This window comes from Lepus europaeus, chromosome 10, assembly GCF_033115175.1.
Source record: "Lepus europaeus isolate LE1 chromosome 10, mLepTim1.pri, whole genome shotgun sequence".
NCBI lineage: Eukaryota > Metazoa > Chordata > Mammalia > Lagomorpha > Leporidae > Lepus > Lepus europaeus.
The window spans coordinates 45,508,302-45,785,495 of NC_084836.1; the positions used below are offsets into that span (position 1 = coordinate 45,508,302).

General features: G+C 38.9%; 6 protein-coding genes and 4 pseudogenes across 6 annotated transcripts; 3 read left to right on the forward strand and 7 right to left on the reverse strand.

Annotated features, from left to right (window-relative positions):
• The first annotated feature begins 22,159 nt into the window (after positions 1–22,159).
• KRR1 (KRR1 small subunit processome component homolog) lies at positions 22,160–41,511 on the forward strand. The gene is made up of 10 exons (XM_062203203.1): positions 22,160–22,327; positions 26,287–26,459; positions 30,867–31,001; positions 31,171–31,296; positions 31,387–31,470; positions 33,832–33,888; positions 35,241–35,411; positions 38,666–38,743; positions 38,845–38,938; positions 40,503–41,511. The coding sequence occupies exons 1-10, from the start codon at positions 22,243–22,245 to the stop codon at positions 40,640–40,642; spliced, it is 1,143 nt and encodes a 380-aa protein (XP_062059187.1). The 5' UTR covers positions 22,160–22,242; the 3' UTR covers positions 40,643–41,511.
• Positions 41,512–41,591: 80 nt separating this feature from the next.
• GLIPR1 (GLI pathogenesis related 1) lies at positions 41,592–57,971 on the reverse strand. Its single transcript, XM_062203204.1, has 6 exons — positions 57,648–57,971; positions 56,646–56,891; positions 49,520–49,632; positions 44,819–44,904; positions 41,914–41,940; positions 41,592–41,815 (listed from the first exon to the last, which is right to left on the reverse strand). The coding sequence occupies exons 1-6, from the start codon at positions 57,819–57,821 to the stop codon at positions 41,661–41,663; spliced, it is 801 nt and encodes a 266-aa protein (XP_062059188.1). The 5' UTR covers positions 57,822–57,971; the 3' UTR covers positions 41,592–41,660.
• A 4,988-nt stretch (positions 57,972–62,959) lies between these two features.
• On the forward strand, positions 62,960–64,252 carry LOC133767623 (small ribosomal subunit protein eS7-like; annotated as a pseudogene).
• Positions 64,253–67,922: 3,670 nt separating this feature from the next.
• LOC133768020 (dynein regulatory complex subunit 2-like) lies at positions 67,923–68,771 on the forward strand (annotated as a pseudogene).
• Positions 68,772–74,510: 5,739 nt separating this feature from the next.
• GLIPR1L2 (GLIPR1 like 2) lies at positions 74,511–117,988 on the reverse strand. Its single transcript, XM_062202452.1, has 8 exons — positions 117,755–117,988; positions 111,113–111,358; positions 107,231–107,334; positions 105,357–105,442; positions 92,953–92,979; positions 92,656–92,870; positions 83,797–83,907; positions 74,511–74,702 (listed from the first exon to the last, which is right to left on the reverse strand). The coding sequence occupies exons 1-8, from the start codon at positions 117,986–117,988 to the stop codon at positions 74,511–74,513; spliced, it is 1,215 nt and encodes a 404-aa protein (XP_062058436.1).
• Positions 95,425–96,394, reverse strand: LOC133767624 (small ribosomal subunit protein uS2-like; annotated as a pseudogene).
• Positions 117,989–118,228: 240 nt separating the features above from the next.
• On the reverse strand, positions 118,229–162,507 carry LOC133768023 (GLIPR1-like protein 1). Its single transcript, XM_062202453.1, has 5 exons — positions 162,334–162,507; positions 154,709–154,954; positions 147,353–147,453; positions 136,905–136,993; positions 118,229–118,317 (listed from the first exon to the last, which is right to left on the reverse strand). The coding sequence occupies exons 1-5, from the start codon at positions 162,505–162,507 to the stop codon at positions 118,229–118,231; spliced, it is 699 nt and encodes a 232-aa protein (XP_062058437.1).
• LOC133767435 (NADH-ubiquinone oxidoreductase 75 kDa subunit, mitochondrial-like) lies at positions 142,769–145,260 on the reverse strand (annotated as a pseudogene).
• A 37-nt stretch (positions 162,508–162,544) lies between the features above and the next one.
• LOC133768024 (GLIPR1-like protein 1) lies at positions 162,545–217,419 on the reverse strand. The gene is made up of 6 exons (XM_062202454.1): positions 217,246–217,419; positions 200,314–200,559; positions 189,850–189,950; positions 187,394–187,482; positions 178,872–178,916; positions 162,545–162,972 (listed from the first exon to the last, which is right to left on the reverse strand). Exons 1-6 carry the CDS (start codon positions 217,417–217,419, stop codon positions 162,545–162,547), a joined length of 1,083 nt encoding a protein of 360 aa, XP_062058438.1.
• A 28,907-nt stretch (positions 217,420–246,326) lies between these two features.
• On the reverse strand, positions 246,327–272,081 carry LOC133767625 (GLIPR1-like protein 1). Its single transcript, XM_062202062.1, has 6 exons — positions 271,908–272,081; positions 269,073–269,318; positions 255,411–255,511; positions 251,974–252,062; positions 246,518–246,550; positions 246,327–246,418 (listed from the first exon to the last, which is right to left on the reverse strand). Exons 1-6 carry the CDS (start codon positions 272,079–272,081, stop codon positions 246,327–246,329), a joined length of 735 nt encoding a protein of 244 aa, XP_062058046.1.
• Positions 272,082–277,194: the final 5,113 nt, after the last annotated feature.

A 277,194-nucleotide genomic window follows, 5' to 3' on the forward strand; every position in this document is an offset into this window, starting at 1 on the left:
TTCAGTTTATTTCATAGCACTCACTCAGTTGTTTATTTAACAAATGGTAGGTATTAAGTACCAACTACCTGCAAAACCCTGCACTTGACACTAGGCAAAAAAAATTCCTTGCCTATGAGGAACTCCAAGGAATTCAAGAATTCCAGTGGACTTCCATTAAAAATATTACTGATCATCCCTTTCCATAAAGATTGTTTTAAGTGAAACACAGGGAAAGACATTTTAAACAAATTAAAAATAAAATATATACAAACCTTCATGGCATAGCTCCTACTGTAGGGATAGGGGAATATAGGCAGGGATAGGCATGATCTAGGAAGGCATGATCTCCTTTCTTCTCCCACATTTCTTATGCTCACTGAGACCTGACCAATCATGCCTTCTTCCATGTTTGGGGAATGTCCATGAACAGCTAGACCCCTCCAACCCCAACTCCTTCTGGGCTTGTGGACGGGCCCTAGCCTCATCAGCACTGGTGTCCTGGCTGCCACAGCAGGTGATATAGATAAAAGGCAAGTCAGATTACCTTTAGAGATCGAAGGTCCCACTTCCCTAATGGACATCCAGCTCTGGAGTCCCTTCTCCATGTCTATGACTGGGGAGCTCTGCTATTATGTTCTCCAGCTTTGCTCTGTTCTCTTGCTTCCTAGTAAAATACTCTCTCCCTTTGCAATTCGGACTGTTTCCTTATTTCTATATTGAAAGAAGTCAAGGGCCCGGTGCTCTGGCACAGTGGGTTAAAGTCCTGGTTTAAAGTGCTGGCATCCCATATGGGCACTGGTTCGAGACCCCATTGCTCCACTTCTGATCCAGCTCCCTGCTGTGGCCTGGAAAAGCAGTGGAAGATGGCCCAGGTCCTTGGGCCCCTGCATCCTCATGGGAGACCTGAAGAAGCTCCTGGCTCCTGGCTTTGAATCAGCACAGCTCAGGCCATTGTGGCCAATTGGGGAATGAACCATTGGATGGAAGACCTCTCTCTCTCTCCCTCTCTCTGCCTCTCCTTCTCTCTCTGTGTAACTCTAACTTTCAAATAAATAAATAAATCTTTAAAAAAAAAAGGAAAGAAAGAAGTCAAGGATCAGATAATACTCTCCTGCTGTTACATTTCTGGTGCCAAAACCCCAGAGATGTTCTCCTCTTGTCTTAGACTCTGGTTCATGGTCAGTATGGGTCTGCCACTAACAACTCCAGGGGTAGAAAGAAAGGATCGCCCAGCCTTCTCTCCATCTTCCAGGACCGGGAGCCCTCCCACCAGTCAGACTGCTGTGAAATTCCTACTGGTGAGGAGGGGATGCTTGGATCAGGTTGATGAGGCCCCTGTAAGTTCCCTGTAGAAAGGAGTCATGGCTCTAGGAGCTGTACGTGGGTAAGGTGTGATTAACTCCTGATTGGGAGCTGGGGGTGGGGCAGTAGAATTACACTGTCTTCCTGTTTTCAGGCAGGGGCTGGGGATGCCCTGCCACAGCACATGACCCAAGTAGGGGCAGGGAGCTAACCCACCTCACTCACATCCATCCTTTCTCCATATGTGGGAACCGTTCAGTCCAAGATCTCCGCTCATTCCCTGCCAGAATGTTTCCTCAAGCATTGAAAGGAGCTAGACCCACAATACCTTATAAAGGGGGGTCTCATTTTCTTTGCACCCTAGCATGGCCTAGATATCCCCTCAGAGATCAGGAGCAAGGGACTCTCGGTTATAACACCATCCTCCAGCTAAATCTCCTCTTTCCAAGAAAAGGCTAGTAGACAGAAGTCCCGTATGTGCAGGCTTTTTTCACTTTGAATGCCACCTGACTGAGTGACGACCTGAGCGCTAGATGGGTCATTCTTGGCGGCCCTGAGAATGCTCCCCTCCCATAGTGCACTGGAAGAAAATCTTAAGAGGCCACCCAGACTGTTGCTGGAGTCTGATAATCCACCCTCCCTCTAACTAATTATGAATGGAGGCCCTGGGAGTTTGCCTCCTTCTCCTCCCTACCCAGGGCCTGCCGCTAGTGTTCCACCAGAAACATCTCAGATGATGCCTCTCTGGCTGGCTCCAACAGGGGGAGTGGTTATGGTTCCCTTTAATCTGTCTGAATTTAGGGAAATAAAACAAGATCTGGGTGGTTACATGGACAACTTAGATAAGTACCTTAGTAGTTTTGGGAGGCCTTGTGCCCTTTGTGTTCTAACCTGGAGAGATGTCCAACTCATTCTCGATGAGACCCTACATTCCATAGAGAGAAAAAAGATTTTAGATCAGGGTGGGCAGGCAAGTGGGCAATGCCTATTATCTTGTACATTCCAAGAGACACCCACACATGCCAACTGGACGTGATGCTATACCTGAGGAGAAACCATATTGGGACCCTAAGAACCCCTATGAGGACTGGTACCATAAGTACTTCCTCTATTGTATCTCACAGGTCCTCAAGGCTGCCCAAACCAAACATGTTAACTATGTGCAACTTACCCTTCCCTATCAGGAGGAAAAAGAACTCCCGGCAGAGATTCTGGGAGACTATGTCCAAACACACTCTCATAGATCCAGAGCCGCTGCAGGGAGAGATTCTCCTCCAGGATAATTCCTATATAAGTCAGCCCCAGACATCTGCCTTAAGCTTCAAAAGCTGGTGGCTAAGACCTTTAGAACCCTGGATGATCTGGATTTGGAGGCCACTAAAGTATATTATAACTGAGACCAGGAAAAGGATAGCAAGAAAACAGGAGACTTCACAAGATGATGTTGGCCCTGTGTGGCACCTCTATAGAAACCCTAAAAGTGGAAGATAAGGGGCCAGTCTGCTTTCTGTGTCACCAGCCTGACCACTTTCTATGTGAATGCCCTAAAAAGCAGTAGACACACCAGGACTATGCTCAAACTGTGGAGGGAATTATTGAGAAAAAAATATTGCCCCAGTCTCCCAGGGCAGTGGGAGCAGCAAATGGCCAGTGACGGTTCCCCAGGCAGCAATGTCCCCTCCCCTTGCTCTAATCCAATTAGAGGAGCTCCAGAACTCATGGTGCGTGGGCAGTTGGTCAACTTCCTGGGTGATACAGGCAGTTGCATGCTTCTTGCTGCTCTCCTCTTACCCTGGTTAGGTCTCTTATAAAAGTAATGATCCAGGGGCTTACAGGAAAGCTTGAGAGAGAGAGAGAGAGACAGAGAAAGGTCTTCCTTTGCCGATGGTTCACCCTCCAATGGCCGCCGCGGCCAGTGCACTGTGCTGATCCGAAGCCAGGAGCCAGGTGCTTTCCCCTGGTCTCCCATGCGGGTGCAGGGCCCAAGCACTTGGGCCATCCTCCACTGCCTTCCCGGGCCACAGCAGAGAGCTGGACTGGAAGAGGAGCAACCGGGACAGAACCAGAGTCCCAACTGGGACTAGAACCCGGAGTGCCATCGCCACATATGGAGGATTAGCCTAGTGAGCCATGGCGGCGGCCAGAAGGGGTCTCTTATCCTTAACTTAAGCAAAGCTCTTAGTGCCCCCAGGAATTACAAACTGCCTCTCACTCTTAGAACTCCAGGTAGACTCACAGGTTTGGAATGATGGGACAGTTGGAACTCCCTCCTATTATGGGAGTTCAAGAAGGTCCCAATAAATGGAGGCTAATGTAAAAATCTTCAGCTCATTAATGAGGCAGTGGTCCTACTGTAGCCTGTTGTGCACAACCTCTATAGCCTCTTGGCTCAGGTACCTCCTTCTGCTAGTATCTTTCACATGCTGGACCTCAAAGATGCCTTCATTGGTATACTGTTAGATCCTGAGAGCCCATCCCTCTTTGCTTTTGAGAACTCCTTAACTGGGGTGGAACAGCTTACGGGTACCATGCTCCCCAAGAGCTCTGTGATAGGCCCCATTTGTTGGGACTGGCCTTGTCTAAGGATTCACTACACTGGAACGATGCAGGTATTACTATACTACATATGTGGATGATTTATTGATTTGTGGGTCAGCCCAAGATAGCTCTTAAAAGGACTAAGTCCTTGTTGACCTTCCTTGGACATGGAGGTTACAAAGTATGCCGGAACACTCCTCCATGCCACTCTGGCTGAAGGTCTTTGACTCTAATAAATCTTGCTTTTTAAATCTAAACACACACACACACACACATCCACAGAGACACACACACACAAAGTATCCTGGGAAAAGGCCCAAATTTGACATTCCCAAGTCATTGACCTCAGCATACTGATTTCTCAAAACCAAAGGGTCCTATAGCAAGGCCAGTACAAACCATTTTGAAATTTCCTTAGCCCACCAATCTTGAACAATTAAGGGCCTTTTGAGGAGTGACAGGATTATGAAAAAGCTCAACCCCTATGCCACCTTCTAAAACAGACCCAACAATACAGGACCCATCTCTTACAGTGGGAACAAGAGGTAGAAACAGCATTTGAGGGACTAGGAGGGCTCTCCTAGAAGCTCTGGCCTTAGGACTTCCCAACCAGGACTGTTATATTCTACATGTCACTGAATGGTGTGGCACTAACCTGGTGTTCTCACTCAATCTCTGGGACCTTCACCCCAAGCAGTCACCTTTTTAAGTAGGAAACTAGATCCCTTGGAGCTGGCGCTGTGGTACAGCGGGTTAATGCCCTGACCTGAAGCGTCGGCATCCCATATGGGCGCCGATTCTTGTCCCGGCTGCTCCATCCAGAAAAACTCACTGCTGCCACTGCCCTTAGGCATGCAGCCCATCTTGTAGAAATGGATCTAGTTTCTTTTTTTTTAAAGATTTATTTATTTATTTGAAATTCAGAGTTACACAGAGAGAGGAGAGGCAGAGAGAGAGAGGTTTTCCATCCAATGGTTCACTCCCCAGATGGCCACAATGGCCGGATCTGCGCCGATCTGAAGCCGGGAACCAGGAGCTTCTTCCAGGTTTCCCACACGGGTGCAGGGGCCCAAGGACTTGGGCCATCTTCCTCTGCTTTCCCAGGCCATAGCAGAGAGCTGAATCGGAAGAGGAGCAATGGGGTCTCGAACCAGTGCCCATATGGGATGCCAGCGCCTCAGAAGACTTTTTCTGGCCCATTGGAATCCAAACCACACAAACCTCTACTTGTAACCCCTCCCTGCCTATACAACAGTCGTAGGAGGCCGCCATCAGACAAGGCGATTGAAGCACAAGGCAGCCTTCATTCACCAGCCAACAGGTCTTTCAAAACCAAGGAGCCTTAGACATTAGTGGCAGAGGCCAGTGGTGCTTGTGCTTTACTAAATGAAACCTGCTGGATCAACAACTCATAAAAGGTAGAGACCAGCCTAACAAAACTGAAGGGGTCATTTAGAGTATATCGCAATCTTAATCAAAATCTCAACCGGGAATCCTAATTAGGCTCATTAATAGGGATTCTCAAAGGTTAGGTTTGGGGTCTCTGGAACCCCTTTATTCCAGGTATCACCTTTATGAGTCTTCTGTGTATCCCACTTCCCATGATGGATTGTTCTCTCCCTTTTTGGTTCTATCATTTAGTATTAGCAGACACTAGTCTTGTTTGTGTGATCCCTTTGACTCTTAGAACTATCAGTGTGATCAACTGTGAACAGAAATTGATCACTTGGACTAGTGAGATGGCATTGGTACATGCCACCTTGATGGGATTGTATTGGAATCCCCTGGCACGTTTCTAACTCCGCCATTTGGGGCAAGTCCGATTGAGCATGTCCCAAATTGTACATCTCCTCCCTCTCTTATTCCTACTCTTATATTTAACAGGGATCACTTTTCAGTTAAAATTTAAATACCTAAGAATAATTGTGTGTTAATTACAGAGTTCAACCAATAGTACTAGAACAAAACAAAACAAAAATACTAATGGATAAAGTTTTACATTGTACATCAACAGTCAGGACAAGAGCTGATCAAGTCACTGTTTCTCATAGTGTCCATTTCACTTCAACAGGTTTCCCCTTTGGTGCTCAGTTAGTTGTTGCCGATCAGGGAGAACATATTATTTGTCCCTTTGGGACTGGCTTAATTCACTCAGCATAATGTTTTCCAGATTCCTCCATCTTGTTGCAAATGACCGGATTTCATTGTTTTTGACTGCTGTATAGTATTCTATAGAGTACATGTCCCATAATTTCTTTATCCAGTCTACTGTTGATGGGCATTTGGGTTGGTTCCAGGTCTTAGCTATTGTGAATTGAGCTGCAATAAACTTTAACATGCAGACAGCTTTTTTGTTTGCCAGTTTAATTTCCTTTGGGTAAATTCCAAGGAGTGGTATGGCTGGGTTGCATGGTAGGGTTATATTCAGGTTTCTGAGGAATCTCCAGACTGACTTCTACAGTGACTCAACCTTACTGATAACTTTTATCTACTTGTTCCTTGATGGTTGCTGTATCTCTACCACCACAGGCATGTCCAAGCAAGAAGAAAGCAAAAAGTAAAGTAGCAACAACCTCTCTTAGTTCCTAGGGACTTCCAACTGCATGTCATAGGACAGAACTGAGTGCTCTAGTTGCCCTGATCTGAAAGAGAGACTGGAAGTGAAGTATTTTCATTTTCTGTCTTCATTAATAGGGGAAAGCAAGAGAGGGGCTGGAAAAGGTATTGAAAGAGCCACAGTATATCATTTACTATGGAAATCATTTGCACATTACCTTGGAAAACATAGGGCTGTTCCTACTATTCCTTGTGTATGTGATTCATCTTCTTATTTTAGTAATGAAATGTCTAAGAAGAATAATTTTGGTCCTTGCAAATCCTCTTACTTTAGGGAGAAAATGAGAGGATGAACCTCTGAGGCAGCACCTTCAGGGCCTGTGACAGCCCACCCTGAATTATGGTTGGCACACATGAAAAAGGATGCCTTTGGGAAAAAGCAGGTAGAACCCTATGGAGAACCACAAGGTCTTCTTTTCCAGAGCACTTCCTATGGAGGTGAAAGAGCATCTTTGGATTCTGAAATTGAGCTTCCCAGCTGGCACTCTAGAAAAGATCAAAGACATAGCTATTGTCTGCATGTGGCCTCCAAGAAGTCCTCAAACTATTCATAGAGAAAGATCATGAATGCACCATTAAAACTGAGGAGGTTTGAATGGGATTTTTGCACCTTATCACTGGGAAGAAACTTAGAATTAATTTATTCTGGGGCCAGCGCTGTGGCATAGTGGGTGGAGCCGCCGCCTGCGGTACCTGCAACCCATGTGGGTGCTGGTTCAGGTCCTGGATGCTCCACTTCCGATCTAGCTCTCTGCTATGGACTAGGAAAGAAGTGGAGAATGGCCCAGGTTCTTGGGTCCCTGCATCCGTGTGGGACACCCGGAGGAGGCTCCTGGCCTCTGGGTTTGGATCGGCGCAGCTCCAGTGGTTGTAGTCACCTGGGGAGTGAACCAGCAGATGGAAAACCTCTCTCTCTCTCTCTCTCTCTCTCTCTCTCTGTGCATTTGTGTGTGTGTGATTGACTTTCAAATAAATAAGTAAATCTTTTTTAAAAAAGAATTAATTTATTCCAAGATCTCTCACTTTCATCTGAGGACATCAAAGCCCAGGAAACGAAGTCATATGTACTGGGATCCCAAATGAGGATATTTTTTTTGATATCTTTTCCTTTGCAATCAGTTGGAACTGATAGGAACACTCCTCTAGCGTATCCCCATAGCACAACGTACTTCCCATATGTAACACTTGGAGGCAAATATTTGATTATTAGCTGCCTTCACCTCTCTTTCAAGGAAGGGAGGCAGAAAGGCGAGGCTTCTTAAAGGCTTGGATGGAAAATAGCAGTCAGATCTGCAGTATTCTACTGGGCAAATAAGCCACAGGGCAAGGTCTGATTCAAGGGGAGGAAACGTAGACTCAGCTACGGGAAGTGTGAGAAGTGACATGCATAAATGACAAGGGAGGGTATCAATGCCAAACAACTGTCCATATGTCCTAAAATATGATTAATTATCACTATAATGATTTTCAGCTTTATTAAACACCTGCCTTCTGCAAAAAAATTAAATGAGATCCACGAAGAGTTAATTAATGCTCACAGTGTCTCTATGAAGACCTCAAAAGAGGTAGATAATTTCTCATTTTAGACATGAAGTTACAACAATATAACTTCTAGGAAGTTTAACATCACATAGTTGGTTGACTGGAATGAAGGAAGGAGGCAATATGTGTATGTATTATAGTGTGTGGGGTGAATGCATGGAGTGAGTGAGAGAGATCTAGAGAGAAGGAGAGAGAGAGAGAAAGAAAGAGGGAGAGAAAAGTTTTTTGGAGAAAAGAAACAAGGAGCACCATTAAAATTATTATTTTCTCTTCTAATGCTACACAGCAACATTTAAATGGCTACAGAAACTAAAAGCTTTCCAGAAGCACTATGACTTGTATCCTAAAAAAAAAAAATTTAAAAATTGCAGGAGATTTAACTTTCATCAGACTCAAGTCTGCTTTGCTTCTTTCTAGCTATGCATCTCTGGGCAAGACAGTGACCCTCATGCATAGATGGGCATAGGTTTCACAGAATAAATGAAAAGGCATATAGCACACAATGTGTGATAAATGGCTCATAATGGGAACCCAATAAATGATTATCACAGTAAGTTTTGGGCTCTTAGGAATGTAAATATATTAATTGAAGTGAGATAAGAAAAAGAACCTTGTCCCTACATGCTATACCTGGTGATTTTCAAAAACAATAGACTCACATAATAGTTAACTGGTTTTTATGTTAGTCAACACAGCTGAGTATGCACTTTTATATCTAACCTGTGTGACCTTGAACGAATCAGTGATGGTCTTTGGGCATTTCTAGCCCCATCCATAATTTAACAGAGCTGGATCAGAGAATTCCTAAGATTTTTCTGAATCTGACATCTGTGGCTCCCTGAAAATAGAAAAAGCCTTTCAATTCTTTACTCAAGCCATTTTCTGTGACCATTTGCCCTCTAGTGGCAAATCAGGAAAAAAATCCTACTGAGAAAGTTTTGTGTCTACATCCCATCAAAATTTGATCAATGTTTGATGAGTGCTTACACTTGCTTCAATCCTGTGTTAGCTATGAGTATATAAAAATCACTCTAGAATTCATAGCTTAAAACAACAAAGTTTTATGCCACTTCTGAATGGTCAGGAATTCATGAGCAGTTTGGGAGATTCAGAATCTCTCAGGAGAGCAGACACCTGATAGCTCAGCTAGACTAGGGGATCTGTTTCCCAGTTCTCCCTCGTGGCTTTTGGCAGGAGGGCTCTGGTTCTTCACCAAGGGGATCTCAATATAAGGCAGCTCACAACATGACAGCTAGCTTCCTGAATATGAGTGATCCCAAAGAGATAAAGAGACCAGTAGGAGGGAGAGTCAGAGGAGGGAGGTGATGGGGCAGGTGAGTTTGCTGTCAAAGATGTCTTGATAAGTATGACTTTATCAAAGGGTCTAAATCATAGCAAAACGTTAATAATAGAAGGCATGTGGCCGGCGCCGCGGCTCAATAGGCTAATCCTCCGCCTTGCGGTGCTGGCACACCGGGTTCTAGTCCCGGTCGGGGCACCGGATTCTGTCCCAGTTGCCCCCTTCAGGCCAGCTCTCTGCTATGGCCTGGGAGTGCAGTGGAGGATGGCTCAAGTGCGTGGGCCCCGCACCCACATGGGAGACCAGGAGGAGCATCTGGCTCCTGGCTTCGGATCAGCGTGATGCGCTGGTTGCAGCGCACCAGCCGCGGCGGCCATTGGAGGGTGAACCAACGGCAAAAGGAAGACCTTTCTCTCTGTCTCTCTCTCTCTCTCACTCTCCACTCTGCCTGTCAAAAAAAAATTAAAAAAATTAAAAAAAATAATAGAAGGCATGTGCCAATTTATTAAAGTTAAGAAGTCCCTCCAGCTGTTTTGCCTCTCCTGGGGAGCTCTGAGAGCAGGAGACATAGGTGCTAATAAGATCAGATCCAGGTTGCTTTAAGGCAAGTGTGCTTAAATGGATGGCCTGCTCCACTAGGGCTTCTATGTTATATGTCACCATACATGTGCTTTTCTGGGAAAAGGGTCTATAGATTTCACCTAATTAGTAAAAGGACTGATAATACAAAAAGAAACCAAAATTAAGACTGGATGATAAAGTGTAATCTTAATGTCTGAATTTTTATATCTCCTAGTTAATCCAGGAAGGTAGGATTTTTAATTAGAGAACTTGAACAATATAGAAGAAATGCCACCATGTTACTAACATTGCAAAGTGAATGTTTCAATATAAATCCATTAAATGTTGAAAACACTTCATCTAAAAACTTTATTTCATTGCTGGCCATCTGCTGTTACTGCTATCTGAAGGATAGGAGAGGCGTATAGGTTCAACAAATGACTAAAGATCTGCTTTCCAAAACAGTTCAAATATTCCTCTAGTGTCATGTATATAAATAAAAGACTGTAGTTTGCTTTTTCCACATGCATAAAATAATAACTCTGAGCAATTTCATATGCCATTGATTAAATCTTGAATATTCATGCATGCATTTAAAAGCCTTCTGTTGCTATGGTGGAAACTAATATCATGAAATATGTTCCAGCTTTCCTTGTGGGGGAAGAATATTATAACTGAAAATTAAATCAAAGCTGTTGCTTATCAATGCAAACAACACAAAGATAGGGAAGATTGCCCTGTAAATAGAGAGGCTAGATTAGATTCTAATGAAATGCGAATGCTTATTCGCCTGGGGTCTAGAAAGACTGATATTCAAGCAGAAATGAGTGTTGTTAGACAACAGAATCCACCACATGCATGAACCCACTGTTTGTTTGGGTGATGAGACAACAGAATTCCAGAATGATAGAGGCACAATTGAGATCAAAGGAGCAGGACTGTCCATCAAGGAGCTCAGCATAATAATAAACACCCAACTGGAAACTTTGGCTTTTGGTATCAGGCAACTTCTTTCCCAGGAAGCTAAAAAGAGTGGAAATAACTTTGCTTTCAAAGTATCCTTGGTTAGGCGAAAGGCACTTACTGGCTCTTTGAAATAGATCCCTAGACATTCAGAAGACTTGTAAACCAGGGTTTGTCAAACTTGGGGCTATTGACATTTTGGGTTAGATAATTCTTTGGGAGGATGTAAATTCTCAAGTCCTACCCTAGACCTACTGAACTGTAAACTGGGAGTGGGGTCATGCCTGCATGTGATTTGGAGGCTGGCTAACACTGGCTAAGTATCTACCTATGATCTAGCTACTGGTTAGCAATCAAAACAGAATACCATAATTCATTATCCAGAGAGATGGCTAGGTGTGTGATTGAAGGAAGATATTTCACATAGGCAGCAATTACGGTAATGACACAGGAAACACCTGCTGTACAGCAGAAGATACTCCAAGAATTGCTGCAGTTTCTCAACTGTGCTACCTCCCCTACATTCCCGGGTCTTCTAGGTTTTTGTGCAGATAGTCCACTTTATTGACATATTCTGTTTCTAAAGATAGGTTAATAATACAATTGGCTTACAACTAGGCTACTATATCATTTTTTTTCTCTTCTTGGCTGTTATCACTTAGCACTTATTTTTTAGTGCAACCACATGGAGTAAAAAGACATTGTTTTCATAGCCACAAGTATTATAACTGTTGTGGTGTTGACAGCTTTATGTTAAATTTAGGATTTGAAACATTTCTGTGATGCTGACTAGAATAGAAAGCAAGTTATGTATGTCAGAAAATAAAAAACATGTCAACTCTGTATTTGAGAAGCCCAATCTAGAATTTTTTTTAAGTAATCGATAAAAAGTTACTGCAAAAATCATTTTTAAATCATTGATCAAAGAATACAGAAGTACCAAATGGAAAATAAACCATAGTTATTTGCCCAGTTTTTCTTCTGTTTTTAAATAAGAGATAATGTATCCCCAGAAATATTGTTAAACCACATTCCAACCCTGCCTTTGTGCCCAGTCCATTCTGCTTACTATGGGAACTGAGGTCTCTAATCCCAAAGAACGGTTGTACTTTTTGTAGGAAAATGAATAAGCAAGATCAGAGCTGGAGGGGACACACTGCCCACAGGAGGAAGATGGCTGCATGTGGGTCTAGATTGATTGAGAGGCCAAGGAAGACAGAAGTCACAATCAAAATGGGCCTGCCTGCTGTGTGAATGACAGGACTCTCCAAATTCTAATTTGTGCCAAAAAGCCTGTTTGTGATATGATATCAGTTTTCTTTTCCTGTTAGTGTTATCTGCGCAACTCCTGGAAATAATTTCATAGTTTGATAACTTATTTATGTTCATATTTAAGGATATTAAAATTCTGTAAATTGTGACTTTAAATTCTATTGTTATTTAATTGATATCCTTTAATATGTCTCCATACTGAAGTCAACATAATCAATATAAATACATAGTCAATACACTGATGAACATCTTTTTATAGACTTCCCCATGCATGTGTACACAAGCACACAGACTTTTTTATTTTTTAAAAGGTTTATTTATTTATTTGAAGGGCAGAGTTACAGAAAGCAAGAAAGAGAGAAAGGCAAACAGAGAGCAATATCTTCCATCCACTGGTTCACGCCCCAAAAGGCACAATGGCCGGAGCTGGGAGGATCTGAAGCCAGGAGCCAGGAACTTCTTTCAGGTTTCCCACATGGGTGAAGGGGCCCAAGCACTTGAGTCATCTGCCACTGTTTCCCAGGCCATAAGCAGGGAGCTGGATCAGAAACGCTCCCTGAATCAGAAGAGCCCCACTTCTGATCTAGCTCTCTGCTGTGGCCTGGGAAAGCAGTAGAAGATGGTCCAAGTCCTTGGACCCTGCATCCGTGTGGGAGACTTGGAGGAAACTCCTCGTTCCTGGTTTCGGATCTGCACAGCTCTGGCTGTTGCAGCCATCTGTGGAGTGAACCAGTGGATGCAAGACCTCTCTCTCTGCCTCTGCCTCTATAACTCTGCCTTTCAAATAAATAAATAAATCTTAAAAAAAAAAAAAAACAACTATGGAAAGAGCCAAAAGCAATGATCTTGATGAGATCCTGGATCAAAAACAAAACAAAAGGACATAAAAGAAAAAAAAAAGTGGAGCAGCCAGAACTCAAACCGGCACCCATATGGGACACTGACACTGCAGGTGGCGGCTTTATCTGCTATTCTACAGCACTGGCCCCACAGACAGTTTTACATAAATAGTATCAAGTCATACATATTGTATTCTAGACATCTCTTTCTTTTTTGTGTTTTTGCTTACTTTCACCTTCTTTTCTAATTGTTTAGTTTCAGCCTGAAAGTTTAACGTCTATCTTCCAAGATTTCTTTTCACTATAAACCGGCTACAAACACATAATTCATATATTGTTATCATTGTTATTATGTTCAGCACATACAATAGAACCAAGTAGTTAGGATAGTATCTAAAATATTATAGGGCTTAAAAAGTGTTGAATCAATGGTTTGCTTTACAAAACAAAGGATTATATGAAATAAAAATGGCCAATAGACCCCTGAAAGGATGCTTAGGACCACTAGTCATCAAGGAGATGCAAATAAAAACCACAATGCAGTTTCACCTCACCCAGGTTAGAATGGCTATCATCCAAAAATCAAAAAATAACAAATGCTGGTGAGGGTATGGAGAAAAAGATACCTAATACATTGCTGGTGGGGATGTGAATTAGTACAATCATTATGGAAGACAGTATGGAGATTCCTCAGAAATCTAAAAATAGATGTACTGTAGGACCCACTCATCCCACTCCCAGGAATAGCCAATGGATATGAATCAGCATATGAAAAAGTTCTATGCACCCCCATGCTTATAGCAGCTCAATTCACAGCAGCTAAGTTCTGAAATTAACCCAGATGTCCATCAACTGAAGACTGGATAAAGAAAATTGATACACACACACACACATACAATGGAATACTACTCAGCCATAAAAATATTCTGTCTTTTGCAAACAACATGAATGCAATTGGGGACTACTATGCTTAGTGAAATACGCCAATCCCTAAAAGATAAATATTGTATGTTTTCTCTGACATGTGGTAGCTACTATAAATACAAAAAATGTAATGTGTATGAGTGAAACTGACATCTGCAGATTTGATTATTGTGTATAGCTCTGTCTATACACCTGAGGAACAGTGGTCTTTCTACTTTCCACTCGTTGTATTATTTATATATTAGAGGATTAAGCCTGTGATTATAAGATAAATTGAAAGCATGTTATCACAAAAATTAAAAAGAAAAATGAGAAAGGAGGGAGAGTTGAAAGTGGGAGGTATTAAGTTCGTAAAGCTGCGAATATAAAGCTGCATATATAAAATACATGGGGGCCAGCACTGTGGCTCAGTGGACTAAGCCTCCACCTGGTGCACCAGCATCCTATATGGGCGCTGGTTCAAGACCCAGCTGCTCCTCTTCCTATCCAGTCTCTGCTATGGCCTGCAAAAACAGTAGAAGATGGTCCAAGTCCTTGGGCCCCTGCACCCCTGTGAGAGACCAGGAAGAGGCTCCTGATTCTTGGCTTCAGATCGGCTCAGCTCCGGCCGTTGCAGCCATTTGGGGAGTGAACCAGTGGATGGAAGACTTCTCTCTCTCTCTCTCTGCCTCTGCCTCTATGTATCTTTGCCTTTCAAATAAATAAATGAATCTTTAAAAATAAAATTTTTAAAAAATGTAATGTTTTCTTTATATAAATAAATATTTAAAAAGTAAAAATGATATAATTCTATGTGTGTGTGTGTGTGTGTGTGTTCTGTATCTGCCTTTTACCACCCAGTGTCTCTGTGGTTTAATCTATGGATGGTTAAGTAAAATTAATTATATCACAAATTCCTAGTCAAGAAGCTTTTACAATTTTGTCACTAAAAATAATAGCTAACACCTACTGATGTTTGTCTCATAGCAAGTTTTTTTTAGTGCTTTATTTAACAAATTATTAACCGAGATAAGATTATCGTCATTTTAGGGAACTTAGGAGAAGCAGGTAAGAAACTTACCCAGACTACCTGCAGGCAGTAAACTAGTCAGTATGGCTCCAAAGAACATTTCACTGAACTATTTGTACAGAAGCTAGTAATTAGCACAACTGTACCAACATCCTAATAGAACGGATGTTTATTTCTATTTGATAGTTTCCCTGAGGTGGAATTGCTGCAGAAAAATGTGTACATTTTATATTGCTAGATTGCTTTGCATAAAAGTGTTACCATTTACATTTCCACCAGTTTCTTTTCTCTTGCAGCATTATAATTATAAAAATGTATTTCTTCCTTTTTTGCCAATCTGGTAGATGTGTGATGTTTTCTTGTCAAGTATGTATGCTTTTCCAACAGTAGTGATAGTGGCCATCATGTTATGTATATATATATATATATATGTATGTATGCATGTATATATATATACACACACACATATATGCTTATTATGTATCATATATAATAATATATCATATTCTATGCATATGTGTATATATGTATATACACACACATATATATGCTTATTATGTATCATATATAATAATATATCATATTTAATCATTATATAGATAATTTACTAATTTTTTAAAGGAATTGGTTCACATGTTTATAGAAGCTGGCAAGTCCTAAATCTGTAGGGCGGGATGGCAGCCTGGAGGCCAGGAGAAGAGCTACTGCTGCAGTTTAATGCATTTGCTGCAGAATTTCTGATGGTAGAGTATAGTGATCAGATTTTGCTGTGTTGTCTTCAACTGAATGGATAAGTACTGGAGGCAATCTCCTTTTCTCAAAGCTCATTGAGTTACAGATTATTCTCATCCAAAAATCCCCTCAGAGAAATATACAGAATAATGTTTGAACAAATATCTAGCCTACCAAGTCCCAGTCAAGTTGACACATATAATTAACCATCATGTTCTCTTTTCCCTATTTATCTATTGAAGAATTTACATCTTTTTCTTATCACCTCCAACACTGCTGCTCCCTAAATGTGTTGCAAATATTTTCCCAGCTTCTCGTATCTTTTTTTTTTTTTTTGACAGGCAGAGTGGACAGTGAGAGAGAGACAGAGAGAAAGGTCTTCCTTTTGCCGTTGGTTCACCCTCCAATGGCCGCTGCGGTGGGTGCACTGCAGCCGGCGCACCGTGCTGATCTGATGGCAGGAGCCAGGTGCACTCCCTGGCCACAGCAGAGAGCTGGCCTGGAAGAGGGGCAACCGGGACAGGATCCGTATCTTTTAATTTCATTATACTATTTCTTATAATATAAATGGTTTGAATTTTAAATTATTATTTTGAACATTTTATGACCAATGATTCACAGAGTCACTGAAATTTATTTTATATTTTAAAATCTATTTGTTGGGGCCAGCGCCGCAGCTCACTAGGCTAATCCACTGGCTGCAGCACTGGTACTCTGGGTTCTAGTCCCAGTTGGGACTCCGGTTCTGTCCCGGTTGCTCCTCTTCCAGTCCAGCTCTCTGCTGTGGCCCAAGAAGGCAGTGGAGAATGGCCCAAGTGCTTGGGCCCTGCACCTGTATGGGAGACCAGGAAGAAGCACTTGGCTCCTGGTGCAGTGTGCCCACCATAGCGGCCATTTTGGGGGGATGAACCAACAGAAGGAAGACTTTTCTCTCTGTCTTTCTCTCTCTCACTGTCTAACTCTGCCTGTCAAAAAAAAAATCTATTTGTTGGGGCTGGCACAGTGGGTTAGCCACTGCCTACTTTGCCAGTAACCCATATGGGTGCCAATTTGGGTCCTCCTGGATGCTCCACTTCCAATCTAGCTCCCTGCTAATGTGCCTGGGAAAGCAGCAGAACATGGCCCAAATACTTGGGCCCCTGCACCCACATAGGAGACCTGGTGAAGTTTTTGGTTTCTAGCTTCAGCCTGTCCCAGCCCTGACCATTACAGCCATTTGGGGAGTGAACCAGAAGATGAAAGATTTCTCTCTCTGCCTCTGCCTCTCTCTCTCTGTTACTCTGCTTTTCAAATAAATAAATAAATCTTAAAAAATTATTTATTTATTTGAAAGATGGAGTGATAGGGAGAAACACACACACACACACACACACAGAAGAGAAAGTAAGAGAGAGATTGATTTTCCATCTAATGGTTTCTTCTCAAATGGCCATAATAGCCAAGGCTGGGCCATGTGAAAGCCAGGGACCAAAAACTCTATTAAGGTCTCCCACTTGGATAGCAAGAACCCAGGGACTTTGGCCATCATGGACTACCTCTCAGGTGTATTAGAAGGAAGTTCTATCTGAAGCAGGGAGTAGCCAACATTTGAAATGGCACTCTTACAGGGGATGCAGGCCTTCTAAGCAACAACTTAACCCGTAGCACTACAACACTCATCCTGTCATTGAAATTTAGGTGAATTCCATACAGTGTATGTAGACACTATCATTATCATAGTCATTTTTTAGTTTCTAGTCCTCAAACATGATTTCAGACTTTTCAATATTTATTTAAAGTCAATCTTTCAATTCTAAATTTTTTGGAAGAAGTTGAAATTAGATTGTCTGCCTTTTTTCAAAGGAAGAAGCCTAGGCAAATAGTCCCCAAATATAGAAAGTCTTGGCCAGAGGATATAAAAGATCATAATGACTCAAATGTAAATTTGGTTACAATTGTTTAATTCTTAGAAGAACCAGTTGAATGAATTTCAGAATTTATCCATAACATTACAAAGAATCAATGCCTGTCTTTGTTTCCTTCAAAATTGCTTAAAACGTAATCTAAGCAAATGATTGAAATGTTATTGATATTCAACTTGATTGCCAATTTTAATTTTTAGTAAATACTTAAAAATATTATTCTGTCTTTTACAGCCATAATATGAAAATTCTGTAAATAACAGTCTTTAAGCATTAGAGCTATTTTAAACCTAAAACACTCGATATATGTATTGAGGAAAAGCTTCACACTCTAAAACTTATGTAGCTTTATCAATTTATTAAATTTTATATCATGCTACTTATTATAATAACTATTAGCATCACACATGCTATATTTTTTGCCTTGCTATATTTTATTGCATATTTTTCTATATTTTACTGCATATTTTCATCAATGAAAAGCACCATGTGCCATACAATTTTATAAACCATTCAGTATATATTAATTCACTAACTAGAATTAATTTTTAAATATTTAATCAGTTTTATTGAGATATTTATATTTTTATTATTTACTTTTTATTTATTTGAAAGGCAGAGCAACAGAGCGACAGACAGATCTTCCATTTACTGTTTCACTCTCTAAATGCTAAAATGCTCTGATGGATCTGAGCTAGGCAGAGCTAGGAGTCAGGAACTCCATCCAGGTATTGCAGAAACCCAAGCACTTCAGCCTTCATCTGCTGTCTACCAGCATGCATTAGTAGGGAGCTGGAGCAGAAGCAGAAGAGCTGGGGCCTGAACACAAGGCCACTATGGAATGCAAGTGTCCCACGCAGTGGCTTAACCCACTGTGCCACAATACCTGCCCCTAGATTTATTTTTTAATAAGGCTTTGTTTTTGATTACTGCCTACTCTTGCAATACCATCTATGGTAGACTGTAGGCTCCTGGAAGTAAAGGAACAGTCCTTTTTTAATTTCACTTAACTTCCAGTCATATGGATCCAGTTTTTACACTGTGTATTTAGTTGCAGGTTGGTTGACTATGTGAGGGTTTTTTTAGTTAGGCAAGAGAAAGAACCTTTTAACACAGGAATAATTTGTTGTAGCATGATAAAAATCTTTTCCTTTGGAAATCTGACAAGATCATTTTGGTGTAGTCACCTGCAATAGAGGGTGTAGAGAGAGCCTTAAGAACATTAGCACTTTTATTAATTACCCATGTTTTTACATCATTTTTAGTGATGATTTGAAAGATACATTAAAAAAGAAAAAAGGCAAATGAACCCTTGGCCTACTACAGTGTAGTGTTTAAAAGGATGGGTTTTACAGACCCAATAGTGGCAACAATGGACAGCTACCTCTCTGTCCCATCTCCATTGAACTCCCAAGTCTCCTCAAATAAGAACAGCAATACTAAATTGAAATGAATAAAACTAAAAATGTATTTATGAGAATAAATGTCTGTAGAAAACTTTATTATAGAGCAAAGTGTACTATTTATGCAGATCCTGCTTCTTCCTCTCTCTTCCCAGCTCCTCTTCCCCAGTCTTCCTTCCAACACATTTGTAGCTCCTAATAGCTTTTCTGAACTGTTAATGGTCACATTGCCCTGATTTAAAGTCTGACCTTCCTCTTAATAGAGACTAGTTACTTTAAATAAAGATAAAAACCCATGCTTTATGGGATATCTGTGACATTAAAGGTATTACTCCTGGGGTCCAGCGCTGTGGGGCAGCTCGTTAAATTCTCTGCCTGCAGCATCAGCATCCCATATGGCCACTCCACTCCCTGCTAATGTGCCTGGGAAAGCAGCAGCATATGGCCCAAGTCCTTGGCCCCCTGTATCCACGTGGGAGACCCAGAGGAAGCTCCTGGATCCTGGCTTCAGATCAGCTCAGCTTCACCAGCTGCAGCCATTTTTAGAGAGAACCAGTGGATGGAAGATCTCTCTCTCTCTCTCTCTCTCTCTCTCTCTCTCTTTCTCACTCCCTTTACCTCTCTCCGTAATGCTATCTTTCAAATAAATAAAATAAATAAATCTTTAAAAAAAAGAAAAAAGTAATCCTTTGCAGCTCTCCATTTCAGAGGAAACCAGCCTGCTAAGAAACATCTAGACTCCCACCTGCTCCCACAAAATGCATAAATGCCAAGCAGGCCACCCCCATCTCCCACCCCAGGCCCGGACATGGCCTCGTACAGATTCTAACTGCTGTTGGCAGTGGTGGGGCTGAGGGATGTTAGGGGCCAAACAACTTACTCACCACAGGGTGGTGCTGGGTTCAGAACTCACAGGAAAGTGGATGTTCAGACTGAAAGGATCAGAAAAGCAGGATGATCCCACACGTAGGAAGAGGGAGGAGACTGTGCCCTGGAAGCTGGTGTCACCAGCATATCCATCATAACATGACAAAGCCTTCAACAGCAGCAACAACAAACACCCGCAACAAAGATGCTACTGCAGGGTTCCCACATCCGTGTAAACAGAATGAGATTCTTGGTTAACATCTGTTCAGTAAAAAAGACAAAAATTAACAGGATAGGAAATTTAAAAAAAAAATTTAAAAAGGTATTACTCCTCATTTTATAATTTTCACTTGCTATTTATCCTATTATAGAGCATTATCATCCCTTTTGAGCAAATTGCAAGAATAGAGATAAATCCCTGTTATTATAAGACACACAGGGTAACAAAAATCTTAATAGGACCATGTGTCTTGGGAATCTCCTCTCCATAAGTAACAATCTGTTTCATGGGCCAAATATATGAAGATCTAATTCTTTATAGAAGATATACAAGGATGGATTTCATACAAACACTCCCCTTTCATTAATGCATAGAATTAATCCTAGTAAAGATTTCTCCTGTTTATGCTACAGAAAATTTAGAAATGACATACAATAAGATCATCATTCAAACTCTTGCTTTTAGCATCCTAAGACCTTTTAGATTTTTAGAAGTATAGTTCTTTATGGCAATGATAAACCTCTCCACGCAGCTTTACATCAGTGGTACACAGCAGTGGGGTAGAAGAGAGTCATTTTAGGCTATTTGAACTACAGTAGCTCTCCTTCTGCTGGATTTTGTTTTTCGCAGACTCAGTCACCATAATTTCTCCTTCTTATGTACCCTGTGTGGGAAGGTTTGGGAAGGTATGTAGCCTAAGCACACCACAGTGCCTTGTGTCATTCACCTCACTGCATCTCATCACTTAGGCATTGCATTACCATTACAGTATCAGAAGAAGGGTGAGTCAAGTACAATAAAATATTTTGAGAGATATCTCATTCACATAATTTTTATTTTAGCATATTGTTATAATTCTTCAATTTTATTAGTAAACTTACAAATTAAACTTAATTATAGGTATGTATGTGAGGAAAAGCATTGTATAGATAGGATTTGGTGCTACCTGTTATTTTCAGGTATTCACTAGGGATCTTGCAATGTATCCTCCAAGGATAAGGAAGGAATACTCTACTGTCCCTTAAATACTCTTCCTCAGACTTAGAAAGGGAAATACTAACACCCTAGAAAGTTATCCATCAGAAAAAAAGGATTTTTGAGGGTCCAGTGCTGTGGCATAGCGGGTAAAGCCACTGCCTGCAGTGTCAGCATCCTATCTGGGCGCTGGCTCCAGTTCCAGCTGCTCCACTTCCCACCCAGCTCTCTGCTGTGGCCTGGGAAAGCAGTAGAAGATGACCCAAGTCCTTGGGTCCCTGCATCCTCATGGGAGACTTGGAAGAAGCTCCTGGCTCCAGGCTTCGGATCAGCCCAGCTCTGGCCGTTGAGGCCATCTTGGGGAGTGAACCAGCAGATGGAAGACCTCTCTCTCTCTCTGCCTCTGCTTCTCTGTAGCTCTGCCTTTCAAATAAATAAATAAATAAATCTGAAAAAAGAAAAAAGGATTTTGAAACCTGTCTTTCACAAAATTATGTGGGTTAACGCCCTGGCCTGAGGCGCTGGCATCCCATACGGGCGCCAGCCGGGCGCCAGTCGGAGTCCTGGCTGCTCCACATCCAATCCAGCTCTCTGCTATGGCCTGGGAAAGCAGTGGAAGATGGCCCAAATCCTTGGGCCCCTACACCTGCGTGGGAGACCTGGAAGAAGCTCCTGGCTCCTGGCTTCAGATCAGCGCAGCTCCGGCTGTTGCGGCCAATTGGGGAGTGAACCAGCAGATGGAAGACCTCTCTCTCTCTCTGCCTCTCCTCTCTCTAATTCTGAATTTCAATTAAATAAATAAATCTTTTTTAAAAAGTACCTATTACAAAGTCTCACAATAAACAGCCCCTTTTACAGTCACTTCTTGCCTTTGAGAACAGTATATCCACCTAGCGCATATTTAATTATCATACAATGAATGAGTGAAGTTAATGACAACCTGATTGCGCTCAGGAGCCAAACTCTGAAGGCTGGTGTTGTGGGTCCGCCTCTGAGACCACGTGACACTGACGTTAAGGCCTGCAGCAGCTTGTTCCCAATGGGAAACTACAATTCCCAGAATGCAGTCAAATTCCGTGGTCGTAATTCATCCGGGGAACGTCGTCTGCGTCTCCCTATTGGCTACGTAGAAGAAGCGCAGCATTGGTTGGGTAGGTGGGTTTTAGCGTAAGCACGCATGGAGACTGCGCAAATCTCCTCGTCTGAGTGCCGCGGAACTCATCTTGAGTGTAGGGCTGGCCGCCGACGGGATTTAAGGACGGCTTCGGTTCCGGCGTCACCGGAAGTAATTAGAAGATGGCGTCTTCTTCGCTGAGCGGGTCGGCTGCTGCCGGTGGGAAAAGTGAATTTCGTAACCAGAAGCGGAAGCCGGAGAACCCAGGCGAGTGTGTGTGAGAAGCGAAGCCTGGGGCTTCTGGAGGTTGATGTGCGATTTTTTTTTTCTTGGTTGTGGACATAGTAAGGCCGCCTGCCCCCTTTCCTGCGTAGCTGAGTATCTGTGATTGCTGCTGATTTGGAATGTTGGCTGGGTCTGCAGGGGTGTTCGGCCACGTGTTCCCAACTCGTTGCTTTTGCTGAAGGCCCTCAGAGCGAAGTTGTTGCGGAGGCCCTTTTGTGAAAGTTTGAGAGGCCGCTCCAGGTGGCGGCTCGTTTACAGAACGGGGACTAGGATGAGGTGGGAATAGGTAGTGTGTAATATAGGAGTGAGCGCTGGTGATGAAGGGGCGAGACAGACGTAGTGACGGGGGAAGGTGCTACCTGGCGCGTCAGACAGTAAAGGCATTTTGGAACCTGTAGCATTATTACTGTCGGATCGCTAGAATATTAGGTGATGCAGCTCCTGGTCTTCAAACTGCCTTCTTTTTTAATTGCTCTCTTGCGTTGTAGTCCGGTTCTACCCGTTTTCTCCTGTGTGAATGACAGGAAAAGAGGCTAGAGAAAGATCCCAGGAGTTGCTCAACCAAACCTCAAAGAAAATGTTAAAAATCGTCAATTCCCAGTCTGGATGTATTGGGAAGGTACTAAAAAAATTGGTGTATAACATCCATTGCAGAAAGTATACAATATAGTGTGGTTATGGTCCATCCAGCACTCAAGAAACTTGCAGTGAGACCGTTAAGTACGGCGGTTGTGCCATCATGCGCCTAAAGGCCAGTGTGTACTCCTTAGACCGTATTCTCCCTGCTGGTGCCTGAAGTAGCCATTCTAATCCCGTTGAATATTATGTTCCCTTTCTTCACACACTTTACCAACTGTCTGAGAAAGTCGTTTCTCAGGAATCTTTTATGAATGGAAGTGGGCTGTGTGCGTCTTTGCGTGTCTTACTTCTGAGGTTTGGGTTTGTTGTTTTTCAGTCAGAGTGACACTTGTCACTGCAGTTTTATTTTTTTCTCCACTATATGAATATATCTTGTGTTTTTTTTTTTTTTTTAATTCTGCCATTGGTGGGCATTGGCATTGTGCCCATTACTTGTTATTATAAACACTGCTGCTGTAAACATCTTTGTACATGTCATCTGGTTAACACACTCAAAAATTTCCCTAGATTATAAACATAAGATTTGCATCCTTGAAGTATAGGGCCTGTGTAGCCTTAACTCATTACTAAAGAGATTGTGTCTGTTTTGATTTGCACCAGCAGTAGATGATAGTTCTCATTCTTCTAAATCCAATTTAGTCTTTGGTATTAGATATGTACGTTTTGAATTTTAGTCACTTTGGTAGGTATGAAATGGTATCTGGTTGTGATTTTAATTTGAGCATTTCTGGGGCTGGTGTTGTGGTACAACAGGTTAAGCTGCTGTCTGCGACTGTGGCATTCAGTATTGGAGCAGAGGTTCCAATCTGTCTGTTCCACTTCCAGTCCAGCTCCCTGTTAATACTCCTGAGAAAGCAGCAGAAGATGGCCCAAGTACTTGGATCCTGGCCACCCATGCGGGAGACTTGGATGAAGTTCCACGCTGCTGACTTTGGCCTGGCCCAGGCTTGGCCATTGCGGTCATTTGGGGAGTGAACCAGCAGATTAAGATTGATCTCCCTCTGTGTCACTCTGCCTTTCAAATAAGTAAATTTTTAGACAATTTTTTGACTCTTCTTGATTACCAATGAGGTTGCACATATTTTTACATATTTGGGGGCTTTTATATTTTTTTCTATTGTGAAACTCCTATTTGTTTATTGAATAAGATTAAGAGTCACCCACTCCAATCCCTCCAACACCCTCCCCTCCAAGGCAGAAAAAGTAAATGGCTTTCAAAGCCAATCAGAAGTTTATTCAGATGTTTAAATTGGATGGGGACTTGGCCTGATATGCATTTTAAGTAATCACTGTTGTTGAATTTGAAAATTTTTTTACAAATGATATTGGGAAGTGAATGGTATATAAAGACTAATTAATATGCTGTGATTTGAACCAGAAATAGCAAAGTGGATGTAAGCATAAGAAAGAGAAAGCAAGTTTGGGGCTGGTGCTGTGGCATAGTAGGCCAAGCCTCCACCTCTGCACCGACATCTGTATAAGCACCGATTTGTGTCCTGGCTGCTCTTCTGATCCAGCTCTCTGTTTAAGGCCTGGGAAAGCCAGTAGAAGATGGCCCAACTTGGCCTACTGTGCCTGTGTGGGAAGACCGGAGGAGGCTCTTGGCTCCTGGCTCCTGGCTTTGGAGCTGCCCCACTCCGGCCTTTGTGGCCATGTGGGAAGTGAACAAGCCAAAGGAAGACCTTCCTCTCTCTCTCCCTCTGTCTGTTAACTCTCTGCCTCTCAATTTAAAAAATAAAATCTTAAAAAAGAAAGAAAGCAAGTTTGCCCAACTTAGGTAGGTAACATGGTCTAAAAAGACCTGGGGCTTTGTTAAAACAGGTTTCTGGCTGTCATCCAAAGATTTTTTTTTTTTTTAAGATTTATTTGTTTATTTAAAAAGCAGAATTACAGACAGAGAGGGAGAGACAGAGATTGATGTTTATCCATTGATGACTCCTCAAATGGTCTCAATGGCCAGGGCTGGGCTAGGCCAAAGCCAGGTGTTTCATACAAGTCTTTTATGTGGATGGCAGGGGCTCAAGCACTTGGCCCAGAGTACCTGGGACACAAACTAGCACCCATATGGGATGTTGGGGTTGCAGGTAGCTTTACTTGCTATGCCACAATGGCAGCCTCATCCCAGAGATTCTTGATTCAGTAGATTTAAGGTGAGGCCCAAGAATTGCATTTCTAACAAACTTCCAATTTATCATGATACTGCAGGTCTATATCATACCTTTGGGTAGAATTAAATCAGAGTATAGTTGTTGGATATGCTGAGTTCTTAAAGTCTGGGACCAGGAATTTTAATAAATAATGCAGGAGATAGTTTGTAGCCAATAATGAAGCATTTTCTTTTAGTGAAAAGAATGCTAGGCTGTGAGCTTTTTGTTACCTTAGGGGAATCAGTTAACCTTTTTGGATTGAATGTCTTTTCCTGAAAATGAGAATAATAATACTGGCTCTTTCTTTCATATATGAAAATTAAAGGCAGACAGATGTAGGCTCAGAAAGCTCTTTGGAAAATCTAAAATCCTATACCAGTGATTTTTAACTTCAAAGTATCAGCGTACACCAAAATTGGCATTAGAAAAAAAATTCTTTAAAGTTATTTATTTGAAAGGCAGAGTGACAAAGACAGAGAAACACAGAGAGAGAGAGATTCCATCTGTTGCTTCTCTCCCCATATCGTCACATTGGCCAGGATTGGGCCAGGTTGAAGCCAGGAGCTTCATTTGGGGCTTCCAAGTAGGTGGCAGGCCCACTTCTGCTGTCTTCCCAAGCACATTAGCAGGGAGCTGAATTGGAAATGGAGCATCCAGGAATTGAACTGGTGCTTATTGGGATGTGATGTTGCAGGCAGTAGCTTAACCCACTGTACCATAATGCCAGCCCCTAGAAATTTTTTATATAAACACACGTATGTCACACACAAACAAATATGTATAGATATATGCGCAGATTTTACTACAGGAAAGTCAGAAGGTTGTGTTTTTTAAGATAGCAATGTAAACACAATGATATCAGCTCTGATAGTTTAGTGCCTTAAAAGCTTGTTGAGTACCTACTATTTGCCAGGCATAATACCTACAAGTGTATTCTTCCCTTAAAGAACTTTGTCTTTTGTGGCAACTGAAATGTGTACAAATAATTTCAGTACATTGTGTGTTGATAATAACAGAGGCATGCTCTTTGACTTTTCAGTGGTGTGAAAAATGGAGGAAGAAGTGGAAATAAAGTATGCAGAATTTTGTGAATGTGTGCATATAGTGTCCAGAACGTAGTTAAAGTGTGATGTGTAAATTCTTTGCCCTCTGTAGATGAATCAGAGCTCCTCACTGTTCCTGATGGTTGGAAGGAACCAGCTTTCTCCAAAGAGGACAACCCTAGAGGACTCCTGGAAGAGAGCAGTTTTGCAACTTTGTTCCCCAAATACAGAGAAGCTTACTTGAAAGAATGTTGGCCTTTGGTGCAGAAAGCCTTGAATGAACATGTATGCCTCTTTTATACATTTTTTTGAGAATTTTCTTTTATTATCTTTGCTTTTAAGTAAACATTGATGAGTTTGCTTTTAAAGGTGCTAGTGTAGTACCTGTTTAGCTTGGTTCCTTTGTTATTTAATTTTTTTGAGAGAGAGAGATAGAGACAGAAAGAGTTCCATCCACTAGTCACTCCCTAAGTGTCTGCAACTGTTGGCCCAGCCAGGTAGAAATCAGAACGTAATCCAGATCTGCATCTACTGCCTCCCAGGGTGTGCATTAGCAGGAAGCTGGGATCTGTAGTGAAGCTCAGTTCAAACCCAGGCACTGATATGGAAGGCTGGCATCTTAACAGGCAGCTTAACAACTAGTCCAGATACCCACCCCTCCTCTGGTATTTTAAGTAGTTTCAGTAAGCTTTTTTTTTTTTTTTTTTTTTTTTTTTTTTGACTGGCAGAGTGGATAGTGAGAGAGAGACAGAGAGAAAGGTCTTCCTTTTTGCCGTTGGTTCACCCTCCAATGGCCGCTGCGGCCGGCACATCTCGCTGATCTGAAGCCAGGAGCCAGGTGCTTTTCCTGGTCTCCCATGCGGATGCAGGGCCCAAGCACTTGGGCCATCCTCCACTGCCTTCCCGGGCCATAGCAGAGAGCTGGCCTGGAAGAGGGGCAACCGGGATAGAGTCCGGCGCCCCAACCGGGACTAGAACCCGGTGTGCCGGCGCCGCAAGGCGGAGGATTAGCCTGTTAAGCCACGGCGCTGGCCATAAGCTTTATTCTTATAGTTAATAAAACTAAATTTCCTTGAAAAATGTATATATCTTTAAATATTTTTAAAAAGTTATTTATTTTAAAGTCAGAGTTATACAGAGAGAAGGAGAGGCAGAGTGAAAGAGAGAGAGAGGTCTTCCATCCGCTGGTTCACACCCCAGCTAGCCGCAATGGCCGGAGCTGCGCCGATCTGAAGCCAGGAGCTTCTTCCAGGTCTCCCACACGGATGCAGGGGCCCACATTGGGCCACCTTCCACTGCTTTCCCAGACCATAGCAGAGAGCTGGATCAGAAGTGGAGCAGCCGGGACTGGAACTGGCGCCCATATGGGCTAGCACTGCAGGCAGCCACTTTACCTGCTACGCTACAGCACCAACCCATAAATTTTTTTTTTTTTAAGAAGTGGAAAGTATATGTACCTTGAATACTTCAGGGATATTGTGGAGTATCAGAAACTTACCTGTGAAGTCCAAATTTCTGAATGCCTGTTCTACGCTATAATGGTTGCCATGTTGTCTGTCTAGTTTGAGCTGAGTCATGCTTTTAATTATTTAAATTTCATTTTTTAAAAAAAAAACTTATCTGGGATTAGCACTGTGACATAGTAGGTTAAGCCTCTACCTGCAATGGTGGCATCCTATATGGATGCCAGTTTGAGCCCTGGTTGTTCCATTTCCAATCCAGATCCCTGCTGATGTGCCTGGGAAGGCAGCAGCAGGTGGCCCAAGTGCTTGGACCCCTGCACCCATGTGGGAGACCTAGAGGAAACTCTCGACTCCTGGCTTTGGTCTTGCCCAGCCCCAGCTAGTGCAGCCATTTGGGGAGTGAACCAGCAGGTGGAAAATCTCTCTCTCACTCCGTCTCTCTTCTCTGTTCTCTGTAACTCTGCCTTTCAAATAAATAAAAAATAAATCTTAAAAAAATAAAAGACTTATTTAATTATTTGAAAGGCAGAGTGTCAGAGAGAGAGAGAGAGATCTTCCATCTGCTGGTTGATTCCTGAAATGCCTACAATAGACAAGGCTGGGCCAGGCCAGAGCCAGGAGATAGCAATTCCATCTGAGTCTCCATGTGGATGACAGGGACCCAAGTACTTGGGCCATCATCTGCTATTTACCAGGTACATTAGCAGGAAACTGGATCAGAAGCAGAAAAGCTGAAACTAAGTACCAGCACTCTGTATTCCAAGCAGCTGCTTGACCTGCTGTGTAGCAACACCCTCCCTGCTTAACTTTCTTTTTTAAAAATAATTAATTAATTAATTGATTAATTTGAAAGGCAGAGCCACAGAGAGGCAGACGGGGGGTGGGGGGGAGTCTTCCATCCCGTGGTTCACTTCCCAAATGGTTGCAACAGCCAAAGCTCGGCTGATCTGAAGCCAGGAGCCAGGAGCTTCTTCCAGGTGCAGGAGCCCAAGGTCTTGGACCCTCTACTGCTTTCCCAGACCATAGCAGAGAGCTGGATCAGAAGAGGAGCAGCCAGGATTTGAACTGGCGCCCGTATGGGATGCTGGCACTGCAGGCTGCAGCTTTACCCACTATGCCACAGTGCCTGCCCCTTAACTTTCATTTTAAATGAAATATGGGTATAACCAACACTTACTTTTAGCTGCTTCCATGCCCCTATAGCAGTAGATTTATTTTTGTTTTTCAAATTAGTGATTGAAATCCACTAGTGGATTAAGAAGTAAATTCAGTGGCTGTAACAAGCCTTTGAAATGAGATTATTTGATGTGTGATAAGGGCCTGATAGTTTTGTGAAGCTTTTGGCTTGGCTACATTTGTGTTTGTGTATATACATGTGTACTAGGTTGTGTTATAACATATTTCTCACAGGTAGGACTGTTCTGGAGTTGGTATGCCTTTTGGTTCAGTAAGGTTGTGTTTTAACAGCTGTCTACATCTAGTGTTTTAACAGCTGTCTACATCTAGAATTAAACTTTTTTTCTATGCAAACGCATGGTGATCTAACCTCATATTGAATTGTTCTTCATTCACTGTTAAAATGCATGGAGATGATACTCATAAGTAAGAAACTAGTATTTTTATTTGCATTCTTGAAAACTGTTTCTTCCTATTGTGAGTTAATTGATTTTCTGAATTATTGCTTCTTTCTAAACAGGGCAGAGCTTGTTTTTGCTTTGTATGTAGCCCTCTAAACAGCTAGAAAAAAGTTTGAAAGGGAAAGTCAATTCTCATTCTAAGCAGCAGAGTAGATTGGGGCCGAGTCTAGGATAGGACTATACAGCTTTGCATTTTTACTTTAGGTCTTTAAGTATGGCCTCAGTAGGATTAAGGTATATTTTTTAAACTTAGAGATAATCTTTATTCTAGTAAGTACAAGGTATTATAATGCCAAGTATGTGAAAGATCTTCAAAAAGTTCATGGGAGGTGTGTATTGTAAAAAAGCTTTACATGGCTGGCGCCGTGGCTCACTTGGCTAATCCTCCGCCTGCGGCACCGGCACCCCAGATTCTAGTCCCAGTTGGGGTGCTAGGTACTAGTTCCGGTTGCTCCTCTTCCAGTCCAGCTCTCTGCTGTGGCCCTGCAGTGCAGTGGAGGATGGCCCAAGTGCTTGGGTCTCTGCACCCGCATGGGAGACCGGGAGGAAGCACCTGGCTCCTGGCTTCGGATCAGCGCAGCGCCGGCCGTAGCGGCCATTAGGGGAGTGAACCAATGGAATGAAGACCTTTCTCTCTCTCTCTCACTGTCTATAACTCTACCTGTCAATTTTGGGGGGGAAAAAAAAAACTTTACATGGATTTAGAAATTTTTTTGCATTAAAATAAACATTTTAATTCCACTTCCCCAAAAAATTTTTAATAGATGTATTCATGTATTTGAAAGGCAAAGTGACAGAGAAAGAGATCTTCCATTTGCCATAACAGCTGTTTCTGGCCAGGCTGAAGCCAGGAGCCAGAAATTTCATCCTACTCTCCCACATGGTTGGCGAGTACTTGGGTCATCTACTGTCTTTCCAGGATCATTAGCAGGAAGCTGAATTGGAAGTGGAGCCTGGACTTGAACCAACATTCTGATATTGGGCTTAACCCACTGTGCCACAATGCCAGCCTCTCCCACAAACTTTTGGAGTACCCCTGTAAATGGTTTCAAATTGCTCTAGTTTCCTTTTTTTATTTTTTTTATTTTTGACAGAGTGGATAGTGAGACAGAGAGAAAGGTCTTCCTTTTGCCATTGGTTCACCCTCCAATGGCTGCCGTGGCCAGCACACCGCACTGATCCAAAGGCAGGAGCCAGGTGCTTCTCCTGGTCTCCCATGGAGGTGCAGAGCCCAAGTACTTGGGCCATCCTCCACTGCACTCCCTGGCCATAGCAGAGAGCTGGCCTGGAAGAGGGGCAACCAGGATAGAATCTGGCGCCCCGACCGGGACTAGAACCCGGTGTGCCGGCGCCACTAGGCAGAGGATTAGCCTGTTGAGCCACGGCGCCGCTTTCTAGTTTCCTTTGTATTCTGTGAGGTATGAAAGTCATCAAATGTCTGTCATTTACATTTATTCAGCTTCTTCAGGGAGTTGATATAATTTGAAAGTTGACTTAATGGCACAGAAATAGTTTTGATAGGAGAGACTATAATTTTCTGAAACTGAATTTTTTTAAGACAAGTGTGTATTTGCTTTTTCTTTCTTTTATAGCATGTTAAGGCAACCCTGGACCTGATTGAAGGTAGCATGACTGTCTGCACTACAAAGAAGACTTTTGATCCATATATCATCATTAGGGCCAGAGATCTAATAAAACTGTTAGCAAGGAGTGTTTCGTTTGAACAGGTAAGTCTAGAGCTATGGAGATGTTGCTTGTTTACATCAACATTGGACAGCCTATAACACTGCATGATCCCTCCATCATCAAGCTTTCATGTTTGTGATTAGCTGTCATTAGCCTAGACTTGTAAAATAAATGTAATTTTAAAGAATATTCTTTTTATTTTTCCGAAAGGCTGTACGAATTCTTCAGGATGATGTGGCTTGTGACATCATTAAAATAGGTTCTTTAGTAAGAAATAAAGAAAGATTTGTAAAAAGAAGACAGCGGCTTATTGGTCCCAAAGGATCTACATTGAAGGTACTTTCTATGAGTGGAAAACTTCAGTTTCTGGCTCTGTCATTAATTTTTCAGTGTTTTAAATTTCAGTTTGCTGTTGTTTTCATACAGGCATTGGAACTCTTAACAAACTGTTACATTATGGTTCAGGGAAATACAGTTTCAGCTATTGGACCTTTTAGTGGTTTAAAAGAGGTAAGAACTATTATCTTCAATTAACTTGCAGCAAAGAACATATTAAATAATTTGATTATAATTCATTGTGTAGTATATTGTTTTGTGAATTTATTTTTTAAACATTTTACTTACTTATTTGAAAGTAAAGAGTTAGAGAGGGAGAGACAGATCTTCCATCCACTGGTGTACTCCACAAATGGCCAGGGCTGGGCAAACTGGAGCCAGGAGTTTCATCCAGATCTCTCATGTGGGTAGCAGGAGCCCAGGCACTTGGGCCATCTTATGCTGCTATTCCAGGCCATTAGCAGGGAGTTGGAGCTGCTGCACAAACCAGCACCCATATGGGATGTCCGTTTTGCAGGTTGTGGCTTTACCTGCTATACCACAGTGCTAGCACCCTTTGTTTCTTAGAATATACTTTGATTTCCTGTTAGTAGATACCTTATACATAGTATATATATTTTGAGATAATCATCACTCCTGTACCCTCATATGTTATGATCAACCTTGTCAACAGAGATGTCTTTTTGTTTGTTTTTAAAAATTTATTTATTTGAAAGTCAAACTTACAGAGAGAAGGAGAGAGACAAAGAGAAGGAACTTCTATGATTCACTCCCTCGATGGCCACAACAACCAGAGCTGTACCAGGTTGAAGCCAGGAGGTTCCAAGTCTACCATGTGGGTAGCAGGGGCCCAAGCACCTGCTTTTCTCAGGCCATCAGCAGGGAGCTGGATTGGAACTGGAGTAGCTGGGATGCAAACTGGTGCCCATATGGGTTGCTGGCATTGCAGGAGGTGGCTTGTCCTGGTACGCCACAACACCAACCCCTAGAGATATCTATTTCTGATTTAGATCTATGCATCATCACTCTTCCCACTACAAAATTTAAGTGTGCATTTAAGATCTTAGTCTGTAGCACATATGAGAAACATGGTGTTGTTGGGTACGCTCAAATAATTGGAAAACTGAGCAGAGATCTCATTACTTGGAATAATCTGTACAGCTAGTAAAGATCAGACTTTGAAAACCTTTCCCTTCAAAATCTATTTTCTTTTGTTTCAGTTTGAGTATAATATCTAATGTTTTCATGAATGTTTTCTTTATTTTGTCAACTCAGAGTTGTGAGAATATGTGTGGAGCAAATACTGTTTCTGTTAACTTTTTTTTGTTGTTTCTATTCTCTGGGTTTGGTTGTGTGATTTTACTGACTTTCTAGGGCCCCTCCCCTTTTTAAAAGATTTATTTATTTGTTTGAAAGGCAGAATGACAGAGAGGCAGAGGCATAGAGAGGTAGATCTTCCATCTGCTGGCTTACTCCCCAAATGGCTGCAAGGGCTGGAGCTGTGCTGATCGGGAGCCAGGAGCTTGTTCTGGGCCTCTCACACAGGTGCAGGAGTCCGAAGACTTGGGGCCATCTTGTACTGCTTTCCCAGGCCATAGCAGAGAGCTGGATCAGAAGTGGAACTGCCAGGACTCAAACCAGCGCCCATATGGGATACCGGCCCTGCAGGCAACAACTTTACCTGCTGTGCCACAGCGCCGACCCCGAGCCTTTAATAGTATTTCTGTTGGCCCTTTTTCTCATAAATTGCCCATTTTTCATGGGGTAGTAATAAATATTGAATATGGTTTTGTAAAGTGTTTAAGATATATTATTTAATTCTTACAACAGATTATTGAGGTATATAGTTTTATCTCTGTATTATAAGAGAAAACTGGGGCTGGCACCACAGCTCAATAGGCTAATCCTCCACCTGCGGCGCCAGCACACTGGGTTCTAGTCCCAGTCGGGGTGCTGGATTCTGTCCCGGTTGCTCCTCTTCCAGTCCAGCTCTCTGCTGTGGCCTGGGAGTGCAGTGGAGGATGGCCCAAGTGCTTGGGCCCTGCACCCACATGGGAGACCAGGAGACCTGGCTACTGGCTTCCGATCAGCGCGGTGTACCGGCTGCAGTGGCCATTGAGGGGTGGACCAACGGTAAAAGAAGACCTTTCTTTCTCTCTCTGTCTCACTGTCCACTCTGCCTCTCAAAAAAAAAAAAAAAAAGAAAAGAAAAGAAAACTGGAAAGAAAAATCAAGTGCTTTTCCTGTATGTGTTTGAATTCGTAGTCCCAGTATTTGGGCTGTCATTTTTTGACTCTAAATTCAGCAGTCTTTCCCCCTAAATCACATAGCTCCAGAGTGTTGCTGTTATTAGTTCTCTATATCACATTTTAGCAGCCATTGGGAAACTTTATTGTATTTTAGGGAGTTTGACTACTCAGGAAAGATTTAGAAGCCAGTCCCTGATTCATAGGATATTTTGTAGTATAGTAGTCATCTATCCAGTTCATTAAGATGCTTATAAGTAACTAATTCACTTTTCTTTGCAAATTTCAGGTACGGAAAGTAGTCCTAGATACTATGAAGAACATTCATCCAATTTATAACATTAAAGTGAGTTTTGATTACATATGACCATGCCAGTGATTGTTATGTAGAAACCTAGGGTAGGAGTCAGCTCATTCAACTTAACCAAGTCTTGTAGTTGCTTCTTTGGAAGCCTGGGTTTCCTTGGCGTACAGTGTGAGGACTATTGAAAGGAATGCTGTCATGTGTTATATGGTTCTAACACAATGATTGGCTCCAGAGAATTTGTTGTAGATGATAGCAATCAGTATTCTTAGATTATGAGCCCCCATGTGATGTTTAAAGATTCAGTCTTTCAAGACTGATTTTCTACTAAAATATGGAACATCTCAGATAATTTTAAAACCTTTTTTTGGAACTTAACACTCAAATTGGATCTGTTTTATTCTTGTATACAAAGTTTGTGATTATACCTAGAGAGGTAAACATGGTATAATGAGCCATTTTATGATGATTGTTGAACATTCTATTTAAAGATGAGAAAATTAAATTAAGAAGTTACTGTTAGATTGAAAGTGATTTTGAGTTACAATGGGATGTTACAGATAAAAGGACAGTCAGTTGTGTGTCTGATACCTGCTTTGCATCCTTTTATGTTCCAGTGTCTGTAAATGTGAAATGGATCAGGAGAAATTTGAGAGTATTGGATTTTGTCTAATCACAAGAGTAATTGTTTTTCTCAGTTGCTATTGAAAGCTTGCTGCTTATAGGGATAAGCTAATTTAGAACCCTCCCTGCTGTTAATAAGTTTTAAAAGTTTTAATGAAATAATGGTTGAAAAGCTGAGTTAGTATCATTTTTATCTCCTTTTATATTTTAGGAGATCTACTTTTTAAAAAAAAAAAAAAAAGATTATTTATTTGAAGGGCAGAGTTACAGAGAGAGATCTTCCATCAGCTGGTTCACTCCCCAAATGGCCACAGTGGCCAGGGCTGGGCCAGACTGAAGCCAGGAGCCAGAAGATGCATCTGGGCCTCCCACATGGGTTTAGTGGCCCAAGGACTTGGGCTATCTCCCACTGCTTTCCCAGGCACGTTAGCAGAGAGCTGGAACAGAAGTGGAGCAGCTGTGCTTCAAACTGGTACCCATATGGAATGCTGGCATTGAGGGCAGTGGCTTATCCCATTTCACCATAATGCCATTCCCATACATTTCTTAATCTAAAATGTTAATGGTTTTCTGATGCTTGGATAAATTACACATTTATAATTATAATTGAAATGTTATATATTTTGTTTTTAGAACTGATTTAATTCCACTGAAGAGACTAGGAGCTATTCCTTACTACTTTTGTTATTTATAGAAGCAATATTTATAATGCCTTACTTTGTCATATGTACGTGTTAAAATTTTTTACTTTGTTTGGTACATGACTAAAGACCTTAATGATTAAACGAGAGCTGGCAAAAGATTCTGAATTACGAACACAAAGTTGGGAAAGATTTTTGCCACAGTTTAAACACAAAAATGTGAATAAACGCAAGGAACCAAAGAAGAAAACTGTTAAGAAAGAGTATACACCGTTCCCACCTCCACAGCCAGAAAGTCAGGTTAGTATTACATTGTTGAACCTTACATGAGGGGAAACTGCTTCAACCTATTTTGTCACAAACTTTATTGAGCATATTTTAGGTGGAGTATGTTTGTATATGTAGGTAGACAGAAGAGATAAAAGTAAATACTTATAGGCAAATGTGAAGCTAAGTAAATCTTGAGTTAGGGCATATTTTGAGCCAAGTACATTATGAGTGTAAACTTATTAAGGTGACTGATGGTCAGTTGTGTCCCTGTAGCCTCTGTAAATGATAAATTCAGTGATTTAGCCCACAGTATTCTCTACTTAGCAACATTCTCATGACTGTGTCCTATATGCCTGTTCCTGTTAAGAAATATTTTAAAGATTTATTTATTTATTTGAAAGGCAGAGTTAGATCTTTCATCCACGGATTCACTTCCCAAATGGCTGCAACAGCCAGTGCTGGGCCAGGGTGAAGCCAGGTGCCAGGAGCTTCTGGGTCTCCCACATGAATGCAGAGGCCCAAGCACTTGGGCCATCTTCTGCTGCCTTCCCAGGCCAATTAGCCGGGGCTGGATTGGAAGTAGAGCAGCCAGGTCTTGAACCAGTGCCCATATGGGATGCTGGCATCACAGGTGGCAGCTTAACCCGCTGTACCACTATGCCAGCCCCCAGTTATGAATTCTTAAATTCTGTATCTAAGTCGTAAGTATCTTCCTTTATGTCAACTGTCTCCTTCATTTCATTTCCCATCGTGACCAATATTTCCTTTTATTTCTTGCTCCATCACTGATTTCTTCCATGCTGCCTTTTCTTCCTGCCTTCCCAGAAAAAGTTTTTAAAACTAGAATCAGTTTCAAAATGTGACTTCTTTCCCAGAATGTGGATACCAAACTAAGCTAGAGAAAAATCTTACCTTTGGATTAAATTCACTAACAATTTATGTTTCCAGCTTGAGATGAGTGAGTCCTTGGAGTCATGTCTTGGTTCTGTGTGTCCTCTGTTTCTCTCAGTGCTTGCCTTTTCCACAGATGGCAATGTATTTTACACCAGTGAAGTAATTGAGGCAGGCGGACAAGAACCCTTTTAGTTCTTCTTTCCCTGTAATTTTTCTCCCATCTGTTTTGACCTTTTCTGCTTGTTCTTTGATCTTCACCTATCTCCAAAGGGATCTTGCTTCATTCTTCTTTCCATTGGCTCTATCTTCCCTCTTTACTAATTTTTCTACTCAGTGTATTAACTCATTTCTTTCTGAATATCATTTTTATTGCTTCTCTACAGCTCTGTGTTTGGAGTTTTTTGGGGAAAGTTTGATGAAAGGTCAAGGGAAAAGGGAATGATGGTCATGGTGAAAAAACAATGGAAGTGTTGGATCATGGAGTCTGTTTGGGAAAGAGAAAAAAAATGAGACAGAAGGAAACTGATAGAGGAAAATGGATTGAATCAGTTACTAAGTTGTGCCTTCATAGCATCTGTCATTCTTAGAGCCCTCTCTTGTGTAATTGGCTTATCTTTCTTCCCCTGAAAGCTTCTCAGAACAGCAGTGTCTCATTTGACTTGCTCTGACACTGTTATGTAACTCATCTGTGCCTCAATTTTCCCATGCTCAAAATGGGGTTAATGGTAATACCTATCTCAAAAAATTGTTAATGAGAGTTAAATGAGTTGGTAGAGAGCTTAGAACAATACCTTAGATATAACAATGCTTTCTAAGTGTGAGATGGATCGGATATATACACTGACTGTATATTGAATGGACACACTGATTTCTCTAATTATTCATTAAATCCTGACAATGGTTGCTGTTCATTCTGCATGCCATTCACTACTGTATTCTAAGCTATTATTTTTCTCCATTCTTCTGTACCTTATTAAAAGAGTGGTTTGATGTTTATTCACTCATCCCAGAGGCTTTCAGTCATTTGTAGTCAGGTCTTACCTCCTCTGCGTGGCATTCAGGCTTTTTTTTTTTTTCCAGGCAGAGTTAGACAGGGAGAGAGAGCAACAGAGAGAGAGTTATAGACAGTGAGAGAGAGACAGACAGGTCTTCCTTCCGTTGGTTCACTCCCCTAATGGCTGCTACAGCCGGCACTGCGCTGATCCGAAGCCAGGAGTCGGGTACTTCCTCCCTGTCTCCCATGTGGGTGTAGGGCCCAAGCACTTGGGCCATCCTCCACTGCACTCCCGGGCCACTGCAGAGAGCTGGCCTGGAAGAGGAGCAACAGGGACAGAATCCGGCGCCCCAACCAGTACTAGAACCCGGGGTGTTGGCGCTGCAGGCAGAGGATTAGCCAAATTAGCCATGGCGCCGGCCAGTATTCAGGCTTCTTCCAGCTTCCCTAAAACTCATCCTTCCAGTTTCCTCTCGGTCTTTTCTGAAACACTTTTCATCTTACCCACGCTTGGCTGTTTTGTATTCCAAAAACACATTGCCTACATCCCTACTTCCAAGGTTTTGTGTACCTCTCAGCTTGGAGCACAGTTCCTTAGTTTAATGTAGCTAATTTTATGAATTAATTATGGAGTTTTGATTTTGATGTTTTTACCGTAGGGACTTTAAGATTTTTGTAAAATGTGATCTCTTGTCTACATTATTTCTTTTTGTTCTTTTTTTTTTAAGATTTATTTATTTTACTTGACCGTCACAATTACAGAGAGAAAGAGAGAGGTCTTTTACCCACTGGTTTACTCCCCAGATGGCCGCAGCGGCCGGAGCTGCACTGATCCAGCGCCAGGAGTCAGGAGCTTCCTCCGGGTCTCCCACAAGGGTGCAGGGGCCCAAGGACTTGGGCCATCTTCCTCTGCTTTCCCAGGCCACAGCAGAGAGCTGGATCAGAAGTGGTGCAGCTGGGTCTTGAACCGGCACCCATATGGTACTCCAGCACTGCAGGTGGCGGCTTTACGTCACAGTGCCAGCACCTCTTTTTTTTTTTTTTTTTTTTTTTTTTCTTTTTAAGATTTATGTATTTATTTGACAGAGTTACAGAGAGGCAGAGTCAGAGAGAGAGGTCTTCCATCTGCTGGTTCTCTCTCCCCAAAAGGCTGCAACAGCTGGAGGTAGGCCAATCTGAAGCCAAGGAGCCAGGAGCTTCTTTTGGATCTCTCACGTGGAGATCTTGCCCTTTCCTAGACCATAGTGGAGAGCTGGATCAGAAGTGGAGTAGCCGGGACTCGAATGGGTACCCATTTAGGATGCTGGTACTGCAGGCGGTGGCTTTACCCACTACAGCACAGTGCTGGCCCCTGCCTACATTATTTCTGATGTGATATTAATACTGTCCTCAACAGATTGATAAGGAATTGGCCAGTGGTGAGTACTTTTTGAAGGCAAGTCAGAAGAAGCGACAGAAAATGGAAGCAATAAAGGTAAGACCGTCTTATTTCACAACATACAAAACAAAATTAATAGGTACTTCAGTTATTTAACTAAAAATTGTATTTTAATAATGTGCTTTGTCTTAATGTAGGCTAAACAAGCAGAAGCTCTCAGTAAGAGACAAGAAGAAAGAAATAAAGCTTTTATTCCACCAAAAGAAAAACCAGTTGTGAAGCCTAAGGAAGGTAATGTTTTTCAGCTGTTGATAGGATATGAGTCTTATTAAAAGTAAAGTCATAGTGAATGTGTCTGTGTGTCTGAGTGTTAAGTAAAGAAATAACCGTATTTTCCATTAGTTTTCTTAGCATTTCATTCATTACTAATCCTGTGACTAGAAATGACTGAGGTAATATAACATGTAATAGCAGCTGATGACTTAAAGAGTGCCCCAAAATTACAGTCCTCCCAGACCTGTGAACTGTGCTTGGGAAATACTTAGTTGTATAGACATAAATCTGGAGCAGTCAGTGTAGCCTCTGTAAAAATAAAAGTAACTGAAGCAGTACGGTCCCTGAGCTCTGTTTCATGCCTCTCAAAGAAGGTTTATCAGAAAGTGTGCATGTCTTCTCTTTCTTTATGTGAGCTGGGCATGCACTTTGTTCCTGTATTGTCAACATGAATATCTTGTCACCTGGGACTAACGGGTGCCAACAAAGTAATGACAGAAAGGTCTTATTCAGGGACTGTTAAAAAGACGTGAAGAGAAGACACTGTCATGCCTTTTCTTCTACATTTCTAGCCTCATTCTCATTCCTCCTCTCCCCTTTTTACATTTTCTTTCCCTCTGGTAACACCTGTACTGCTCCTAAAGTAATCCTCCAGAATGACTGGTACACAGGATTCAAGGATCACCAGCAAGTTTATACATAAATTATCAGCCATAACTTAACATATATAACCCATTACAATTCTAGTGTCTCATATTGCTTTAGTGTTAATAGCTTTAAAAGTACTGTATTTTATATAGCTCAGAGGTGATGTAGAAGTTACTAAGTATCTGCATTTTAATTTCCAGTCAGTACATTCTGTTAGTAAATTGCTTTGCAGGTGCTCAGTAGCTGGTTAGCCCTGGTCTGTAGTGATTAATAAGAGTAGCAGCTCTCATAGTGGAAACTTTACCTGTCTGTGCTCCTCAAGTTGTTGGGTGGTTTGTATGATGAGGTTTTATCTTGTGAGTTTTAATATTCTAAAGACTAAACTTGGCTTTATATATATATATATATATATATATATTTTTTTTTTTTTTTCTTTTTGACAGGCAGAGTTAGACAGTGAGAGAGAGAGACAGAGAGAGAAAGGTCTTCCTTCCATTGGTTCACCCAAATGGCTGTAATGGCTCGCGCGCTGTGCCGATCCAAAGCCAGGAGCCAGGTGCTTCCTCCTGGTCTCCCATGCAGGTGCAGGGCCCAAGCACTTGGGCCATCCTCCACTGCACTCCCAGGCCACATAGAGAGCTAGACTGGAAGAGGAGCAACCGGGACTAGAACCTGGGGTGCTGGCGCTGCAGGCGGAGGATTAGCCTAGTGAGCCGCGGCGCCGGCCTCGTGTCTACTTTTCACTAGTACATGTTTAAAGTACTTATGATTTGTTTTCTCTCAGTTTGAAGAAATTTCTAACTTTTCTTTAGAAAGATATTTTATAACATTGCCTTCCAATTCTCTAAAATTATTTTAAGCATGTGCCCTTTATTTTTGACTTGGTAAAATCTATACAATTACATTACATATGTTTTATTTTTAATTTTTCTAGCTTCTACTGAAACTAAAATTGATGTGGCTGCTATCAAGGAAAAAGTAAAGAAAGCCAAGAACAAGAAATTGGGAGCACTTACAGCTGAAGAAGTTAAGCTTAAAATGGAAGCAGATGAAAAGAAAAAGAAAAAAAAGTAATATGTAAAAAAAAAAACTGAACTAAAACTTATGTCATTATCTCCTTTTGTAAAGGATTTTGAGAATCTAAGGTATTAATTGCCTTATCTGTGAGAAAAACTGCTCCGATCACTTCTGAGTTTCTTTTATTCATAGAACAGTGTTCTTTATAAATTATTGTATTCTCCACATGTGTTTTGAAAACTTTGTACTAAAAAGTAGTGTATGTCTTCTTGTACATTGTACCTAATCAGATCCAGGGAGGTTTTGTCCAAGTATGATTTTAGTAATTTTTAAGGTTTTTTTATATAGAGAGATTTTTGGAATATGATTATAATTGTCCATTAAAGCCAATGTCTGATGCCATTGGTTTTTAAAATATAATAAATGTCTCAGCATTTCGTTTTGAAAAGACTAAATGAAGTTTTTTCAGTGTTTGCTTTTTCTTTCTCCCTCCTTAATCACAAAGTAAATATTTAGGTTTATACCTTTTTATGGATTCATTTTATATTTCATTCCAGGATTAAACAGCTCATAAGCAGAAAATCAAGGCATCTGAAGTCAAATCTCATACTCTTCTACTCTTGAGTCTGGGAAAGTGGTAACCAGAAAGACTTCAAATTGTAAGAGAGCAGGGAAATCTAGAATCGTGTTAAATCAGCAAATGAGAACTGTTTCTAATGTTTTTAACTAATGAGGGCTTCTGGAGTATTACTTACAATCACCTAATCCAGCTTACTGATCTTACACATTGGAAGCTGAAACCTGGGCTCGGGTACTCACTGAACGCCCAACTTTGACAACCGCTGTACATTGTTTATCTGTATAAAAATGGAAAGTAAAGATGAGTTTGTCTGATAGAGTTAGGAAGTTAAACAGTTTTCCTTTTTGAGTTTGGACTTCTACAGCGGCTTTCATTTTTTCCCCCTGAAATGTTTTAAAATGGAAATCAGAGATAGTTTAAAAAAAAAGCCATATATAAATGAGTGGGTTTTGTGGTTTTTTTTTTAATTTTTATTTGTTTGTTTCCTGCATTGTATTAATCCAAGAGAACTAAATTGGGGTATTTGTGCTTTACCCAGATGGTGATTACAACAGACAGTATGAGAAGTACTGAATTAACAATGAGAAAGAGAGATGTATATCTGTTACGTGAAGTTATGGGCCAGTCTGGATATACAACTGAGTAGTAACCTGTGAACCAAACATAGAACATCCTTTCAGACACTTTTCTCATAATACAATGACATCATTTACATAGCTCTTAAACAGTAAAAGGTTTATATACATACGTTTGACATTGTCTCTCTGTGTGTTAACTGTAAAGTCAGGGAAAAGAAAGAAAAAACATTAAAAGATTAGGTACAGGTGAAGCTTTTGTTTTAAAAAGCTGTCTTTAATTATAACCATTAACCTTGATTTTATTGATGTGATTTTCAAAAGTTATTCAAGAAAAAAATGTTATTCAAGATATTTTATGTTATTCAAGATATTTTATGTTAAACATAAAATATGTTTATATTTTTAAGTCAAGTTTTTGTACCTTATGTAATAACTTACTATATAAGGAAAACTATGTTAATACTGTAAATAGAAAATCATATGCTATAAGTAGCAGAGAATAAATACAATTAAACATTTAAGTTAAAATTAAAACTTTAACATTTAAAAAATAAAAATTAATGAGTACTGGAAATAATGTGAACAATGTACTAAAATATTTTTCTGAAGATAAGTTCCTGAGAAAAGTGATACTAGGGCTGGTGCTGTGGTGTAGCAGGTAAAACCGTTGCCTGCTGTGCCAGCATCCCACAAGTGCGCCTGTTTGAGTCCTGGCTGCTCCACTTTTGATCCAGCTCCCTGCTGTGGCCTGGGAAAGCAGTAGAAAATGGCCCAAATGCTTGGGCCCATGCACCCGCCTGGCCTGGAAAAAACTGGTTGTGGCCATCTCGGGAGTGAACCAGCAGATGGAAGATATCTTTCTTTCTCCCTCTGCCTCTCTGTAACTCAACCTTTCAAATAAATAAATAAATACATCTTTTTTTTTTAAACTGATACTGCTTATGATGTAAGTAAATGGTAAAGAGACAGTGTCATCTCTTTCATCCAGTCCAGTATGTCTAAATCAATAGAGCATTTGGCTATCGTCATGATTACTTTTCTCATGTTCCTTATCTTTATTCAAAATTTGACAGAGCACAGTAAATAAATTCCCCAACTGCCTTTTAGCCTTCTTGAGGCTCTCTTCTTTTTCTTTTTTTTTTCTTTTGACAGGAGTTAGTGAGAGCCAGAGAGAAAGGTCTTCCTCCCATTGGTTCACCCCCTAAATGGCCAGGAGCCAGGTGCTTCCTCCTGGTCTCCCATGCGGGTGCAGGGCCCAAGCACTTGGGCCATCCTCCACTGCCTTCCCGGGCCACAGCAGAGAGCTGGACTGGAAGAGGAGCAACTGGGACAGAACCCGGAGTGCCGGCGCTGCAGGTGGAGGATTAGCCTAGTGAGCCACGGCGCCGGCTGATGCTCTCTTCTATGAGTCAAAGTCTTTTTCCACACCAGTTCTACAACAGTTGCTTTTGGATACCTGTGGTACAAGCCTATAAGGAGCTGGCCCTCTGGGCACTGGGAGCCTCCCAGATCATTCCTGTGACTGGGCTTTGCTGGTGGCAAATTGCTATGGAGCTGCTGCCCTAACTTCTTGCAATTCTACTCATGAAATCAAGGTATAATATTCTAGTTTTTTTTCTTATGTATGTGTTTATAATTGAACATGTAACATTTTAGAAACATACACTAACTAAAATTATCTCATACCACTTGTATGCCCAGCATATTTTGGAAAATCTGGATTTGGCCTCCATACATATTGAACTACAAACCAGAACAACATGAAGGAATTTTTTTCTCTAGTTCTTGCCATAATTTGTCAGTGAAGGAATATGTTAAAAGCTTTTATATTCTAAACTTTACCCTCATCAGACTCCATGATAAAAGGTGGGATGGTCTTTTTTTTAATGGCAAGTCTAGTCATATATGCAGTGTTAGTGCAAAATAGAAGCTTCCAAACAAACCTACGTTTTTATGAAAATAGAACTACATAAACCCAGCATTGGAAACAGGACATGGGTAACAGGATCAACTAAGAATGCTGAGAAGTCATTTAAAGTAGAATATGCACTTTGCATCTTTAAAAAATTCTATGCCTATTACCATGTTTTTTCCCTTCATCTTACTGGAGATTCTCATTATGGGATTGTTAGTAATCTAAAGTTTTATCCCACAAAGACGTAAGTCATCTTAAACCTAATTTCCAAAGGTCAAAAGCTAAAATACCTTCAATGTGTTCGTATTGTAATAGTGGCAGTTTAATTAGATTGTTAAAGGGAAAGAATGAGTTTGCATTGAATTGTTTCACCAAATTTGTGGAAGAGGTACTGCTGTGCATATTTTACCATTGAGGAAATAGGTCCTGAAATGCCCGGGTCACAGTGGTCTAACTGGAAATGGGCATATTGGTTCTAAAACTATAGTATTTTAGCCCCTATGTTACATTACTTTACTTGGAAGGAAAAAAAAAATAGGTAATATATATTCTTTGTAATATCGTAGAAACACAAAAGGAAGAATTCAGTTAGCATTGATGCCCTATGAAGGGGTAGTTGTGTGGCTGTATATTACTATGTATTAAGAGGATTAGTATGAGTTGAAAAAAAAATGGTGGGCCTTGGAGAAAATTGACTCAGGGAGGCAATCTAAATACTATTGTACCTGGAGTAAAGATAAAAATTCATTGTTTACTAATGGAAAGAAGGCAGTTTAATAGGATTTTTTAATTTTAGGCATAGAAGGGACCTTAGAAAATACATAAGCAGTGGAACTTTTGTTTTTTTCAGAATTCACGCAGCAAAACTTGATCCACTCCATCTTCCCTTCTTAAACTCCTCATCCCAGCCCTTCTGCTCTCCGTTCAGTTATTGATGTGGATACAAAAGTTCTACAGAACTTGTACTTGGAAGACTAAACAAATATATATCTTAAATGTATTCTTTCCTAGAACGGTAAGCCATTGGTTTGATTGCTCCTTATGGACAGTTTCTTTGGAATAGCTAATAGGATAGAACAATGAGTTACATTCTTAATCCTGTAGAAAGTTAGAACAGTTTGTTAACATTGTTTTGTTGGTAAATTGTCCCTTTTACTCACCACAAAGATTGTCCAAACACTTGTCATTTTGGGGGCAGGCACTGCAAGTGGCTCCTTTCTTATATGGCCAAGTTGGGTAATTTCCACTATAAAGTAAAAATGTCTCATTAGTGAAGGATTTTTTGTTTGCTTGCTTTTGTTTTTGTTTTTCCAACTTGCAAATTACTATGATTCCTTGACCAGATCCAGAATTGTCAGGTGGAAGTCCAAAGGCTGAGAGGATTAGTAAGGAGTGAAGAGGAAAGTAGAAACAGAGGCTAGAAATTAATATTTGTGGAGGTCACTTTATATACTTATGTCTGAGAACCTGTGTCTTAATGTCCATCATCTTATTTAATTATAACTCTAGGAGGAAGTTGTTTTTGTTTCTGTTTTACAGATAGGAAAACTAAATTTTTTCTAACTCCAAGGCAATCCTCCTTCTTACTCTTTGGCCTAAATAATGTGTATATTCCGGCCGGCGCCGTGGCTCAATAGGCTAATCCTCCACCTGCGGCGCTGGCGCACTGGGTTCTAGTCCCGGTCAGGGCGCCTGTTCTATCCCGGTTGCCCCTCTTCCTGTCCAGCTCTCTGCTGTGGCCCGGGAGTGCAGTGGAGGATGGCCCAAGTGCTTGGGCCCTGCACCCGCATGGGAGACCAGGAGAAGCACCTGGTCTTTGGATCAGCGTGGTGTGCCGGCCGCAGCACGCCAGCCACATTGGCCATTCGGGGGTTGGGGGGTGAACCAATGGTAAAGGAAGACCTTTCTCCCTGTCTCTCTCTCACTGTCCATTCTGCCTGTCAAAATAATAATAATAATAATAATAATGTGCATATTCCAGAAGCCTGTCTATCTTATTCCAGCTCTCATGACCCATTTTTACTCTCAGTTGACCAACCCTAAATAAATTATATTGAATAGGAGCCTAACAAAATGTTGTGATATAAAAATACAAGTTTCTTTAGTTATTTCAAAGTGATGAACATGAACTATATGTTTAAAGAATCTGCAGGAACTGTGAATAAAGGTACATTTGGCCATAATCTACAAAATTCTGCCAGGTCTGTGGTGTGTGCTGCCTCTCCCCCTCCTTTGCCCCTAAATTTCATCTCATTCAGTGGGCCAAGCATTCTGGTGTTCTGTGTGCTCTTCAGACCAGACTACTGTTCCCCGGATTGTCAGATCTCATTTCGGATTCCTTCTAATTCTTAAGCTTAACTGTATGTCAGAGCTTAACCATTTCACAGAAGGCTGTTTTCCTCGTCATTTCAGCTTAAATAGGGGATTTGCCTCATGATAATTGCAAGTACACTAGCATTTAAGTTTCCTACATTGTCCCTACCAAGATGCAGGTATTTTATTTGTATTTTTACTGTGTCTGCCTCAAAAAACAACTCATACGGGCAGAGACTGTGGCTTATTCTCCTTTGAAGCTCAGTAAACAAATGTTTGTTGAATAAATGAATGCATGAGGGCATTTAAAAAAAATTTGTGGAAAATGGAATTGAAAGATAAGTTAATCTTTCTGCCCCAAATTTTGAAATCTATGCCTTTGAGGGGTACTTCAAAAAGTTCATGAAAAATGCATATTAGGGAAAAAATGCATGCATTGCAAAACATTTTATGCCAAAATAGACATATTTTAATTCCATTTTTTTTCACAACATTTAAAAGTATCCTCACGTAGATTTACTCAATGTTATAACTTTGGCTCTAAGCTTTACAACTTAATATTGTTTCTAACTCTGAAGGCAAGTAAACTGATTCTAAACCAGGAGCATTCACATCTGGATTTCATTATTTTAACAAGTATAAAAATGTTTTTTCAGTCACCATTGCCAGAAGTTCACATATATTCAGTGTCTTGTTTTTGAAGATTTATTTATTTAAAAGGCAGAGTTAACAGGTAGAGAGGGTGGGAGGGAGAGAGAGAGAAAATCTTCCATCTGCTGGTCACTTCCCCAGATGGCCACAACAGTCAGTGTTGGGCCAGACTGAAACTAGGAGCCCAGACTCAGTCTTCCCTGTCGATGGCAGGGGCCCAAGCACTTGGGCCATCTGCTGCTGCTTTTCCAGGCCATAGCAGGGAGTTGGATTGGAATGGAATGCTGGTGTCACAGAGGATAGCTTAACCCACTGAACCACAACGCCGCTCCGACTCTGTTTGTACATAGCTTTCTTGTGTAATTTTCATAACTACCCAAAGCAGTAGGTGCTGTTATTAACCTGATCTTTTAGAGATGAAACTGAGATTCAGATAGTTAACTAACTTGTCCAAGGTCACAGAGTAAATTAACTAACCATTAAAAAATAAGTAAACTAACATTGCTGATTGAATTACGGCTTTGGCCAGTTTCTAAGGCCATTCACAGCTTTTTCTGTGATGCACAATCTCCACAAACTTTGTGAAGACTGCTGTGATTTCTTATTTTTTGTACCAAAAATAAGCTTATCTTTCCCCCTTTTTATATGATTAAGAAACAGACACAGAGCTCCTATCTACTGGTTTACTCCCCAAATGGTCACAATAATCACACCAAATATGGATGGCTTGAGCCTAACCCCTTGAGCCATCACAGCTGCCATAGGGGGTTATATTAGCAGGAAGCTGGACTCAGGAGCCAACTCCTGAGTCAGATATTCCATAATAGGAAAGAGGATTTCTAACCAGTGTCTTAACTACTAGGCCAAGTACCCACCCCAAACTTACCTTTTAATTTCATGTTCCATGAATTTTTGAAGTACTCTTATGTAAATCACTAAGAAAACACTTTAATAGAAAAATGGACAGACCACATGATTCAAGAAGAATATAAATGGATGAAGAAATTTATAACCAGTAATGATCAAAGAGATGCAAATAAGTAAAATACAATTTCTATCAAATTAGAAAATATTTAAAAATTATAATACTGGGGCCGGTGCTGTGGGGTAGCAGATTAAGCCACTGTCTACAGTGCCTGCATTCCATATGGACAACTGGTTTGAGTCCTGGTGGCTCTACTTATGATCCAGCTCCCTGCTAATGCGCCTGGAAAAGCAGCGGAAAATGGCCTAAGTCTGCACCCATCTGTGAGATCCAGAAGAGGCTTCTGCCTTCTGGCTTTGGACCAGCCCAGCCCTGACCATTGCAGCCATTTGGGAAGTGAACCAGTGGATGGAAGATATTCTCTCTCTCTCTATCTCGGTCTCTCCCTCTCTGCAGTTCTGACTTTCAAATAAGTAAATAAATAAATCTTATAAAAACTATAATACCAATACTGCAAAAGAAGTAGAAACAGATATAAAATGGTGATTATATAGTGGAGGAGGTGACAGTTGGGGGGTAATTTGGCAATTGGTGTTAAAATAAAAACCATAAAACTCTAAAAAATGCTCACACTTTTTACCTGGTAGTATTACTTTGAAGAATTTTAGGGAAGTAAAAGACTGAAGCTTTATAAAGTTTCTCATCATGTATTAAAGAAAATATAGGGCACAATCTAAATTCTTCAAGGGGATGAACTGCTGTGTTACCATCAACAGCACAGTCCCTGGAGGCAGACAAATCAATGTCCAGCTGTGACATTCACCAGCTGCAGGACCAGAGCTGCCCTGTCCATGCCTCAGTATTCTCATCAGTAGATTCAGATTAAGATTAAGTAAATTAATATATGAGAAATACTTAGTGCCTAGCACACTCAAGAATTATATAAACATTAAGATTGTTTTTTATAATTATGGAAATCATGTTTAAAATTTTAAGGAGGTAAGACATGTTCATGGAAATGGTATAATTTTAAGTAAAAAGTAGAAAACATTTCCTGTGTGAAAATTTTCTAAATATGGTTTATGATTCACAAACACACATATGCAAGTTTAAAGGAAGTGGAGTGTCAGTTCTTTCTAAAGGGGGAAAATTGTTTTCATTTTTAAAGCAGAACTGTAAAAAGCATATGAGGGGGGCCAATGTGTGGCACAGTGGGTTAAGCTGCTGCCTGCAATGCCAGCATCCCACATGGAAGTGCCAGTTTGAGTCCTGGCTTCCCTTTCAGTATAACTCCCTGCTAATGTACTTGGGAAAACAGTAGATGGCCCAGGTACTTGGACTCCTGCCACCCACATGGGAGACCCAGATGAAGCTTCTGGCTCCTGGTTTCAGCTTGGTTTCAGCCTTTCCCAGGTTATTGCAGCCAGTTGAGGAGTGAGCCAATGGATGGAAGATTGTGTGTGTGTGTGTGTGTGTACGCGCCTCTGTAAGTCTGCCTTTCAATATTTAATTGAAATTTTTAATAAAAAGAGTAGATAACTCATAAATTGAGGAATTTGTATTTCTGTTTGTTTTGAAAATTGTGTTACAATTGCCAAATTTTTTCATAAACCCATAAATATGATGTAACATCAGTTCTCCCATTTTGTGGTATTGTGAGCATATCTAATTATTTTATGTCTCTGACAAACATTTTGGTATTGCTATTTTTAAGAATATGTGGGTATGTGTATTTATGTAGTGCTTTTAAAGTGTGCATGTGGGTGTGTAGCCACCCTACCTACAAGCACACCCAAAAAGATGTACTGAATGTTAATGGGGTAGATCACCCAGCAGACAAGTTAAGGGTTATATCCATTTTCTTCTTTACACTTGATCATCTATACTTCTTATAATGAAGAGGAATACTTTTAAGATAGAACTGGGTTTTGTTTGAGTGTTTTCAGAGTGTTTCAGGGATTCAGGCACTTACGGTGGTCCATAGTTGCATATAAAATGTGCTACGTTGGAAAAACTGGGTATGCCAGAAACTTGACTGCAAAACTGCACTGCACAGCCGACTTTGTAACTATCAGCCCAAACAACCTGAAAGGAAACAAGGATTTTTGGTAGAGAGAAACATTACAATGAGTATTTGGGTGTGATCATAAACGTGGTGAGGTGTGCTCACTGTCCTTACTTAGCGTACTTACTCCCAGGAACGTTGTGGGTGTTCAGAATACAGCTGTAATTACTATTTGTGTGTGAGTGCATGGATGTGTGTGTGTGTACAATTCTCATAAACATATGAGCAGTAATTAAGATGATTTTTGGCAGTTATTACAATGAAGAAATAAAATTCCACAGAGTACTGATGGGGAGGAGAGGAGTGTTAACTTGAGTTAACTTGAGTGTTCAGACTTAACTTGTGTGTTCAGAAAAGATATCTCTGAAGAGAAGGTGCTTAGATCGAGACTTGAACGATGAGCAGCCCACAGGGTGAACATTTAGGAGACCTGAATGATGGAGGAGGATGCTTCCATGCCCAAGGAGCAGTATGGACAAAGGCTCTGGGAAGGTTAGAATGGCAGCAGGAAGGCAAGTGAACTGGGATCTAGTCAGCAAGGGAGAGTCACAAAAGAGAAGCTCAGAGGCAAAATGACAGAGAGAAGAGAGGAGAGATTGATTTTCCATCACTGGTTCATTTTCCAAATGGCTTCAACAGCTTGGTCTGGGCGAGGCCAAAGTTAGGAGCCAGGAACTCCATCCTGGTCTCTCACATGGGTGCCCAAGTACTTGAGGCATCTCATTCTGCCTTCCTGGGCGCATTAGCAAGGAACTGGATCGGAAGCAGAGTAGCCAGGACCTGCACTGGCACTCTGATATGGGATGCTGGCGTCCCAAGCAATGGCTCAGCCCTCTGTGCCACAATACTGACCCCTGGATCTTGGCAGTTCTTGTATGTGGGTCAGTGACGTGCTTCCTCATGTCTCAGAAAGACCCCCCTGGTCGTTATGAAGTAAATGAACCAGAAACAGCAAGGGAAGAAAGGTAGTGTTGGAGGCTGTTTCGGCGGCACAGGCATGAGAAGATGGTGCCTCACACTCAGGTGATGACAATGGGTCTCCTGAGAACTGATCAGGTTCAGGCCTCAACTTGGAGGTAAAGCTGAAAGGATTCATTCTTGTTTTGGGTATGGGGCAAAAGGGAAAATGCAAATAAAGTCCTGGTTTGGAATTTTGGCAATCTTAACCGAGATGGAGAAAAGTACGGAAGAAGTGGGAAAGGCGGGGGCATGGGCGAGGGGTTCTGCTCAGAACACGTCGGTTTCCGGATGCCTGTCAGACAACCCGAAGAAGAGCGATGCCACTGCTAGACTCGGCCGTCTGCAGCTCGGAGGACAGGCTCAGGCCGGGGACACAGATCAGGAAGTCACGGGGGCGGATGAGATCACGCAGGCTGAGACAAAATAGGTAACAGGGTAAATGAGAGCGTGGGATAAAGAAAAACAAACAGCCCACAGGCACACAGAAAAGGGGTGGTCAGTGACACAGCAGGAAGACGAAGGGCAGAGCCAGCTTTGTTGGCAGCCCGGCTGGTGCCTAATACGGTGGTCATGGCCCACAGTTGCTCCACCTTCGTTTAAATCATTGCTGTCGCAGGTTTCACAACTTCCCTGGTACTTCTCCCCTTGCCTTTTGAACAGCAGTTTCCACATCTTTGTTTTGCACTGAGCACCACAAATGATATAGCTCGTCTTGACCACGAGAGTTTGGTATCGTGGAAGACTAAAGAAGCAAGTATTTTAAAGAGCTAGCAGAAGACAAACCTAAAGTTAAGTGCACTCCTCCTTACAGTGATATCAAAACACATTTTACATCCATTTTTACTCATTTTTGGAGTAATTGAGTAATAAAAACTGTGCTAAATAGAGGAGACACAAAGGTGAGTGAGCTGGAGGCAGCGAATGCCTTCATGAAATGTAAAGAGAAGCAGGTGTGAAGCCGTGCGTTACCCAACAGTTTGACTTTAGGGAGGTGGAAGGTAGAGCATGGGACCCTTCTCTGGAAAAAAGTGTTGAGCTGGAGCTGGAAGGAGCAGGCTTTGGGAAGAGATGACCCCAGAGAGTTAAGCCACTGCTTGGAGCACCTGCATGCCCTACTGTATTTCCTGGCACAGAGTCCCACCTTTGCTTCTGATCCAGCGTTCTGCTACTGCTCACCCTGGGGTGCAGCAGGTGCTGGCTCAGGTGGTTGAGTTCCTGTCACCTGTGTGGGAGAATGGGGTGAACTTCCTGGCACCTGACTTCAGCCTGGCCCAGCCCTGGCTATTGCAGGCTTTTGAGGGGAGTGAACCGAGGGATGGAAGATTCATTCATTCTTTCCCTGCCTTCCCCCCCACCCCCCGTCCATCTCTATCTCCCTCTCCCTCTCCCTCTCCTACTCCCTTTCCCCCACCCCATTGTTCTTCCTTGGAAATAAATAAATAAATACACTTTTAAAACTGGAGATATTCTCCAAGGAAGGGTTCTCTGTGCATTTCACAACCAGAAATACCCTGAAGTTAACTGCAGGATGCACAAGGAATGGAGCAGTGTAAGCCAGTGTCTCCCCGAGACAGCCTAGGTGGATGGGACCTGTTAGCCCTCAGGCTTGATCCTGTGCTTACACTTTTACTTTTCAATCATTTCTGTCTTATTTTTAAAATCTCTTTAATTTTTATTCACTGCATCTCAAGTAGTTTTTAAATGGGGGTGGGGTGCTTTGTTTAAGATGCTAGTTTCTGGGCCAGTCTTCAAGCTACTACATGACACCGCAATTGTCCTTGATTCTGTCTTTTAACAAGTAGCAGAAGTGAGTTTCCTGCATACTAACGAGGTCCAATATTCTCTGTTCCTGGTCCCATCACCTTAGCTCGCTGTACATTGTTGTCCTTTGGTCTTTCAGTGCTTTCTTCCGTGGTATTATTGTACCCTAAGTGTTCTTATCTTTAGGTCCCTGTGCCTTCAATGCTTCTCTTCCCCAAATTGTGCAAATGTTAGTTTTCATTCATTTTGTGTTCTAGTTGATCTCTTTTGAAAAGTCCAATGTATTAGAGTAATCAACAAGTAGTAAAATTCATTCTTTTCTGTTTGTTAAAGTTTATGTATTTGAAAGGCAGAGTGACAGACAAAGACAAAGAGCGCTCTTCCATCAGCCAGTTCACTCTCCAGATGGCTGCAACGGCTGGGGCTGGGCCAAGCCAAAGCCAGGAGCCAGGCCTTCCTGCTTTTCTATATAGGTGACAGAGGCTCAAAGAGTTGGCCATCTTCTTCTGCTTCCCCAAGTACATTAGCGGGGAGCTGGGTTGGCAGTGGAGCTACCAGGGCTCTAACTGGCACTCTGATATGGGATGCCAGCACTGCAGGCAGCCCCTTACCTCACTGCACCCTAATGCCATCCCCCTAAGTATACACTTCTACAAATTTTGCTGAAAGCCTACAATTGTGCAGCCCTTACCATAGTCACCCTGCAAAGATCCCCTGTGTCTGCTTGTGATCAGCCTTCACCCCGACCCCCACCCCCAGCCCAGTAATTATTATTATTATTTTTTGGGGGGGCGTCAAACCAAGTTTAATAAATAAAACAGCAATGGGGAGTCAAGGCAGTTTTCACTTCACAGTGTGGTCCTTGGTGGGGAGGTGCCCGACCCCACTCCTGGGGACACTGGGGGATCTGCCCCAGACCCCACTCCTGGGGACACTGGAGTAACCCAGTAATTATTAATCTGCTTTCTGTCCATGTGGTTTTGCCATTTCTAGAATATTACATAAAGGAAATACGTTTAAAGGTAGTTTTTTAGACCTAATTTCTTTCACATGGAGTAAGCATTTGCAACCCGTGCATGCCCTTGCGTTCATTAGTGGTCACTCCTTTGCATCACTGAGTAATATTGATTGTGTGGATGTACCACAGTTTATTTATCTACTCATGTTGGTCTCTTTTGAAAGGCTCCATGGGTATGCAGGTTCTGGATTAAAATTGTGAGCTCTGGGGCTGCAAAGCCTGAGTTCATATCCCAGATCTGATACTTAGTATGTGATGCTGGCTTTAACTTCTTCACCTGTTAAATGAAGATTATAACAGCACCAGCTGCACCAGGCTTATTTTGAACTTCTGGATGAGCTGGTAAAAAACTGCTTAGAACACATCTGTAACACAGCTAGCACTCAGCAAATGTTTGCATTTTATTCCTTTATTGCTAATTTTATTCTCTTTTTGATGTTAATGAAAATTCTTTATTTTCAATCAGGCAGGTATCTGTTGTATGTTTTCTTTCTGTTTATTTGGTAGATAAAAGCCATAATTACAACAAGAGAGTAAGAACTACTTATTTCTGAGACCCTAGTGTCAGGTGTGATGTTAAGCACTTTACATGTGCTGTCATTCCTAATCCTCATAACAGCTGAGTCCATAGGTGTTATTGCCTTTATTTTTACAGATGAAAAATTGAAACTCTATTCTGGCCGGCCATGAAGTGCTGTGAGGAAAGTCTGGGCCCTAAGCAAGATGCTTTCAGAGTGTCTTCCCCTTTACTGAGTCAGGAATCTGACCACATGGTAAGAGATAGGAAACCTGAAATTGTGAAACATGTCCTAGCTCTATTGGTTTTCTGAGAATATAACAATAAAAATCTTAAGCAAGGGATGTGGTAGATACGAACAAACATAAGATCAGTAGTGCCATCTTGTGGTAATTCCTGGTACTATCAAACCCAAATAATCTAATAGTCCTAACTATTGCCAAACTTCACAAAGCTGAACTAGCAGCAGCAAAATATCCATTTATTTAACCTTCCATATTACTAACCCAAAGTTCTTAAATGTAGTCTATCTCCAGTTCAAATAAATCTGAAATGTTGAATTAACATGTCAAGAAATACTTTTATGAGGACATAATAGATACTGAACCTATTGTCTTTCTTCTGGTAAGTTAGCCAGTAAGCTTATTTTATTTATTTGAAGGGCATAGTGACAGAGAAGACAGACATCTCCCACCTGCTGGTTTACTCCCTATATGATCGCAGCAGCCAGGGCTGGGCCAAGCCAAAGCTAGGAGCTCATTCCTACTCTTTCACAGAGTTGGCAGGAACCCTGCTACTTGAGCCATCACCTGCTGTCTCTCAGGGTTTGCATGATCAAGAATATGTAAATGGAGCACAGCCAGGATGCAGGCATCCCAAATGGTGCCTTAATCATTGGCGCCAAATGCCTGCCCCCGAATCAGTTGCCTTTATTCCATGCAACCATCATCATTTGGCCAAATCTTCAACTAGCTTGATTTCAAAAAAAGATTATGATAAGTTAGGGGTTATAATACCCATTTGAGATAATTTCTGAGCATGGATTTAAAATGGCAACTGAGAAATCTTGAACTCTCTAGCAAGATTTCTTTTAAGGATGAAAACAATGAGTCTTTGAGCTATCAGATCCTTCTTCCAATATGACTGCAAAAAATAAGCATGAACAAGGGATCCAAAGTCTGGAAAATAGAAGCTGAGACAATAGCTTATGTGCTGACAGTTTACTGAGGTCAACTCTCAGAGAAACGGGAGTGAGGAGAAATAGTTAAGCCAGGGAAAGTGGAGTGCAGCTGGGAAGGGAGGCTGACCCTTCAGAGCTGGCCTTCCTTTGGGAAAGGCATGTGTGTCGGCGGATGCATGATAGTGTTGGGCTAGTGCAATTCAGACACTGATGCAGTGCCACATAGACAAAAGGACAGAGCAAGTCTGGCCAAAGCAGACAGAGGTGCAAAATTTCACTCAGCAGGAGTTACATGAGCTGGATGAGGTTTGTCAAGTGAACAGAAAAGGCAAGAGAATCCCAGGTAAAATTAACAAGTGTAGAAGGTATACAAAGTGTATGAAAAATCCTGGTACTTCAGATTAATGGACAAAAGCTCAGTGTGCAAATAGAGATCAGAGGACTGCTCTATTGAGAACAGACCCCTAAACCATACTTGCATATACAAGTGACGACACTCAAGAGATTCAAAAAAGAGGAAGTAACTTAAATTTATGTCATATGGGCCTGAGATTTCAGAGATGAACCTCCTGAAATTAATTGAATGGGGGCTGGCACTGTGACATAGCAGGTAAAGTGCCACCTGCAGTGCTGGCATCCCATATGGGCACCTGTTTGAGTTCTGGCTGCTCCATTTATAGTCCAACTCTCTGCTATGGCCTGAGAGAGCAGTAGAAGATGGTCCATGTCTGTGGGCCCCTGCACCCACATGGGATACCTGGAGGAAGCTCCTGGCTCCTGGCTTCGGATCAGCCCAGCTCCAGCCATTGTGGCCATTTGGGGAGTGAACCAGCGGATGGAAGGTATCTCTCTCTCTCTCTGCCTCTGCCTCTCTGTAACTCTGCCTTTCAAATAAATAAATATTTAAGAAAAAGCAATTAATTGAACGTGTTTGTAAAATTTCTCCTTATATATATAAAAAAGGAAAGGTAATATATTGGATGTGATAAGACTGAAAAATCTAGCCTACCAATAGCAAAGCCTAAGCTGAGTGATCCTACTGTTTTTTTCTCTTTGAGAGACCACTACCTTCTACCCCCTACTCCAGAAGAGGGACCCTCATCTTGGGGACTATGTCCAGGGATTTCCCCTGGACTTGGGAGGGTGCAGTATCTGCAGCTTCATTTTAGTGTTTGTAGTGTTTAGCGCTCTATATTGAGGACCATGTTCAATTCTTACAACAAACCAGCACAAGCAGGCTCAGAGAGTTAAGAATTGTTTCCCCCAGTGCCATTCAGCTAGTAAAAGGCAGAGTGAGACCCAGACACCAGATGTGTTCTAAGGCTTAAAATAACCCCAAGTGTGTAAATTATCTAACAAAGAACTAATATTTAGTTCTGTATAGATTGGTGGCTCTCACATAATACTTGCAAATTGCCTCAAATCCTATCTCTTCTTTTCTTGGAATCTGCTCTATTCATTATTATTTTTAAAGCAAGAAAGTAACCCCTTACTCCCTCAAATTTATAGCTTACTTTATATTTTCTGAACCATAGATTCTAGTTTTCTCCTCACCACTGCAAGGACACTTTCAAGCAAATATTGTGTAGATGCTTACCTGAGTGTAATGGCCGCAGAGTTTTGTGCACTTCCGAGTGCTGAAGTCATAGTATTGGACTTCATCATACCAGTTTGTGACAGCTGAAGACACAGAGAAGAGGGAAAGAGAGCCGGTCCATATATTTTCTCCCAGGGAAGTGAAGTTTGGGTGCAGCTTATAGGGTGGCTTCAGCTGAAAGTTGTGTTCAAACTGACAATTTTTTGCCCATGCTTTTGCAATTTTGGCAAGTGCTGGGTCCCAAGTCTGCAAAAATGATGATTGAACAATACAGGGGTCAAGAATGATATTTCTTACTCAACCATGTAACTGAGATGAATAGGTAGGAATTTGAATGGGAAATGACGTACGATGATAATACTAGAGAAGTTTTGTGAAATACAGAATCTTAGTGAAGAAGATAGACTGATATTTTACTCAAAGGTCCAGTAAGTACAAAGTACTGAACACTGTTTATTGGCCACAATAATCCATGTTTTCAGTGCTTGGAAAGGCTAAAAACCAGATCAAAGCTCAATATCTGGGATTCAGATCCAGACTCTACTCAACATCTCATCTTTCCCCAGATGCCATGCTGCCTTCCTCAGAAATTCAATACTCTGCTGGGGGAAAAAAAAAGAAAGAAAGAAAGAAAGAAAGAAAGGAAAAAAAAGAAAAGAAGAAGGAGGGAGGGGAGAAATGAGGAAGAGATGAGTCAGAGATTAAAAACAAAAAAACAAAAAAGTTAACCAGGAAGAAAATGTCCAAAAGGAGAAGTGATATCTACCCAAATACCAATCTACCCAAACGGAAGTGCCCAAAAAGAGAAGTAAAATATGTTTGGAGACTTTGTAACAAAAGCTAAAAGGCAAACTGAGTGTGTTCTGATCACAGATAGTGAATTTGCAGCACACATAAATCATAGTGAAAAAAGCATTCCGGGTCAGCAAGGCGTTACCCCCAAAGTCCGTACACATTAGTTATTTTTGGCTGGCACTCCACAAATACTGCTATTTTTCTTACCATGTAAAGCATGTCACTGGCTGTTGGATTCACCTCTGAGCGGAGCTTGTTATGAATGTGAACGCAGTCTCTGATGAACTCTTCATTTCCTATGTCTGGCAGAGTGTTTGCTGTATACGAGTAACTGGAGACGAAAGAAACCATGCACGCCGTGATGGTAAGCCTGACTCCCATGCTCAGTCTGTCTGGCAGAGAGCTCTGGGAGGCTGGAATCCAGAGTCGCTGCCACTTCTGAGCCTGGGCTTATCTCCCTGGGAGTTCACAGCTTTGCAAAGCATAGCCAACTCAGCTTTGAGAGAAGGGTAAGCACTTCTTGAGTTCATCTGAAGTTTTAAGAAACCAGTTTCTCCATATATGGCTTGCAGCTCCTTTTGCTCTCTTAACCCTGTCGTTTCAGTGGTTCTCAGTGACACAGCTCCTATGACAACAGAGATTTTTATGGGGCTGTGTCAGACTTTCTGTCTTCTGACTTGGGGGATATTTCCAAAGGAAATGCTCAAGTCTCCAGAAATAACAGCCTCCAATATTTTTATGAAGGTTGTGGTGATTCTCTTATTCAAATATCTTGTAAGATGCTTTTTTAAACCTTTTTAAAAGAAACATATCAGCACACTGGTTGAAATGTAGTAGCCTTCCTTTAACTGGTAGGGCAAAGTGGGCGTGGTATGGGGAAGGGGGTTGTATGAGCTCCAAGACCCCCTATAGATGCCTGAAACTACAGCTAATACTGCACTCTATTGGGTAGAATGTTTTTACTTTCACCTACCTATCTATGATAAGGTTTAATTTATAAATTAGATACAGTAAGGGAAGACAACATTAACTAATAATAAAATTGAACAATCTTAATAATAATCTGTAATAAAATTGACCCCCATTATTACTCTTGCACTTTTGGGTCATTTTAAAATAAAATAAGAGTTACGTGAACACAAGCACTGTGGCACCAACACAGTTGAGAACGTAGTCTGATAACTGAGACTGTTACTAGGTGACTAATGGGTGAGTATTATACACACCACGGAGTGGCCAGGCAAAGGGATGACTCATATCCGGGATGGTGCAGTGCTGGAAGGTGTGAGATTTCATCATGCTACTTTGAACAGCATGTAATTTAAAAACCTAAAGTGAATGCATTTTTAAGGGGAAACTACTGTATTTGGTTAACTTAACTTGACCTAGAATATATTCACAATGTTGTGTGTGTGTGTGTGTAAAACAGAAGTAAGACCAGCATTGCTAATGTGCCTGGGAAAGCAGCTAAAGATTGCCTAAGTACTTGGGCCCCTGACACCTATGTGGGAGACCTGGATGGAGTTCCATGCTCCTGGTTTCATCCTGGCCTAGGCTTGAGACCAGCAAATGAAAGATCAATTTCTCTCCTCTGTAACTCTGCCTTTCAAATAAATAAGTCTCAAAAAAAAAAAAAATTAAACAGGGAAAGAAGTGGAAAAGAAGAGGGTAGGGTGTGTGTGGGAATAATAGAAAGGGCAGCACTGGTCTCAAATTTAAAATTCAGCTTGCATTTTGATACTAACTAGCTGTAATACCTTGGACAAGTTACCGATCTCTGTAAGCCTCAGCTGCAGGCTGAATGAGGATAATGGAACCTTTTCCACTTCCTTAATTTTCCATGTTTGGGAGAATCACATGAGCTAGCTAATTTACATTAAAGTCCTGCTCCATGTATTCAGCTTAGTGATAGGGAAATGAAAGCAGTCACTGCCCTCAAAGAGTTCTCAGGGATAAGGACTTGAGACGGTGGTGACAAGGTTGGCCACAGGAGCTGGCACTGTGGCGTAGCGCGTAAAGTCCCTGCCTGAAGTGCCAGCATCCTAAATGAGCGCTGGTGTGAGTGCCGCCTGCCCCACTTATGATCCAGTTCCCTGCTTATGTGCTTGGGAAAGCAGTGTAAGATAGCCAAAGTGCTTGGGCCCCTGTACCCTTGTGGGAGACCTGGAAGAAGCTCCTAACTCCTAGCTTCAGATTGGCCTTGGCCCAACTCTAGCAGTTGCATCCATCTGGAGAGTGAACCAGTGGATAAAAGACATTTCTCTCCTCCTCTCTCTGCAACTCTTTCAAATAAATATGTAAATCTTAAAAAAAAAAAGGAGGTGGGGAGGATGGCTACAATAGGGGTGCTTAAACATGGGTTGAAGAATGAAGAGGGAGATGTGGACTCACAGAAGTTTAACTCATTCTGGAAAAGGCACAGATGGCCTCCTACACACAGCAGGGGAGGTCCCAATTGATGTTAGTATCAGATGGGTATTGGTCAAGTGAAAGAGGGTTGGAAAGATGAAAGGAATTGAGTGACTAGGAATTACATATCTGGTTGTGAAGTTACAAACATGGTGTCAAGGCAAGGATAGAGAAAGAAACTGCATATTATTGCCCTCTATAGAGGTGTTCTTCAAATACTGATTCTGAAAGGAAACACAATACAGGTCTCGTGGAGTTCAGAATGCAAGTGCTGCTCTCTGGCCAGTTAGTTAGAGAGACAAGATTCTGATCAGGGAGAGATTCTGGATTCTGACATTGATTTGGATGGGAAGACATGGGAGGATTTTAGCTGTGAGTGGGCAGTGATTGGCTTTAGAAAATAGCTTTAATTTAGAAAATCAATATGGAAAATGAAATGGGGGTGGAGGAGCCATTTCTAATGGATACTTATAAAAAGTAAAGAAACATTATAGAATCTTAAGGTGGAATTATTGTTGCCTGCCACTTCCCCCCAGATAACTTTATAAAATACTCATATCTAATTTCAAATTTTGTTCAGCCTGACTAACTTCTACTATCATTCCTTTCAATTGTGTTGACCTAAGATAAACATTTCCTGTGTAAGGCTCAGGGGCCAGTTTTTGATCAATTTTGTGATGATCAACAGTTTGATCTGGCAACCAGGTCCAGGGCTTGCTTCCCTCCGTCTTTGTGAGCGACACTGAGTTTTGAACATGCGAATGAGAAACATAAGACCTCATAAACACACAAATCTAGTAGTGACATTATGTAGTTGCTTGTGCAATTCCCCATGCACACATACACAACTCCTGCAAGTGACTAAAACTATCTTGCTATTGAAATGAATCCGGGGCTGCGCTGTGGCATAGCAGGCAAAGCTGCTGCCTGCAGGGCCTGCATCCCTTATGGGCACCGGTTCTAGTCCCAGCTGCTCCACTTCTGATCCAGCTCTCTGCTATGGCCTGGAAAAGGAGTGCACAGGAGTGGGAGACCCGGAAGAAGCTCCTGGCTTCAGATCGGCCCAGCTCTTGCCTTTGTAGCCATTTGGGGATTGAACCAGCGAATGGAAGATCTCTCGCTTTCTCTGCCTCTGCTTCTCTATAACTCTGCCTTTCAAATAAATAAATAAATCTTTAAAAAGAAAGGAAGGAAGGAAAGAAGGAAGGAATCCATCAGTTTTCCCTCTACTTCTTTGAAACCAATCACAAAGTGGAAAGGCTCATAGAGACTGTTTGTATGGAAGTATGCAGAGCAGTTATCTAGTCAGAGCCCAGCTCCCAAACTTCTTGTCACACTACATTTCTCCAACAAAAGCTCACAAAAGTGGTTTTCCACAAAACAAAAGGTAATTTACCTGAAGCAAGTATAAGCCACCACTTCTTAGAAAGCCTACAATGTTAGTAGGAGTTTTATCACTTTTTGCCCAGGGTCTTCACCATGTCTGCTTGACAAGTGTGCATGTGTGTTAAGAAATTTATTTTTAGTGTGAATTTCTGAATTTTAACATTTTAGGTGATGTCTTCACCTTCTTTATTTATTCTTTTCTGTATTGTTTCATTTTGCTTTTTAAATAGTAAGCATATAATCAGGACAATCATTTGTAATAAAAAAATAATAAACCAAAACTGTTTTCATTTTGGAGAGCCATGGATCTTTAAAATCATACACAAATTAGCACATGTCCACAACCTGATAAACTCAGGCAGAGATAAAAGATCTGAGAGATATTGGTAATTCCAGTGTGAATTTTAGTTCTTGTCAGTGGGATAGGTCTCCCTACTTCAGTGTGTTTTCTAAATTACCTTACAAAAAGCTACAGTTGGTATAGCAATAATCATATCTACTCATTATATGGAAAAATCTCACCCTAATTATACTGTGTTGGACACAACCATGGAGATACATGATGAGCTTTTTCAGATTTCTGGGAGAGAAATGGCATGGAATGCATATAATTTCACACTCTCTGCTAGATTCTGTAAACATTTAGGCTCCATAAGACTCTGCTATTCTACTGGGACTGGGTTAGGATTAAAAGTGAAGGATCCAGAAAAGGAGAGGTACTACAACACTTACCAACAAAAGCATCACTGTCATATTTTCAGTGTTATGATATTTTAATTTAATGTAAACTGATTTTATGTAGGAGTTAACTCTAATCCACATCCTAGTGTTGTGGGTAAAGAAAGACAACTTCTTTTCCATGTGGACAAGGCAGTGAGCAAAGCAAGATTTAAGTCAAAAACCTTGTGCCCCAGCAGCCAGGAGGGGGCCTCCAAGAGAGGCAGACCTGAGAAACAGTGTTAGTGGAGTCATTTAAGCACAATTTTGTGGGAGAAAACAGAACAGCAGCTAATAGTCAATCATAGGTTGGGAGAAACACATCAAAAGGCTGGAATTGTAATCTTGTCTAGCTGACTATTGATATAACAAAAAAAATCATTAGAAGGGTGGCAAAGGTAACTCCTTTCTATTCGTATGATAAGCTAAAAACTCAGAAGGGTGCTATTCTCATGATAAAACTGGAAATTCAGAATGGGATTGGCACTTTTATCTTGCTTCTGGGGAGAAGCATGCATATTGAACCCTCTTAAGGAGACTGCCCCTTTCCTCATTCTTTCTGGACCACCTGTTAGTCCATCTAACTCTTTATACTAGCTATGGTTAGTTAGCGCTGAGGTGTACTCTAATCAGGAATCTACATTTCAAAGGTTAATATGGTTATGGATTTTTGACCTGAAGGGTTTGTTAATTAGAACAGGGCATGTTACAGAATAATTTTCATAGGCAAAATGATTAATATTTAAGATGGATGGCTTATAGGAAGAGCGGTCATAGCCACCTGCCATTCCTTGAATGTGCTGTGAAGCAGCAGCCAAGGCACATCTCTATACTGCCAGCACAGTGTGCAAGAGAATTTCCTCACACAGGAGGCTTCTGTCCCTTGCCTTCACTCCAAGGATGGCTGCTCCTAACTTTAAAATGTCTGCTGAGCAAGGCGCTTTTAGTAAGTGCTAATGAGCGAGATCTGGGCCTCTTCTTCAGCTGCTGCTCAACCAGGGGAAGCCATGCTCATCTCGAGTGCCAAGATCGTCAAGCCCAATGGCAAGAAGCCGGATGAGTTCAAGTCAGGGATCTCCCAGGTACTCCTGGAGTTGGAGATGAACTCAGACCTCAAGACTCAACTAAGGGAGCTGAACATCACAGCTTGTAAGGCCACCACAAAACACACCAAACACTGGAGTTGGAGGAAAGTTTATTGTTGGGTGGAGGAAGCCCAACAGGCCAAGGGGAGAGGATGAGAGGGTAAGAGAGAGGAGGAGAGCATAAGAGAGAGAGATCAAGAGAGACACGTGTTCAGGAGCAGGCCCTGTTAAACCTTTGTGGGGGTGGGGGGGTAGGCAGGGAAGTAGGAGCAGCAAATCCCATTAGGGTGGGGGTGGAGCTGACACCTGTGGTTGGGCCATGTGGCCATCTGGCTTCCAGCAATGGCGGTGGGAACTTGAGCCTAGGATGGTGTCCAAGGTGTAGATTGCGCCACAGATTGGACTACACCATTTTATTAACACAGCTGCCAAGGAAATCGAAGTTGGTGGTGGCCAGAAAGCTATCATAATCTTTGTTCCTGTTCCTCAACTAAAATGCTTCCAGAAAATTCAAGTCCTGCTAGTTCGTGAGCTGGAGAAAAAGTTTAGTGGGAAGCATGAAGTCTTAATTGCTCAGAGAATTCTGCCTAAGCCAACTTGAAAAAGCCAAATGAAAAATAAGAAGCGCCCTAGGAACCGCACTCTGATAGCCGTGCACAATGCGATCCTTGAGGACTTAGTCTTTCCAAGTGAAACCATGGGCAAGAGAAGCTGTGTGAAACTGGATGGCAGCCGGCTCATGAAAGTCCATCTGGACTAAAGCACAGCAGGATAACGTGGAGCATAAGGTGGACACTTTCTCTGGTGTCTATAAGAAGCTCTCAGGTGGGGCCGGCTCTGTGGCACAGCAGGTTAACGCCCTGGCCTGAAGCACCGGCATCCCATATGGGCGCTGGTTCAAGGACCAGCTGCTCCACTCCCCATCCAGCTCTTTGCTATGGCCTGGGAGAGCAGTAGAAGATGGCCCAAGTCCTTGAGCCTCTGCACCCATGTGGGAGACCCGGGGAAGAAGCTCCTGGCTTCGGATTGGCATAGCTCCAGCCGTTGTGGCCAATTGGGGAGTGAAACATAGGATGGAAGATCTCTCTCTATCTGCCTCTCCTCTCTCTGTATAAATCTGACTTTCAAATAAATAAATAAATCTTTAAAAAAATTTAAAAAAAGAAGCTCACAGGCAAGGATGTTAATTTTGAGTTCCCAGAGTTCCAGTTGTAAACAAAAATGATTAAATAAAGGATGGTCCACAGGTTAAAAAAAAAAAAAAGTGCTAATGAATGTTAAGACACTTATTAGAATTTACCTAAGACTTGTTTCCACAGTAAATACCATATGGTATTATGATGAGTTAGATGGGCTAATAGGTAGTTAGCTCAGGTCCCTGTTGGAATAAGAAAAGGGGAGGACTTTTAAGAGAGTACAAAATGCATGCTTCTCCCCAAAAGTTGCTGTTAGCAAGAAAAAAGTGCCAATCCTACCCTTCTGAGTTCCTAGTTTTATCATGAAAATAGAAAGAAATTACCTATCCTACATTTTTTGTTTTTTTAATCATAAGCAGGCTAGACAGGATTATAATTCTGGCCTTCTGATGGATTTTGTTCCTGCCATTTGATTGATTGTTACCTGAATTGGGCTTAAGACTCCACTTCCACCAGTTTCTCTGGTCTTTCCCTGTTGTTCCTCTCCTGGCTGTTGCAGCAGGAGGTTTCTGACAGTAGTGAGGAGTCAGACAGGTTAGTAGGCAGTCAGGTTGGTCATAGTGGAAATTGAGGGTGCAGAATGCTTGCTTTCCCCAAAAGTTACATTTAGAAAGGTTAAAAGCGCATGGGCCATTGCTGTGGTATATGGGGTAAAGCCGTCACCTGCAGTGCTGGCATCCCGTAGGGGCACTGGTTTGAGTCCTGGGTGCTCCACTTCCGATCCAGCTCTCTACTATGGCCTGGGAAAGCAGTGGAAACCCATGTGGGAGAACTGGAAGAAGCTCCTGGCTCCTGGCTTTAGATCAGCATAGTGCCTGCCTGACCACTCCTTGGGAGCTTCATATATATATGAGCTAGAGAGAGAGAGAGATCTATCCACTGGTTCATTTCCCAAATGGTCTCAATGGCTGGGGCTGGGCCAGGCCAAAACCAGGAGCCAGGAGCCAGGAGCTTCTTCTGGGTTTCCCATGTGGGTGCATGGGCCCAAGCACTTGGGCCATCTGCTGCTGCTTTCCCAGGCACATTAGCAGGGAGCTGGATTAGAAGTGGAGTAGCCAGGACTAGAACTAGTACCCATATGGGATGCTGGTGCTGCAGGCAGTGGCTTAACCAGCTGTGCCACAGTGCCGGCCCCGGGGAAGTGGTTTTAAAAGGCAGATTCCTAACTCAGTCTACCCCAGACATTAGGAGAAAGCTCCAGAGACTTGGAATGGGACCTGAGAGCAACTGGACAACCTCTTAAAGGTGGCCACCATGGTCCTTTATAACTCATCAGGAGGGGACCCAACAGTGAAGCAAAAGGATAAGAGGAGGAGTGCACTCCTGGTGATGTCGCAGCTCCAGAGAGACCCCAGGGACTGCCCAAGTGCCTTTACTGCAAAGACAGTGGACATGCCAAGAACCAAGGATTGTTGAAAAGTACCCCCAGGGCTGTGTCCTGTATGCAGAGGAGATCATCGGAGATTTGACTGCCCCTGAAGGCCAAGAACTCCCAGGGTCAGGCATTTCCAATAGATCTCCTGCATGAGACTGAAGGGGCCTGCAGCTCTCCTAAAGGCTCTGGTGACGCATCAGATCAGCCCCTAGAAGTCCCAGGTTATTCTCATGTGGAAGAAAAGCCTATCAAATTCCTTCTGGAGACAGGGGAGCAACTTTCTCTGTCCTTAGCTCTAGCTTTGGCCCTGCCCCCTCTCTGCTCATACAGTGACTGCAATAGGGATCTCAGGAGCCCCCAGGTGAGATGTTTCAACCAGCATTGAGCTGTGCTTGCAGTGATCTGAGTTTTAATCACTGCTTTTTGATCATACCAGAGGCCGGCACCTTTACTAGGTAGAGATCTCCTGGCCCAGGTGAAGGCCACAGTTCTTATAGGACTAGAAGACACTGTATGCCTCCCTCTGAGAGAGATAGATATTAATCCTGAAGTTTGAAGTGTCCAGGCAAAAACAGGTTTGGCTATAACTGCTCAACCTGTCCAGGTTCATCTTAAAAACCCATCTTCCTTTCCTCATCAGAGCCAATATCCATTAAAGTCTGAGACTTGGAAAAGACTAAGGGTCATAGTAGAAAATCTCAAATTGCAGGGACTTTTAAAGTCACGCAACAGTCCCTGCAATACTCTATTTTTAGGAGTTCAAAAACCAATGGAGAATGGAGACAAGTACAGGATTTCTGCCTCATTAATGGGACAGTGTTACCCATACATACTGTGTTTCTAATCCCTATACCTTGCTATCTTGCTGCTACTCTGTCTCAACATTTAAATTCTGTCTTGAGTGAAGACAAAACCTCTCTGTCAGCCAAAGTATCTTGGCCACATTCATGCTAGAGGAGTATCTTAAAAGAAGCCAAGGGGCCAGTGCTGTGCCATAGCGGGTAAAACCACCGCCTTTACTGCCAGCATCCCATATGAGCACCGGTTAGAGACCCAGCTGCTCCACTTCTGATCCAGCTCTCTGCTATGGCCTGGGAAAGTAGAAGTGGGAAGTAGAAGCAGAAGTAGAAGTAGGCCCAAGTCCTTGGGCCTCTGCACCCATGTGGGAGACGCAGAAGAAGCTCCTGGCTCCTGGCTTCAGGTTGGTGCAGCTCTGGCCATTGTTGCCAATTGGGGAGTGAACCAGTGGATGGAAGATTCTCTCTCTCTCTCTCTCTCGCTCTCGCTCTTGCTCTCGCTCTCTGCCTCTGCTTCTCTGTAACTCTGCCTTTCAAATAATAATAATAATAATAATATATATATATTTTTTAAAAGGAAGCCTAGGCCAGCTTCTCCTCTCCACTCTATCTAGTCCTTCCTGATTTTGTTGTGTTTAATTTACCCAGGGACTGTTCACTATTCCTTCTCTTTTGTCTCAATCATCAGGAAGTGTGTGTGTGTGTGTGTGTGTGTTTTTTAGGAGGAGGAGACTGCATGTTAGGCAGCCAAGGCCCAGCACCTGGTCTTGGTTGGCCCTTCCTACTAAAGGATGCCTCACTTTCCCTACCTCCTTAGTTACCATTTTGAAAAGACACTAGCAAGAACATAATAGGGTTCATTTTAAACTATCCACCCTGCTTTTTTTTTAGCTACCAACTGGACCCTCTTGAGGGGCATGTTGCCATGTTTTCCAATCTCTCTTTTAAGTTTTTTCCTAGACTGACAAGGGTGGGCCCTTGGCTGCTCCAACTCAAAGTTCACATTTTCTTGCTTGCTAAGTTATAAAAAAGTTTCTCTTCCCACCTAGGTTTCCTCAGCACATAATCATTGTCTGCAAAGTGTTTAGTGGGAGATTATTGCTAATTTTGTGAAATAAAGAGTCTAGTCCTCTCCTTTTAATGAACTTAACTCTCACTGGCATCTGTGGTATCATTGGGAGCTTGGGTACACATGGAAACGAGAGCCTGGTGCATGAATTTTAATGTTTTTCTAGTTGGAGATTTGAGTGAATGTGTGGTGAATGTACAAACCTAGTTTACTTGGGAGTCTCATGTAAATTACAGGAAAACAAAGTAAATGAAATTTAAACAGAAAATAAATTTGATCACACACACACATACACATATATGCACAAAGGAGTAGCCATGTTGTCTTCTGCCCAGCTGAAGGCACTTCCATGAGACCTCTTTCTTGGAGCATTTTCCTTCTCCCCCACCTCTAATGGAGGGTGAGGCAGGCTGAAGCTTCATGCCTGGGTCCAGTCCCCCATCCAACCATGCCTAAAAGAGGGGAAAAGGCCAAGATACCTTTGTCCAAAGAGGAGCAGCTGCTTCCGTTTCAGCAGAAGTTGCTGGTAGAGGAAGAGGTAGCCAAGAAGAAAGGGAGGCTCCTCAGCCAGTTCTTGAAGGACAAGCTGGCCAAGGAGGAAAAAACAGTGCTCAAACCTTAATAAGATGAACATGCAGTGGAGAGCTGTTCTTTGGAAAGTCAAGACCAGAGAGCTTCACAGGGACACAGAAATTCTTAGCCAAACATTTGAATGAATGGTAGCAAGTTTTTAGCTAAGAACCTGGGAAATAGCCCAGGAGAATTCAGTCAAGCTCGCCCTGGAAAGTAATGCCACCCTCAAAGCCCTGAGAAAGATCATGGATAAGGGTGAAAAGATCGCTTAAACTTGCTGAAATATGTAGGAAATTTGAAACAGAAGAAGAAAAAGCGCTACCTTTTTATACATCAGTACTGACTCCTGTGGAATAGGAGGAAGTTGAGGAGCAGAACCAAGAAGAGCTAACTGAGGAGCTGTGGAGGTGAAGGCAGACTACTTAGAGGTGGAGAATTTCTGGAAAAGGTACAGCAAAGTAAAACTGGAGAAACTGAGCCTCCAACACAGGTGAGCCTGGCTATTAGAAATCAATGGGAAGCTGTGGGAGATGCTCAAGCAGTACTGGATGGCACCTCAGTGAGTGATGAAGTGCTGAGCCAGCTCAACCCACTCTTCACTGTCAATCATCAAGGCAACTTACCCCAGCCCTTGACCACATCTGTACCCCAGCCCCATGACAGAGAACCTCCAACCACTTACAACATCTTTGAAGCAGTCCATGTGCTATCCCGTGCCCTGTGATCCAAGGAGAAAATCTCTTCCCAACCCCTGGAGTTTTGTGTGTGTGCATGCATGTGTGAGTCCTTTCAGGGATTTGAGGGCTTTGCTATTACAATGATTGAGTAGTTCTGGAATTCTGGCTTTGGCCTGTCTCAGCTCCAAGCTGTTGTGGGCATTATGGGAGTGAACCAGCAAATGGAAGGTTTTTCCCCTCTCCGCATTGTAACTCTGTCTTTCAGATGAGTAAATAAATAAATCTTAAAACAGGGAGATTAGTTACAGGGATGGCAGAAGAATGGTGATGATGTGAAAGCAGTGCTCTCAGGAGGAATCACCTCCATGATTATGCCCAGGGCATAATGGGTGATTATGCATGAGTAGTCTTGCTCAGGGAAGGATCCTGAGGACTACTGGGCCTGTGACTAACTAGATTATCTGTTCAAGCAGATAAAATCATGCTTGCTTGTGAATTCCAGGTACGGCCAGAGCAAGCCAGCTGAAGCTGCCAAGTCATCTGGCCTTCCTGGGCTGGCGATATGGAGGTTTGCATTGTTTGTAACAGAGTGTAAAAGGAAATGGATAGCTAAGGGCATGGTCAGCATGGGCTCCAAGCTGAGTTGGCTTCATGCTGATTAAAGAAAAAACTCTGGAGTCTCTCAGCATGGTACTTTGCCTCTCTTAGACCCCAGACAATCAACATATGGCAGCAGCTTAGTTTTACAGAACATCATGCTGTCCCCTCCTCTTGATGAGGTCAAACCATCAGGCAAGTGTCCCAGGGATTTTCTCTGCCATCCGGATGCCCATTCTCAGACTTCAGCACCTGACTCAACAGCCAGCCTCCTTAAGAACCCCATGCCACCCTCGCTAGCCAGGACAGTAGTTCTTGAGATTGACCATCTGCTATTGTCCTCATCTGTCGACAGATTCAACTTAACTTTACCCTCAAAAAAAAAAAATATTCTTCTGTTCGCCAATCATCAATATATGCCTTGTTAAACTAGGCCTCTCCAATTGAATGCCACTGCCCTAATATGTATAAAGGTCTGTGAAACCCTGTTATACTTGCTAAGATATTATGAACTGTTGAGTCATTGTAATCATAAGTAGTTTAAATCTTTTGCTATCCACAATGTGGTTTTCAAAATATTTATTTATGTCTTAACAAAACATTGTTGCTACTATGCTTAAATGCCTTATCTTCTAGATTAAACATTTCCCTGAGACTCCTAGGGTTTGCAACACTTTGGTAAAAAATAATTGTGAAAAAAATCATTTACCTACATACTATCTGCATTCAAAAACTGCTTTAGCATTTTCAAAATTCAAAAACTGCTCTAAAGTAGCTATTGATTAAAATTATGTATATTCTTTAAGAAAGATGTTTTTTCTTAATTTAGTGGTGTTGAGGATTGTTTAGGATGTGAATTAAAGGAACCAGTAGGTAGGAAAGAAAATTATGGAGAAAGGTATAAGCATGAGAATGTATTTTTTTATTTTTTTAATTTTTATTTTTTTTTGACAGGCAGAGTGGACAGTGAGAGAGAGAGACAGAGAGGAAGGTCTTCCTTTACCGTTGGTTCACCCTCCAATGGCCATTGTGGCCGGTGCAACACGCTGATCCAAAGGCAGAAGCCAGGTGCTTCTCCTGGTTTCCCATGGGGTGCAGGGCCCAAGCACTTGGGCCATCCTCCACTGCACTCCCTGGCCACAGCAGAGAGCTGGACTGGAAGAGGGGCAACCGGGACAGAATCCGGTGCCCCGACTGGGACTAGAACCCGGTGTGCCAGTGCCACAAGGCGGAGGATTAGCCTAGTGAGCTGTGGCGCTGGCCGAGAATGTATTTTTACATATGGAAAGAGAAGAGAAATTTTGTATAGAAAGATTTTTTTTTTGATAGATAGAGGAACTGAATGCATAAACATGTTGTGGAATGTTTGCAGAAGTTGAAGGCTGGTGAGATTAGTTTGGATGAAATTAGAAGGAAGTTATCTTAAAAGTTAGCCCTTCTAAAAGCAGGATTACTTGATTTTCTATCTCTTTGTAACATGATATATTCAACTCTTCTGAGTGATGGGCTCCTGATGATATCACATGCTAATTCTTTTCCATCAAGTTTCTTCTGTGTTTTGTAACTGACCTAGATAATAAAGTTTTATGTATCTCAGGGAAGTTTCATGTGTTTTCTGTTGCCTTTATTGAGTTTCATTGCTTTAAAAATTTGAATCTTACAGGAGTTAGCTTTATCTGATTTGAATCTTGCAGGAGTTAACTAGATCTGGTCCACAGGGTTGGTTGAAATGCTCAGGTTTAACTTACTTTGATCAAACGGTTTAAACCTCTGACAATTATTTTACGTCTAAAGCTCTAAAACTGAGTCTTGCGCCTTGAGATTTCCAGCTGGATCTCTGGAACTCTGAAAAGATGAGCTCTTGATTGAGAGAGGTAATTGCCCTAGGCTTTGTGTTATCCAGGACCAAACAATTAGAAGCCATCAATCTTAAGGCCTTATTCCAGACACACCTGAGGAAATCTGTATCCTACTAGAGACCATTGGGTCAACCCTCAGAAGAATGCCCTGCTGCTGTCCCTTAATGATACACCCTTTCAGCATGAAGCAGCCCCATATCCTACCAGCAGTTAGGGTCCATTCTTCTGGGGGTTGGGTGAATTTGATGAATTAGATGTGCTAACAGGTAGTTAGGTCAGGTCCCTGTTGGAATGATAAAAGGGGAAGTCTGAAATTCATGGCTCTTCCCAGAAGCTTCCTTTAGCAAGATAAAAGTGCCAGTCTCAATAGGCTAATCCTCCGCCTAGCGGCACCGGCACACCGGGTTCTAGTCCCGGTCGGGGCACCGATCCTGTCCCGGTTGCCCCTCTTCCAGGCCAGCTCTCTGCTGTGGCCCGGGAGTGCAGTGGAGGATGGCCCAAGTGCTTGGACCCTGCACCCCATGGGAGACCAGGATAAGCACCTGGCTCCTGCCATCGGATCGGCGCGGTGCGCCGGCCGCATCGCGCCAACCGCGGCGGCCATTGGAGGGTGAACCAACGGCAAAAAGGAAGACCTTTCTCTCTGTCTCTCTCTCTCACTGTCCACTCTGCCTGTCAAAAATAAAAATAAAAAAAATAAAAATAAAAAAGTGCCAGTCTCAAACTTATGAGTTTCTAGTTTTATCAAGAGAATAGAAAGAAGTTACATATCCCAACCATCTGGTGGCTTTTTGTTTATATTGAGCAGGCTAGATAGATTACAGTTCCGGCCGGCGCCATGGCTCAACAGGCTAATCCTCTGCCTTGCGGTGCCGGCACACCGGGTTCTAGTCCCGGTCAGGGCACCGGATTCTATCCCAGTTGCCCCTCTTCCAGTCCAGCTCTCTGCTATGGCCCAGGAAGGCAGTGGAGGATGGCCCAAGTGCTTGGGCCCTGCATCCGCATGGGAGACCAGGAGAAGCACCTGGCTCCAGGCTTCAGATCAGCGCGATGCACTGGCCACAGCAGCCATTGGAGGGTGAACCAATGGCAAAAAGGAAGACCTTTCTGTCTCTCTCTCTCACTATCCACTCTGCCTGTCAAAAAAAAAAAAAAAAAAGATTACAGTTCCAGCTTTCTGATGGGTTTCATCCCTACCCTTTGATTAATTGTTCCCCAAATTAGGCTTAAAAGACTCCACTTCCACCAATTTCTTCCCTTAAAGTCCCCCTCCTGGCTGCAGCAGCAGGAGATTTCTGACTTAAATAAATTTCACTTTGCTCACTGCATTGTCCAAATGGAAATTCTTCTTCTTCGTGAGATTCATGTAACAGTGTTAAGGTTGTAGGAAGGAAAAATAGCCTTTGGTTAATTTAGCTCCCAGTATATGAAGCTACTTATGTTTATCAAAATAAGTTGGAATTTGAGGCCTTGTTAGCTTAGTTTGGTTGATAGTCATGAAGACAAGCATCAAGTTAGGATTTTACATATTCATGATCTCACTGTGCTCCTACAGTAACTTTGTGATACACACACACACACACACAAAAAATATACATACATATATATATAAATATATATGAGCCTGTACCTAAAGGCACATATAGACACATGTGTAATAAATAATATAATATAAATATTATTGTTCCCATTTACACCTTGGAGATCTTATCTCCTGTATTTCAGTTTCATAATTCTCAAAACAGCACCAACTGCTAGGTCTTCAGTTGTGACTGTTGCTTTTGTACCTTTTGACTGCAGTGTCATTTTTCTCACTTCTTTTTTTTCTTTTTTTTGACAGGCAGAGTTAGACAGTGAGAGAGAGAGAGACAGAAAGGTCTTCCTTCCATTGGTTCACCCTCCAAATGGCACGCTGCGCCAATCTGAAGCCAGGAGCCAGCCACTTCCTCCTGGTCTCCCATGCGGGTGCAGGGGCCCAAGCACTTGGGCCATCCTCCACTGCACTCCCGGGCCACAGCAGAGAGCTGGACTGGAAGAGGAGCAACTGGGATAGAATCTGGCGCCCCAACAGGGACTAGAACTAGTGAGCCATGGCGCCGGCCTCTCACTTCTTTTTTCTGTGATGCTCTTATTCATTCTTCAAGGGGCCAACTCACATGTTACCTTATGTATGTTGTATTTTCTGACTCTCTTAAGTGCCTCCATTCTTCTTTGTTATTTTGCTTTCATGCATATTTTCCTTTTCACTAAACTCTGAGACAGAAGCAGTCTCTTTGTATTATGATATTACCTCTCTGCTATGTTAGTCAGTTTAGGCCACTCTAACCAAAGAACATAGAATGAATGGTTCTCATAGTGGAGGCCAGGAAGTCTCTCAAACCATCTGACTGACATCTGGAGACACATTCAGTCCATACCACTAACTCAAAATCTTCACCTCAAATCACATCAAATAAATAGTAGACTGTGTTCTTGGTGCAGTTGCTAGATGTTATCAGGCCCTAAACTTCCACAGTCTCCTAGTCTTGATCCTTTAGCTTAAAATTTCTTGGGCCTGCTTTTAGGATTCAAACCAACCTCTCACTAAAAAATAACTCACTCAGTTGAAGGAGTGGGGTAGCCAATCCCACCAAATCAAAACATTCATGAGGCCATTTCTCTGCTTTATAGATAACATCCTGATGTTACATCTTGTCTTGAGGATTTTTCCAGGAACCTGGGACCCCAGTATCTGCATGTAGCCACCAGCCTTTCTAGAGACCACTTTGCCGTTATCAAAATTCCCAGACTATGGTATCAATGACCAATCAAAGGAGGGCCATAAGCACTGCAGACTAACCATGAATCTGCACATGAGTTGAACATGCTCCTCTCAAGCCCAACTTAGGTCTATAAAATCTCTGATCTTTGACCCATGGAGAAGTCTAAGAATCAAGCAATAGCTGCCCAGCTCCTTGCTCTGCACATTACAAATAAATACCTGCTTTATCTTTAGGAATACCTGTGTCATTTTGGAGGTGTCATGTTGCTTTATTCCTTCGTGCTTCCTATGTCCCTACAGTGATGTCTTCACATCTGGTGTAACAGACCCTTCCTCTTTGTGCAAGAGGTTTTATTTTAAAAGTTTATGATTTAGATTCAACGCAGGATATCACTTGGCTTGTTTCTTTGGCATTGGTTCTAGGTGAGCCCAGAAGTGTCATCTCTGAGTGATGTACTTTAATAAATATCAGCTGTGTTTATAAGTGACACAGTGATCTAGCCTGCAGCAGTTCACATGGGTAGAAGTGTGACTTTGAGGTGAATGTGGGCTTCTTAGCGTGTGTATCTTCAGTGTCCTGAGAGTTGGGTGTCAGTTACAATAGGAAGTGTGATAGCTAGGGCCTCTTTCTTCACACTGAGGGACTCAAAAGGGGCTGTTCCCTTATCCTGTTGGCAAGGCTGAGTGATGCTGGGGCTTGTGGCAACAATATCTGTGGCGTTAGGACTGTGGGATGTGGATGGGACCTTCCCCAGGTCCTTCTGAGAGAGCGTGACTTGTGCTAAGGCTTGTAACACTAAAAGCCCTAGTGTAGGACTAAAGGATATGAACTGAACCCTGCTCCAGTCCTACTGGCTGACTACAAAGGGTTCAGGAGATCTTGCTCTGGCAGTTATGGGTCCAGAGAAGTGTAATGCAAACAGATTTTTCCCTGGATCCTACTGGGTAGATTGCAGTGGGTTTGAAGAAATTGGTACTGATTGCTAGTCCTGGTGTTGCAGGCTATGGGGGCAGGGCTCAGTACCAAGATCTGCCATGGTGGGAGCCAGGTGTTTGGGATGGTGGTAGCCACATTCCTGAAGCTGGCTGATGCAGAAGAGCATCACAAGTAAGTACCAGTCACTCCAAAGATTGCAATACCAACATTAACAGTCCTGGATCTGCAAGGCACAGATGGAACTGCCCCCAGTTCTCATGTAGCATGCAAGGGTGATGCTGGGCTTTGTGCCTGGGTCTCCCAGAACTGTGAGCTAGGAGGTGCAGAGAGAACTTCCTTAGGTTGGGTCTAGATTTTTTTTGTGGGCTGCTGCTGTTATTAGCCCCAAGAAGCTGAGAGGCAACTTCCTGGATCACACAGAGTGAGTGAACTTATGCCCAGAACTTCCAGCTGCAGGATGCAGAGGGTCTGTTCACTCTGAGAGTCTGCCCTGGTTCTGGTTCTGTTCATTTCTGGTAGCAATGTGGTTGCTTTCTGCCTGGTGAGTCAGAACAGTGACCAGTCAGGACTCTGCCACACCCAGCTGAGTCTGATGCTTGGGGAGGGTGAGGGAAGGGAGAGGAGGGAGGCAGAGTGGCTTCCTTTTTTGCAGCCTCGTAGCCACTCTATATTTGTACTTATATTTATCAAAAGGAAATATATTTAAATAGTTTGCCCCACATATACCTTGAATTTCTAGTTCCCAATTAAAGTATATTTGCTTTAATCCTTTTCTGGTATCAATTATCCTAAGATAATTAAAAAATCATTATAGATTCAGACAGAATAAATATATTTCATAAGTAAATAAGCATATAGAAACTAATAAGATGAATTAACACTTGTTTTTTGGAGTGTTTACTGGATATTGAATGGTGCTACTAGGTTTAGTCATTCATGAGTTAAACTTATTAGATATCTAAATCTATTGGGCGTATAAGTACTTATATCACAAGTATGGATACAAGATATAAATGGTCAAAGAGAAAATGTAGTTGATGTAGTCCAATAGCATTGAATTAATGTTACACATTTGCTACACATTTTTATGTAAGTTAATTTCTCACTTCTGAAAAGGAAATCATTTCAAACTTGCTCAACCCAGAGGAAATGGTGGTTTCTGTTGTAATTTTGATGATGCACTTTGAACATTTCAATTCTCATTTTTCCCTCTGCTTTATTTTTTCAGTTTCTTTGCTAAAGTGCATTTTAAAAGATATCCTATTGTCTGTGGCTCCAAGGACAACAGTTTTTACTAAAGAACTTATAGAATTGCTTGATTTCTTAAATTATGCAATGTGTTTATTGAATTAAAATTAAAAAACAAAAAATTATGTAGATTTTAAAGATTTATTCACTTTTTTGAAAGGCAGAGTTACAGAGAGGCAGAGGCAGGGAGAGAGAGAGGTCTTCCATCTGCTGGTTTACCCCTCAAATGTCCGCAACGGCCAGAACTGAGCCATTCCAAAGCCAGGATCTGGGAGCTTCCTCATGGTCTCCCACATGAGTGTAAGGGCCCAAGGACTCGGGCCATTTTCTGCTGCTTTCCCAGGCCATAGCAGAGAGCTGGATTGGAAGTGGAGCAGCCAGATCCTGAACTGGCACTGAGATGCTGGCACTGCAGGCGGCAGTTTTACCCACTATGCCACAGCAGTGGCCACAACAAAAATATTTTTAAAAACTCATTCATTACCCTTGCTATAAGTAAAATATAGTTCTTTGTCTTAGACCCAGAAACTGTCTATCTTCTTTCAGTATCCTTGGATTTGTAGCTAACTTGCTAACTTGTAAGTAAGGTAAAATCTTAGATCTTTTAGTTTTTCATATGAAGCTATTTAGGTTTTTTCTTTCTTTTCTTTTTTTTTTTTTTTTTTTTTGGACAGGCAGAGTTAGACAGTGAAAGAGAGAGAGACAGAGAGAAAGGTCTTCCTTTTTCTGTTGGTTCACCCCCCAATGGCCGCTGCGGCCAGCGTGCTGTGCCAATCCGAAGCCAGGAGCCAGGTGCTTCCTCCTGGTCTCCCATGCGGGTGCAGGGCCCAAGGACCTGAGCCATCCTCCACTGCCCTCCCGGGCCACAGCAGAGAGCTGGACTGAAAGAGGAGCCACTAGGACAGAACCGGCAACAGGGACTAGAACCCCAACAGGGACTAGAACCCGGTGTGCCGGCACCACAGGCAGAGGAATAGCCTAGTGAGCCGTGGCACTGGCCAAGTTTTTTATTTAGTCTTATGTTGATTTTAGAAGTGGATTCATTCAAGAATTTGTCTATTTCATCTAAATTGTTGAATCTATTGACAAAATGTTATTTATTATACTTATTATTCTTTAATTTATCTAGGATACCTACTAGTGTATCTTGTTTTACTCTTGATATTGGTCATTTTAATTTTTCTCTTTATTCTTGATCATTCTTGCTATGGGGTTACCATTCTCATTAACATCATGTAGGTAGGCTCAGCCAGGATTCCTTGGGGCTGCTGGTTACAAATAAACTTACAGCAAAATCAGTGCTAGAAAAGCTGAACCAGGGAGAGGGAAGGAATTGAGAAACAGCCAGAGAGATCAAAAGCCAAGCAGAAAATTTACCAGTGAGTATTGTTCTGTGGTCCTTTGAGATCTGAAATTAAGGTCAGCAAAGACAAAGCCAAACAAAATGACACATGTTAACAAATGACAACAAACACAATCAATCACACATGTTACCAACAGCCCTTTGGTGAGCAGAGTACCTGCCACTGGTGAGACTACAACTTACAACTCTACCAACAAATGTGGAGATACAGAGGTCACACCTGAACTTGAAACAAGAATAAGAAAAATAGAAATAAAATCTGTAACTATTTATTATTTTAAAAGGATTTTATCTGCTTCTGTGGTGGTCCTAAGATATGCCACATTCAATCACTGATAAACATGGTTGACTTTCATGAACTCTTAAGTAGTTAAGCCCAAAGAAGCAGTCTTGAAAGCAAGAAAGACAAGTAGTCATGAAGCACAGGTGGTTTCATTTTGAGTTTCACTGTCTTGAGGTTGTTTCCAAGACAAAGAAGTTATATTAATTCACAACAACTTCTTCACAGTGACCTAACCACAACAGGGTGTAACTGCTAAAATAGTAAGCCCAGAGGAGGACTGGTGTGTGTGTGTGTGTGTGTGTGTTTGGCCAGGACTGGTGCAGCAACGTAATATCCTTGATATTTCAAGCTGTTTCTTTATTCCTGATTCATCATCTCTGGCCTTTCCAATTATGCTTTTAATCTCATGGTAACAAGACGTAGGTTACACAATTTTACTTCCATGTTCCAAGCACAAAGGAGAAATACAGTGGTGGTACCAATATCAGGGTGTGGATACAATGAAGGTAGCTAATTTCTGCTTTGTGTTGGAAGCACAAAACTAACAGTTACTTCAGGGGAAGTTATTCAGAGAGCTATCAGCATCCTTAGCCAAAGCATCACTATGGATTGAGTTGTTTCTCTCCAAACTGTATGCTCTCCAAACTAAGTCCTAACTCCTTGTACCATAGAATGTATTTGGAAATAAGTTCCTCACGGGTGTGATCAGCTTAGAATGAGGTGATTAGGTCACTTGAGCTAGCCTGTCCCACCTGAGGACAGGTGGGGGAGACTGAGAAGCACTTGTGTAGTTGTCAGTCCAGAGACATAGGCTCACTGAAAGAGACTCAATCTCAGGACTGTAGAATACTTCCTCTTCCTTGACACTTCAACACCAGATAACTAAAGGTTCAGAGCATCTCCTTTTACCTGGAATATCATGTCTGGCTATCAAGAAAAAAATGAAGGCATAGTACCAGTAAAAAAAAACAACAACACAATTTAAAGAGATAGAGCAAGCATCAGAACTAGGCATGGCACAGATGTAGGAATTATTATCTTAGAAATGTTAAACAATGATTGATATGCTAAAATATCTAATGTGTAAAGTACACAACATGCAAGACAAATGAGCAATGTGATGAGAAAGATGGAAATCCTAAGAGCCAAAAAGAAATACTAGAGTTAAAACTGTAACAGAAGTGAAGGATAGAGGCCAGCGCTGTGGCACAGTGGGTTAATGTCCTGGCCTGCTGTGCCAGTATCCCACATAGGCGCTAGTTCAAGTGCTGGCTGCTCCACTTCCAATCTAGCTCTCTCCTATGGCCTGTTAAAGCAGTAGAAGATGGCCTAAGTGCTTTGGCCCCTGCACCCACATGGGAGACCCAGAAGAAGCTCCTGGCTCCTGGCTTTGTATCAGCTCAGCTCTGGCCATTGTGGTCATTTGGAGAGTGAACCAGCAGATGGAAAACCTCTCTCTCTCTGGCTCTACCTCTCTATGTAACTCTTTCAAATAAATAAAATAAATCATTAAAAAATAAAGAAGTGAAGGATACCTTTGATGGGTTCATTATTATTCATGTCCAGTGACTGAGGAAATAATCAATGACCCTAAGATGTATTAGCAGAAATCTCCAAAATTCAAAAGCAAAGAGAAAAATATTTTTAAAAGAGAACAAAATATACAAGGACTGTGGGACATCCACAAAAGGTATAAATATATGTAGAAGGAATGCCAAAGGAGAAAGAATAGGATAAAGAAACAGAAGGAAGTTTGAAGCAAAAATTATTGAGAATTTCCCCAAATTGATGCAAGACACCAAATATGGATTAAGAGAGCATAAAGTAGGATAAAAAGAAAACTAAATGTACACAAAAAATTACTGAAATTAATCAGTTAGGAAACACCTGACTTGTAGAGGAGCAAAAATAAGAATTGTATCTGACTCCACCTCAGAAAACATGCTAGCAGTGAGAGAAGTTGACTGAAATATTTAAACCGTTGGGAATAATAAATATATGATATTAATAATAAATAATAAAATGACAATCTAGAATTCTATATCCTGTAAAATTATCCTCCAAAAGTGAAGAATATATAAACACTTTCTCAATAAAAATTGAGGATTTTGGTGGCCAGAATTAGCTTGCAAGGAATGTTAAAAAAGTTCTTCAGAGAGAAGGAAAACAATATAGGTCAGAAACCCAGATTAACACAAAGAAACAAAGAGCATCAAATAAAGGATAGGGAAAGGCAAAATAAAAACTTACATTTATTATTTTTAATTGGTCTAACAGATAAGGGGTTGATGAAAACAACAATAGCAACAATATATTGATTATTTTGTTTATGTGTATGTCTTATGTACATGTACATTATATATCTATTTACCCTTAAGGAAAATAATAGTACAAGGGATAAGACACAGGTGTTAGGATTATTTTGTTATTGTAAGGTACTCTCACTACTCGTCAAGCAGGTAGTGTTATTTGAAAGTGGTCTTGGATTAGCTGCAAGCATGTATTGCAAACTCTATGGCAACCAGTAAATGAAGAAAAAGTAATTCTAAGGAGAGAAAATAGAATCATATAAAATGCTCAAAATTATAAAAGGCAGGTAGAAAGTGGAAGACAAAAATAGGAAAAAAGACTAAGGGCAACAAATATGATATAGTAACAATATTAAATATTAATCCAACTGTATCAATAATCTCTTTCAATGGCCGTGTTATAAATTGACCAATTAAAAGAAAAATGTTGGCCGGTGCTGTGGCTCAACAGGCTAATCCTCTGCCTAGCGGCGCCGGCACACCGGGTTCTAGTCCCGGTTGGGGCGCCGGATACTGTCCCGGTTGCCCCTCTTCCAGGCCAGCTCTCTGTTGTGGCCCAGGAGTGCAGTGGAGGATGGCCCAAGTGCTTGAGCCCTGCACCCCATGGGAGACCAGGAGAAGCACCTGGCTCCTGGCTTCAGATCAGTGCGGTGCGCCGGCCACAGTGTGCCGGCTGCGGCGGCCATTGGAGGGTGAACCAACGGCAAAGGAAGACCTTTCTCTCTGTCTCTCTCTCTCACTATCCACTCTGCCTGTAAAAAAGAAAAAAAAAAAAGAAAAATGTTAAAGTGAATTAAAAAAATAAACCAACTAGTCTACAAGAGGTCCACTTCAAATATAAAAATAAGCAAGTTGAAAATAAATGGATGAATAAGGTTTCACCTCACCCCAGTTAGAATGGCTCACATACAGAAATCAACTAACAACAGATGCTGGCAAGGATGTGGGGAAAAAGGGACACTAACCCACTGTTGGTGGGAATGCAAACTGGTATAGCCACTATGGAAAACAGTTTAGAGATTCCTCAAAAACCTGAATATAGCCCTACCACATAACCCAGCCATCCCACTCCTTGGAATTTACCCAAAGGAAATTAAATTGGAAAATAAAAGAGCTGTCTGCACCTCAATGTTTATTACAGCTCAATTCACAATAGCTAAGACCTGGAATCAACCTAAATGCCCATCAACAGAAGACTGAATAGAGAAATTATGGGATATGTACTCTATAAAATACTATACAGCAGTAAAAAAATGAAATCCGGTCATTTGCAACAAAATAGAGGAATCTGGAAAACATCATGCTGAGTGAAATAAGCCAGTCCCAATGGGACAAACATCATATGTTCTCCCTGATCCGTGACAACTAACTGAGCACCTAAAAGGAAACCTGTAGAAATGAAACAGACACTATGAGAAACAATGACTCAATCAGCCCTTGTCCTGACTGTCAAGGAACAACTTACTATTTTATTCCTTTTAGTATTTTTTTTGTCCAATTAATATCATTAGTTGAACTCTTTAATTAACATATGATTATTCTTAGGTATTTAAATTGAACTGAAAAGTGATCCCTGTTAAATATAAGAGTGGGAATAAGAGAGGGAGATGTACAGTTTGGCACATGCTCACTCGGACTTACCCCTAAAGGTAGAGCTAGAAACATGCCAGGGGATTCCAAATCAATCCCATCATGGTGGCATGTGCCAATGCCATCTTACTAGTCAAAGTGATCAGATTCAGTTCATAATTGATCATAATGATAAGATTAAGTGTCAAAGCGATCACATAAACAAGACTAGTGTCTGCTAATACTAACTGATAGAATCAAAAAGGGAGAGAACGATCCAACATGGGAAGCGGGATACACAGCAGACTCATAGAATAGCAGATGTCCTAAATAGCACTCTGGCCTCAGAATCAGCCCTTAAGGCATTCGGATATGGCTAAAAAGCCCATGAGAGTACTTCAGGCATGGAAAGCCAAGACACTGTGGCAAAAAAACAAAAACAAAAACAAAACCTAAATGAAAGATCTCTGTGAGATTCCAGTGGAAAGAATGGGCCATTAAAAAAGAGGGTACCTTTCTCTGAAGGGAGGAGAGAACTTCCACTTTGATTAGGGCCTTGTCTAAATAAGGTCAGAGTTTGTGAACTCAGGAGGCTTCCGTAGCCTTGGCAGCTCATCACAAGACCCTTGGGTGATTACTGACCTCATAAATAAGAGTGTCAATTGTTAAATCAACAACAGGAGTCACCGTGCACTTACTCCCCATGTAGGATCTCTGTTCTTAATGTGTTGTACTATGTGAATTAACGGTAAAACTAGTACTCAAACAGTACTTTATATTTTGTGTATCTCTGTGGGTGCAAAGTTGAAATCTTTACTTAGTATATACTAAGTTGATCTTCTGTATATAAAGATAATTGAAGGCTGGTGCCGCGGCTCACTTGGCTAATCCTCCGCCTGCGGCATGGCACCAGGGTTCTAGTTCCAGTTGGGGTGCTGGATTCTGTCCCAGTTGCTCCTCTTCCAGTCCAGCTCTCTGCTGTGGCGCAGGAAGGCAGTGGAGGATGGCCCAAGTGCTTGGGCCCTGCACCCGCATGGGAGACCAGGAGGAAGCGCCTGGCTCCTGGCTTCAGATTGGCGCAGTGCACCAGTCGTTGCAGCCATTTGGGGGGTGAACCAATGGAAGGAAGACCTTTCTCTCTCTGTCTCTCTCTCTCTCACTGTCTAACTCTGCCTGTAAAAAAAATAAATAAAGATAATTGAAAATGAATCTTGATGAAGAATGGGATGGGAGAGGGAGTGGGAGATGGGAGATGGGATGGTTGCGGGTGGGAGGGAGGTTATGGGGGGAAAAGCTGCTATAATCCAAAAGTTGTACTTTCAAAATTTATATTTATTAAATAAAAGTTTTTTTTTTAAAGAAAATAAGTGGATGGGGGTTGGCACTGTGGTTAGTAGGCTCAACCTCCACCTGCAGTGCCAGTATCCCATATAGGCGCTGGTTTGTGTCCCGATGTTCCTCTTCCAGTCCAGCTCTCTGCTTGTGGTCTGAGAAAGCAGTGGAAGATGGCTCAAATGCTAGGGCCCCTGCACACATGTGGGAGACTCAGAAGAGGCTCCTGGCTCCTGGCTTTGTATCAGCTCAGCTCTGGCCATTGCAGCCATTTGGGGAGTAAACCAGTGATGGAAGACCTTTCTCTCTGTCTTTATCAGTAGCTCTACTTCCCAAACAAATAAATAAATGAAATAAATGGATGGTGATATACTATGTCAACATTCTTAAAAGAGTAGCTATACATATTAATTTCCAACTGTAAAGCAGTTAGAAACTTATCAAGGAGAAGGGAGGGCATTACTTAATGATAAAGTGATCAGTTTCCCCCACAGATGTAATAGTCCTTAAAGTATATCAATATATCAACAGAGCATCAAACTATGTGAGGCAAAAATTGATAGAAGTGAAAGGACAAATAGTTGAATCCATTATTATAGATGAATACTCTAATATCCATTTACCAGTAATGGATAGATCCAGTAGGCAGAAAAATCAATAAGGGCATAGGTGAACTCAATAATACCATTAACTAACTGAATATAAGGGATATATATATATATAGACTGCTTCACCCAACAACAGAAGAATATTTCTTCTTCTTCTTCTTCTTCTTCTTCTTCTTCTTCTTCTTCTTCTTCTTCTTCTCCTTCTCCTTCTCCTTCTCCTTCTCCTTCTCCTTCTCCTTCTCCTTCTCCTTCTCCTTCTCCTTCTCCTTCTCCTTCTCCTTCTCCTTCTCCTTCTCCTTCTCCTTCTCCTTCTTCTTCTTCTTCTTCTTCTTCTTCTTCGACAGGCAGAGTGGACAGTGAGAGAGAGAGACAGAGAGAAAGGTCTTCCTTTACCGTTTTTTCACCCTCCAATGGCCACTGTGGCAGGCGTGCTGCGGCCAGCGCACCACGCTGATTCGAAGCCAGGAGCCAGGTGCTTCTCCTAGTCTCCCGTGCGGGTGCAGGGCCCAAGCACTTGGATCATCCTCCACTGCCTTCCCGGGCCACAGCAGAGAGCTGGACTGGAAGAGGAGCAACCGGGACAGAATCTGGCACCCCGACTGGGACTAGAACCTGGTGTGCCGGCGCCACAGGTGGAGAATTAGCCTAGTGAGCCACGGCACTGGCCTACATATTCTTCTTAAGCTGTAACAGAATATTATTATTTTGGGGGGCATAAAATGCATCTTTAAAAATTTAAAAGAATGGAACTCAAATGATATTTGCTCTGAGATCACAATGGAATTAAACTAGAAATCAAAAGCAGATAGCCAGAAAATCCCCAAATACATGGTTAAGAGATACTTCTGTAAATAAGACGTGGATCACAGAAGAAAAAATCTCAAGACAAATTCAAAAATCTTTTGAAGAAAATTGGAAACATGGCTTTTTAAATTTGTAGAATGCAATAAAAGTAATATTCAGAAGGAAATTTATAGCATTGAAAACATATTAGCAAGGATAAAATTAAACAATCTAGGCTTTCACATTAGGAAACTAGAAAAAGAAGAGCAATCTAAATATAAAGTAAGGGAAGTAAAGAAATAATACAAATCTAAGCAGATATCAATGCAACTGAAAACAGGAAAGCAATAGAGAAAAATCAATGAAATGAAAAACTAGCCTTTTTTGTAAAGGTTAATAAAATCAGTAAGTTTCTAGCCAACCTAATTAATGTAAAAATAGAAAGTATACAAATTACAACTGTTAGAAATTAAAGAAGTGGCTATTTCTACAGATCCAAGGATAATAAAGGGTTAATCAGGGAATACTATAAACATCTCTATGACCACAAGTTTGATAACTAAAATGAAGAGAACCAGTTCCTTGAAAGATATAAATGGCCACAACTCACATAAGAGAAAAAGGTAGTATTAATAGGTCTGTATATTTTAAATAAATTGAACCAATAAATAATTCCAAAACAGAGATCCTCAGGCCCAGATGGATTCATGGGTAAATTCTACAAAATATTTAAGGAAGAAATTATGCCAGCTCTTTGTAATTTCTTTTAGAAGATAGAATCAAAGGGAATAATAACTGATTTCATTCTATTAGGCTAGCATTATCCAAATATCTTAAACAGACAGATATTTCAAGAAGAGAAAATATAGATAAGCATGTCTCATGAACAGAGAGATGCCAAAATGTTTCAACATAGTAGCAAACTGAATCCAACAATGTATAAAAAGAATTATATGCCATTACTAAGTCAGATTTATCCCAAATGGGAGAGGTGGGTTCAGCATTTGAAGATCCGTTAATTTGATCCATCACATAAGGTTTAAGAATAAAAATCAGGGCTGGCACTGTAGCGTAGTAGACTAAGCCTCTGCCCCTGGCGCCAGCATCCCATTTGGACAGCAGTTTGAGTCCTGCTGCTTCCAATCCAGCTCTGCTGATGGCCTGGGAAAACAGTGGAAGATGACCCAAGTGCTTGGGCTCCTGCACACATGTGGGAGACCTGGAAGAAGCTCCTGGCTCCTGGCTTCATATTCCCCCAGCTCTGGCCATTTTGGCCATTTAGGGAGTGAACCAGCAGCTGGAAGGCATCTCTCTCTATGTCTCTGCCACTCAAATAAATAAATAAATCTTTTAAAAAATAATAAAGATCACATGATTATATCAATACAAGCAGAAAAATCATTCAACAAAATCTAACTCCCATTCATAAAAAAATTTCTTGAGAAAGAAAATTCTCAGGGTTAAAAGGGAACTTTCTCAACCTGATACATAATATCTACAAAAAGCCTATTGTTAATTTATATTAAAAATGAGAAATTCAGGGGCCAATGCTGTGGCATAGTGAGTAAAATCACTGCCTGCAGTACTGGCATACTATATGGGTGCCAGTTCAAGTCCCAGCTGTTTCTCTTCCAGTCCAGCTCTCTGCAATGGCCTTGGGAAGCAGTAGAAGATGGCCCAAGTCCTTGGGGCCCTGTACCTGCATGGGAGACCTGAAAGAAGTTCCTGGCTCCTGGCTTTGGATCAGCCCAGCTCTGGCCGTTGCGGCCATTTGGAGAGTAAACCAGTGGATGGAGGACTCTTTCTCTCTCTCTCTCTCTCTCTCTCTCTCTCTCTCTCTCTGCCTCTCTGTAGCTTTGCCTTTCAAATAAACAAATAAATATTTAAAAAGATGAGAAATTCAAAGTTTCCATTAAGATCAGGAGTAAAGAAAGTATGTTCTCTGTCATCACTGCTCAATATCATAGTGGAAATCCCAGATTATGCAGTAAGACAAGAAAAGGAAGTGAACATATGCTGACAGGAAAGGAGAAAATAAAATTGTCTTGGAGATGCCAAGATCATTTGCTTAGATAATACAACATATTAGCTAAAAACTCTAGGAACTACTAAGTGTTTGTATGGTTTTTGTACAATTTAAGGTTATATGGTTCTTAGAGAAATGTCCACTGCTTTATTGTATACCAGCAATGAACAAGTGGAATGTGAAATTCAAAACATAGCAACCTCCAAGAAATACTTAGATATAAATCTAACAAAATATATACAAGAGCTATATGATGAAAACTATAAAATTTTGATGGAATATCTTAAAGAACAAAGCAAATTATATGTTTCTGGGTAAGAAATCTTAATATTTTTAAGATGTCATCTTTTAAAATATGATTTTTAAAACTTCAATGCAATATCAATCAAAATCCAAGCAAGTTATTTTGAGCTATTGCCAAATTTATTTTAAAGCTTACATGGAGAAGCCAAAAACCAGAAGAGATAATATGAGATTAAAGAAGAACTAACTTGGGGAATTAACACTATGTAACTTTAAGGCTTACTGTAAAGCCATAGTAATCAAGTGTTATTGGAAAAAAAAGATCAATAGATCAATTAATCTATCAATTTCTGAAAAGAAAACATAAAAATTGTCAATAGATGCACAAAAAATGCTCAGCACCTCTAATTATCAGAGAAATGCAAATTAAAACCAAAATGAGATATCACTAAATCCCAACTGGAATGGCTGTCATGAAAAAGACAAAAACCACAAAAGCTTATGAGTATACAGAGAAAGGGAAATTCTTATATATTGTTGGTGAGAATGTAAATTAATACAGGCATTATAGAAAATAGTATGAAGATTCCTCATAAAACTGAAACTAGAACTATTGTATGATCCAGCAATCCCATTAGTAGGTGTGTACCCAAAGGAAAAGAATCAGGACATTGAAGAATTAACCTGCATTACCCTGTTTATGGCAGCACTACTCACAATACCCAGAATATAGAATCAACCTAAATGTTTACCAGTGGAAAAATGGATAAAGAAAATGTGGTATATTCACAATGGAATATTATTCAGCCATAAAAGCATGAAACCCTGCCATGGGTGACAACCTGGATAGACCTGGAAGATATTATGTAAAGTGAAATAAATTGGGCACAGAATGACAAACACTACATGATCTCATTCATATGTGAATCTAATAAGTTGATTTCACAGAAGTTGAGAGTAGAACAGTAGTTATCAGAGAATGGGGAGAGTAGGGAGAGAGAGGTTCGTGAGCCATTGGTTAGTGGTTACAATTTTTCAGTTACATAGAAAAAATAAATTCTATGGCTCAGAAGAATGCATACAATTAACAACAATGTATTATAACAATGTATCTCAAAACAACAGAGAGGACTTTGAATGTACTTACCATAAGGAAATGATTAAAGTTCTAACTTGATATGCATGCTAGTTACTCTGAGTTGGCCAATATCCAATGTAAATATGAATCAAGACATTACATTATGCATTAATAAGTCATAAAACTCTGTAAATATTATGTCAATAAAAAGGTAAAACAAATTAATACATTTTCAGACTAGAAGCAATAGTATGCAAAGATATATCCCCAGTAAGAAGACTACATGGGATCAGGACCCAAGAGTTGGAAGCAGAATTGGTTAACTTACCATCATCACCATCGACCCATCAAGAGCCTTTGTGCTCTGCAGGATTTTGTGTTCTCATTCCCACCAAACTTATATATTAATGCCAGGAGACATCTGTTTAAATGATAAGTTACAGGTAGACAATTGTTTTTCTTCATTGGCTAGTACCTGTGGGACAGACAAGTCATTAATGCTGCACTGTCCCAACTTGTACAGTACAGAAAATTGGTAATTATGACTTCCTCTATTGACAAGGTCTAACAAATCTGCTTTATAAGGAGAACATCATTAGTGCTCCTTATATTTTCAATATTTTACAGATTTTAATACTGCCTGTGATCTAATGTTCCCCAGTCTGGTGGTTAATGGGCGTGTGGTTTTGATACTTCCCATTTTCAGGACAGACATATTAAATTCTTCCTTGTAATTGAAATAAGATACTATTTAATGCCCTCCGCTCCACCCCACACTGTGACTGCAGACCAACATGGTTGCCCAGAAACAATTTGAATGTTACTGAAGATGTTCATGGTTGTGCTAAATGATGGCAGATTATATTCCCTCTACATTTACCAAACCTTGTTTAGCAATTTCCTCGCTAATTACTTTATGATATTCCCTGTGAACATTCTACACATATTTACTGCTCTTCTAAAGCCATCCTTTGTGTATTATCTATATCATATAGCATGGGGGCTCATTACCATTGGAACTAGAGTAAACACCTTTATCTAGTTTCAAGGAATAACATACTGGAAACTTGACCATTTAAATGGAGGACTCAAGACAATATTGGATCACCAACGTTATGTCATTATTTATGAATGAATAAATATTGGGGGATGTATTTTATTGGCCAAGTGTACTAACTCTTTCACACTTTCTCAAGCCCTTAGACAAATGTAGGGCAAGCAGAAAACGAATATGGTATCACAGTATCATTTCTGTCCCCTTTATTATCTCAGAGTTTCCCTTACAAATATTTATCCATATTGGATGTGGAATCTTCGTCATTTCCATTGGATGCTACTTGGTACTGATATATTAACAACATAAATAGACTGAGGCATAAATACTTGAAAATATCAAACAGTTTTTACTTGTGTAAAGGACACAAAAGAATGTCAGGATATATGGCAAAGAGAATAGCAACAGTATCCTGGACAAACAAGATACAAACATCCTAGTACCAAACCTCACCAGCAGATTTATAGATGCTTAGTGCAAATGAAAGAAAGACTAGAAATATTATGTGTCTTTCCTCCATGTCAAGTCATATGCTGGAACATTCCTGAACATAATCTAATATAAAAACTTGCTAGAGGTTACTTCTTCAGGGCCAGGAGCATTAAGTCTCAGAGTTTTACAACACAGAACATAATATACAGTAAGCTAAGGCATAAACTAGATGCTCATCCACCACTCCAAACTATCTTGACCAGAATACTTTGCCCAAAGTTCATACTAAAACCCAGTGCCATGAAACAGAATAAGGGTAATTTCCCAGACTTCTTTGGGATTCATGCTAATAATTCTTTAGGTTAGATGGAGGAGTCAACCTGTAACTTGTGTAATAAAAAAAATACGGTTCTAAGTACAGAGTGTATGTGGAAGAGCTCAAGATGATTGGAGAATAGACTATGAGAAGACATACTATACCTTTAATGACACAGTGATATTCATAAATGGGAATTTTAGTGCCATTATTTTTTATGCTATTTTAAAATAATGAAAAATCTATATTTTAAAAAAGTCTTGTTACTTCAATCAGTCACAGAAATCCAACTCAAAACAATACAAAGGAAAAGGAAAACTTACTGAATGGCTAATAGCCCATATTCTAGGAAAAAACATTTATGTGAAAAAGTAGGGATATTACTAGGCATCAGGAACAAGAGCCTTTTACTGATTCTGAAATTCATATTTCAGTCCTTTTTCCCCCATCCAGAATACTAAATAACCTCAGAGGTTTACATCTTAAAACTTTAGCCACCAAGGAAGGCTTGCCTTGAACGTGTCTATTTCTGAAGCAGAGACTATAGCTGAGATCAGCTGTGGTGAGTGGACCATCCCAGAACTAAGAAAGACAAAATCACCATAACAAAATGACTGCCCCAGTGGTAATCACCTGAATAGCAAAATGGGTGGGGCAAGGAGAATGAGAGGGAACAGGAGAACAATTTTCAGAAAAATGGTAGTTTAAGGAAATATAACACAATATCCAAGCATCCATAATTTGTATATTTCCAAGGTGGAAATAAGCCTAGAGAATTTTTCAACTTCAGCACTACTGACATATTGGATTGGAAAATTCTCTGGTGTGGGGGGCTGTCTAATGCATTTAGCAGCACTCCTGGCCGCTCCCCACTAGATATTAGCAGCACCTCCCTGGTTATGACAATCACAAATGTTTACAGGAATTGCCTAGTGTTCTGGGAGGAGTTGCCCCAGTTAGGAACTGTTGACTGCAACTTCAAGTTAGTCATATGTGGGAACTAAACATGTTATCACAAGGAATTTTTACTTGTAAATGCATCAGAATGTTCAGAAGTTAATTTGCTTTCAGTCCTAGGTTGAATTATTTCACAAATCCCAGGTCAAACTTCTCTTCCATTTAAAAATGGAAGCAATAACAGCTCCACAAGGCGGTTTTGAGTATTTAGTAATTATATAAATTATATGAAAGCACTTTTGAGAATTGGAATATAAATGTACAGTAACAACAATAAATAAAATCACTGTAGAAAACCAGTCCTTTTCTCTAAGACTTTTTCTCAGGAGACTGGGTGTGAAACAGGTGAATGCATGGAAACAAAACATTTACTATCTAAAAAGCAGAATTTTTTGGAAAAAAAAAACAAAGCAAATGAAACATACACAACACCAAAAAGAACAAAACAAAGCTCCCCCTCCCCCTGAAAACTCTATAACCCAAGGTTTTAAAAATCCATAGTTCAGGGCTTTTTGTTTTTGGAAACTCTCACCTTTTTCCATTTTGGAATAGACTTTCGGGGCTGATGCTGTGGCGTAGGTCAAGCTGCCCTCTGCAGTGCCAGTATGCCTTATGGGCACCGGTTAGAGTCCTGGCTGCTCCACTTCTTATCCAGCTTCCTGCTAATGTACATTGGAAAGCAGCAGAGAATGACTCAAGTCCTTGAGCTCCTGCACCCATGTGGGAGAACCAGATGAAGCTCCTGGCTCCTGGATTTGGCCTGGCCCAGCCCTGGCCATTGTGGCCATTTGGAGAAATCTCTCTTCTTTCTCTTTTTTCCCTTTCTCGCTGTCTCTCCCTCTCTTGCTGTAACTCTGGCTTTCAAATAAAAAAAATTAAATTTCCAATATAATATTGTCACAACTAAGGAACTAACAGATTTTATACCACTTGATTTTTTTTTTTTTACTATGCTAGATTTTTATTCACTACAATTATTTGTATTATCAGTGGAAACATGATTTTTTTCTCACATATTGAATAACTACAAGTATGGGAGTTAAAAAATATGTATTCTAGGGTCCAGTGTTGTGGCATAGCAGGTATAGCCTCTATATGCCATGTCAACATCTCATATCTGAACTCAGGTTCAAGTCTTGGCTGTCTCACTTCTGATCAGCTCCCTGCTAATGCACCTGGGAAAGCAAAGGAAGATGGTCCAAGTGCTTTGTTCTCTGCCACCCATGTGGGAAACCCAGATGGAAATGCCAGGATCCTGACTTCAACTTGGCCCAGTCCTGGCCATTATGGTCATTTGTTGGGTGAACCAGTGGGTGAAGGATTTCTCTCTAATTCTTGCAAATAAATAAAATCAAGCTTATAAAAGTATTCTATATTATCATATAAATTTGAAAGAAGCTGGATTTCTCAGTCAAAACTAATTAATTATGGGCATTTATTATTGCTTGGTGACAACAAATTACAGCAAGTCCTTAATGAAATATTGTATATGAAATAGAAATAATATATTTATCAGCTAACAGGATGTACAGATATCCTTTAAATTATTCCAAAAACAAATGCCACAAAGACAAGTAAGCATATTTGATACCTTGATATCGCATGAAAAATATCATCACCACCCCCAGCAATAATAACTATGATAGTAATAATTAAAACCAAAACCCTGACGTTTATTTAATGGTGGTTGTGAACTTGGAGTAGTCCTAAGTACCTTACATAAAAAATCTACTTAGTACTTGAGAAAGTCATTAACTCACTTAGAAGCATATAAAGCACAGAGATGGAAACATTTAGAAAATGGAAATTCCCTCCTTAATCAGGATCCCATAACGAAATCCTAAGATTAATTAGGTCAAATCTTATTCAGTGTTTCTATTATAACATCTTTATTCTTAGTGTCTGACTTTGCCTTAATATTTTCTATACAATATATATATATATATATATTTTGTTCTTCAAATTTAAATTTGTTGAATAAGTATGGAGAAGAGGGGAATAATAATATTACAATAGTGGTTTGCATACATTCTTTCTTGTTAAAGCTCAGTTTTTTTTTTTAAATTTTGGCTTTTTTTGGTGTGATATTTTTGGCTTATGTTGGTGGCACCTATTCCTCCCCCTCTTCTTCCTCTTCCTCTTCTTCTTCTTCTTCCTCTTCCCTCTCCATTTCCACTTTGTCTTTGTTCTCTTCTTCCTCTGTTTCAGATTGGTCAGGGGTAGCGCTCATCTGCTTTTCCAATAAAATATTTGGAAAATAAGGCTGTACTATCCAAACAATTATAACACATAGCAGAAAACATAGTATTCTCAGTAACAAAATAAATATGCACAGTGGATCGCATACAATTGGCCGGGGTACTTCCCACTTTGGATACCAAAATTGGTAATCTGTAAATAGAAAAGTAATTAAAAACTGTATTGCACATAAAGTAGTGAAATTGTTAAATAAAAAAAGGACATCAATACATACATATAGCTTGGTCACGATCTGCATTACCTAGGAAAAAAAGAAAGTCTATAAAGAATTTCACAAAATTTTGTCTTTCTTTGTAAGCTAAAATATTTTTTCCAATAACAGTATCACCTTTCTCATGCATTATACTATCATTTTTGATTTTCCTTTCCACCAAGTAACCAATTATACAGTGCAATATAATGTGTTTTAGTAAATGTAAGCCTGGTCTGCTAGGAGGATGCAAATAGAGGAACCAGATGTGAGTTCTAGTACTAATTCAGTCTCTAAATCATTGTGTCACTTTATATAAGTCACTTCATTTCTGTCCTCTAAATATTGTTCCAACTCCAACACTCTAGGATTCTACAATATCTCTTATTTTCATCTGTTTTTTCTGTCCCAAATGATACCAAATTAAGTTTCAGAATCAACTCAATTGCCCATTAAATTCTTGCTTCAAGAAACTTTCAATTACTTTCCATTTCCTATGTGGAAAAGTTAAATCTACAGCTTAGCAATTGTTGTTTTTAGCAATCTCACCCAATGAAATAATAATACTTCTCAGGCAATAAATTCCCTCTCTTCTTTTAGTTTTTTAAAGATTTATTTTATTTTATTTGAAAGAGTTACAGAGAGAGAGAGAGAGGTCTTCTATTCACTGGTTCATTCCCCAAAAGGCCACAACGGCTAGCTCTGGGTGAATCTGAAGCCAGGAGCTTCTTTTGGGTCTCCCACATGGGTGCAGGGGTCCAAGCACTTGTGCCATCTTCTACTGCTTTTCTAGGCTATAGAAGAGAGCTGGATGGGACGTGGAGCAGCCAGGACTCGAACCAGCACCCATATGGGATACCAACACTGCAGGCCGGGGCTTTAACCCACTGTGCCACAGTACCAGCCCCAAAATTCCCTCTCTTCTGCTCACCTGGGCAGACAGTGTCAGATAACCATTCCTGAATTCTACCAGGAAGAAGAGTAGCAGGATAAATGAGCATGCACACATGGACAGCCCAATGGAAACCTGGGGGCTTTGTCTTACAATGATAATATATTTAGAAAGAAATTTTTTTGTTCTTTCTGTAATTTAATTTTTAATTTTTTAATTTGTATGTATCTCATAAATGCAACATTATGAATATAGTAATTCTTCCCACCATCCTCGCCCTCCCACCTATTCTTGCTCTCCCACCCATTCTCGCCCTCCTTCCTGCTCCCTCTCCTGTTTTATCTGAGAAAGAAAAAGAAGAAGGAAAGAAAAAGAAAAAAGAGTGAATGGAGTTTAAAAAAAAAAAAAAACAACTAAGAGAACTCTTCCTGAGCAGCCTATACAGGGGCTGTTCTATGTTACTGCTTCTTTTTAATTAATTAATTAATTAATTTTTTATTTGACAGGAAGAGTTATAGACAGAGAGAGAGAGACAGAGAGAAAGGCCTTCCTTCCGTTGATTCACTCCCCTAATGGCCGCTACGGTCGGCACTGTACTGATCGGAAGCCAGGAGCCGGGTGCTTCCTCCCGGTCTCCCATGTGGGTGCAGGGACCCAAGCACTTGAGCCATCCTCCACTGCCCTCCTAGGCCACAGCAGAGAGCTGGACTGGAAGAGGAGCAACTGGGACTAGTACCTAGCACCCCAACTGGGACTAGAACCCAGGGTGCTGGTGCCTCAGGTGGAGGATTAGCCAAGTGAGCCAAGGCGCTGGCCCCTATGTTACTGCTTCTTGAATGTGATTTTGCTTTTTTTTCCCCCTTTTCTCCTTTCTCTTCCTTCCTCCTCCTTCTTTCCTTTTAGAAACTTAATTGTCTTTAAAGAAGAACCCAAGGATGATGTATCTTTTGAGAGTGCTTATAAATAACTATAACTTAAGAGACATAATAATATTCTCCATTAAATACACTAAAAGGAAGTGATTCTTGAGAACAAGTTTTACTATTAAGTTTCATGATACAACTCTTTGAGAACAGAGGTCCTGCATGGGAAGTTAATGCACAATTGACTCTTGTTTACCAAATATCACTCCTATGTATGACATCAGTGATCACACAAGGCTCTTAACATGATCTGCCTTGGCAATGGAAGCATTTTGGATCTCCTAGCTCAGTAACTCCATTAGCAAAGTGGAAGTTCTCTCCTCCCCTCAGGGAAAAGTACATCCTTCTTTGGTGGCCCTCTTTCCACTGGGGCCTTACCCACCGGGATCCTTTATGTAGGACATTTTTTTCTTCCCGAGTGTCTAGACTTTCTGTGCCTGAAATGCTCCCCCTGGGCTTTCCAGCCAGACCAGAGTGCCTTAATGGCTGATTCTGAGGTCAGAGTGCTATTTAAAGCGACTCATTCTATGAGTCTGCTGCATGGACTGCTTCTCATGTTAGAGCCTTCATTTATTTTTAATTCTATTATTGTTTCCATACACTTAGTCCTATTTATATGATCACTTTATTTATTTATTTATTTATTTAGTCTATAGAAACTGATGTTTATTTTCTGTCAACCTCATTTCCATGACAAGCAGCTTAAGAGCACTCAGTGCTTGTTCCCACCCACTCGGTAGCCTGAGCAGTGGGCGCCGCAGCCCAGTCTTCAGTGGCGGGCTGAGCACTCCAGTCCTCAGTGGGGAACAGCTGAATAGGCACAGAGGGCACCTGCATGCCTTCAGACCAGTCAGCAACCTCAGGCTGGGTAGCAGTGAACTCGGGCGCTGGGGCCGTCCATTCACCCTGAAACTCCTCCGTGGTCACAGCTTTTTCAGCGGAGGCCTGCTCTTCTTTTTCAATCTCTTCAGGATCTCTGTAGAAGTAGAGATCAGGCATGACCTCCCAGGGGTGTTCACGGTAGATGGTACCACGCATGTGCAGAACCTCCCGGGCCAGCATCCACCACATCAGACCCACTGAGTGGGCTCCCTTGTTGTTGCACGGGATGGCAATGTCCACATAGCGCAGAGGAGAGTCTGTGTTACACAGAGCAGTGGTAGGCAGGTTCACGTAAGAGGCCTCCGTGAGAGGCTGGTGGTCAGCCTGAGGATCAGTAACCACCAGAAGCCGTGGTTCCCAGAAAGCTGCCTGGATCTGGTTAGCGAAGGTTCCAGGCTTGAAGCGGCCAGCAATAGGAGTAGACCAGTGGCAGCAGCAAACTTCAGCACAGCTCTCTGGCCAGTGTTCCTGGAGGACATCACACTGACATCAGCAGGGTTTTCAATGGCCACAATAGCACAAGCCGCCAACAGAAGCTTCTCCCAGGTCCTCTTCAGATTGATGCTGTAGATGCCATCACTTTTCCTTTTGTAGATGTACTGTTCCATCTGGAAGTCAAGGTTGGTGCCACCTAGGTGGGTTCCTGCTGCAAGGAACTTGAGGACGTCCTCCTCCTTCATTTGCAGGACATCAAGGGCTCTGGACATTGTGACAGCTTCCCCTTAAGTTACGCTGGGAACCAAGAACAACGCCGTATGGAGCCCTCGCCAGGTAGCGCGGAAAGTATATGATCACTTTATTAATTGATCCTAGCTATATGGTCACTTTACCACTTAATCCAACCCATTTGGTCATTATAACACTTAAGCTGCTATTTTTATCAGCCAACTTAAGGTATTTTGGGGTCCTATGGCAAGTTGTTTAGCGTTACCCTTAGAAGTGAGTCCATAGGAAAGTGTATGTAGGACTATACTGATTTGCAGTTATGAACTCCATACATTTCAAAACTACAGCTTTAGGATCTTGGTAATTCTTTTAGATGGAAATTTAAAACTCACTATTAATACACCTTGGAGACGAATAAAACCTCTGTTGGACCTTTTTTTTTTTTTTTTTTTTTTTGGACAGGCAGAGTTAGACAGAGAGAGAGAGACAGAGAAAAAGGTCTTCCTTTTCCGTTAGTTCACCCCCCAATGGCTGCTGCAGCTGGCGCACTGCGCCAATCCGAAGCCAGGAGCCACGTGCTTCCTCCTGGTCTCCCATGCGGGTGCAGGGTCCAAGCACTTGGGCCATCCTCGACAGCACTCCCAGGCCACAGCAGAGAGCTGGACTGGAAGAGGAGCAACCGGGACAGAATCCAGTGCCCCAACCAGGACTAGAACCCAGGTGCTGGCGCTGCAGGCGGAGGATTAGCCTAGTGAGCCGTGGCGCTGGCCTCTGTTGCACCTTTGAAACTGTTTTAGTCTTTTGTGCTTGGTATTACTTAATGTTTTATACAAACATTTCTATATTACAGCTTCTTTTAAAAAACTCTCCCGTGATCTGTATTTTCTCTTTATTCTGTGTCTGAGTTTCTATTGACCTTTTCATATGAACAATGATGTAAAAGTACATTTATTCTTTGCATCTTCCTTCTTCACTTCTAATCATTAATTTTTACTGATTACATTCTTTCTTGACTTTTGCATTTCGTTAAATATTTAAGTATATTGAAATCTACTTTTATCTTTCTTGGTTAATCTTAACTTTTTTGGTAAAGATGTATTTGAAAGAATTGCAGAGAGAGGGAAAAAGAGAAAGAGAGAGATTATCTATCTATCTATCTATCTATCTATCTATCTATCTATCTTCCATCCTGTGATTCACTCCTCAAATGGCCACAATGGCCAGAGCTGGGCCAAGCCAAAGCCAGGAGCCTGAAGCTCCATCTGGGCCTCTGATATGGGTGTAGAGGCCCAACTGAGCCATATTCCACTGCTAATCCAGGCACATTAGCAAAGAGTTGGATTGGAAGTGGAGCACCTGAGATTCAAACCAGTGCCATATGCCAACATCACTTGCTGAGCCACTATAATTAGTCCAATTTATCTGCTTTTTTTTTTAAAAAAAGATTTATTTATTTATTTGAAAGTCAGAGTTACACACAGAGAGAAGAAGAGGCAGAGAGAGAGAGAGAGGTCTTCCATCCGCTGGTTCACTCCCCAATTGGCTGCTATGGCAGGAGCTGTGCTGATCCAAAACCAGGAGCCAGGAGCTTCTCCCAGGTCTCCCATGTGGGTGCAGGGGCCCAAGGACTTGGGCCATTTTCTACTGCTTTCCCAGGCCATAGCAGAGAGCTGGATTGGAAGAGGAGAATCTGGGTCTCGAAACAGCGACCATATGTGATGCTGGTGCTTCAGGCCAGAGCTTTAACCCACTGCGCCACAGCTCCAGCCCCTCAATTCATCTTTTTTTTTTTTTTAAGATTTATTTTATTTATTTGAAAGACGAGTTACAGAGAGAGGTAGAGACAGAGAGAGAGGTCTTCCATCTGCTGGTTCATTCCCCAGATGACTGCAATGGCCAGAGCTGCGCCGATCCGAAGCCAGGAGCCAGGAGCTTCTTCCAGGTCTCCCATGCGGGTGCAGGGGCCCAAGGACTTGGGCCATCTTCTACTGCTATCCCAGGCCATAGCAGAGAACTGGATCGGAAGAGGAGCATCCAGAATTAGAACCAGCACCCATATGGGATGCCGGCACTTCAGGCCAGAGCATTAACCCACTGCACCACAGCACCTGCCCCTCAATTTATCTGCTTTTAAAAGTAACTTTGATCCTTGGCTATACACAGTGAAAACTTAAACCTATTTTTCTACTTCTCGTTTTTCCTCACAAGTTTTTTAATTAAATAAATCAATTTAATGAAAAGAACGGCTGAATGAGCATTTCTTCTTTGTATGTTTTATTTTTTAAATTTTATTTAAGTTATATAAGTTTCATGTATTTTATATATACAGATTTAGGAGCATAGTGATACTTCCCACACTTACCCTCTCTCTCACTTACACTCCAACCCTTCTTCCTCTTCCCTCTCCCACTCCAACTCTTTTTACAAAGATCCACTTTCAGTTTACTTAATGATTGTAAAGTTAACCCTACACTAAGTAAAAGAGCTCAACAAATAGTATGAAGGAAAAAACACTGTTTCTCAACAGAAGACAACGGCTGTCAATAAATCATCAATCTCAAAATGTCCATTTCATTCTAGTGCATTGCATTTTAGGTATCCTCTCAAATTTTATCAACTCTATTATTTATATATTTTCCAAAATCTGCTTATTTATATTTTTGTTTTGTTACAATAATCCTCACATTTATTTTAGTCCTAGTCTGTCAATTAATGTTCAATGCTTATGGTTATTCCTTTCATTGCATTTTTCCCATTTATCTTATCATTGTGAAACTCTAGTAGTTTATTGAAGAAGTGCTCAAGAGAATTATATAACATATGTTACTGAGTGCTCCCATAACATTTGTCTATTTGCTTAGACTTGAATAACACGCTTGACTGTATATAAATTCTTGTACTTCTTGTTTCAAGGCATCATTCCACTGTCTCTTAGCACTGATTGTTATGGCAGAGAATGTGAAGGCTAGATTAAAAATTTCCCCTCTATGTGGGATTGTTTTTCTTTTAAATTTTATTTAAGATATACAAATTTCATGTTTTTCTTATATACAGATTCAGGAACATAGTCATACTTCCCACCTACCCTCCCTCTCACATACACTCCCACCCCTCCTCCTCCTCTCTTTCCTATTTCCATTCTTAATTTTTACAAAGATCTATTTTAGGTTAACTTTATACTGATAAGATTGTTAATCATAAAAATTGCATTACTGCCACATCACAGAAAGCTGATTCTGAAATGAGGGCTGACACTCACTACAGTTCTGTGAGTTCACATCTCTGCATAGCTTTAGTTTAGAAGCTGCCAATGATTGTCAAGTGAAATTTGGAAGTTACAAGAGGAGCAGAGACCATAATTCTCCAGAGATGGTTGTAAACAAGAAAGCAACTTGGATAAAGATGAGATCCACAGTGAGCTCCTTGCTAAAAGGGAGAACTATATGCTTTTCTGCCACATCTCAGCCCTTGGGTAGCAACTTCCCTGACCTTTGCTACCCAAGTATTTATAGCTTTAATGTAAAATTGTATTTCCTATGTTGAAGAACTTCTTTCCAGAACAGAGTAGTGGTTTTCCTACCCTACTAATCAAATCAGGCTATTAAACTCTGTAATAAATGAATTTTTTTCTACATGCTTAAAGGATTCTTCTACCCTTTCCCCCAGCCACCAGAGTTGCTAGGTTATGTTGATTATGTTGACTACTTTGTGTCACTTTTTCCTGGTACAGAGTGTGCACATTCAAGTATTTTTATTTCTAAAAGATGTGTTTTATCACTTATTTTCACCATTCAGCAGTGTTCTTTTAGAAAGGATCTAAGCAAAGGCTTTGAAAACTGAATTTTGGCAACACAGTCCACAGAAGACAAGCTGGAAATTCTGGTCTGAACGTAACCCAGTCAAGTACCTTCTAAAACTAGAATACCAACATTTTCCATGGAATTTAAATGTTTCACAATGAAATATTACAAATTCTAGCATATAATTCAACCAAAACAATCTCAACTCAAATGAGAAAAGACAAGTAATAACTACCAAAGGCAAGATAAAACATCCAGGAATTATTAGATAAATACCTTGAAATGAAAGTTAACAGAAAAAAACCAAGAAATAGAAGATAGATTTCAAAGCAAGTTATCAGGAGGAAAAATGAAAATTACCTATGAAAAAAATGGCCAATTCATCAAGAGATAATTTTAATTGCATTGCACTTGACAGAATTTTGACATACATGAAGGAGAACTGACAGAACTGGGAGGAGAAATACAGAAATCCATATAGTTATAGTTGTGTGTGTATAGTTATAAAATGTGTATAGTTATAGTTAGATACTTAATGTCTCTAATAATAATGATAAAAACTGAATCTATCATCTATTTTCTGTAGCAACCTCTCTTCACATAACTCATACCTCAATGAATTATATCATTAGTCACCAAAACCCCAAATCTGGTATTTATTTTACACTCTAGTTTTTGCCATCACCAAATCAGATTAGTATTCATGATGTGCTAATTTTGCTTCATAAATAGTAATCAGAATACTCTCATCATCTCTATTTCTCTTTTTTGAAAATATTTATTTATTTAAAAGGCAGAGTTACAGAGGGGCAGAGGCAGAGAGAGAGAGAGGTCTTCTAGCCTCTGGATCACTCCCCAAATGGCTGCAATGGCCAGAGCAGGACTGATCCGAAGCCAGGAGCTTGGAGCTTCCTTTGGGTCTTCATGTGGGTTCAGGGGCCCAAGCACTTGGGCCATCTTCCACTGATTTCCCAGGCACAGTAGCAGGGAGTTGGATCAGAAGTAGAGCAGCCAGGAATTGAACCAGTGCCCACATGAGATGCCAACACTACAGGCAGTGGTTTCACCCGCTATGCCACAGTGCTGGCCCCTCTATTTCTCTTAAAGTACTCTAAAATGAACCTCTTTTTCTCTCTTGGAATATAACAGAAATCTCCAAACTGATTTGCTTTCCTGAGATTTTGCAGTTTCTTTTTTAGAAATTTAAAAAAATTTGAAATAATTCCAAACTTATAAGAAAGTTTCAATACAGTGCAAGTTTTTTTTTTATTGAAGTATTTGAATGTCAACCTAATATCTAATCACCCTAGAGTACTTGGTGTAGATTTTCTACATAGAAGGACATGCTTTTTCATAATGACAGAATCATCAAAATGAGAAAATTTAGACTGTTATATTACTACCATCTAATTTTCAGATCTTAATCAATTCTTTCAATTACAATAGTAATGTCCTTTGTAGTGAAAATATCCTATTCAGAATCATGTATTGCATTTAATTTTCATCTCTCTTTAATTTTCTTTAGTCTGGGACAGGTCATTCTCTTTTTGGCTTTCATGCTCTTCCTGTTGTTAAAGATAACAAGTTAGTTATTTTGTAGATAAATACTCAGTTTTTAAAATAAATCTGTAATTTGGATTTAATTGATGCACTCTTGTGATTGGATTGGGTCCTGTAAACTTTGCAAGGAATACAAAAGAAACAATGCTCGGCTCTGCTCATTGCAACCTCTATCAGTGTAAGTTGTTCCCACTGTTAATGTTCACTTTGATCACTTGACTTGTGCCAGCTGGGCTCCTCCACTGTGAGGTTACCTTCTCCCCTTATGAATTAAATATTTTTATGGTGAGTTCTTTGAGACTATGTAAACATACTGTTTCTCATCAAACTTTTGATGTATTCATTTATTAATTTACATCTGTATGAATGGTTTTTTGCATCACCCAATGGGTTATATTAGGTTACTATTACCATTATTTCAGTGCTCAAACTGTCCCAGATTTGTCCGGTGAAAGAACTTTAAGATGATAGCTGTGTCTTTTTTCTTATCTGTTTCCATAATTCTTTGAGCACTTCTGTATTTTCAAGTATAAAAAGATGTTTTGGATTAAACTTACACTCTCCTTGCCCAAGCTCTGGAATCAGCCTTTTCTTCAATCAATCCTGGTTCCTTCTTGTAGAATAGAATTTAGAGACCAAGATTAGGTGCTAGTTGTGCCCAAAGTTTTGGGGTCTCCAAGGCCCACGCAGAGTTAGGGAATATGTGGATGTAGATACATGCATATACAACATTTACATTTATTTTTGTTGAAATCTTAAAGTTCTGAAACTCTAATTCCAGTTCAGCACCACAAGATTCATGCTTGCTTTCTTCCTTTACATATTTTTACTCCATTCTATAGCAATCAAAAAACTGAGCCAGTTATCCTTAATTTATCTATTTACTCAGTCAATCCCCAGTATGCTTCCTACCTCTGATCACAGACTCTAGTACTTCCCTGATATGGTGACTTCTCACTGTGCTTGGGCTCAGATATCCCACATAATACTGATACAAATGGCCAGATTTAAAGAATAAAAATAAAGGGTGCAGGGCTTATGTTGTGCAGCAGGGTATTATAGTGCAATAGGTTAAGCCAGTTTGTCGGGGCCAGTGGCCCTGGCCCGACATGAGATGCAGCAGGCTGAGGCTGTCCCTTATCTAATCCTGTTTCCAAGACTTTTCGTCCCATATTCCTGCAGGCAGGATGTGACTTCTGATGAAGGTTTATGATGTTCTTTGCTCTATCTGCAGAGCTTGTACCCTGATCATTGCTACTTTGTAAACTTGCTCTATTCCTGTGCTATGCATGATTGCACACAATGAATGTTATCTGTATGGGGTCTGGGGTATATATCCTTGTCTTTCTGTGTGCTCGGGGCTGGAGACTGAAGGGTTTCCTTAGGGAGACTGCCTCCAGTCCCTCATCGCCGGGCCCCCTACTTTGGCTTGGAACGCGATGAGGCAATAAACGTGGTGATGAATTGACTGAGTGCTGCGTGTCTCCATGTGGTTTGTTGGGTGGCCTCCGACACCAGTTGAAGTCCTGGTTACTCTGCTTCTAAACCAGCCCTCGCTAAATAAGCAAGCAACAGAAGATGGCCCAAATGGTTGGGTCCCTAGTACCCACATAGGAGATCTGGGTGGAGTTCTAGGCTCCTGGTTTTGCCCTGGCCCAGCCTGAACTGATGTGGTCACTTGGGGAATAAATCAAAGGATGGAAGATTTCTCTCTCTCTATCATTCTGCTTTGCAAATAAAATAAAAATCTTAAGAAGTGATGCACAATTAAATTTGAATTTCAGAAAACAGATTTTTTAGCATAGTATGTTCTATGCAATATTTGGAATAAATGTTAAAATTTGCTATTCATATAAAATCAATTTTACTGAAAACATTTTATTTATGTTTATCTTAAAAGATTATTTATTTAAAAGGCAGAGTTACAGAGACTGAGAGAGAGAGAGAGAGAGAGAGAGAGAGAGAAAGAGAGAGAGAAAGATATCTTCCATCCACTGGTTCACTTACAAACAGTCACAATGACCAGGGCTGGGTCAGGCTGAAGCCTACAAGATGATCCTGGTCTACCACCTGGGTGGCAGGGGTCCAAGTACTTGGACCATTCTTCACTGCTTTCCCAGGTGCATCAGCAGGGAGTTGGATTGGAAGTAGAGCAGGTAGGACTCAAAGCATGCTGAGTTGGGATGCTGGAGTCACAGGTGGTGGCTTAACATGCTGTGCCACAATGCTGGCCCCTAAAATTCATTTCAATTTTAATTGAGTGTCCTATGTTTAATCTTTCCACATGTAGGCTGTCCTTCTACTTAGACACCTGCCCACCATTTCAGATTCTGAAATTCAGCCCTTACTTCTCCAATGTATAGATTCCCTCCTAAAGCTACTAGGACTCTGACTGCACCCATTCCAGTCCATCTGCCCTACAGAGAACTTTTGCTCCACTACTTTGTACTCTGACACTGCTTGTAACATCGTCCCTAAGCATGGATTCCTCTAACTTGCTTAAGTTCTAGTATCTGTTATCAGTCCACCCCCATATGTGCATCCTCTTGTCATTCTGCTTGGGCTCCAATAGTGTCAGACCTTCTCTCAAGGAATGTCTTCTTCATTTGCTCACACTGAAACATCCTTTGCCAGGCTTCTCCCTCCTATCCTGTGTTGACGCTGTCCTTATTTTGCTTGGCATAGACACCACATGCTGAGACATCCTGCATGGATAAATCTTCATCCTGCTCAGGCTCTGACAGCCCAAGCCTGATCACTTACACAGAGACACTCACTTACCTCCAAAAGGGTTCTGACTTCCCACACCTCTGTGTGGACATTATCTTTACTCCAGTTAGGCTGCCTCCCCAGCCCCCTAGCAGCTTGTGTGAAACCCTAGTCTTGCTTGCATTCAATCTGTTTGTCCCTCCCTGTAGATGCCTGCTTCTGACTGACATACCTAATGGCTTTAGGACTGAATTTTTCCGGAAGAGAAGGGGAAGAATCAAAGGCTTTCATCTTGATTCAAGTGAAGCAAGGGCAGAGATGTTAGGATGGATTCACCTTAGTAGTGGTGTTATGAAGAAACAGTCCACTAGTTCTCAGTGCAAAAGCAAAATATGTTCTTTTCTTACCGTCTGACCTTATCCACTGCCACTTTCCTTTAGGTATTGTACGTTACAGCTATGGTTATGATTTTGGAGTATAAGTTCTTATGTTGGGAAAAACTAAAAGACAATTTTGATCAAGCATTTTTCTACTTTTTGCTTTCTGAATTTTTTTTTTTTGAATTTTAGTTCCTTAAAGTGGTGGGGGGATACTAAAACAAAAAGCTATTAAGCATTTGCTACTTAACTTTCTTTTATTTTTTTATGAATATTTTAGAATATCTTATTCTTTTAAAGCCCTGTCAAATAGGCTGCTGTTTTAGGAATTAGCTGTGAAGATTTTCAGGGTAAAATGGTTAGTTCTCATGCCAGTTTTCTGACATTCTGATATGTGCTTAGAAGGAATATTGGTAAGATAAAGTACCAAAGGCTCTTCAGTTTAGAAAAATCTAAACACAATACTCTTAACATTCCTAACAGAAAAATATCATAGGATAAGAGGACCAACATTAACAGAATAATGAAGAACTAGTGTTGAATCATTTCATTTTCCTTCTTATCCTATGTATCATGAATAGTTTCCCTTTTTACATATAAGTTATTCTCTTTATCTTACTGCATAGAAAATCTGTACATCTGTCACGAGGGCCACAATGTGTACAAAATATTCCTGGTTGATAAGGCCTTCTTGTCAGAGTTGCTCTACAAAATAAAAAGCAGAAAATATTTTAATTAGAAAAAGTCTCAACTTTTACATGTCTTTTAAAAATATAGTTACCTATTAATTTAAGATATGATTTAATTAGGGGAGCAGACAGAGGCAGTAGTTAAATTGGAGATGCACTCTCTCCAACCCTCACTTAATGTCCCCAGAAAAGTTTCTTCTAAAAGGAACTCCAATGTCTTTTAAATCAAGTATTGTAAGTTAAATATTAGTGAATTTTAAAGCCTCTTTTACTTTAGTTTGTAGCAAAATGTATCTTTCAAAAATGAATGTTAGGAGTTGGCATGGTGGTATGGCATAGCAGGTAAAGCTGCTGTTTGCAACACGGGTATCATTTGATCACTGGTTCTAGTTCTGGCAGTTCAACTTCCAATCCAGCTCCCTGGTAATGTGCCTGGGAAAGCAGTGGAGGATGGCCCAAGTGCTTGGGCCCCTGCACCCACGTCTAAGACCCAAAAGAAGCTTATAGCTCCAGGATTGGCCTGACCTATCCCTGGGTATTGTGGCCATTTGTGGAGTAAGTCAAAGATGGATGATCTTTCTCTCTGTTTCTTCCTCTTTCTTTTGCTATAACTCTGCCTTTCAAATAAAATAAATACTTAAAAATTGATAGAATGTGTTATAATTGATTTTTGCTTTGCACAAATGTATAAAACATTCTGTAGAAACAGTATATTAATTATTTTAACATTTTACAAAATCCTGGAACACCTATTGCAAAAAATTCAGATGCATATATTTCTTTGGAGTCTATATAAAAATGCATAAATACATATGCAAGCAAATAGATATAAATAGGATTTTACAAAATTGGTCTAATTCATCATGCAGAACTGAGGAGAGAAGTGAGAAAATACAATTCCTTCGAATTAAATGGAGTGCTTCCTATTTCTAAGGTATTATGATTCCTTATACATTTGAGGTTATCATCAGTTTATAATACAATCTCCAAAGAATGATCAATTAAGACTGTCCTTCCTGCTCCCAAACCAACAGAATTCTTGAAACAATTCTATCACATGAATTTAAACACATCTAATTTTACTTTCTTTTATTATTATATATGAGAGAATATTTTAATATTTTGGAAAATGCTTTAAATCCTATGGTAGATATAAAATAACCTTAAAGTTAAGGTTCGGGGGTAATACTTTGCTAGTCTATGAGTAATATCAATTATGTTTAAGTTATGACATTACTTCATTATGGAATTGAAAATATTTCAATATGAAGTCTTTAGCATCTTATATTTAACTCTCTTATATGTCACACAATAGTTAAAATAATATATTAAAAGCTAGAATTTTTTTTTACAATATTGTTTTTTTATTTTATTTTAATTTAATTTAATATTTTTTGACAGGCAGAGTGGATAGTGTGAGAGAGAGAGAGAGACAGAGAGAAAGGTCTTCCTTTGCCGTTGGTTCACCCTCCAATGGCCGCCACGGCCGGTGTGCTGTGGCCGGCGCACCACGCTAATCTGAAGGCAGGAGCCAGGTGCTTCTCCTGGTCTCCCATGGGGTGCAGGGCCCAAGCACTTGGGCCATCCTCCACTGCACTCCCTGGCCACAGCAGAGAGCTGGCCTGGAAGAGGGGCAACCGGGACAGAATCCGGAGCCCCGACCGGGACTAGAACCTGGTATACCGGCGCCGCAAGGTGGAGGATTAGCCTATTGAGCCGTGGCGCCAGCCAAAAGCTAGAAAATTTAATATTGAAATATTCTCAGTGTGTCTTTATATTCTTCTATCAGTTTAAAGTAACTTACCCTGGTGCATAGTTGCATATGAAAATTGCAGCATGTATAATATTTCCAATCTTTGAACATGGAGTAACAGCACAACCAACCTTGTAAGAGCTGTCCCAAACTAGCTAAAATAAAAATTTCAAAAAAACGTAACATTTAATTCCTCACATTTACACTATCATATTATAAATAATAATATTCATTTATACAGATCCTTTGGTCAAGAAATTCAAGGAATATAAACTATATATTCTCCCTATGTACAGTTATAAATCAGTTATAAATATTGTTATTTTTAAAAATTTAGACATGGGTAGAGAGTTATCATAGGTTTAGGGCAGCATTTCCAAAACTGTGTTTAGAGAAATACTTTAATAGGTTCTACCAATATACTATCTTAGGAAAAATGGTTTGAGAGCACTATCCAGAATAATGCTTTAGAAAGTCACACTTGACTAATCAATTTTCTCCATTTTGTGTATTTAGAAAGGTCTAGAATATTGGCAGAGAGGAAGATAGGGACGAAAGGAGAAAAAGTTTTAGAGAAGTGAAAATTGTGCATAGAAGGATAAAATGATAAAATATGCATAAAAGGATAAAAATGAGGGACAGTAAATCTGTAGAAGACATCAATAAGAGATACAAGAGTAGAGAATAACTGAATGCTTTCAGAAATTCTTCCTTTTGTTGAGAAAATCCTAGTACAAGATAAAAAAAAAGTCGGGGTTTTTCATTAAGAAAAATATAAATAGAAAGACTCTGGTTCCTATGAAAAGAAAAACACATTTTGAATTGGTGTGAAAAAGATGGGGATAATGAAGTCATTCCAGAAATTTTCTGTGTGACTTTAGCATTCCCTGTACTTCCAAGAGGACAAAACAAGAACAAAAACAAAAACAACTACAAAAAGCCCTTTGTTTTACTTTGTTACACTCCATGGGAGAAAGAGGAATCATTTCTGGTTTTTTTTTTTTTTTTGAATGTTTGTATATTTACATTGAATTGTAATGATTTTAAAAATTTGATTCAATATTTTTCTTTAGGTCCATTAATATTTGTTTTAGGTAACCTGGCAAAGTTGCACTGGGTGCATATACATTTAATAAAGTCATGTTTCTTATTGAATTGATTCCTTTTTCATTACATTATAATTTTGTCTCTTTTGCCAGTTTTTGTGTTAAAGTCTATTTTGTCTGATACTAGGATAGCAATTTCTGGTCCTTTCTGCTTTCTTTTAGTATGGAATATCCTTTTCCATGCTTTCATTTTCAGTCTGTTTCTATTTTTGTTGGTAAGTTGTATTTTTTCCAGCCTGCAGATACATGGGTCTTGTTTTTAATCCATTCAGCCATTCTGTATCTTTTAATTGGAGAATTTAGGCCATTTACATTCAAGGTTACTACTGATAAGTAATGATTTGATCCTGCCATTTTTCATAAATATTTCTACTGTTTGCTTTGGATTTCCTTTGTACCTTCACAGATTTTCTGCCTTCACATTCTTTAATAATAATGACTATCTTTTTTTCTGTGTGTAGCATATCCTTAAGTATCATTTGTAAGACTGGAGAAGTGGTGACTAATTCTTTCAATTTGTGTTTGTTTTCCAAAATTTTTATTTCATCTTCTTTTATAAATCATAACTTTGCAGGGTACAATATTCTGGGTTGACAATTTTTTTTCCTTTTAGGATGTGGCCAATGTCTTTCCAGTCTCTCCTAGCTTATAGAGTTCTGGTGAGAAATCAGCTGTCAGTTTAATTGGAGATCCTCTGAAGGAATTACCTTCATTTCTGTAGTGTACATTTTAGAATCTTTTCTTTATGTTTTACAGTTGAAAGCCTGACTATAATGTGTAGTGGTGAAGATCTTCTCTGGTCATGTCTATTAGGAGTTCTATGTGCTTCCTGTACTTAGATGTTCCTTTCTTTCTCCAAATTAGGTTAAGTCTTCTGCTATTATTTCACGGAATAGCTATTCTAATTGATTCTTTCTGCACCTTTAGGAATGCTTATATGACCTATATGTTGGGTTGTTTGATAGTATCCCATAAATCTCAAATCTGGTTTTTAGGTTTTTTTTTTTTTAAAAGATTTATTTATTTGAAAGACAGAGTTAGAGAGAGATGAATGGAGAAACAGAGAGAAAAAGAGGTCCTCCATTTAGTGGTTCATTCTCCAAATGGCCACAAAAGCTGGGGCTGGGCCATGCTGAAGCCAGGAGCCAGGAGCTTCTTCCAGGTCTCCTATGTGTGTGCAGAGGCCGAAGCACTTAGGCCATCTTCCGCTGCTTTCCCAGGTGCACTAGCAGGGAGTTGGATCAGAAGTGGAGCAGCCAGGACTTGAAACAGCACCCATATGGGATACCAGTACTGCAGTTGGCAGCTTAATCCACTCTACCACGGTGTAGGCCCCTGTTTTTAGTTTTTCTAATTTCTTCTTTTTTTTTGGTCTGAGAAATAGAGTGATAGATGAAAAGAATACAGAATAGGAATGGGTGTTTGATGTGGCAGTTAAGATGTCAGTAGGGATGGATACCTCCCATATTAAAGTGCCTAGTATTGAGTCCTGCTCCACTTTTGACTCCATCTTCCTGCTAATGTGTACCCTGGGAGGCAGCAGACAGTGGGCCAAGTACTTGGATCCCTTCCACCCATGTGAAAGACATTGATTGAGTTCCAGGCTTCTGACTTCAGCCTGGGTCAACCTTAGCTCTTGTGGGCATTTGGGGAATGAACTAGCTGATGAAAGATCTTTGCTTCTGTCTCTATGTATCCCTCTACATTTCAAATAAAATAAAAATTATTTTAAAAAATAGTAGAAAATAGAATGTGAAGGTTGAAGTGGATTTAAGTAGGTCAAATGCAGGAAACAAGAATGTCTAGGGGACTGGAATTAAAGAGTAAACGATACAGAGTACAGCAGTAAGCCAAGGAGTAGATTTGATTAGTTTACTGAGAGTATTTAAGTTATACTAAGAAATCTAACTTTAATATGAATAAGACAATGGAAAACCATTATAGCTTTCCAGAAGAAGAAAGAAGTGACCTAAAAATGTTTTAAAGCATGATTAATTTGGTGGAACAGAAAGATATGAATTCAACATGAACACATTCCAAAATTCTAAGTTTTACATAAAACATAACATCGAGATCTATTGCTTAAAAAATAATCATCTTTTAAATAAATCTTGTGGTTCACTCAATAATTTCTAGATTTTAATATAGATCTTTAATATAGTTATTTATTGAATACCTAAATAATGTTCTTGTGTTGAGAATATAGGGATGACAAGACAAAGTCTGTGCCCTAAGTGTATTAACAGATTGACAAATAATTATAAAGCTGTGTGTTATGCAACATGGTAAAGATGTATATAGGAAATGAAAAATAAATCAATATTCCTGGGGTATAAGTGTCACAATAGATTGTTGGAATTGAGGTACAGAAATACTATTATTAGTTTGCATTTAAAGTATTTTAATCAAAACCTGTGTGGTAGAATGTTTATAGTGGTTCATGTAAAAACACCACCTTTTACTTATGTTGTGGTTAATAGTTTATAAATAATTTTTATTTATCAGTTTCCCATTTCTTTTTCCAGTATGCAAAATTTTTAGAAAAGTCTCCTGCATCTTTGTGTATGGAAATTGTATGTACATTATTTAAAACAATATTTTAATTGCATGATTCACATAATATATGGAATTATTGGACATTTTGATGATATAGGAATAATTAGAATTTTGATTATATAAGTCATAAATCTATCATTAACTCATCTATTTAAAACATAATCAAACTAGGCAGTTAAAGGTACTGTATTAATAATTAATACAATAAATCAATTAATAATTAATACACTAATACATAATAAATTAATAATTAACACTATAATTTAAGTACCTGTAAATAATTAGAACAGTTTCCAGAGCTACTGCCATTTTCAAAATTATAATTTTTCCTCTCTGCATACCAACTGTTGATAGCAATACTTGCAGTGAAATCATTTTCCTTGCCAACCCACATATTTTCACCAACACCATAAAATGTAGGATGGGCCATTTGTACGTCTTCTAAGTGAGTATTACGCTGAAACACACATTTTTTTCCCCATGCTCTAGCTGTCCGTGATAAAGCTACATCCCAAGTCTGGAAAAAAAAACAAAAAAGCAAAGTAAATGAAATAGTAAGATCTTTGTGTTCTGAATTATTTTTCTTTAATTCTCATAAGCAAAACAATTTTAACTAACTGTACTTATCAGACTTGTTTGTTGAATTTCCATGGGGAAAATTTCAGATGATAATAAATGAAAGGACTACTTCCTGAGACAAATGATCATGCACATATTTATAATACTAGAATGACAGATTACAAAAATTATCACAGTATTTTTACATACAATCAGTTCATAATACATATTTTAAATTTCATGCTTTGTTCAACTTAAAATATGCATCTAAAAAGTAGGGAGCTAGATTGGAAGTGGAGCAGCTGAATCTTGAATAGGCTCCCATATGGGCTGTCAGCATCGCAGGTGGAGGCTTAATCTGGTATGTCATGATGCCGGCCCCTGCAGAAGCCTTTTAAAAATTTGTTTTGTTGGAAGTTCCCAAAAGAAATTTCAGATTTGATTTACAAAAGGCACTTGAGGCTAGGAAGCTAAGCAAGAACTCACCACTGGACTTTTTTCTGCAATGCTTTATTTAGATAAATTCCTCTCTTTTCTAGGTCCCCTACATCCTAAGGTTCTTGGGCTTGCCAGGAAGTGACCTTTCTTACTCATCTCTAAAGCTGGGAACTCTGTAAAACAAATACTCGTCCAATTTTCCAAGAGGATTTTCTAAGCACTGGCTCCATAAAGTAAAACTTAATTCCTTAAAACCATCTAATTAAATATGATTTTCTGCATCAGTATCAAATAGGACATTCTTGTCAAAGTCTTGGTTATGTAAACAGTGTTACCAATTATGTTCTGTTATAAGGAGGGCAGATTCATATTTTGGTCATATAGATAATCACTGCCATGATAATAAGAATATTCACTAAAAGTTTCTATTTTGATAGACTCAGGCAAGGAAAAACATAATTGTTTCACTTCTCTTTATAAAGGGAATCAAAGAACTTGCACTTTTTAAGTGATGGATGGCTTAAGAGAAAAGGAAGGGAAGTTTCATGTGTCCGAACAAAACCATACTCATCTTTCACCATTTCTTTCAGTTCTTTTCAGCTATAAGGAGTGGCTTTTAGTGGTCCCTGAGTCCTTCTGTCCCTGATGGGGGCAGAAGAACTACCGTTCAAATGACTATACGGTGTTGAGAGGTTGGAACGGGAAGTGAAATATGTCGCACGGCAGATGGAGAGATGGAAGAGGTAGAGGTTCAAAGGCAGATGTATCAAAGGATTCAAAGGAACTTAAGGGAAGATCAAAGGTGGTAAAAAGCAGGAAGGGGGAGAAGTGTTGTGAAGGGAGAGGTCTTAGAGGAGTCACTTTGGAAAGAGCTTAAGTTTCACAAAGAGGCTACTGAAGTTCCAAATTATCCTTAGTAAAAAGCACCCAAAACAGGGGCTCAAGAAAGAGGGGTTTTCAGTAAACTGAGAAGTTCCCACCGGAGAATCAGGATCAAATGCAGAAAAGGAGACTTCATCAGTGAGTCAGGAAAAAAATTTCTGATTTAAGTCTCAGGGAGTGAATTCTCCCTCAGAACACACAGTCAGGAAGAAAGACTTCCAGTCTGGGACCTAGTCGTTAAATTCTCACTTGAAATAACAAACCAGAAAAGCATTTCCAGCTTAGGAGGTTCTTTCAACCTGAAACTGTAATCTAGCTTCAGAGAGTACATTCAGAACCTGTTGAATTCTTAGTATCCCATGTGGGAAACTAAGACTGAATTCTGGGCTCCTTGTTTCAGCTTAACCCAGTCTAGGCTGTTGCAGGCATCTGGAGAGTGAGCTACAGAATGGAAGATCGATCTCTCTTTTTCTCTCTCTGTGTGTGTGTGTCTTCTTGTTTCTCTTTCTTTCTCCCTCTTTCTGCCTTTCAAATAAATATAAATAAATAAAAATGTTAAATAAAAAATAAGTAAGCTGAATTCCAGATTATATGATGAAGTTAATTATAAATTTTCAAAGAGCAGATACTTAATACAACACATATTTAATACAATGGTATTGTAAATAACTTCATTTTTTACCACTGTGTAATATTCCATAGTGTATATATATCATAATTTTTTCATCCAGTCTTCAGTTGATGGACATCTGGATTGATTCCATAATGATTGCAATTGGAAACTATTATACTTCATGAAATAAGCCAGTCGCAAAAAGACAAATACCATGATGAATAACTAAAACAACAAATTAAAAAGTAGATACAGATACTCTTCTAATAGAAACAAAAGGGATTGTGGTGCTACTGTTGTAGTGCAGTGAGTTGAGCTGCCAACTGTAATGCTGATATCTTATGGGTGCTGGCTTGAGTCCAGCTGCTCCACTATCAATCCAGCTCTCTGCTACTGGCTTGGGGAAAGCAGTAGAACTTGGCCCAAGTGCTTGGGTCTCTGTCACCCATGTGGGAGACCCAGATGAAACTCCTGGCTCTTGACTTTGGACTAATTCCTGGTTTTGCGGCAACCTGGGGAGTGAACCAGCAGATGGAAGATACCTCTTTCTCTGTGTGTCTCTTCCCTCTCCCTCTCTGTAACTCTGACTTTCAAATAAATACATCTTTTAAAAGAAAGAAATAATAAGGATTATAAGAGAATGCTAATGTAACAAATGTAGGCCAAAAAAGTGGATAACTTTGATGAAATGAACACATTTCTAGAAACATGCAAACTACCAAGGCTAAATCATGAAGACACAGCAAATCTAAACAGACCTATAACTACTAAGAAGACTGAATCAGTAGTAACATTCTATTAGTAAAGAAAGACCTAAAGACCAGATGGCTTCATTGGTGAATTTTATGAAACATTAAAAAATAACTGGGGTGGCCATTTGGTTAACTAAGACACTACTTGGGATGCTTGGTGTTCAAGTCCTGAGTCTGCTCCTAAATCCAGCTTCCAGCTATTAACACACCTTGAAAGGTAGCAAATGATGACTTAAATGGTTAAATTCCTGCTACCAATGTAGATTGAGTTCTCTGGCTCCTGTCTTCAGCCTGGCCCAGCCCCAGCTGATGCCAGCATTTGGGGAGTAAACCAGTGGATAGGAGATTGATCTCTCTCTCTCTCTCTCTCTGTCTCTCTCTCTTTCATTTTTAAAAATAAACAATTAACATCAATTCTCAAAATATTTCAAAAAAAAAAAAAAAAGAAAAGGAACACTTCCCAACTCATTCTATGAAGCCAGCATTACCCTGATATCTGAACCAAACAAAGACACAAGAAAATAAACCTACAGATCAATATCCTTTATGAATATTGATGCAAAAAGCTTAGAAAAATATAAAAAGCTAAACTAATAAACATTTTAGAAGGATTATCATAACCATGTGAGACTTATTCCTGTGATGTATGGATGGTTTAACATATGAAAATCAATAAATCAGATAAACCACATTAATATAATGTAGGAAAATTTCATATAATTTTAACAGATCAGAAAGAGTATTTAACAAGGCCCAACATTCTTTCATGATAAAAACATCTAACAAACTAGGTATGGAAGGATATTACCTCAACATAAAGAGAGCCAAATGTGAAAAATTCCTAGCTATTATCATATTTAACAGTCAACAATTTACAGCTTTTCCCCTAAAATCGAAAGCAAGACAATAATGCCATTTAGCTATTTTTAATTAGCACAGGATTGGAAATCTCAGCCAGAGCAATTAGGCAAGAAAAAGAAATAAAACGTATCCCAACTGGAAACAAAGAAGTAAAATTATATTAATTCACACATGACAGGAATCTAACTTGTAGAAAAACCTAAATATTCCACAAAAAACAATTAGAATCAATAAACAAATTTATTCAAAGTAGCAGGTTGAAAAATCAACACAAACAAAAAATTAGATAAGTGAGTCCACCACAATAGCATCAAAAATAATAAAATACTTAGGAATAAACTTAACCAAAGAGGAAAGACTTGCATACTGAAACTATAAAACATTACTAAAGAAATTCAAGAAGATAGTAACAAGTCCTAACACATGCTATATTCATGGATTGGATATTTTAATCTTATTAAGATGCCTATACTACCAAAATGCTTGACAAATCAATGCAACTCCTGTCAAAAATTCTCCATGATGTTTTCTGCAGAAATTAAAATTTAAAAATTCAAACATAATCTCAACAGAACATAAGTGGCAAAAAATAATCTTGAAAAAGAAAACTTGGAAGGGATCACAGTTCCTTTAAGAATAAGCTTGGAAGGAGAAATTAGGTACATCACAAAAGTATACTTATCAAACTGTGTCGTATTAGACATGCAAACTAATGGAGTAGAACAGAGAATCAGAAATAAGTCCTTCCATTTATGAGAAAATTATTTCTGTTCATAAAAGTGATTGTCTTCAACATATGATGGTGGGAAACCTGGATATCTACATGGGAAAGAATTGAGTTGGACCCTTTACACCATATACAGAAACTAATGCATAATGTATCAAAAACCTCACATACAGAACAAGAGCTACAATTATAAAACTTTCAGAAAACATAGGGGAAATGTTTTATGACACTGAAGTTGGCAGTGATTTCTTAGATATGATACCTAAAGCAAAGACAACAAGGAAAAATAAATTACAATTCATCAAAGATAAAATATTTTGTCCATTGAATGCAAAAAGATAGCTTACAAAATGGAGAGAATATGTGCAAATCCTCTATCTGATATGTATTAAATTCAAAATATATATAAACATTTCTATAGTTCAACAACAAAATATTAACAAGCTAACAAAAATGGGTGAAGAAAAAGTAGATAAACAAAGGTATAACAAGCACATGAAAAGATGGTTAACATCATTATTCATTAAACCACCATGAGATATCACTTCACAACTACTAGATAGATTTTATCAGAAAACCAGAAAATAACAGGTATTAGCTAAGAGGTAGAGAAATTTGAAAACTTTGCATTCCTAGTGGTAAAGAGGTGGCCACTACAGGAAACAGAGTGGCAGTTCTTTGAAAAATTAAACATAGAGGTGAATGTTTGACCTAGTGGTTATGGTATCAGTTGGGACACCTGCATCCCATATCACAATATCTGGATTTGAGTTCTGGCTCTACTCGGGTACTCTGGGAGACAGCAGTTGAGTACTTGCCATCCATATGAGAGAACCGCAATTCTAGTTTTGGCTATATACTTGGAAGTAGCAAAAGCAAGAATTTTGTTATTTGTTACACAAGTTGTTATTTGTACACAAATTGACAGTTATTATTCCCAGTAACCAAAATGTGGAAGCAACCCAAGTGTCCACTGACAGATGAATGAATTTAAAAATATGACATATACACACAATGGAATAATATGCAGTCTTGAAAAAGATGAAGATTCTAATACATTCTACAACATGGATGTACTTTTTAAACTTTATGCTGTTAAATAATCCAGTCACAAAGATAAATATGGTATAATGTCATTTATGAGTTACCTTGAGTAATCAAACACTCATACATACAGTATCAATGTATTAATTCCATGGAACTGGATATTTAAAAATGGTTAAAGTCGTGAAGTTTATGTTGTGTATATTTCATACATTAATGTTTTTGGTGTTTAAAAACAAAATGGAATGCTAGTACCCAAGTACAGGAGGAGGGGGAAATAGGGAGAGTCATTATTTGCCAGGTATGGAGCTTAATGACATGGTACTTAATTGTATGGCGTTTCAGTTAGGGTTCATAAAAGGTTTTCTGGAGATGGGTAATGGTGATCATTGTACAATAATGTGAATGTATTAAAGCCACGGAACTGGATATTTAAAAATGGTTAAAGTCATGAAGTTTATGTTATGTATATTTCAAACAGTTAATGTTTTTGGTATTTAAAAACAAAATAACAGGGCCAGCATTGTGGTGAAGCTGGTTAAGTCCCCACCTATTACTCCAGGATCACATGTTTGAGCTCTGGTTCACGTCCTGGCTGATCAGCTTCTAGTCCAGCTTCCTGGTGATGCTCCTGAGAAGGTAGTGGAAGATGGCTCAACTGCTGGACCTCTGCCTCCCATGAGGGAGACCTACATGGAGTTCGAGGCTCCTGACTTTGGCCTGATCCAGACTTAGCTATTGGGGACACTTGGGGAGAGAGCTAGTGGATGGAAGATATCTCTCCGTTTCTGTCTCTACCCCTTCCTCTCTCAGTTGCTCTACCTTTCAAGTAGATAATTCATCTTACTCCGGGTCCTGCACAGAATCATGGTGTGAGGATTTTTTTTCTCAAGTGCACAAACTGTTCTCAGCCTGAACTAAAGTCGCCCTTCTCAGCGGTACTATGCCTGGGAGCAGTGACCCAGGCGTTTGTGAGCCAAGGCCCGCGAGGTGACAAAGCTCGTGGGAGGGGGTCGTGGAAACCGCCTTGGGCCTCACCATGAAGCGTAAGTTGGCCCCTCGGGGGACGACGTTGCCCCGGATCTCATTGTGAAGCTCCAAGTACTCATTGATGAAGTCTACGTCCTCTTCATGTGGTAAGAACGTGCCGTTCACACTCGAGCCCAACAGCAGGAGCCACAGCTCACAGAGCCACAGTTTCAAAACGCCCCCTAGAGCCAGGGGAAGCGAGTAGGAGCACCACTCCCGGCCAGAGGGCCTTGGAGCCTCCATGGTGCCCTGGCCAGGGGAAGGCCAGTGCGCATGCGCAGACACGCCCCTGTGACCTGCCAATCTAAGGGGCGGGACATGTAGGCGCCTCCCCCGGAAAAGGAAGTGGGGAGGAGGGAGACGGTGGGAGGAGGAAATGCAGAGTTTCCAGGCTGGGTAAGTGGTACTGAATGTGTGTGGAACAAACTAAACAGACTTAGTTAAATGAGTTTGAGCTTTTCACCAAAGTAACGTAGGTAAACATTATGCAGAGTCATTTCTGACACGAAAGGCTGTGTCATCATTTACTGATGAGCTATCATCCGCACAGTAAATGCTGGTGTCTGAGGCACCTTATAATTACGCAAGAGGAAATAATCATTCTCCATTGACATTGATTAAAAATTCAGTTCATTTTTGTTTTTTTCCTTACCAGTTCATTTGGGAATTTGGTGCAGGGTGTGCCTTTTTTTCCTCTTCCATAGAAAAAACCCTGTTTAACTTCCTCCTTGTGATGTTTTTCTCTTCTGTTTCTCCCCCCTCCCTCTTCCTTCTCTTCCTTCTTCCTTTGAGAGGGAGGGAGACAGAGAGAGAGAGAACTCCCATCTTCGGATTCACCCGCCAGATACCCCAGGATGGACAGCAGCTGAAGCTGGGAGCCAGGAAATCAGTTCAGGCCTCTCACTTGGTGTAGGAAACCAACCGTTTGAGCCATCTCAACTGTATTTCAGAATCTGCATTACCAGCAGGCTGGAGTTAAAGCCAGAACCTAGATATAAATCCAGGTGCTCCGATACGGTTTTTGGGGAATTTTAACTGCTAGGGAAAACACTCAGCCCTCTCCGTTTTTTTAATGAATTTTTGTGTGAAACCAAACAACAAATGAAGCATGAAAAGCTCATGGTGGTGGCGGTGGGGTTTCAAACTCTCACAAGGTTAAAATATTGCTGTGTTTTTCATGAGTGACATATGAATGCCTTGAATGATCATTATTCACCTTTTCCCTTCATGAATCCTTGCATTAACATTTTTGTTTTCATTTTTTTTTTCTTCAGACTAAAATGACTAGTGTCCTAAAAAATTTTCCTGGTCTCTTTACCAAACATTTTGCTCAAGAAAAACTTGTTTGTAAACTTTTTAATTTCTAATCATGAAACAAAATGCATAATTGTGTTGAGGTACACGTGCAAAAAATGCATACTTGTGTTGGGGTACATATTTGAATATTGCAATTGTGCTTATTAGCATTAAGGATTTATTCAAAATCATTGACATTGAAGCAGTATTTTTCCATAAGGAAAGCATTGTAACTGGTAGGCCAAAACTATCTAAAAAGAAAAATGCTTCAATAAGTCATCTTTGCTGCCAGCCTTGTGTGCAGTTGATTAATCTGCTTTTTTATGAGCATCCTATGTCAGAGTGCTAGTTTGAGTCTGGGCTGTTCCTCTTCTAATGCAGCTCCCTGTAATGTACCTGGGAAGGCAGTGGAAGATGGCTCAAGTACTTGGGCCCCTGACATGGAGTTCTTTGCTCCTAGCTTCAGCCTGGCATAGACATGGCTGTTGTGGCCTTTTGGGGAGTGAAAATGTCCCTTGCTCTCTATCTCTCTCTGCCTTTCAAATAATGAAATGAATAAATAAGTAAACATTTTTAAGAATCATAGAAAATCACCTTTTAAAAAAAGTCACCTTTAATGCATACAGTTGACAAGCAGAAGATAGTTGAAAGATTATTTCTTTTATGCCTTTATTCTTTTTAGTACATATGAATTCATGTGGAAATGGAATTAAAGGATAATGAATACTTTCCATTATTTTTCTGAAGTATCCTGGTATTAGGAGGCAGAGTGTTAGGTAGTTGAGAAAGACCAGTAGACAAGGCACAGACTTTGTTTTCAAGGATAATCAGAATAATGTAATTTTAAATTTGGAACTAATTTTATATATTGTCATTGGCCTCATGTCTCAGATATATTCCCTGACACATCTCTGACTTGTGATCAGCACATTGTCTTCTTAAATAATTTTAATAGGAAAGTCACAATCTCCTGGGCAGTCCATTCCATTGCTAAACATCTCACTCATCAACTTAATACCTATTCCTGTAATATCTCCTATGTGTTAGAGCCCATGCTAGAACTTAGAGCTACAAATGCCAAACAAGCTAGACATGGAGTTTATCCATAGGAGGTTTTAAGTTAAAAGTGTTACAAATGAATTATCAAACAATTACAATACAGAGTAGTGAGTGCTATTCTATTTTTTATTTTTGTTTTTAAAGATTTATTTATTTGAAATTAATAGTGACAAGGAGAAAGAGGGAGAGTAAGAGGGAGAGAGAGAGAAAGAGAGAGAGAGAGAGAGAGAGAGAGAGAGAATGAGATCTTGTAACTGCTGGTTCACTCCACAAATGGCCACTTTTTGGGGGGTTGGGCCATGTTGAAGCCAGGAGCCAGGAACTCCATCTGGGTCTTCCATCTATGTGACAGGCATCCAAGTGTTTGGACCATGATCTGCTTTCCCAGGAGCATTATCAGGGAGTGGGATCAGAAGTGGAGCAGCCAGGACTTTTCAAACCAGAGCTCAGATAGGGGGTGTGACTGTCACAAGTGATGACTTAACCTGTTGTGCCACAATGCTGGCCTGTTTGGCTTATTTTCTAAATGGACTGTTTTTGGCTTATGTTCTAAATTGACTGTTTTAAACATTTATTATTGAGTGTTAAGAATTCTTTATGTATTTTGAGCAGTAGTTGTTTATTGAGTATGTATTTACAGTATGTCCTCCCAGTCTATGGTGTATCTTTTCATTCTCCTGACTGTGTCTTTGGCAGACCAGAAGTTTTTAATTTGAATGAACTTTAGCTTCTTAATTCTTTCATGGATCATTTTTTATGTCATATTTGAAAATTCATTGCCAAATTCAAGTTCTTGATTTTCTCATATGATCTTGCAGGAATTTATATTTTGCATTATACATTTAGATATGATACATTTTGAGTTAATTTTTTGTGAAAGTTTAAGGTCTGTGTCTAGAATATGTTTCTGAATGTGGGTGCTTGGTTGTTCTAGCAATGTTTGTTGACTCTTTGCTCCATCGTATTGGCTTTGTTCCTTGGTAAAAGATTGGTTGACTATGTGATTACGCTTCTGAACTCTCTGGTGTGTTCCACTGATCTATTTTTCTGTCCTTTCTCTGTGTTGAATCCTGTAGCTTTATAGTAAACATTAAAGTTGAGTAGTTTCAGTTCTACAACTCAGTTTTACTTTTTATTGTTTTGCTATTCTGAGTCTTTTGCCTCTCTAGAAAATTTTTAGAAACAGTTTGTTAATACCTACAGCATGCTGGGTTTCTGACTGAGAGTACATTGAATATAGATCATGATAGCAATGCTGATTTCTTAAGAAAATATAGCCTTACATAGGAGTCTGACAAACGAATAATCTGTTCATTTATTTAGTTATTTGATTTCTTCCATCAGTACTTTGTCGTTTTCCTATAAAGATCTATTTTGTTAGGTTTATCCTTGGATATTTCTCTTTAAATTGTAATGTAAGTGGTATTGTGTTCTTAATTTCAAATTTTACTTGTTCATTGTTGGTATATAAAAAGTAATTGACTTTGCATATTAGCCTTGTATCTTGTAACCTTTCTATAATGACTAGCTCCAGAAATGTTTTGTTGACTTTTGTTGGGTCATTGGCAAAGACAGTTCTTCTTCTCTCTTTCCAATCTGTATGCTTTTACAAAAATTATTTTCTTGCCTGACTACATTAGCTAGTACTTCTACATTGCATTTGTTTCAATGGTTGAATAATATTCCATTGTGTGTGTATATGTGTATATATATGTATATATGCATATATATACACACACATATAGTATATATGTATATATAATATATACATTTATAAATATATAATATATTATATATTATATACTATTATATATAATATATACATTATATTATACTATATTATATATAATTAAATATATATATTTATATATAATTATATATATTATACATACATTATATAATATATAATATAATGTATATATTGTATATACAATGTATATATTGTATATACAATATACAATATACATTATATATAATATATATTATACATAATATAATATATTATATATTATACATAATATATATAATATAATACTATATTATACATAATATATATAATATATATAATTCTATATGTAATTATATATAATATAATTATATAATTATATAAATATATTATATATAAATATATGTAATTATATAATTATATAATATATTATATATACATATATTTTATATATTAGATATTATATTAATATATTATATTATATATAATTATATATTATATATTTCTATATTATATATAATATATAATTATATATAGATATATTTTATATATGTGTGTGTATATATATTATATATATGTATATATATATATATATATATATATACCACATTTCTTTTTTTTTTGTAATCACATTTGTTTTTTAAGGTTTTTATTTAATGAATACAAATTTCATATGTACAGCTTTTTGGAATATAGGGTTTCTTCCCCCCATTCCTGCCCTCCCACCCTACCTCCTACTCCCTCTCGCATTCTATTTTTCATTAAGATTCATTTTTAATTCACTTTATATACAGAAGACCAACTCTATACTAAGTAGAGATTTCAACTATTAGCACCCACACAGACAGACACATAAAGTATAAAGTACTGTTTGAAGGCAGGTTTTACTGTTAATTCTCATAGTACACCTCATTAAGGACAGAGGTCCAACAAGGGGAGTAAGTGCTCAGTGAATCTTGTTGTTGATTTAACAATTAACACTCTTATATTTGACGTCAGTGACCACCCAAGACTCTTGTCATGAGCTGCAAAGGCTATGGAGCCTTTTGAGTCTGTAAGCTCCATTGGTATTTAGACAGGGCCATATGCAAAGCGGAAGTTCTCTCCTTCCTTCAGAGAAAAGTACATTTTCTTTGATAACCCCTTCTTTCCACTGGGGTCTCACTCACAGAGTCCTTTCATGCAGAACTGTTTTTGCCACTATGTCTTGGCTTTCCATGCCTGAAATGCTCTCCTGGGCTTTTCAGCCAGATTTCAATGCCTCAAGGGCTGATTCTGAGATCAGAGAGCTATTTAGGGCATTTGTCATTCTATGAGTCTGCTGTGTGGCCTGCTTCTCATGTTGGATCATATCATTCTCTCCTTTTTAATTCTGTATATTGTTATTAGCAGATACTTGGTCTTATTTATGTCATCCTTTTGACACTTAATACTATCTATATGATCAGTTATACACTTAGTATCATCACATTAACATGTAAGATAGCATTAGTACCTGCCAACTTAATGGAATTTGGAGTCCTATGGCAAATTTTTAGCTTCACCCTTAGGGGTAAGTCCATTGGAACATATGCCAAACTGTACATCTTCTCTCTCTCTTATTTCCACTCTTATTTTTTACAGGGATCAATTTTCAATTGTTATTAAACACCTAAGAATAATTATTTGTTAATTAAAGAGTTCAACCAATGATATTAAGTTTAAAAAGAAAATAGTAAAATAAATAAAATAATAAAACTGTTTCTTGACAGTCAAGACAAGGGCTATTCAAGTCATTGCTTTTCATAATGTCAGTTTCACTTTTATGTACTCTGTTAATTGTCCTTTTAGGTGCTCTTTTAGTTGTCACAGATCTGGGAGAACATATGATATTTAGCCCTTTGGGACTGGCTTATTTCACTAAGTATGATGTTTTCCAGATTCCTCCATCTTATTGCAAATGACCAGATTTCATTGTTTTTTTCTCACCTCTGTGTAGTATTCCAAAGAGTACATATCCCATAATTTCTTTATCCAGTTTTCTGTTGACAGGCATGGCATTTAGGTTGATTCCATTTCTTAGCTATTGTGAATTGAATTGCAATAAACATGGCGATGCAGATAGCTCTTTTATTTGCTGATTTCATTTCCCTTGAGTAAATTCCGAGGAGTGGGGTGGCTGGGTCATATGGTAAGACTATGTTCAGATTTCTGAGGTATCTCCAAACTGTCTTCCATAGTGATTTTACCAGTTTGCATTCCCACAAATAGTGGATTAGGGTACCTTTTCCCCTACATTCTCACCCAAGATTTCTTTGTGAACATTCACAAGTCTTTGTGAACAAGATTTCTTGTAAACATTCACAAGTCTTTCTTCTAGCTATTTAGAAATATACAATGTTACTGTTAACTGTTGTTTCCCTACTGAAACCAGAAGGATTATTTTTATAATATTATTTTTACAATAAGTAAAAATTATTTAATTTAATAAAAGTAAACATTTCTGAGGTTTAATTTATATATACATTATTTTTAAGCATTCTTTTGAGAAAATTAACTTTGAAGAGGACCCCAAGAATGATACATCTTTTGTGAGCACTTAGACATAACTATAGCTTATGAGCTATAAGAATATCCTCCATTTAATACACTAAAACAAAGTAAATCTTTGAGAACAAGTTCTATTTTTTTTTTTTTTTTTGACAGGCAGAGTGGACAGTGAGAGAGAGAGACAGAGAGAAAGGTCTTCCTTTTGCCGTTGGTTCACCCTCCAATGGCCGCCGCGGTAGCGCGCTGCGGCCGGCGCACCGCGCTGTTCCGATGGCAGGAGCCAGGTGCTTATCCTGGTCTCCCATGGGGTGCAGAGCCCAAACACTTGGGCCATCCTCCACTGCACTCCCTGGCCACAGCAGAGAGCTGGCCTGGAAGAGGGGCAACCGGGACAGGATCGGTGCCCCGACCGGGACTAGAACCCGGTGTGCCGGCGCCGCAAGGCGGAGGATTAGCCTGTTGAGCCACGGCGCCGGCAAGAACAAGTTCTATTAACTCTCATAATCCAACTCATTGAGGACAGAGGTCCTGCATGAGAAGTTAGTGCACAGTGACTCCTTTTGTTAATTTAACAATTAACACTCTTATGTATGACATCAGTGATCACCAGAGGCTCTTGACACAAGCTGCTTAGGCTATGTATGGAAGCCTTTTGAATCCACGGATTCCTTTTGTGTGTAGACAAGGCCATGAGCAAAGTGGAAGCTCTTTCCTCCCTTCAGAGTAAAGTATATCCTTCTTTGTTGACCACTTCTTTCTGTTGGGGTCTCATCCATCAAGGTCCTTCGTGTGGGACACTTGTTGCCACAGTGTCATGGCTTTCTATGCCAGAAATGCTCTCATGGGCTTTTCAGCCACACCAGAATGCCTTAAGGACTGATTCTGAGGTCAGAGTGTTATTTAAAGTGATTGTCATTCTATGAGTCTGCTGTATTGACTGCTTCCCATGTTGGAGCATTCACTTTTTTAAAATTCTGTCTATTTTTAAAAGATTTATTTTACTTATTTGAAAGGTAAAGGTATACTGAGGCAGAGAGAGAGAGAGAGAGAGAAAGAGAAAGAGGAAGAGAAAGAGAAAAAGAGAGGTTGAGAAAGAGAAAGAGAGAGAAAGAGAGAGAAAGAGAGAAAGAGAAAGAGAAAGAGGAAGAGAAAGAGAAAGAGAAAGAGAAAGAAAGAAGTCTTCCGGCCGGCACTGCGGCTCACTAGGTTAATCCTCCGCCTTGTGGCGCCGGCACACCGGGTTCTAGTCCCGGTAGGGGTGCTGGATTCTGTCCCGGTTGCTCCTCTTCCAAGCCAACTCTCTGCTGTGGCCAGGGAGTGCAGTGGAGGATGGCCCAAGTTCTTGGGCCCTGCACCCCATGGGAGACCAGGAGAAGCACCTGGCTCTTGGCTTCGAATCAGCGTGGTGCGCCGGCCGCAGCACGCCAGCCGCAGCGGCCATTGGAGGGTGAACCAACAGCAAAGGAAGACCTTTCTCTCTGTCTCTCTCTCTCACTGTCCACTCTGCCTGTCAAAAAATAAAAAAAAATAAATAAAAAAAAAAAGAAAGAAGTCTTCCATCTTTTGGTTCACTCCCCAAATGGCCACAAAGGCCAGAGCTGGGCTGATCATATCCTAAGCCAGGAGCCAGGAGCTTCTTCTGGGTCTGCCACATGGGTGCAGGGCCCCAAGGCCTTGGAACATCTTCTACTGCTTTCCCAGGCCATAGCAGAGAGCTGGATTGGATGAGAAGCAGCCAGGACTTGAACCAGCACCCATATGGGATGCTGGCACTACAGGTGGTGGGTTTAGCTGCTATGCCACAGTTCTGGCTCCAGTTTTATCTGTTATTATTGTCAAACATTTAGTCCTATTTATATGATCACTTTAATACTTAATCCTACCTTTTATGATCACTTTATCACTTAATCCTATCCCCATGCTCACTCTAACACTCAAAGTGCTATTTTACCACCCAGCTTAAGGAGTAAGTTTTTAAACTGTACCCTTAGAAGTAAGTCCATATAAATGTATTAATAACTATACAGTTTTGCAGTTGCAAGCCTGATACGTTTCACAGTGACATCTTTAGGAACACGGTGATTCTTTTTTTTCTTTTTTCTTTTTTTTAATTTTTGACAGGCAGAGTGGACAGTAGAGGGAGACAGAGAGAAAGGTCTTCCTTTTTGCCGTTGGTTCACCCTCCAATGGCCGCTGCGATAGGCGCGCTGCGGCTGACGCACTGCACTGTTCCGATGGCAGGAGCCACGTGCTTCTCCTGGTCTCCCATGGGGTGCAGAGCCCAAACACTTGGGCCATCCTCCACTGCACTCCCCGGCCACAGCAGAGAGCTGGCCTGGAAGAGGGGCAACCGGGACAGGATCGGTGCCCCGACCGGGACTAGAACCCGGTGTGCCGGCGCCGCAAGGCGGAGGATTAGCCTACTGAGCCACGGCGCCGGCATGGAACACAGTGATTCTTCCCACTGTGCTTATCCTCTTGTCCATGCTTCCACCCCCCTATCCCTTCCCTCTCTTATTTACACAGTAGATCTCCTCTTGCCAGCCAGTGGGAGGGTACGATCACACCAGTTGTCATAATCACACCCTCACCTCCTCTCTTCCTAGGTGATCACTACTTGGGGTTAGCCCACAGTAGTTACACCCCTCACCCACACTGGAGCATGAAATACACAAAAGTGTACAGTCTTCAGTGTGAGCATGGAACCCTCTGCAGTGATTCCAGGCAGTCAGGGAGTTCTGAACTTTTGACGCCAGAGTGATTGCCCAGAGAACCAGGTACACGTTACACCCTATTGTGCAGTCATAGGATTCCCACAGTCCCAGGGTGCAGAGGATCCTCTCTCTGCCACATGAGCCTGCCCTGTCCACAGAGAGAGCAGAATCATTTCTAGAGCCAGCTTCCTGTGTATGATCTACTTTGTCAGTTTGAGCCCTGGAGCCCATGATAGGTTAAGAGAATGGGTGCACCTCAGAATCCTAAGTGCTCGCCTCACCACATGTCAACCCTCTCAGACAGACTCAAAATCAGTGGGAAATGTGAATATTTTTCCCTAAAGAAATGTGCTTTTTCCTTCACTGGATTTGGTGGATATCCTGTCCCTGCTAGAGCTCCAGGATGGACTCAAAGTCAGCATGGTCTGCAAAGTTCTTTCTCATGCATTTTCACCAATGGTACAGGCTGCCATAGTTTGCCCTCACCTAGCTCTTAAAAGTTTCCACCTCTGACTGCAGGAGTCATGGGTGGTGTCCCTGCTCATTGCTGCACATCTGTTCTTTCCATGCTGCTCCATTGTGTCCCTCTCCTTTCTGCAGAATTTATACTGTAAACTTCTCTCCAACCCCACTCTGGGAACACACTTTCTCCATTTTTCTTCTTCTATGTTCTCCTTGTCAAAATCAGCATGTCTCTTCTCTATTCAGCCATTTTGGAATCTGAGTTGATTTTTTTTATGTGGTAAGAGCTATGGATCTAATTTCATTCTTCTACACGTATATATCCAGTTTTGCAAGCACCATTTGTTGGCAAGGTTATCTTTATATTCTAAGCACTTTTGTGAAAAATCAGTTGGCTATATATTTGTGGATTAATTTCTGGGCCCTCATTCTGGTCCATTGATCTGTGTATCAGTTTTTATGCCAGTATCATGCTGTTTTAATTATTATAGCCTTATAGTATGCTTTGAAGTCAGGTGTGGTGATACCTCCAGATTAATTTTTTTTATTCAGGATGATTTAGCTATTCTGAGTCTTTTGTTATTATATATCATTTTTAGGATTGCTTTTTCTAATTCTGTAAAGAATGTGTCATTGGTATTTTAATAGGGATTGCATTGAATCTATAGATTGCTTCAGGTCATATAGACATTTTAATGATATTGCTTCTTCCAACCCAATGAGCAAGGAATATCTTCCCATTTTTTTGTGTCCTTGATTTCTTTCATCAGTGTTTGATAATTTTCATCATAGAACTCTCATTTCTTTGGTTAAGTTTATTCCTAAATATTTGATCTTTTTGTAGCTATTATGAATGAGACTTCTTTTTTGATTTCTCTTTCTATGAGTTCATCATTGCCATACAAAAAGCTACTATGAAAATAAATATTTAAAATTGAATAATACTTTATTTTTTCTTTATCCAGAAGAAATGCCAAAATTGAATAATTCTTTGGTTTGTAAAGATGATGTTAGCTATACTACAGATAATTTTATGGCTTTTAAGAGGTATACTTCTGGGGCTGGCGCTGTGGCCCAGCGGGTTAAAGCCCTGACCTGAAGCGCCGGCATCCTAATGGGCTGTGGTTCTAGTCCCTCTGCTGCACTTTTGATCTAGCTCTCTGCTATGGCCTGGGAAAGCAGTAGAAGATGGCCCAAGTCCTTGGGCCCTTGCACCTTTGTGGGAGACTCCGAGGAAGCTCCTGGCTCCTTGCTTCAGATTGGCCCAGCTCCTGCTGTTGCAGCCAACAGGGGAGTGAACCAGTGGATGGAAGACTTCTCTCTCTGTCTCTACCTCTCTCTGTAACTCTGTCTTTCAAATAAATAAAATAAATCTTAAAAAAAGAGGTATACTTTTTGCATCATGTGATAGCTGGCACATTTTAAAATAAAATCTCCTAAAAGAATGTAATTTCAATTCTATGAGCATATTTAACATTTCAAAGCTTCTAAACTTAGATGACTTTCCTTTTTGAGGTTTATACCTAATTTATTGCCCAGTCATTGATCCCAACCATGTTATACACTCTATAAACTTACCTCAATAACATTTTGTTTCTATATGATATTAATGATAGTTAAAGGAAACTGTTGGAATATAAGGAAAGTAATATTTGAAATAGGTTTAGTTTCTTAAATCTAAAGTGACAACACATTCTTAGTAGAAAATTAGAGACTGGGACTCTTTTTTAGATTCATTTATTTATTGGAAAGGCAGAGTTACAGAGAGGCAGAGGAAGACAGAGAGAGAGAAAGAGAGAGAGAGAGAGCGAGAGAGACAGAGAGGTCTTCCACTTGCTTCTTCACTCCCCAAATGTTTGCAATGGCTGGAGCTGGGCCAATCCAAAGCCAGGATCCAGGAGCTTCTTCCAGGTCTCCCACATGGGTACAGGGGCTCAAGGACTTGGTCCATCTACTGCTTTCCCTGGCCATAGCAGAGAACTGGATAGGAAGCAGAACAGCCAAGACTTGATCCCGCTCCCATATGGGATGCCGGCACCACAGGTAGCAGCTTTACCCTCTATGCTACAGTGCTGGCCCTGGGACTCTTTTAATATAGAAATTACTGTCTTCAAAAATAACCTTAAGGGGCCAGTGCTGTGGTGCAGCAGGTTAAAGCCCTGACCTGCAGCACCAACATCCCATATGGGTGCCAGTTTGAGTGCTAGCAGCTCCACTTCCAATCCAGCTCCCCACTATTGCCTGGGAAAGCAATAGAAGATGGCCCAATTCCTTGGGCCCCTGCACCTTTGTGGGAGACCCGGAGGAAGCTCCTGGCTCTTGGCTTTGGATCAGCTCAGCTCTGGCCATTGCGGCCATTTGGGGAGTGAACCAGTGGATGGAAGACCTCTCTCTCTCTCTCTGGCTCTACCTCTCTCTATAACTCTGTTTTAAAATAAATAAAGTAAATCTTTTAAAAAAAACACTTTAAGACTTCAGTGTTTAGTGTTCTTTCACACTGTATCTTTTGAATCAAAAACATTATCTTTACATGTAAGACATTACATTTAGATACACTAGTATAGAAACTTTCATGGAGAATTAAATTGATGATGAGTGATATTTGGTCATAAATTGTTCCTTTATTGTCTTATTAAAAGATTCTCTGGAGAAGAAAGCTGAGGCTTAGTAGATTACATGCAATCACTTGAGGTGCTCTGGCCACTGTTGGCTTTCCATGTGGATAATCTGTCAGTAAAACACAATGCTCAATTTAGTTTCAAGGAGAATAAATATTGAAATGAATACTGAAATATTTTGATACATACAGATAAGTGGAATTTTCTTTTTAGTAGTACGGGGAGTGGTGGTGGTGGTGGTGGTGGTGGTGGTGGTGGTGGTAGTTGTCGTCGTCTTTGTCGTTGTCGTTGTCGTCATCTTTGTGTTCATCTTTGTCTTCCTGGTAGTAGTGGTAGGTGTAGTTTCAGGTGTAACAATTTTTTGCATTTCTAAATTTAAAAAAGTTGAACTTATAAAATGAAAAAATTGATTTTTTTTGGGACTTTAGAATATGACAAGTCAATTTAGGATAATTTGAACTTTTAAGAAAATGAAGGCATCTTACTGAAACACTATAGTTCTTAAAAGTCTTTCTGCTGCTCTCTATCATATGCCAACAAATATTTCTAGAATTTCTGTTGTATTGAAGGCATAGAAGTATAAAATAGGGAAAAATATAAAGTAGCACTTTATTTTTGGCACTCTACCATGCTCAATTCACATCCTTGAAAAAAATGTAATTCCCTTATGTGGAATTTTGGGTACTCAGAATCCTCCATTAAATATTTCATTCATTTCTTTAATGATCACTGTTCTAAATTTTGCCGCATGTTTTCCACAAATTTTTCTTCCTAGTTCACTATAGTAATAGGATCCTCTGCTTCGTTAGAAATTTGTTATTTAATTGATTTATATATATACTTATGTATATATTATCATTTTCTATAAGAGAGCATGATATAGGGCTTGCATATAACAATTGTAAGGAAAAATTAAGACTCTTTTATTATAGCAAAGGCATGGGGAATCTATCATTACTTTTAAAGTTAAATTAATTAAAAATGTGATTATTACAAAGAATGGTAAGCCCAGGAAAAATATAAACTGGATCAAATGATAGACAATAATGAGGAACTTAATTATAATAATAGCTCAAATTTACTGAAATTTTATTTATGGCTGAAACTACTTTATTTGGCTTATTGTATTTAATCTTTTTTAAAAAAGATTTATTTATTTAAAAGTCAGAGTTACACAGAGAGAGGAGAGAGAGAGAGAGAGAGAGAGAGAGAGGTCTTCCGTCCATGGTTCATTCCCCAGATGGCTGCAATGGTTGGAGCTGCGTCGATCCGAAGCCAGGAGCCAGGAGCTTCTTCCAGGTCTTCCATGCGGGTATAGGGGCCCAAGGACCTGGACCATCCTCCACTGCTTTCCCAGGCCACAGCAGAGAACTGGGTTGGAAGAGGAGCAGCCAGGACTAGAACCGGCGCCCATATGGGATGCCAGCACTTCAGGCCAGGGCATTAACCCACTGCACTACAGTGCCAGCCCCTAATCCTCTTTTTTTTTTTTTAAGGGTTTTATTTATTTATTTGAGAGGTAGAGTTAACAGGGAGAGAGAGAGACAGAGAGAAGGGTCTTTCCATTTGCTGGTTCACTCCCCAAATGGCCACAAAGGCTGGAACTGAGCTGATCCAAAGCCAGGAGCCAAGGAGTTTTTTTATTCTGGGTCTCGCATGCAGGTGCTGGGGCCCAAGCACTTGAACCATCATCTACTGCCTTCTCAGGCCATAGTAGAGAGCTGAATTGGAAGTGGAGCAGCCGGGACTTGAACTGGTACCCATTGGTATTCCAGCTCTGCAGGTGAAGGTTTAGCCCACTATTCCACAGTGCTGGTCCTGTATTTAATCCTCTTAATCTTTTCTTGAGTTAACCCATCTGATTCTAAGGCCTGGATATGTCACCACCAAGCTATGTCTCTGGTGTCTCAGGAAAGGAACTCATCCACTAAAAAAATGTTTTTATAAAGACGATCAAAAAAAAAAAAAAAAAGAGAGAGAGAGAGAAAATAACACAAGTCAAAAGTCAAAGGATTTAAGTGGAATATAACTGCAAATACAGCAGAAATAAAATTATAAAAGAGTTTCATTAAAACTTGTATACAACAGAAAATTTGGTAGGATTTTCCCTAGACCTGAATATTACATTACCATTAAAGAAATTAAATCAGCAAGTTAAAATACATTGACACATAGCAGACTAATAAGACATAGCATGTGAACTCAACCACCCTACACATACAATAAATTAGGTGTACAGAGACTGTCTCTCAATCATTCAAAAATGATAGAATCAGAATCTTACACTAACCATAACCAAATATAAAAGGAAGGAATATTCCCAACTTCCAACTTCTTTTATGAGGCTACTACAACCCTACCATCTTAAATTCAAAATCACGTATGGAGAGGTAAAGAAAGAAAATTCTAAGCCAACCATAATTTTAAAGTTAAATGCCAGAATTACAAATAAAACATCAACAAGAAGCTTACCTTTTATAAAGGAAACCTTATGACCAAGTTGACTTTACCAAAAGAATGAAAGAATAGCCTAGTGTTGGATTACTGGGGCATTACTTAACTTCCAATATGTTTTGAAATTTTACATATGACTGGGTTGCATTAGAAATCTTGTTTTTTAAAAACGATTCATTTATGTGGAAGGCAGTTACAGAAGGGAGACAGAGAGAGAGAGGGAGAGGGAGAGGGAGAGGTCTTCCATTCTCTGGTTCACTACCCAAATAACTGCAGTGATCAGGGTAAGGCCAGGCTGAAACCACTTGGTAAATTGTCTGTTATTAGAAGTGAAATAAATAATGGATATAAAGATTAGCAGAAAGATCAAAACTTGAAGTTTTTTTTAAGAAATAACATGATTATCATTATAGAAAATAAACTATTAGAAATAATAAAGTTTGGTAAGATTCATTGGATTCCTTGGACTAATAAAACAGAAACATTAATATTTCAATAAATCAGCAAAATTAATTTGTAAATGAAATTTAAAATATGTATAATAACAAGAAGTGCATGTTACCAAGAAATCTCCTGTGCAAGGTTTCTATTGAGAAAATTTCAATGCTTAAGTGTAAAACAATTAGAAAGACCTCAGTAAACCATTTTCATTGCTGTAATAGTCAATGTTGTAAAAATATTAATTCTTCCCAAATTTATCTATGAATTCAATATTATCCTGACCAGATTCCAACAAGATCATTTGTGGAATTGATACATTTATTGTAAAATTAGTGTGTAAGACCAAAGGGCCAAGAATAATCAAATGCTCTGAATAATTTGGAAAAAGAACAAGTTGGGAAAACACTTCCACTTTGGTATCAAAGCTTACTGTAGCCTTTGTAGCATATGTGGTGCTGTTTTAGAGTCCATGGGCACTGGTTGCTTAAATCTCTTGGATGAAATAGTTTGTAACAGGAAAAATATCTCATTAAACACAACTTCAAAATCCCAATAAAGTACCACTAAACATTGCTTAGGAGTACTAGAGACTCAATAATCCAAAAGACTGACAGGGGTCAACATTCCAGAGCAGGAGGTCCTTAGAAAAGGGTCCGCTAATATTATGAAAGCTGCTTTTCCAGTGGGGCCAGGTTTAAGGCTGAAAATCTGTGTTGTGCCCAGGTGAAGGCTGATTTTTGGGAAGCAGAGCATCTAGTACCAATTTTGGTGGCCTTTCAGGTCTAGAGATGAGAGATCAAGATCCAGGAGAGAGGAAGAGGTGGGCTTTGAGCTAAAGTTATTTGGTTAGTTTTGAAACTATGAGAAATTTAAAAAGACTGAAATGTTCTAGAAAGCAAAGCAAAATTTTCAGCAATTTCAGAGGCTAGGCAATAAGGATGGAGTTCAAAACTGACCAGGGAAGGGCTACCACTGAGCACACCAGGGTATCACAGGAAACCTGGGAAAGTGTGTAGGTTTTGTGCAGGGGCTGTGGATAGATGAAGCTTTCCATAATTCAAATTCAGCTATGACTACACTTTGTTTGGACTGAGGTGAACAACCCTGACTCTATCTACTTGGCAGAGGAAAAGTAGAAACTTCCACATTTTTGTTTTAAACACATAAAGTGTTGAGTACAAACTTTTTAGGTATACCACGTGATTCCATGATCTGCTGTGAATAAAATGTCTTCAAAATTTAATGGTTTATGATAAAGATAATTTATTACTTCTCTCCATAATCTGAATTGGCTTGCTCTAATGGGTAATTCCGTTGCTATATGTGGTATCAACTGGGTCAACATCCTGGCTACATTTGCCTACAGCTCAGCTGGTGTTGAACCACCAGGATGGTGTCTCCTCTGGAAGTTTTCCCAAAGTTGCCTTTCCAGCAGGAGATCATGGATATCTTTACATGCTGGAGGCTTCTCACACAGCAAAAGGCAGCATTGCCAGGTCTCTTAAAAGCAAGGCCCAGAAATGACACAACACCAAGGGAAGTAGAAATAGTCACTGCTGAATGGGAGGAGGGACATGATGTAAGAGATGAGAGGCATTGGGAATGGCACTGTGGCTTAGCAGGTAAAGCCGCCTCCTACAGTGCCGGCATCCCATATGGGTGCCGGTTCGAGTCCCGGCTTCTCCACTTCCTGTCTAGCTCTCTGCTGTGGCCTGGGAAAGCAGTAGAAGATGGCCCAAATCCTTGGGCTCCTGCATCCCACATGGGAGACCCAAAGGAAGCTTCTGGCTCCTGGCTTCGGATTGGCACAGTTCTTGCCGTTGTGGCCAGCTGGGTAGTGAACCAGGGGATGGAAGACCTCTCTCTCTCTCTGCCTCTCCTTCTCTGTCTAACTCTTTCTTTCTTTCTTTCTTTCTTTCTTTCTTTCTTTCTTTCTTTCTTTCTTTCTTTCTTTCTTTCTTTCTAGATTTATTTATTTATTTGAAAGACAGAGATACATAGGGAGAGGAGAGACAGAGACAGAGAGAGGGGGAGAGAGAGAGAGAGAGAGAGAGAGAGAGGTCTTTCATCTGATGGTTCACTCCCCAGTTGGCTGCAACGGCTGGAGCTAAGCTAATTGAAGCCAGGAGCCAGAAGCTTCTTCTGGGTCTTCCACGCGGATGCAGGGGCCCAAGGACTTGGGCCATCTTCTACTGCTTTCCCAGCCATAGCAGAGAGCTGGATCGGAAGTGGAGCTGCTGGGTCTCGAACCGATACCTTTATGGGATGCCTCTCTTCAGGCCAGGGCGTTAACCTGTGCCAGCCCCAACTCTGACTTTCAAATAAATAAATTAGTCTTAAAAAAATAGAAATAGGAAGTATTGTTGGAGGGATTGTGTGGATAGCTGTCTTTACAGACAATTCAACACATCAAGAAACCCAGCATATTACTGAGTCCAAGTGACAAAAAATCAAAAGAAAAAATTTGAAACTAGATCTAGGTGTGGGAGTTTTTAAAAAGAAACTGGACTCCTTAAGGGTAGTGTTTCAATAAATGGATAAATAAATACAGTACGAGAGATTTCAGGAGGTTCAGGCAAGAAATGACAGTGAACTGGATAATAGGAGAAAGGGGAAAGGAAAACAATGGATGCATCATTGTTATTTGTTATCCCTTTGACTAGAAATTGTTAGTTTGGAAACAGAAAGTAAATAATAAGTTTATTTAGAAATGTTTAGAATTAAATTTGATATTAGAGGGATCATATTTCTTTCTTTTTTTTTTTTTTTTTTGACAGGCAGAGTGGACAGTGAGAGAGAGAGACAGAGAGAAAGGTCTTCCTTTGCCGTTGGTTCACCCTCTAATGGCCGCCGCGGTAGCGCGCTGCGGCCGGCGCACCGCGCTGTTCCGATGGCAGGAGCCAGGTGCTTATCCTGGTCTCCCTTGGGGTGCAGAGCCCAAACACTTGGGCCATCCTCCACTGCACTCCCTGGCCACAGCAGAGAGCTGGCCTGGAAGAGGGGCAACCGGGACAGGATCGGTGCCCCGACCGGGACTAGAACCCGGTGTGCCGGCGCCGCAAGGCGGAGGATTAGCCTGTTGAGCCACGGCGCCGGCCGGGATCATATTTCTTATATGATCTTTATATAATTTGAATATTGAAAAATTCATATCCCATAATGGTCAGAATAATGAATTGCCACAATGAGAACGCATCTAGGTAACAGCAGAAGAGATGCAGAAAGTCATTTTGGTGTCTTCCAATCACTAGTTCCTCTTTCCTCTCCAAAGGCATCACGATTTTGACTCCAAGCAAATTGATTTGCCTGGTTTTGAGTGTTATTTAAGTGCAATAGCTTCAAATACATTATTTTTGTGTCAGTCTCCTTGCATGGAACTACATATATAATCATCTCCTCCATTCACAATTTTCACTTTTTTTCCACCAAAATTTTCTACATTGGCCCTTAAAAGAATCTTTAAGAACCAAAATGCCAATGATATCTTGAAGAGAAGCATGTTTTAAGTAAGAATTCTCTTGGACATTGAATCAGTCATTGTTCTAATAGCAAGTAGGAAAAGGAGTTGAATGGGAACAAGTAGAAGTAAGAAACATTTCAGCCAATAGTCATGTGGAGTGTAACATGAAAGTGGATCTACAGTTATACTTCATTCTTTTCTTTCCCTTAGCTTAAGGAGGAAGGATTATTTAAGTTCAAATATGATCATTTATAGCAAATGATTTATATTATTGTAATGTAGCAGTCAAATTTTGTCTGTAAAGTATAAACTTGAGGAGCCTAATTTTAACATGTAATGATTTTATGGAAACTATTCTTGTAATAGAATATTTTTATTAAAATTATTACTATTTGCTTACGGCAGAGGTGCTTTACACATTTCTCTTTTTTGTCACACAAAGAACAGGATGCTCCTTTTTGGTAGGGGGGCATATTTGGATAATTTCCTCTGTAACAAAGAGAAACATTGATTAGTCAATTCTTACAGTTAATTTCTCTGTGTATGCTTTTATGCAAATTGTTTTGATCATTAAATCATGAATGTTGAAAATAGAAAGCAGAAATTTTTGCCACAATTTTATGCTCATTACCTTCATCCAAAGAAACTATTAACATTGTTCTTTATAAGATATCCCCAAATCACATGGCAGGTACAGTCTTGTATATTTTAGACAATTCAAAACAGGTGTGAACACAAGATAATTATCATGTGATAGTCATACTTTTTGTTATAGTCACTATGATTATTCTATATTTTGTAAATTGAATAGGTGAAATTTACGTTGCAAATTAAAATACCTAGTTTATGCTTTTAAAAGTGCAATTTAAAAATACAATAAAGTAATTCTTATCTACTTCCATTTGATTATGTAGCAAAAAGATTTGACAGCCAACATGTCAGCTTTTCAATAATTTAAGGCTATATATTTCAATAATTCTCTTTTGTTATCATCTCTGTGACTGTGGAAGGCTTTAGAAAGTGTCATTTTCCTAGATCACACACATACACACACATACACACAAACACACACGCACATGCACTGTCAAAAAGTCGTGGAATGTTCTTCCATGAATGTTTTGAAGTACCGTCTTAACGTGAGTGACATTTCACTAGGGAATATGCCTTTATTTATTTATTTATTCTTTCATCCATTAACAGACATTTGAGTTGTCCAAGCTTTGGCTACAACAAAAAGGTTGATATGAATATTTTCTTTTTTTTTTTAATCTTATTTTATTTTTTTAGTTTATTTGACAGGTAGAGTTATAGACAGTGAGAGAAGGAGACAGAGAGAAAGGTCTTCCTTCCATTGGTTCACTCCCCAAATGGCTACTATGGCTGGTGCTGCGCCGAGCACTTGGGCCATCCTCCACTGCCTTCCTGGGCCATAGCAGAGAGCTGGCCTGGAAGAGGAGCAACTGGGACTAGAACCCAGCGCCCATATGGGATGCTGGTGCCGCAGGCAGAGGATTAACCAAGTGAGCCACAGTGCTGGCCCCTGAACATTTTCAGCGTTCATGTATAAATCTTTACACGGACACATTTCTAATAATGAGGTTTTCAGATCTTTCACATCCTCCTCAAGCAACTTGAGTGGCCATTCTCTAGCCCTTGCTGCAGTTTTGATTTATATTTCCCTAATGACTAATGATGCTGAATATTTTTCAGCTGATTATTTGATAGCTTCATATTTTCTTTGATAGTCTTTTATCTACTTTTAAAATTGAAGAGCAAGTCTTTGGTGCAGCAATTAATGTGTTGTGTGTATGTCCATACACATTTTAGATTGCCTGCATTTGAATCCTTACCTTACTTCTGATTCCTGCTAATGCTCACTTTGGGAAGCAGCAGGTGAAGGTTGAGCTGTTTGGATACTTGCCACTTAATGTGGGAGACTTAGAGTTTTGTCCATTTCTGTATGTTTGCCTTTCAAGTAAAATAACTGAAAATTGAAAAACCTGAGTTTTAAGTTTTCTTGAAATTGAATTATGTAAGTTCTTCCTATATTTTCAGTGTGAGTCCGTTATTTGGTGTATGACTTGTCTTTTCATTCTTTTTTCAGTATTTCTGAATAGCAGTAATTTTTTAATTTTCAAGACATTTAATCTGTCAATTTGTTCTTTTATGGATTGTGCTTTTGTTGTGGTAGTTGTGACCCTCTAAAGGTTACAAAGGTGTTTTTTTTTTTAAAATATTTATTTATTTACTTGAAAGTCAGAGTTACACAGAGAGAAGAAGAGGCAGCGAGAGCGAGAGCGAGAGCGAGGTCTTCCATCTGCTGGTTCACTCCCCAGATGGCTGCAATGGCTGTAGCTGTGCCAATCCAAAGCCAGGAGCCAGGAGCTTCTTCTGGATCTCCTACACGGGTGCAGGGGCCCAAGGACTTGGGCCATCTTTCACTGCTTTCCCAGGCCATAGCAGAGAGCTGGATTGGAAGTGGAGCAGCCGGGACTCAAGCCAGTATCCATATAGGATGCCGGCATTGCAGGTAGCGACTTTACCTGCTATGCCACAGGGCCAGCCCTTCACACAAAGTTTTTTGTTTTAAGTTTTCTTTGAAATGTGTTATATTTTTAGATTTTAAATTTAGGTTTGTACTCTATAATTTTAGTCATTTTGGAAGACAATAATATTAGCCCTTCAAATTTGTTTGTTTTCAAGTTGTTTTAGTTATTCTAAGTCTATAGCATTTATAAATGACTCTTCCACACAGAGTTTATATACAGCTTGTTAATTTGCATAATAAAAGCCCACTGGCATTTCTATTAGGATTACATTTATTCTGGAGTTCCACAAGTTCACTAACTCATTATTTCTAATTCTTTGTTAATTTCTCTCTTAAGTCTTCCTTAGTGTATAGATCTTTATGCTCTTAGTTTATAGATCTTTATGCTTTTCAGTCAGATTTATCCATAAATAATTTTTATTTGTTGAGGGTGTTCTAAATTAATTTTTATTTTGATTCAATTTCTGATTGTTCATTGCTAGTTTACAAACATGAGATTGATTTTGTATACTAATCTTGCATTTTGTAAACTTGCTAAGGAAATTTTCTGGTTTTAGAAGAATTTTGGTAGCTTCTCTTGGGTTTTCTACGTAGTCTAGCAGGTAACAAGGATGGTTCACGGGCCAAGTATGGCCTGTGATGCTTTTGTGCAATATGTAAGCTAAGAATTTGTTTTTTAAATATTTTAAGGGACATTTGAAATTTTAAACAAAAGTGAATATGTAATAGAGACTGTGTGGCATGCAAAATCTATCCTGTTTACTATCTGGTGCTTAACAGAAAAGGATTTTTGCTGTTACTTGTAATGTTCAGTTTAAGTATCTCACAGATGTCCTTTATTAGGTTTAAGATCGACTTTTCTGTTCAGTTTGTTGAGACATTTTTCAGGAATAGCTTTAGCTTTTTTGGAATCAAATGAGATGATCAGATTTGCTTTACTTTCAGGTTGATTAATATGGTTACTTACTTTGATTGAATTTAGAATGTTAAACCAGACCTGCTTTCCTGGAATAAATCCCATTTGGACAGTTCATTCTGTGTGTGTGTGTGTGTATTTTGATTCATTTGCTGATTTTTTGCATAGTTGTTTTTTTTTTACCTTTCAGATAGATATTGTTCTTTTTTTCTTTATTTCTTTTTGTAATTTCTGTCTTTTGAGGTATTTTTCCAATTCATCCAAGTTGTGAAGTTTATTGACAGAAAAATGTTGCTAATATTTTATTATTCTTATTTATTTTTTCTTTTAAAATTATTTATTTTGAAAATTGGAGTTACAGAGAGACTGCTGCACAGAGATCTTCCATTCGCTAGCTCATTCCCCAAATGTCTGCAAAGGCCAGAGCTGCACCAGGCCATTTCCAGGAGTATCACCTGGTTCTCCCATGTGGGCAACATGGGCCCAAACAATTGGGCCACTGCTTTTCTCAGGCCTTTACCAGGGGAGCTGGATCAGAAGTGAGCAGCTGGGGACATGAACTGGCGTCCATATGGGATGCCAGGGTTACAGGCAGTGACTTACCTGCTGTGCCACAATGGTGCCCCCCTCCCCTTATTTTCATTTTAATATCTGTGAAATAAGTAGTGCTACCACCTCTTTATTTCCTAATATTAATTTTTGTCTCTTTTTCTGATCATTGTGGCTTGAGAATTATCAACTTATTTATCAGACAAGCTGTGGATTTCATTGATTTTCTCCATTGTTTTTCTGCTTGTTATTTCATTTATAGTTTTGTTTTTATTATTTCACTTATTCTGCTTGCTTGGGGTTTAATTATCTCTTCCTTCCTCTAATTTCTTCTTCTTCTTCTTCTTCTTTTTTTTTTTTAGTTTAGCTGAGTCTTTAATGAAAGCAGAAAGAATAAAGATAATGAAACAGAAACATTTTGAATATAGATTTTAAAAAACTGAATTCAGTTTTAGAATATTTTCTAGGTTGTAAAATTTTTACTTCCTCTTTGTTTTGACAATTGAAAAAAAATTTTAAACTTTTATTTAATTAATATAAATTTCGAAAGTACAACTTTTGGATTATAATGGCTTTTCCCCCCATAACCTCCCTCCCACCCACAGCCATCCCATCCCGCACTCCATCTCCCATCCCATTCTTCATCAAGGTTCATTTTCAATTATTTTTATATACAGAAGATCAACTTAGTATATACTAAGTAAAGATTTCAACAGTTTGCACCCACATAGATACACAAAGTATAAAGTACTGTTTGAGTACTAGTTTTACTGTTAATTCACATAGTACAACACATTAAGGACGGAGATCCTACATGGGGAGTAAGTGCACAGTGACTCCTGTTGTTGATTTAACAATTGACACTCTTATTTATGACGTCAGTAATCACCTGAGGCTCTTGTCACAAGCTGCCAAGGCTATGAAAGACAACTGAAAATTATGAAAGCTACTAGTTTTGTCTTTTGTAATAATTTAGTTGACTTAACAGTATAGATGGTATTATAATGAATTCAGAACTTCAGTGAGGATCTAAATTATATCTCTTGAGACCTCCCTCATTCCAAGGGTATATAAGTGTAATGTACTATACAAAGAAAAATAGCACTTAAATCTTCATGACCCTATGGAAACATTCAAGAAACATGTTATTCATTAAACTCCTCAGTACTAAGTCTTCGAAGTAATAACCTATAGCATCTGCATGAATGGAGGGCAGTGTCCATAGGAGTTAAGAATGGCCTATGGAATCAAACAGGATTGAGTCTGTGACTTTTTTTTTTTCTATGCAGACTCAGGCAAGCTACGTAAAATTTACCCTTAGCTTTGGTTTCTTCTGTAAAATGAGATAATACTACTATCACACAGGACTGTAGCAAGGACAGAAAAAGATAATGCAAGTAAAATAAGTGTGCTTAGCACATAGAAAAAGCTGAAAAATCATCAGCTATTTTCATTGTTATTACAGTTGTCAAGACACATCTGATATATATTACATTATTTATATATTTTCTATTTTGCCAGCTAGACAGTACTATTCAAATTTTCCTTTAATATTAGAAAAAGTAGTTTTTTTTTTTTTTTTTTTTTTGACAGAGTGGATAGTGAAAGAGAGACAGAGAGAAAGGTCTTTTTTGCCATTGGTTCACCCTCCAATGGCCGCTGTGGCCGGCGCATCGTGCTGATCCGAAGCCAGGAGCCAGGTGCTTCTCCTGGTCTCCCATGCGGATGCAGGGCCCAAGCACTTGGGCCATCCTCCACTGCACTCCCGGGCCATAGCAGAGAGCTGGCCTGGAAGAGGAGCAACCGGGACAGAATCCAGTGCCCCAACCAGGACTAGAACCGAGGTGCTGGCGCTGCAGGCAGAGGATTAGCCTAGTGAGCCGGGGCGCCAGCCGAAAAAGTAGGTCTTAATAGAAGTTCTTTTCTTTCATTTTATAAACATAAATTATTGATGAAACTAAACAAAAAAATCAAAGATTTTCTTTGTATTCATTACAAAGATCATCAATGCTTTTATATTAATGGAAATCTGTAGATAGTTTTATTAACTGTTTAACAATGTTTATATACAACACATAAATGTTTCTGAAACTGCAAAGTTCTCTGATAACTGCAATATCATTTCAAATAAGCATGGTATAACCTTAAATATTATATCATTCAGATTTTTTTCTCAAAAAACCTCCAAAGTATCATTTTAGTATGATTGTCTATCAACTATTTGTAACAAAACTGAGTTCCAGTAGATGTTTTAGCATAGGGACATTTCCTTTACTGCCTGGGAACTCTCCTGAAAGCTTTAACACACTTGATCATTGTCTGGGAGGCTCTGCTAATTGAATCTGTCATGGAGAAATCTTTTATTGTTAGCTGAGGTGGAACAAGTGAGTCAGCAAGAAGTTGCTGGTTCACTAGCTTGGGGAACTGACTTGCTTGCAGGAGGTAATTAGCTCCTTCAAGATCATCATACCTAACAAGATTAGGAGAGACTTCCTCCAATGTGTTCCTCACTTGATGTAGAGTAGTGTATGGAAGAGTTAAAGCTGCAATCTTTAAAAGGGCTCTTATAATTTTCCATTCTTCTCTTGACAATCTAGGGGTTGTCACTGCTACTTTAGCCTCCTGAGCTCTGCTCTCAATATTTTTTTTTAAAGACTTATTTATTTATTTGAAAGTCAGAGTTACACAGAGAGAGGAGAGGCAGAGAGAGAGAGAGAGAGAGAGAGAGAAGTCTTCCATCCACTGGTTCACGGTTCACTCCCCAATTGGCTGCAACGGCCAGAGCTGCACGATCAGGAGCCAGGAGCTTCCTACGGGTCTCCCACGTGGGTGCAGGGGCCCAAGGACTTGGGTCATCTTCTACTGCTTTCCCAGGCAATAGCAGAGAGCTGGATTGGAAGTGGAGCAGCAGGGCCTCACACCAGCGCCCATATGTGATGCTGGCACTTCAAGCCAGTGCATTAACCCGCTGCGTCACTGCGCTGGCCCCTGCCCTCAGTGTTGACATAAGTATCAGACTTCTGTGTGTATGCATCTCCTAGGAGAATAACATCTGCTATGGGAACTTGAACATCACAATGATGTCCTTGATAAATGATGAAACAGTTCTTTGGTAAATCCTCTTGCGTGATACAGCCTCCATTTTGTTCCAGGAGAAACAGTACTTTCGGATGGTTCTTCTGAATTGCTTCCACCCCAGGTTTAGAGCCAACATCCAAAGCAGCTAGTTGGCTTGCAATCCTGTGAAGGATATTCCTAACCTTTTAATCATCGGTCATACCACTGGTCATCTGAATTTTTTGTGTGCAGTGCTGGAAATAGCTGCAGGAATTGCTGCCGCATCATTTCTGTAGACTGCAGACAGAACTGCCTAAAAAATACCCCTTTTTTTTTTTCTTTCTTTAGGTCCTGGCTGAATGGATGGGTACCAGAAGCAATGTCTTGAAGAATTTTGGCAGAGTCTCCCAGATGATATCTGTAAATGAGGTCCACTGGATTGCTTATAAGGACCGTTCTTAAGTCATTATAAAGCCAGCTGTTTCGAATCCTTGCCTTAAATAGTGGTGCCTCAAAACATGGATTTGTACCAACCAGAATGATGACATCTGCTTCTTCTACACTAGCAATTGTGGTATTAAAAAGATAATTGGAATGCAAATCTGTGCCAGTTCTGCAGTGGGGAAGACCTCTTCAGTGCATAAGGTGTGAGAGTCCACTGTATTAAGTAAATCTTTCAGAGCTACTACAGCTTCAGCATCCATCAAGCCACCTGCAACTGCTGAAACATCATTGCCTTGAAAACTGCAACATTGCAGCTACATGAGAAAGTGCATCCCCCAAGGAAGAACAGGTTAAAAGCCCTTTTTCATTTCTGATAATCAGTTCTGTATTTCTTTGTTGTTTTATCCCTTCATAGGCAAATCTGGTTTTATCAGATATCCACTCTTCACTGATGTCCTCATGCATACATGGAAAAATTCTCATTACCTCTCCAATGCTTGAGCTAACTACAATATTACTTCCAACTGCATCCATTACATCAATGGATTCTGTCTTTCTTATTTTCCAAGACCTGACAATAAAGGCATAGGGCTTAACGCTTGGACCACCTACAGGGCAGAAAAAGATGACATTTCCAGTCAGACATGATCATCTTTTCTTTTTTTCTTTTTTTGACAGGCAGAGTTAGACAGTGAGAGAGAGAGAGACAGAGAGAAAGGTCTTCCTTTTGCCGTTGGTTCACCCTCCAATGGCCGGCGCATCGCGTTGATCCGAAGCCAGGAGCCAGGTGCTTCTCCTGGTCTCCCTTGGGGTGCAGGGCCCAAGAACTTGGGCCATCCTCCACTGCCTTCCCGGGCCATAGCAGAGAGCTGGCCTGGAAGAGGGACAACCGGGACAGGATCTGGAGCCCCGACCAGGACTAGAACCTGGTGTGCCGGCGCCGCAAGGTAGAGGATTAGCCTATTGAGCCGCGGTGCTAATATTTTACTGTTTGGTAATATTTGATTAGATGCCAAAAGTTGTAAATGCCAAGTGCTGAATATAAATGTATCCTATAGATATCCTTGAGTTTTTTCTGGGATGCAGTCAAATTACGTGGCAACATGTTGATCAGCCCAGCTTTTGCTTTATGAATTATTAGTTGAGTCTAGAGTAGTTAGTTCTTTTCCTATATGCATTCCAGGAGAGGTTTCATATTACTACTTCAGGTGGTTCTTACCCTGGTAATTTCCTTACAAGCATGACTAATCAGTACTTCACTCAGTAATTAAGGGATATCCTTTGCAGATCTCTGGTGTTCTCTCTCTGTGGAGTTCTTTTTTCCTTGGTACTCTCTTTCATGAACTCTAGCTGTGCTGGTTTTCTGGCACTCTAAACTCCATTTCTTCAACTCAGCAAGTCCAACAATCTCTTAGTTGCCCCACATCTGTGCGCTCCATGTGCCACATCCTGAAAAGTGTTTCCAGTCACATCTGGGGCAATTAAGGGGCAAATTTTGTTTCCTATTGCTTAGGAATCACAGCCTTGACAGCGTGTTGAGAAGTTGCTTTACATATTTTGTCTCTTTTTGGTTGCTGCTTCACATAGCAGAGTATATTTGTCTATAACTTGACCTAAAGTGGTGTAGCAATATCCTCTATGCTTTCATAAGACTTTTAAGGAAACTTTTGCGTATGTAATTTTTTTGGCACCCAAATCTGGCATATTCTTAGCAACATGGTGCTCTACTGCTTTTTCATCAAATCTTAAGCAGGAATCCCTATTATTTTCCTCTTTCCAATTCAAATTCAGGTGATCAGTCTTAGTAGAAAACAAATAAGGGTCAGCAATTCTGCAATTTCTTTGATATCTATAAAAATTATTTTCTGTCTCAAGCTTTAAGACAATATGTTTATCATTCTTGTTTCTGCCTTTAAATGAGAGGCAATGGAAAATAATGCAGAGATACATGTTTTAGTTCTCTGAAATAATTTTGGAATATTTTACCTTCTCTTTGCCAATCTATATATTTATTGTTTATGCTCTCATCTTTTGTTTATTTTATTTTTAAATTATTGATTGTTAAAGAATGGGTTATTAAATTTATTTGTATTCTTCCTTTTGTATTTCAATAGGAGTAGAGTTGTAGAATTTTGTTTTTTTTTTTTTTAGTCTTTCATTAGGTTTGTTATATATGTTTGGATACAGAATTATCATCAATGTTTATATAGTTCTTTTTAATGAAGAATGTGGTTTACTGTCATTCCCAGTTATGTTTGCATTCTATTTACATTATATTAGAGAACATCTGCCAAAATTTTTGTGTTCCGTTATTTAGCTATGAGGCAATGCTTTTTTTTTTATTTCTCTCTCTCCCCCCCACTGTTTTTCCTAAAGAAGAATTCCACCATTTTTACTCTCATGTTTAAATATTTTACATTTTTATAAGAATTTATTCATTAATTTATTTGAAAGGCACACAGAAAGGGAAAGAGGGACAGAGGGAGGGAGGGAGAAGAAGAGGAACGGAGGAAGGGAGGGAGAGAGAGGGATAGAGATTGATTTTATTTTTTAATAAACCTTTTTTTTTAAAAAAAGATTTATTTATTTTATTTGAAAGGCGGAATTACAGAGAGGCAGGAGAAGAGAGAGGGAGAGAGGTCTTCCATCTGCTGGTACACTCCCAGGTGGCCTCAACAGCTATGCTGATTCAAAGCCAGAAGCCGGGGGCTTCTTCCAGGTCTTACACGTGGGTGCAGGGCCCAAGGACGTGGGCCATCTTTGACTGCTTTTCCAGGCCATAGCAGAGCTGGATTAGAAGTGGAGCAGGCAGGACTTGAACTGGTGCCCTATGGGATGCTAGTACTGCAGGCAGTGGCTTTACCTGCTGCGCCACAGCGCCAGCCCTGAGATTGATTTTCTATTTGCGGATGTATCCCTCAAATTCCAGCAACTCAGTCTGGGCCTGCCTGAAGCCAAGAGCCAGGAACTCTATTTAGGTTTTTACATGAGTGGCAGGAATCCAAGTACCTGGACATGATTTATTGCTTCCAGGCAGATTAGCAGGAAACTGGATTGAAGCTAAGGTATTAGGAATCAGTCCCAGGACTCTGATCTGGATTGTAGGTATCCCAAGTGACAGTTCCACCTGCTGTGCCATAATGCCTGCCCCTGGTTCTTTACACAAGGCAATAGTCTATCCTCACCTTCTATTTTCACATATCTCATTTATTTCTTATGGTAGAGGGAGGCTTTATTTACCAAAAGTATACTTGTCTCTAGTCTAATATCTTTTAGTAAACAATTGCTAACATTTGATTCAATCTAAGATATTATTAATAGCAAAATAACTTACGCAGGTTCATAGTTACAGATAAATATTGAAGTAGAAGCTTCTCCAAGGTTAGGGCAAGTTTTAATTGCACAACCAACTTTATATGAACTGGCCCAAACTACCTGTAAGGAAATAAATTTCAAAATAAAACATGCAAAAACAATTATATGCAAATAGTGTATTATGAGAACAGCCCTAATCTTTGTCAGACTACAAAAAAAGATATACATAAATATTTTGGCCTATTTTTTCTAATTTATAATATTTAGCTCTAAATGAGTATGTTGTTAAGGCTACTTTCATGAGGGCTACCTAACTTTTTTTCTCTCAGAAATTATTCTCTTACATCAAAAGATTAATGCAACACATAGCCCAAATTATAATTTCTTCTACATGATTTAGGAAATGCATTTTAATTCATTCAATTGGTGTAACATGCAAACAATATTCAAATAAGACTATAAAATTTTTTTTGACAGGCAGAGTTAGATAGTGAGAGAGAGAGAGACAGAGAGAAAGGTCTTCCTTTTCTGTTGGTTCATCCCCCAAATGGCCGCCACGGCCAGTGCGCTGCACCTATCCGAAGTCAGGAGCCAGTGCTTCCTCCTGGTCTTCCAAGTGGGTGCAGAGCCCAAGCACTTGGGCCATCCTCCACTGCCTTCCTGGGCCACAGCAGAGAGCTGGACTGGAAGAGGAGCAACCGGGACAGAATCTGGTGCCCCACCCAGGACTAGAACCCAGGGTGCCGGTGCCACAGGCGGAGGATTAGCCTAGTGAGCTGCGGCGCCGGCCAAATAAGACTATAAATTAAAGTGATAATTCACTTTTGTTTTTTTTTCAGAAATAATCTAGTAAATGATTACACTTTTAATTTTACACTTTCAGCCATGTTATTACCTTAGTTACGTCCTAAGACAGATAGGGATTAAGGAGTTCGTTGAAAAATTGTGTCCCAAGAGATTTAAATTAATATTTTCCCCTCTAGTTTTAAGGAATAACAAAGTTATTGAAGAATATTGGCATGGAAAGTCATCATTGTGAGAGATAAAGAGGTGAAGAGAATCACCAGTACTTTGTAACAGTGAGACAATGGAATTTTTCTTCATCCTCCAAGTGAAAAAGAAGGAAAATATTAATATACTGCATGTGGAAAACAAAATAATTCTAGGAAGATTGATACAGAATAGATTTTGACAGCACAAATGAGTTTTCTGAGTTCCATTTATTTGACAATATCATTACCAAAACAAACTAGCATATTTAATAAAATAATGTATTAATTACTTCTTGTTATGTTTTTGATATAACTATAATCAATAGTTTCAGCAACTATATTTCAAAGGTTCTTTATCTGCTTGAGCAATAGCACAGTAAAATAAAACACAGAGAACTGAGAATTAGGAGATAAGTTTTGCTCACCATCTTTGGGCAAACAAATAACTTGGAACTAGTTTTCGATTTAGTAAAACTAGATTTAGCTAGATAAGTAAAAGATCCCTTTTCTTTTGATGTTTATAAAAGTTAATAAACTTTACATCTCAAAATCATATATTTTTAAGAAACCATGGTTTAAAAATTGGTTCATAAATAATTACAACATGAAATTTTATTTGCTCAATGAATGTAAATTGATTTTTTTTTAGATTTGGAAATAGTAAAAATAAATATTGCCTATGTATAGGTTCAAAATGTACCATTTCATTGAAAGAACAAGATACACTATTAGTATTTCTCCTTGATGTAAGGAGAAAATTTACAAATATGTGTAATTAATTTTTCAAAAAAGATTTATTTATTTGAAAGGCAGAGTTACAGAGAAGCAGTGACAGAAAAAGAGAGAGAGAGAGAGAGACTGAGAGAGAAAGAGAGAGGTCTTTCATCTGCTGGTTCACTCCCCAAATGGCTACAATGGCCAGAGCTGGGCCAGGCCAAAGCCAGGAGCCGGGAGCTTCATCCTGGTGTCCCACATGTGTTCAGGGGCCCAAGAACTTAGGCCATCTTCTACTGTTTTCCTAGGCCATTGCAGAGTGCTGGATCAGAAATAGAGCAGTCAGGACTCGAACTTGCACCCATATGGGATGCTGGCACTGCAGGCAGTGGCTTTATCCTCTCCACCACAGCACTGGCCCCAAGAATACACATTCTTTTCATCAGTGCATGAAACATTTCCTAGGATACACCATATACTAAGCCATAAAACAAATCAAATTCAAAAATGAAATTCTACCATGTATCTTTTCTGACAACAATGAAATAAAGCTGGAAATTAACAACGAAAGAACCTCTAGAAAATATATAAGCACATGGAGACTGAACCACATGCTCCTGAATGAAAAATGGGTTTAGAAGAGATCAAAACATTAAAACAAATTGAAATGAAATGTTTGGGATATGGCCAAAAAAAAGTTCAGAGGAAAGTTTCTAGCAATAATTGCCTACATAAAAAATTGGAAAGGTATCAGATAAAGAATCCAACAATGCCTATCAACTACCTAGAAGAACAAGAACAAAGCAAACCAAAATTATTAGAACTAAACAGCCATATGTCAACAAATTGGAAGATCTAGAAGAAATGAACAGATACCTGGATGCATATAATTTACCAAAATGTAGGCACAAATACAAGAGAATCTGAATAGATCAATAACCAAAGCTGAGATTAAATCAGTAACAAATAGCCTGTCAACAAAGAAAAGCCCATTGGATTGCTTCCCTGCTGAATTCTATCTAACTTTTAAGGAAGAACTAATACTAGTTCTTCTTGAACTATTAAAAACAATTGAAAAGAAGGGGGCCCTTTGAAACTCATTATATGAAGCCAAAATTACCTCATTTAAAAACCAGAGGAAGATACAATATTTAACATAACTATTCATTAAGCCAGTATCCCTAATGAATATAGTAAGAAAATCCTCAAAATATGTTCTAGCAAATTGAATCCAAAAATGCATCAAAAAGATCATCCACCATGACCAACTCAATTTATCCCAGGGATGCACATGGAACCCTGCACTCCCATGTTAATAACAGTTCTTGTGTCACAATAACAAACACATGGAATCAATCTACATGTCCATTAACATGATTGGATGACTAAAATGTGGTATATATACATGATGGAATATTACTGAACCATAGGAAATAATGGTGTCTTGATATTTGCAACAAAATGGGTGGAACTGGAAATCATTATACTAAGTGAAATAAGCCAGTCTCAGAAAGACAAACATCACATTTTCTCTTATTTGTGGAAATTAAATTATAAAATGTGGGGGTCTTACATCATTTGATATATCATTATAAATATGGCTTCATTGAATCATAACGTGTAAATGACAATATGCCCTTCTTTCCCCCATATTATGATCTTTGCCATGAATCCCTCATTTTCGGATGAATATTTCTGTTTTCAAGAAAAAAATGATAATGAAAAAAATGTTGTGGAACATGTTCTGAGATTAGTCATTTTCATAGCTGTGTGAATCCTATGCAATTCAAGACATTTGATTCCCTATTTAGTTGTGCTATAATTAGTTAATTTTTAAAAACAATAAAATTATTCATCCATTAAAGTAACAAAACAAACTAATAAAAATGTAAACCCAGTGTACCAAAACCTATGGGAAATAGCAAATTCAGACCAAGAGGGATGTTTATAACAGTAAGTACCTACACCAAATAAAGAGAAGGTTTTCAAATAAACAACTTAATAGTGCAAGTCAAGAAATTATGAAAGCAAGAAAAAAACAAACCCAAAATTATTAGAAGGAAAGAAACAACAAAGATCAAAGCAGAAATATACAAATGATAGTCTAAAAAATGATGAAAGATCAATGAAATGAAGAGTTAAGTTTTTGTTTTTTGAAAGATAAAATTGACAAAACTTTGGTCAGGCTATCTCTGGAAAAAAGAAAGATTCAGAAAATTCAAAGATGAAGAAGCAGACATTATGCTATATTTTTGGTATAGTTCGTGTGTTCTGCAAGGGTTCACAAGGGTTGTCCTTAGGTTAGTGGCATTAGGAAGTGGTGGAATAATTTTTTATAATCTATTTTCTTGAAAGGCATATTATATTTTATTATATATGCATATATATGCATATATATATATATATATATATATATATATATATATATGGAGAGAAAGGGAGTGAATGTTTCATCCACTGGTCCCCTCCCAAATGGCTGCAACAGCCTAGCCTGGGCCAGTCCAAAGCCAGAAGCCAGGAACTAGTAGCCCCATCTTGTCCTCCCATTATGAGTGGTAGAGGACCAAGCACTTGTGTCATCTTCCGTTGTGTTCCACACACAATGGCAGGAATCTGCTTTGGAACTTGAATCTGCAGCTTGGACTTGAAGTTGTTCTCTCATATGGGCTTCTGGCTTCATCAGTGCCAGCTTAATATGCTGATCCACAACGCCAGCCCTGTGGTGGAAATTTTAAGAAGTGAAGCTAAAGGGCCAGTGCTGTGGCACAGTGGGCCAATCTTCCACCTGTGGAGCCGCCGGTTCATATCTCAGTTGCTCCTCTTTTGATCCATTTCTGTGCTATGGCCTGGGAAAGCAGTAGAAGATGGCCCATGTGCTTGGTTCCCTTCACCTGCGGGGGAGACCTGGAAGAAGCTCCTGACTTTGGATTGACTCTGCTCTAAGCCATTGTTGCCATCTGGGGAGTGAACCAGCAGAAGGAAGATCTTTCTCTCTGTTTCTCGCTCTCTCTGTAACTCTACCTCTCAGATAAATAAAATCTTAAAAAAAAAAGAGATGGAGCTAAGTGGGAGGATCTTGGGTTATTGAGAGTCATGCCCTTAGAAGAGAGTAAAGTAATTCTTATAAGAGGGTTATTATTTAAGCCTGATCCTTGGCCCACTCATTCTTTGCTTGTTCAAAATGCAGTCACTTGATGTCACACATGCTCCTGCCATTGCAATCCACCATGTTGTGATGCAACTGAGAAGGACTCTACCAGAACTGGTTAATGTGGATGCCATATCCTTGAACTTGTAAAACTATAAACAAAACAGGTCCCATTAGCATGTAGGCTGTCTCAGGTATTTTTTGTAGTAATAAAAATGGACTACTACTCCTTACAGTGATGCAACTGAAATGCAAAGTATTGTTAGGGACTATTATGAACAACTATATGCCAACATATACCTGGAAGGAGTGGATAAATTTCAGGAGATACACAATGGAATGAGGAAGACATAAGAAATCTAAATGTATCGAATGCACAAATAACAGGTATAAGGTTGAATTAGTAATAAAATGTCTCTTTACAAGGAAAGACCAGATTAGTTTCATTGCTCAATTTTATAAAACATTAAGGAAATACTAATAGCAGCTCTTCTCAAACTATTCCAAAAATTGAAAAGGAGGACACTCTGTCAGACTCATTCTGTAAAATCAGCATTACCCAAATACCAAAACCAGATAGAAACAAAATAAAGACTACAGATCAATATCCCCAATGAACATTGATGCAACAGTTCTCAAAATGGTGTCAAGCCAAATACAACAGCATACCAACACAATTACACACTATCATTCTGTGGGATTTATCACAAAGGTTGAAAGATCTCCAAACACATACAATGAATCAACCTACTGAGGGACAAAAATCACATGATCATCTCAATGGATGTAGGAAAAATTTCTGTATAACTCAATAGACTCTCACGATGAAAATCTTCAACAAATTAGGTATAGAATAAACATACCTCAACACAATAAAGACTACATAAGTACATGACAAAGCCACAGCCAACATTGTGCTAAAAGAGGAAAACCTGAGTGGGGGTCGGCTGTGGTGTAGTGGATTAAGCCGCTACCTGCAGGGCCTATATCCCATATAGGCACCAGTTCAAGACCTGTCTGTACCACTTCTGATCCATCTCCCTGCTAATGCACTTGGGAAAGCAGTGGAGGATGGCCCAAATCCTTGGGTCCCTGCACCCACGTGGGAGACCCAGGACAAGCTGCTGGCTCCTGGCTTCTGACTGGCCCAGCTCCAGCCATCATGGACATTTGGGGAGTGAACCAGTGGATGAAAGACTTCTCTCTCTCTGCCTCTTCCTATCCCTATCCATATATCTGCCTTTAAAATGAATAAGTAAATATTAAAAAAATAAAAATAAAAGGGGAAAATATGAAAATGTTTCCTGTAGACCTTAAAACATGGATGTCCACTTTCATCACTCACATATACATTCCCATGTTGACTGCAGCACAATTCACAATACCCAAGAAATAAAAACAATCTAAGTGTCCATCAACTGATGATCTGATAAATAAAATGATACAGTTGCATAATTCAATATTATTCAGCCATAAAGTAGATAAAATCATTTCATTGCAACAACATGGATGGAACTGGAGGACACTATATTAGGTGAAATAAGCCAGACACAGAAAACCCCCACATATTTTCGGTCGTTTGTGATGAGAAAGTCATTTGGGATGAAAAAGTATAATAGTAACTAGCAGAGGCTATTTAGGGGAGGTGTGAGAGAGGATAGTGAGAGTGTGTAATAGATGCTAAAATACAGTTAGAGGAGTGGGTAGTCCTTATGTTCTATAGCAGAATAGATTAACTGCAGTCTAAACATTAATTGTGCATTTCAGAATTACTAGAGGAAAAGAACTAACAGGTTCCCAAGAAACAGAAAATATATTTAAGGAGATAGAAATGCTAACTGTGCTGATTTGATAATTGCACATTTTATAAATGTGTTGAATTACAATATTGTACCCCAGATATAAGTACAAATATTATATGTAAACAAAACAATGAAAAAAGGTAGTTTGAGAAAATTACACAATACACACAGAGGAATAATATAAGAGGATTATAGTAGATTTCCTGTTGGAAGCAATGTAAATAAGAAAACAGTGGAGCAAGACTTTTAAAGTTCAGAAAATGTCACTACATATAATTCTTTTTCCAGTGGAAGTATCTCCCAAATAAAACTGAAGCTTCAGAAATCCAAAAGAAATTCAAAGTAAAAATACTTAAAAAGTTGTCTTGAAATGGGCCAGTGTTGTGGCATAGGGGGTAAAGCTGCTGCCTGTGGTGCTGGCATCCCATATGGGTGCCAGTTTGAGTCCTGGCTGTTTCATTTCTGATCCAGCTCTCTGCTATGGCCTGGGAAAGCAGTAGAGGAAGCTCCTGGTTTCTGGCTTCAGACCACCCCAGCTCCAGCCATTGTGGCCATTTGGGGAATGAACCAGAGGGTAGAAAACTTATCTCTCTCTCTCTGCCTCTGCCTCTCTGTAACTCTGCCTTTCAAATAAATAATAATAAATAAATCTTTAAACATTTTCTTGAAACTGAGGTGTGCACAAATAAGGACTAACTTGTAAGATCTGAAATTCTTACCTGTGTGTAATGGCCACAAACATAAGAACATGCTAGAGTATCATAATCATAATGCTCTGTTTCATTATACCAAGCAACAATAGCATCCCTTGGTGAAAATATTTTGAATAGACCTAACCAGATATTTTCTCCAATAAATTCATAATCTTCACTGCAATCAAATGGCAGTTGTAAACAGGTGTTATGTTTAAATTGGCATGTGTCTGCCCATCCTTTGGCTATCTTTGCCAAACCTTCTTCCCAAATCTGAAAGATAAAAATAATTTAATATTGCATGTTTATTTACATTAAATTATTCCTATGATTGTAATAAATTTTGTTTGGAGTTATTACTAAAATAAAATACAGCTTTTCTTTCTTATTTATAATATTCATAGTAATTTCTTTTTAGTTCTATTTTTGTAACACTTATATAATTCTTATTCAATGACAGTCAACTTTGTATTTCCAGTATGTATCAGGTGTCCTGATTTTTGAGACATTCAACAAATAAGTATGAATGTGACTAAAATAAGTCAGGTTTCAAACCCTAGTAACTCAGGAGGTCATGCATATTTACCATAAGGATGAATATCCATTGATTATAAAAATGGGAAAAACTAGGCATCAGAAGGAGTTTCCTTAATTTGGTCAGGAATATCCCCTAAAAAACACTCCGAAACATGCATCAATATATAATAGTGGAACAGTAAAATTTTTCCTCAAGATTGTGAATGAACCAAGGTGTTTGCCCTCATTATTCCTATTTAACCTTATACTATAGGGTAGGTAGCATAATGAAACATATAAGCTGTAAATATATGAGTTATAAAATGTGTGTCTGCTAATACTAACTGATAGAATCAAAAAGGGAGAGAACGATCCAACATGGGAAGCGGGATACACAGCAGACTCATAGAATGGCAGATGTCCTAAATAGTACTCTGGCCTCAGAATCAGCCCTTAAGGCATTTGGATCTGGCTGAAGAGCCCATGAAGAGCCATGGAAAGCCAAGACACTCTGGAAAAAAAAAAAGACCTAAATGAAAGATCTCTGCAAGTGAGATCCCAGTGGAAAGAACAGGCCATCAAAGAAGGAGGTACCTTTCTCTGAAGGTAGGAGAGAACTTCCACTTTGACTATGACCCTGTCGGAATAAGATCAAAGTTGGCGAACCCTAAAGGCTTCCATAGCCTTGGCAGCTCATGACTAGAGCCTAGGGAGATTACTGACGCCATAAACAAGAGTGTCAAATTGTTAAATCAACAACAGGAGTCACTGTGTACTTACATCTCATGTGGGATCTGTCCTTAATGTGTTGTCTAATGTGAAGTGATGCTATAACTAGTACTGAAACAGTATTTTTACACTTTGTGTTTCTGTGTGGGTGCAAACTGATGAAATCTTTACTTAGTATATACTGAATTGATCTTCTGTATATAAAGATAATTGAAAATGAAAAAAAAAGTGTAATAATTGGAATCCATCATTAGGTAGAAGAACAACAGATGACATGACTAGGTACACAGAGCATTCATATATATATATATATATATATATATATATATATATAACAGAAATATAACCACAAAAATAAATAAAATTATCAGTTTCCAGATAAAAAGAAAACATACAAAATTCAAGTTACTTCCATATGTGCAAATAAATAGCTTTAAGAATATCAAGTAATGGGGCCGGCACTGTGGCATAGCGGGTAAAAGCTTCGCCTGCAGTGCCAGCTTCCCATATGGGTGCAGGTTCGTGTCCTGGCTGCTCCTCTTCAATCCAGCTCTCTGCTGTGGCCTGGGAAAGCAGTAGAGGATGGCCCAAGTCCTTAGGCCCTGCACCCACGTGGGAGACCTAGAAGAAGCTCCTGGCTCCTGGCTTTGCATCAGCACAACTTCAACTGTTGAGGCCAACTGGGGAGTGAACCAGTGGATGGAAGACCTCTCTCTCTCTCTCTCTCTCTGCCTCTCCTTCTCTCTGTGTGACTCTTTCAAGTGAATAAATAAATCTTTACAAAAAATATCAGGTATTTACAAGTAAATCCAATAAATGATACTCAAAATCTCTGCTTTAAAAACTATGAAACTGGGGCGCTATGGCACAGTAGGTTAATCCTTCACCGGTTCTAATCTTGGCTGCTCCTCTTCCAGTACAGCTCTCTGCTATGGCCTTGGAAAGCAGTAGAAGATGGCTCAAGTCCTTGGGCCCAAGCACCCACGTAGGAAACCAAGAAGAATTTCCTGGCTCCTGGCTTCGGATCTGCACAGCTCTGGCCTTTGCCAGAGGAGTAAACCAGCAGATAGAAGACCTTTTTCTCTGTCTCTCCCTCTCACCGTCTGTAACTCTACCTCTCAAATAAATAAAAATAAAAATCTTAAAAAAGAACTATGAAACATATTGATTATAACATTAAAATGGAAATGCAAAGGATTTTTAGAAGTAAAATGAATTAGAAGACTTGCTCTACCAGATACCAAAATTTATTAGAAAGCTACATTAAGATACTGTGATGGAGGCACAAGTACAGATAAATAGCCACACATAACAGAAAGGATTTTCAGGTGCTATTTGTGACAAAAGTGACAAGCTTAATGTAGTTGTCATTGCCAGGATAATTTTTATTTTTATTTAAAAAATTTTTTTTAAGATTTTTTATTTGAAAGTCAGAGTTACACAGAGAGAGGAGAGGCAGAGAGAGAGGTCTTCCATCTGCTGGTTCACTCCCCAGATGGCTGCAATGGACAGAGCTGCACTGATCTGGAGCCAGGAGCCAGGAGCTTCCTCTGGGTCTCCCACGCGGGTGCAGGGGCCCAAGCACTTGGGCCATCTTCTATTGCTTTCCCAGGCCACAGCAGAGAGCTGGATTGGAAGTGGAGCAGCTGGGACTAGAACCGGTGCCCATATGGGAGGCCGGCGCTTTAGGCCAGGATATTAACCCACTGTGCCACAGCGCCGGCCCTGCCCGGATAATTTTCAAATATTTTTATTTTGAATTAATTATAAATTCACAGGAAGTTACAGAAAATACCACACAGAAGTCTTTGGTAAATTTCACCTAATTTCCCCAATGTTAATGTCTTTGGTAGTCTCATATTCTAAGAAATTGACATTTTAAGGCCTTTTTAGATGTTAAGTTTTGTATGAATTAATTTATGTGTGTGTGGTTTTATGCTGTTTTAACATGTATAAAATAAAATAAAGTAAAATAAAGTAAAGTAAAATCACCTGCGCATTCAGGACACAGAACTGTACCTTGAATGCATTGATTCTTTGTGCTAGCCCTTTCAAGTTGAACTCTCTCAATCCACTATGCCATCCCTAACTGTTTGCAAACAATATTGTGTTCTTCATTTCTATAATTTTGTTATTTCAAGAATGTAATTTAAGTAGAATCCTACAATATGTAAACATTTTGAGATTGGGTTTTCCCACTCAGCATAATCCCCTTAAGATCTATCCACAGTGTTTCATGTGTTGATAGTTGTTCCTTGAAATTACTGAGAAGAATTTTATGGCATGAGCATACCACAGTTATTATTTTATCCAATAAAATTGGATATTTATACATGTGAGTTATGACAAATTGTCTATAATATGTATGAACAAATTTTGGGGTAGCTATGTTTCCTTTTTCTAGAAAAAGCAAAGGAAAAAGTACCTAGTACTTTTATGGGTTTTATGGTAAGTGTATATTTTTAAAGAAACTTCCAAGAGGCTGGCATGTGGTATAGTGGGTTAAATTACCTCCTGTGACACTGGCATCCTATATAGGAGCCTGTTTGTGTCCTAGCTTCTCTACTTCCACTCCAGCTATCAGCCAATGGCTGGGAAAACAGCAAAGATGGCCCAAGTGCTTGGGCCCCTGCTACACACATGGGAGACCCAGATGAAGCTCCTGGCTCTTGGCTTTGGCAATGGCCCAACCCTGGCTGTTGCAACCATTTGGTGGCTGAACCAGCAGACTGAAAACTCTCTCTCTTTCTGTAATTCTGCATTTCAAATAAATAAAGAAATCTAAAAAGAAAGAGAAACTGCCAAAATGTTTTCCATGGTGGCTGTACTATTTCGCCATCACACCAGAAAAATGAGACAGATCCATTTTCTTGATATCTTCATCAGTATTTGATACTGTCATTATTTTTAATTTTAGCTTTTCTAATTAGTATGTAGTGATATCTCATTCTAGTTTTCATTTATATTTCCTTAATACTGCTGAACATATTCTCATGTACTTATTTTCCATGCACATATTCCTATGGTGAAATGTCTGTATATTCCTGTGGTAAATTTTTTTTTTTCATTTTTGTAATGGCTTTTTTTTTTCCTCTGTTGAGTTTTGAGAGTTGATTTTATGCTCTATATGGGATATTTTTCTCGTATACATGGTTTGCATGTATTTCCTCCCATTCTAAAACTTGCACTTTAATCTTTTTAGCAAGATATTTTAAAGTGTAAGACTTTTATATTTTGATGAGGTCTAATTTATTGACTCTGTCTTTTATAGCTGCTGATTTAGTGTCATGTTTTCAAAGCAATACATAGTATTAGGAAGCTTCAGCTAGCCCTAGGTCCCAAGGATCTTCTTCTGTTTAAAAATAGTTTTTTTGTATACGTTAGGCATTATTAATTAATTTTGTCTTTATTTTTAAAATACTTCTATTTTTGGTTAAAAATTTTAATTTTAATTTTGAAACTGTTATTAATAGAAAATAATTTCATGTATTTCACAAATACAATTCTAAGAACATATCAATACTTCCCTCTGTCCCTCACTCAAATCCACTTCCTTCCTTTTTTTCTTTAATTTTGTAATAATATATTGTCAATTTATGTTATAATCACAGGCTTAATGCACCACTAACCATGATATTCAACAAGTACAAAGTAGAAAAGCCACTATTCCACAGGAGCACACACAAGGTCTAAAAACAATTATGAAATCATAAAATGTTAGTTTCATTCTTATACATTTTTGTATTCTGTGTTAACTACAACATATCAGAGAAAACATATATTTGTCTTTTTAGCACTAGCTTGTTTCACTAAGCATAATGGTCTCCTGTTGCATCCATTTTGTTGCAAAAGGCAGGACTTCAATCTTTTTATGGTTGAGTAGTATTCCATTGTGTATACATATCACAATTTCTTTAGTCATTAGTTGATGGAGATCTGAGTTGATTCCATATCTTAACTACTGTGAATTGAGCTTCTATAAACATGGGGGTAGAGATAACCCTTTCACATGCTGATTTAATTTCTTTTGGGTAAATTCCCTAGTAGAATGGTTGGGTCATATGGTAGATCTATTTAAATTTCTGAGGAATCTCTATACTGTCTTCCATGATAACTGTACTAGTTTACAATACTGCCAACAGTGGGTGAGGGTACTTTTGTCTCCACATCGTCACCAGAATTTGTTATTTGTTCATTTCTGGATGACAGTCTTCTAACTGGGTAAGGTGAAACCTCATTGTGGTTTTTATTTCCATTTCCCTGATGGCTAGTGATCCTGAACGTCTCTTCATATTTCTGTTGGACATTTGTATTTCAACCTTTGGAAATGCCTATTCATATCCTTATAGTATTTCTTCACTGGATTATCTGTTTTCTTGTTGAGTTTATTAAGCTTCTTATATATTCTGGATATTAATCCTTTATCATATATATAGTTTTCAAATATTTTCTCCCATTCTTTCGGTTGCCTCTTCATTTTGTTCAGTGTTTCCTTTGCTGTGCAGATCCATTAATTAACACACATAATGACCTTTGTCTCTTTTAACAGTGTTTTTATTGAAGTCTATTTTTTCTGTTACAGATACAGTTAGTACTGCACCTTTTGATTTCCACGTGCATGGAGTATCTTTTTTTCATCCACTCACTTCAAGTCTTTGTGTACCTTTATTGGTGAAGTATGTTTCTTATAGGCAGCATATTTGGACCTTATTTTTATCCATTCAGTTAGTCTGCATCTTTTAATTGGTGAATTTAGTCCATTCAAATTCAAGGTTATTATTGACAGGTAATGGCCATTTTCCCATATATTATTCCTATAATTCCTGTATTCATGGCAATTTTCCCATATATTATTCCCATGATTTGTTTTGAATCTCCTTTGTTTTTTCACTTTTTTTTTTTTTTCACTGCTGCCTTCTTTCTTGATGTTAATTGCCTTTCTCTGCTTTGGTATGTAGCACATCCTTAAGTATAACCTACCTGTATGTCTGGGTATATAGGGACAAATTGTTTTAATTTAAGCTTATCTTTGAGGGTGTTTATTTCATTTGGCTACAGTCTATGGGGAAAAGGATGTTGAAATTCGCTGGTGTGTTCAGTGCCCTAGCTCTCCCTGTGTCATGGTGAACTAGCTGATTCACAGCTCATAGTGAGCTCACAGTGCCAGCAAACTTCACCCACACAGATATGTGCACTTGCACTCCTACTTCTCTGCTACTGCCTCTGGCACCCTTCCTGCTGCACTCATCTCTAGTCATAGCTGCTTTGGAGTATTTTGGTGGAGGAGGAGGCAAACCCTAGACGCTTGTATATAGCCATCTTGAATCTCCCTACATCTTTATTAATTTCAGTAATATTTTATTTGTCTTTCATTTTCTTCATTGATTTATAATAATTCAAGAGTATGTTATTTATTTTCCAAATATTCACACAGTTTCTGAAGTTCCTATTCTTGATGTCTATAATTATTCCATTGTCTTCACAAAAGATACATGATACGGTTTTGATATATTTGATCATGTTTAGGTTTATTTTAAGTCTTAATATAAACCCTAGGTGGAGAGTATTACATGTGCGATTAAGAATGTGCATTCTGTAGCTATAGGATGGAATGCTCTGGATCTGTCAGATCCATTTGGTCTACAGTATAGTTTAACTCTGATGTTTCTTTGTTGATTTTTTTTTTTTTGCATTATCTGTGCTTTGATGGCAATGGGGTGTTAAAGTCCTATTTAATTTTTTTTAGAGTCTTCATCTCCCTTTGTATGTAATGCTTTATATAATTGGGATCTTGAGCATTGGGTGCATATATGTCAGTATCTGCCATTGCCTCTTGTTAAGTTGCTCCTTTATCATAATCTAATGGGCCTGTTCGTCTCTTTTTCTAGTTTTTGGCTTAAAGTTTGTTTTATATATGTATAGCTGTTTCCTCCTGCTTTTGGTTTCCATTTGTGGAGGATGTTTTTCTCCAGTCCTTCATTTCTATGTGTATTTACTGAAGTAATTTTCTTAGGCAGTACTATGTATTGTATCCTTGCGCTTTTTTTAAAATATAAAGTATTTTGTGTGCATGGGATGGTATATACTAAAAAAACAAAACAAACAAACAAACAACAACAACAACGAGCAAGTCCATACAATATAGCTATAAACCTTAGCAATGAAAATCAAGCAACTTCCAAACCCGGTTCCTTCCCTCCTGGTCCCCATGGAGCTTAGTCCAGGCAGCCAACAACTTCGAGTTCTCCCCTCTCTCTTCCCTTCCACCACGACCCAGGAGGAGACAGCCCAGCCAAGACGTGATTGTTTTTAACTGATTTAATTCAAATAAATTCAAATGCATGGGTCTCCCAGCTACCTTAGGATAAACCAGAGACACGCGCGATCAGCGCCGGTTCTGTCCTTACCATGAATTTCATGTCGGCCGCAGGGGGGCTGACTTTGCCGCGCCATTCGTTGTGGGTCTTGACGCACTCGTCTATAAAGTGAGGGTCTGAGATAGACGGGACTTTGAGAGATTCAGTGGTTACCAGATACAGACCTAAGGTCCACAGGCAACTCAGTTTCCTCCTCAGAGACATGGAAGGACGCGGAGGCTGCCCACGCTGCGCGGGCCGGTTAACGGCTCGGCAGTGCCTTTTCCCCGGCCCGGGGACCACGCTCTCTCTCCCTGGGCTCCATCCTCCTGCCCAGGCTCGAGCCCGGCGGCGCGGGGACGCCCCGCAGGCTGGGTCTCCGAGGGAGGGAGACACCAACCGGACTTGTTGGCAGCAAAGCCCGGGCGACAGAGGGAAAGCCCTGAGAGCCCTCTGGTGCAGAGCTGTAAGTGCTGTCTGTGGCTGAGAGGAGGAATTCCTGCGGGGGGCGCTGGGTCGTCGTCCAGCTGACACCATGCAGGCTGCGCAGGGTTAGGTGAAGAGCAAGGTGAGCTGAATGCTGACAGTGGGCCCAGTCCTCTGCCAAGCATTCCGTGTTAGCTGGACTCAGCTTCCATGTGCGGCTTTTCTGTTGTGTCAGATAAACCGCAGCACCACGTTGCTCTTCTCCTTAGAGACTGGGACGAGAGGAAGAATAAGGGAGTCTGTCTGTCTGGTGACATTCTGTGAGCCTAAACCGCACCTCCTCAGACATTTAGTAATTTCTCGTTTTCTCATTTTATGAGACTGACTGCTCAGCAATATATAAAAATTAATTTTATTTGATTTTAATCTACTCTATTATTTATATTGTTATTCAATAGCTAACTAGTCTCTTTTCATTGTATTAAATGATATTTTCTTAGTTTTATGTGTTTCAAATAAATACTTTTATTTAATCAGCTGCTTAAAGTGTCATTTAATTCAAGTGAACAGATATCTATATGTACTGAATGTTCTATTTTAGTCTATTAACTTTTCTAATTGCAAACTAAAATGGAAAAACTCCAGGTTGCTGAAAGTACCTACCACTTTTTAATAGAAAGTAGAAATTAGAGAGTAAAATGACAAAGTGCAAGGTTCTCAATGACAATTCTAATGGGTAATAAGAAAAATATTACTGGTGGTCTACTATCTCCAGTGCTGTTTCTATTATATGCTACTTTACAATTATATACAAGAATACTTCAGAGAGTTTGGCAAAATTGGCATTAAAAGATAAGTTTATCTTGGTATAAACTCTTTTTGAAATCCATTGTTTTTTCATAATATCCATAGTCCATGAACCTCTGAAGAGCACCTGTACATAGTCCAAAGATATGAGTTTATGTGTACACAGATATGTGATATATGTGTGTGTAAACCTATCTATATATAGTGTTCCCCCCATTGCATTTAGTTTACTTATAGATCCTATTTATAATATATCTGAATGCAAAAACTTTTTGCCATTCTATGAATAGTCAACATCTTGGTTAGAGCCAACATCTCTCTACTTTGTGACATTCTTCTACTTTGTTTCTTTGCTTTCATTATTATTCTAGTACAATTTATTTTTATACAGAAGAGCTAGATACAACATAAACTCTCCTTTCTCCTCAAAATCCTTCAATGGACACTCATCACAAGTAATATCAAACCTGGAGTCCAAGGTATAGCTCACAAGATGCTTTATAATCTGACCATGGCAAACACTCTGGCCACTTGCTTGCATCGTCAGCAGCATCTCTCCTAATTTAGCTGCATTCAAAAGTTTGATAAGCATGATGTCTATCTCCTCAGTCCCTTTGTACTTGCTGTTCCCTTTGTCTGCAGTGTTCTCTCCACAGAGTTCTCTTCAGTGAAGTCTTCCCTGTTGACACCATGTCCCCCATTTGTCAGTCTATTCTTAATGCATTAATTGCTACCTGAATTTATATTACTGATTTCTTTAGCATCAACCTGCTGTATTCCATTGAAATTGTCATCAAATCAGTGGCATTTTTTCTTCATTGATGTATCTCCAACACCTAAAATAAGTACTGAACCTATAAACCTTGAAACAAATTTATTGGGTGAATGAATGAAAAAATCAATACTTTTAAAAACAGACTTATTTTATTTGGAAAAAGAGAGAGAGAGAGAGAGAGAGAGAGAGAGAGAGAAGCTGACTCTGAGAATCATCCATCCACTGGTTCACTTCCCAGATGGCTGCAATGTCTAGGGTTGGTCCAAACTCAAGATAGCCCAAAACTCCATCCTAGTATCCCACATATATTGCAAGGGTTCAGTCACGTGGGCTATCTTCGACTGCCTTCCCAGGAAAATTAGTAGGTAGTTTGATCAGAAGCAAAACAGCCCCAATTTGAATTGGTATAGCAATATGGTATGCCCCACATCACTTAATCTGGTGGCTTAATCTGCTGTTCCACAATACCAGCCCTAAGCACTTTAAACTTTCTAATAGAACGATATTTAGAATAGTTTGTGGAAAATGTATATTATGAAAAAAACAAGGGCCAGTGTTGTGGTATAGCAGGCAAAGCTGCCACCTGCAGTGCTGGCATCTCATATGGGCACCAGTTCAAGTCCTGGCTGCTCCACTTCCGATCCAGATCTCTGTTATGGCCTGGGAAAGCAGTGGGAGATAGTCCAAGTCCTTGGGCCCCTGAACCTACAAAGGAGACCCAGAAGAAGCTCCTGGTTCCTGGCTTTGGAGTGGCACAGCTCTGGCCATTACAGCCATCTAGGGAGTGAACCAATGGATGGAAGACCTATCTATCTTTCACTCTCTCTCCCTTTCTGCCTCTGCCTCTCTGTAATTCTGCCTTTCAAATAAATAAAATAAATCTTAAAAAAAAAAAAAAGCACTGGTGCCAGCGCTCTGGCTCACTTGGTTAATCCTCTGCCTGCGGCGTCGTCATCCCATATTGGCGCCAACTCTAGTCCCAGCTGCTCCTCTTCCAGGCCAGCTCTCTGCTGCGGCTCAGGAGTGCAGTGGAGGATGGCCCAAGTGCTTGGGCCCCTGCACCCACATTGGAGACCAGGAGGAAGCACCTGGCTTCTGGCTTCGGATTGGCGTAGTTCCGGCCATAGTGGCCATATGGGGAGTGAACCAACAGAAGGAAGACCTTTCTCTCTGTCTCTCTCTCTCACTGTCTAACTCTATCTGTCAAGAAAAAAAGAAAAAGAAAAAAGAAAAAAAAGCACGTATTTCAGTATATATACACAGAAATAAATTTTTAAAAAATATGTATCTATTTATTTTAAAATCAGTTATGGATGGGGAGAAAGAGAGAGGGAGAGAGAGAGAGGTCTTTCATGTGCTGGCTTAATCCTTAAATACCCACATTGTCAGAGGCTGAGCCAGGCTGATCACAGGAGCTTCCAAATCTCCCATGGGAGTGGAAGGAGCCCAAGCACTTGGGCTATCTTCTCCTGCCTTTCCCAAGCCATTAGCTGAATGGGAATTGGAACACCTGGGCCATGAACTGATGGTATGCTGGCATCACAGGAGACAGCTTTACATGCTATGTCAACAATGCTGACCCCAAAACTTACCTTTTTTTATTTAATAAATATAAATTTCCAATGTACAGCTTTTGGATTACAGTGGATTTTCCCCCCATAACCTCCCTCCCACCTGCAACACTCCCATCTCCCGCTCCCTCTCCCATCCCATTCACATCAAGATTCATTTTCAATTCTCTTTATATACAGAAGATCAATTTAGTATATATTAAGTAAAGCTTTCAACAGTTTGCACCCACACAGAAACACAAAGTGTAAAGTACTGTTTGAGTACTAGTTATAGCATTAATTCACATTGTACAACACATTAAGGACAGAGATCCTACATGGGGAGTAAGTGCACAGTGACTCCTGTTTTTTGTTTTTTTCTTAAAAGCAAAATTTATTTTTTTTTAAACTTTTATTTAATGAATATAAATTTCCAAAGTACAGCTTATGGATTACAATGGCTTCCCCCTCCAATAACTTCCCTCCCACCCGCAACCCTCCCCTTTCCCACTCCCTCTCCCCTTCCATTCACATCAAGATTCATTTTCAATTCTCTTTATATACAGAAGATCAGTTTAGTATATATTAAGTAGAGATTTCAACAGTTTGCCTCCACATAGCAACACAAAGTGAAAAATGCTGTTGGAGTACTAGTTATAGCATTAAATCACAATGTACAGCACATTAAGGACAGAGATCCTACATGATATTTTTTAAAAATTGATTGATTTTCTATGCAATGTCCAATTTAAAACCAAGTTTGTTTTTTTTTTCATTTTCAATTATCTTTATATACGGAAGATCGATTCAGTATATACTAAGTAAAGATTTCATCAGTTTGCACCCACACAGAAACACAAAGTGTAAAAATACTGTTTCAGTACTAGTACTAGTTATAGCATCACTTCACATTGGACAACACATTAAGGACAGATCAAACATGAGACGTAAGTTCACAGTGACTCCTGTTGCTGACTTAACAATTTGACACTCTTGTTTATGGCGTCAGTAATCTCCCTAGGCTCTAGTCATGAGTTGCCAAGGCTATGGAAGCCTTTAGGGTTCGCCGACTTTGATCTTATTCCGACAGGGTCATAGTCAAAGTGGAAGTTCTCTCCTACCTTCAGAGAAAGGTACCTCCTTCTTTGACGGCCCCATTCTTTCCACTGGGATCTCACTCGTAGAGATCTTTCACTTAGGTCTTCTTCTTCTTTTTTTTTTTTTCCTGCCAGAGTGTCCTGGCTTTCCATGCCTACAATACTCTCATGGGCTCTTCAGCCAGATCCAAATGCCTTGAGGGCTGATTCTGAGGCCAGAGTGCTATTTAGGACATCTGCCATTCTATGAGTCTGCTGTGTATCCTGCTTCCCATGTTGGATCGTTCTCTCCCTTTTTGATTCTATCAGTATTAGCAGACACTAGTCTTGTTTGTGTGATCCCTTTGACTCTTAGACCTATCAGTGTGATCAATTGTGAACTGAACTTGGTCTGTTGTTTTGTTAACAATTGACACTCTTGTTTATGGTGTCAGTAATCACCCGAGGCTCTAGTCATGAGTTGCCAAGGCTATGGAAGCCTTTTGAGTTCGCCAACTCCGATCTTATTTAGACAAGGTCATAGTCAAAATGGAAGTTCTCTCCTCCCTTCAGAGAAAGGTACCCCCTTCTTTGATGGCCCGTTCTTTCCACTGGGATCTTACTTGCAGAGATCTTTCATTTAGGTTTTTATTTTTTTTATTTTTTTTTTCCAGAGCGTCTTGGCTCTCTATGCCTGAAATACTCTCATGGGCTTTTTAGCCAGATGCGAATGCCTTAAGGGCTGATTCTGAGGCCAAAGTGCTGTTCAGTGCATCTGCCATTCTATGAGTCTGCTGTGTATCCCGCTTCCCATGTTGGATCACCAAAACTTATTTTTTAATTCTATTTTTCCACAAATTTTTAAAGTATTCCCATAAGGTTGTTTAAAACTATCATCTTCTTGAGAGTAGACATATCACTTTATCTTATTTGTCATGTATCTCCAAGAGGCTAAATAAATATTCTTGTTTTAATCAGTAATTTTAAAGGAAATGCTGGGTAGGTTTTATATACTTTTTCTAGTATTGTGTATATTCCTATATAGTAGGTTTTTTAAAATTTTATTTAAGTTGTACAAGCTTCATGTATTTCATATATACTCCTTCTCTCCCTGTGTAACTCTTTCAAATAAATAAATGAATCTTTTAAAAAAATTCTCATAGTAAACTCATTAAGGACAGAGATCCAATGTGGGGAGCATGTGCACAGTGACTTCTGTTGATGATTTAACAACTGACACTCTTATTTATGATGTCAGTGATCAGCAGAGGCTCCTGACATGAACTGCCTAGGCTATGGAAGCCTTTTGAGTTCACAAACTCTGGATCTTGAGTATTTTTTCATGTTATTGTTGGCCATTTGGATTTCCTCTTTTGAAAAATGTCTGTTTAAGGCCTTTGCCCATTTCTTCACTGGGTTATTTGCTTTATTGTTGTTGAGTTTATTGATCTTTTCATGTATTCTGGTTATTAATCCTTTATCAGTTGAATAGTTTGTAATTAATTTCTCTCATTCTGTCAGTTGCCTCTTCACTTTGCTGAGTGTTTCTTTTGCAGTACAGAAGCTTCTCAATTTAATACCATTTGTTAATTTTGGCTTTGATTGCTTGTGTCTCTAGGATTTTTTTCCCAAGAATTCTTGCCTATGCCAATGTCTCGCAGGGTTTCCCCAATGTTCTTTAGCACTTTGATGATATTGGGTCATAGATTTAGTTCTTCAATCCATTTTGAGTGGATTTTTGTGTAACATGAAAGGTAGGGATCTTGCTTCATACTTCTGCATGTGGAAATCCAGTTTTGCCAGCACCATTTGTTGAAGAGACTGTTGTTGCTCCAGGGATTGATTTTAGTTCCTGTATCAAATATAAGATGGTTGTACATGCTTGGATTGATTTCTGGTGTTCCTATTTTGTTCCATCAGTCTATTCATCTGTTTCTGTACCAGTACCAAGCTGTTTTGATTATAACCACTTTGTAGTATGTCTTGAAATCTGGTATCGTGATGCCTCTGGCTTTGTTTTTTTTTTTGTATAAGATTGCTTTAGCTATTCGGGGTCTCCTGTGTTTCCATATGAATTTTAGCATCACTTTTTCTATATCTGACAAGAATGTCCTTGGTATTTTGATCAGTATTGCATTGAATCTCTAAATTGTTTTTGGAAGAATGGACATTTTGATGATATTGATTCTTCCAATCCATGAACATGGAAGATTTTTCCATTTTTTTGTATTTCCTTTTATTTCTTTCCTTAGTGTTTTGTCTCATCATAGAGATCTTTAATGTCCTTGGTTACATTTATTCCAAGGTATTTGATATTTTGGTAGCTATTGTGAATGGGATTGATCTTAGAAGTTCTTTTTCAGCTATGGCATTGTCTGTGTATACAAAGGCTATTGATTTTTGTGTACTGATTTTATATCCTGCTAATTTACCAACCTCTTCTGTAAGTTCCAGTGGTGAGTATTGGCATTCTTGTCTGATTCCAGATCTCAGTGGGAATGCTTCCAAATATTCCCCATTCAATAGGATGCTGGATGTGGGTTTGTCATAAATTGCCTTGATTGTGTTGAGGAATGTTCCTTCTATACCCAATTTTCTTAGAGTTTTCATCATGAAAGGTCACTATATGTTATCAGATGCTTTCTCTGTATAATCATATGGTTTTTGTTCTTCAGTTTGTTAATATGATACATCACAATGATTGACTAGCAAATGCTGAATCATGCCTGCATACCAGGGATAAATCCCACTTGGTCTTGGTGAATGATCTTTCTGATGTGTTGTTGGATTTGATTTGCTACAATTTTGTTGAGGATTTCTGCATTTGTGTTCATCAGGGAAATTGGTCTGTAGTTCTTTTTTTCTGTTGCATCTTTTTCACGTTTAGGAATTAAGGTGATGCTGGCTTCATAGAAATAATTTGGTAAGATTCCCTCCCTTTCAATTGTTTTGAATCCTTGACAAAAATTGGAGTCAGTTATTTTTTAAATATCTGGTAGATTTCAGCAGTGAAGCCATCCAGTCTTGGTCTTTTCTTTCTTGAGAAGGTCTTTTTTACTGACTCAATTTACGTCTTTGTTATGGGTCTATTTAGGTTTTATGTGTCTTCGTGGCTCAATTTAGGTAGAGTGTATGTATTCAGGAATCTATCCATTTCTTTTAGGTTTCCTGTTTTGTTGGCATACAGCTCTTTTTAGTAATTTCTGATGATGCTGTGCAGGGAACAGTATTCTGGGTTGACAGTTTTTTTCTCTTAAGACTTGGATTAGAGATGGGACTTTGGCACTCCCTTGACTTGCATCGTCTGGTCTGCTTTAACACAAACCAGGAGGAAAAGAAAGCTAGGCATCAGAAGCAATGGGTGGCAGGCCTATTAATGGCTGTTCTGTACAGTGATCTGCCCTCAAGGAGACCCAACAGGCCAGTCCACTGCAGTGGCTTTCAATGTGGTAAGCCTGGGCTTCAGCAGAAGTCAGCTTGTGAAGAGCCCTGGCAGCTCTGCCAAGAGTTGGATCACTGGAAATGGACCTGCCCTGGAGTCGAAGGATGCCCAGGTCAGAGCCACAGATCTTATTGGCTCTAAGCTGAAAAGCCCTTCACCCAGCCCAACTTCCAAAGTGACCACTGCAGCTGAGGGGATGGTCAAGTAGGGTCAGCAACATTGCAGGCAGAACTGTAAATTTCTTGTTAGAGATGCCCCCTGCCTTTACCTGGCCAGCTCTCCTCCCAGGCCAGCCAGGTAATGAAAGTCAACAGAGTGCCTTCCCCTAGGAGGTTCACACCTCCCTTAGGATATACCCCATGTGAAGAGATAGATAGGTCTGGGCCTCTGAATTTACAAGGCCTAAAGCCCACCAGATTATTATCAAGCCCCTTCTGTGAGGTTCTATTTGCCTCTCAGTCAGAAAACTTAATTGTAGCTTAGACAGCACCTTTCTTAGCTCCTCTAATAATGACTCTGTCCTTTGTTCTAGGCCCTGTCTAGTGTACTTGGGCCTCATTCCTTTGTAATCATAACCTCTACTCTACCACCAATGGCTCTACTCCCAACCTGTGTGTACTGATGGTCCTCTTCCCCACTTAATGCTGTATAATTGTTCAAACCTGGTAAATGCCACTCTTAGGATCATTGGTTACTATCCTCACTCTGTCTTTTATGACATTGTCTAAATATGATCAGAGTCGGTAAACTTGGAAGGCTTCCATAGCCTTGGCAACTCATGACAACAGCCTAGGATGGTTATTGGCGCCATAAACTAGAGTGTCAATTTGTTGGGTCAACAACAGGAGCCACTGTGCACTTGCTCCTCATGTGGGATCTCTGTCCTTAATGTGCTGTACACTGTGATTTAATGCTATAACTAGTACTCCAATAGCATTTTTCATTTTGTGTTTCTATGTGGAGGCAAACTGTTGAAACCTTTATACTAAATTGATCTTCTGTATATAAAGAGAATTGAAAATGAATCTTGATGTGAATGGAAGGGGAGAGGGAGCGGGAGAGGGGAGTGTTGCGGGTGGGAGGGAAGTTATGGGAGGGGGAAGCCATTGTAATCCATAAGCTGTACACTGGAAATTTATATTCATTAAATAAAAGTTAAAAAAATAAAGACTTGGAATTTTTCTCACCATTCTATTCTAGCCCTTAGGGTTTCTGATGCGATGTCCACTGTGAGTCTAATTGGAGATCCTCTGAAAGTAATTTGGCATTTTCTTGTGCACATTTTAGAATCTTTTCATTATGTTTTACTGTGGGGAGTTTGATTACAATATGTGTCATGGTGTTAAATATGTTAAAATGTATAATTGTATGCCTTGGTCAGTGTTTGGTTGCATCTATTAACAATCTGTTTAAATCAATTTACAGTCCTCCATCATCTACAGAGCAATATGTTTACAAATAAAAATGTCTTTGTTCCTGTACTTCACAATCTATCAATTGAGATTAAATTCTCATAGTCATCTTTGATTGTGTCCTCTTTAATGTCAGATTCAATGTTAATCCAATTAATTTATTTTACTTAGAATGATATAAGTATTTAATCTTTGAAACTGAAAAATAAACACTAACAAATGATTATTTTTCAGTATTTGTTCTCTTTTTATGATTAACTATAAGCTATAAATATTTATAGAAGTGTATTTATAGATCAGGAACATTATCTGTTCTTTATAATGTCTCTTACATTTGTTGTTCTCGGTTCTTTAGGAACACCAATTCATAGATTTACCTGCCCCATCTTTTTCATTAGTTTTTTCATATCTATTTTGACTTTTGTTTTTCATCTTTGTGTTCCAAGAGAATTTTTAATGTAGTCTTTGACTTGCATTCTGTGTTTGGCAAAATATGTTTTTTTCCAGAAACTTTTTATTTAAGGTATACAAACTTCAAAATTTTTGTCTTCAAGTTGCTGTTGATTTAAAAAGCTGCTATTTTTAGAATAAGACATTATCTCTGTCTCCTTCTATATATATAATATGTGTTTGTGTATATATATATATGTGTGTATATAGATGAAATATTTCAACACAGGGTGGTAGTTGATAAATGTTATAAACAGGCACATATAAAGTTGTATGCAAGTTTTGGACATGTGAGAAAACATCTCAAGATGCTGATTTTTTATCATTAACTCCAGATGAGTACTTTTATCATCATTTAGAGGATCATTAAGTTCATTTTTTTAAGATTTATTATTTATTTATTTGAAAGTCAGAGTTGCACAGAAAGAGAAGGAGAGGCAGAGAGAGAGAGAGAGAGTACTCCTTAATTGGGCTGCAATGGCTGGAGCTGCGCCAATCCAAATCCAGGAGCCACGAGCTTCTTCCTGGTCTCTCACATGGGCACAGGGGCCCAAGGACTTGGGCCATCTTCCACTGCTTTCCCAGGCCATAAAAGAGAGCTGGATCAAAAGTGGAGCTGCCAGGTCTCGAACCAGCGCCCATATAGGATGCCACAGCACCGGCCCCAAATTCATTGTTTTCTTTAGGGTTAACAGAAAAAATAAAACATTCAAAGAATAAAAAAATTAGGCAAAAATACAGGTACATGTTACAGCAAATCTGAAAGCAAACATTTCTGAAAATAAATTCTAAGACTACTTAGAAATTTCTTAATTCCATGGATTATACATAAATACAATATAGAAAATAAACACATAAGATCTTCAGGTATTCCCTCAAGAACTGCCTCCCCACCCAAGTACAGCAACTGTTGTTTAACAATTGCCTATCTATACATTTCTCTCTCTCTCTCTCTCTCTCTCTCTCTCTATATATATATATATATATATACACACACACACACACACACATACACACACACATATTCTAGATGTGGGCCCCAAAAGCATCTTTAGATGATGGAGTAAGGACAACTATGGTAATCCTACAAACTTCCTGGTGGGCCGTTCGCCTGTCTGCAGTGAGGGCACAGACATCAGTATCGTAGTCCTGGCTGTTTCCTAGAGCAGAGCATGGAAGTATCCAGCTTCAGCTCACAGGGCTTCTTTTGATCACGCCAGTCAGGTTTTGGTTCTCAGTGACTCCAAGTCAGAAAGATATGGTAACAATTAGAAATTTAGTTTGCAGAGTTATAGTCAGACATTAGAGGAAACTAGAAGAATTGACAAAATGTGCAAGATGACAGGATCCAGGTTGGTTTACATGTAGGTTCTATAACCTCAAGGACAATGAACAATTAAAATCTAATAACCCGCAAGGATGTTCTATAGTTTTCCGCTGAAACATGAAAGTATCTTTTTGTAGTCACTCCTTTATTGATAAAAATGAGCTAAAGTCAAGTTATTCTTCCTTACAAAATAAGTCTGGTCTCATTAGATTTGGTTTCATTATTGACTTTAATGCAGAAAGCATAGTAATGGACTGCAAAGGCCTTTTTAAAATTTGCTTTGCCAGAAACTTTCATTAGAAATTTCATTAGAAATTAGACTTTCAAAGGTTACTTGAGGCTAGGAAGCTAGGCCAAGAACTCAAGAGGAGAGAGAGAGGGTGAATTTCATTCTCTTTTCATCCCCAAATGCCTGCAACAGCTTGGGCTGGGCCAGCTGAAGCCAGGATCCCAGAATTCAATCTGGGTTTCCCAGGTGGGTGGCAAGGACCCAAGTGCTTGAGCCATCACTTGTTGCCTCCCAAGGTATGGCATAAGCAGTAAGGTAGAATCAGAAGCAGAGTTGACACTTGAATCCAAGCTGTCTGACATAGGTTGCAGGCATTCCAAGTTGTGCTTCAATTATTACATCCCAATGTTGTGCCAGATGCCCTCTCAGACCCTATTTAAAAGAAAGCAATGGACTGTCTTCTAGAAAATTCTGCCCACCAGTCTAAGGAAGTTATATTAAAGACAGGAAAAAAATGTCATATGGGAAATCAGTAACAGTAACACCATTAGAAAATTGTATTGTGGCCAGGGAGTGCAGTGGAGGATGGCCCAAGTGCTTGGGCCCTGCACCCCATGGGAGACCAGGAGAAGCACCTGGCTCCTGCCATCAGATCAGCGCGGTGTGCCGGTCGCAGCGCGCCAACCGCGGCAGCCATTGGAGGGTGAACCAACGGCAAAAAGGAAGACCTTTCTCTCTGTCTCTCTCTCTCTCACTGTCCACTCTGCCTGTCAAAAATAAAAAAAAAGAAAGAAAATTGTATGAAGAAGTCAATAGGAATTTTTTATATTTAAAAAAGCCTAAAGCTAGTGTAATTAAAATAGTCATGCTACATCTATTCTTTTCACATATAATTATAATAGATCAAATGTTACCAGGTTTCAGGATAAAATTGGGTCTCATGAATTAAAATACAACTATCTTTATTAAAATCATAAAACTTTTGTAGAATGCCAAAAGCCTGAGTGCACTCTCCTAAGATATAACGAGCCATTCATTGACATCTAGGGGCTAGAAGAATGTAGGAATTTATTATGTAATGCCCAGAATAAGGAATTAGGTAGCTGTTGCTTAATCCTGAACTCCCCAAGGGATTAAGTGTGGTGAATCTTACAGAATAAAATTGGAGGTGAGTGGTATGTAATCAGCTTGTCTGTAGGTCTCTGATTGATCCACAATGCACCTGGACTTTCTTTATCAGTGATAGGAAGCTTATATGTTCTTTTGAAATGCAATCATTGCAAAGTGGATTGCAGCCTGCCTGGGGTCTAGAGGTATGCTGATTATTTGATCCGGGTATACAGTTCCTGTGAAGACTCTCAAAATGAAATCTAGAGTAGGCTGTTAACTTTAGGGGTGATCATGTAATTCTGAATTTTATCATCATGGAGAGCCAACCTTACCTTATAAAACTCCCTTATTTTAGTCAGATTTACCCCAGAAAGTCAAGGGTGGTTCAACATTTGCAATCAATAAGCATCATAAATCACATCAATAGGATGTTTAACAAAAACTTTATAATCATCTCATTAGATGCAGAGCTGCCCACCTGAGACTACCTATCCATCAAAGGATGAATTCAGAAATGCTTTATATATGATCTTTTAAATGCAATTTTGGATTTGATGTGCTAGTATTTAGTTGAGAATATTTGCATCTATATTCATTAAGGAGATAGATGTTTAGTTTTCATGTTGTGTCTTTGTTTGGTTTTGATATCCATAATGTGTAGGCCTCAAAAAAAGAGTTTGGCAGAGTTCCATTCTGTTCATTATTTTGGAGTAGTTAGAAAAATATTGTAGTTACTTCCTCTTTGAATGTTTTGTCAAATCAATAGTAAATTTTTCAGGTCTCGGGCTTTTCCTTGATGAAAGATTTTTGATTACTGCTTCAATCTCATTGCTTTTTTATGAGTCTGTTTAAGTTGTCTGTATCTTCTTGATTTAATCTCAGTACATTATATGAATCCAGGCATTTATCAATTTTTTCAAGGTTTTCCAGTTTAATAGTATACAGGTTTTCAAAGTATTTTCTTTTGATCCTTTGTATTTTGGTGGTGTCAGTTTAATATCTCCGTTTTCATCTCTAATTTTATTTATTTGGGTTTTCTCACATTTTTTTCTTTGTGAGTCTGGTTAGAGGTTTATTTTGTGTATTTTTCAACTACTTTTTTGTTTTGTTATCTTTAATATTTTTTAGTTTCAATTTCATTTATTTCTTCTCTGATCCTTATTATTTCTCATGTCCTGCTGATTTTGGGTTTGTTTTGTTTCTGTTTTTCTAAGTATTCAAAATGCATCATTAGATCTTTGAGACATTTCTCTGGTTAATATAAACACTTAAGGCCATTATTAATGAAAAACTTCAAAATTTTATGAGAAGAGCATAATGACAATATAATACATAAAGAAGTATACTCTATGTGCATGTCATTTTACCTTTGGTCTGTTTCAAACCACAAATTAGGGAGCAATTGATTGTGAATTTGTATTCTAACAATGTAATAGTTAAATCACTGCAAAAGTTTACATTACTGAAAGGATAATGACTCCATATTTATGATGCTAAGTGGCAGTGTGGTGGTTAATTTTATGAAGTCAATGAGACTATACAGTGATGACCAGTTGTTTGGTCAAGCCTCAGAGGCTGATGTAAAGGTATTTTTAAAGGTGTGATTAAAATATACAAGCTTCAAGTAAATTGAGTTATCCTCCTTAATATGCATGGGACTCATTCCATCAGTTGAAGGGCTTAAGAACACAGATTGAATTTTCCTGATGAATGAATTCTGCCTCACAACTACAGCCCAGAAATTCTGCCTGTTTCCAGCAGTTGGGTGCAAGACTACAACACCAACTTTTTTTTTTAAACTTTTATTTAATGAATATAAATTTCCAAAGTACAGCTTATGGATTACAATGGCTTCCCCCTCCAATAACATCCCTCCCACCCGCAACCCAACCCTTTCCCGCTCCCTCTCCCCTTCCATTCACATCAAGATTCATTTTCAATTCTCTTTATATACAGAAGATTAGTTTAGTATATATTAAGTAGAGATTTCAACAGTTTGCCCCCATATAGCAACACAAAGTGAAAAAATACTGTTGGAGTACTAGTTATAGCGTTAAATGACAGTGTACAGCACATTAAAGACAGAGATCCTACATGATATTTTTAAAAAAATTAATTAATTTTCTATGCCATTTCCAATTTAACACCAGGTTTTTTTTTTTTTTCCATTTCCAGTTATCTTTATATACAGAAGATCGATTCTGTATATAATTAGTAAAGGTTTCATCAGTTTGCACCCACACAGAAACACAAAGTGTAAAAATACTGTTTCAGTACTAGTTATAGCATTACTTCACATTAGACAACACATTAAGGACAGATCCCACATGAGATGTAAGTACACAGTGACTCCTGTTGCTGACTTAACAAATTGACACTCTTGTTTATGGCGTCAGTAATCTCCCTAGGCTCTAGTCATGAGTTGCCAAGGCTATGGAAGCCTTTAGGGTTCGCCGACTTTGATCTTATTCTGACAGGGTCATAGTCAAAGTGGAAGTTCTCTCCTACCTTCAGAGAAAGGTACCTCCTTCTTTGATGGCCCCGTTCTTTCCACTGGGATCTCACTCGTAGAGATCTTTTATTTAAGTCTTCTTCTTTTTTTTCTTTTCCATGGTGTCTTGGCTTTCCATGCCTACAATACTCTCATGGGCTCTTCAGCCAGATCCGAATGCCTTAAGGGCTGATTCTGAGGCCAAAGTGTGCAATACCAACTTTTACTTGAATTCTCATCTTTCTAGCTTGCTTTACAGATTCTGACTTGTTTGCACAAGTAATTCTGTGAGTCACTAAAAATCCCTTTCTTCCCCCTTTTGTCTCTTTGCCCCTGATATTCTTAGTGTTTCTTTGGTGAACACTGACCACTGTCAGCAGATTTGAAATTTAAAACTACTTAGATTCATTTCATCTTTTATTAGTTTGGATTGAAGTGGGAATCTCAGAGAGACAGAATACAAAGGCTTTTAACAAGAAAGAATTTTATTCCCTATGCTGGCAGTCCCAGAAGATTTGTATCCAAAGTCTGGGCCCTGAACAAAACAGGGTTTTGCCTTACAGTCCCTGGCAGAAACAACTGTAAGCTGTTATTGTTTGTTTGTTTACATATTTGGTTACACATATTTGATTGGATAGTTAAAAACTGTAGCACTGCTTCTGCAACCATTACACAAAGGTACACCTATGTGTATTAGATTTGCTTTAGTTGACCTAGTTGCAATTTTAGTATTACTTGGACAGCTCCCTCTGTGCCTTCCCCAGCCCCCATTCCCAGAAAGCCTCTACTGCCCTACTGTTTCTGCCTTTAGTCATTTTTTTCTACCTAAGGAGAAGGGCGTCCCTGCCACAGAATCAATTAAAGAGGTAATCTATTCGCCAGTATACACCAAACATTTATTACTCCTTTAAAAATACATGTTAAGATGGTCTTAAATGTAGTTAGCTGAGGATGCACATGGATGCAGCAGCCCTAGGACTTGGGCTATCTTCTAGTGCTCTTCCAGGCCATAGCAGAGAGCTGGATCAGAAGTGGAGCAGCCGGGTCTTGAACTAGCGCCCATATGGGATGCCAGCACTGCAGGTGGTGGCTGTACCTGCTACACCACAGTGCCGGCCCCAGGGATTGTTTTTATATAGAAAACTATTTTAGTTAAAAAATAATCTTACAACTTTAGTGCTTAACCATCTTCTACACTGTATCTTTTGAATCAAAAACAAACATTGTCTTTAGATACAAGAGTATAGAAGCTTTAATAGAGAATTAAATTGATGATGAGTGACATTTGGTCATAAATTGTTCCTTTATTGACATATTAGAAGATTCTCTGGAGAAGAAAGCTGAGGCTCACTAGATTACATGCTATTGCCTGAGGTGCTCTGGCCCCTGGGTTTTCATTTGGAGGAACTGTCAATAAAACACAACAATTAATGCTCAGTTTTGTTTCAAGGGGAACAAATACTTAAATCAATACTGAAATATTTTGATACATACTGGTATTGGTATTGATAATTTCAGGCATAACAATTTGTGGAATTCCTAAAGCAGAAAAAAAGTTAATGTTATAAAATGAAAAGCATTCACTTTTTTCCTGGCTTTTAGAGTCTGACAGTCAATCTAGAAAATTTTGTTTTACCTTTTCACTTAAGAAAGATGAAAACATCTTACTCAAATGCTACAGTGTTTCAAAATCTTTATGATGCCACCTACCAGTATGTCAACAAATACTTCTAGAATGTCTCTTATGTTGTAGGCATAGCAGTCTAAAAATAGGCAAAACTATAAAGTAGCACTTTATTTCTGGCACTCTGCCAATCCCAATTCACATCCCTGAAAAATGTAATTCCCTCTTACAGACTTGGGTACCTGGGATCCCCCATTAAGTATCTCATTCAGTTCTTTGGTGGTCCTTGTTCTAAATTTTTGCTCCATGTCCTTTCCACAAATTTTTCTTCCTTGTTCATTTTTGTAATAGGATCCTCTGCTCTGTTAGAAATTTGTTTTTTTATTTCATTGATTTATATGCATATATATTTTTATATATTATCATTTTCTATTGTGTGGAGAGCATGATATAGGGTTTGGAAAAGAATAAAATAAAGTTCCTTTCATTATAGCAAAGATTGAATGGTGGCAAATCTATCAGTTTCAAAACTGAATAAATAAAATGAATAAAAATGATTATTTCAAAGAATGGCAAGCCCATGAGAAATACAAACTGTATCAAATGATAGAAAATAGTGAGGAACTTAATTACAATAATAGCTAAAATTTACTAAAATTTTTGGGGGCTCAAAATGCTTTGAGTTATATTTAATCCTCTGAATCTCCTCCTGAGTTAAGCCATTTGACTTCCCAGCCTAGATATGTCATCTATGACTCCTGTCTCTCAGAAAGAAATCATCCAACAAATTTTTATGTCTATAACTATAACTATAACTATATCTATATATCTATCTATCTAAGATAACCAATAAAAAGAGGCAAAGGCACAAATCAAAAGTCTTAAGACTTAAGTGGAATATGACTATAGACAGAGCAGAGGCAAAATTATAAAAAGTTCATTAAATCTTATGTATAACAAAGTTTTCTAATGTTACCCCTAAACCTGAATATCATGTAACCATTAAGTAAATTAAATCAGCAATTTAAAACTTACAGGCACACAGCATACATGTGCACACACACATACACACAAACTCCCCACAGAACAAAATACACCAAATAGGCTTATAGAGAATGTTTCCCAAACATACAAAAATGAAATAATGAGAATTGTGCACTACCCATAACTAAATGTAAAAAGAAGCAATATTCCCAATTTCCAACTTCTTTTATAAGGCTACTACAACCTTAAATTCAAAATCATGTATGGAGAGGTAAAAAAGGTAAAAAAGGAAAATTGTAGGCCAATTATAATTCTAAAATTAAATGCCAAAATTACAAAAAAAAGTGAATAAGAAGCTAACCATTTATATATGAAACCTCATGACTAAATTGGTTTTATCACAAGAATGAAAGAATGACCTACTTTTGGATTAGTGGGTCATTACTTAACTCTCAATACCTTTTGAAATTTTACATGTGACTGGGTTGCATTATAAATCTTTGGATAAAGTTTATAACATTGACACATTAAAGATTTAAAAATTGAGTGATTTGAAGATATGCAGAAAAAATCTAAAATTAAACATTCATTCAAGTTAAAAATTAATAAAATAAGGGAAAATAATAATTTTATATCCTAGTAATGAGGAATAATTTAAAGCAATCTACATCAAATATGCAAGATGATGGACATGGCTTTTATATTGAGAGGAAGACACCATTATCACAGTTTATGTTCAACTTTGTACTTGATAATTGTCTATTTTTAGAAGTAAATAAATAATGGATAGAAAGATTTGGAGAAAGTTCAAAATTTGCAGTTATTTTTAAAGTAAATAACATGATTTTCATTGTAGAAAAAATTAACTATTAGAAATAATAACAAAGTTTGGTAAGATTCCTGTATAGCAGACTATTAAACAAAAGCATTAATATTTCAGTAAATCAGCAAATTCAATTTGTAAATGAAATTTAAAACATGTATAATAACAATAGGTACATGTTACCAAGAAATCTCCTGTGCAAGATCTCTACTAAGAAAATTTCGATGTTTAAGTGTAAAACAATTAAAATGACTTCAATAAACCATTTTTATTGTTGTAAATGGTCAGTGTTGTAAAAATATTAATTCTTCCCACATTTTTCTACAAATTCAATATAATTCCAACCAAAACCCAACAAAGTCATCTATGGAATTAATACACTTACCCTAAAGTTAATGTGTAAGGCCAAAGGGCCAAGAATTGCCAAATACATTCTGAATAATTTGGAAAAAGAACAAGTTGAGGGAACATTTCCACTTTGGTGTCAAAGCTCACAGTAGCTGATGGGCAATGGTTGCTTAAATCTTTTCCATGAAATAGCTTAAGCTCTAATTGACCAAAACTAGAAAATTCCAATAAAGGACTATTAAACATTGTTGAGGAGCATTAGAAGTTCGCTAATCCAAAACACTGGAAAAGATCGGCATTCAGAGCTGAAGGTCCATAGAAAGAGGTCAATAGGGTTCAACATCCTGGCTACATTCACCTACAATTCAGCTGGGTTTGAAAGAGCGGGATGGCTTCTTTGGAAGTTTTCTCAAAGTTGCCAGATGATCTAGATAAGGGATTTTTAGAAAGAAACTGGAATACATAAGGTTGATGATAATGAAGCTTAGTGTTTCAGTGAAAGAATAACAAAAATTACAAAAGAGAGGAGACAATAACCAGAGAATGCTTTGACTTGTTGACCACATGGACATCAAATCTGATTTTCATTTCATTATAATAGGAAGTAATTGAAAACTTTTAGAAAAGAATTACTTGAGCTGATTTTCGCTGTGTAAAACAATTTGGAGTAAAGGAAGAGGAGAAGCAGGAGATTTCAGGAGGTTCAGGCAAGAAATGACAGTGGATTGGATGCTGGGAGGAAGAGGAAAGGAAAACCATGGATGTATCATTGTTATTTGTTATCCCTTTGACTAGAAATCACTAGTTTGGAAACAGAAAGTAAATAGTAAGTTTACTTTAGTAGAACTGTTTAGAATTAAATTTGATATTAGAGGGATCATCCTAATATAATTTTTTATATAATTTGAACATAGAAAAAATTCATATCCCATAAGGCTAAAAAAAGAATTACAAAAAGAGAACACATCTAGATAATAGCAGAAGCGATGCAGAAAGTCATTTTGGTGTTGTATTCCAGTCACTAATTCCTCTTTCTTCTCCAAAGGCACACAATCCTGACTCCAAACAAATTGAGATTGCCTGATGTTGAGCATTATATAATTACAATAATTTCAAATGCATTATTTTTTGTCTGTCTTCTTTCCTGGTACTCATCATCACCTCCATTCACAATTTTCACTTGTCTTTCACCAAGAATTTATACATTGACCCTTAAAAGAATCTGTGTTTAAAAACTAAAATGCTGATGATGGAAGAGAAGCATATTTGTTTTAAGTCAGAATTCATTTGGACATTGAATCAGTCATTATTCTAATAACAACTAGAAAAAAGAGTTGAATGCAAACAAACATAAGTAAGAAGCATTTCAACATGACAGAAAATCTCTCTCGTGAAAATGAAATCTTAAGGAAGAATCAAAATGAAATGAGGAATTTAGTAGAACATGAAATTGATATTAATGAGAAATCAAAATGAAATGAAGAATTCAATAGAACAAATGAAAAACACAGTTGAGAGCTTTAAAAACAGAATCATTGAGATAGAAGAGAGAATATTGGACTTAGAAGACAGATCACAGGAAAGTATACCGTCAAACCAAAGAAAAGAAGAGGAAATTAGAAATCTAAAAAATATTATTGGGAATCTACAAGATATTATTAAAAAAAAAACCAACATTTGGGTTCTAGCAGTTCCTGAAGTCATGGAGAGAGAGAGAAAGGATTTGAAAGCCTTTTCAGTGAGATACTAGCAGAAAACTTCCCAGGTTTGGAGACAGAAAGAGATATCCAAGGACAGGAAGCACACAGAACTCCGAATAAACTTGACGGGAAGAGATCCTCACCACAACACATTATAATCAAACTCACCACATTGAAACATAAAGAAAATATATCAAAAAGAAAAATGTGCAAGAGAGAAATGTCAGATTACTCTGAGAGGATCTCCAATTAGACTCACAGCAGACTTCTCATCAGAAACCCTACAGGTTAGGAGGGAATGGCAAGATATAGCCCAAATACTAAGAGAAAAAAACTGCCATCCCAGAATATTATATCCTGTAAAGCTCTCATTTGTGAATGAAGGTGAAATAAAGACCTTTCATAGTAAACAGATATTGAAAGAATTTGTCACCACTCGTCCAGCCCTGCAAAAGATGCTTAAAGATGTGTTGCACACAGAAACACAGAAACATGGTCATCAATACGAAAGAAGGTAAAGGAAGAAAATCTTGCAGTAAAAGATCACAGGAAGTTCAAAGTATATATTAGAAATATCTTTGGAAAAATGGCAGGGCAAAGTTACTACTTACCAATAGTCACATTGAATATAAATGGGCTCAACTTGTCAGTTAAAAGACACAGACTGGCTGAATGGATTAAAAAACAAAACCCATCTATTTGCTGCTTACAAGAAACACATCTTTCCAACAAAGATGCATGCAGACTGAAAGTGAAAAGCTGGAAAAAGTTATTATTGCCAACAGAAACCAAAAAAAGAGCTGGTGTAGCCATCTTAATATCAGACAAAATAAATTTTAACACAAAAACTGTTAAGGGAGACAAAGAGGGGCACTATATAATGATTAAGGGATCAATTCAACAGGAAGATGTAACTATTATAAACATATATGCATCTAATTACAGGGCACCGGGTTATATAAAAGATATGTTAAGGGACTTAAAGGGAGACTTAGACTCCAATACAATAGTATTGGGGGCTTCAATACTCCACTTTCAGCAATGGACAGATCAACAAGACAGAAAATCAATAAGGAAACAGCAGATTAAATCAACACCATAGACCAAATGGATATAACAGATATCTACAGAACTTTTCATCCTACACTTGAAGAATACATATTCTTCTCAGCAGTACATGGAATTTACTCTAGGATTGACACATACTAGGCCATAAAGCAAGTCTCAGCAAATTCAAAAGAATCAAAATCATACAATGCATCTTCTCAGATCACTATGGAATGAAGCTGGAAATTAGTAACTCAGAAATCCCTAGAGCATATGCAAACACATGGAGACTGAACAAGGTGCTTTTGAATGAACAGTGGGTCATAGAAGAAATCAAAAGAGAAATAAAAAAACTTTCTGGAAGCAAATGAACATAACAACACAGCATATCAAAACGTATGGGATACAGCAAAAGCAGTGATAAGTGGAAAGTGTATAGCAATACGTGTCTACATCAAGAAATTGGAAAGGCACCAAAAAAATGAGCTATCAATGCATCTCAAGGATCTAGAAAAACAGCAGCAAACCAGACCCAAAACTAGTAGGAGAAGAAAAATAATTAAAATCAGAGAAAAAAATCAACAGAATTCAATCCATCAAAAAAAAAAAAAAACTACAAAAGATCAGCAAAATGAAGAGCTGGTTTTTTGAAAAAATAAACAAAATTTACACAGCATTGGCCCAACTAATGAAAAACAGGAGAGAAAAAACACAAATCAATAAAATCAGATATGAAAAAGGGAATGTAAAAACAGACACCACAGAAATAGAATCATCAGAAATTGCTACAAAGAGTTGTATGCCAGCAAATAGGTAAATCTATCAGAAATGGATAGATTGCTGGGCACATACAACCTACCTAAATTGAACCATGAAGACATAGAAAATCTAAACAGACCCATAACTGAGTGAGAAATTGAATTAGTAATAAAGGCCCTCCCAACAAAGAAAAGCCCAGGACCAGATGGATTCACTGCTGAATTCTACCAGACATTTGAAAAAGAACTAACACCAACTCTTCTCAAACTATTCAGAACAATTGAAAGAAAGGGAATCCTCTCAAATTCTTTCTATGAAGTCAGCCTCACATTAATTCCTAAACCTGAAAAAGATGCAGCATTGAAAGAAAATTGCAAACCAATTTCCCTGATGAACATAGATGCAAAAATCCTCAATAAAATTCTGGCCAATAGAATGCAACAATGCATCATAAGGATCATCTACCCAGACCAAGTGGGATTTATCCCTGGTATGGTTCAATGTTTGCAAATCAATCAATGTGACACCACATCAACAAACTGCAGAAGAAAAACCGTATGATTATCTCAGGAGATAGAGAGAAAGCATTCGGTAAAATACATGATGAAAACTCTAAGCAAATTGGGTATAGAAGGAACATTCCTCAATACAATCAAAGCAATTTATGAAAAACCCATGGCCAGCATCCTATTGAATGAGGAAAAGTTGGAAGCATTTCCACTGAGACCTGGTACCAGACAGGGATGCCCACTCTCACCACTGCTATTCAATATAATACTGGTAGCTTTAGCCAGAACCATTAGGCAAGAAAAGGAAATTAAAAGGGTACAAATTAGGAAGGAAGAAGTCAAACTATCCCTCTTTGCAGATGATATGATTCTTTATTTAGGGGATCCAAAGAACTCTACTAAGAGACTATTGGAACTCATAGAAGTGTTTGGCAAAATAGCAGGATATAAAATCAATGCACAAAAATCAACATCCTTTGTATACACAGGCAATGCCACAGCTGAGGAAGAACTTCTAAGATCAATCCCATTCACAATAGCTACAAAAACAATCAAATACCTTGGAATAAACTTAACCAAGGATGTCAAAGATCTCTATGATAATTACAAAATCTTAAAGAAATAAATAGAAGAGGATACTAAAAAATGGAAAAATCTTCCATGCTCATGGATTGGAAGAATCAATATCATCCAAATGTCCATTCTCCCAAAAGCAATTTACAGATTCATTGCGATACCAATCAAAATACCAAAGACATTCTTCTCAGATCTAGAAAAAATGATGCTGAAATTCATATGGAGGCACAGGAAACCTCGAATAGCTAAAGCAATCTTGTACAACAAAAACAAAGCCGGAGGCATCACAATACCAGATTTCAGGACCTACTACAGGGCAGTTATAATCAAAACAGCGTGGTACTGGTACAGAAACAGATACCAATGGAACAGAATAGAAACACCAGAAATCAATCCAAACATCCACAGCCAACTTATATTTGATCAAGGATCTAAAACCAATTCCTAGAGCAAGGACAGTCTATTCAACAAATGGTGCTGGGAAAACTGGATTTCCACACGCAGAGCATGATGCAAGACCCCTACCTTATACCTTACACAAAAAATCCACTCAACATGGATTAAAGATCTAAATCTACGACCTGATACCATCAAATTATTAGAGAGCGTCGGAGAAACCCTGCAAGATATAGGCACAGGCAAAGACTTCTTGGAAAAGACCCTGGAGGCACAGGCAGTCAAAGCCAAAATTAACAATTGGGATTGCATCAAATTGAGAAGTTTCTGTACTGCAAAAGAAACAGCAAGGAAAGTGAAGAGGCAATCAACAGAATGGGAAAAAATATTTGCAAATCATGCAAATGATAAAGGTTTAATAACCAGAATCTACAAAGAGATCAAGAATGGGCCATCGAAAAAGGAGGTACCTTTCTCTGAAGGGAGAATTTCCACTTTGACTATGGCCTTGTCTAAATAAAATTGAGTTTGTGAACTGAAGAGGCTTCTATAGCCTTGGCAGCTCATGACAAGAGCCTTGGGTGATTACTGACATCATAAATAAGAGTGTCAATTGTTAATTCAACAACAGGAGTCACTGTGTGCCGACTCCCCATGTAGGATCTCTGTCTTTAATGTGATGTACCATGCGAATTAATGGTAAAACTACTACTCAAACAGTGCTCTATACTTTGTGTGTCGATGGGTCCAGTCTGTTGAAATCTTTACTTAGTATATACTTAGGTGATCTTCTATATATGAAGATAATTGAAAATTAATCTTGATGAAGAATGGGATGGGAGAGGGAGTGGGAGATGGGATGGTTGCGGGTGAGAGGGAGGTTAGGGGGTAAAAGCCGCTATAATCCAAAAGTTGTACTTTGGAAATTTATATTTATTAAATCAAAGTTTAAAAATAAATAAAGAAAAAAGAAAATATAAAAAATAAAAAGAATGATTTCAGTCAATAATCTTGTGGAGTGCAACAGCAAACTGGATCACAGTTTTACTGTCTGTCCCTTAGCTTGAGGAGGAAGGATTATCTAAATTAAAATATGATCATTTATGACAAATTATTTATATTATTGTATTGCAGCTGTCAAATCTTGTTATAAATTATAAACTTAAGGAGCCACATTTTAGCAAGTAATGAATTTATGGAAGCTTTATTCTTCAAATAAATGTAATCATTTATTTTTCTTTTTTGCTTACGGCAGAGCTTCTTTACACATTCCTCTTTTTCTTCACACAGAGAACAAGGAGCTCCTGTTCTGTAGGGGTGTTGATTTCGAAAATTTCCTCTGTGAAAAGAGAAACATTGAATACCAATTTTCAAATACAAGTTGTTGGAATCAATAAATCATGAATGTTTAAAAAAAAAGCAGAAATTTTTGTCCCTGGACACTAACTCCATTTCTTTAACTCAGCAAGTCCAACCAACTCTTGGTACCCCCCACGCTGTGCCTTCCATGTGCCACAGCCTAAAAAGTGTTTCCAGGCAAAGCTGAGGCAATTCTGGGATAACTTTGTCTGCCTTCTACTGCTCAGGAATTCCAGTCTAGCCACCGTGTTGAAAACTGTTGCTTTAGGTATTTTGTCTGTTTTATCTTTCTGGTTGCTGCTTCACATGTTAGAGAACATTCATCTCTAATACTTAGCCAAAACATGGTGCAGCATATCCTCTTATGCTTTCATAAGAAAACATTTAAGAAAACATTAGTGCATATAACTTTTGGACCTCCCAATTTTAGCATATCCAAAACAACACGGTTCTCTACTGCTTTTTCATCAAATCTTGAGCAGCAATCTCCTATTATTTTCCTCTTTCCAATTCAAATTCGGGTGATCAGTCTTAAGAAAAACATGGTAACAAATAAGGGTCAGCAATTCTGCAATGTCTTTGTTATCTATAAAATTATTTTGTATTTCAAGCTTTGACAATATATTTGTAGTTCTTGTTTTTGCTTTTAAAGATGTACTTTGTACATCTCCATAATAATCTTGGAATATTTCACCTTCTCTTTGCCAATCTGTGTATTGAAAATGTGCTCTCATCTTTTGTATATTTTATTTTTAAATCTTTATTGAAGAATTGGGTTATTAAATCTATTTATATTCTTCCTTTTGTATTTCAATTAGGAGTAGAATTGTAGAATTTCATCTTTTTTTTTAGCCTTCCATTAGGTTTGTTATATTTCAGTTTAGATACAGAATTATCATCAATGATTATGTAGTTATTTTTAATGAAGAATGTGGAGGCCGGTGTTGAGATGTAGCAAATAAAGCCGCCACCTGCAGTGCCAGCATCCCATATGGGTGATGGTTCAAGTCCTGACTGCTCCATTTCCCATACAACACTCTGCTATGTCCTGGGATAGCAGTAGAAGATGGCCCAAGTGCTTGGGCCCTTACACCCATGTGGGAAAACCTGGAGGAAGCTCCTGGCTTCTGGCTTTGGATAGGCGCAGCTCTGGCTGTTGCGGCCAATTGGGGAGTGAACCAGAGGATGGAATTCTCTCTTTGTGTAACTCTGACTTTCAAATAAATAAATACATTTTTAAAAAAGAAAATAATTGAATAATGTGGTTTACTGTCATTCGCAGTTATGTTCTCATTCTACTTACATTATATTAGAGAACATCTGTCAAAATTTTTGTGTTCCATTATTTAATTTGTGGCAATACCTTTTATATTATTTCTTTCACTTTCTCCCTCTCTCTTTTTTAAAAATTTATTTAAAAGGCAGAGTTTCAGAGAGGCAGAGAGAGAGAGAGAGAGAGAGAGAGGGAGAGCAGAGAAAGAGGGAGAGAAAAGAAAGATCTTCCATCTGCTGGTTCACTCCCCAAATGGCTGCAACAGCCTGAGCTAGGTCAATCTGAAGCCAGGAGCTAGGTGCTTCTCATGCTGGTGCAGGGTCCCAAGGACTTGGGCCACCTTCCACTGCTTTCCCAGGCCATAGCAGAGAGCTGGATTAGAAGTGGAGCTACAGGGTATTGAAGCGGTACCCATATGGGATGCTGGCACTGCACATGGCAGTTTTACCTGTTACACAACAGCGCCGGCCCTTCCCTCTCTGTTTTTACTAAAGGAAGATTCCATCATTCTTACTTTCATGTTTAAATATTTCATATTTTTAAAAGAATTTTGTTTATTCATTTATTTGACAGACACACAGAGAAGGAAGGAAGGAAAGGAAAGGGAGAGGGACAAAGAGAATGATATTATCATTCTGCTAGTTCATCCCTCAAATTTCCACACCAGCTTGGTCTGGGCCAGCCTGAAGCCAAGAGCTAGGAACTCCATTTAAGTCTCCCACATGAGTGGCAGGAATCCAAGTACCTGGGCCATGATCTGTTGCTTTCTAGGCAGATTAGCAGGAAACTGGATTGACGCTGAGGCATTGGAAGTCAGTCCCAGGACTCTGATCTGGAATGCAGGTATCCTAAGGGACAGCTCTACCTGTTGTGCCATAATGCTTGCCCCTGATTCTTCTTTACACAAGGCAATAGTCTATCTTCACCTTCCATTTTCACCCATCTCATTTATTATTTATGGTAGAGGGAGACTTTGCTTAACAAAATATATTTGTCTCTAGAATAAGATCTTTTAGTAAACAATTGCTAACATTTGATTCAATGTAAGATATTGTTCATAGCAAAATAACTTACGAAGGTGCATAGTTACAGACAAATATTGAAGTAGAAGGTTCTCCAAGGTTAGGGCAAATTTTAATTGCACAACCAACTTTATATGAACTGGCCCAAACTACCTGTAAGGAAATAAATTTTAAAATAAAATATGCAAAATCAATTATATGCAAACAATGTATTATGGGAACAGCCACAATCTTTGTCAAATTACAAAAAGAGGATATACATAAATATTTGGGCCCATTTTTTACTAATTTATAATATTTAGCTTTAAATGACTATTTTGTTATGGCTACTTTCATGAAGGCTACCTAAAGTTTTTTTTTCCATTCACAAATTCTTCTCATACATCAAAAGACTAATACAATATATAGCCCAAATCATAATTTCTTCCATATGATTTAGGAAATACATTTTAATGCTTTCCATTGGTATAACATGCAAACAATATTCAAATAAGACTATAAATTAAAGTGATAATTCACTTGTATTTATTTTTCTCAGAAATATTCTAGTAAATGATTACATTTTTAATTTTACAGTTTCAGCCATGTTCTTATCTTTGTTAAATAATAAGAGAAAGATGGAGATTAATGAGTTCATTGAAAAAACTGCCTCTGATAAAGATGTTAAATTAGTATTTTTTTCCCCTTGAGTTGTAAAGAAGAACAAAGTTATTGAAGAAGATTGGCATGGAAAGTCATCATTGTGAGCAAAAGAGGCAAAGAGAATCACTAGTCCTTTGTAACACCGAGAGAATGGAATTTTTCTACTTTCTCCAAGTGAAAGGGCAGGAAAACACTGATGCACTACAGATGGAAAACAAAATTATCCAAGGAGGATTGATACAGAATAGATTATGATTGCACAAATGAGTTTTCTGAGTTTATGCAATTGACAATTTTATTACCAAAACAAACTAGCCTATTTCATAAAAGAATGTATTAATCACTTTCTATGTTTTTACACACTTGATCTTAGCCAAAAGGTCGAGAAGCGATTTTTCTATATTTTTGATGTAACTAGAATCAACAGTTTCGACAACTATATTTGAAAGGCTCTTTATTTGCTTGAGTGATAGCATAGTACAATAAAACACAATGAACTGAGAATTAAGAGATTAGTTTTGTTTTCAATCATTGAGCAAGCAGACCAACTTGGAGCTAGTTTCCTATTTAATAAAATCAGATTAAGCTAGATAAGTAAAAGATCCCTTTCTTTTGAAAGTTTATAAAAGTTAATAAACTTTACATCTCAAGTATATATTTTTTAAGAAACCAAATTTTAAAAATTGGTTCATAAATAATTACACCATGAAATTTTATTTGCAAAATGTATCTAAATTGTGATTCATTTATAGCATTGCAAATAGTGAAAATAAATATCGAGTATATATAGGTTCAAAATGTAAGGTTTCATTGAGAGCACAAGATACAACATTAGTATGCACAATGGTTATAACTTTAATATTAGAGGATCATAAATGCAAGACATTTTTACCTTATTTTGCTTAAAACATTAAGCTAGTCATAGTTATTGTATCAATAAGATGAATGAACTCATTTCTAATTATTTAAACTTATGTGTAGGCCGGCGCCATGGCTTAACAGGCTAATCCTCCACCTTGCGACGCCAGCACACCGGGTTCTAGTCCCGGTTGGGGCGCCGGATTCTATCCCGGTTGCCCCTCTTCCAGGCCAGCTCTCTGCTATGGCCCGGGAAGGCAGTGGAGGATGGCCCAAGTCCTTGGGCCCTGCACCCATATGGGAGACCAGGAGAAGCACCTGGCTCCTGGCTTCGGATCAGCGAGATGCACTGGCCGCAGCAGCCATTGGAGGGTGAACCAATGGCAAAAAGGAAGACCTTTCTCTCTGTCTCTCTCTCTCTCACTATCCACTCTGCCTGTCCAAAAAAAAACTTATGTGTAAATTAGCCAGTGAGGTATAGGCTCTCATTTCTGATACAGATATGCTAAGGGAGAAGGGCACGTTTAGGGGCAGGTTCCTTTATCCTTACAATGTAATCGGAGACAAGGGATATATATATATATATATATATATATATATATATATATATATATATATATGTAAGCTGTGATTCAGCCTTGATGCCATATTAGACACGTTGTATTCTATATGTTGTCAGAGTACCTGACATTGCCTTCTTTCAATTTTCTCAGCAGGAGTTAAACTATATTTTTTTCACAAAAACTTCTGTCCTGATGTCCTGGAGGGTATCTGGCCTCAGAGGATTCTGTCAATCAACAGAGTGACTAGAGGAGAATCATGCAAGGTGCTACTTTGTTTGCTACACTTCTGATAGAAATGACTTGCTTCATAACACTCTATATTAATTCACCTGTACAGGTGGGGAAGTTGGAAGAAGGAAGTGAGCTCTTTTTTAAAGGTCTTCCTAGCAGTTCAGTACTGTGTCTGGGATTAAAGCATGGTTAAAAAGTGAATCAGGGGACACTGAAGTGGGACAACAGTTTAAGTCGCTGACTGCAAAGCCGGTATTGCATATGGGTGACAGTTCATGTCCAGTCTGCTCAATTTCCGATCCAGCTCCATGCTAATGGCCTGGGAAACAGCAGCAGATGGCCCAAGTGTTTGGACCCTGCCACCCATGTAGGAGACCCAGAGGAAGCTCCTGGCTCCTGGGTTTGGCCTGGCTCAGGCCCTGTCATTGCAACCATTTGGTGAATGTACAAGTGGATGAAAGATTCTCTCTCTCTCTCTTTTTTTCGCTATTGCTATCGCTATCGCTATCACTCTCTCCTTCCCTCCTTCTCTCCCTCTCTCTTGGTATCTAAAAAAAAAAAAAAGTGAAGTTCACTTGTCATCAAAAAGGAATAACAGGGATAGATTTACACTGCTTTGTGGAACAAACAAAAGAATTGGAACAATTATCAGAAATAATGAGTTTCAAGATACTAAATATCAGGAAACCAAGGAAAATGTCCCTGAGAGTTGGAGGATAAGATGTGAGCTGTGCACTTGTTCCAGTTTATTTCCTCGGGAGAGTTTCTAGATTATGGTTCATAAAAGAGAAAAACAGGCAAAGCTTGATGGATCCCACAGTTGAGATTATGAACTGCAAATCTGGGGAGACCGGAGGCAGAAGTTTAGAGGGTGCAGTAGTGGAGAGATGAAAGTTGTACAGTGACACAATTGTGGAGCTCTGCAGAGGGTGCTCATCATGTATTCAGCAGAGTACTACTCAGAGTGTACATGTGAAGAAACTGCTAGGACTGGGACTAGAGAAAACAATAACAAGGCTTACAGACAACTGGGTGTAGGACCTGTCTTCACTATCCAGCTGGAACAATTTATAAATGTCAGGGTGGTGGGTAGAGTATGTAGAAGAATTTTGCCTCAATACTGAGATAATTATCCCCAAACACCACTTTCATTCTACTCAACATGTTTTTAAAAACATGAAGCAGGCCGGCGCCGTGGCTTAACAGGCTAATCCTCCACCTTGCGGTGCCGGCACACCGGGTTCTAGTCCCGGTTGCCCCTCTTCCAGGCCAGCTCTCTGCTATGGCCCGGGAAGGCAGTGGAGGATGGCCCAAGTCCCTCTCTCTCTCTCTCTCACTATCCACTCTGCCTGTCAAAAAAAAAAAAAAAAAAAAGAACAAACAAAAAAAAAAAAAACATGAAGCAAATGCATCACATGAACTCTAGGAAACTGAATCCTCCATACCCCAGAATATTTATAGGTATACAATTAAACCAATCACCATGACAAAATTACAGTATTAGGAAAATAATAAAATTTACCTAATATGAACAGAAGCAGAGAAATGTGATTCATAATAAAGAGAAAAATCACTTCCATGGAAAGTGATACTGAGATAACATAGGTGCTAGAACTAACAAGGAACACAAAAAAAAATTTGTAAGATTTATTTATTTATTTATTTGAAAGTTAGAGTTACACAGAGAGAGAAGGAGAGAGAGAGAGAGGTCTTCCATCTGCAGGTTCATTCCCCAAATGGCTGCAACGGCTGAAGCTGTGCCAATCCGAAGCCAGGAGCCAGGAGCTTCCTCTGGGTCTCCCAAGCAGGTGCAGGGGCCCAATGACTTGGGCCATCTTTCACTGCTTTCTCAGGCCATCACAGAGAGCTGGATAGGAAGTGGAGCAGCCAGGACTTGAATAGGATGCCAGCACTGCAGGTGGTGGTTTTACCCGTTATGCCACAGTGCCAGCCCCATGTCCTGTTCTTAAAATGGGTCTTTGTTTTGAGTGTGATTATAGGACCAAAACTCATTTATATATGCATTTATGTGCATTTTTGGTATGTATACTGTATTTCAATAAAATATTTTTTAGAAAGAAAAGAAAAATAATGCTGGCCATCTTGTTGAGAATACGGTACTCAAATACACTCTTGGTGGGAATATAAATTGGTACAACCATTATAGAAAACAATATGGAGATTCCTCAGGAAACTTAAAATAGATATACCATATGACCAACTATTCCATTCCTGGGAGTAGATCCAAGGGAAATGAAGCTAGCACATGGAAGAGTTTTCTGTACTCCCATGTTTATAGCAGCTCATGTCACAAAACAAACACATGGAATCAACTTACATATGCCTTAACTGATGACTGGATGATGAAAATGCGGTATATATACATGATGGAATATTATTCAACCATAAGTAATAATGAAATACTGACATTTGCAACAAAATTGATAGGACTAGAAATGTTTATACTAAGTGAAATAAGCCAGTCTCAGAAAGACAAACATTATGTTTTCTCTCATTTGTGGAAATTAGAGTAAAAATATGTGGGAATGTCACATCATTTGCTATATCATTATAAATATGGCTTCACTGGATCATACCACATAAATGACAATATGCCTTCCTTCCTCCTATATTATGATCTTTGCCATGAATCCCTAATTTTATGATATGAATATTTGTTTTCAAGAAAACTAAATAATGAGAAAAATGATGTAAGATTTGTTCTGAAATGACCATTTTCACAGGTGTGTGAATCCTATGGAATTCAAGGCATGTGATACTCTATTGAGTTGTGTTGTAATTAGTCATTTTTAAAAACTTCAAATTATTCATCCGCTTAAATATGTAAAAAGACAAACTAATAAAATGTAAACTTAATGTAGCAAAACCTATGGGAAATAGCAAATTCAGACCAAGAGGAATGTTTATAACCATAAGTACCTACATCAAAAAAAAGAGAAAGAATTAAAAAAAAAACTTAACAGTGCAAGTCAAAAAACAATGAAAGCAAGAAAAAACCAAACCCAAAATTACTAGAAGGAAAGAAATACTAAAGATCAAAGCATTAATATACAAAAGAGAGGTTAAAAATGTTGAAATATCAATTAAGAGTAATTTTTTGTTTTGAAAGACAAACAAAATTGATAAAACTTTGGTCAGGCAGTCTCAGGAAAGGGAAAGATTATTAAAAAGTCAAATCAAAGTGGAAAAATCAGACATTATGCTATGTTTTGAGTATAGTTTGTATATTCCCAAAGGGTTCATAAGAGATTTTTCCATAGGTCAGTGGTATTAAGAAGTTGAGGAATCAATTGTTAAGATTTATTTATTTACTTTAAAGAGAGACAGAGAGAGAAGAGAGAGAGGGAGAGGTATCTTCCATCCACTGCTTCACTCCCCAGATGGCTGCAAAGCCAAAGCCAGGAGTCAGGAACTAGTAACCCCATCTTGTCCTCCCATATGGGTGGTAGAGGCCCAACAATTGTGTCATTTTCTGCTGAAAACCACACACAACAGCAGTAGTCTGGATTGGAAGCAGAGTGCCAAGGACTTGAAATTGTACCCTCAACTCTTGCCAGTGGTAGCTTAACATGCTAAGCCACAATGCCAGCCCTGTAGTGGAAACTTTAAGAGGTAGAGCTAAGTGGGAGGATTTAGGTTATTGAGAGTCATTCCCTTAGAAGAGAGTAAAGTAATTCTTACAAGAGGACTGTTATTTAAGCCTGATCCTGAGCCCACTTATTTTCTGCTTACTTGTTCAAAATGTGGTCACTTGTCACAGTGCTCCTGCCATTGCAATCCACCATGCTGTAATGCAACTGAGAAGGACTCTAACTAGAACTGATAATGTGGATGCCATATCCTTGAACTTCCAAAACTATAACTAAAACAGGTCCCATTAGCATGTAGGCTGTCTCAGGTATTTTTTGTGGTAATAAAAATGGACTATTATTCCTTACAGCTGATGCAACTGGAATGCAAAGTATTGTTAGGGACTATTATGAACAAATATATGTCAACAAATTGGGAATTCTGGAAGCAGTGGATAAATTATAGGAAATAAAAAATGGAATTACAAAAGACATACAATATCTAAATGTACAAATAAATATCAGACTGAATTAGTAATTAAATGTCACTGAAAGAGCAGACACCCCACTAATCCACAGAGGCATAGTCCAAAGATAAAAGCCATTACAGGGAAAAAAATAAACCAACAAGTATCTCCAGAAGTGCCTAGAAATAAGTGCAGCAATTCAAGAAACAAGAATAAGGAAGAAAACATGATGCCCCACAGGAACACAGCAACACCTAAATACTAGGATATGAAAATGAAGAGACTGAAGAAATGCCAGAAATGGAATTCACAAAATTGATCTTAGGATTACTCAGAAGTAATCAGAAGCAAATCCCCAAACTAAAGATACATACATGACTTGAAAGAAAATTTTTCTCATGAAATTGATATTTTAAAGAGATATATAAATGAAATATTGGAAATGAAGAATTCAATAGAACAAATAAAAAAATGCAGTGGAAAGCCTTAACAATAGACTTGGTGAAGCAGAAGAAAGAATATAAAAGTTAGAAGACAAATCTGTGGAAATTTTACAGTCAAATAAAAAAAAAGAAATTAGAAAACTAAAAACCAGTGGCAGATCTATGGGATACTATCAAATGACCCAACATATGGGTCTTTGGAGTTCCTGAAGGTGTGGAAAGAGAGAATGGATTAGAAAGCCTTTTTAGTGAAATAATTACAGAAAATTTCCCTAATTTGGAGAAAGAAAGGGACAAGAAGCACATAGAATTCTTAATAGACATAGCCAGAAAAGATCTTCACCATGACACATTGTAGTCAAACTCTACAGAGTAAAACATAAAAGATTCTAAAATGTGCACAGCACCAGATTTCTTTCCAAGAATCTCCAATTGGACTCACAGCTGACTTCTCATAAGGAACCCTACAGGTTAGGAGAGAATGGTGAGATATATTCAAGGTATTAAGAGAAAAAAATTGTGAACCCAGAATACTGTACCCTGCAAAGCTCTCATTTATGAATGAAGGTGAAATAAAGACCTTCCATAACAAACAGAAATTGAAAGAATTTGTCAATACTCATCCAGCCTATAAAAGATGTGATGCACACAGAAACACAGAAACATGGTCATCATAAAAGAAGGTGAAAGCAGAAAATCTCCCAGTAAAGGCACAAAGGAAATTCAAAGTAAACAATAGGAATATTTATGGAAAAATGGCAGGGCCAAGTCATTACTTATCACCTTGAATGTAAATGGCCTCAGCTCTCCAGTTAAAAGATACAGACGAGCTGAATGGAAACAAAACAAAACAAAACCCATCTATTTACTGCCTACAAGAAACACATCTCACCAACAAAGATACATGCAGACTGAATGTGAAAGGACAGAAAAAGATAATCCATGCTAACAGAAACCAAAAAAGAGCTAGTATAGCCATCCTAATATCATAAAAAATAGACTTTAACACAAAAATTGTTAAGAGACAAAAAGGGGCACTATGTAATGATTAAAGAATCAATTCAGTAGTAAAATGTGACTATAATAAATGCTTACGCACCTAACTACAGGGCACCTGGCTATTTAAAAGAAATGTTAATGGATCTAAAGAGAGACATAAACTCCCCTACAATAGTAATGGGGGACTTTAATACCCCACTTTCAGCAGTGGACAGATTAACCAGACAGAAAATAAGCAGTGAAACAATAGAGTTAATTGACACTGTAGACCAGATGGACCTAATGGATATCTATGGAACTTTTTATCCTACAGTTTCAGAATGAACCTTATTCTCACCAGAGAATGGCACTTTCTGTAAGATAGACTACAGGCCAGGTCATGAAACAAGTCTCAGCAAATTTGAAGGAATCAAAATGATACCACGCATCTTCTCTGACCACAATGGAATAAATCTGGAAATCAATGACTTGAGAGTCTCTAGAATATATGGAAACACATGGAGACTGCTCAGTCTCCTGAATGGACAGTGGGTCATGGAAGAAATCAAAAGAGAAATCAATAAATTGTTAAGGAACAGTTTTTTTTTCTCATACTATTTGTTGAAATAATAGTATAGAGTTAATCTTCTGTGTATAAAGTTCATTGAAAATAGATCTTAGTGAAAAAAAAAAGAATGGGAATAGGAGAGGGAGGAGGAAGAAGGGTGGGAATGGGGGTGGAAGGGTGGGTACAATAGGAAGAATCACAATCACTGTGTTCCTAAAGTTGTATTTATGAAATGCATGGAGTTTGTATACCTTAAATAAGATGTCTGGGGAAAAAATGTCTCTTAACAAAGAAAGACTGAGACCAAATTAGTTTCACAGCTCAATTTTACAAAACATTTAAGGAAATACTAATATCAGCTCTTCTCAATTTTCATTCCAAAAATTTAAAAGGAGGACACTCTGTCAGACTCATTATGTGAAATCAGCATTACCCAAATATCAAAACCAAAGACAAAATAGACTACAGATCAGTATCCTCAATGAGCACTGATGTAAAAATTCTCAACAAAATGGTGTCAAGCCAAATTCAGTAGCATACCAAAATGATTACACGTTATTATCCTGTGTGCTTTATACCAGAGATTCAAATATCCCTCAACATTTACAAATCAATAATGTAATAGAGCAATCAGCATATTGAAGGTCAAAAATCCTATGATTATCTCAATGGATGTATGAAAAAATTCAATAAAACTAGACTTTCATGATGGAAACCTTCAACAAATTAGGTATAGAAGAAACATATCTCTTGGGGCCTGTGCTGTGGCGCAGGGGGTTAACGCCCTGGCCTGAAGCTCTGGCATCCCACATGGGCACCAGTTCTAGTCCAAGCTGCTCCACATCTGATCCATCTCTTTGCTATAGCCTGGGAAAGCAGTGGAAGATGGCCCAAGTGCTTGGGCCCCTGCACCCATGTGGGAGACCTGAAAGAAGCTCTTGGCTCCTGGCTTTGGATCGGTGCAGCTCCAGCTGTTGCAGCCATCTGAGGAGTGAACCATTGGATGGAAGACCTCTCTCTCTCTGCCTCTCCTCTCTCTGTGTAATTCTGACTTTTGAATAAATAAATAAATCTTAAAAAAATAAAATAAATTTTCTAAAAAAAAGAAGAAACATATCTCAACATCATAAGGATTACAAGAGAACACGACAAAGACATAGCCAACATCATGCTAAAAGGGGAGAAGCTGAAAGTGTTTCCTGTAGACCTAGAACAAGACATGAAGATCTACTTTCATCAGTTACATATGCATTCCCATGTTGACTGCAGCACAATTCACAATACCCAAGATATGGGAACAATCTAAATGTCCAAAAATTGTTGAACTAATACATAAAATGTGATACATATACAAAAATTCAACACTATTCAAACATAAAATAGATGAAATCTTATCATCTTCAACAAACATGGATGGAACTGGATGACATTAAGTGAAATAAAGCCAGGCACAGAAAACTCCCATATATTCTCATTCATCTGTGAAAGCTAAAAATGTTGATCACATGGGATGAGAGAGTATAATACTAATTAGTAGAGGATACTTAGGGAAGGTGTGAAGGAGTATACTGAGAGTGCTTAGTGTGTATCATAATACACACTAAGTTAAAGGACAGGAGGTAGTCCTCATGCTTTATAGCACAATAGAGTAACTATGGTGGACAACATTAATCATGCATTTAAAAATAACTCACAGGTTCCCAAGAAATAGAAAATAAGTTTTAGGATATAGAAATGCTAATTGTGCTGATTTGATAATTACACAATATTGAATATATTCATTTATATATATCAAATTATAATTTGGTAATTACACAATATTTCTAATATTGAATTATAATATTATACCCCAAATATAAGTACAAATATTACATGTAAATAGAACAATGAAAAAAGGCAGTTTGAGAAAACCACATAATACATACAGAGGAATAAATATAAGAGGATCACAGTAGATTTCCTGTTGGAAGCAATGTAAATAAAAAAGAAACAGTGGAGTAAGATTTTTAAAGTTCAGAAAATGTCACTACATATAATTTTTTTCCAGTGGAAATATCCCCCAAATGTTGGTGAAGCTTCAGAAATCCAAAAGAAATTCAAAGAAAATAAAAAAAATTTTCCTTGCAACTGAAATGTGCACAAATAAGGACTAATTAGTAAGATCTGAAATTCTTACCTGTGTGTAATGGCCACAAACTTTAGTACATGATAGATTATAATAAGTATAAAACTCTGTTTCATTATACCAAGCAACAATAGCATCCCTTGGTGAAAATATTTTTAATGCACCTAACCAGATATTTTCTCCAAGAAACTGATAATCTTCACTGCAATCAAATGGCATTTGTAAACAGGTGTTGTGTCTAAATTGGCATGTTTCTGCCCATGCTTTAGCCACTCTTGCCAAACCTTCATCCCAAATCTGAAAGATAAAAATATTTTAAATGTAATTTTGCATGTTTATTTACATAAAAATTATTCTAATGATTATAATAAATATTGTTTAAATTTATTACTTTAAAGTACAGTTTTTCTTTGGTATTATAATAGTCTCATTCATTTCTTTTTAGTTCTACTTTAGAAACACTTACTTCTCATTCAGTGGCAGTCATCTTTTTATTTTCAGTATGTAGCAGATGTCCTGATATATTTGAGACATTCAGCAAATTAGTATGAATGTGATTAACACAGTCATTTCATTTCAAAGTCTAGAAACTCATGAGGTCATGCATATTTACCATAATTAAAGGATGAATATTTATTGATTATTAAAAATGGGAAAACTAGGAATCAAAAGCAATTTCTTTAATTTGGTCAGTAATGTCCCCTCAAAACATTCTAAAACATAAATCAGTATATAATGGTGGAATAGTAAAATTTTTCTCCAAGATTGAAAATGAACCAACATGTCTGCCCACATTTTCTATTTAACCTTATACCATCGAGTACATAGCATAATGAAATATATATGTTGTAAATATATGAATTATAAAATGTGTAATAGTTGGAATCTATCATTAGACAGATGATCAACAGATGACATGACTAGGTCAATAGAACATTCAGATATAACCACAAAAAATAAACAAAATTATCCAAGTTTCCCAATATAAGGAAAATTTACAAAAATAATTTTTTCCATGTACAGAATAAATAGCTTCACAAATATCAAGTATTTATAAATAAGTCCAATAAGTGATGCTCGAAATCTCTGCTCTAAAACCTATGAAATGTCACTGAAAAGAAATTTAGAAGACTTAAATGAATGGAAAGATACTAAATGATCATGGATCAGAAGATTCAATTTTGTAAAGAATATTGATCTTGATATTGAATTCATTTGTAATAAAAATCAAGATAGCATTTTGTGCATATTGATTACAAGATTGAAGTGGAAATTCAAAGAATATAGCTAAAACCAATTTTATTTATTTATTTATTTATTTTTTAACTTTTATTTAATGAATATAAATTTCCAGTGTACAGCTTATGGATTACAATGACTTCCCCCTCCCATAACTTCCCTCCCACCCGCAACCCTCCCCTCTCCCGCTCCCTCTCCCCTTCCATTCACATCAAGATTCATGTTCAATTCTCTTTATATACAGAAGATCAATTTGGTATAAAGATTTCAACAGTTTGCACCCACATAGAAACACAAAGTGAAACATACTGTTTGAGTACTAGTTATAGCATTAAATCAAAATGTACAGCACATTAAGGACAGAGATCCCACATGAGGAGCAAGTGCACAGTGGCTCCTGTTGTTGACCCAACAAATTGACACTCTAGTTTATGGCGCCAGTAACCACCCTAGGCTGTTGTCATGAGTTGCCAAGGCTATGGAAGCCTTCCAAGTTTACCAACTCTGATCATATTTAGACAAGGTCATAAAAGACAGGTTGAGGATAGTAACCAATGATCCTAAGAGTGGCATTTACCAGGTTTGAACAATTATACAGCATTAAGTGGGGAAGAGGACCATCAGTACACACAGGTTGGGAGTAGAGCCATTGGTGGTAGAGTAGAGGTTATGATTACAAAGGAATGAGGCCCAAGTGCGCTAGACAGGGTCTAGAACAAAGGACAGAATCATTATTAGAGGAGCTAAGAAAGGTGCTGTCTAAGCTACAATTAAGTTTTCTGACTGAGAGGCAAATAGAACCTCACAGAAGGGGCTTGATAATAATCTGGTGGGCTTTAGGCCTTGTAAGTTAAGAGGCCCGGACCTATCTATCTCTTCACATGGGGTATATCCTAAGGGAGGTTTGAACCTCCTAGGGGAAGGCACTCTGTTGACTTTCATTACTTGGCTGGCCTGGGAGGAGAGCTGGCCAGGTAAAGGCAGGGGGCATCTCTAACAAGAAATTTACAGTTCTGCCTGCAATGTTGCTGACCCTACTTGACCATCCCCTCAGCTGCAGTGGTCACTTTGGAAGTTGGGCTGGGTGAAGGGCTTTTCAGCTTAGAGCCAATAAGATCTGTGGCTCTGACCTGGGCATCCTTCGACTCCAGGGCAGGTCCATTTCCAGTGATCCAACTCTTGGCAGAGCTGCCAGGGCTCTTCACAAGCTGACTTCTGCTGAAGCCCAGGCTTACCACATTGAAAGCCACTGCAGTGGACTGGCCTGTTGGGTCTCCTTGAGGGCAGATCACTGTACAGATCAGCCATTAATAGGCCTGCCACCCATTGCTTCTGATGCCTAGCTTTCTTTTCCTCCTGGTTTGTGTTAAAGCAGACCAGAGGATGCAAGTCAAGGGAGTGCCCGTGTCCCATCTCTAATCTTCGGTGGCCTGAACTACAAGTCTAAAGTCACAGGCATGTTCTGTAGTAGTTTTTCTAAGGTAGACAATGCCCATGAGGAAAATTAGATTCTCACTTTAAAACTTTCTTTCCCTTTGGTCTGAAAGGGAGGTTTTTTCTACTTACTGTATACTTTGCTGATGGCGAAGTGAATCTAGCTATGAGATTATTATTTAAGCTCTTATTTTGGCTATGCTATTACAGAAAAATGTTTGCCATCTCTTTTATAAGGTCTAAAGATTAAATTGTGTGTCCTACAGATTCCTTCATAATAGAATTAGTTTCCTACCTTGAGGAGAATAGAGAAATGAAAGAACAAGTTGGGCTTAGAATAGAGAAATGAGGGAGCAAGTCCTAGATCGCTTGCTGACAATAGCAATATTACATGAATACTTAGCAAACCATTTCAACCATTAGATAACAACTTAAGAAAACATTTACCAGAAGGTCCAATGCCTTCTATAAATTTTAAGAATCATTTATTTGGAAACACCTCTTAAATATCTAACATGGTGTAGTTTGTTTAACCAGTAAACTTAAGCACAACCATCTAAAATGTTTTTAGTTTCTTTCTACCAACAAGTCTAAAACATATGATACACAGATTCAGGTCCCATGAATTAAAATGTATCTTTGATTGATTTTAGCAGCTTAAATTAATGGACAATCTTATCTATAAGCCATTTAAAATAAAACTCTTAATAAAATTTCCCCATGTGGACATACAATATGTACACACATATGACATAGCATAATAGACCAGTATAGCAATTTTAATAATAGCTTTTAAAATCTCTAACTCTTTTTGTAGATTGCCAATTGATTTGAATTGCTTTTTGTTTTTAGTAACCTCAGTTAACCATACTTTCTCTCAATTGGGACTGTTAATACATTATTGGCTTCATCTGTTTACAGAGCCATCCCAAAGTACTGAATACAATAAAAGTGGCTGGAAAAAGTCCATAGGAACCTATAGGAGGACAGCTAAACACAGAACCAACAATGCTTTAGTTTTATGAGCAGCACATTATATATAACTATGGATGACAAAAGACTTTAAGTCGCCATGTTTAAAATTATAAACTCATCAACCAACAAGAGGCACTTGCTTACTTCACAGTAGTTTTGAAAGCACATGTAGGATTTTACAAGTATTTAACCCTTTAGGCCTCTAGGGCTTTCTCATTAAGATAACTATCATGTCTAGTAACACAAGATCATTAGACTTTTTAATTCTCAAACATTTGTATTAATAGCATTTTCCATTATAGAAACTTAAAGTTTGGTACCACGTCACATCTTGACAGTCCTTCTAATATAATCCAAATAGCCTAATTAGTTGGTGTCTCTATAAGATGAGAGACATAGGTCCTTCGATTTTTTCAGTTGGGCCCAAACTGGAAAAACCAAAGTCCAGGATTTACTGGAAATTTTAGAGACCAGATTGTTTGAAACTTTGATTTTTTGAATGCCTGTCAAGAATGCCAAGAAGGCTCAACATCCAAAATATCTGGTTGAAATAAGATTCCTTAAAATCATGACATAACATAGACCAAATTTGATCATTGTTACAGGTGATTATTCAAATCTTTGAAAATAAGCACATATTTAAATAACCCATAGCTCTTAATAAAAATTCAGCTGTTGTTGAACAATTAGAATTTAACAGACATCAAGAGAACATAATAGATTACTTTAACACATTGCTTTAACAGAGCATCAGAGTTTAATTCTATGTCAAAGAGAAATTGAGCTTCCTGTGATCTTTTGCTTTGAGGTTCATATTGGTACCATGTGTCTGTGTTTCTGTGTGTAACACATCTTTAAGCATCTTTTGCAGGGCAGGATGAGTGGCAACAAATTCTTCCAGTTTCTGTTTGCTATGAAAAGTCTTAATGTCACCTTCATTCACAAATGAGAGCTTTGCAGGATATAGTATTCTGGGCTGGCAGTTTTTCTCTCTTAGTACCTGGGCTATGTCTCACCATTCCCTTCTAGCTTGTAGGGTTTCTGATGAGAAGTCTGCTGTGAGTCTAATTGGAGATCCTCTGAGAGTAATCTGACGTTTCTCTCTTGCACCTTTTAGAATCTTTTCTTTATGTTTCACTGTGGTGAGTTTGATTACAACGTGTCGTGGTGAGGATCTCTTTTGGTCATGTTTATTAGGGGTTCTATAAGCTTCCTGTACTAAGATGCCTCTGTCCTTCTCCAAACCTGGGAAATTTTCTGCTAGTATCTCACTGAAAATGCCTTCTAATCCTTTCTCCCTCTCCATGCCTTCAGGAACTCCTAGAACCTGAATGTTGGGTTTTTTAATAGTATCCTGTAGATTCCCGACAATATTTTTTAGATTTCTAATTTCTTCTTCTTTTCTTTGGTTTGCCTGTTTCCTTTCCTGTTCTCTTTCTTCTAAGTCTGATATTCTCTCTTCTGCTTCACCCATTCTGTTTTTAAGGCTCTCTAATGTGTTTGTCATTTGATCTATTGAATTCTTCATTTCATTATGATTTCTCGTCACTATCATAGTTTCTTGTTCCACTAGTTGTTTCATTTCATTTTGATTCCTCCTTAATATTTCATTTTCACAAGAGAGATTTTCTATCTTGTCCATGAAGGATTTCTGTAGTTCAAGAATTTGTTTTTGAGAACTTCTTAATGTTCTTATCAATTTTTTGAGATCTGCTTCTTGCATTTCTTCTATCTCATCATCTTCATAATCTTGAATTGGGGTGTCTTTTTCATTTGGGGGCGTCATAGTGTCTTCCTTGTTCTTGTTAGCTTGGTTTTTGCGTTTGTTGTTTGGCATGTTGGAGATATTTGGTTTCTTCACTGTGGTGTTTTTTCTTGTTACACTATGGCTCTATATTAAGTGGACTGTCTGCTTTCGGTGGAACCTTAGAGGCTTGAGATGAGTGTGGCCTGAGAGCTGTGTTTGGTTCCTCAGGTTTGAAGGTGTGTCAAAGATGACACTCCCAGGTTAGGCGTGGTAAATCTCTCTCTCTCTCTCTTTCTTTCTTTCTTTCTTTTTCTTTTTTTGTTTTTTTGATTCAAAAGGGAAGTAATTCCGCACAGCTGAATGTAATTGGAGGTAGTTAGCAGGCAAATGATATACCCACAGGAGCCAGAGATCAGAAGCTCTTTCCCAAGGACCACACAGGGAATCTTTGCTGCCCTCAGTGTGGGCTCCAATTCTCCTGCAGTCTCCCACTGGGTTGTCAAGTTAGATGCTAATCTCCTGTTATTTCACCCCTCCCCCCAGAGTCAGGTGTTTCTGCTAGGCTCAGGGCCGGTGCAGACCTGAGGTCGCCCTGCTTATGACGTATGTCCAAAATGGCGCCTGCTCTGTCTTGCTCGCCTTTGAGAGGTGAGCGGAGAGAGAGAAACTTGTGTCCGTATCGGTCACTTTTTTATTTTTTTCCTCTCTCTCTTCTAGTTAGCCTGGTGAATTTTTCCCCACGGAGTTTCAAGCCTTGTTCCCTCTAGTCTCCTCTTTCCGCTTGCCCGCTGGTGTCTCGGGCTATTGAGGTTCGGCTCACCTCGCGTTCCAGTACTGGTGTGTTGATTCTGCCGCTAGTGTCCCGAACTTGGGCTCCCACGCTCTCCATGCAGGTGCACTGTGAATCACTAGTTCCGGAAGAGTTTCCTCTGCTGTTTCATCCCCTACTCTTCCTTGACCCTGCAGTATCTCCACTTATATTAAACTGTCTCTCCTCCGGACTAATAGTGTGCTCCCTGCCTATTCCGCCATCTTGCCGCTCTCCTCTAGGCTATAATTAATCTAAAACCAATTTTATTAAAGTAGAATGAATTAGAGGACTCATTCTACTAGATTCCAAGATTTATTATAAAGCTCCATTAAGATATTGTGATAGTGGTACATGTACAGATAAATAGCCAAACATAACAGAAAGATAATTCAGGTACTATTTATGAAAAAGTGACAGGCTTAATATAGTTATTTTTGCCAGGATTATTTAAAAATTTTCATTTTGAATTAATTATAAGTTCACAGAAAGTTACAGAAACTACCACTCGAGATCTTATGTAAATTTCAACTAGTTTCCCCAGTATTAATGTCTTTGGTGGTCCCATATCCCAGGCAAGAATTTGATATTTTAAGGCCATTTTATATGCTAATAGTTTTGTATGAATTCATTTATGTGTGTGTGTGCTGTTTTTATGTGTATATTAGTATAAAATATTGTAAAATCACCTGCACATTCAAGATACAGAGCTATACTTTGAATGAACTAATTTTTCATGCTAGCCCTTTCTAGCTATATTCTCTCTTTCCACTGTGCCATCCTAACTGCTGGCAATCACTAATGTATTCTTCATTTCTATAATTTTGTCATTTGAAGAATGTAATTTAAGTCGAATCATACAATATATATATATTCTGAGATTGAGTTTTCCTACTCAGCATAATGCTCTTAAGATCCATCCACATTGTTTCATGTATTGATAGTTGTTCCTTGCAATCACTGAGGAATATTTTATGGCATGAATATACCACAATTTTTATCAAAAAATTGGATATTTAAACATGTGAGTTATGACAATTAAGCTTCTATGAACATGTAGGAACAAGTTTTTTTGGGTAGCAATGTTTCTTTTTCTAGGAAAAAAAGGCAAAAGCAAAGGAAAAAACACTTAATACTTATATGAGTTTTATGGTAAGTGCATGTTTTTTTTTAAAAAAAACTGCCAAGAGGCTGGCAATGTGGTATAGTGGGTTAAGTCACATCCCATGACATGGGCATTCTATATGTCAGTCCTTTTCTGTCCCCGCTTCTCTACTTCCACTCCAGCTACCTGCCAGTGGCCTGGGAAAGCAGTGAAAAATGACCCAAGTGTATGGGCCCCTGCTACCCATGTGCAAGACTCAGATTAAGCTCCTGGCTCCTGGCTTTTGCAATGGCCTAACTGGATGTTTTGCCTTCACACCAGGAAAATGAACAGATCCGTTTTCTCCATATATGTACTAGTATTTGGTAGTCACTAGTTTTTAGTTTTTCTGATAAGTATGTATTGATATTTCATTGTAGTTTTCATTTACATTTCCTTAATAATCCTGAACATATTCTCATGTGCTTATTTTCCATGCATATGTACCTATGATGAAATGTCCGAATATTCCTGTGGTGAAATATCTTTTTTTTTCATTTTCTAACATTTTATTTTCTTTGAGAGTTCTTTATATGCTCTAGATGGGAGATTTTTCCTCATATACATGGTTTGCATATATTTCCTCCCAAAGTTTGCACTTTCATCTTTTAGCAAGATATTTTAAAGAGTAAAACTTTTATATTTAATGACTTCTAATTTATTGACTTTCTCTTTTATAGCTGCTGATATGGTGCCATGCCTCATTATATCAATACACTATATCAGGAAGCTTCATCTAGTCTTTGGTCCTGAGGATTTCTCCTATTTAAAAAAATATTTTGCATATGTTGAGAATTACTGGTTAATTTTACTCTATATTTAATATATTTTTAGTTTTAATTTTTATTTTTGAAAGTTGCATTAATATAAAGAGAACAGATTTCATGTATTTCACAGATACAATCTAAAAACATGGCCATATTTCCCTCTATCCCTCCCTCAATTCTTTTTTCTTTAATATTTGTAATTATATAATTTCAATTTATTGTATAATCATAGCTTAATTCACCAGTAACTATAATGCTCAACAAGTAAAAAAAAAAAAAAGAAAAACCACTATTCCACAGCAGTATAGACATAATCTAAAAACAATTATCAAATCATAAGATGTCATTTTTTATTTTTTTGTATTCTATATAAACTACCACATATCAGAGAAAATCCATGATAGTTGCCTTTTTAGGACTAGCTTATTTCACTAAGCATAATGGTCTTCTGTTGCATCCATTTTGTTGGAAAAAATGGGGTTTCATTCTTTTTTAGGTTTAGTAGTATTCCATCATGGATATATATCACAATTTCTTTATCCAGTCATTGGTTGATGGACATCTGGGTTGATTCCATATCTTACTACTACTATTGGAGTTGAGCTGCTATAAACATGAAGGTAGAGAAAACTCTTTCATGTGCTGATTTCATTTCCTTTGAGTAAATTCCCAAGTGGAATGGTTGGGTCATACATTAGATCTATTTTCAGATTTTTGAGGAATCTCCACAATATCATCCATGATGAATGTACTAGTTTACATTCCCACCAACAACATATTAGGGTAACTATTCTTCACATCTTCACCAAAATTTGTTATTTGTCCATTTTTGGATTACAGTCTTCTAACTGGGTTGTAGTGAAACCTCATTGTGGTCTTTATTTCTGCTTCCCTGATGGCAAATGATCTGAGTATCTTTTCATGTATCTGTTGATCATTTGTATTTGAACCTTTGAAAATGTCTGTTTAAATCTTTATCCCATTTTCATTGGACTCTAGGTTTTCTTGTTGAGTTTCTTGGCTTCTTATATATTCTGGATAATATTCCTTAATCAGATATATAGTTTGCAAATGTTGTCTCCCATTCTATCAGTTGCCTCTTTACTTTGTTCTGTGTTTCCTTTGCTATGCAGGAGCTTCTTTGCTTTATGTAATCTCATTTGTCTGTTTTGGCATATATTGCTATACTTCTGAAGTCTTATTCAAGAAGGCCTTTCCTATGCCAGTACCTTGCAGTGTGTCCTCTCTGTTTTCCTCTAGAAATTTGAAGGTATCAGGTCTTAGGTTTAGATCCTTGATCCATTGTGAGCTGATTTTTGCATAGGGTCTAAGAGAATGATCTTGTTTTTCATACTTCTGTATACAGAGATCCAATTTTCCCAACACTATTTGTTAAAGAGACTGTCCTTTCTCTAGTGATTTTAGCTTATTTGTCAATGATTAATTGGTTATAAATGTGCAGGCTAATTTCTGGAGTCTGTAATATGTTCCATTGGTCCACATGCCTATCTTTGTGCCTGTATAAGGCTGTTTTGATTATAACTGCACTTTACTATGTCTTGAAATCTGGTATTGTGATATCTCCAGCTTTACTTTTTTTCTTTTAAAGATTTATTTATTTTACTTGAAAGAGTTACACAGAGAGAGAAGGAGAGGCAGAGACAGGTTTTCCATCCACTGGACCATTCCCCAACTGGCTGCAATGGCTGGAGCTGTGCCAATCTGAAGCCAGGAGCCAAGAGCTTCTTCCAGGTCTCCCACATGGGTGCAGGTGCTCAAGAACCTGGGCCATCCTCCACCACTTTCTCAGGCCACAGAGAGAGATGGATTGGAAGTGGAGCAGCCAGGACACAAACCGGTGCCCAAATGGGATGCTGACACTGCAGGCAGTGGCTTTCCTCACTACACCACAGCTTTACTTTTATTGATTAGAATTGCTTTAGTTTTTTGCAATCTCTTGTCATTTCATACGAATTTTAGGGTCATTTTTTCATAGTTCTGAAAAGAATGTCTTTGAAATTTTGATTGAGATTGCACTGAATCTGGAAATTGCTTTGGGTAGTTTGGACATTTTGATGATATTCATTCTTCCAATCCATGAACATGGAAGATTTCTCCATTTTGTGTGCCTTCATCTGTTTGTTCCCTTAATTTTCACTGTGGAGATCTTTCACATCCTTGGCTAAATTTATCCAAAGCTATTTAATTTTTTATAGCTATTGTGAATGTGACTGATCTTATAGTTCTTTCTCAGTCATTGCATTATGCATGTATACAAATGCTATTGACTTTTGTGTGTTGACTTTTCCAGACTTTCCTATGAGTTCCAATATCTCTCTGTGGAATCTTTTGATTCTCCTATGTATAGGCTTATATCACCTGCTAACAGAGATAATTTGACTTCCTCCTTTCCCATTTGTATTCCTTTAATTTCTTTTTCTTATCCAATGGCTCTAGATAAAACTAGAACTATACTGAATAGTAATGATAATAGGGAAATCTTTGTCTGGTTGTGGATGTTTTCCCCTTTCAAGGTGATGCTGGCTGTGGGTCTGTCATATATTTCCTTGATTGTGTAGAGATGATATGTTTCTTCTATATCCAATTTGATTAAGGTATTTATCATGAAAGAATGTTGTATTTTATCAAATGCTTTCTCTGCATCTATTGAGATAATCATATGGTTCTTATTCCTTAATTTTAATGTGATATAACACATTTATTAATTTGTGTATGTTGAATCATCCCTGAATATGAGGGATAAACCTCACTTGGTCTAAGTGAGTGATCTTTTTGACATGTTGTTGGATTTGTTGGATTACATTAGGTGTTATTTTGTTGATGGTTTTTACATCTATATTTTCAGGTTTATAGTTCTTTTCTTTTGTTGTATCTTTCCTGGTTTTGGAAGTAATGTAATGCTGGCCTCATAGAATTACTTTTGGAGGATTCCATCCCATTTTGTTCTTTTGAATAATTTGAGAAGAATTTGATTTAGTTCTTTAAAGATTTGGCAGAAATCAACAGTGAAACCATCCAAGCCTGGGATTTTCTTTGTTGACAGGCTCTTTATTACTGATTCAATCTCAACATTGAATATTTGTATGGTCATGCCTTAATTTTGGTAAATTAAATGCATCTGGAAAGCTCTCCATTTTTCAAATTTGATGGGATATGGCTGCTTGCAGTAATTCCTAATGATTGTTTATATTTCTGTGGTATAATTTATAACAACTTCTTTCCATCTGTGACATTATTAATTTTAATTTTGTTTCTTTTATTCTTGGTTAGTTGGGGCCAATGGTTTATCCACTTTCTTTTTTCAAAAACAAGCATTTCATTTCACTTATCTTTTATATAGTTTTAAAATTTATTTTTTGTTAATTTTTTCCTGAGTTAGTTGTGTCTTACCTTCTACTAATTTCAGGTTTGGTTTGTTCTTATTTTTCTAGGTACTTGAAATGTATTCTTAGATGATCTATTTGATACCTTTCAAAATTTTTGATGTAAGCATTTATTGCTATAAACTTTTCTCTAATCACTGCTTTTGCTGTATCCCATACAATTGATTTTCAGTCATGTAAATGAATATTTTGATTTTTTCTATGACTCATTGTTCATTCAGGAGCATGTTATTCAGACTCCTAGTGTTTGTATATTTTCTAGAGGTTCTTTTGATTATTTCCAGCTTTATTCTATTCTTATTCTATTGTGATCAGAAAAAATGTGTGATTTCAGTTTTAAAAAAAAATTTGTGGAGACTTGTTTTATTGCTTGGTATATGATATTTCCAAGAGAATTTACCATACAATGATGAAAAGAATGTGTGTTCTACAGCAGTGGGGTGGAATGTTCTGTAGATTTCTATTATGTCCATTTGGTCTATAGCATAGATTAGCCTCACATTTTTGTTGTTGTGGAATTTTACTACTTTATCTATTTGTTGATGAAAGTGATATGTTGAAATTCCCCAGTGCTATTGTACTGGACCTTATGTCTCCCTTCAGAGCCATTATTAACATTTGTTTTATAAAAGTGGGTGATTTGAATTGAATACATATACATTTATTATAATTACATATTCTTGTTGAATTGATCCCTTATTAACACATGACATTCTTTGTCTCCTATAACAGTTTTTGCCTTAAAGTCTATTTACTCTGATATGAAGATAATTACTTTTACTCCCTTTTGATTTCTACTTGCATGGGGTATCCTTTTTGTTTTTAGAAAACTTTTATTTAATAAATACAAATTTTGAAAGTACAGCTTTTGGATTATAGCAGTTTTCCCCCCATAACAACCCTCCTACCCACAAACCATCCCATCTCCTACTCCTTCTCCCATCCCATTCTTCATTAAGATTCATTTTTAATTATCTTTATATAAAAAAGATCAACTTAGTATATACTAAGTAAAGATTTCCCAGATTGCACCCACAGAGACACACAAACTATAAAGTAATGTTTGAATACTGGTTTTACCATTGATTCACATAGTACAACACATTAAGGACAGAGATCCTACATGAGGAGTAAGTACACAGTGACTCCTGTTGTTGATTTAACAATTGACACCCTTATGATGTCAGTAATCACCCGAGGCTCTCTTCATGAGCTGCCAAGGCTATGGAAGCCTCTTGAGTTCACAAACTCCGACCTTATTTAGACAAGGCCATACTTAAAGTGGAAGTTCTCTCCTCTCTTCAGAGAAAGGTACCTCCTTCTTTGATGGCTGTTCTTTCTGCTGGGATCTCACACACAGAGATCTTTCATTTAGGTCATTTTTTGCCAGAGTGTCTTGGCTTTCCATGCCTGAGAAACTCTCATGGGCTTTTTAGCCAGATCCTAATGCCTTAAGGGCTTATTCTGAGGCCAGAGTGCTGTTTAGGGCATTTTCCATTCTATGAGTCTGCTGTGTATCTTCTTCACGTGGGTTATCTTTTTTCATTCATTCATTTTCAGTCTGTGTGTAGTTCTACTGGTGAAGTGTGTTTCTTGTGGGAAAAATATAGTCGAGTCTTATTTTTAGCCACTGAACTGGTCAACAACTCTTAATTGGTGAATTCAGTCCATTCATATTCAAGGTTATTATTGGCAAGTAATGACATGATATGGCCATTTTCTCATAAATTATTCTGGTGGTTTCTTTTGAGTCTTCTTTGTTCTTTCACTAGGGGTTTTTCTGCTTTCACCTTCTTTTTTTAATTAATTTATTTATTTGAAAGTCAGAGTTACACACAGAGAGAAAAAGAGGCAGAGAAAAAGAGAGAGGTCTTCCATCCACTGGTTCACTCCCCAAATGGCCACAATGGCCAGAGCTGAGCTGATCTGAAACCAGTAGCCTCTTCTGGTTCTCCCATGTAGGTGCAGGGGTCCGAGGATTTGGGCCATCTTCCATTGTTTTCCTAGACCATAGCAGAGAGCTGGATTGGAACTGAAGCAGCCAGGACTATAACTGGTACCCATATGGCATGCCAGCGCTTCAGGCAGTGCCACAGTACTGGCCTCTTTTTTGAGATTTTTAAAATTCATTTAAAAGGCTGATCTACCCACACAGGTAGAGGCAGAAACAGAGAGAGCTCTTTCATCTGCTGGTCTACTCCCCAAATGGCCACAGTTTTCAGAGCTGGGCCCATCTGAAGCCAGGAGACAAAAGCTTCCTCTGAGCTTCCCACATGGTTGACAGGGCCCTAAGTACTTGGGCCATCCTTGGATGCTTTTCCAGGCACAATAACAGGGAGCTGGATCAAAAGTGGAACAGCCAAGCATTGAACCGGTGCCTATATCAGATGCCAGCACCACAGGCAGTGGCTTTACCCACCATGCTGCAGTGCCTGCTTTATCCTCCATACCACAGTGCCAGACCCTCTTTGCATTTTTAAAAATAATCTTATGATCATGCTTTTGAATTCATTTCAAAGCATTTCATCAATATTCTCTCTTTACAATCCACTATTAATGCATTATATACCATTAGGGGAGTCACATGGCCTTCCATGTACATGTTTCTTGTGTTTCTAGATTGATTTTTACGCATCTGTGGAATATCTTGTTCACTTAAGGAGGATGGCTTCTGTTGATTGTAGGCTTTATACCTGGAGATGCACCTCTGGGTATTGCTTCATCTTTAGTTCCACTTAATTTCTGCAATGGAGTCTCCTTATGCCTTCATTTGCTGTAGTTGATGTTAGCCATTGTAGGCATCTGAGCTATTCCTGTGGGTCAGTGCAGTCACTGAGGTTACTAGTACACAGGTCTTCAAACATCTCCTCATGGACAAACTGGTGTGATGAGTTTCTCAGGAGCTAGGAGCTAGTCTTGCTGGTGTGGTGGGTGTACCTGACACATAGATTCCAAACCTTTATCTAAGTTAGGCAGTGGAGATGTGAAGACAGTACTGGCTACAGGAGCTGGTGGATTTAGAGACTCCTAGCTATTTCCTAGATCCAGAGTGCCAAGAATTGCAGTAATGCTGGATAGAAGATCTGGGACCTCAGATTTGGTCTGAGAGTAGTTAGATATGTGAGTGACTGGCTCTGTACTAGCAGGCCAAATGGTCTAAGGCCACCCTCTGTGTGCAGCTATTTTAGGTTCAAGCATTGAGTGCACAACAGTATCCAAACCTTGGCAGCTTCTGAGGGTGGGGCTGGAGCTCAGGGCCCTGAGACCCTTGCTAGGTCTAGGCCAACCACAGGTACTCTAGACCAGAGAATCCAGCAGATCATCATATTAATGTGTGTTCAACTCAGTACTTAAAGCCCTGTTGGGATTCCTGGATAGTGAGGTATTCTGGGCCAGACAGACTTAAGGAGTACCTGAGCTCAAGGAGTATGTTCTGGGTGGGACCAGGGTAATCCAACCTCTGTTTGTAGCTGGGGTTAAGAGTCCAGAGTAACAGTGAGATGGGCATGATGGGGCACTTCTGGCTACAACCACTGGAGAAGAAGAAGTTGGTATGTTCATTGTCCTAGCTTTCCTTGTGTCAAGGTGAAGTAGCTGATTCACAGCTCATAGTGAGCTCAGTGCCAGCAAACTTCACACACCCAGATGTGTGCACAGTCCAATGCACATTTTCTAATGTGTCTTCCATATGCACTTTGAGAGTCCTTGCAGTCTGACTAGGTGGGTGCACAGGAACCCAGCCTCAGCCTGTGCTGTTTCATGTGGTCAGAGGCAAGTCCTTGGTGCTATGACATCTGCTGTGGTCTCACTGTCACAGCACAGAGTTCTGTGTGTGCCTGGGCCCTGGGGTTTCAGCTTCCCTGCTGTGCTCAGTGGACATGTGAGGCTCAATCTTCCCTGGGATTGATGTCTCTGAGGCCTCTGGAAAGAACACAGGCAAGAGTTTGTTGTGGGCAGATCCCCTCTCAATATGGTATCTCCCTGCAACCATCCCTGTTCTGAGGAGTGGTTCCCCCTCTGAAGTCGGAACCCTGAATTGTCCCAGGAGCACTCCTCAAGGAGCCATTGATATGTCACAGCTGGATACCTCACCGGGAAGAGGTCCACACAGATGGCTCTGCCTATGCTCTCCTGCCCACCTCTCCCCAGAATAGGGAATGCCCGTGCCTGGCTGCTCAGACACCAGCAGGAATGGCATTCTTCCTTTTTCTCCCCTCTCCAAGCTGCTGTGCCTGTTATAGATGTTCCCTTGTACTCCTACTTCTGTGCTACTGCCTCTGGCACTCTTCCTGCAGCACTCATCTCTAGTCATAGCTGCTTTGGAGTATCTTGGTGGAAAAGGAGTTAAATACAAGACATCTGTATATAGCCATCTTGAATCTCCCTACATCTTTATTAATTTCAATAATATTTTATTTGTCTTTCATTTTCTTCATTGATTTATAATAATTCAAGAGTATGTTATTTATTTTCCAAATATTCACACAGTTTCTGAAGTTCCTATTCTTGATGTCTAGAATTATTCCATTGTCTTCACAAAAGATACATGATACAGTTTTGATATATTTGAGCATGTTTAGGTTTATTTTAAGTCTTAATATAAACCCTAGGTGGAGAGTATTACATGTGCGGATAAGAATGTGCATTTTGTAGCTATAGGATGGAATGCTCTGGATCTGTCAGATCCATTCGGTCTACACTATAGTTCAACTCTGATGTTTCTTTGTTGATTCTTTCCCTGCATGATCTGTCCATTGATGGCAATGGGGTGTTAAAGACTGTAATTATTTTTGTATTAGAGTCTTTATCATTTTTGTATACAATAATGCTTTATATAATTGAGATCTTGAGCATTGGGTGCCTATGTCTGTAAGTGCCATTGCATCTTATTAAGTTGCTCCTTTATTATAATCTAATGGGCATTTTTGTCACTTTTTCCAGTTTTTGACTTAAAGTCTGTTTTATACAAGTATAGTCATTTCTGCCTGCTTTTAGTTTCCATTTATGGGGGATATTTTTCTTCAATCATTCACTTCTTCTCTATGTGCATTTACTGGTGAAATGAGTTTCTTCTGTGTAGCACTATGTCCTGTATCCCTGTGCTGTTTTTTGAAATATGAAGTATTTTGTGTGTACAGTATGGGAAATTCCAAAAAAAAAAACAAAAAAAAAAAAAAAAAACGAGCAAGTCCATACAATATAGCTATAAACCTTAGCAATGAAAATCAAGCAACTTCCAAAATCGGTTCCTTCCCTCCTGGTCCCCATGGAGCTTAGTCCAGGCAGCCAACAACTTCGAGTTCTCCCCTCTCTCTTCCCTTCCACCACGACCCAGGAGGAGACAGCCCAGCCAAGACGTGATTGTTTTTAACTGATTTAATTCAAATAAATTCAAATGCATGGGTCTCCCAGCTACCTTAGGATAAACCAGAGACACGCGTGATCAGCGCCGGTTCTGTCCTTACCATGAATTTCATGTCGGCCGCAGGGGGGCTGACTTTGCCGCGCCATTCGTTGTGGGTCTTGACGCACTCGTCTATAAAGTGAGGGTCTGAGATAGACGGGACTTTGAGAGATTCAGTGGTTACCAGATACAGACCTAAGGTCCACAGGCAACTCAGTTTCCTCCTCAGAGACATGGAAGGACGCGGAGGCTGCCCACGCTGCGCGGGCCGGTTAACGGCTCGGCAGTACCTTTTCCCCGGCCCGGGGACCACGCTCTCTCTCCCTGGGCTCCATCCTCCTGCCCAGGCTCGAGCCCGGCGGCGCGGGGACGCCCCGCAGGCTGGGTCTCCGAGGGAGGGACACACCAACCGGACTTGTTGGCAGCAAAGCCCCGGGCGACAGAGGGAAAGCCCTGAGAGCCCTCTGGTACAGAGCTGTAAGTGCTGTCTGTGGCTGAGAGGAGGAATTCCTGCGGGGGGCACCCGGGTCGTCGTCCAGCTGACACCATGCAGGCTGCGCAGGGTTAGGTGAAGAGCAAGGTGAGCTGAATGCTGACAGTGGGCCTCTGCCAAGCATTCCGTGTTAGCTGGACTCAGCTTCCATGTGCGGCTTTTCTGTTGTGTCAGATAAACCACAGCACCACGTTGCTCTTCTCCTTAGAGACTGGGAAGAGAGGAAGAATAAGGGAGTCTGTCTGTCTGGTGACATTCTGTGAGCCTACACCGCACCTCCTCAGACATTTAGTAACTCACTTCTGTTTTCTTATTCGACTGCCTAGATAAAAAAAATCCATTTTTATTTGATTTTAAGTCTAGTATATCTATCAGGTATAATTTTGTCAGTAGTCAACTAGTATTTTTTCATGGTATTAAATGATATTTTCTCAGTATTTATGTCTTCCAATTAAATACTTTTACTTAATGGTTTAAGTTGCTTGAGATGTCATTTAATTCAAGAGGATAGATATCTACATGTACTGAATATTCAGCCATAGTCCATTAAGTTTGCCAGTAACAAACCAAAATTGAAGAACTCATGTTGATGAAGGTACTTTTCACTTTTTAATAGAAAACAAAATTAGACAGTAAAATGAGAAAATGCAAGTATCTTACTGACAATTCTAGTGGGTCATAAGGAAAATATTTCTGGTGGTCTACTATCTCCAAAGCAGAGTTTCTATTATAGACTACTTTAGAATTACATACAAAAATACTTCAGAGAGTTTGTGGAAAATGGCATTAAAAGATATATTGATTTTGGTACAAAATTTTTTGGAATCTATAGTTTTTTCATAATATACATTTTCCATGAACATCTAAAGTCCTTGTACATAGTCCAAATACATGAGTTTATGTGTGTATACAGATATAAAAATATGTGATATATGTGTGTGTGTATATATATATATATATATATACATCTCTATATATATGTATATTATACAATTATCTGTGTATGGGGAGAAAGTGGGAGAGGACATTTAAGGAATTGGAAACCAAACAACTGGTCACCATAGTATACCTAAATTGACATATAATATGGACCATCATAGCCTCTTATTCCTTGGAACATTTCATTTAAATATGTAGGTACTGAACTTTTTCCCTGACTCATCACATTTACTTTATTTACAGATCCTGTTTATAATAAATCTTGAATCCAAGTACTTTTTCCTATTCTATGGATAGCCAACATCCTAGTTAGAGCCAATATCCCTTCTACTTTGTTTCTTTGCACCCGTTATTATTTCACCAGAATTGATTTTTATACAGAAAACCTAGATAAAACATAAGCTCTTCTCTCTCCTCAAAATCCTTCAGTGGACACTCACCACAGGTAATGCCATATCTGGAGTCCAAAGTATAGCTCACTGTGGCTGGTGCCGTGGCACAGTAGCTTAATCCTCCGCCATATGGGCGCCAGTTCAAGTCCTGGTTGCCCCTATTCCAGTCCAGCTCTCTGCTGTGGCCCAGGAAGGCAGTGGAGGATGGCCCAAGTCCTTGGGCCCCTGCACCCACGTGGGAGACCAGGAAGAAGTACCTGGCTCCTGGCTTCGGATCGGCGTTGTTCTGGCCATTGCGGCCATTTGGGGAGTGAACCAACGGAAGGAAGACCTTTCTCGCTGTGTCTCCCTCTCACTGTCTGTAACTCTAAGTCTCAAATAAATAAATAAATAAATAAAAAACACAGTATAGCTCACAAGATGTTTTATAATCTGACCATGGAAACACTTTGGCTGCTTGTTTGCATCTTCTCCTAACTCAGCAGCATCTCTCCTAATTAAGCTGCATTCAACAGCTTGATAAGGATGCTGTCTCCTCAGTCCCTTTGTACTTGCTGTTCCCTTTGTCTGCAGTGTTCTCTCCAGAGTTCTCTTCAGTGAAGTCTTCCCTGTTGACACTATGTCCCCCATCTGTCAGTCTATTCTTAATGCATTAATTTCTACCTGAATTTATATTGCTGATTTCCTTAAAATTAATCTGCTCTATTCCATTGTAATCTTCACCAAACCAGTGGCATTTTTTTCTTTGTCTATCTCTAACACCTAAAATAAGTACTGAACCTTTAGTCTCTGAAAAAAATTTGCTGGGTGAATGAATGAAAAAATCAATACTTTTAAACACAGTTTTATTCATTTTATTTGAATGAAAAAGAGAAAGAGGGAGGGAGGGAGGGAGAGAGGGACCAAGGGAGGGAGCAAGAGGGAGAGAGGTAGAGAGGGAAAAAGGGAGAGGGAGAAGGAGAGGGAGAGGGAGAGGGAGAGGGACAGAGAAAGAGAAAGAGAAAGAGAAAGAAAGAGGAAGAGGAAGAGAAAGAGGAAAAAAGAAAGAGAAAGAGAACCTTCCATCCACTGATTGACTCCCCAGATGGCTGCAACAGCTGAGGCTGGTCCAGACTGAAGATAGCCCGGAACTCCATCCTGGTCTCTAATGTATGAGGCAGGGGTTAAGGCCCTTGGGCCATCTTATGTTGCCTTCCCAGGACAATTAGTAGGTAGTTAGATCAGAAGCACAGCAGCCTAGGCTGGAAGTCATCTTACAAAATGGGATTCCCAACATCACAAGGAGTGGCTTAGTCTGTTGCTTCACAATGCCGGCCTCGAGTACTTTAAGCTTTCTAATAGAATGATACTTGAAAAGGCTTGTGGAAATGTATATTATGAAAAAACACATTATATACTCCAATATTTATGCACCAAAATGAAATTATTTTTTAAAAAGATGTATGTACTTATTTTAAAGTCAGAATTTACAGATGGGGGAAAAGGCAGAGAAGAGAGAGAGAGAGAGAGAGAGGTGTCTTTCATCTGTTGGCTCACTCCCTAAATGTCCATAATGCTAGGACTAAGCTAGGCTGAAGACAGGAGCTTCATCTAAGTCTCCTATGGGGCTGGCAGAAGCCCAAGCACTTCGGCCATCTTCTACTGTTTTTCTCAGGCCATTATTAGGGAACTAGATGGGAACTGGAGCACCTGGGACATGAACCAGTGCCCATATGGGATGCGGTGTCACAGGTGGCAGATTTACCTGCTATGTCAAAAACACCAGCCCAAAAACTTATCTTTTAATTCTATTTTTCTACAAAGTTTTTAAAGTACTTCCACAAGACTGTTTAAAATTATCAGCTTCTTGAGAGCAAACATTATATCACTGTTTCTTATTTGCCATGTATCTCCAAGAGGCTGAATATTCTTGTTTCAATCAGTAATTTAAAAGGAAATATTAGGTAGGCTTTGTATCCCTTACTACTATTGGGTATGTTTGTAGATACTAGGTGTTTAATAGATGGTTGTTGAATACATGAAAGACTGAAAAACAAGTAAATGAAAACTAACATAAAAGTTGAGTTCCAAATGCAAACTAATTTTGATGTACCAAGTAATAAAGATTGACTGTCTTACAGATAATTTAATTTTTCTTATATAAAATTAATTTGTTGTAATCACAATGGTTTTTTTATTTTTATATTTATTTTGTACTTTTTGACAGGCAGAGTGGACAGAGAGAGAGAGAGACAGAGAGAAAGGTCTTCCTTTGCTGTTGGTTCACCCTCCAATGGCTGCTGCGGCCGGCGCGCTGCGCTGATCCGAAGGCAGGAGCAGGGTGTTTATCCTGGTCTCCCATGGGGTGCAGGGCCCAAGCACCTGGGCCATCATCCACTGCACTCCCTGGCCACAGCAGAGAGCTGGCCTGGAAGAGGGGCAACCGGGACAGAATCCGGTGCCCTGACTGGGACTAGAACCTGGTGTGCCGGCGCCGCAAGGTGGAAGATTAGCCTATTGAGCCGCGGCACCGGCCTCACAATGGGTTTTTCATAGAAAAATGAATTGTTTTGAAAATTGTCAATAAAGTACATTTTATATACTTAATACATAAGCCAAGGTTACTGCCCTTTAAAAGATGTTTTAACAAAATATCTGAATTATATAAATGTGAGGTTTTTTTTAGAATATGTTCCTAGTGGTTTAGGATGCTATATTTAGAAATATGGAAATAGTTTAGGTGGACTAAATCTAACTCCCAATAACAGATAAGAGTACCTTATATTATTTTCTTGAATATCTATTGTGTAATGGCCACAATTACGTGGACAATAGAATTTTTGAAGATTGTTGATAAATTTTTACATGTTGATATTTAGCTTTTGGGTTTTTTTTAAAACTTTTTCTGTTTATGTTTGCTTTTCTTTCTGTGAGGGTGTAATAGTGGATGAATTTCACGGAATGTAGGGAAGAAACAGAGGGAGTGATTACAGCATAGTTACTGAATTCACTTGGGCCATCTTCCTCTGCTTTTCCATGTGCATTTACAGGTAGCTGTATCAGAATCAGAGCAGCTGGGACTAGAAACACTGCTCTAATATGGGATGCTGGCATTGCAAACTGTGGCTTAAACTGCTGTGCCATAACACTAGTGTCAAGAGGCCTCAGATTTTTCTCTTAAAAATTGAGAAGATCGGGGCTGGCACTGTGGTGCAGGGGGTTAAAGCCCTGGCCTGAAGTGCCGGCATTGCATATGGGTGCCAGTTCTAGTCCCAGCTGCTGCACTTCCGATCCTGCTCTCTGCTATGGTCTGGGAAGTTGGTATACGATGGCTCAAGTCCTTGGGCCCCTGCACACATGGGAGACCCGGAAGAAGCTCCTGGCTCCTGGCTTCGGATCAGTGCAGCTCCGGCCATTGCGGCCAATTGGGGAGTGAACCAGGGGATGGAAAACCTCTCTTTCTCTGCCTCTCAGAAGGTCATCTGATTTTTGAAGCTGATCTACTTTGTAAAGAGTAATCTGCTTCCCTCAAGGTATACGATTTAAATGTTAGTCATATCTGAAATAAACCTTCACAGCAATGTGTAGTTAGCACTGACCAAGCAACAGGGTACCACAGCTAGCCCAGCTAACACATAAAATTAGCCATCACACACCAAAGTTCTTACAAAATATAGTGAGTTTTGTTTTGTCTGGCAGTTAAATTACTGGCAGAATGCCATAAACCTGTCGTGGTTTGGTTTTAGGATTAGAATACTGTACTTCACTATCATCAAGAATCATCTCATAATTATAATTTAATTTTATCATACTTAATAAAGACATTGTTTTGTTAATCTTTTCTTTCAGTTGATACTATGGGTCATAATTCTAAGATGCATATCTTGGTGCTGGTGCAGTGGCACAGCAGGTGAAGCCACAGACTGCAGGGCCAGTATCCCATATGGGCACGTGTTCAAGTTCTGGATGCTCCACTTTCAATCTAGCTCCCTTTTAATGAACCTGGGAAAGCAGTGGAGGATGTCCCAAGTTCTTAGGCCCCTGTATCCATATGGGAGACCTGGGAGAAGCTTCCTGTTCCCAGCTTTGGCCTGGCCCAGCCACAGCTATTGAGCCACTTTTTTTTTTTTGGACAGGCATAGTTAGACGGAGAGAGAGAGAGACAGAGAAAAAGGTCTTCCTTTTTCCGTTGGTTCACCTCCCCAAGTGGCCGCTACGGCAGCGCATTGCGGCCGGTGCTGCACTGATCCAAAGCCAGGAGCCAGGTGCTTCCTCCTGGTCTCCCATGTGGGTGCAGGGCCCAAGGACCTGGGCCATCTTCCACTGCCTTCCTGGGCCACACCAGAGAGCTGGACTGGAAGAGGGGCAACCAGGAAAGAATCCGGCACCCCAAACCGGGACTAGAACCTGGGGTGCCAGTGCTGCAGGCGGAGGATTAGCCTAGTGGCTGGCCTATTGCAGCCATTTGTGGAAAGAACCAGTGGAAGAGAGATCTCTCTCTCCTCCTTCTCTCTCTGTCTCTCCTTCTCTCTCTCTGTACCTATGATTTCAAATAAATGAATAAATATTTTTTTAAAAAGATGCATATATTTTCACATTTAACATCTTTTAAATCAGGATTAAACTTAAACTTTATGGTTTCTTAAAGTCATGGTTGTGATGCTCATGTTGTGGCACAGCTGCCTAAGGCTGTGACACTGGTATCCTATATGGGAACACTGGTTAGAGTCCTGGCTTTTTTGCTTCTGATCCAGCTCTCTGTTAATGTGCTTAGGAAAGCAGAGGATGTTCCAAGTACTTGGGTCCCTGTTACCCACAGGGAAAACTCAGAATGGACCTGCAGACTCCTGACTTTTGCCTGACCTAGCTCTGAGTATTTTGTCCATTTGGGGATTAAATGAGCACTTGGAAGATCTCTCTCTCTCTCTCTCACTCTGTCCTTATGTCAAGTTTTTTGATTATTGTTTACAGCTAGTGTCCCTACTGTTGTGGGACAGTTTCATTTATTTATTTATTTATTTATTTATTTATTTTACTTTTTGTTGAATTCTTTACTTAGTGGAAGGTTAATCTTATGATTATAAATTAAACTGAAAGTATGCCTTTATAAAAATTAAAGAAAGAATAAAAAAAGGGAGGAGGGAGGTGAGAGCATGAGCAGGAAGGAGGGTATGATGGGAAGTATCACTATGCACCTAAATCTGTATATATGAAATACATGAAATTTGTTCAACTTATATAAATTAAGAAAAAGTTTAAAAAGTCACAGTTTTATAGATAATGAAAATATTGCAGTTATCACTGCATTTTTAAGTCTATCATAGCTCTTCATATTGTCACCATTTTAAGTTGATCATATATTGTATTTTATGTATTTCAACTCTTATTTTATGTATTTAAATTTCTGTTCAAAATGTGTGAATGATTATAATCTATACATTGGTCACAAATTATATATGCAAAAGAGCATAAAGAGACTAACCCTGTCAATAAAAAAGGAATTAATTTTTAAAATACTCTTTTCTATTTAAAAAAACATGTGTGTGTTGCTCCTCTTCCCCAGCTCTCTTCTGTGGCCTGGGAAGGCAGTGGAGGATGGCCCAAGTGCTTGGGCCCCTGCACCCACATGGGAGACCAAGAAGAAGCACCTGGCTCCTGGCTTCAGATCGGTGTAGTTCTGGCCGTAGCGGCCATTTGGGGGGTGAACCAACGGAAGGAAGACCTTTCTCTCTATCTCTCTCTCTCTCTCACTGTCTAACTCTACTGTTAAATAAAAAAAAAATACAGACTGGCTGAATGGATTAAAAAACAAGACTCATCTATTTGCTGCCTACCTGAAACATATCTCACTAACAAAGATACTCAGAGACTAAGATGAAAGGATGGAGAAAGATACACCATGCTAAAGGAAAGCAAAAACTGGATGGCTGATATTGCCATCCTAGTATCAGACAAAATAGATGTAACACAAAAACTGTTAAAAGAGACAAAGAAGGGGACTAAGTAATGATTAAGGGATCAATTCAATAGAAAGATGTGACTATAATAAATGTATATGCATCCAATTACAGGGTGCCTGGCTATTTAAAAGAAATGTTAACAGAACTAAAGGGAAACATGAACACCAATACAGTAGTAACAACCCATTTTCAAAAATGGACAGATCAACTAGGCAGAAAATCAACAAAGAAACATCAGAGCTGATAGACACTAAGGATCAAATGGATCTAACTATAGAACTTTTCATCCAGCTGTTGCAGAACACACAATCTTTTCATCAGTGCATGGAACTTTCTCTAGGATAGACAATATGCTAGGCTATAAAGCAAGTCTCAGAAAATCAAAAAAATTGAAATCATACTATGCATTTTCTCTGAACACAATGGAAAGAAGCTGGAAATCAACAACAAAAGAATCTCTAGAACAAATGCAGACACAATGGAAACTGAACAATGTGCTTATCAATGAACTGTATGTCATAGAAGAAATCTAAAGAGAAATCAAAAAATTTCTATAAATGAATGAAGATGACAATACAACATATCAAAACTTATGAAATACATCAAAGCAGTGTTAAGAGGAAAGTTTATAGCAGTTGGGGCCTATATCAAGAAATTGGAAAGGCACCAAATAAATGAGCTATCAATGCATCTCAAGGATCTAGAAAAAACAACAGCAAACCAAACCCGAAACTAGTAGAAGAAAAGAAATAATTAAAATTAGAGAAGAAATAAAATTGAAACAAAAAATACAAAAGATTAGTGAAATGAATAGCTGTTTTTTTTTAAATAAACAAACTGATACACCATTAGCTCAACTAGCCAGAAAAAATGGGAGAAGACCTAATTACATAAAATCAGAGAAGAAAAAGGATATGTAACAACAGACATCACAGAAATACAAAGAATCATCAGGAATTACTACAAAGAGCTGTATGCCAAGAAACTGGGAGACCAAGAAGAAATGGATAGATTCCTGGACACATAAATCTACCAAAATTGAGCCATGAAGACATAGAAAACCTAAACAGACCAATAACTAAGGCAGAGGTCGAATCAGTAATAAAGAGCCTCTCAACAAAGAAAAGCCCAGGGCCAGATAGTTTGGTAAAGTGGCAGAATATAAATTAACACAAAAATCAATAGCCTTTGTATACACAGACAATGCCATGGCTGAGAAAGAACTTTTAGGATGAATCCCATTTCTAATAGCTACAAAAAACTAAATGCATTGGAACAAATTTAATCATGGATGTCAAAGATCTATTCAATGAAAATTTCAAAACATTAAAGGCAGAAATAGAAGAAGACACAAAAATGGAAAATCCTCCATTTTCATGGATTGGAAGAATTAATATCGTCAAAATGTCCACACTACCAAAAGCAATTTATAGATTCAATTACATCCCAATCAAAATGCCATTCTTCTCAGATCTAAAAAAAAAAAAAAGATGCTAAAATTCATATAGGAACACAGAGACCCTGAATAGCTAAAGCAATCTTACACAACTAAAACAAATCCAGAGGCATCACAATACATGATTCTAAGACATACTACAGGACAGTTATAATCAATGCAGCCTGGTACTGGCACAAAAACAGATGTGTAGACCAATGGAATAGAACAGAAACTCCAGCAATCAATCACACATCTACCACCAACTTAGTTTTTGACCTAGGAGCTAAAATCAATCCCTGGAGCAAGGAAAGTCTCTTTAACAAATGGTGCTGGGAAAACTGGATCTCCACATGCGGAAGTATGAAACTAGACCCCTGCCTTAAAACTTACATAAGATTCCACTCAAAATGGATCAAATACCTAAATCTATGACCTGATACTATCAAATTACTAGAGAACGTTGGGGAAACCATGCAACATATTGGCATTAGCGAAGAGTTCTTTGAAAAGACCCCAGAAGTATAGGCAATCAAAGCCAAAATTGATAAAAGTGATTACAACAAATTGACGTGCTTCTGCACTGCAAAAGAAACACTCAGCAAAGTGAAGAGGCAGCCAACAGAATGGGAGAAAATATTTTCAAACTATGTATCAGAAGGTGTAATATACAGAATCTATAAAGAGCTCAGGAATTCAACAATAGAACAAAAAATTCAGTTAAGAAATGGGTAAAGGATGTGAATAGGCATTTTTCAAGAGAGGAAATTCCAGTTGCCAACAGACACTTGAAAAGATGCTCAGGATCATTAGCCATCAGAGAAATCCAAATCAAAACCACAATAAGGTTTCACCTCACCCCAGTTAGAATGGTTGTCATACAGAAATCAGTAAACAATAAATACTGGTGAGGATGTGGGAAAAATGGTACCCTAATCCACTGTTGATGGGAATGTAAAAGGGTCCAGCAACTTTGGAAGACAGTATGGAGATACATCAGCAATCTGAATATAGACCTCCCACACGATGCAGTCATCCCACTCATAGGAATTTACCCAAATAAAAGGAAATAAGCATATGAAGAAGTGATCTGTACCCCCATGTTCACTGCAGTTCAATTCACATCAGCTAAGATATTCAGTCTACCCAGATGTCCATCAACTGTAAACTGGATACAGAAATTATGGTATGTATACACTATGGCTACTATTTAGCTATAAAAAAATGAAATCCATGTCTTTTGCAACAAAATGGATGCTCCTGGAAACCATTATACTTATTGAAATAAGCCAGTCCCCAAAAGACAGATATCATGTTTTTCATGATCTGGGGTAACTAATACAGTACATAAAATGTAATTTATTGGGGTGAAATGGACACAATGAGATTCAGTGACTATTTACAGCCTTGTCTCTTCTGTTGAGGAACAGTGTTTTTTTCTTCATACTTTTCATTGAACTCTTTACTTAGTGTAGGGTTAATCTTACAATCATTAAATAAACTGAAAAGAAAATTAAGATTAGGAATAGGAGCGGAAGGAGGAAGGGTTGGAACATTGGCAGGAGGGAGGGGATGGGGGAAGTAGCACACTGTTTCTCAACTTGTCTATATGAAATATATGAAACTTGTATAACTGAAATAAAATAAAAAATATAAAGTAATAGTCACCCTTTTTCTATGTAAGGCACTGGTCACAGGTTCTGGGAGATATCTTTTGTTGTGGCCATCATTCGGCCCACTATGCATTCTAATTTTCAATTTGACTCTCTTATTTTAATTCTACTCAATATTTCGTAACATTGTAATGGCTTGCTTTTTCTACCAACTGCTCTTTTTTTTTTTCTAAAAATAGTTATGTGTGTGTGTGTATGAGATAGAGAGAAATTGACATTCCAACTGCTGGTTCACTCTCTAAATGCCCAGAAACTCCTTTTCTGTTCCCCTGGTGTATATACCCTATACTCCATGGTACTGCAGTCTATAGTCTGTGCTACAGAAACAGCCTCTTAATTGTATGTCCTCTTTGTACTTTTGTTTCCTAGATTTCATTCTTTAATCAAAAAGCCATAGAAATATTTTTTGTGTTCCTTTCAAATCATAGATGAGATTATGACACCCATTTGTTTCAGAATTTCTAATGCCTTTCTCATTACTCAGAATGAATTCAAAAATCTTTAATAAGCCCTGTTATTCTGTGTTGTCTGGCTGTCACTTAACTCTCTATTTCCACTCTGACCTGCAATCACAGTCAGTTACTCATTTATTAAACATGCTAAACTCTTCCCAACCTCAAAAATTTTGGGTGTACTCTTACTGCTACCTGGAGGATTCTTTAGCCATGTACTTATCATTTGGCTTTCAGTTCAATTTCTACCTTCTTCTGTGAGTTCCCTGTTTCCTATATCAATCATTTCCTCTCTTGCTTTATTTTTATACTTTAATTTTAATCACCTAAAATGTTTATGTGTAATCTTATTAATAAGTTTTTGTGTCCATGCCAAGTCTATTCACTAAACATGGTCAGTATTTTTTGGTCTTGTTAGTAGGTAGAAAAGAGACTGTTCATAATTGTTGATGAATAAATGCAGAAGTTATAAAAATGTTACTTATAGTATTATATTGACCTACAAGAAAGCTTTCTAACAGAGCACTCCAGAGATGAAAGCTATTTTGAGAGCTGGTTGCTCCCCATCATTTGAAGGTTCCCTGGTATAAGGTAAATAGCCACATGGTGGGCAAATGAAAGAACTGAAGCTTCATATGGATAGTTTAAATAGAAGACTTTTAAATGTCTTCTCTTTTTAGGATATTGATTCCTTATACATATGCAGCTATCATCAATTAATAATGCAAGTTCCAAGGAGTGATCAATTAAGGTTGTCCTCCATCCTACAAAACTCACAGAATTTCTAAAACAATTCAGTGTAAATTTCAACACATCCAATTTTATGTTCTTTGAACTTATATTGCAACTATGGGAGTATACTATTTTGGAAAATACTTTTTTTAAATTTTTTTATTTATATGAGAGGTAGAGTTACAGACAGTGAGAGTAAGAGACAGAAAGGTCTTCCTTCTGTTGGTTCACTCCCTAGATGGCCACAATGGCCAGAGCTGTGCCGATCCGAAGCTAAGAGCCAGGAGCTTCTTCTTGGTCTCCCACGCTGATGCAGGGGCCCAAGCACTTGGGCCATCTCCTACTGCTTTCCCAGGCCAAAGCACAGAGTTGGATCACAAGAGGAGCAGCCAAGACTCAAATGCCCATATGGGATGCTGGCACCGCAGGCAGAGGATTAACCCATTGTGCCACGGTGCCAGTCCCTGGAAAATACTTTAAATCCTCTGGTAGATATTGTGTATCTTAACTAAAGTTAAGATTCAGAAGGTACTATTTGGCTACTCTGTATGTAAAACCAATATGCTCAAAGTACAACTTTACATCATTATGGAACTGAAAATATTTTAATATAAAGCTTATTTCAATATAAAGTTTAGTGTCTTACATTTAATTCTTATATGTCATAAAATTAAATGAATATATTTAAAGTTATAAATTTTAATATTGAAAGAATATCTATGTATTTTTATATTCTATTACACTAACTCACCCTGGTGCTGACTTGCATAGCAAAATTGTGGATGGTATAATAGTTCTAATCTTTGAACATGGAGTAACAGCACAACCAACTTTGTCACAGTTGTCTGCGACCAGCTAAAATGAAAATTTCAAAGAAAACATAAAATTGAATTCTTCACATTCATACTCTCATAGTATAAATAATAATATATTCCATTTACACAGAGCCTTTGATCCAGAAATTCAAAGAATATAAACTATATATTTTGGCTATCTAGGGGAATATAATCAGTTATAAGCATTTTATTTTCCTTTTCATTTAGATATATGTAGAGAATTGTCATAGATTTAAGGCAGCATTTCCAAAACTGTATTTAGAGAAATACTTTAGTAGGTTCTATCAATAAACTATCTTAGGAAAAATGGTTTGAGAGCACTATCCAGAGAAATGCTTTAGAGACACAGAAAGTCACACTTGACTAATCAGTTTTCTCCCTTTTGTTTAATTAGAAAGTTGAAGAATATTGGCAGATGGGAATATTGGATGATGGGAGAGAAAGGAGAAAAAGTTTTAGAAAAGTGGAAATGATGAATAGAAGTATAAGAATGAGTGACAGTAAGATTACAGAAGGCATGGAAAAGAGATACAATAATTCACATTAATTTAATGTTTTCAACAATTCTTTCATCTGTTCAGACAGTACAAAACAAAACCATTTGTTTTTCATTAAGAAAAAGATAAGAAAGAAACTTGTTCCTATAAAAGGAAAAACTGGCCTTAAATTGGTGTGGAAAAAGATGGGAATAATGAAAGATATTCCAGAATTTTTCTGTGTGACTAACATTTCCAGGTGTGAACAACAACAAGAACAACAAAAATCACTTGTTTTGCTTTGTTATTGTCTGTGGAAGAAATATGAATCATTTCTGTTTTTTTGTTTGTATATTTACCTTGAAACGTAATGGTTTTAAAAGTTTGATTCATGAAGAAATAGTGATAGATTAAAATAATGCAGAATAGGAATGGGTGTCTGATACAGCAGCTAAAATGTCACTAAGGATGGCCACATCCCATATTGAAGTACCTGGGATTGAGTCTTGGCTCCACTTATGACTCCAACTTCCTGCTAATGTGCACCCTGGGAGTGAGCAGACAGGGGTCAAGTACTTGGATCTATTCCAACCACATGGTAGACATGAATTGAGTTCAAGGCTCCTGACTTAGGTCTCAGTCAGCTTCAGCTCTTGCGGACATTGGGAGAATGAACCAGTAAATGGAAGATCTCTATCTGTCTCTGTTTCTATGTGTCTCTCTGCCTTTGAAATAAAAGTTTTTTTTTTTAATCCAGTCAAAATGGATCTACAACCTGATACCATCAAATTACTAGAGAACATTGTGGGGTGAACCTGCAGATGCAAGATCTCTGTCTGTTCCTCTTTATCTCCCTTGTAATTCTGCCTTTAAAATTAAAAAAAAATCTTTAAAAAATAAAAAAGAAAAGCAAATTCCAGCTTTTCATCAGTGCATATTTTAAATTAAAATTAATTTAGACAGTTTGTAAATAATTATATATACTCTGATCCAGTTTTGACCATGCAACATTAAGATTCTTCTTCCACAAACTTTCTACCACTTTCTACATTCATTCAGCTAGGATCCTAACTTTTCCTTTCTCATCTTGGAACTAGTAATTGTACTAGTCTCCTTCCTCTGACAAAAATTCATTCTACATTTTTTGTATAGTTTTCATACAAAGTGTTCTTATCTACCAGCACCCAATATTTACAGAGAAAACTGGAATTGGACAATTGTATGTCATATAATTCTATAGCAGAGGAGCCATTTTGATGAATATACCATCTCATAATTTTTAATAGCATATGCTTGTAATTCACAGAGAATATTCAGAATTTTAAGCATCAAAATCTGTCCTCACTATGCTCCATGCTCCAATGAACTGTCATGTGGAGTACTGGCTCAGGAGTCAGACTCACCAATAGATCTCCAATGGATCATTCAAGAGTGAAGATAAAGTCTTCAAACCTGTCACTTGGCATCCTAGGTGAGATGTTTGGGGGTGCAATGATAAATATGAACCTATCTGAGTAACGGCACCACAACTGTTAAAGAAATTTGTTAATGTGGTAAAGAAGACTTTATTCAGGACTATTGTGATAGATGTTAAGGTTATCACAATAAGGGAGAGAGATTTGGATCGAATCCAAATATTGCATGGACAAATGGAATTTAACACCATGGAACAGAATGAGGTCAGTGGATGGAAAATTACTAAGAGATGACCTCAAGGGTTGTTAAACTGAGCTAACAAAATTTTTGCTGAAGGCAGGCTAGGGTGATGAGATATTAAGGTGGGGGGGAATCTCTAAACTAAGCTTGTTGCTAAAACTTGACAATGATATCGCAGGACAGGGAACAAGATCAAGACCTAGATAAGAAGAGGGCTCAGAGGAACTGATAAGGAGATGGTCTTTATCAATATGTCCATATTACTGATTTTGGAAAATGAGCAATATTTAAGTGATCGGTTATACACAATATGATTGAGGAGAATAAAGGAGAAATTATTGAGAGATAAGAGATTATTATTATTACATGTATTGCTCAGCACATTGCTAGATTTGATTGCTATTTCCTTTCATTTTACATGTACTTTTGTATTCATAAATTAAACTGGTGTACATTTTTGTCCTTTTCTTCTTATGTTTATCAGATTTGAAGATTAAGGTTATTCTAGGTTTATAAAGTGAACTGAGGTCTTTTCAGTTTTTCATTGTTCTAAACACAGAGAAACTTTAATACCATTGTATTAAGTATCTGTTTTTTTTTTTTTTAAATTAGAATTAGCTGAATTAGCTCTGCTATACACTGGAACTGAGGCTTATTTATGTTTTTATTTAAAATTTTTTACATATTTTTATTTATTGGAATGGGAGGAAGAGGGAGAGGGAAACACACACACACACACACACAGAGAGAGAGAAAGAATTTCCTTCTCTGGTTCACCTCCAAATGCATATCTATTGTTATTACCAAATGCTTAGTCCTATTTATATGCTCGCTTTAACACTTGATCCTGTCTATATGATCACTTAATTATATCCATATGATTTCTATGACACTTAGAATGCTATTTTTACCACCCAGCTTAAGGGGATTTGGGGTCCTATGGCAATTTTTTAAGCTGTAAGTCTACAGGAATGTACACAGCACTAATACTGCTTTACAGTTTCAAATTTCATACATTTCAAAATTCCAACTCTAGGATCATGGTGATTCTTCCCTCAGAGGCCTATCTAAAAGAAAGCACTGGACTGTCTTCTAGAAAATTCTGCCCACCAGCCTAAGAAGTTACTTGAAACACAGGAAAAATGTCATTTAAAAAACTATGCTGTTCAGTTAGCTGAAGACTAGATGTACTTACCTTCATAAACTGATAAAATCCAAACAAAAAAATCAATATTAAATGTAGACTCTAAAAGAGAGTTAAGCAAAAATTAATTTAAAAAAAAAACCTACTCTGTAACAATACCCTTGATAACTTGGGCAACATGGGCTCTTTGTCTCACACTTATAATTTCTGCTGAAGAATAGACAGACAGTAACATAAAATTATACAGGAAATCATCAGATAAAAAAACAGAGAACTAGTACCTAAACTAAAATAATAAACCTTACATTTAATTTTTAAAATTTATTTTTATAGATATATTTATGTATTTGAAAGGCAGAGCGAAAAAGAGAGAGAGAGATTGATTTTCCCATCCTCTAGTTCACTCCCCAAATAGCCAAACGGCTGGGGCTGCGCCAGACTGAAGCCAGGAACAAAGAACTTCCCCAGGTCTCCCACATGGGTACAGGGACTCATGTACTTGGACCTTCTCTGCTGTTTTCCAACTCCCAGCAGGGAGTTGGATCAGAAGGGGAACAGCTGGGACATGAACACAAATGGGATGCCTAAACTGCAGACAGAGGGTTAACTTCCTATGCAACAGTGCTGGCCCCTTTTAAAATTTAAAACAACAATTTTTAAAATGGCTGAAGGAATGAATATAGAAATGGAAATCATAAGAAAAATAGGAAACTGGGAGGAAATGGGTAAATTAGTGAAAAGTAAGAATTTGTGGAAATTAATAAAATAATTGGGCCAGTTGAACATATTACAAGAAATTGAAGATAAAATTAGTGATTGAAAAGCATTTATTAAACCATGGCTTAAAATGTTGTACACAGAGTAAAACAGATGGAGTAAAGGAGGAAAGGGAGAGCTGAGAAGAAAAAGAATAAGAAAATCCAAACTGTATCTAACAAGAGTTTAAGAAGGACAAACTAGGGAGGAGGGGTAGAGGCAACACTCTATGAACTAGTGCTGATGATTTTCAGTTTTAACAATAGACATGAATACACAGATTCAAGAACAGAAAATCCTAAAAGGAATGAATAAAAGTAAATGTATACTTAGAACCAGCATGGTAAAATAAAGAATAGCAAAGAGGCAATATTTAAAGTAGCTGGAAAGGAAAGACTAATCATCTTTGAAACAGCAACAATAAGACCAGTGGATCTCAAACTTCAGTATACTTCAGAATGTTTACTGGTGGACCAATAAGTATATTGGTTGGTGGTTTCTAAACCCAGGATTGTGAATTCTGTAGGTCTGGGGTAGGGACTGAGACTTTTCATATTTGATCAGTTCACAGGGAATTTGAAGATAGTTAGTCCAGAGATCTGACTTAAGGGAACCTCTGAGTTCAACTAATAGAAGAAATCTGAAAAGCAACAGTGGGAGCCAAAAGATAATGTTGAGAGAAAACAATATTATTTAACAGAGAATATGACATAAAGATTATTTTATACACAGAAATACTGAGTTTATCATTCACACACCCTTGATAATAGCTATTAAACTATGTTCTATAAGCATGAGGAAATTGAATTCAGAAAGTAGGAGTGGGCTATAAGAGCAATGCTTCACAAAGAAATAAGTACTAGGGCTGACAAATCCAAATAAGCATAAATAATTATAATAAAATATTAGCACTAATATTCATTCATAAAGAAAAAATAAGTCAAGGAAGAAATTTTTAACTTCTACTGGAGAAATGAGCAAATATCTTGAGGCAAAATAAAATGAAAACCCAAAATAGCCAAGCTTAAGGGATATACTGAAATTACTCATAAGTGCAAAATTTAATTTCAAAATTCAAAAATAATTTACATTCAAAAAAGAGAAAAGATTCCAAATTAACAAACTAAATCCCAGTTTAACAGATTAAGGAAATAATAAAGATTAGCACAGACATACATAAAAGGGAGAACAGAAAAAACATTGAAAAAATCTACAGAACTAAGTTCGTCAAAAAGCTCAACAAAAATAACAAATTTTAGCTAGATTGAGAAAAATAAATAAAAGAACAATTAAAATCATAAATGAAGACATGAATACTGTTCTAACAGAAATAAAAAAGGATTATAAGAGCATGCTAAGAAGAAATGTGGGTAAAAAAATTGTATAACCTTGATGAAATCAACACATTCCTAGAAACATACAGACTACCAAGACTGAATCATGAAGAGAGAAAATCTAAACTGACCTATAACTATTAAGAAGACTGAATCAGTAATAACAATACTTCCATAAATAAAGGCCACAGACCAGATACCTTCACTGGTGAATTTTACTGAACATTAAAAAAAAAATCTAAATGGGATGTGCGTTTGGTTCAGCAGTTAAGACACCACTTTGGATGCTTATGTTCGAGTCCTGACTCTGCTCCTGATTCGTGCTTCCAGCTATCTCACACCTTGAGAGTAGCTATGATGATATTGGTTAAACTGCTGCTACCCAGGTGGATTGAGTTCCCTGGTTCTTGGCTTCATCCTGGCCCACCCCAGCTATTGCCAACATTTGGGGTGTGAACCAGTGGGTGGGAGATTCTCTCTCTCTCTCTCTGAATTTCAAATGAATAAAAATAAATATATATTTTTTAAAATAAAGAGGAATTAACATCAATTCTCAAATCCTTCCCCCCCCCAAGAAAAAACAAAAATGAGGAAACACTTTCTAATTCATTCTATGAAGCCAGCATTACCCTGATGCTGAAGCCAGCAAAGACACAAGAAAACAAACCTACAGTATTGAAGCAAAAGTCCTTAAAAATATAAAAAACTAAATGAAGAAATATATTAAAAGGATTATACATCTTAACAAAGTTAGACTTGTTCCTGTGATTTAAAGATTGCTCAATATATGAAAATCAATAAATGTGATAAACCTCATTGCTATAGTAAAGGCAGAAAATTCTGCATAATCTCAAAACTGATTAGAAACAACATTTGACAACATCCAATATTCTTCCATGGGAAATACATAGCTAAAACTCTCAAGTATCTCCAGCTTCTATGGTTGAACTAAAAAGAATAAAACTGGCTTGGAAAAAAGCTATCTTCAACAAACAGGACTACATATAATCTAACACGTATTCACACAATGGATTAAAAAATGAACATGAAAGAACTAAAAACAGCATTTTGAAAATGAACATTAAAACAATACCATTTTTAATTTTTATTAATTTAGCAAATGATTGAAAGTGCCCAAGCCAGTAAGGATGTGGTGAGAGCAAAACACTTATACACAGTTGATACTTGTGTAATTTGGCACAACTTTTTTTTTTTTTTTAACAGTGAGAGAGAGGGAGATAGAGAGAAAGGTCTTCTTTCCATTGGTTCACCCCCCAAATGGCTGCTACAGCTGGCCGTGCTGTGCCAATCCAAAGCCAGGAGCCAGGTGCTTCCTCCTGGTCTCCCATGCGGGTGCAGGGCCCAAGCACTTGGGCCATCCTCCACTGCACTCCCTGGCCACAGCAGAGAGCTGGACTGGAAGAGAAGCAATTAGGACAGAATCCGGTGCCCCAACAGGGACTAGAACCCGGGGTACTGGTGCCGCAGGTGGAGTATTAGCCAAGTGTCCCGTGACACAACTTTTTAGAAAAGCAGTTCCTACATATCAAATACATAAAACACATCATGCTTTTAATTTATAACTTCTGAAGTTTTTACTAAGGAACTATATCTGAAGGAGTAAACAGCCACGTGTCTAGGGAAGTAGTCTTTGCAATATAATTTAGAATGTAAACGAGAAGCTCCTAATTGCCTAAAAGAAGAGTTATTTTCTTGCTGTTTTTTTTATAGTCAATTATAATGATTACATTGAAAACTCCGGAACAACAAAGGACTAGCTTATGAAATGTTAAATGAAAATAAAAGAAGAAAAAAAGGAAAAAGCAACAACAGCATTGTAAGGGAATGCAAAATCAAGATCTGGAGTAGGGTTAGTAGACTGAGGCACAACTTTTAAGAGCAAAGTCTGGACTGGGCACCCAAAATTTTGACAACTACTAAAATAATACTTTTTCTAACATCCTTGAGCAAGTAATATTTCCAATATAGATTTGAAACTTGTTTGAAAGGCAGAGGAAGCAAGAAAGAATTTTCCATCTGTTGATCAACTCTACAAATGCCAGGGCAGCACCAGGCGGAAGCCAGGAGCTGGGAACTCAGTCAAGGTATTCCAGGGAGTGGCAGAACTCCAAGCCCTGGAGCCATCACCTGCTCCCTCCCAGAGCTCACATTAGCAGGGAGCAGAATGGGAAGCAGAGCAGGAACCGCAACCAGGCCCTCTGAGAGGGGATGCAGGGACCCCAACCAGGCCCTCTGAGAGGGGATGCAGGGACCCCAACCAGACCCTCTGAGAGGGGATGCAGGGACCTCAACCAGGCCCCCTGAGAGGGGATGCAGGGACCCCAACCAGGCCCTCTGAGAGGGGATGCAGACAGCCCAGACCGGGGATTATCCTGAGGAACAACAATGCCTGCCCCATAAGTATTTTTGAAGAGTCCAATCAATGTGAAAACATTCACAATAAAAAAAAAAAAATACAAAGATGTATTTATCTGAAACTCAGTATGACAAAGATAGAAAAGAGGGCCAGAGAGAGATGGATCTTCCACCTGCTGGTTGCCTCCCCAAATGGCTGCAACAGCCAGGGCTGATGGAGAACTCGCACTTGGTGGCAGGGACTCATGCACTTGGGCCAGGACTCCCTGCCTTCACAGCAGCCATCAGCAGGCAGCTGGATTGGTAGCAGAGTAGCTGGAACTCCAGCTGGCACTATGAGATGCCACATTTTAACTAAACATAGGCTCTGACCTTGCACTTACACCGCCCCAGAAGTGCCTCACCTGCCTCCCTCTAATCTCAATCAAGGATCTCGTCTTCGTTTCAATTTTTGATATTTTCTTCATCATTGATATTTTCGATTGGTTTGTATTTTTTGCAGCCCTGTTGCAATAAAATACCATTTTCTTGAATTGGCTCCCTCTTGAAACTCGCACCTCAGGCTGGTGCCCGCATTCATCTTACTCCGGGTCCTGCACAGAATCGTGGTGTGAGGATTTTTTTCTCAAGTGCACAAACTGTTCTCGGCCTGAACTAAAGTCGCCCTTCTCAGCGGTACTATGCCTGGGAACAGTGACCCAGGCGTTCGTGAGCCAAGGCCCGCGCGGTGACAAAGCTCGTGGGAGGGGGTCGTGGAAACCGCCTTGGGCCTCACCATGAAGCGTAAGTTGGCCCCTCGGGGGACGACGTTGCCCCGGATCTCATTGTGAAGCTCCAAGTACTCATTGATGAAGTCTACGTCCTCTTCATGTGGTAAGAACGTGCCGTTCACACTCGAACCCAACAGCAGGAGCCACAGCTCACAGAGCCACAGTTTCAAAACGCCCCCTAGAGCCAGGGGAAGCGAGTAGGAGCACCACTCCCGGCCAAAGGGCCTTGGAGCCTCCATGGTGCCCTGGCCAGGGGAAGGCCAGTGCGCACGCGCAGACACGCCCCTGTGACCTGCCAATCTAAGGGGCGGTGCAGGAAAACCCTGTAGGCGCCTCCCCTGGAAAAGGAAGTGGGGAGGAGGGAGACGGTGGGAGGAGGAAATGCAGAGTTTCCAGGCTGGGTAAGTGGTACTGAATGTGTGTGGAACAAACTAAACAGACTTAGTTAAATGAGTTTGAGTTTGATAAACGACGAGAAGTTCAAAGCACACGCTTCGAGGTACTACCCCTACTTGTGTGAAATTATGCAGTTTGACCTGATCCCCGAGCTGCGAGCAGTGCTGCGGAAGTTCTTCCTACGGATAGGTGTTGTGTATAAGATATGGATTCCAGAAGAGCCACCACGGGTGCCAGCCACACTGTCCCCAGGGTGGTAGCCCTGGCCCCTGCGGTCCACTGCCACAGCTCGCGGAACACTCATCAGGCCGTGTCAGAGGGGCGCATCGCGTGAAAGGTCCCACGGAACCCAGGAGGCAGCATCTCCTCGGCTCTCAGGATGGCCTGGATAAGGATGACCTCTGCGCTGGCCTCGTCCACGTCCCTGACTCTCAGGTGGGGAACCGCACTCTGCTCTGCCGCTCCAGGTCACCGACAGATTGGTCAGATCTGCGCCCGCACAGGCCGCCATTTCCTAGCAGGGCCCCGTCCTCGGCCGCCAGTGTTTTGTCGGAGGAAGTCACTCTCCTGGCAAACAGTGACCACAGCTGTACAGTTCGTGACTATTAGAGAGTGTTAATAAAGTTTCTTGTCACGGCAAAAAAAAAAAAGTAACGTAGGTAAACATTATGCAGAGTCATTTCTGACACGAAAGGCTGTGTCATCATTTACTGATGAGCTATCATTCGCACAGTAAATGCTGGTGTCTTATAATTGCGGAAGAGGAAATAATCATTCTATGACATTGATAAAAATTTAGTTTTTTTTTAAAGATTTATTTTATCTGAAAGGCAGAGTTACACAGAAAGAAATAGAGGTAGAGACAGAGAGAGAGGTCTTCCATCCGCTCATTCACTCCCCAGATGGCTACAATGGCTGGAGCTGCTCCTATCCAAACCCAGGAGCCAGGAGCTTCCTCCTGGTCTCTCATGCAGCTGCAGGGGCCCAAGGACTTGGGCCATCTTCTACTGCTTTCCCAGCCCATAGTATCCTTACAGTTCAGTTGGGAATTTAATGTAGGGCATGCCCTTTGTTTTTTTTTTCTGTTGTATCTTGTCAAATGCTTTTTCTGCATTTATAGGATCGTGTGCTTTTGCTTCATTTGACTCCTGATGTGATAGATTATATCAATTGAACCAGGCTTATGTGACTGGGATAAATACTACTCAGTTCTGGTGTATCTTGCTTGTTATACATTGTTGGATTAAATTTACTCTTATTTTGTTGAAAATTTTTGTGTCTACATCCATGAGAAATACTGATCTGTAGTTTTCCTATAATGTCATGTTTTGTTATTAGAAGAATGCTGTCCTCATAGTATAGGTTAGAATATATTCCTTTTGTTTCTGTCTTCTATAAGAAAATGCAGAGAATTGGGTTAAAATGTTTCATTAAAAAAAAAACTTTTATATAATGAATATGAATTTCCAAAGTACAGCTTATGGATTACAATGGCTCCCCCCCATAACTTCCCTCCCACCTGCAACCCTCCCCTTTCCCGCTCCCTCTCCCTATCCATTCACATCAAGATTCATTTTCAATTCTCTTTATATACAGAAGATCAGTTTAGTATATATGTATATATTAAGTAAAGATTTCAACGGTTTGCCCCTACATAGTAACACACAGTGAAAAATACTGTTGGAGTACTAGTTATAGCATTAAATCACAATGTACAGCACATTAAGGACAGAGATCCTACATGATATTTTTTAAAAATTGATTAATTTTCTATGCAATTTCCAATTTAAAACCAAGTTTTGTTTTTTTTTTCATTTTCAATTCTCTTTATATACAGAAGATCAATTCAGTATATACTAAGTAAAGATTTCATCAGTTTGCACCCACACAGAAACACAAAGTGTAAAAATACTGTTTCAGTACTAGTTATAGCATTACTTCACATTGGACAACACATTAAGGACAGATCAAACATGAGACGAAAGTACACAGTGACTCCTGTTGTTGATTTAACAATTTGACACTCTTGTTTATGGCGTCAGTAATCTCCCTAGGCTCTAGTCATGAGTTGCCAAGGCTATGGAAGCCTTTAGGGTTCGCCGACTTTGATCTTATTCTGACAGGGTCATAGTCAAAGTGGAAGTTTTTTCCTCCCTTCAGAGAAAGGTACCTCCTTCTTTGATGGCCCCGTACTTTCCACTGGGATCTCACTCGCAGAGATCTTTCAGTTAGTTTTTTTTTTTTGACAGAGTGTCATGGCTTTCCATGCCTACAATACTCTCATGGGCTCTTCAGCCAGATCTGAATGCCTTAAGGGCTGATTCTGAGGCCAGAGTGCTATTTAGGACATCTGCTATTCTATGAGTCTGCTGTGTATCCCGCTTCCCATGTTGGATTGTTCTCTCCCTTTTTGATTCTATCAGTTAGTATTAGCAGACACTAGTCTTGTTTGTGTGATCCCTTTGACTCTTAGAACTATCAGTGTGATCAATTGTGAACTGAAGATGATCACTTGGACTAGTGAGATGGCATTGGTACATGCCACCTTGATGGGATTGTATTGGAATCCCCTGGTATGTTTCTAACTCCACCATTTGGGGCAGGTCCGATTGAGCATGTCCCAAATTGTACATCTCCTCCCTCTCTTTTTCCCACTCTTATATTTAACAGGGATCACTTTTCACTTAAAATTTAAACACCTAAGAATAATTGTGTGTTAATTACAGAGTTCAACTACCAGTACCAGAACAAAAAATACTAAAATGGAAAAAGTATTACATTGTACATCAACAGTCAGGACAAGAGCTGATCAAGTCACTGTTTCGTGCCCATTTCACTTCAATAAGTTTCCCCTTTGGTGCTCAGTTAGTTGTCACTGATCAGGGAAAACATATGATATTTGTCCCTTTGGGACTGGCTTAATTCACTCAGCATGATGTTTTCCAGATTGCTCCATCTTGTTGCAAATGACCGGATTTCATTGTTTTTGACTCATGTATAGTATTCTATAGAGTTCATGTCCCATAATTTCTTTATCCAGCCTACTGTTGATGGGCATTTGGGTTGGTTCCAGGTCCTGGGTATTGTGAATTGAGCTGCAATAAACTTTAATGTGCAGACGGCTTTTTTGTTTGCCAGTTTAATTTCCTTTGGGTAAATTCCAAGGAGTGGGATGGCTGGGTTGTAAGGTAGGGTTATATTCAGGTTTCTGAGGAATCTCCAGACTGACTTCCATAGTGGCTTAACCAGTTTGCATTCCCACCAACAGTGGGTTAATGTCCTTTTCTCCCCACATCCTTTCCAACATCTATTCTTGGTAGATTTCTGAATGTGAGCCATAAAACGTTTCTTAGATGCATGGTGGAATTCTCTAGTGAATTCATCTGAGCTTGATGCTTTCCCTTTGAGGATGTTATTATTGAATCAATTTCTTTAATATGTATGGATGTATTCAGATTATATGTTCCTTTTGTGTGAATGGTGGCAGTTTGTATCTTTCAAGGAATCAGTTCATTTTATCTAGGTTATTAAGTCTGTGGGCATAGACTCATACATAGCATTTTTCACTGGTCCTTTTAATTTCCATGGGGTATGAAAGGATGCCTTCTTTTTCATTTCTTATATTAGTAATTTGTGTCCTCTCCCCTTTTTTGTTAGATAGCTAGGCTATAATGTTTGCTATAATCAATTTTACATATTTTTTTTAATGGTGCAACTTTTGGTTTCATTGACTTCCTCTATGCTTTCCTTGTTTTCAGTTTCATTGATTTCTGCTGAGATTTTTATTATTCCCTTTCTGATGCTTGCTTTGGTTTAACTTTTTTTCTAGTATCCTAAGACAAAAGCCTAGATGATTGCTTTTAGATTTTTCTTTTCTAATATATCTATTCAGTTCTATAAATGTCCTTTTGAACACTCCTGTTTCTGCAAACCACATATTTTGATAGATTTCATTATTTTCATTTCATTTAAGAAATTTTAAAATTTCTTGAGATTTATTTTTGTTCCATGTGTTATTTATGTTGATATTTTCAAGTGTTTATGGAAAAATAGAATTAATGAAAATTTTGAAGTTACGTCAGAGGGGTATTGTTTAATCATTAGGCATTTCTAGGATTTTTCTCATTATATTTATGGTATTGACTCCTTGTGGTCTGAAAGCATTTTAAGTTTTATACTTATAAATTTATTCAGGTATATGTTACAGTCCAGAATGTAACCTATAATTGTGAATTTTCCATGTGATCTTGGGATGAGTGTGTATACTGCTCTTGTTGGATTGAAGAGTCTAAACATGTCTGTTATATGCATTGACTGATGGTGTTGTTGAGTTCAACTATGTCCTTACTGATTCTTCTGCCTGATGAATCTGTACATTTCTGATAGAGGCATACTGAAGTTCTCAGCTGTAGATGTGGACTCATCTAATTCCTCTTGAAGTTCTACCCAATTCCCCTAAAATATTTTTGTATTCTCCTATTAGGTGCATACACATTAAGGATTGTTGTATTTTCTTAACGATTAGACCCCTTTAATCATTTTGGAATACCTTTATGTCTAATAGCTTTTCATGTCCTGAATTAGGCTGTGTCCAAAATTAATATAACTCTATTTTCTTTTGGTTAGTGTTACAAAGTTAGTTTCTCAAACTCAGTCTCTTAATATGAGCATACAGAGGAAAGCAACCCAAAGGCATCTGGTTTGGGAAAAAAGAGGTTGAGTTTGCTTAGAATGTTTTGCAAATATTCAACCTTTCAGATCTGTCAATGGATTGACCCATATAATGTAGTTAATACAAGAAAACTTTTAAATCCTAAAACATGCACTTAAAAATACATACACATATAACATTTATTTAATTAGTTTCTTAAATCAAAGGTTTATCTTAGTACCAAAACAGTTTTTCATTTTCTTCTAAGATTTTATTGTTTGTGATTTGTTGGAGATTGAATTTTTGGGCTACAAAGCTGTCCCTTAAAAAGTCTTAACTTTTTTTTTTTTTGACAGGCAGAGTGGACAGTGAGAGAGAGAGAGACAGAGAGAAAAGTCTTCCTTTTTCCCTTGGTTCACCCCTCAATGGCCGCTGTGGCTGGCGTGCTGCGGCTGGTGCACCGTGCTGATCTGAAGCCAAGAGCCAGTTGCTTCTCCTGGTCTCCCATGCGGGTGCAGGGCCCAAGGACCTGGGCCATCCTCTACTGCACTCCCAGGACACAGCAGAGAGCTGGATTGGAAGAGGAGCAATTGGGACAGAATCCGGCGCCCTGACCAGGACTAGAACCCCGGGGTGCTGGCGCCGCAGGCGGAGGATTAGCCTTTTGAGCCAAGGTGCTGGCCAAGTCTCAACTTCTTTAATTTTGAAAGTAATGAAACAATTTAATATATTAAATTCCTTAAAAGCATCAGAATTTTTAGAAAGTATTGTTAAAATTATTTCTTTTTAAGCAATGTGGAAAATTATGTCATTAAATTATTTCATTTAAATGTTGCTATTCATGGACTTTATGAATACACATTTGCTTTTCATTGTTGTGTCTAACATAGATATTGCTTTCACTTAAAAATGAAGTAGGGCAGGCATTTGGCCTATCAGTTAAGATACCTGTGTTCCAAATTCGTGGAGTAACTGGGTTTGAATCTCAGTTTTGTTTCTGCTTCCAGTTTTCTGCCCATTTTAGGTAGTAGTAGTGGGTAGTAGACTGAATTGAGTCCCTCCCTTCTGGTTTTGTCCTTGCCCTTACCTAATTGTGGCTGTGGTGGGCATTTAGAGAAGGAAGAAGTGGACTGCAGCTATCTCTCTTAGTCAGTATGTCTGTCTGTCTCTCTGGTTCTCCAATAAATTATTTTAAACAAAAAGAAAAATATTTAAAAAGTATAAACAAATAAATAAAAGTAAAAATTAAGAATTGAGTTCCTGGCTCCTGGGTATGTGTTTCTGGCTACTATAGGCATTTTGAGAATGAAAAAAACATATAGGACAGGTTTGTCTACCTGTCTGTTTCTCTTGCTGCTGAAATAAATAAAAACTAAAAAAAAAAAATTAAAGGTACTTTTAGGACATTGACTTTAAGCCTCTTGCTTATCTCATATGTTTTTGCATTTTCCTAAGCTCTAATTTCTGTACTCCATGCTTCAAATTTTAAGGAAATAATAGTCTTCCCTACCATTATATTCTTGATAAAAGCTAAAAGTTCAAAGTACACTTTATGTACACTTAGTATAATCTTGAAATAAGGCTAAAAATGTATTGTTTTGTTCTGTAAATCCATGCTTTGGGGAAGATAAATTGTTTTTACTTTATTGGCTCTTTTTCTCATACTTTCTCTTTCCCAAAGTTTTCACTTGATCTATCTTTTCTATAATTCAAATATTCCCAATTTTATATGGTACTTAGGAAGTATTAGATGATAAAATCAAGTGATGTGACATATATAAGCCAACATCGAAAGGTAGATAGACTTGTTCATTATAATGTAAACAGAGGACAACCTAGGAAGAGATTGGCAGATAAATGCCAAAGAAATAAAATAAAATATCCTAAATGAGTGTAATTTAAATTTTAAGAACAGATTTTACCTTTAAAAGCTTCAAAACTGAGTTGATTTTCCTTTTTGAGGTTTCTCCTTTACTTATTTCACCAATCATTTATCATGACCATATTATACACTGTCTAAACTTACCTCAATAACATTTTGTTTCTGAATGATGTTGATGATAGTCTTAAAGGAAACTATTTGCATATAAGAAAGGTGATACCTGAAATATGTCCTTAAATCTAAAATGGTATTTATATTAGAAAATTAAGAGAGTGGGTTTCTTTTGATATAGAAACAGCTGAAGTTAATAAAATAACCTTCAGACTTTAGTGTTTAACCACACTATCTTTTTTTTAAGATTATTTATTTATTTATTTGACAGGTAAGAGTTACAGACAGTGAGAGAGAGAGAGAGACAAAGAGAAAGGTCTTCCTTCCGTTGGTTCACTCCCCAAATGACCGGTACGGCTGGAACTGTGCCGATCCAAAGCCAGGAGCCAGGAGCCTCCTCCGGGTCTCCCATGCGGGTGCAGGGGCCCAAGCACCTGGGCCATCCTCCACTGCCTTCCCAGGCCACAGCAGAGAGCTGGATCAGAAGAGGAGCAACTGGGACTAGAACCCGCGCCCATATGGGATGCTGGCACTGCAGGTGGGGGATTAACCTAGTGCGCCACAGTGCCAGCCCCTTACACTGTATCTTTTGGATCAAAAATAGACATTATGGTTAGATACGAGAGTATGTAAGTTTTTATAGAGAATTAAATTGATGATGAGTGACATGTAGTCTTAAATATTTCCTTTATTGTCATATTAAAAGATTTTCTGGAGAAGCACACTAATGCTCAGTAGATTGCATGCTGTCTCCTGAGGTGCTTTCCCCTTTGCATTTTCATTTGGATTATCTGTCAATAAAACACAACAATTAACACTTGATTTAGTTTCAAGGGGAATAAATACTGAAATCAATATTGAAATATTTTGATACATACTGCTATCGGCACTGAAAATGTCAGGCATAATAATTTGTGGAATTCCTAAAGTAGAAAAAAAAGTTAATATTATAAAATGAAAAGTAGTCACTTTTTTTCCTGGCTTTTAGAGTATGACAATCAATCTAGCAAATTGTTTGACCTTTTAACTTAAGAATATGAAAGCGTCTTACTCAAATCCTACAGTGCTTAGAAATCTTTATGATGCCATCTACCAGTATGGCAACAAATATTTCTAGAATGTCTCCTGCTTGAAGGCATAGAAGTGTAAAATAGGCAAAACTGTAAAGTAGCACTTATTTCTGGCACCTCACAATGCCCAATTCACGTCGCTGAAAAAAAATGTAATTCCCTCGTGTGGATTTTGGGGTACCTAGAACTCTCCATTAAATATCCATTAAATATTCATTTCTTTAGTGGTCCTTGTTAATAAATTTTTCCCCATAACTTTTCCACAGATTTTTCTTCCTTGTTTCACCTTGTTCAATAGAATCCTCTGCTTTGTTAGAAATTTGTCTGTTTCCTTATTTCATTGAAATAGATAGATGGAGAAGGAAGGAAAGAAGGAAGGAAGGAAGGAAGGAAGGAAGGAAGGAAGGAAGGAAGGATGATAGTGTCATTTACTACTGGTAGAGAGCAAGATATAAGCTTTCCGTATAACTATAAGGGAAAAATAGAGTCCCTTTTATATGGCAAAAGCTGGGGATATCTATCATCACTTTTAAAACTGAATAAATAAAATGAAAAAACGTGATTATTTCAAAGAATGGTATGCCCCATGAAAAACATTAACTGGATCAAATGATGGAAAAGAATGAGCAACGTAATTACAATAATAGATAAATTTACTAAAATTTTATTTGGGGCTCAAACCACTATGTTGGGGCCAGTGCTGTGGCACAGCGGGTTAACGCCCTGGCCTGAAGCGCCAGCGTCCCATATGGGCACCGGTTCAAGACTCGGCTGCTCCACTTCCTGTCCAGCTCTTTGCAATGACCTGGGAAAGCAGTGGAAGATGGCCCAAGTCCTTGGGCCCCTACACCCATGTGGGAGACCTGGAGGAAGCTCCTGGCTCCTGGCTTCGGATCGGCACAGCTCCGGCTGTTGCAGCCAATTGGGGAGTGAACCATTAGATGGAAAATCTCTCTCTGCCTCTCCTCTCTCTGTGTAACTCTGACTTTCAAGTAAAATAAATAAATCTTTAAAAAAAAAAAAACTATGTCTAACTTATCACATTTAATCCTCTTAACATCCTCCTGAATGTAACTACAGACACAGCAAAGGCAAAATTATAAAAGAATTTCACTAAAACTTGTATATAACAGAAAATTTGCTAAGGTTTCCTCTAAACCTAAATATCACATAATAAACCATTCAATAAATTAAATCAGCAATTTAAAATTTACAAGTACATAGCATGTATGTGTATACACACACACACACAGACACCCCACAGAACAAAACAGGCTTATAGAGAATGTCTCCAAAATATTCAAAAGTGAAATAATAAGAAATATGCACTAGCCATAACCAAATATTGAAAGAAGTAATATTCCCAATTTCTACCTCTTTTATGTGGTTACTAGAACCTTAAATTCAAAATCATGTATGGAGAGGTAAAGAAGGAGAATTGTAGGCTAATTATAATTCTCAAATTATATACCAAAATTACAAATAAAAAGTGAACAAGAAGCTAACCATCTATAAGGGAAACTTTATGGCCAAATTGACTTTAGAACAAGAATGAAAGAATGACCTACTGTTGAATGACTGGGTCATTACTTAACTCCCAATATCTTTCAAAATTGTGACTGGGTTGCATTAAAAACCTTTTAATACTGTTTATGACACTGACACAATAAGCAAATAATTGGATCATGTGAAGAGATGTAGAAAAAATATAAAATTAAATACGTTCAAAATAAAAATCATTAATACAATACAAAACAGAATAATTTTATGTCCGGAAATGAGGAATAATTAAAAACAATTTACATCAAATATGCATAATGGTGGAACAAGGTTTTTAAAGGAAGAGAAGAAGGTATCCACAATCACAGCTCATATTTAACTTTGCATTTGGCAACTGTCTATTTTTAGAAGTAAATAAATAATGGATACAAAGATTAGAAGAAGGATCAAAACTTTCAGTTATATTTTTAAAAATAACATGATTATAATTATTGAAAATTATCATACTATTAGAAATAATAAGAGAGTGTGATAAAATTTCTGGATAGCAGAGTAATAGACAAAGCATTTATATTTCAATAAATCAGCAAAATTATTTGTAAATATAATTTAAAATATTTAAAATTAAAGCAAATACAAGTCACTAGAAGTCTATGCAAGATCTCTATACCGAGAAAATTTCAATGCTTCCATATAAAATAATTAAAAAGACCTAAATAAACCGTTTTTATTATTGTACACAGCCAAATTTGCCTGTACATTCAATATAATCCCAGCCAAAATTCCAACAAGGTCATCTATGGAACTAATACACTTATGCTAAAATTAATGCATAATAAAAAAGGGCCAAGAGCCGGCACCGTGGCTCAATAGGCTAATCCTCTGCCTTGCGGCACTGGCACACCAGGTTCTAGTCCCAGTCAGGGTGCCGGATTCTGTCCCGGTTGCCCCACTTCCAGGCCAGCTCTCTGCTGTGGCCCGGGAGTGCAGAGGAGGATGGCCCAAGTCCTTGGGCCCTACACCCGCATGGGAGACCAGGAGAAGCACCTGGCTCCTGGCTTCGGATCAGCTCAATGTGCCGGCCGCAGCAGCCATTGGAGGGTGAACCAATGGTAAAAGGAAGACTTTTCTCTCTGTCTCTCTCTCACTGTCCACTCTGCCTGTCAAAAAAATAAAAATAAAAATAAAAATAAAAAGAAAGGGCCAAGAACAGCCAAATACCTTCTGAATAATTTGGAAAAAGAACAAGTTGGGGAAACATTTCCACTTCAGTATCAAAGCTCACGGTAGCCTTTGCAGCACAAGGACAATGGTTGCTTAAATTTCTTGGATGAAATAGTTTGCAACACAAGACAGTTCTGATTGAACACAACTAAAAAATCCCAATGAAGTACCACGAAATATTGTTTAGAAGCATGAGAGGTTCACTAAGGCAAAAGACTCGCAGGTGTCAACATTCCACAGTGGAAGGTTTATAGAAAGAGGCCAGCCAATCTTTTGAAAGCTACTTTTCCACGGGGCCAGGTCTAAGACTGAAAATCTGTTAAGTACCTAGGTGAAGGCTGATTTTTGGGAAGCAGACAAATCTCATATCAATTTCGGTGGCCTTGCATGTCTACAGAGATAAGGGGTCAAGATCCAGGAGAGTGGCAGAAGTGAGCTTTCAAAAGCTTAAGTTATTTGGTTGCTTTTGAAACTTAACAGGAGCAGGAGGCTAAAAACCTAGGCTTAAGGCTTTAGGAAACAAAGCAAAGTTTTCAGCAATTTCAGAGAGCCTAGGTATAAGGACTGGAGTTCAGAACTGCCAGGGAAGGGCTACCAATGAGCATACCGGGCTGTCACAGGAACACTGGGGAAGCTCAGGGGCAGCAGAGATAGATTACACTTCCCATAAATTCTGATCCAGCCATGACTACAGTATGTTTGGATCAAGATGAACAAACTTGATTGTATCCACTCAGCAGAGGGAAAAGTAGAAACTTCCACTTTAAAAAAAAACACATTAAGTGTTTAGTAAAAATTTTATAGGCATACCAAGTGTTTCCATGATCTGCTGTGGAATCAGTGTCTCCAAAACTTAAGTTATAATCTAGACAGTTTATTACTTCTCTCCAAAAGTCTGGACTGGCTTGCTCTGATGGGTAATTCTTTTACTATATGTGGGATCAGCAGAGTCCAACATCCTGGCTATATTCATCTACAGCTTAGCTGGGTTTGAAGCACTAGGATGGCTTCTCCTATGGAAGGTTTCTCAAAGTTACCTTCCCAGCAGGGCATCATGGATTTCTTTACATGCCTGGGGCTTCCAGTACAGCAAAAGCCAATGCTACCAGGTCTATTAAAGGCTAGGCACAGAAATAACACAACACCAACTCCTAATGTAAAGGAAGGGGAAATAGTCCCTACTGGATGGAAGAAGGGTCATGATGGAAGAAATGGAGGCATTTTTGGAGGGATTGTCGATAGTTCTCTTTACAGACAATTCACCACACCAAGAAACACAGAATGTTATTAAAAACAAGGGGTAAAAATAAAAACAAAAACTTTGGAACTACAAATAGACCTCCAGATGATCTAGATGTGAGAGTTCTTAAAAAGAAACTGGAATCCTTAAGGGTAGTGATAATGAAGCCTAGTGTTTCAATGAATGGATAAAAAAAATTAGAGAGGAGGCATGAGCCAGAGCGTGCTTGGATTTGTTGGTCACAAGGACTTCAAATCAGATTTTCATTTCATTGTAATAGGAAGCAGTTGAAGAATTTTAGAAAAGAATTACTTGAGCTGATTTTCTCTGTGTAAAACAATTTGGAGTAAAGGAAGAGGAGAAGCAGGAGATTTCAGTAGGTTCAGGCAAGAAATGACAGTGGATTGGATACTGGGAGGAAGGGGAAAGGAAAACCATGGATGTATCATTGTTATTTGTTATCCCTTTGACTAGAAATCACTAGTTTGGAAACAGAAAGTAAATAATAAGTTTAGTTTAGAACTGTTTGGAATTAAATTTGATATTAGGGTGACCATATTTCTAATACAATATTTAATATAAATAATTTTAATATTGAATAATTCATATTCTTTAACAATAAGAATAATGAATTATGACAAAGAGAACACATCCAGGTAATCAGAACAGATGCAGAAAGTCGTTTTGGTCATCTTCCAATCACTAATTCCTCTTTCCTCTCCAAAGGCACACTATCCTGACTTCAAGCAATTTGATTTTGCCTGATTTTGAGCGTCATGTAAGTAGAATTAACTTCAAATACATCCTTTTTGTTTCTGTCTACTTTCCTTATAGTACATATATAATCATCTCCCGATTCACATTTTTCACTTGTCTCTCACCAAGAATTTATACATTGACCCTTCAAGGAATATTCGTTTCAAGAACTAAAATGCTGATGATAAAATAGAAACATATTAGTTTTAAGTCAGAATAAATTTAGACATTGAATGAGTCACTGTTCTAATAACAGCTGGGTTAAGGAGGTGAATGGAAACAAATGCAAGTAAGAAACATCTCACAGCAGTGAGATGCAACAAAAACCAGGAAAACAGTTGTACTTCATTTCTGTCCTTGATAGAAAGGAGGGAGAAGGATTACCTAATGTCAAGCATGATCACTATGAAAAATGATTTATATTTTATGTTGTAGCAGTCAAATCTTGTTTGTAAACTATAAAATTGAAGAGTTAAGTTTTAACATGTCATGAATTCCCGGAAACTTAATTCTTCAAAATAGGATGTTGTTGTTGTTATTATTATTATTTGCTTACTGCAGAGCTTCTTTACACATCTCTCTCTTTCTGAACACAGAGAACAGGATGCTCCTTTTTTGTAGGGGTGTTGATTTGGAAAATTCCCTCTATAAAAAGAGAAACACTGATTAGCCTTTTTATGCAAATTGGTTGGATCATTAATCATGAAGTAGCAGAAATTTTTGTACCAATTTTATGGTTATTTCTTTTGTCCAAAGAAACTTAATACTATTTTTTTTTTATTTTTGACAGGCAGAGTGGACAGTGAGAGAGAGAGAGACAGAGAGGAAGGTCTTCCTTTGCCATTGGTTCACCCTCCAATGGCCGCCGCAGCCGGCGCGCTGCGGCCGGTGCACCGCACTGATCCGAAGGCAGGAGCCAGGTGCTTCTCCTGGCTCCCATGGGGTGCAGGGCCCAAGCACTTGGGCCATCCTCCACTGCACTCCCTGGCCACAGCAGAGAGCTGGCCTGGAAGAGGGGCAACCGGGACAGAATCCGGCGCCCTGACCGGGACTAGAACCCGGTGTACCGGCGCCGCTAGGTGGAGGATTAGCCTATTGAGCCACGGCACCGGCCAACTTAATACTATTATTTATCGGATAACCCTAAATCACATGGCAGTTACAGTCTAGTATATTTTATAAAATTCAAAATAGATGTAACCCCAAAGTAATTATCATGTTACTCATACTTTTTTCTTTGCCATTTGAATACTTCTTCATTGTGTAAATTGAATAGGTGAAATTTAAGTTACAATTAAAATACCTAGTTTTTGCTTTTAAGGATGCAATTTAGAAGTATAGTACAGTAATTCTTACCTACTTCTATTTGATGATGTAGCAAAAAGATTTGACAATCAACATTCCTGCTTTTCAATAATATAAGCCTGTACATTTCTCTTCATATGTATTTTGTAAAGATTTATTTATTTATTTTAAGGCAGAGTTAAAGAGAGGGAGAGAGAGAGAGAGAGAAAGGTCTTCCATCCACTGGTTCACTCCACAAAGGACCACAATGGCCAGAGCTGAGCTGACCCAAAGCCAGGAGCCAGAAGCTTCTTCCTGGTCTCCCATGTGAGTGCAGGGGCCCAAGAACTTGGGCCATCTTCTACTTTCCCAGGCCATAACAGAGAGCTGGATCAGAAGTGGAGCAGCTGGGACTTGAACCCGTGCCCATATAGGATGCTGGTGCTGCAGGCCAGGGCATTAACCCACTGCGCCACAATGCTAGCCCCAGCAGAAGACTTTACACAGTGTGGTTTACCTAGATTACACAGGAAAAACATGCAAGGGCTTTGCAAATGTTCATAGAATGTTTTTCTGTGAATGTTTGAAGTACCCTGGAATATCATGAATAACATTCCGTTAGGGTCTATGCCACTATTTCTTTCTTTCTTTATTTATTCTTTCATCCATTAATGGACATTTGAGTTGTCCAAATCTGGACTATTACAAAAACAGTTCCAAGGGGCCGGTGCTGTGGTGCAGTGGGGTAAAGCCCTGGCCTGAAGCACCGGCACCCCATATGGGCACCAGTTCTTAGTCCCGGTTGCTCCTTTTCTGATCCAGCTCTCTGCTACAGCCTGGGAAAGCAGTAGAAGATAGCCCAAGTCCTTGGGCCCCTGCACCCATGTGGGAGACCTGGAAGAAGCCTCTGGCTCCTGGCTTCAGATCGGCACAGCTCTGGCCGTGGCGGCCATCTGGGGAGTGAACCAATGGATGGAAGACCTCTCTCTTTCTGTCTCTACCTCTCGCTGTAACTCTGTCTTTCAAATAAGTAAAATAAATCTTTAAAAAAAAAACCAGTTCCTATTACCATTTTGAGTAATCTAGGAATATCCTTTGCAGATCTCTAAGGTTTTCTCTGAGCGGAGTTCTCTTTTCTTAGTACTCTGTTCCATGAACTCTAGCTATGTGTTCCATGAACTCTAGCTATGCTGGTTTCCTGGCACTCTTAGCTCCATTTCTTCAACTCACCAAGTCCAATGAGCTCTTGGTCTCCCTACACCGTGCCCTCTGTGTATCATGGCCTGAAAAGTGTTTTCAGGCAAAGCTTGGGCAATTCAGGGTTAACTTTGTTTTCTATTGCATGGGAATCACAGTCTGGCCAGTGTGTTGAAAACTGTTGCTTTATGTATTTTGTCTGTTTTCTCTTTTTGGTTGCTGCTTCGTGTAGTAGAATATATTGGTCTGCATTGCTTGGCCAAAAAGTGGGGTAGCACTATCCTCCTCTGTGTTCACAAGACCTACAAGAAAACTGTTGTATTTATATTTTTTAATCCCTGGCATATCCAAAGCAACATGATACTCTACTGCTTTTTCATCAAATCTTGAGTAGGAATCCCTATTATTTTTCTTATTCCTTTTCAAATTCATGTGATCAGTCTTAAGAGAAAACATGGTATCAAATAAAGGCTGGCAGTTCTGCAATTTATTTGATATCTATAAAAATTATTTTCTGCCTCAAGCAGACAACATATTTGTTATTATTTTTGCCATTAAATGAGAGGCAAAGGAAAAATACAGATATATATACTCTCTGCCCCTCCATAATAAGTTTGGAATATTTCACATTCTCTTTGACAATCTGAATATTTACTGTTTGTACTCTCATCTTTTGTACACTTTATTTTTAATTCTTTGTTGAAGAATCAGATAATTAACTTTTTATATTCTTTTTATAGATCACTTAGGATTAGAGTTGTAGAATTTCATTTTCTTGGAGTCTATAATTAGGTTTGTTATATTTATGTTTAGATACACAATTGTCATCAATGATTATAATGTTCTTTTAAAGCAGAATGTGCTTTTACTAAAGCATCATTCTCAATTTTATTCTTATTCCACTTACATTAGAGAACATCTGCCAACATTTTTGTGTTCATATTTAGTGTGTACATCTTTAGATATGTAGCAACATCTTATATTATTTCTCCATTTTCCCCTCCCTTGCTCTGTTTTTAATAAAGAAAGATTCTATCATTTTTACCCACATAGTTAAATATTCATCTTCTTAAAAATGTATTCATTTATTTGAAAGACAGGGAAGGTAGAAAGGAGAGAGAGTGGGGAGAGGGAGAGATTTTCTTTCTTCTGGTTCACCCCGCCAAGTTCACATAACCAAGTCCCTGGGCCATAATCTACTGCTTCCCAAGCAGATTAGCAGGAACCTTGATTGGAAGGGGAGGCCTTGGCAGTGAGTCCCAGCACTCTGATCTGGAATGCAGGTATCCTAAGTAGCAGCTCAGCCTGCTGTGCCACAATGCCTGCCCCTAGTTCTTCTTTACCCAAGGCAATAGTCTCTCACCATCTCTATTTCTACCTATCTCACTTAACTCTTGTTGTAGAGAGACATTACTGTCTAAAAATATGCTTGGATCTAATATAAGATATTTTGATAAACAATTGTTAACATTTGTTTCAACTTAAAATATTGTTAATAGAAAAATAACTTACGCAGGTGCATAGTTACAGACAAATATTGAAGCTGAAGCTTCCCCAAGGCTAGGGCAAATTGTAACTGCACAACCAACTTTATGTGAACTGGCCCAAACTACCTGTAAGGAAATAAATTTTAAAATAAAATATGCAAAAACAATTATATGAAAATAATGCATTATGGGAATAGGCATAATCTTTGTCAGACTACAGAAAAAGAATATGCATAAGTATTTGGGCTATATTTTTTCTAACTTCTAATATTTACCTTTAAATGACTATTTTGTTAAGGCAATTTAAGAGGGCTGCCTAAGTTTTTTCTCTCACAAAGAATTCTTCTAAATCAAAAGAATGTAATATATAGCCCAAAACATAATTTAGGATATACATATTTTAAAGATTTATTTTACTTATTTGAAAATCAGACTTACAGCAAGAGAGGGACAGAGAACGAGATGTCTTTCATCAGTTGGTTCACTCCCCAAATGGCAACAACAGCCAGTGCTGGGTCAGGCTGAAGCCAGGAGGCTGAAGCTTCATTTGAGTCTCCCATTGGGGTGGCAGGGACCCAGGCATTTGGGCCATCTTCCTTTGCTTTCCCAGGCCATTATCAGGGAGCTGAATAAAGTGGAGCAGCCGGATATGAACTAATGCTAGAGTCACAAGCAATGACTTTACCCACTAAGGTATAATGCTGGCCCCCAGAAAATATATTTTAATTTGCCCCATGAGTATAGCATACAAATAATTTTCAAATGAGATTATAAATTAAAGTGGTAACTCACTTCTTTTGTGTTTTTAAGAAACACTCTGGTAAGTGATTACATTTTTGATTTTACAGTTTCAGCCATGTTCTTACCTTTGTCATGTCTTATAAGACAGACATTAATGAGTTCATTGGGAAAAAACTGCCTCCCATAAGGATATTAAATTGGTTTTTTTCCTCTTTAGTTTTAAAGAATAACAAAGTTATTGAAGAAGATTGGCGTGGCAAGTCAACATTGTGAGAAATAAAGAGGTGAAGAGAATTACTAGTCCCATGAAACACTGAGAAAATGGAATTTTTCTCCTGTCTCCAAGTGAAAAAGGAGGAATACTGATATACTGATGTGGAAAACAAAATAATCCAAGGAAGATTGATACAGAATAGATTTTGATTGCACAAATGAGTTTTCTGAGTTCATTTGACAATTCTGTGAACATACTAGCCTATCTCATAAATGAGTGTATTGATCTCTTTTTTCTATGGTTTTGATATAACTAGAATCAATAGTTCTGTAACCATATTTCAAAGGATCTTTATTTGCCTTAGAGATAGCACAGAACAATAAAACTCAGGGAACTTAGAATTAAGAGATTAAGTTTTACTTGCAGTTGTTGGGCAAGGAAACCAATTCTGAGCTAGTTTGCCATTGAATAAAATGAGATTAAGCTAGAAAAATAGAAGATCGTTTTCCTGGGGCCAGCACTGTGGCATAGTAGGCTAAGCCTCTGGCTGTGGTGCCAGCATCCTATATGGTTGCCAATTTGTGTCCATGCTGCCCCTCTTCTGATAAGCTCTCTGCTATGGCCTGGGAAGGCAGTGGAAGATGGCCCAAGTGCTTGGGCCCCTGCACCCATGTGGGAAACTCAGAGGAAGCTCTTGTGTCCTGACTTTGATCAGTCCAGCTCCAGCTATTGTGGCATTTTGGGGAGTTAACCAGCAGATGGAAGACCTTTCTCCCTGTCTTTCTCTCTGTCTGTAACTATCACTCAAAGAAATAATAAATTAAATAGATGCTTTTCCTTTAGAATGTTAATAAAATTTAATAAGCTTTACATTTAAAGTATAGATATTTTAAAGAAATCAGTTTAAAAATTGGTTCATGAATAATTACATCATAAAATTTTATTCGTTCACTGTATCTAAATTGTGATTCCTTTTTAGCTTTAAGAATAGTGAAAATAAATATTGACTCAATCCTTGACATTGATATGATGTCAAATATAGGCTTAAAATGTACAGTTTCGGGGGAAAGCGGCAAGATCGCGGAATAGGAAGGGAGCACACTGATAGTTCGGGAATACACAGGTTAATAAAAGTGGAGATACTGCAGGGTCAAGGAAGAGTAGGGGAAGAAACAGCAGAGGAAACTCTTCCGGAACTAGTGATTCACGGTGGACCTGCGTGGAGAGTGTAGGAGCCCAAGTTCGGGACACCAGCGGCAGAATCAACACACCAGTACTGGAACGCGAGGTGAGCCGAACCTCAATAGCCCGAGACACCAGAGGCAAGCGGAAAGAGGAGACTAGAGGGAACAAGGCTTGAAACTCCGTGGGGAAAAGTTCACCAGGCTAACTAGAAGAGAGAGAGGAAAAAAAAAAAGTGACCGATACGGACACGAGTTTCTCTCTCTCTGCTCACCCCTCAAAGGCTAGCAATACAAAGAGCAGGCGCCATTTTGGACATACGTCATAAGCAGGGTGACCTCAGGTCTGCACCGGCCCTGAGCCTAGCAGAAACACCTGACTCTGGGGGGAGGGGTGAAATAACAGGAGATTAGGATCTAACTTGGCAACCCAGTGGGAGACTGCAGGAGAATTGGAGCCCACACTGAGAGCAGCAGAGATTCCCTGTGTGGTCCTTGGGAAAGAGCTTCTGATCTCTGGCTCCTGTGGGTATATCATTTGCCTGCTAACTACCTCCAATTACATTCAGCTGTGCGGAATTACTTCCCTTTTGAATCAAAAAAACAAAAAAAGAAAAAGAAAGAAAGAAAGAAAGAAAGAAAGAAAGAAAGAAAGAAAGAAAGAAAGAAAGAAAGAAAGAAAGAAAGAGAGATTTACCACGCCTAACCTGGGAGTGTCATCTTGGACACACCTTCAAACCTGAGGAACCAAACGCAGCTCTCAGGCCACACTCATCTCAAGCCTCTAAGGCTCCACCGAAAGCAGACAGTCCACTTAATATAGAGCCATAGTGTAACCAGAAAAAACACCACAGTGAAGAAACCAAATATCTCCAACATGCCAAACAACAAATGCAAAAACCAAGGTAACAAGAACAAGGAAGACACTATGACGCCCCCAAATGAAAAAGACACCCGAATTCAAGATTATGAAGATGATGAGATCGAAGAAATGTAAGAAGCGGATCTCAAAAAATTGATAAGAACATTAAGAAGTTCTCAAAAACAAATTCTTGAACTACAGAAATCCTTCATGGACAAGATAGAAAATCTCTCTCGTGAAAATGAAATATTAAGGAGGAATCAAAATGAAATGAAACAACTAGTAGAACAAGAAACTGTGATAGTGACGAGAAATCATAATGAAATGAAGAATTCAATAGATCAAATGACAAACACATTAGAGAGCCTTAAAAACAGAATGGGTGAAGCAGAAGAGAGAATATCAGACTTAGAAGAAAGAGAACAGGAAAGGAAACAGGCAAACCAAAGAAAAGAAGAAGAAATTAGAAATCTAAAAAATATTGTCGGGAATCTACAGGATACTATTAAAAAACCCAACATTCGGGTTCTAGGAGTTCCTGAAGGCATGGAGAGGGAGAAAGGATTAGAAGGCATTTTCAGTGAGATACTAGCAGAAAATTTCCCAGGTTTGGAGAAGGACAGAGGCATCTTAATACAGGAAGCTTATAGAACCCCTAATAAACATGACCAAAAGAGATCCTCACCACGACATGTTGTAATCAAACTCACCACAGTGAAACATAAAGAAAAGATTCTAAAAGGTGCAAGAGAGAAATGTCAGATTACTCTCAGAGGATCTCCAATTAGACTCACAGCAGACTTCTCATCAGAAACCCTACAAGCTAGAAGGGAATGGTGAGACATAGCCCAGGTACTAAGAGAGAAAAACTGCCAGCCCAGAATATTATATCCTGCAAAGCTCTCATTTGTGAATGAAGGTGAAATTAAGACTTTTCATAGCAAACAGAAATTGAAAGAATTTGTTGCCACTCGTCCTGCCCTGCAAAAGATGCTTAAAGATGTGTTACACACAGAAACACAGAAACATGATCATCAATATGAAAGAAGGTAAAGGAAGGAAACCTCACAGCAAAAGATCACAGGAAGCTCAATTTCTCTTTGACATAGAATTAAACTCTGATGCTCTGTTAAAGCAATGTGTTAAAGTAATCTATTATGTTCTCTTGATGTCTGTTAAATTCTAATTGTTCAACAACAGCTGAATTTTTATTAAGAGCTATGGGTTATTTAAATATGTGCTTATTTTCAAAGATTTGAATAATCACCTTGTAGCAATGATCAAATTTGGTCTATGTTATGTCATGATTTTAAGGAATCTTATTTCAACCAGATATTTTGGATGTTGAACCTTCTTGGCATTCTTGACAGGCATTCAAAAAATCAAAGTTTCAAACAACATGGACTCTAAATTTCCCAGTAAATCTTGGACTTTGGTTTTTCCAGTTTGGGCCCAACTGAAAAAATCGAAGGACCTATGTCTCTCATCTTATAGAGACACCAACTAATCAGGTTATTTGGATTATATTAGAAGGACTGTCAAGATGTGACGTGGTACCAAACTTTAAGTTTCTATAATGGAAAATGCTATTAATACAAATGTCTGAGAATTAAAAAGTCTAATGATCTTGTGTTACTAGACATGATAGTTATCTTAATGAGAAAGCCCCAGAGGCCTAAAGGGTTAAATACTTGTAAAATCCTACAGGTGCTTTCAAAACTACTGTGAAGTAAGCAAGTGCCTCTTGTTGGTTGATGAGTTTATAATTTTAAACATGGCAACTTAAAGTCTTTTGTCATCCACAGTTATATATGACTTGCTGCTCATAAAACTAAAGCGTTGTTGGTTCTGTGTTTAGCTGTCCTCCTATAGGTTCCTGTGGACATTTTCCAGCCACTTCTATTGTATTCAGTACTTTGGGATGGATCTGTAAACAGATGAAGCCAATAATGTATTAACAGTACCAACTGAGAGAAAGTATGGTTAACTGAGGTTACTAAAAACAAAAAGCAATTCAAATCAATTGGCAATCTACAAAAAGAGTTAAAGATTTTAAAAGCTATTATTAAAATTGCTATATTGGTCTATTATGCTATGTTATATGTGTGTACATATTGTATGTCCACATGGGAAAATTTTATTAAGAGTTTTATTTTAATTGGCTTATAGATAAGATTGTTCATAAATTTAAGCTGCTAAAATCAATCAAAGATACATTTTAATTCATGGGACCTGAATCTGTGTATCATATGTTTTAGACTTGTTGGTAGAAACTAAAAACATTTTAGATGGTTGTGCTTAAGTTTACTGGCGAAACAAACTACACCATGTTAGATATTTAAGAGGTGTTTCCAAATAAATGATTCTTAAAATTTATAGAAGGCATTGGACCTTCTGGTAAATGTTTTCTTAAGTTGTTATCTAATGGTTGAAACTGTTTGCTAAGTATTCATGTAATATTGCTATTGTCAGCAAGCGATCTAGGACTTGCTCCCTCATTTCTCTATTCTAAGCCCAACTTGTTCTTTCATTTCTCTATTCTCCTCAAGGTAGGAAACTAATTCTGAAGGAATCTGTAGGACGCACAATTTAATCTTTAGACCTTATAAAAGAGATGGCAAACATTTTTCTGTAATAGCATAGCCAAAATAAGAGCTTAAATAATAATCTCATAACTAGATTTACTTTGCCATCAGCAAAGTATACAGTAAGTAGAAAAAACCTCCCTTTCAGACCAAAGGGAAAGAAAGATTTAAAGTGAGAATCTAATTTTCCTCATGGGCATTGTCTACCTTAGAAAAACTACTACAGAACATGCCTGTGACTTTAGACTTGTAGTTCAGGCCACCGAAGATTAGAGATGGGACACGGGCACTCCCTTGACTTGCATCCTCTGGTCTGCTTTAACACAAACCAGGAGGAAAAGAAAGCTAGGCATCAGAAGCAATGGGTGGCAGGCCTATTAATGGCTGATCTGTACAGTGATCTGCCCTGAAGGAGACCCAACAGGCCAGTCCACTGCAGTGGCTTTCAATGTGGTAAGCCTGGGCTTCAGCAGAAGTCAGCTTGTGAAGAGCCCTGGCAGCTCTGCCAAGAGTTGGATCACTGGAAATGGACCTGCCCTGGAGTCGAAGGATGCCCAGGTCAGAGCCACAGATCTTATTGGCTCTAAGCTGAAAAGCCCTTCACTCAGCCCAACTTCCAAAGTGACCACTGCAGCTGAGGGTATGGTCAAGTAGGGTCAGCAACATTGCAGGCAGAACTGTAAATTTCTTGTTAGAGATGCCCCCTGTCTTTACCTGGCCAGCTCTCCTCCCAGGCCAGCCAAGTAATGAAAGTCAACAGAGTGCCTTCCCCTAGGAGGTTCACACCTCCCTTAGGATATACCCCATGTGAAGAGATAGATAGGTCCGGGCCTCTTAACTTACAAGGCCTAAAGCCCACCAGATTATTATCAAGCCCCTTCTGTGAGGTTCTATTTGCCTCTCAGTCAGAAAACTTAATTGTAGCTTAGACAGCACCTTTCTTAGCTCCTCTAATAATGACTCTGTCCTTTGTTCTAGACCCTGTCTAGCGCACTTGGGCCTCATTCCTTTGTAATCATAACCTCTACTCTACCACCAATGGCTCTACTCCCAACCTGTGTGTACTGATGGTCCTCTTCCCCACTTAATGCTGTATAATTGTTTAAACCTGGTAAATGCCACTCTTAGGATCATTGGTTACTATCCTCATTCTGTCTTTTATGACCTTGTCTAAATATGATCAGAGTCAGCAAACTTGGAATGCTTCCATAGCCTTGGCAACTCATGACGACAGCCTAGGGTGGTTACTGGTGCCATAAACTAGAGTGTCAATTAGTTGGGTCAACAACAGGAGTCACTGTGCACTTGCTCCTCATGTGGGATCTCTGTCCTTAATGTGCTGTACATTGTGATTTAATGCTATAACTAGTACTCAAACAGTATGTTTCACTTTGTGTTTCTATGTGGGTGCAAACTGTTGAAATCTTTATACTAAATTGATCTTCTGTATATAAAGAGAATTGAAAATGAATCTTAATGTGAATGGAAGGCGAGAGGGAGCGGGAGAGGGGATGGTTGCGTTGTGGGTGGGAGGGAAGTTATTGGAGGGGGAAGCCATTGTAATCCATAAGCTGTACACTGGAAATTTATATTCATTAAATAAAAGTTTAAAAATGTACAGTTTCATTTAAAGAATGAGATGTAACATTAGGAACTTGGTTATAGCTTTAATATGTATTAGTGATGACAAATACAAGAAATTTTGTTCAAAACATTAAGCATGTCATAGTTATTGAATCAATAGGAAGAATGAAATAATTCTGAATTATTTAAACTTATGTGTAAATTAGCCAGTAGGTATAAGCTTTCATTTCTGATACATGTATTTTAAAGGCGAAGGATGTGTTTGGGGGCAGGTTCCTTTATCCTTACAATATAATTGCAGACCGTGTGCTTGTGTGTGTATATATATCTACATGTAGATATAGATATGCTGTGATTCAGCTTTGATTCAGCTTTGATGCCATGTTAGGGTCATTCTGCATGTTATCAGGGCGCCTGACATTTTATTCTTTCAATTTTTCACAGCAGGAGTCAGATCAAATTCTCAGACAAACACATCTGTCCTAGTGTAGTGTCCTGAAGGGTACCTGGCCTCAGAGAATTCTGTCACTGAACACAGTGAACAGAGTTCCATGGAAACTTCTTCTTTGTTTAGCAGACTTCTAATAAAAATGTTTTGCTTCATGACACTCCATATGAATTCTGCCTGCAAACATGGCACATTTGGAGAAGAAATTGAGCTCTTATTAAAAGGTCTTCCTAGCATTTCTGTACCATGTCTGGGATTAAAGCATGGTTAAAAAGTGAACTTTACTTCTTATCAAAAAGGAATAACAGGAACAGGTTTACACTCCTTCATGGAACAACCAAAAAAAATTGGAACAGTTATCCCCTAAAAGTTGGAGGATATGATGTGAGCTGTGCACTTGTTCCAGGTTATTTCCTTGGGAGAGTTTCCAGATCATGGTTCAGAAAAGGGAAAACCAGAAAAAGCTTGATGGATCCCATACTTGAGAGTATGAACCACAAATCTGGGGAGTCCAGGGAAGCAGAAGTTTAGAGAGCAAAGTATTGGAGAGATGAAAGTTGTTCAGTGGCACAGTTGTGGAGCTCTGCAGAGGGTGCTCTGATGTATTCAGCAGAGTACTACCCAGAGTGTGCATGTGAGGAAGTTCTGCTAGGCCCTGGACAATAGAAATAATGGCACAGCTTACAGAGAGCTAGGAGTAGTAGCTGTCCTCACTATCCAGCTGGAAAAATTCATAATTCTGAGGGCGTTAGATAGAGTACGCAGCAGAATCTTGCCTCAGTAGCGAGCAATAATTATCCCCAAATGCCACTTTCATTCCACTAAACATGTTTTTGAAACAGGAACCAAAAGGATCAGAGAAATTCCAAGAAACTGAATGCTCTATACCCCAGAAGACAGCACAAGAACATTTATGGGTATACAAATAAACCCAGCACATAATAAGGCAAAATTATAATAACAAGGAATCAATAAATTTACCTAACTTGAACAGAAGCAGAAAAATTTGATTCATATGAAGAGAAAAATCACCCCATTGAAAGTAATACTGAGATAACCTAGATGCTAGAACTAGCAAGGAACGCAAAAAGATAATTATTATAACTATACCACCTATGATTAAAAAGCTGGACAAATATACTAGGTATTTCAACTGAAGATATAAATAAGACAAACTAAGCTTCTAGAGGGGTAACCCTTCATATCAAAAATTCAAATGAAGCTAAATATAATTAATAGCAGATTAAACATTTTAAAAGAAAATGCTAGTAAAAGTAAAGGTTAATAATAAAACTATCTGGAGCTGGCCATTTGACCTACTTGTCAAGATTTCTGTGTCCCATATGGTAGTGCCTAGTTTCAATTCCTGGCTCTGGCTCCCTATTCAAGCTTTCCACCAATATAGACATTTGGAGGTAGTGGGTGAAGCACTTGGTTACTGTCACCCATATGGGAGACCTGAGTTGACTTCATGGCTCTTGGCTCTTTTACTGCAGACATTTGGAGAGTGAACCAGTGAATGAGAGTTCTCATCTTCTATCTATACTTTATCTGCCTCATAATTAAATAACAAAATAAATAATTTATAAACTACATAAAATTGATCACAGAGAAAAAATTCAGGAAAAAAGAATCAAAATCATCAGTTAACTGTCACTATAGTAAATGTGTATGTAGCTAATGTTAAGGCACCCACTTTTTTCAAACAAATGTTAATAATGGATCTAAAGGGAGATATAAGGTCCAATACAATAGCATTGGGGGACTTCAACATGTTACTTTCATCAACAGATAGATCAAGTAGACAAAATGCAAAAACAACAAAAATATGAAGCTAATCTATGCTGTAGACCAAACAGGTATAATAGAAATCTACAGAACATCCCATCCCACAGCTGCAGAATACATATTCTTTTCATCATTGTATGGAAAATTTTCTTGCCTATACCACATATTAAACCATAAAACAAGTCTCAACCAATTTTTAAAAAATTGAAATCACATGATATACTTTTCTGACCACAATGGAATGATGCTGGAAATTAACAACAAAAGAACCTCTAGAAAATACACAAACACATGGAGATTGTATAACATCCTCCTTAATGAACAATAGGTAATTGAAGAAATCAAAGCATTCATTGGAATCAATTAAAATGAAATATGAGATAGAGCAAAAGCAGGGTTAAGAGGAAAGTTCATAGTAATAAATGCCTACATCAAAAAATTGGAAAGATCAAATAAATGATCTAACAATGCATCTCAGGTACCTTGAAAAACAAGAACAAGCCAAACCCAAATTAGTAGAAGGAAAGAAATAATAATAACTTAGGAATAAATGAACAAAATAGAAATTTAAAAACTATATAAAAGATTAGTGAAATTAAGTGCTTATTTTTTGAAAATGTAAACGTGATAAATAATTGGCCAAACTAACCAAGAAAAATGAGATATCACCCAAGAAAAATATAAAATATGAAATTTAAAAAGTGATGTGGGATATGCTGTGAGATTAGTCATTTTCACAGGTGTGTGAATCCTATGCAATTTAAGGCATGTGATTCCCTGTTGAGTTGTGTTGCAATTAGTTCATTTCAAAAAACTTAATAAAATTATTCATCCTCTTAAAGCAAAAAAAGAGAAACTAACAAAACTGTAAATTCAATATGACAAAACATATGGGAAATAGCAAATGCAGACCAAGAGGGATGTGTATGACTATAAATATCTAAATCAAAAAAAGGAAAGATTTCAAATAAACAGTAGTGCAATTCAAGAAATATAAAAGCAAGAACAAACCAAACACAAAATTATTAGAAGAAAAGAAATAACAAAGATCAAAGCAGAAGTAAACAAAAAAGAGACTAAAGCCAGCTCTATGCTGCAGGGCCGTTAAGCAGCTACACGCAGTGCCAGCATCCCATATAGGCACAGGTCTGAATCCTGGCTGCTCCAATTCAGATCCAGCTTCCTGCGAGTGTGTCTGGGAAAGCAGAAGAAGATGGCCAAGTCCCTGTGCCCCTGTACACTTGGGAGATCTGGAGGAGGCTCCTGACTCCAGACTTCAGTCTGGCCCAGCCCCAGCTATTATGGCCATTTGAAGAGTGAAGCAGTGGGTGGACACTTCTCCCTCTCCCTCTCCCTCTCCCTCTCCCTCTCCCTCTCCCTCTCCCCCTCCCTCTCCCCATCTCCTCCACTCTCCCCCTCCCCCTTTCTCTGTAACTGTGCTTTTCAAATAAATAAATCTTTTTTTAAAAATACAGAGACTATAGGCCAGTGCCGCAGCTCAATAGGCTAATCCTCTGCCTGCGGCACCAGCACACCAGGTTCTAGTCCCGGTCAGGGCGCCAGATTCTGTCCCGGTTGCCCCTCTTCCAGGCCAGCTCTCTGCTGTGGCCCGGGAGTGCAGTGGAGGATGGCCCAAGTCCTTGGGCCCTGCACCCCATGGGAGACCAGGATGAGCACCTGGCTCCTGGCTTCGGATCAGCGCGATGCGCTGGCCGTGGCGGCCATTGGAGGGTGAACCAACGGCAAAAAGGAAGACCTTTCTCTCTCTCTCTCTCTCACTATCCACTCTGCCTGTCAAAAAAAAAAAAAGAGAGAGAGAGAGACTGTGGCCGGTGGCATGGCTCACTTGGCTAATTCTCTGCCTGCGGCACCAGCACTGCAGGTTCTAGCCCTGGTCGGGGTGCCAGATTCTGTCCCAGTTGCTCCTCTTCCAGTCCAGCTCTCTGCTGTGGCCCAGGAGAGCAGTGGGTCCCTGCACCCGCATGAGAGACGGGGAGGAAGCACCTGGCTCCTGGCTTCAGAATGGCGCAGCTCCGGCCCTAGGGGCCATTAGGGGAGTGAACCAACGGAAGGAAGACCTTTCTCTCTGTCTCTCACTGTCTAACTCTGCCTGGCAAAAAATAAAATAAAATAAAAATAGACTAGAAAACTATGAAGGATCAATGAAACAGAGTTTTTTTTTTGTTTGTTTGTTTTTTGTGTGTTTCTATGTGGGTGCAAACTGTTGACATCTTTATACTAAATTGATCTTCTGTATATAAAGAGAATTGAAAATGAATCTTGATGCAAATGGAAGGGGAGAGGGAGCAGGAGAGGGGAGGGTTGCGGGTGGGAGGGAAGTTATGGGAGGGGGAAGCCATTGTAATCCATAAGCTGTACACTGAAAATTTATATTCATTAAATAAAAGTTAAAAAAAAGAAGAAAAAAAGAAAAAAAAAAGATAAACAAATTAACAAAACTTTAGCCAGACTACTTAAGAAAAAAAAAAAAAGACTCAAAAAAGTCATATCAAAGATTAAAAAACATACATTGTACTATGTTTTGGGTATATATGGGCTTATTATATATATGGGTATATTTGGGCTTATATGTGTTTTGCCTTTAGGTTTAGTGATATTATGAAATGGTGGAACCATTTTTTTTTTAAGATTTATATATTTATTTTAAAAGCAGAGTGAGAGTCATATATTCCATCCATTGGTTCACTCCCAAATGGCTGCCAGCGGTCTAGTCTGGACCAGACCAAAGTCAGGAACCAAGAATCAGAACTCCATCCTGGCATCCCATATGAGTGGTAGTGTCCCAAGTACTTGGGTCATCTTCTGCTGCTTTCTCTGGCACAATAGCAGGAATCTGGATTGGAATCGGAGCAGCTAGGACTTGAAGTGATACTCTTATGTGGACTGCTGGCCTTACCATTAGCAGCTTATCACACTAAGATATATTGCCAGCCCTGTAGTGGAAATTTTAAGAGGTAGAGCCAAGTGGGAGGTCATTGGGTTATTGAGGTTCATGGCCTTAGAAGAGGTTAAGGTAATTCTAGTAAGAGGATTATTATTTAAGGCTGATCCCGTGCCCACTCACTCTGCTTACTTGTTTAAAACATGATCACTTAGTGTCACATGTTTTTCTACCATTGTAATCCAGCATGCTGTGATGCAACTGAGAAAGATTCTAACCAGAACCAGTTGATGTGGATGCCATATCCTTGAACTTCCAAAACTATAATTAAAATAGGTCTAACATGTAGGCTGTCACAGGTATTTTTTGTTGTAATAAAAACAGACTATTAAACATTACAGCTGATGGAACTAAAATGCAAAATATTATTAGGGACTTTTGTGAACAATTATATGCAAACAAATTGGGAAACCTGGAAGGAGTGGATAAATTTCAGGAGACACAAAATAGAATCATGAAAACATAGAAAACCTAAATGTAAAAATAACAAGGTATGAGATTGAATCAGTAATAAATGTCTCTTAACAAAGACTGAGACCAGATTAGTTTCACTGCTTAACTTTACAAAACATTTAAAGAAATATTAATATCAGCTCATCTCAAAATATTCCAAAAAAAATGAAAAGGAGGACATTCTGTAAAACTCATTCAATGAGATCAGTATTACTCTAATAACAAAACCAGACCATCCACTGGTTCATCCCCCAGATGACAACAATGGCCAAGATGAAACCAAAAGTTTCATCCAAGTTTCCTATGTCGGTGGCAGGGGCCCAAACACTTGGGTCATGTTCTGCTGGTTTTCCCAGGCCATTAACAGGGATCTGGATCAGAAGTGGAGCAGCCAGGACTTGAACCAGCACCCAAATGGGATGCAGGCTATGCCACAACCCTGGCTCCATCCACTGTTTTCTTATTACATTGCTTCCAACAAAGAAATCTACAGTAATCATCTTATTCCTCTGTATGTATTGTGGCCATCTGGGGTATGAACTAGTAGATGGAAAATCTTTCTCTCTCTTTCTCTCTCTCCTCCCCTCCCCCTCTCTCCTCTCTCCCTCTCTCCCTCTCTCCTTCTCTCCCTCTGTACCTGTGACTTTCAAATAAATAAATAAATTTAAAAGAAAACACTGGAGTAATATTTTTAACATTCAGAAAATGTCACTATATATAACTTTTTTCTAGTAGAAATATCTCCCAAATGCAGGTGAATTTTCTGAAATCCAAAAGAAATTCAAAAGGAAATGCTAAAAAATTTTGTCTTGTCTTGGAACTGAAATGCACAGGAATAAGGACTTACTAGTAAGATCTGAAATTCTTACCTGTATGTAATGGCCACAAACTTTAGTACATGATATGCTATCAAAATCATAAAATTCTGATTCATTATACCAAGCAGTAATAGCATCCCTTGGTGAAAATTTTTTTAATGAACCCAACCAGATATTTTCTCCAACAAATTGATAATCTTCATTGCATTCAAATGGTTTTTTTAAACAGGTGTTATGTTTAAATTGGCACTTGTTTGCCCATGCTTTAGCCATCCTTGCTAAACCATCGTCCCAAATCTGAAAGATAAAAATAAATTTAATTGTGATTGTTTACTTACAATTATTGCAGTGATTATAATCAAGTTAATTTTGTATGGATTTATTGGCTTCTTCATTTTTTTTTCTAAAGTTTGATAATTTTAGGTCAGAAAGTAAAATAGATAATATTTTCCCCAGTTTGGTCTGCCCAGTAGCTGGTGTTAGGAGTGATTGTCCTCAATGGGGACTGATTTTTCACTTTCCTTTACTTAATCTCTGGTTCCTTATATTCTAGAGGTGGGATAAGGTGTACCCATTGTTAAGTACCCTGGGACTTGGAGTCCCAAGCACTCTGCTTCCTTGCCTAATCCCCAATTCCTAACACTGGTGCTTTGCAAATTTCCATCAAAGAAAAGTTACTGGCGGGGAGGGCTACTCTACTTTTGGGTTCCCTCCAAATTTTAATCTTCTATGCTAGACCAACCACAGCCATTAGAAGACAAGCCTAGTATTTCATTAATTTCTCAAACTTCCTTGGCCTGGGGCAGGCTTGTGTTTTCTACCTCTCGATGATTCTCCCAGTGATGAGGACAGTCACAGATGTGTTCTGAGTTAGGGAGGGCTACCCTTCTCTGAAATGTACTTTATGTACATAATTTTGCAATCACTGCTCTTCAATGAATTTAAAGAATACATGATTTCTTTCCTTTTTCTAGTGTTTTCCTACTGTTCCAGCCTATTACTATTTAGGAATCTTTTTCTGGTACAATAGTAATGCTGCAGGTCCATCTTATACTTTAGCCAGATTTAGTCATTTTCCCCAAGGAAATCTTTCTTCTGTCAGTGAGAAAATATGGGTTTTTTATTATGAATCCTCAATGCTAATAGTTATGATTGCTTACATGATTTTTCAATGGATAAAGCTAGGGAACAAATTAAGAAAGGAATCAAGAAAGAGTTCATGCAAATAGTTCAATTCTAACTTAACATTATAATGTTTTCATTCCTTTAACTATATGCTTATATCTCCTTATACTGAAATTCTAGGTTCCTAAAATTGAGCATAAATTCCTGTTTTCTTCATCAGAGGACATACAATTATTTTAAAAAATCACATATATCACTACTAGTATTGACATTTCTGAATTCAGTTTAAGATTTATTTGTAGTTAATTTTGTCCTTAGAACATATTGCACCAGAAATGTATGGTTGATATACTGCATTGAACATCACTTCCATAATATTTTAACATGCAGATATGATGCCAACTATATATATAACTAGTTTTATTTTAAAGTTAGTTTCCAAAGAATGTCTTTCTTTTCATAAAAAATTTAAATTATGTAATAATTTTACATGCTTACCAAGTCAGACTATAAAACAAGGTAAGTTTAAAGAAGACTCATTTTCATTCATGTCTCCGCCACACTATTCCTTCTTTTCCTCTTTCTTATAGGTATCTGTGTACATTTAAGTTAAATTTTATATTTATCATTTCATTGTTCCTTGAGAACATATAGGATATATGTGTATTTTCATAGAATTGTAGGTGCACATATGTAAATATATACACATTTAAATAGCGCTTACATAACATAAAACAGTGCTCAAAGAAATGAGTTCCACAGTCAAATACTGTGGATGAACAGTTACATCCTGTTGGAGATTAAGCTTAACCTTACACATGTAAATACTTTAACAACTCTGCACTAAGAGATTGATTTTTCTTTTGTTTCCCAAATCTATTTGAGACTCCATCAAAAAATTATTGAGGATAGTGTAGTTTTGAATTTAACTTAATGCCTAAGTTGTGATTTAATAATTGCTTTCATTTTATTTTCAGTTGACTTAAAAGGAACAAAATTAGAATAGATATAAAAGTTACAGCGTTATCTACATCTGCATAGCACATAAAATCAACGAATACTACCAACATTTGTGTCCACAATGATACCACATTTACAAGGAAAAATTATAATAAAGGGAAATTTCTAATGATAGAACTCACATTCAATTATTTGTTAAAAATCTGTTATTCTGTGGATTGTTTTAATAATCAAAGGCTGATTTTGCCTACTCCTCAATATTCTCTCTTGCCTTTATTGTCTTTATGATGGAGCACTACAAAAGACACAGCCAGTGCAATGTTTTTGGAATTAAATTTCACATGCTAGTTCTTACAAAAGCTCATCTTATATGGTTCAAGTGCTGATTTCATTTATTCATACCCTTGCTATTTTCAAAAATATAAAGTATTTTGAGTACACAGGATGGGAAGTTGGAGCCAAAAAAGAGAGGAAATAAGCAACAAACCAATCTGTGCAACACAGCTATAAACCTCAGCAACGAAAACCAAGCAACTTCCAAACCCGGCCCGCCTACCTCCAGCCCCCCTGGAGCTGGGTCCAGGCAGAGAACACCTTCGAGGTCTCCCCTCTCTCTTCGCTTCCACCACGACCCTGGAGGAGCCAGCCCAGCCAAGGCGAGGGTGCTTTTCTTTGTTGTTTTTGTTTTTTAACAGCTGCGGAGATAGACTGATTTAATACAAATAAATGCCAAACATGGGTCGCCCAGATACCTTAGGACAAACCAGAGACATGCGAGATGGGCCCGGGTTCTTTCCTCACCATGTATTTCATATCGGCTGCGGGGGGCCTCACTCTGCCCCGCCATTCGTTGTGGGTTCTGGTGCACTCGTCTATAAAGTGAGGGTCTGAGATAGATGGGACTTTGAGAGATTCAGTGGTTACCAGATACAGACCTAAGGTCCACAGGCAACTCAGTTTCCTCCTCAGAGACATGGAAGGACGCGGAGGCTGCCCACGCTGCGCGGGCCGGTTAACGGCTCGGCAGTGCCTTTTCCCCGGCCCGGGGACCACGCTCTCTCTCCCTGGGCTCCATCCTCCTGCCCAGGCTCGAGCCCGGCGGCGCGGGGACGCCCCGCAGGCTGGGTCTCCGAGGGAGGGAGACACCAACCGGACTTGTTGGCAGCAAAGCCCTGGGCGACAGAGGGAAAGCCCTGAGAGCCCTCTGGTGCAGAGCTGTAAGTGCTGTCTGTGGCTGAGAGGAGGAATTCCTGCGGGGGGCGCCCGGGTCGTCGTCCAGCTGACACCATGCAGGCTGCGCAGGGTTAGGTGAAGAGCAAGGTGAGCTGAATGCTGACAGTGGGCCCAGGCCTCTGCCAAGCATTCCGTGTTAGCTGGACTCAGCTTCCATGTGCGGCTTTTCTGTTGTGTCAGATAAACCGCAGCACCACGTTGCTCTTCTCCTTAGAGACTGGGAAGAGAGGAAGAATAAGGGAGTCTGTCTGTCTGGTGACATTCTGTGAGCCTAAACCGCACCTCCTCAGACATTTAGTAACTCACTTCCGGTTTCTCATCTAATTGGAATAATTGCCAAGAAAGATGAAAATAAATACTGTAGTTGCTCTGACAAAGTCTTCCATTTTGATAGTTGACAACAGACCTACTGTGTGGTAACCACCTAATTCCAGGTAGACTGCTGCTGTAATTGGTATGCTAAAAACTAGGATGGCAGTGTTCTGTTGCTTATTTTCTTACATTACAGCATAAATAATGTTTTGGCTTAAAGTGTTAAATCTACTTATTTTAGTTATATTGTTATTAAAAAATAAACAAGTACGTTTTCATAGCATTAAATGATATTTTTGCAGCATTTATGTGCTTCAAATAAATATCTTTATTTAATGATTTAGTTGTTTGCAATGTCATAAGTGAACACATATATTCTTATACTGAATATTCTTCCATATTCTATTAACCTTGCCACTAAACAAAACAGAAAAACCTCATGTTGATGAAACTACTTATCACTTCTTAATAGAAAGCAGAAATTAGACAATGAAATGAGAAAATGCAAGGATCATAATGAAAGTTCTAGTGTGTAATAAGGAAAATATTTCTGGTCTATTACTTGCTAATGGAGAGTTGCTATTATATGCTACTTTAGCATTACACACAAAGATACTCAAAGAGTTTGTGGAAAACTTAGTAAAAATAAATCTACTTGCGTACAAAATTTTTTGAGATTCATGGTTTTTTCATAATATACATTTTTTAAAATTTTTTATTTATTTATTTTTTTTTGACAGGCAGAGTGGACAGTGAGAGAGAGAGACAGAGAGAAAGGTCTTCCTTTGCCGTTGGTTCACCCTCCAATGGCCGCCGCGGTTGGCGCGATGCGGCCAGTGCACCGCGCTGATCCGATGGCAGGAGCCAGGTGCTTCTCCTGGTCTCCCATGGGGTGCAGGGCCCAAGCACTTGGGCCATCCTCCACTGCACTCCCTGGCCACAGCAGAGAGCTGGCCTGGAAGAGGGGCAACCGGGACAGGATTGGTGCCCCGACCGGGACTAGAACCCGGTGTGCCGGCGCCGCAAGGCAGAGGATTAGCCTAGTGAGCCGCGGCGCCGGCCATAATATACATTTTCTATGAACTTTTGAATAGTTCTTGTGCATAGTCCAAAAATACATATCAATTTTATGTGTGTATTCAGATACATACATGGATATGTGACATATGTATATGTATGCATCACTCTATATACATAAATATATGTATATATATATATATATATATATATATGTATTTCTTCTAAGGAATTGGCTCACATGATTGTGGGCACTGGGGAGCCTACAATCCACGGGCAAGCCAGCAGTCTGTAGACTAAGAAGAAGTGATGCCTCAGTCTTGAGTCCAACAGCTAGAAAGTCAAGCAGAATTTCTTTTTGGAACTCTGCAGACAGAATTCTGTTTTCTTGCAACTTCAGTCTTTGGCCTTCAACTGATTGTATGAGACCCGTAGCATCAAGGAGAATTATGGTAATCTGCTATACTGAAATATTATTGATTTAAACTTCAAGCACAACTAGAAACTATCTTCATGCAATATCTAGACTGGTATTTAGCCAAAAAGTGGTTACCATAACATACCTACGTTGACACATAAAGTTAACGGTCATATTCCTTTATTTCTTGAAACATTTCATATAAATATCTAGTTACTGATTTTTTTTTAATCTGGACCCACTGCATTTAATTTATTTACAGATCCTGTTTATAATATATCCTGAACCCAAGTACTTTTTCCCATTCTATAGATAGCCAACATCCTGGTTAGAGCCAATGTCCCTCTACTTTGTCATATTCTTCTACTTTGTTTCTTTGCATCCATTCTTATTTTACTGTAATTTATTTTCCTTTTTTATGCAGCTTTCTTGCATAAAATCTTTTGTTAATATAAAAAGAACAGATTTCATGCATTTCATAGGTACAGTTCTAAAGAAGACAACCATATTGCCATCCCTCCCTTTCTGCCTCCTTCAGTTGCCCTTTCCTTCATTTTCTTTCTTTAATTTTTGCAAAAACCATAATTTCAATACACTCTATAATTGCAGGATTAATGCATCACTAGCCATAACATTCAACAAGTAAAAAGTAGAATTTCCACAGGAGTATAAACAAGGGCTAAAAATGACACTCATCACAGGTAATATCAACTTCGGAGTCCAAGGTATGGCTAACAAGGAACTTTAAAATCTTACCATGGTTAACCCTCCAACCACTTTTTTTGCATTTTTTTCTTTTTCCTTTTTTTTTTTGACAGGCAGAGTGGATAGTGAGAGAGAGACAGAGAAAGGTCTTCCTTTTTGCCGTTGGTTCACCCTCCAATGGCCGCTGCGGCTGGCGCATCTCGCTGATCCGAAGCCAGGAGCCAGGTGCTTCTCCTGGTCTCCCATGTGGGTGCAGGGCCCAAGGACTTGGGCCATCCTCCACTGCCTTCCTGGGCCATAGCAGAGAGCTGGCCTGGAAGAGGGGCAACCGGGTTAGAATCCGGCGCCCCAACCGGGACTAGAACCTGGTGTGCCAGCGCTGCGAGGTGGAGGAGTAGCCTGTTAAGCCACGCCACCGGCCTGCATTTTTTTCTAGTTCAGCTGCATTTCTCTTACTTTCACTGCATCCATCAGCTTGATAAGGAAGCTATTTCCTCATTCTCGGTACTTGCTGTTCCCTTTGTCTGCCATGTTCTTTCCAGAGTTCTCCTCAGTGAAATCTTCTCTGTTGACACTATGTCCCCTACCTGGCAGTTTTCTTCATTGTGTTAATCGCTAGCGGAATTTACATTTCTTTAACATTAATCTGCTGTATTCCATTGTAATCTTCATCAAATCAGCAGCATTTTTTCTTCATTGGTTTATTTCTAACACCTATGGTACTGAACCTATAGCCACTGAAAAACAATTTATTGGGTGAATACATGAAAAAATTAGTACTTGGTAAAACAGTTTTATCTATTTTATTTGAGAGATGGAGAGAGAAAGGGAGAGGTGGAGGGAAGGGAGTTTTACTAGCTATTCCAACAACACCAGCCAATATACTTATCTTTTAATTCTATTTTTTCCACAAAATTTTTAAAGTGCACTTGTAATATATAAAACTAAACTTTTTGAGAACACAAGCCATATTACTGTATTTTATTTGTCATATAGCTCCAAGAAGCTAAATAAATGTTCTTAACTCAATCAGTGATTTGAAAGGAAAAGCTGGGTAGCCTTTATGTACTTCACTTTTTCTAATATTGGGTATATTGGTAGATAGTAGGTATTCAGTGGATGATTGTTGAATACATGAATGAATGAATGAATGAACAAGTAAATGAAAACTTAAAAGTTGAGTTTCAAATGTAAAGTTATTTTGATCTGCCAAACGAATAATATTCTTACTGCCAATTTAGTTTAATTTTACTTATAGAAAAATAGAATGGCTATAGTAACAGTAAGACTTTCATAGAAGGATGAATTGTTTTGAAAATTCTAAAGTACTTCTTTACAGGCAATACATAATCTAAGATTATTGCTCTTATAAAAGATGCTCTAACATCTTTGAATTGTATAAGTGTGGAATTTTTTTTAAACCATGTTTCTAGTGATTTAGGAAGCTATATATTCAGAAATACGGAAACAATTTAAGTGGACTAAGTCTAGGCCCTAAGAATAGATAAGGGCATGTCCTTATATTATTTTCTTGAATATCTATTTGAGTAATGGCCATGCTTAGGTGGGCACTACAATTTTTTAAAGTGTCTGATAACTTTTATAAGTTTATGTTTAACTTATTTTTTATTTTTTCTGTTTATTTTTGCTTTTCTTTCTGTGTGGGTGTAATAATAGATGAATTTTATGTAGTGCAGGGAAGAAACAGAGGGAATGAGTACAGCACAGCCATTGAGTTCACTGTTTTTGCTTTAAAAATATTTGAATGTTTCCTAGAAAACTGCCCTCACTCTGCAAATTTAGATGTGTATGTTTTTAGGTGAGCCAATTTTGAAAACATACTATGGATTAGAAAAACAACATAGTTTTATTTACATTGTATTAATCAGTTTTTTATTACTTTAAAATATTTAAAAGGGGCTTCTCTCAAAGGAAAAGGTTTACAGTTTGGAGGTTCACAGCTTTAGTTCACGCGCCCATTGGTATGGTGTGATGGTGAGGCTGTTAATGTTGGAGGCAGTGAAACAGGATTACATGCACCGAGAGAGAGAGAGAGAGAGAGAGAGAGAGAGAGGAGGGAGAGAGGGAGAGAGGGAGAGAGAGGAGGGAGAGAGGGAGAGAGGGAGAGAGGGAGAGAGGGAGAGAGGGAGAGAGGGAGAGAGGGAGAGAGGGAGAGAGGGAGAGAGAAGCAAGGCCAAAGGAGCTTGAGTATCTAACCCTTTTACAATAACAACTGTCTGAGGGCAAGCCCACAATGACCTAAAGATCTACACTGGGCCTGGTGTTGTGGCTTAACAGGTTAAGTCAGGGCCTGCAAAGCTGACATGCCATTTGGGTGCAAGTTTGAGTCTCCGCTGCTCCACTTCTGATCCAGCACTTTGATAATGCACCCAGGAATGCAGT

Bases quoted from the DNA above. Each gene is read 5' to 3' on its own strand.
- LOC133768023 (XM_062202453.1), bottom strand. From the start codon at position 162,507: ATGTCTCTGAGGAGGAAACTGAGTTGCCTGTGGACCTTAGGTCTGTAT. The intron at 136,994-147,352 runs GTAAGTTATTTT...TCTTTGTTACAG, and splicing joins ATCTGTAACTATGAACCTGC to AGGAAATTATCCAAATATGC. The intron at 118,318-136,904 runs GTAAGCAAATAG...CGTAATTATAAG, and splicing joins ATGTGTAAAGCACCTCTGCC to GTGCCTCAGACACCAGCATT.
- GLIPR1 (XM_062203204.1), bottom strand. From the start codon at position 57,821: ATGGGAGTCAGGCTTACCATCACGGCGTGCATGGTTTCTTTCGTCTCC. The intron at 56,892-57,647 runs GTAAGAAAAATA...TCATTTTTGCAG, and splicing joins CCAGTGACATGCTTTACATG to ACTTGGGACCCAGCACTTGC. The intron at 49,633-56,645 runs GTAAGCATCTAC...GTTTCCTTTCAG, and splicing joins TCTGCGGCCATTACACTCAG to GTTGTTTGGGCTGATAGTTA.
- LOC133767625 (XM_062202062.1), bottom strand. From the start codon at position 272,081: ATGTCTCTGAGGAGGAAACTGAGTTGCCTGTGGACCTTAGGTCTGTAT. The intron at 269,319-271,907 runs GTGAGGAAAGAA...TTTATCTTTCAG, and splicing joins CAGCCGATATGAAATACATG to ATTTGGGACGATGGTTTAGC. The intron at 255,512-269,072 runs GTAAGAATTTCA...ATTTCCTTACAG, and splicing joins TTTGTGGCCATTACATACAG to GTAGTTTGGGCCAGTTCACA.
- KRR1 (XM_062203203.1), top strand. From the start codon at position 22,243: ATGGCGTCTTCTTCGCTGAGCGGGTCGGCTGCTGCCGGTGGGAAAAGT. The intron at 22,328-26,286 runs GCGAGTGTGTGT...TGCCCTCTGTAG, and splicing joins GCGGAAGCCGGAGAACCCAG to ATGAATCAGAGCTCCTCACT. The intron at 38,744-38,844 runs GTAAGACCGTCT...GTCTTAATGTAG, and splicing joins AGAAAATGGAAGCAATAAAG to GCTAAACAAGCAGAAGCTCT.
- LOC133768024 (XM_062202454.1), bottom strand. From the start codon at position 217,419: ATGTCTCTGAGGAGGAAACTGAGTTGCCTGTGGACCTTAGGTCTGTAT. The intron at 189,951-200,313 runs GTAAGAATTTCA...ATTTCCTTACAG, and splicing joins TTTGTGGCCATTACACACAG to GTAGTTTGGGCCAGTTCATA. The intron at 187,483-189,849 runs GTAAGTTATTTT...CTCTTTTCACAG, and splicing joins GTCTGTAACTATGCACCTTC to AGGAAATTTTCGAAATCAAC.
- GLIPR1L2 (XM_062202452.1), bottom strand. From the start codon at position 117,988: ATGGAGGCTCCAAGGCCCTCTGGCCGGGAGTGGTGCTCCTACTCGCTT. The intron at 107,335-111,112 runs GTACTTAAATTA...TTTTTATTTTAG, and splicing joins ACTGTTCTAATTATTTACAG to CTAGTTTGGGACAGCTCTTA. The intron at 74,703-83,796 runs GAGAAGGAGAAG...ACGCTCTCTCAG, and splicing joins AGGAGAAGGAGAAGGAGAAG to AAGGACCTGGGGAAGGTCCC.